The sequence below is a fragment of the Phyllobates terribilis genome, unplaced genomic scaffold (genome assembly GCF_046119375.1).
Source record: "Phyllobates terribilis strain yellow unplaced genomic scaffold, ASM4611937v1 Scaffold_4__5_contigs__length_816908805, whole genome shotgun sequence".
Taxonomy (NCBI): domain Eukaryota; kingdom Metazoa; phylum Chordata; class Amphibia; order Anura; family Dendrobatidae; genus Phyllobates; species Phyllobates terribilis.
The window spans coordinates 179,477,315-179,756,365 of record NW_027362764.1 but is presented as its reverse complement, the minus strand read 5'-3'; the positions used below and the strand labels follow the sequence as shown (position 1 = coordinate 179,756,365).

Below are 279,051 nucleotides of genomic sequence, written 5' to 3'. Positions count from 1 at the left end.
GGTGGCCAAACTATGAATATATATCAATTACATAGTCGTTTCTCATTATGTATATTGTCACCCTTTATTACACAGTGCCCTCTCTTGTTATGTACAGCACCATCCCTTACATTACATACCGTCCTCTCTTGTTAGATGTATAATACAATGACGGCTGCTGGAGCATGGGAAAGCTACTTTTCTGATGGAGGAGCTGGTGGACTTGTCTTCTGGTCACCGGCTGCTCCATCAGCAGTCATTTTATATCTAACCAGAGCGTAATAAAGACAGGGCGCTGTGAATATCAAAAATAACAAGAATACGCTATCTAAGGGATGATGCTATACATAACAAGAGATGATACTATGTAATGATGGGACGGTGCTGTACATAACAACATAGGAAGCTACATAATAAGGGACTGCCCCATACATAACTAGAGATGATGGTACGTAATAAGGGAGGCCCTTTCCAGTAATAATGTTCCCCATACCGGGCCCCTTCCTGGGATAATGTCTCCCAACCTGGCCTCCTTGGTATAATGTCCCCCATCCTGGTCCCCTTCGTGGTGTAATGTCCACCATCCTGGTCCCCTTCTTGGTATAATGTCTCCCAACCTGGCCTCCTTGGTATAATGTCCCCCTTCCTGGTGTAATGTCCACCATCCTGGTCCCCTTCTTGGTATGATGTCTCTCAACCTGGCCTCCTTGGTATAATGTCTCCCAACCTGGCCTCCTTGGTATAATGTCTCCCAACCTGGCCTCCTTGGTATAATGTCCCCCATCCTGGTCCTTTTCCTGGTGTAATGTCCACCATCCTGGTCCCCTTCTTGGTATAATGTCTCCCAACCTGGCCTCCTTGGTATAATATCCCCCATCCTGGTCCCCTTCCTGGTCCTGTAAATTATTAATAGCTGCTGCTGTAAAAAAAGGATTGTATATGGACAGCACACTGATTACAAGTGAGAAAAAAATCGTTCTACGTTTCTGGATAAAACTCTGACAATTTTTTTTTAAACCGTCACGGTAGAAACGGAAAAGAGGAACTCCTGCAAGAAAAGGCTCCGTCCTATGGACATAAAGGGTGTGGATGGGCCGCAATAATTTTAAAAAGGTTAATTTTTGGTGTATGTCCCTGTAGTTTTGTAGGTTCCAGGTTTGAAAAAGTCACAAGTACCAAGTACAATCTATATCCTAACAAGCTGATTCAGAGCAGTGGTGTAACTTGAAGCTCGTGGGCCCCAATGCAAAAGCGCCAAGGGGGTCCCTAATGATTGCAAATTTTTTAATAGTAATGGGTTTTTCATATAGGCTAAAGTGACCTTTTGGGTGCCCTAAGCTCCAGAGCCCAGGTATGATTAAAACCCCTGCACCTATTATAGTTACACCCCTGATCCATCGCCCATGTTAGGACGAAAATTCCTTCCCAACTTCACATAAGACAATCAGACTAGTTCTCTGGATCAAAGTTCCTTCATAGAATCTAGCACCCATAAACTGTAATATTATATTTTTCTAGAAAGGTATCCAGGCCCTCCTTGAATTTTTGTAGTGAATCAACCATTACAAGATTATGTGCCAGGGTGTTCCATAAAAAATCGCATGTGCGATTATGATGAAAGGGAGTCTGTCACCCCCAAAATGGCATTTAAACTGCCTAAACACTTATATAGTGAACCTAGCCCCTATTTAAATCATGCTAGGGAAGTATAGCTTAATTTTATAGTTAATTAAAATCAACTTTTATTTACTATGCAAATGAGGGCGCTTCGTTACACCAGTGAGTTCTGGCCGCAAACAGGCAGGAGCCAGACGTCAAAGAGTGCCCACAGCTGTTGTGTGCACTCCCGCACTGACACTATGAGTGCGCCACTGCGATCATCCAGTGTCAGTGTGCAGGTGCAGACAGGACATGCAGCATTGGCTCTGGGCCTTAGTTGTCAACGTGAGGTACCTGCTTTATTATGCAAATAGGAGGGCGTGACAGTGCAGCAAGCCATAGGCCATGCCAAGGGTGCATGCCTCATTTGCACATCAAACAAAAGTTGATTTTTAATTAATGATAAAGATAAGCTACTGTACACTTTCCTAGTATGCTATAAATATGTGCTAGGTCCTCTTTATAAATGTTTAGGCAGTTTAAATGCCGTTGTGGGGGTGACAGACTCTGTTTAAACCTTCTTTCCTCTAGACCAGAGATGTCAAACTCAAACACAGAGGGCCAAAATGAAAAGCTTGGACAAAGTTGCGGGCCAACCAGTATACAGTATAATGGGCCCCACACAGCCCTCCATACAGAATAATGGGCCCCACATAGTCCTCCAAACAGTATAATTGCCCTCACATAGCTTTCCATACAGTATACTGGGTCCCACGTAGTCCTCCATACAGTATAATGGGCACCACATAGTCCTCCATACAGTATAATGGCCCCACATAGTCCTCCATACAGAATAATGGGCCCCACATAGTCCTCCAAACAGTATAATTGCCCTCACATAGCTTTCCATACAGTATAATCGGTCCCACGTAGTCCTCCATACAGTATAATGGGCACCACATAGTCCTCCATACAGTATCATGGCCCCACATAGTCCTCTATACAGAATAATGGCCTCACATAGGGGTGGTTGTTCTGGTGCCATGGGCCAAATATAATCACCCTGCGGGCCACAGTTTGACATGTATGCTCTAGACGTAGAGGATGACCCCTTGTTCCCATTGCAACCCTAGGTGTAAAACGATCATTAGAAAGATCTCTGTATTGTCCCTTCATATATTTGTACGTTGTAATAAGATCACCCTTAAGCCTTCATTTTTCCATATCGAATAACCCTAAGTTTGATAACATGTCTTGGTACTGCAGTCCACCCATTCCTTAATAACCTTGGTCACCCTTTTCTGCACCTGCTCTAGCTCAGATATGTTTTTCTTATATACTGAAGCCCAAAATAATAAACAGTTTTTGGATATGGCCACACTAGTAACCTGTTTAGAATCAAAACTATGTTTTTGTAATGAGCATCTATGCCTGTTTTAATGCATCCCATGATTTTATATGCCTTGACAGCAGCTGCCTGGCACTGCTCACTAAAGCTAAAGTTCAGTTTGCTATCCACCCAACAAGGCTTTTTTCATTGAAAGTTTTACCCAATGTTTTACTATTTACCGTAGTACATAAATGTTTATTTTATTTATTTGGCCCAAGTGAATGACCTTACATGACCTAATTGCTATTTCTCCATCCAAGGCTCCTACTTCTCCAAATTCCTATGTAATATTAAAATCCTCTATAATTCCTCTGTAATATTAAATTATCTTCCTCTGTGTCTATTACCTTTCAAAGCTTAATATCAACTGCAAATATTGAAATTGTACTCTGTAAGCTGTCTACTAGGTCATATATAAATATATCAAAAAGAAGAGGGCCCAATACTGACCCTTGTGGTACCCAACCATTAATATCCATTAACTGTGATCAGATCAGACTATAATGCATTAAAGGGGTTTTCAAATTTTGGAAAACCCCTATCCCCCAGCTGCTGTTTATTTTAAGAAAACAAACTGTGAATTACTCAACCTCCCCAGTAAGTGTCTGGTGTCTTACAACAATACAGTCAATAAACAAGCTCAGCTACTCAGCCTGAGTTGATGGCACCAGCCGCTCAGAGCCACTGAGCTATTACTGGCTGCAGCACTGTTTTTGTGATGTCAGTGCTGCCAATTATGACAGATATTGGGAACTACGGGTGGAGCCTTAGCACTGTACACAGGGTGGATAAGTAAAACACAGTTTGCGTTTTTAAATCAAATTTCAGCAAGGGGACAGGGGTTTTTAAAAATTGGAAAACCTCTGTAATAACCACCCTCCGTTTCCCACTACTGAAACAGACCCAATTACACATATTTTCCACTAGTCACACTGTTCTTATTTTATGCACCAAACTTTAATGTGAAACTGCATCAAATACCTTTGAAAAGTCCAGAGAGATAAGACTCATAGCCATAATGGTCTAGTCTGGAACTTAAAGGGAACGTGTCATCTATGAAAACACTATTTACCTGAAGATATAGTGGTAATCTGCAGGTAAATAACATGTTAATAATGTTAGGCTAGTTTACTGGAAGCGTGGCTACAGGGAGGAAGTGAAGTTTTATCCTCCCAGTAGCTGCTCGCTTCCTGTCATCAGTAAAGTGCAGTGAGTGGTTACAGTCACCGTTCACTACACAGTGAGTGCGCTGTTGTCATTGCCTGCACTTTGACTGACAGACTGCTCTGCAGTAGGTGTGTACAGAGCAGGATATCAGTCAAGATGCAAGGGACTGACAACAGCGACCTCTCTGCGTAATGAGTGCTGACTGTTCCAGCTTCCTGTAAAACGTTATTTTCTCCCTATAGCCACATTTACAGGCAAACAGTCTAACAATTTAAATGCTATTTACCTGTAAATTACCACTATGTAAATAGTGTTGGTGGAGGTGACCGCTTCCCTTTAACACCTTATAGACGCTGATAAGTTTAGTTTTTACAGGACCGACCCCTTATAAACCCATGTTGGTGTTGGGTTATGGGGATGTTTATATTGAGATACTCCAGGATAGTGTCTCTTAGAAAACCTCAACAATTTTGCCCACATAATTTACTACCCTATAATTTCCAGGCTCAGATTTTGTTCCCTTTTTTTGAATATTGGCACCACATTTTCTATGCATCAGTCCTACGGATTAGAGCCTGTTATTAAGCAATCATTATATATAATAAATAATGATCTGTCTATCACGGTACTTAATTCCTGCAGTACTCGGGGGTGTACGTGATCTAAACCATGACTAAGACCCTTTGGTTGAAATGCGTTGGTGCTGCTGAATAGATGTTTTGTCCTTTGTTCATGTTCCTGAAATAAAGCTGAAGTTTTTTTAGTCCACCTATATAGTGCTGGATATCCTTTTATTACATTGTCATCCGGCATGCTCTTGTGCGCGTGCAACTGTATGAAGATTATTCGGCAAGATCGGTGAGCTGGAATTCTATTTGCTTGAATGCCATCTCGACTTCATTATTTGTCTTGCTTTTTAAGGAGGTGACAATGGAGAATTTATAGTACCCCTTATTATGTAGTCTGACAAGGGATATTCTTATGTAAATACTGTAGAGAAGAAGGTGATTAAATTATTGTCCTTTCCCTCATCCTTTTCCACCATTTCATGCAGATTATTTTTGAGGGGGCTAATTCTTGAATTTCTTACTGTTTATGTAGTAGAAGAATATTTTTGGATCATTTTTACTTTTTTTGACAATGAGTCTCAATCTTTGAGGCCTTGATTTTTTTTTTACACAATTTATTTTAAGAGCTGTATATGTCGTCTGCTTGTGCACTCGTGATCAGCTTGAGAAAATGAGTTGCAAAGTCTCTGTTTTCCTGTGCACTGGATGAATAGAAAAAGGTTCGCTTTGATCCAGTTTGAGTGATGTGGTTTCTTCTTATGTGGTCAAGAACTGTTGTATCAGAGAAGTTTCACTACTAGCAATTCTGCAGAAAAGAATAGCTGGAAGATCCTTATAGAACTGCTATGCGTGGACTTAAGGCTTATTCATATGTCCATGATTTTTCATGTCTGCAAACAAACGGATTATTTTTGACCACTGTGTTGGACCAGTTTTCATCCACTTTTGATCTTTTGATTTTTCTGGTATGCAAAAACACCCCAAAAACTGATGGGATTTCCAAGCTTCTAGTGACCAGTCAGTAATAGACAGAACTCATGCAATATGAATGGCATCCATGTGCTATCTATTATTTTGTAAACCCGTTCACTTAAATGGGTGAGTATGATCCACAAATTAGACCAAGTAGGACATCTCTTTTTTTTGCTACAAACATCGGCAAAGAAACAAACTTGTGAAACGACCCATTGAACTTATTGTGTCCGTGTACTGATCATTAAAAAATGGCCAACACATGGGTGATGAACACTAACATGTTAGTAAAGCCTAAGGGCTCATGCAAACATCTGTGGAAATCTGTCAGATCTTGGACCGCAATGCACTGACTGGCTGCGTCTCTCCCGACTCGAGTGTGATAGCTTCATATATTTCTATGAGGCTGTCATGCAACCGGTCAGTGCATTGGCGGTCAGTGCTCGAACTGATTTGCACCGACCTCTACATGAGCACTAACCCTAAGTGCACTTCAAAACCTGATCAGACCACACCCGATTCTGCTCCTGTCAGATGAGAACAGAAAATTGACAGAGGTGGCGCAAATAAATTCTCAGGACCCGGTTCAGTAATCTGTGGCCGTCAGAGGGGAATCCTCAAAACAACCTCTTACCCGCTGCCATCCCCAGTTCTTACTTTGATTAGTTGGCCTGACGTGATGTCACATATGCATCACGCCACAACAATGGCGTCACGCCAGGCCGGCTAAACCGAAAGAGAAGCTGGGGATGATGGCAGGTACAAGGTGTCTATCAGGCTATCAGGTACCTGTCTGGTGGAAACAGATTACTGATGCTGGACTGGGTCCTTCAAATCCATTCACACCTTTTCTAGAAGTTATAGTGGCCCAAAATTCATCAAAACTGGCAGCGATGGAGATGCAGAAGTCCACACTTACACTGGAAAGTACAGCTCAGGGCTATACAAAAACCATTATCACTGATAATACAATAAGGATAGAAATCGAGTTCCCAGGCGCAATGGTCGCCGTCCACAGGAATATGTACGCTGCTAGTAGTCGTGTATCTATCACGTTACTTTCATCATTATCCAACCAAATATCACTTTCTTGGAAGAAAAACAGGGTGAGGCTTGTATCTTGTCATTTTGGTATTGTAGTCGATGCTACAAAGTAGTATTAGTATAAGGAGCCCGACTGGATGTATGAATGACTATTGTTCACACACTAGACAGCGCACTAATAGCACGGCTACAGGTGTGACTGTTACTGATGTATCCTGGGTTACGGTAACCATAGTAACATGTAAACACACATTGTACATACATCACGGCAGCTATATTACCTGAGCAATCTACCTGATCAATAGTGAAGTTTTCCTTCCATCAGGTGAGTTCACAGAAATCAAGATGATGAACTTCTTTAATTCTCATTATTCATCTGCTGTATGTTATTGATAATCTATACTGTGATTAAACATTTAGGAGCAAAAATTGTGAGAAACTGTTAAAGAGATTTTGGTAATTCACTAAATAGAAAGAATTTCTTTATTCAATGGGTTTTCCCATTAGAGCGCTGGGCAGACTACATACTCTTTGTAAAGGACCTAACGGGCCATTTGTTATACAAATATGGCCAAAAGTGTAGGCATCCTTGAAATTGTTCCAGAAAATGAAGTATTTCTCCCAAAAAATTATTGCAATTACACATGTTTTGTTATACATATATTTATTTCCTTTGTGTGTATTAGAACTACAGCAAAAGAACAGAAAAGAAGGCAAATTGAACAGAATTTCCAGATAAAATGTTTGGCACCCTCAATTTAATATTTGGTTGCACACCCTTTGGAATAAATACCTGCAATCAATCACTTCCTATAACCATTAACAAGCTTCTTACACTTCTCAACTGTAATTTTGGACAACTCTTCTTTTGCAAACCCTCCAGGTCTCTCATATTTGAAGGCACCTTCTCCCAACATAAATGTTTAGATTTCTCTACAGGTGTTCAATGGGATTTAAATCCGTACTCATTGTTGGCCACTTCAGAACTCTCCAGCACTTTGTCTCCATCCATTTCTGGGTGCTTCTTGAAGTATGTTTGGGGTCATTGTTCTGCTGGAAGATCCATGATCTAGGACACAAACCCAGCTTTCTGACACTGGGCACTACATTCAGAGGCGTAGTTAGGGGTTCAGCTGAGGGGGGGGGTGAAACATCTGGTGGGCCCCTAACCAGGTAACTCTGATTACAACTACGGTGGTGAACCCTGATCGTGGATATAGAGGAACCTCAGCAGATGACCTTGCTGTTAATGAAAAGAAATCTCTACACAAAGACCAAAAGTGGTAGATATCAGTCCTGCAGACCATACAAGTAATAACAGTAAAGGTATACAGTTGTGCTCAAAAGTTTACATACCCCGGCAGAATTTTTCCTTTCTTGGCCTTGTTTCAGAGAATATGAATGATAACAAAAACACTTTTTCTCCACTCATGGTTATTGGTTGTGTGAAGCCATTTATTGTCAAACTACTGTGTTTTCTCTTTTTAAATCTTACTGACAACCAAAAAAATCCAAATGACCCTGATCAAAAGTTCACATACCCCATTTCTTAATACCGTGTATTGCCCCCTTAAACATCAATGACAGCTTGAAGTCTTTTGTGGTAGTTGTAGATGAAGTTCTTTAATTTCTCAGATGGTAAAGCTGCCCATTCTTCTTGGCAAAAATCCTACAGTTCCTGTAATTTCCTGGGCTGTCTAGCATGAACTGCGCCCTTGAGATCTCCCCAGAGTGGCTCAATGATATTGAGGTCAGGAGACTGAGATGGCCACTTCAGAACCTTCAATTTTTTCTGCTGTAGCCAATGACAGGTCGACTTGGCCTTGTGTTTTGGATCGCTGTCATGTTGGAATGTCCAAGTACGTCCCATGTGCAGCTTCCTGGCTGATGAGTGCAAATTTGCTTCCAGTATTTGCTGATAACGTGCTGCATTCATCTTTCCTTCAACTTTTAACAAGTTTCCTGTGCCTTTGTAGCTCACACAACCCCAAAACATCAGCGATCCACCTCCTTGCTTTACTGTAGGAATGGTGTTCCTTTCATCATAGGCCTTGTTGACCTCTCTCCAAATGTAACATTTATGGTTCTGGCCAAAAAGTTCAATGTTGGTCTCATCACTCCAAATTACATTGTACCAAAAGTTTTGAGGCTTGTCTCTGTGCTGTTTGGCGTAATGTAGGTGAGATACTTTGTGGCATTTGCACAGTAATGGCTTTCTTCTGGCGACTCGACCATGCAGCCCATTTTTCTTCAAGTGCCTCTGCTAGTTTTCAGAGAGTCCTGAATTTCAACTGATGTTATTTGTGGGTTTTTCTTTGCATCCCGAACAATTTTCCTGGCAGTTGTGGTCGAAATGTTTGTTGGTCTACCTGACCGTGATTTGGTTTTTACAGAGCACCTGATTTTCCATTTGTTAATCACAGTTTGAACACTGCTGACTGGCATTATCAATTCCTTGGATATTTTTTTGTATCCCTTTCCTGTGTTATACAGTTCAACTATCTTTTCCTGTAGATCCGTTGACAATTCTTTTGCTTTCCCCATGACTCACAATCCAGAAACGTCAGTGGCTGGATGAAAGATGCAAGAGTCTGTCTCGATCCCAGAAACTCACTCAGATTTTATGCACACACACTGATAACAAGCAAACAGGTCACAGGTGAGGATGTTACCTTTAGTAGCCATTCAAACCCATTTGTGTCAAATTCTGTGCATGTTATCAGGCCAAAATCACCAGGGTATGTGAACTTTTGATCAGGGTCATTTGGATGTTTTTGGTTGTCATTAAGATTTAAAAAGAGAAAACACAGTAGTTTGACAATAAATGGCTTCACTCAACCAATAACCAGTGGAGAAAAAAAAAGTTTTTTTGTTATCATTCATATTCTCTGAAACAAGGCAAAGAAAGGAAAAATTCTGCCGGGGTATGTAAACTTTTGAGCACAACTGTATATAGTAACTTACAGTTGACGTTCTTTGTGGTGGAGTAATTCATTTTCCCGTCTTTTCCATCTAGCCTAGACCGTTACGAAAACTTCTTCTAGCCAGGACTAATCTGCACAGATTATAACGAAAACATATTTGACTTCTCACATTACCAGTCCCATCCCCATCTATTCCCAACCTGCACAAACTCCTCATCCTGTTGATACTCCAATACTGTGCCTCTGCTGCCGTATGTGTCCCTATTACTGCACCTGCTGTGCTGCCCCACATAATAATACCCACCACTGTTTCCCTTAAATGTAATAATGCCTAATTTGTGCCCTCTAGATGGTAAAATTGCTCCCTTGAAAAGATTAATGCCCTGTGCAAATACCCTAGAAAAGTGTCCACATTTTGCCCCTTTGATGGTCACAATACTCTGAGTGCCCCTATAACAATAATGCTTCTTAAGTGCCCACTAGACATTTAATAATGTCCAGTTGGTCCCCAATATACAGCTTCACTATATACAGTATGATGGGCCCATAGCTCCCCTGTACTCAATATAATGGCCCACAGCTTCACTATACACAGTAGGGTGGGCCCACAGCTCCCATATAGAACCACCGTCAGTAAATGAATGCAGCATCAGAACCACTATTGGTATATTAATGCAGTGCCAGAACCACCTTCAGTAGATGAATACAGCACTACAGCCACACTTTTCCTCCTCTGCATACTGCCCACAAGATACTGTGCCTTCACATTAACATCCCTCATATACAATAAAAGTCCCTATAACCTTCAGCTCTATAAGGCGCTTACCTTTCCCACTTCGGCAGCAGGGTGACGGCGGCAGCAGGGTGACAGCCACAGTAGGGAACCAGTGGCAGAAAGGTGACCGCCTCAGCTGGGGGATGACCTCTGATCAGTTATGGATTTGTACATTTGTACACGATCTGGACCATGGTCAGTACATGAATACATTATCAGATCCACTGTCAATACATGAATCCAACTTCTCCATATTGTCCCCAAAGCTCTCACCTCTCCATACTGTCCGCCCAAGGTCCCATCTCTAAATATTATGTCCCCACTTCCCTATATTGTTCCCAAAGCTCTCACCTTTCCATACTGTCCCGCCACGCTCCCATCTCTAGACTGTTCCCCCATTTCTCCACATTCTCTCCCATGCTCTCACCTCTCCATATTGTCCCACCCACCTCTCCATAATGTTCCCCACTTCTCCAAATGGTCCCCCCACTCCTCCATATTATCCCCCATGCTCACTCCTCTCCATACTGTCCCAAAATTTCTCCATATGGCCCACCCACCCCCACGCTGCTCCCTCACACAATTTTCCCCACCCCCATAATATCACAAGCACCGGCGCGTCCTTCCTTTGCTGCTCTGTGGCTCACTGATCACAGCGGCAGAGTGATGAAGTCAGCAATGTGCGACCTCATCACTCCACTGCTCATCGGGGTGGGGAGCTGACGAGTGCTCCCCTCCCCACAGTGCTGCGGAGTTCCTCAGATGTACAGTGTTCACGTCAAAAGAACATGAATACATCTGAGCACAGGGAGTAGGAAGCCTGCGCAGCCCTAGTTTAAGTATATCGGAGCGCTGTGCACTCCAATATAGTTAAGGGTAACGTAGCTCTGGGTGGGCGCCCCATGGTGGGGCTCCCACCCCCCCACGGTAGCTACGCTACTGACAACATTTTAACCAAAAATTCTTTGGTAATCTTCAGATTTGATGATGCCTAGCACACAGTCAAGGACCATATCTGTTTTTGACGCCTTGCCGGATCAAATAAACTTACACTGCAGCAAGACTTACAGTCTCATTTTCTTTTGTGATGCTGACAGTGTTGCTGGTTTTTCTCCTTCATCTAATTGCACACAGTCAAGGCACCCAGTGCAAGAGGCAGCAAAACAACTCCAAAACAATCTTTTCTTTGTATGCCTCATTTTGTTTTCAGTAAACAGCAGAATGATGTGCTTTACCAAAAAGCTCTATCTTGGCCTCATCTGTCCACAAAACTCTTTCCCACAAGGATTTTGGCTTACTCACGTACATTTTGGCGAACTGCAGTCTAGGTTTTTTATGTTTCTGTGTCAGCAGTGGGGTCCTCCTGCCATAGCATTTCATTTCATTCAAATGCCGATGGATAGTTCGCGCTGACACTGATGCACCCTGAGCCTGCAGGACAGCTTGAATTTCTTTGGAATTTGATAGTGGCTGCTTATCCACCATCCGGACTATCTTGTATTGCAAACTTTCATCAATTTTTCTCTACCGTCCATGTCCAGGGAGATTAGCTACAGTGCCTTGGGTTGCAAACTTCTTGATTATGTTGCGCACCGTGGAGAAATAACATTGAGATCTCTCGAGATGGACTTGTAACCTTGAGATTTTTGATATTGTTCAACAAGTTTGGTTCTCAAGTCCTCAGATAGTTCTCTTCTTCTTTCTGTTCTACATGCTTAGTGTGGCACACCAGACATACAATGCAAAGATTGAGTCAACTTCTCCCATTTTTATCTGGTTTAAATTTTCATATTACCCAAACCTGTTACTTGCCACAGGTGAGTTTGAATGAGCATTGAAACAATGTTGTTTACCCACAATTTTGGAAAGGTGCCAACAATTTTGTCGGGTTCATTTTTGGGGTTTTGTGTGAAATTATGTCCAATTTGCCTTTCTTTCTTTTTTTTTTTGGTGTTGTTCCAATACACACAAAGGAAATAAACACGTGTGTAACAAAACATGTGTAATTGCAATCATTTTCTGGGAGAAATACTTCATTTTCTGTTTCAATTTTAAGGGTGCCAACACTTTTGGCCATGACTGTATATACAGTCACTTTTTAGTACTTTTGATGTAACTATGTTCTCCTTGCTACCTCTCGAAAGGTGGGTGACCAGTTTTTGTCTATGATGTGGGACCGGTATAATTTGTTATCAAATTTCCTAATAAAGGTGACATATGAGGAAGAAGTTAGTCTATAAGTCAAACAGTGCGATTCCCTAAACTGTCTATATACATTGATACATCTATTTAGTAAACTGCTATACGGGCTCAACACTTAGCTATACAGTTATGTTTTGCAGCCCCTCATATACATGCATGCTAGATGAGCATGCACACAATCTGTAAGCGAAGAATGGAGCCATACACCTTTGAAAGTGGCCTATCACTCTTAGAAGGAAAAGGATCAGTCATGATAAAATCCAATGACTCAATTCTTCTTTCCTCCAATGACAGATCTGCCATCAGGACACCCAATACATATTAGAATGGGCCCCAGAGACAGTAATCTAATGTGCACGGCCCCCTTTACAATCCACAATGTTAACTAGGAGATTGTAGGTTGGATTTGTAACATATTTGGGCTTTTTGAACTGTCCAAGATATTATAAGGTTATACTTTTACAAAACACCATGAAATCTATTGTAAGGTTTTTTTAAAAACCAAAGAGGCCATATGTGGCAGCCATAATGTGGATATTAAGATGCAGCCCTTTTATGTCTAGTTACAAAAGATAATATTATTAATAGAATTTTTAATTTTACATGTAGAAGCAGAACAATCATTTCTGTCATTGGAAATCTGAAACATAAATCTCACGACGCTCGTTTAGTGCAATTAGGCAAGTCCCATGAAACCTACTTTCTTGTACAATGACGTATATACATATCTTGGGCAAGTGCCATTTTATGTGCCTGTGCAATCGCCTTCAGAAAGATAGATTGACTAAAGTCAATACTCCCGCACTAACAATTTATCCCTTCAACATTTGTAAACTTGGACTGCAGTGTAAACAAAGGTTGAGACCCTGTCAAAAAAAGTTCCGATCTATGACCACATGATATGGCTTTTAATCTAGTGGTAGCTTCAAATGATATATTTTTGAACTTAGTGCCAAGTTTCAGTGATGATATGAGGTCTTTAGGACACAAACATTTCTGTGTACCTTCTGAGAGGATATAAGGGGCAGAAACCACTGATTGAGGGACAATGTTTTAAAAGAACACTCCAGGAGAAACTTTTAAATAGCAGGCGCCCTATGGAAGGGGCTTTCTTCAGCAATACATGAACATTCGGTGTATGGGAGAGTCTGAAGAGGTACATGCCGGACAAATGAGATATGATATGATGTCTTTGGGACACAAAAATTTCTGTGTACCTTCAGAGAGGATATAGGGGGAAAATCCACTGATTGAGGGACAAAGTTTTAAAAGAACACTTAAGGAGACACTTTTAAATAGCAAGGGCCCTAAGGAAGGGGCTTTCTTCCTTACCCCAACACATGAACATTCATGTATGAGAGAGTCGGAAGAGGTACCTCGGGCCAAATGAGAGTTTGACCAACAGCTATTAAAGGTGTATGGGAATCTTAAATAGTTGGTCCTTGATCTAAATTCTCTCTTTCATGTTCTCTGAATCCCTTTATCATGCTCCACCAGGGCTGGGTTTATATTGGCGGAGGCCTCTGGGCAAAGCATTGGAAGGTATTTTGCCCAGAGGCCTCCACCAATGAAACAATCAGGAAATATATAAAGGGGTATCAAAAATAACTGTTGTGCATGTCTTTATGATGATATATGGTATCACTGACCGACATTCATTGTGCCCTTGGTGCCATCAGCCTTTGGGTTGTATTTTGGAAATTTTAATGCTATACCATTTTCCGAAATGTACAAAATTTTGAGAGTAAGAGTTATTTTATTTAAGTAAAGCTCTTAGGTCCTCAATTCATGTTTTTCTTACTTGATCTTAGAATGAGAAAAGTTCTATCAACTATTAAAGAAACGTCAAATGTGGATTTACATACTTCCAATGATAAGAATGAGCAAGTATCTCAAATTAATGAGATCTGGTTGCCTTGTTCTATGTGCCAGGAACGAGTTCATCTGTGCTCACTTATAAACCACAAACAATGGCATAAAGCTAATAATGTACTGGGCTGTAAGCCAGAGGACAGTCCATCAAATCTTCATATCCTCGCAGTGCAAAAGGAGAAAATGATATCTGGGATTGAAAGCTCTTCACAATGCAAATATATAGGACACCAGAAGATTAATCAATCCTTCGAAATATTAAAAGGGAAGCTGCTCTCTATTGCGCCGTATACTAGTAGGGTGTGGATGTCCTCTGAAGCTAATTGCCATCTTTATGACATGAATGGAAACAATGGCTTTGTAAAATCTATAGTCATCTGTTCTGATAAAAATGCTTCTTGGCAAAGTTGCATGGAAGACTCGTTTACAGTTCTTAATAACTACGGGCAAAGACAAAACTCGTGTTTTGCTGGTATTTTTGATGGGTATCACGGGAACGCGGCGGCACTCACTGCTTCTGCAGAGTTTCCTACTTTACTGCTAGATCATATTGCAGCCATGGATCCATCTTACAAGTTAAGTGAAGAAGAAAGGCTTTTTATCAGATCATTTGATACCATTTTTAAAGATGATTACAAGGAAACAGAACATGTTTTCTCCGTAGAGAACAAGAAAGGAGCCAGTGAGAGACATGTAGAAAGCATACACCAAGCTTATGCTAAAGCTTTTTGGCGAATGGACAAAATGTTGAAGTTAGGAAGGAAGGAGAGTTCAAAGTCAAGGTGGAGTGGGTGCGCTGCTGTGACCTGTCTCATAGAGGGGTTAGCCGAGCCGGACAACCAAGTGTCAACAGATAAAGATACAAAAAGGCTCGGTATGGTTCATGTAGCAAATATCGGTAAGTAAGCTTCTACGCGAATACTAATGTAGCATAAATAATCAATTACCTAAACCTGTATGTCAAAAATAACACAACCTATAATCCTATAAGGCCCTACATTAGTATAGAAAATCACTTGACGCTTATAAATCACATGCATACAAAATAACAAGTATTGGTAATCAATTGTCTAATATAGACATTACTTTATATAAGTGGAAGATAAACATCAAACACCTAAAATATAGCAACAGTGTTCCTGCTCTAATAATGCCAATTCCGAGTGAACCACTCCATATTATGACCTGCTAGATGCACAGTCTCATGGATTCCCCACAATCTGGGCCCATCTTATTGCTATAATATCCAATCTATTGAATAGGTTGTATCAACCACAATGACTGCTAGAAAGCAAGGCAGCACTGTGAAAGTACTGCATGTGCAACACGGTGGCTCAGTGGTTAGCACTGCAGCCTTGCAGCGCTGGGGTCTTGGGTTCAAATCCCACCAAGGACAACATCTGCAAGGAGTTTGTATGTTCTCCCTGTGTTTGTGTGGGCTTCCTCCGGGTTCTCCATTTTCCTCCCACACTCCAAAGACATACTGATAGGGAATCTAGATTGTGAGCCCCAAAGTGCTGTGGAATTAATGGCGCTATATAAGTGAGTAAAATAAATAAATAAATGTGCTTGCTGTTTTCAGAGCCAAGAAATCACAGTCATTGGCATTAAGCAGGAATCACAATCCAACACGATAAATCGATGTAAAAAAGTTTTTTACCCTTAGACTGCCTGAAGCCACCCAGTGGCAGTGAGCACGAGCAAGGACACGGAAAAACAGCTGAAGGCCACGTTCACACATCAGTATTTGGTCAGTCTTTTACCTCAGTATTTGTAAGCCAAAATCAGGAGTGGAACAATCAGAGGAAAAGTATAATAGAAACACATCACCACTTCTGTATTTATCACACAGTCCTGGTTTTGGATTACACATACTGATGTAAGATACTGACCTAATACTGAACGTGTGAATGTTGCCTAAAATGCATTTTGCCTGCAAAGGTTTTGTCCTGAGGATTGGATTCAAACAGCCATATTAAAAAAGGGGCCAGTCACATCTGCAAAATTCAGACATGATAGGATCTCCATAGAGTTCCATGTTCTTGTTGGCTTCGCGGATGGGTGCATGGGGTCCCTGGTACAGCAGATCATTCTGCAATTTTTTTTTTACACAGGTTATCAGTTTATGTTTAAAAATGCCCATGAGCACTTGCACATTGACTACGTTGTGCAAACGGGCATCACACGGATCGAGAACACGCTTATCTCAACGAGCCATTAACAGACCACAGAATAATAAATAATAATGTTTTTATTTATATAGCGCCAACATATTCCGCAGCGCTTTACAATTCAGACAATTTACAGACATTATTGGCACTGTCCCCATTGAGGCTCACAATCTACATTCTCTATAAGTATGTTTTTGGAGTGTGGGAGGAAATCAGAGACCCCGGAGGAAACCCATGCAAACACGGGGAGAACATACAAACTCACAGATCGGTGACTAATGCCCGCCAGTTCTCCCCCCACAATACGTAACCATGTGACGTGTTCATCACTAACAAGCTGTAGACCTGGAAAAGCACAAAATGACTGGATGGGTAGTACCCGATGCTCCTACCTAGACTGGATATACACACTACATGTTTTACACGCTCCCATAGACTTGTATGGGTGCGCGTGATATGAATATCAGAGCCACACGCAGCATGCTGCCATTGTTTTCTTATGCCGAATCGGCATGACACAATAATCTCAGATCTGCACTGCCCCATAATATAACATTGGGCTGAGTGTTATCCAATAAAACTTCGGAGAGCACTCGGCCGTGTTATACGCCAGTGTGAGCGAGCCCTCACAACTTAGGTCTGCATTCAGTTTATTACAGTCCATGCTCTGTATTAATGTGAACACAAGTGATTCTAGATATTGCAATGGGCCATTTGCGTTTATGATTATATATTTTAAAAGGGTGAAATGCTAACTGTAAGGGTTACCTGCCAATATTGGAGCATGTGGTGCATATGTTGGGTCTGACTTGTAGCACAGGGCGTCTCCCTGACAGCCTTAAAGGAGCCTTTAAGGACATTTTTTACGGAAATGAATGTACAGGTGCATCTCACAAAATTAGAATATCATCAAAAAGTTAATTTATTTCAGTTCTTCAATACAAAAAGTGAAACTCATATATTATATAGAGTCATTACACACAGAGTGATCTATTTCAAGTGTTTATTTCTGTTAATGTTGATGATTATGGCTTACAGCCAACGAAAACACAAAAGTCATTATCTCAGTAAATTAAAATAATTAACAAAAAACACCTGCAAAGGCTTCCTAAGCGTTTAAAAAGGTCTCTAAGTCTGTTTCAGTAGGCTCCTCAATCATGGGGAAGACTGCTAACTTGACAGATGTCCAAAAGGCAGTCATTGACACACTCCACAAGGTCAAAGAGTTCCAATTTTCATTTGGAAATCAAGGTCCCAGAGTCTGGAGGAAGAGTGGAGAGGCACACAATCCAAGCTGCTTGAGGTCTAGTGTGAAGTTTCCACAATCAGTGATGGTTTGGGGAGCTATGTCATCTGCTGGTGTAGGTCCACTGTGTTTTATCAAGACCAAAGTCAGCGCAGCCGTCTACCAGGAAATTTTACAGCACTTCATGCTTCCCTCTGCCGACAAGCTTTTTGGAGATGGAAATTTCATTCTCCAGCAGGACTTGGCGCCTGTCCACACTGCCAAAAGTACCAATTCCAGGTTTAAAAACAACAGTATCACTGTGCTTGATTGGCCAGCAAACTCGCCTGACCTTAACCCCATAGAGAATCTATGGGGTACTGTCAAGAGGAACATGAGAGACACCAGACCCAACAATGCAGACGAGCTGAAGGCTGCTATCAAAGCAACCTGGGCTTCCATAACACCTCAGCAGTGCCGTAGGCTGATCGCCTCCATGCCACGCCGCATTGATGCAGTAATTGATGCAAAAGGAGCCCCGACCAAGTATTGAGTGCATTTACTGAACATACATTTCAGTAGGCCAACATTTCGAATTTTAAAAACATTTTTCAAGCTGGTGTTATTAAGTATTCTAAATTACTGAGATAATGACTTTTGTGTTTTTATTGGTTGTAAGCCATAATCATCAACATTAACAGAAATAAACACCTGAAATAGATCACTTTGTTTGTAATGACTCTATCTAATAAACGAGTTTCACTTTTTGTATTGAAGAACTGAAATAAATTAACTTTTTTGATGATATTCTAATTTTGTGAGATGCACCTGCATTTCCTCTGGAGACAGACACTCTTTATCACTGCTCTTTGTTCTAACAAATGAAGGCCCTGAACAAGACATTTCAGAATAAGTTTTTCAAACCAGACAATAGCTTAAAGGCAGTCTGTCAGCCCAAACTGACAATATGAACTAAGCACATAGCCTTGTAAGGGATAGAGACAATATAAGCATCCACCTTTAGTGATGTAATTGCTGCCTTCATTCTGCAGAAACTGAATTTGAATTAAATATGCTAATTAGGGAGCTTAGTGCACCCTCGGTGTGGCCAAAAGGCTCAATGCACCATTCACTGGTGTGGCATGCCCCATCTTCCACACTAGTAATTTACAGTTTTAGCACAGTGTCTAGAGTAGGCTGACATCCTTATTCTTGCAGTGCTTCTCTGCTTGTTATTTTAGTTTCTTATTTTCTTTTATTCCTCTTTAGCTGGGAAACAAGGACGTCACAATCAGGAACTAAAATAATGCTGAATAATCCAACTGTTCTTCCTTCATCCAAAAAGGCAAAGTGAAACAGAGTAGCCATAACTTCCCGCCAATGGTGGGTTGACTCTGCTCCCGTCTGCTCTGCATTTAACAGTTAAACAGCTGCGGGCGGAGCTCCACTTCACTTTCAGGTGTTAGAGGCATATGATGGCTAAATAACAGTCATCTTTTGCCTAAAAAATGCAGGCTAAGCTCCTGAGCCCACATCAAAAAAAGAGAACCGACATATGACATACCAGTACATTAATCAATAAATACAATCAGATACAACCAACTTACATAAAAATACATTTTAGCAGTACACACACATATCTATTGTCAAAGATACACAGCAGGCAGGGTCACACTGATCCCACTGCTTGCCAGCAATTGTCAGGGGTATGCAACTCCGCTGCCTCCAATCGTCACGTCAATTACGCAATTGGCTGACGAGTGATGGACGAGATTGTGTCTGCTTCCACTACGAGGCTAGTTATTGGTGAACTATGGTGAACTAACAGTGAGCGTATGGTATAAACACCTCCTATTCCAGTGTATGGAATATATTTATATACCCTCTATACGGTCACTGCCAGATCCACAATAACAAAAAGAACTACTAGCTGCCACTACCATTCGTTTATACAGGCCGATTGGACACCCGTTACAGGTAGCGTATGGCTTCAGGGGTGCGGTTTACAGAGCAAGAGGAACAGAGCTATTAAATTTTAGATATTTAATCCAGAAAGATAGGCAGTGTTTATAAAAAATATACAAGATGATACAAAATGAGAACAAACAATATGATATATACAATTACATGAAATAAAAGGGAATAACGAAAGAAAGTTACTAAACCTGGTCACGGAAATGGCTCACAGCTTAGCGGAGGGAAGCACTTCAATTGGGAAAATAGACAGAACCCACAGCGAACTATGTCTTCCAAGGACTGACAAATGACCCAGACCCAAATACTGCTTTTTATTAGCTCAAAGTTATACCCACATACCTCCCCGTGATGAGCTCATGTCAGGGGGAGGGGGTGGATTGTGGGATGTGCTGAGTCTGTTAGAATTTTACAAGATTCCCAACTTACAGGATATCTTCGCCCCTGTAGGCACCATGCGGTAGACATTGACGTCATATTTCTTATCATGATTTTACTGTTACATATAGATCAAACATGGCCTGGTTCTCATCATCTATCGGACCCGTCATTAAGTTGGAGGGGTTATAGTGGCTCCATTGGTGCTGTGATTGAATGTGTCAAGTCCGTCCCTTCACTACAACTTCGAAAATCTATATCCGATAAATATCGGATGGATACAAAACCCCAATATTCATATCTAGACAGCGAAGACACAAAATCTGGAACACGCTCAGTAAAATCCTTTGAACCCAGGATGGTCCTTCCTTGGAACAAAGGAAGCCACTGCACGTCTCCTACTCTGCGTAAACAGATCTCAAGCTTACTGTCTGTTTCCACAGCATATATCATGTTTTAATCACCTGTCCATAGCAGGAGGGCTCTGCTTCAAAGGTTGTTTTAATTAGTTTCTCTCTCCCCAGCTATAATTAATCCCACTTCAAAAAGGAGGTTGGAGTGTCAGCTCTTCTCCAGTTATAGGTAGTTTTCCCTTTTCCCTGTTCAATGTGAGGCAGGATGTCCCCTCCCTACAGATGTCTTATGAATTTTAATTTTTCTCTATGACATCTATAATGGCAGTTCTCTAACTAATTACAAAGTGCAAGTGTATGAGAAGAGCAAATTATAGGGAGAGCATCCAGACAAAATAAACTTATGATAGATACAGAGCAAGGAACCTGACGCATATTGAGCGTACCAATAGTGACTAAGTAATAAATTCCACATGGAAAAAATTTATGAGTAACAACTGAGATGCAGCAGAGTCAGTAAAAAGTAAGATCAAGTACACTTTTCATAAATACATGAGCCTACCTATTATTGTGACTAATAAATTAAAAAGTGCATCTGCAGTTAGAAAAAATGATTAGCAACCAACCTAAAGCAGAATCAATGTCAAGTATAATCAAGTACAAAATAGTTAATACAAACCATAAAACATTTCACATGCTTGCTTGACACATGTTTCGCCGTCGCTTCTTCTAGGGTTTGTGTGAAAAAGCGATTTGCAAAATGTGCATCAGGGATACACGTACAGAGTTCCGTGGTCTGTATATACACTGCTCAAAAAAATAAAGGGAACACTTAAACAACAGAATATAACTCCAAGTAAATCAAACTTCTGTGAAATCAAACTGTCCACTTAAGAAGCAACACTGATTGACAATCAGTTTCACATGCTGTTGTGCAAATGGAATAGACAATAGATGGAAATTATTGGCAATTATCAAGACACACTCAATAAAGGAGTTGTTCTGCATGAGACGGACTCGTGGTAGCATGAGACGGATTCTACAACCCACATAAGTTGCTCAGGTAGTGCAGCTCATTCAGGATGGCACATCAATGCGAGCTGTGGCAAGAAGGTTTGCTGTGTCTGTCAGCGTAGTGTCCAGAGGCTGGAGGCGCTACCAGGAGACAGGCCAGTACACCAGGAGACGTGGAGGGGGCCGTAGGAGGGCAACAACCCAGCAGCAGGACCGCTACCTCCGCCTTTGTGTAAGGAGGAACGAGAGGAGTATTGCCAGACACCTGCAAAATGACCTTCAGCAGGCCACAAATGTGCATGTGTCTGCACAAATGGTTAGAAATCGACTCCATGAGGGTGGTATGAGGGCTCGACGTCCACAGATTGGGGTTGTGCTCACAGCCCAACACCGTGCAGGACGCTTGGCATTTGCCACACAACACCAGGATTGGCAAAGTCGCCACTGGCACCCTGTGCTCTTCACAGATGAAAGCAGGTTCACACTGAGCACATGTAACAGACGTGACAGAGTCTGGAGACGCCGTGGTGAGCGATCTGCTGCCTGCAACATCCTTTAGCATGACCGGTTTGGCAGTGGGTCAGTAATGGTGTGGGGTGGCATTTCTTTGGAGGGCCGCACAGCCCTCCATGGGCTCGCTAGAGGTAGCCTGACTGCCATTAGGTACTGAGATGAGATCCTCAGACACCTTGTGAGACCATATGCTGGTGCGGTTGGCCCTGGGTTTCTCCTAATGCAGGACAATGCAAGACCTCATGTGGCTGGAGTGTGTCAGCAGTTCCTGCAAGATGATTATTGAAGCTATGGACTGGCCCGCCTGTTCCCCAGACCTGAATCCGACTGAGCACATCTGGGACATCATGTCTCGCTCCATCCACCAACGTCACGTTACACTCACAGACTGTCCAGGAGTTGGCGGATGCTTTAGTCCAGGTCCGGGAGGAGATCCCACAGGTAACCATCCGCAACCTCATCAGGAGCATGCCCAGGCATTGTAGGGAGGTCATACAGGCACGTGGAGGCCACACACAATACTGAGCCTCGTTTTGACTTGTTTTAAGGACATTACATCAAAGTTGGATCAGCCTGTAGTGTGTTTCCACTTTCATTTTGGGGGTGACTCCAAATCCAGGCCTCCATTGGTTAATAAATTTGATTTCCATTGATGATTTTTGTGTGATTTTGTTGTCAGCACATTCAACTTTGTACAGAACAAAGTATTCAATGAAAATATTTCATTCATTCAGATCTAGGATGTGTTATTTCAGTGTTCCCTTTATTTTTTGAGCAGTGTATATATGTATCTCAGTTAGATGCTCTCTGTGTTCACTTTTTATTTCCCCTTTCATTTTCTCTTCTCATGAACTTTTACTTTGTAATTAATTATACAATCACCATTATGGGTATGTGTGTGTACTGATTATATGAATATTAATTAAGAACATTATGAACAATATGAATGTTACGTATGAATGTGACCACACTCCTCTGCACATTAGTTGGTTGTATAATGATAAGCTCCTTGTCTTTAATGTACGATTTTATGTATCTATTAATGATTAATAAAGCTATACAATTTGTGGTCAACTAATTTTGTGTGGGTTGCCAGATTTGTTGGCCTAATTATTGAAAGGATGGTGACCATGTTCCTACATACTGTTTGTTTACCCCAATAGTCTAGTTGGTTTTAATTAAATTGTACAAAAGTAATAAAACATTATAAATTCGGTATTCCCATAAATGTACTGACCCACTAAATGAAGTTAAAGGGGTTGTCTGGATAGAAAAGTAAGCTTGCCTAGGGAGCTGCATGGGTAATAAAATATCAGCTCATTATAAGTCATCTCCCAGCACGCACCTGGATCCAGGTCAGTGCTGGAGGAAGAAATGGAGATGTCACCGCTCAAGGAGCCGCTGGACCACTGCAGCGGTAACTTCTACCAGGGATGCATTGGAAAACCTCCGATGACGTGATGCTCAATTTCACTTTACCTGTGCAGTCAATCATATGCCACAGCAGTCCAGCGGCCGCTTGCATGGTAAATGGCAGCCTGCGCTGGATCCAGGTGGGTACCAGTAAGTGAGTGTTAATGAGTTTAATATTTTTCACACATTCATTCCCCAGGGCAAGCTTATATTTTGCAAGGGCAACCCCTTTAACACTGGCTGCTGTTATTTGAAAAATGGGGTCATTAAAGGGAACCTGTCACCAGAAATAACGCTATTAACCTGCAGATATGCGGTTAATCTGCAGGTTAAGAGCATTATTATGCTGCTCGGCGCCTGCACGTAGCCTAATGCAGAAGGGAGAAAATTAACTTTATTCTCCCTGCCAGCATTCGGTTGCAGTCATGAGTGGGGGGCGCTCCGGGTTCAGTTATTGCTCTGAGAATATAGAGCGGCCGCTGTAACTGCGCCCATGGCCCTGCCTGACACTGGCTCTGGCTCTGTATACTCAGAGCAATGACTGAACCGTAGCTGCCCCCGTATCCATGACTGAAACCGAATGCTGGCAGGGAGAATAAACTTCATTTTCTCCCCGCTGCATTCGGCTGCGTGCAGGCGCCACTCAGGATAACAACACTGTTAATCTGCAGATTAACTGCATATCTGCAGGTTAATAGCATTTTTTATGGTGACAGGTTCCCTTTAAGGCCAAACCAGGCCTCGTTCACAAGGGGATTCATTCAAATTTTGTTTTACTTGGGCAACCCCTTTAAGGTCCTACAATTTTGATCTCAGACATTAGGCACGTGTTAGCAAATAGCTTTTATAAAGCAAAATGTAAGAGCCCGCTTTTGTGTCCATCATTAAGGTGAACAAATAGGTGTAATGTTATAATTAATAGACTTTATGCCTCTTGGGTTGTTTGTGAAAAAAGCATTTTCTAAATTGGGTCAAACAATCTGCAACAATGAAGTATGGGCAGGTAATTTCAGCAGACTGCACATATTATATAAGAAGGTTGAAAGACAATGGAGCGCAGTCTGATGTAGTCTCAAATAGAGAACAAAATAATATGCTGACATATGTAATATTATTCCATTAACACAGTTTTCACAGTGAAAAATTCTGTTACGACAAAAGAGCTGTATCACAGGAGCTCAAACAGCACAAACTTTTGGCTTAGGAAAGACTTTGATCTTGAGGACTTGTGAAATGTTTAACATGCGGATAAAATGGGGAAAGTTCCAGTATAATTCCTAAAACAGGCTGTTCTTGAAAATGCCAACTAGCCAGTTTATTGGGTTGTGTATACCAACATATAGTAGTTATCTATGATATAACCAGGGACGTGTCCTCCTGTCCGAAGCCTCTATAGACTGCACAGGCGTGACACTCCTGCACAGTCTGGCTCCAGAGAGAAGAACGCATCCAGCCGTTACAGGTAAGAGGAGTATATGGCGCCGGAGATCGCGGTATGCGTAGGCACTGAATGCATACCGCAATCTTCGGCGCCATAAGTACTTAACTGACCCGGAGGAGTGTTGCCGCCTCTGTTCGTGCCGGGGGAGTAGTGCGACGTCTGAATAATCGCATGCGCATAGTTCGCTATCCGGCGCCATTTTAGTAAAGACACATTTGCAGTGTGTCTTCAACAAAATGGCACCGGACAGCGCGGTATGGGCACACACGTACTCCGGCACCACACTCCTCCCCTGGCCTCCAGATGGCAGAGCAGGATGGGGGCTGCACATAACAGGATGGGGCGCAGGATGGGGGCAGCACATAACAGGATGGGGGCGCCGGATGGGGGCTGCACATAACAGGATGGGAGCTGCACATGCCATGATGGGGGAGCATGGACCAGGATGGGGGCTGCACATAACAGGATGGGAGCTGCACATGCAAGGATGGGGGAGCATGGACCATGATGGGGGCTGCACATAACAGGATGGGGGCTGCACATAACAGGATGGGAGCTGCACATGCCATGATGGGGGAGCATGGACCAGGATGGGGACAGCACATAACAGGATGGGGGCTGCACATGCCAGAATGGGGGCTGCACATGCCAGGATGGGGGGAGCATGGACTAGGATGGGGGCTGCACATAACAGGATGGGGGCTGCACATGCCAGGATGGGGGCTGCACATGCCAGGATGGGGGAGCATGGACCTAGATGGGGGGCTGCACATAACAGGATGGGGGCTGCACATGCCAGGATAGGGGAGCATGGACCAGGATGGGGGCTGCACATGCCAGGATGGGGGCAGCACATAAGATGATGGGGGCTGCACATGCCAGGATGGGGGAGCATATACCGATAAAAATGCTTGCCACCCGGGCATAGAACAGGGTTCAATAGCTAGTACATATGTATATATATGTACTTACCCAATCACTGAGTATCAAGTCCACATGATCCACATGCCAGCACTCTCGGTGAATTACCCTATACTCTAATGGACTGACGCTAAAGTACTGGTACATAGATCAGGTCAGCCATAGACAGCCAAAGATGTGCCAACAACTATTAGATAAAATGCAGGTTATCCACCATGGAAAGTGATTTTTGCCCCAGTTCATCATTGCCTTTATGCCTGTTTTTTGTATAGTTTTGTGTCTTTTTTTTTTTTTTGCAGACAATTCGTTGTTCTATTTGCGTCTTATTTTACAGTATATGTAAAACCTAAGATAGAAACAAAGTGAACATATACCTTGCTATAAATAAGTAAAAAGCAATAGTGCATATAAATAACACAGGGTACTTAGTAAACACTGTTTTTGATAAAAAAAAAAAGTGTAAAAGCCATCCCACCAGAGTCAAGGTGTACCCAGTTGGGACAGTCTATTTAATATGAGCTCGCATGATTTTTTTCTCGCCTGTTTTTTTATGTTTTTCACTTTGTGTGAGTTTAGTAATTCCAGAAGTTTTAGCCTGAGTCATCAAATGCGACTTTTTAAAAAGTTGTCAAATTTGGCCCTTTACTCCAGTCCCCTCTGGTGTAGTTTTATGCTTTTCAAAAGTCGTATCTTTTTTGAGACATTTTAAAAAAGATGCAAAATTTTTGTGAAAAAAAAATCGCAAAAAACATTAATGAGAGGAAAGAAGCCCTTTCTTGGCTTTGCACCAAATTCATGAGCCACATGCGCCATTTTGATGAATTTGGTGCAATAAATGTCAGCGAATACCAAGAGTGTAAAAAAGAAAAAAAGTGATTTTTTTAAAAAAAAATGCAAATGATGAATTGGGGCCTTTATTATTATTATGCCACGTTATTGGAATTTGCAAATTTCATTGTGATAGGAAAGGAGAAATAAAGTGAAAACTAGATATATCTGTGCACAGCAAATTCAAAATCTCTTTGGCATGACAAATGTTAAAGAATTACCGTATTTTGCAAACTATAAGACGCACCCCAAATTTTGAGGAGGAAAATAGGAAAAAACATTTTTTAATGTGTCAATTGAGGGTGCAAATTTAGCTTACCGGGGGATGGTGGCAGTGGAGCAAGGTCACAGGAGGCAGGGTCGCCGCTGCAGGGAGCAGGAGTTGGGCAATGTTGCTGGTCATGGGCCAGAAGGAGGAAGTGTCATGGCGGTGGGCCTTCAAGAAAATGTTGGTGGTGCAGGCAGGAGCGGAGTTCCCACTCTGCACATTGCTCTCATGACAGTGGCTTCAGGAAAATGGCCGCAGGAGACGGTGCATGTGCAGATTGAAGTCATTATATGGCCCCACAGAGCCCCGATCTCATCATCTTCTAGCCTGTCTGGGATTACATGAAGTGACAGAAGGAATTGCACAAGTCTACATCCACAGAAGATCTGTGGTTGGTTCTCCAAGATGTTTGGAACAACATGAAAGACTGTGTGCAGGTGCACCTAGAAGAATTGATGCTGTGATGCTAGTCACTCAAAATATTGATTTCATTTATTTTTTTCTTTTGTTCATTCACTTTACATTTTGTTAATTGATAAAAAAAATTAACTTAACACTTGCATTATTAAAAACATTTTTACTTTGCAGCATATTTTCCACACCTGACTAAAACTTTTCCATAATCCTGCATATAAAAAAAATAGAGGAGTGAGGAAAAATACAATGAGATATGGTCAATGGGGTTGGATGGGTCAGGTTTAGCCCTCACCACATTGATAAAATAAAAGTTCTGGGACTCAATATGATATCAATGTTCCCAATATCTAATCAAACTAAATGTTTATTAAGGTACTACGTGCACACTTGATATGAAGGAAAAAAAAAAGTGGATTACTAATACTAAAAGATATCACCTTTGCCATTGATTTGTTTTTAAAGGGAAACTATCATCAGAAAATGACCTATTGTTTAAATCAGGTTTTTGAGTTACACGTTTTTTTTTTTTTACATATTACGATCTATATTTAAAAATAAATAAATAAAAAAATAAAATCAGTAATCAGGCAAATTTCACGCTAACCACCAGGGCTTTTTTAGTCTCATACTTTGTTATTTCAGGAAAAGTTTACAGCAAGGCTCCATATTATCAGAGGTAGGATTATAATGAGAGGTAACACCTCTATACAAGGCTGATAACCCAGGATCCACCAATAACAATAGGCGATGTCACAGCTCCCCCTGCTCCTTCTCCCTTAACAGTGACCTTTGCATTTTCTTATTTGTCACTTCACTATAAAAGATAAGGTTGGGATCTGATCATTGTTGTCATGGCTTCATATCTGACTGTACCTAGGGACTCCTTGAGTGACGGTAGGATCTGATGTGTGCTGAACTGTAGATTTTGTGAGAGACGGTCCAGTCATCCAATCTGATGCTGGGCTGTTAGCATTTTGATTGACAGCCCTGCTGTTCAATCTGGTCTAGCCTGCGGGTATTTCCCAGGGAGCCTCCTGTCTTTAATTATTTGCAAGCTATTTAGCTGGGTTGCTGTCTGCAGTCCAGTGTATGCTTGCTCTGTGTCTGACTTCTTGATCTTGTGGCTGACCTCGGAGTTTTGTGCCTATTCGCGTGGATTATCCCTTCTGCTTTTGACGCTCTCTGACTTCAGGTATCTGACCCCAGACTTGGCTTCTGACTATCCATTTGTTGTAATCCCTGGTTTGATGTACCCTCCTGGGATTTGACCCCGGACTGTTACCTGACCACGCCTTTGTCTTACCCCTCTGGGCTACGAGCCCTCCTGGTATCTAACCTCAGACCTCCTGACTACCCTGGCTCACGGCTTGCCCGTGAGTAGTTACCCAGCATCACAATATATATGCGTTATTTTCTCAAACAATAAGAAGTATAAAAAAGCTACAAGGGCCAATGGAAAAATTGCAAAATGTAGCTTTTTTATTTTTCATCCAGATATCCAGTGATATGTAAAAAGACACATTGCCAAAATGTTTTTAAAATACATTTAACACAAAAGCCTGATTAATACAATAGGTAATTTTCTGCTGACACATTCCCTTTAAATCTGCCATTTTTTAATCCACTATAATAGATGTCTAAATATCATGGCCGTACCTAAACATATACTAAATCTTGTAACCATGATGAGCGAAGATGCTTCAGAATTCTGTTAATCTTTTCTTTGTTTGCTTTTATAAGGAAATATTAAGGCAGTCTTATGTAAGAATGGGAAGAGTCACTGTCTTACTAGGGATCACAGTACAGCAAATGGTCAAGAAAGAAAGCGAGTCTTGAAATCTGGAGGTTCTGTCACTTCTAATGAAAGCTATGGATTAATTGAAGGATTCTGCATCATTACAAGGGGACTTGGTTTCCATGGAGATGCTCAACTTAAGAAATCAGTCATCCCAGCACCCTATACCATATCTGTACCAATATACAGCACAAGCCAATTCCTCATCCTTGCCTCCAGTGGTTTGTGGGAAGTCCTGAGCACCAGAGAAGTTGTAGCAATGGCGCAGGATCTCTTAACAACTTTCTTCACCTTTCCACAAGATGTAAATCCAAACAATAAGAGAACTGAAGAGGACTCCGATTCCGATGACATAGAGAGTGGTCAAGATGAACTAGGAACATCTGAGCAATTCTGTGCTACTCAGGGAACACCAGATGTTCAAGGGAACAATTTAGAAAAAATAACAAAGACAGATGATGCAAGTAAGCTGTACAATACAGCAGCAATTTGTGTTTGCAAGCAGATAATGAAGGCAGCCATGTTGGCAGGATCTCAACAGAACATTACAGTGTGCCTCATTCTTCTACCTGGGTGTGAAAAAGGTTTCAGTCCAGATCAGTCATCAAGTTGACCGTGTTATGGCACCCAGATACCAAATAAACCAGAGTCTCCTTGTTGTCACTCAGCATTTCAGATGCCCTCAGTTGTTCCTTAGCAGAAGACTACTAACTCGTTCAACAATATCTGTCACCTACAGAACAGCAGCCTAGAAATTCTGTTTTTGTTAATACTTACGCCGGCTTTCAGCATGTACAAATGAAGCCCAGCTTCTGTACCAGGGAATACATTCACCCTGAAGCAGCCAAAGAGGGATGAGGCTGAGCCTCCATTAGGACTTTTGGTCTCCGCGGAGTTGGGATAATATTGTCAATGTTTACATGTGAAAGACTTGCCAGATATTTGTGACATCGCAAGAATATCAACCATGTCAGAACTCTTGTGATAATCATTTAAAGGGGTGACTTGGATAAATCATCTATCTCAAATAATTGGGGGTCTGACACCCATCATCACCCCCACCGATCAGCTGCTAGTACCTCCATTCAGTCGAATAGCTCCTAGCAGCACTCAGTTGTGCTGTCACTTCTGTTCCAATATTTACTTCCTGGACCTAGTAGCAGCGGATCGGTTGGGTTGGACCCCCACCAATCCGACATTGGTTACCTATGCTGAGGATAGGCCAAATGTTATATGCCTTGAGAACTCGTTTAACTCTTAGCTTTAAATCAGTTGGTGATCAAATGTTGCAGTGAAGCTCTAGCCTTAAAGTGTGGCCACCCCGCAGTTTCCTCCAGTGATAGCATCAGATTTCTTTGGTTAACACCCCGACCTGGCTTCCTTTAGAGAAGTGGTTGCCCAGTTGAGACAAGACCTTTAGCCCAATAGTGACGCCGCCAGTTTTGGTGTTCATGTCCAAACCCATTTTCCAAATCTGCAAAGTCGCCAGTGTCTCCTTGGTTGCTCCCTTTGTCCTACTGCAGCCAATAACTGAGCTCAGAAACTCTGACTGAGTTTACAGAACGAGCAGCTGAGTTCACCGATTGGCTGCAGCGCTACTGCCGTGACGTGAGCACTGCAGCCAGTAACAGACACTTGGGAGCAGTGGCAGAGACTCAGTACTGGACCTGGAGAGGGTAGGAAACGAGAAAGTACGTGTGAATGTAGCCTACAGTAGTTTGTTTTTCTTAAAACAAACGGCAGCCGGGGAACGGGTTTCCAAAAAAAGAATACCCCTATTATCCCGACATCTCATAAATAACATTTACCATATGATTAATCTATGCCAGCATTATTTTTCAAAAGTCCTTTTATTATGATGTTAGAAGGCTTAAATGTTTAGCAGAAATTTTTCATTATATCAAGGAATTTTACTAAACCTGTTTTTTTTAGGGACCATTGCAGTTTTAAAGTGACTTTGAGGGCCCTATACTGTATATTGGGAAAGACCTACAGGACACCATTTAAAAAAAAACCTCAAAGTATTCAAAACTTGTGCCTGGAAATTTGTTAACCTTTCAGATGCTTCACATAATGCAAAGTGGAATAAAAAAAAATTGAAAATTAAATTTTTTTTTACATAAAATGTTGCCTTAGCTTTATAGTTTTCCTTTTTCAGAAGGGCGAATAAGAAAAAATTAACTCAGTTTGTTACGTAATTTCCCTGAAACGCAGCAATATCCCGTATGTGGTAGGAATGTGGGGTTTGGGCGCACACTGGGACTTTGAATAAAAGGAGCTCTATTTGATTTTTGGAGAGCAAATTTGACCGGATTAGACACGGTGTTATATTGGTTGTTGCATTAGCAGAGCTCCTTGGGGTCTCAAACAGCATAAACCCTCCACAATAGACCTCATTTTAGAAACTACACGCCTCAAGGAATTAATTTAGAGTGGAGTGGTGAGCATTTTGAACCCACAGGTGCTTCACAGTATTTTATAACTATAGCAATACCCCATGTGTGGTCATACATGACTATTTTGGGCAAATGGCAGGGCTAGGAAGGGAAGGGCGCCATTTGGTTTTTGGAATGCAGATTTTGTTGGAATGGATTGTGGTAGGGTTGGTGCGAAACGATTCACATGCCCCTGTCCATCGGTCACGTGAGTAATCTGTGACTGCTCAGGATGAGCCTGTGAACCATCCCTTGCCTCCGGTGTCAGCGGCTCTTCTTTTGACTGGTCGGCCTAGCACAATGTCATTGTTGTGGTGTGATGCACATGTGACATTTTGTGAGGCCAGCTAATCACAAGTAGAGCCGCGACTCCATCTTGCCTTTATATTGGTAGTGTCTTTTTTTTTTTAAGTCATGCACAAAACAGTGATCAATCACACACCCTTAAAAAATGGATACCCCTGGAAAAAAGACCACACTAAGTCCAAAGTGACTCCTTCTGCTTCGTTATAGTGAAATTTTTGGTTGGAGGGGAGGTCGTTTGACTAGTTTTTAGTGGATTTAGGTGGAAACTGATGTTACTGCTGAGCATGGAGCACAGACTAAATGTGAATGGAGACTTATTCTGATATTTGGGAGGCAGAATAAATATACAGCAGTTTAAGAATCTTTTTTCTTTTTTTATTTAAACACAGTGTGGTCAAAGTCATGAGGCAGTCTGATTGTTTGAGTCAATACAATTACAGTGATTTATATAGGTTTTTTATGATTTGCTTCTTTTGCCCCCTAAAAACAAATTTTTCCCCCCAAAAAAAAGAAGAATTTTGGTACTCAAAATCTTTCTCGTGGCCTTCATTGAGGGACACAGGAACCATGGATTAATATGCTCCAGGTGGCAGCATATTAAACCTACGGTTCCTACGTTCCCCAATGAAGTGACCGAGAAATAGTTTTTGCATTGCCGCATTATGACAGCAGTATTTTTTTCTTAATTTTTCAATGACAAAGCTGTATGAAGGCTTGTTGTTTTCCAGGAGGAGTTCAGGTTTTCATTTTGTATTGATTTGAAGAATGTAACTTTTTTTTTTATCACTCTTGCTCTGAGTTTTCAGAGACCGAATGAACAAAAAAACAATTCAGGAATTGTAATTTTTTTAAAGTCCTTCACTGTGTGATAAAAATGATAAGACATTCTTCAGTTCAGTGATAACATAAATCTGGTATGTTTTTTATATTTTACTACTTTTGCACACTAAAAACCATTTTAAAAAATTATAAATTTGGATACACTTCGCCATATTTTGAGAGCTATAACTTATTTTTCCAACAGTGCCATACGAGGGCTTATTTACTTCAATGACGTTTTCAGTCAATGGTAGCACTGCGAGTTGAATTTTTTGCATACAGCTTTGTGATCACTTTTTATTTCATTTGTTGTGAATCACTGATGAAAATGCTACCTTTTGGGCGTTTCTTTTTTTTAAACAATGTTCAACATACAGTTTAAATAATAATGTGATGGGGTTTTTTATCTGCTTTTTTTTTTTTTTTTTACATAAAACCTGCATTTTTAATGGCAAAAATTTGACCCTGATTTTATGGTGTTTTTTTTTTTCCTTACATTAATTTGAAACTTTTTTTTTTTTTTTTTTTTTTAACTTAGTGCCACTATTATCTATGACTCAAACATTTTACACTTTGATCTCTGGTCTTATACACTGCGATAGTCATGCATTGCAGTACATTAGACTTGTCACACTGAGACCTTGCTTATGGCAGGGTCTAAAAGACCTCTGTAGATGACAGACCCTGAGACAATTACTTGGTAGCCCTAGTAACCCAAGGCCATCAGCGCTGTGCCATCGTGGCACAGGAGTGCTAATTAGGTTAAACAGAGAGCCTCCTCCATCTATTAACCATCCAGATGCCGCGGTCATTACTGACAGTAGCTTTCAGGGCAGGGGAGGGGAAGCTCAGGCCCAAGGGCCACTTACGGCCCTCGATGACCTTTTTTCCGGCCCTGGGGCAGATTCCTGGGGACCGCAGTACTTGGGCCAGCAGCTGGGTTAAGACACTAGTGCCAGCGTCAGGACGTATTTTGTGGGAGAAGTTAGCGCGTGATTTGTGCAGCCCCTGAAGGATGGTATAAGTATCCAAATGGTCCTTGGCAGAAAGAAGGTTCCTCACCCCTGGGGTTAAATGACCGCGATAGGTGGTAGCACCAATCATCGCTTATGTAGGACGTCAGCTGTGGCACGCAGCTGACACAAGCTCAGCCTGCACTCACTGTGCAGTGCTATACACTTATTCCTTTGCACTATAAAAATCAGTGCTCAGTAATAAGGCCTTAATTACCTCCATAAATAGGCTTAACAGCGATCATCAATGGGGTAAAAGGGATATTCAAAGATATAAAAGTGTTGTTTGAATGCCGCAATGTCTTCACGTCACACCAACCTCTGCTGGTTATGGCTTCCCTTCCATGTTCTTTCCAGCACAGGCAGGAGGGGGTTCTCCCTCGGGATGTAACTAGTAACGTCATATATGGGGTGGTTCAGTTTGTTATTTCATCTAGCCACCTTCCCCATCATGGCTTATGCAGAGACAGAGGGGGGATGGCTTAGGTAATGAACTGAACTAGATGAACAGAGAGTTTTGGAACAGGATTTCATAACTTATTCCCCATACCATAACTTCCTGATCACCTGGGGTCCGATCACTGAGATCCCACTGATCTTGAGAACCGGGGCTTTGTGAATGGAGTGGTGGTCGATCAAACGCACTACAACTGAATACATTCTTAATGGGACCGTTGGAGATAGGCAAGCTGTCGTCAGCATTCCCATAAGAATAAATGAAGAATGTCGGCAGTCGGAGTTGGTGGGGGTTCCAGTAGTCAGAACCCAGAAATTATCCCCTATCCCATGTATAGGAAATAGCTTCCAAACTTAAGAATATCCCTTTAGTGTATATTAGTAAGTTTATCTAAAACATGCAAACAATATTTTGTCGCTGGACAACCTCATAAATTATTTAACTATTCAGAACTGTACCCATTAGCGATGCCTTCAATAAAAGGGAGAATAATTTTTTTCATGGATAATAATGTGAAGTTTCAGAGCAGTGTCCATCAAAGGACAGAAATTATCATGAATAAAGCACCCGAATGAATGAATGAATGACTGTAAGCAGAGATCTTGAAGGCCACAAGGGTGTAAAACAGAAAATATATTAGAAACTGTATCACTTTTATTTATAGTATAAATAGGCTTTATTTGCTGAAACTAGAACATTTCCTTACAAGAGACCCTCCACCCCTACTTACTAGTGTATAGTGATCAAACCTGGTGCTCTCTCTTCGATCTTTGCTGCCGACATCAGCACTGGTCCTTTCACCAGTGGAGGAACAGCTGTGGAGTGGTTCACAGTTCCACTGAAGGAGCCCTAGAACTTGAAAACAGCGGCAGTGGGGATTGAAAACAATGCACCAGATGTAGGAACTTCACATTAGTGATATATAGGTACATTTTGTGCTTGGGATGGAAGGTCCCTAATACTTTTGGCCAATGGAATTGTTCCATATACAATGGGGCCAACTGTGTTGAAGTGATTGTCCAGCTCTTATCCACTTCAATAAGAGATGAGCTGTGGTACCCAAGGACAGCCACTACAGTGTACGGAGCTGTGCTGTCCCGGCACTGTACACTGTGTAGATGCAGCCGCAGAGGGGGTGCAGACAGCTGATCGGTGGAGGTGCCGGGTGTTGGATTCCCACAGATCTGATATTAATGACATATTCTTAGATTAGGTTATTAATATATGTCTAGGACAGCCACTTTAAAATGGTTTGTCTCATTAACTCCATTCAGGAGCACACTGTTCCCCAGCCGCCGGCTTGCTGGGAGGATTGGGAGCAGTGCACTCCTGATTGACAGTTCGGACCAGCAGCATTACTCATTTCTGTTGGGGTATTGCCCTACTGTGTGTGTCAGACCTGTATGGGGCAGATTGGGGGACAAAAAAAAAAAAAGAATTACTTATAAAAATTAAAAAGAAATTCAAAATAAAAATATTATGGCATTAAAAATAATGTTTTACGTAAAAGCTGAAGTAAAAAAGAAAAACTTGCATCATAACACGTGATAAGCACCACTAAAAAACATGCCAAAAATGGTACAAAATGATCTAGAAGTCATATAGAACAAAAATGGCATCACAGAAAACATCAACTTGTTCCGCAAAGACCGTGGCCCGTCATATTAAAATTTTTACTAAGCGCGGCCCATTTACCCAGCTAAGTTTGAGACCCCTGGTGTAAGCTATATAATTATCAATCCCTCCAATCTTGAGAACGCAGAGTTTGTTTAACCAGATGTAAATTGCAAAGTTACTTATTTTTATAAGAAATTTGCAATTTTACCCATTTATGATGAGAAAACCCCCTTTAAATATGGAACTACTTAGATCATTTATTTCAGATGATAATTAATACAAGTAGACACGATGCAATCCAGATAGAGGAAAAAAAACATTAGCTTTTTATTTCATCATTTTAGTAACTGTACAATTTTAACCAAATCTTACAAGTAACAGAACATATTAAACATAAATGAAGACTACAATCCAGTACCCTATTTACAATACAATTTTACCATCCAATTTTAAGATAACTAAATGGAGTACACATAATTGTTAGAACATTGTATTTGTATTGGGCAAAGACGAAACAAAAAAGATAAACCCCATAAAAGCAGAATTAACGGATACTAAAAGTGTTTTGTGAAGGCAAAAAAAAAAAGTAACATCTCAAATCACTTGAATAATAGCTGACAATTTTAGCATGATTTCAAGGAGTTGCTTTCGAAATAAAATGGCAAACTATTCCCCAAAGAGCTAAGAAAACCAGAATCGTATTTCCCAATCTCCTATTAAGAAGCAGAACAATTAGTGGCTGATAAGTTATACAGTAAGAAGCGGAATGTACATTTTAGCAGAGGAGGCGACGTTTAATGAATACTGTGAAGAGGCTGAACCCATTTCCTATTATACGTTTACTCATTAAAAATCAATTGTTTCAAACAAACCATTTAAAATGTCCCCCTAAGGGTTAATGATCACCATTATAAATTAGTCAGACCCGGAATTCATCACTGATAAAAAGTTAGGAATTTCATTTGCTAACATTTGGCGAGGGGTTTTCTTGAGTGTATCTGCGACAAGACGACATTTTATCTGCTTTTAGAAATTAATGCATGCGTGTTAAAGACCAGATTCAGCACTTAAAAGAACTCGGGGAGAGAACGCTGCAAGTCTCTTCGGCGGTGTAACGTTTCACTGGGCCATGTTATTGAATCTATTGCCAGGGGGACTTCCAACGCATTGCGCTGAAGGGTCGCCACTGAGGTGAGAAAGGGTTAAACACTCAATTGTTATTTTAACAAATTAGGAAGCAAGAGAATATCAATAGTTTTAAAAGTACATGAAGGCTTAGTTACTACAGCATTGACTTTTGCTAGGCTGTGCGCTTTCGGTAAGATCTACTCCCCGTCCTCTGACAGTGTTGCCTCCGCCAGTCTGTGGTTCCGTCTTGGGAAGCTTTTTGGCTGTAAAACAACAAGAAAGAGAAGTATTGAACAATAATAAGATTAACAATTTAATACAAACTAATATATATTCAAGAGTTTGTATGTTCTCCCCATGTTTGCATGGGTTTCTTCCATATTCTCCGATTTCCCCCCACACTCCATGGACAGACCAATAGGGAATCTAGATTGTAAGTATGTATGTACAGTACAGACCAAAAGTTTGGACACACCTTCTCATTTAAAGAAATTTCTGTATTTCCATGACTATGAAAATTGTACATTCACACTGAAGGCATCAAAACTATGAATTAACACATGTGGAATTATATACTTAACAAAAAAGTGTGAAACAACTGAAAATATGTCTTATATTCTAGGTTCTTCAAAGTAGCCACCTTTTGCTTTCATGACTGCTTTGCACACTCTTGGCATTCTCTTGATGAGCTTCAAGAGGTAGTCACCGGAAATGGTCTTCCAACAATCTTGAAGGAGATCCCAGAGATGCTTAGCACTTGTTGGCCCTTTTGCCTTCACTCTGTGGTCCAGCTCACCCCAAACCATCTCGATTGAGTTCAGGTCTGGTGACTGTGGAGACCAGGTCATCTGGCGTAGCACCCCATCACTCTCCTTCTTGGTCAAATAGCCCTTACACAGCTTGGAGGTGTGTTTGGGGTCATTGTCCTGTTGAAAAATAAATGATGGTCCAACTAAACGCAAACCGGATGGAATAGCATGCCGCTGCAAGATTCTGTGATAGCCATGATGGTTCAGTATGCCTTCAATTTTGAATAAATCCCCAACAGTGTCACCAGCAAAGCACCCCCACACCATCACACCTCCTCCTCCATGCTTCACGGTGGGAACCAGGCATGTAGAGTCCATCCGTTCACCTTTTCTGCGTCGCACAAAGACACGGTGGTTGGAACCAAAGATCTCAAATTTGGACTCATCAGACCAAAGCACAGATTTCCACTGGTCTAATGTCCATTCCTTGTGTTCTTTAGCCCAAACAAGTCTCTTCTGCTTGTTGCCTATCCTTAGCAGTGGTTTCCTAGCAGCTATTTTACCATGAAGGCCTGCTGCACAAAGTCTCCTCTTATCAGTTGTTGTAGAGATGTGTCTGTTGCTAGAACTCTGTGTGGCGTTGACCTGGTCTCTAATCTGAGCTGCTGTTAACCTGCGATTTCTGAGGCTGGTGACTCGGATAAACTTATCCTCAGAAGCAGAGGTGACTCTTGGTCTTCCTTTCCTGGGGCGGTCCTCATGTCAGCCAGTTTCTTTGTAGCGCTTGATGGTTTTTGCAACTGCACTTGGGAACACTTTCAAAGTTTGCCCAATTTTTCGGACTGACTGACCTTCATTTCTTAAAGTAATGATGGCCACTTGTTTTTCTTTACTTAAAATTTGTATTATGGCAAGAAAAAAAGCAGCTAACAGTCTATTCAGTAGGACTATCAGCTGTGTATCCACCAGACTACTGCACAACACAACTGATGGTCCCAACCCTATTTATAAGGCAAGAAATCCCACTTATTAAACCTGACAGGGCACACCTGTGAAGTGAAAACCATTTCCGGTGACTACCTCTTGAAGCTCATCAAGAGAATGCCAAGAGTGTGCATAGCAGTCATCAAAGCAAAAGGTGGCTACTTTGAAGAACCTAGAATATAAGACATATTTTCAGTTATTTCACACTTTTTTGTTAAGTATATAATTCCACATGTGTTAATTCATAGTTTTGATGCCTTCAGTGTGAATGTACAATTTTCATATAGTCATGAAAATACAGAAAAATCTTTAAATGAGAAGGTGTGTCCAAACTTTTGGTCTGTAATGTATGTATGTATGTATGTGTGGGTGGGTGTATGTGTGGGTGGGTGTATGTGTGGGTGGGTGTATGTGTGGGTGGGTGTATGTGTGGGTGGGTGTATGTGTGGGTGTATGTATTTGTGTTTGTATGTATTTGTGTGTGTATGCAGGCCAGACAGACAGACAGACAGACAGACAGACAGACAGACAGACAGACAGACAGACAGACAGACAGACAGACAGACAGACAGACAGACAGACCGACCCCAAACTTAATATCTTCCGTGCTGTATGCAAAATGACCAGAGAAGTGTGTCAGATGGGTTTGTCTTGATTAGGAAAGTTTCCCATGACCCTGCGATTCCACTGAACGATTATTGTGAACGAGGTCATCTTATGATAATTTAGAAGTGTGAATAGGTTTCCAAATCACCCGATTTACGAGTAAACCACTAGTTAAATCGGGTGATATGATCTTTTTCGCAGCTCAAAAGATCATTGTACTCAGCTGCGCATCCTGTGTAAACAGAATCTGCACTGCCGAGAACAATGGCATCCTATGCGCACTGAAGATCCATTACAGATTACAGTCCACATCACGAGCGCAGTCTACCTATAAAAACAGGCAATTAAACATCTAACAAGTTGCCGATCGGTGGTCTTTTAGTTCCGCCTTCAGTAGGTGTAACCACAGGATTACATGTGCATCACATCTACATCAGCACAGTGGAAACAACCTAGTCCCGGCAGTGGTCTCGCTTTCCTTCAGTACATGTGCTGTTCCAGAGCCCAGTCTGTAGAGTAGGCTGTAATGCTATTTGGGGAACTCGCCATCACCTATATGGTGATTACAGCAGTTTTAAAACAGCAGAAATGTTCCCTTTCAATGAATTTTCCTGGCACGAATGATATAGACTTTTATAGTAAATTACTAATATACAGTGCATTGTGAAAGTATTTGGCCCCCTTGAACTTTTCTACCTTTTGCCACATTTCTGGCTTCAAACATAAAGATATAAGATTCTGTTTTTTTTTGGGAAGAATCAACAAGTGGGACACAATCGTGAAGTGGAACGAAATTTATTGGATATTTTAAACTTTTTTAACAAATTAAAAACTGAAAAGTGGGGCGTGTAATATAATTCGGCCCCCTTGAGTTAATACTTTGTAGCGCCAACTTTTGCTGCGATTACAGCTGCAAGTCGCTTGGGGTATGTCTCTATCAGTTTTGCACATCAAGAGGCTGAAATTCTTGCCCATTATTCCTTGCAAAACAGCTTGAGCTCATTGAGGTTGGATGGAGGGCGTTTGTGAACAGCAGTTTTCAGCACTTTCCACAGATTCTCGATTGGATTCAGGTCTGGACTTTGACTTGGCCATTCTAACACCTGGATACGTTTATTTTTGAACCATTCCATTGTAGATTTTGCTTTATGTTTGGGATCATTGTCTTGTTGGAAGATAAATCTCTGTCCCAGTCTCAGGTCTTTTGCAGACTCCAACAGGTTTTCTTCCAGAATGGTCCTGTATTTGGCTCCGTCCATCTTCCCATTAATTTTAACCATCTTCCCTGTCCCTGCTGAAGAAAAGCAGGCCCAAACCATGATGCTGCCAATACCATGTTTGACAGTGGGGATGGTGTTTTCAGGGTGATGAGCTGTGTTGCTTTTACGCCAAACATATCGTTTTGCATTGTGGCCAAAATGTTCTATTTTGGTTTCATCTGACAAGAGCACCTTATTCCACATGTTTGGTGTGTCTCTCAGGTGGCTTGTGGCAAACTTCAAACAAGACTTTTTATGGATATCTTTGAGAAATGGCTTTCTTCTTGCCACTCTTCCATAAAGGCAAGATTTGTGCAGTGTACAACTGATTGTTGTCCTATGGACAGACTCTCCCACCTCAGCTGTAGATCTCTGCAGTTCATCCAGAGTGATCATGGGCCTTTTGGCTGCATCTCTGATCAGTCTTCTCCTTGTTCGAGATGAAAGTTTAGAGGAACGGCCAGGGTCTTGGTAGATTTGCAGTGGTCTGATACTCCTTCCATTTCAATATGATCGCTTGCACAGTGCTCCTTGAGATGTTTAAAACTTGGGAAATCTTTTTGTATCCAAATCCGGCTTTAAACTACGCTACAACAGTATCTCGGACCTGCCTGTTGTGTTCCTTGGTCTTCATGATGCTCTCTGCACTTGAAACAGAACCCTGAGACTATCACAGAGCAGGTGCATTTATACGGAGACTTGATTACACCCAGGTGGATTCTATTGATCATTACCAGTCATTTAGGACAACATTGGATCATTCAGAGATCCTCACTAAACTTCTGGAGTGAGTTTGCTGCACTGAAAGTAAAGGGGCCGAATAATATTGCACGCCCCACTTTTCAGTTTTTAATTCGTTAAAAAAGTTTAAAATATACAATAAATTTCGTTCCACTTCACGATTGTGTCCCACTTGTTGTTGATTCTTCCCAAAAAAATAGAATTTTATATCTTTATGTTTGACGCCAGAAATGTGGAAAAAGGTAGAAAAGTTCAAGGGGGCCAAATACTTTCACAATGCACTGTATCTGTAGACTCCAGGAGCCTTCATCCGTTGGGTGGCGCTCCGCTCCAGGGTTCAACAGCTTAGCCATCTGTGTTCCCTGTCACATAGTCAACCAAAGAGGCCAGCTTATAAACTGAAATAAGTAGTCATCCAGCCCCCTTCACACACTGCTGCCATTACATTCTGACTCAGAAACTGCTGTCCTGTTTCTAGCACCGGACGTGCAACAAGACCCCCCAAAAACAGAGCAGCGAACATCGGATCTGGGCTGCTACAAGTATAACTTACTACACTAAGCTTTGGGCTTGTGTACACTGTGTTTTCTTCATTCAGATTCCGCCCAAATTATGGAAGAACCGCCGGCAAAGCCACTTAAGGAAAATGACCGCCAGCTTTTCCCTCATGTGGCTTCATCTGGGAAAACTTGGCAGGTGCGCCAGGGTCTAAAAGACGTCATGTGCACATAGCTTTCTGCAGCAATTTGTTTTATCCAGAAAACCCTTCTAAAAGGGCGATTGTCAGCTCAAAGTGAATGCTCATACCAAGCACAATCCTGGTCTACACCTGGCATGGTCAGTTTCACGTAACCTACTAGCTTTTCATCTAATCTCTGCTCCCACCTATTCTTTGATTGACACTTCGGGTCATCAGTATCGAGAGGAGTGCAGACTAATTTGTTTGGCACTACCAAGGGTGCACGGAGCACCTGTGCTCGTCTTGTGCTGATACCATGACTGGCCATTATGGTGTCATTATGGATGCCGCTCTACTGAATTCCTAATAGATAATCAGTGAGAAAAGTAAATTAGGAAAGCAGGGATATTTGGAAAATTGAAGTTTTCCTGTCGAGGGCATGTTTAGCATGTGGAAGAGGGACACCCTTCATTGAATTTTAAATTCATTGTCCAGATTTGTACGGTGCATTTCACAATACTGATGGAAATATTTTGCAAAGTATTTGGAATTTATGAAGCAAACCCCATAATACACCATTCAATACTCAATGTATAGGGGCACGTCATTCATTCTTTAAGCTTACCTATTGCCATGAATATTTCATTCACATTTGCTGATGTTTTGGCAGATGTCTCCATAAACAATAAACTGTTGTCATCTGCATAAGCCTGAGCCTCCTGCAAAAGATCCATACACAGAGTTCATCTGAGTACATACATGTGAAACGGTTCTGTCTAAAAAGAGAACGCATTGCATGACAACCAAAAATAAACTTGGCAAAAAAAAATAAATAAAAACACCTCACTAGCATGTCATTTTGTCTAACAGTCCTGTATCGGTTACAGAGTGTACATAGACCACATACAACTCTTTGAGGAGAGGTAGAACTTCCTAACCGAACACCTCTGCTCTTTAGCACCAGCCATTGTGGGGTTCTCAGTACATTGACAGCGCGCATCTCAGCTATGGCCAGTCATGATGCACGCTGTTGATGTGATGTCTCCACTGCATCCAAAACACCATGACCGGAGCAGCGGTGAGGAGGCAGCACTGGACCCGAGGAGTGCGAGCTAAAACACCATGACCGGAGCAGCGGTGAGGAGGCGGGACTGGACCCAGGGAGTGCGAGCTAAAACACCATGACTGAAACAGTGGTGAGAAGGCGGGACTGGACCCAGGGAGTACGAGCCAAAACACCATGACCGGAGCAGCGGTGAGGAGGCGGGACTGGACCCAGGGAGTGCGAGCTAAAACACCATGACTGAAACAGTGGTGAGGAGGTGGCACTAGACCTGGGGAATGTGAGATAAAACAACATGACCGAAACAGTGGTGAGGAGGCGGGACTGGACCCAGGGAGTGCGAGCTAAAACACCATGAATGAAACAGTGGTGAGAAGGCGGGACTGGACCCAGGGAGTGCGAGCTAAAACACCATGACTGAAACAGTGGTGAGGAGGTGGCACTAGACCTGGGGAATGTGAGATAAAACACCATGACGGGAGCAACGGTGAGAAGGCGGGACTGGACCCAGGGAGTGCGAGCTAAAACACCATAACCAGAGCATCGGTGAGAAGGCGGGACTGGACCCAGGGAGTACGAGCCAAAACACCATGACCGGAGCAGCGGTGAGGAGGAGGCACTGGACCCGAGGAGTGCGAGCTAAAACAACATGACCGAAGCAGCGGTGAGGAGGCGGCACTGGACCCAGGGAGTACGAGCCAAAACACCATGACCGGAGCAGCGGTTAGGAGGCGGCACTGGACCCAAGAAGTGCAAGCTAAAACACCATGACCGAAGCAGCGGTGAGGAGGCAGCACTGGACCCAGGGAGTGCGAGCTAAAACATGATGACCAGAGCAGCGGTGAGGAGGTGGCACTGGACCCATGGAGTGCGAGCCAAAACACCATAACCGGAGCAGCGGTGAGGAGGCGGGACTGGACCCAGGGAGTGCGAGCTAAAACACCATGACTGAAACAGTGGTGAGGAGGTGGCACTAGACCTGGGGAATGTGAGATAAAACACCATGACGGGAGCAGCGGTGAGAAGGCGGGACTGGACCCAGGGAGTGCGAGCTAAAATACCATGACCGGAGCAGCGGTGAAAAGGCGGGACTGGACCCAGGGAGTGCGAGCCACAACACCATGACTGGAGCAGCGGTGAGGACCTGCCATAAGAGCATACAGATGAATATGTAAGCAGAGCACCAGCCTCTACAGGCCGCCCTGAAGCATGAGCATATCATTATCTCCAAAGTGAAAGGAAAGATTACACAAGAACCAAAGGACGGATTTCATCAACCAAGGTATTATTTTAATCCATGTAATGTCGCCCATCAGACAGTGTATGTAGTTTACTGAGCACAATCCTGCTGACAGGTGCGCTATAAACATATTTATAGGTGAATGAGTCATCTAGAAATTGGTCCTAGTGAGCGTGTGCTTGGATAACTGAACTAGATAGGGGCCAGATTTAATACAAATGATAACAATCCATAAAGTGCTGTGGAATATGATGGTGCTATATGAATTACAATAATTCATTTTTATTTGCAGAAAACCACATTTATCTACACAAAAGATTAAAATATTATAGTAGTAAAATAATAATAACAACACCAATGATACTAATAATATAATGACAATAGTAAGGCTATGTTAACACGTTGCGTTTTTCCCTGCAGGCAAAGCCGGCTCTTTTGGCGGTAAAGATGCGGCTTACAAAAAGCCGGTTTTGCTGCGTTTTTTTGGTGAGGATTATTTGTCTCATTTGTCTATAGTATATACATATGTTTATTAAGTTAATTTTATTCACAAAAAAAGTTGCATTTTTTTTTTTTGCACTTTCTCTCTTTCTACGGTGAAAAAACGCTGCAGAAATGCTGAAAGAATTGACATGCGGCAGTTTTCAATAAAACAGCAGTTTTCCAATTCAGTCAGGAAAAAAACAACCAGTGTGCATGAGATTTCTGAAATGTCATAGCTTTTGCTGGTACTGTAAAAATCAGCTTTTCATTTGCATTAAAAATTGCTGCAAAAACGCAAGGTGTACATAGACTAATATGGTCCTTCTTCATATAGACAGATCTAGGTTCTTCTCTATGGTGCACAGATGACATTCCATTCCAGGCTCTGATTATTCACAGTTTATTCTTTTCTTTACACACCATAAGGAGTAACCAGAGCCTGGAATGTCAGCTGTACAGAATAGAGGAGAATCACAGTGATCATCCATGCCATAAGAGACGCGGACACTGCAATTGCATTTTATGGAGACAGACATCTCATTGACAATTTGATTTCTGCCAGTTTGTACTCAGAGGCACGTAGATGGATTGTCAACACAAATACATAAAAAAGGGAAATCATCCATGTACCTGGAAGTCCACAGCTCGCTTAGAAGCCAGATCGGCTTTGTTACCAGACAGGGCTATGACAATATTGGGGCTTGCTTGTCTCTGAAGCTCTTTTACCCAGTTCTTTGCTCTTGCAAATGATTCCTGTATGAGAATACAGACGATAGATGACATCTCGTATGGTCATAATTATAGAGCATACACAATCTTCCTACTAGCTGAATTGATGTTCCACAGCCTGAGTAAATCAGGACAAGCCACCAATATCATCTGGAGAATGTAAGGATGAAGCCAGGACCACTACTCTTCAGTTCACTTCTCATACACTGCTGGAGGCATCTTGTTCCCAGCCTGAGAGGCATCAGCGAGGTCAGGAAGAGGACCCACAAAAAGGTGATGCTTCAGACAAGCAGCTTCACCCCGTGACCCCTTACTGCTCATTAGAATAAAGCGTTCACCGTTTTCCAAGCAGTTTTTCTATCGTCTGCTTTGTTAGACAGAATATAGGTGGCATCCTGTTACTGTCATGGGTTATAAGTCGGTGATGGTTCGGAGACCTAAACCTTCTTCATAGGTTACCCTTAAATTATGTTCTTAAAGGGAAGCGATCACCAGAAATAACGCTATTTAATTGCATATCTGCAGGCTAATAGCGTTATTATGCTGCCCGGCACCAGCACGCAGCCAAAAGCAGAGGGGAGAAAATGAACTTTATTCTCCCCGCCAGCATTTGGTTTCAGTCATGGGGTCATGAGCACCACGGGTTCAGTCATCGCTCTGAGAATACAGAGCGGCTGCTGTAACCGCGACCCCGGACTGACAGCCGGCAGCAGAGGGTGTATCAGTCAGGGTCGGGGGTGCGGTTACAGCAGCCGCTCTGTATTCTCAGAGCGATAACTGAACCCGTGGCCCTCCCGACCCCATGACTGAAACCGAATGTTGGCGGGGAGAATAAAGTTCATTTTCTCCCCTCTGCTTTTGGCTGCGTGCAGGCGCCGGGCAGCATAATAATGCTATTAACCTGCAGATTAACCACATATCTGCAGGTTAATAGCGTTATTTCTGGTGACAGGTTCCCTTTAAAGTAGACAATTTTATGTAACAGTGAATATAGAGAACACAAAGCTCTCACAGCATGCAGATAAATACGACTCAAGAGCTGATTTGTTATTTTTCCTAATTGTAGCTGAATCTAATCACTGTGTACAAAGCAACTGAAATGTCATTTTCTCTGTGCAGTCACTTTGTTCTTATAAGACTAAAAAAATAAAAAAAATAGTTCCAGTGACTTTTGTTATTTCTGGACCAGTGGGTTACAGATCTGGCCGCTTGCAGACCTAATCCTTATGACAATGACTGTGTGAATACCAAGTATTTCTTATTAAGCACTCGCTCCTTGGTACTTTTCTCGATCCAAAGAAGCTAATGAGCTGGAACAGCCGACCCATTGTGCCAGAATAGGACCAAGAACCAGTCTGAAGTTGGCTCTATGCCCAGGATTGTACGTGTTACCTTCACAGATCTGATATTGATAATAAAAATATTACTGCCAAGTGTATTTTTACATTAAAGAAAAATCCTAAAACCAAGGCAAAGGGAAGTGTAGTGTATGGTACTAACTAATGCACAGACTCAACAGACGACTGCCAAGAGGTTAATGGAAATTGAAATTCACCCTTCAGAAAATGCAAAGCGAATTTGACAGAAGGTTTTTGCTATATAATCTGAGAGCAATATAACATAGGGCAAAAAAAACCTGATTCCAGGGATGTATCACTTACTGGACTAATTGGTGTAGTTTTCATAGAATCCTTGTTTGTCTGATCTAGATGTAGCAGAGCTAAAACTTTTGGACTATGTATCATGCCCCCCCACACCTCTGACGGACAGCCTCCTGTGTACACTGAATTGTCAGCAAGCTGCTAATCAATGTTGGGGCAAGGGATACACAGATTAGCCTGATTGGTCTGCACATGATACGTAGTCCTGTAGTGTTAATCTCCTGCTGATAAAACACTGATTGTATTGACAGTAAAGCACACAGTAGAGCAAGTGACACATCCATATAATCAAGCTTTTGTGTCCTAGGTTATGCAGCTCTCAGATTAAATAGCCAACACCTGCTTTCAAATTCCCTTTAAAAGGGTCTCTGTCAGCAAAGAAAGACTGTTCAAACCGAGTACAGGCGCTCAGTGCTTCATGGTGCAGCCAAATTGTTGAAATACACCTTCCCACCTGATGGTTTTCCCTCTATCTCCTCCATCCTCTGCCTCTATGGAGCCAGAGCTGTCAATCAAACGAGAAGGGTGTGGAGATTGAGGGACACCATGCAAGTGGAAAGGTGTATATAAATGATTGGCCCCGCCACAAAGCATTGAGCGATGGGACTTAGTTTGAACAGTCACTCTGTGCCGACAAAATCCAAAGAAAAGTAATAAGTACCATAAGTCTCAGTATCAACGGCATTAAAAGCAGTGACAGAATACAAAGAAACTAGTCACTGACGTCATGCACGAGAAGGAAGAAATAAATAGATTTTATAACATTGACAAATCCACAAACTAAGCTCCCAGTACCTCATTTGTGATGTCATATACAACTATGGCCGCCTGGGCTCCTCTGTAGTACATTGGTGCGAGGCTGTGGTATCGCTCCTGACCAGCTGTATCCCAAATTTCAAACTTTACCGTTGTGTCATCAAGGCAGACAGTCTGGGTAAGAAATGCAGCTGAAAAGAAAATGGATGAAAAAAATATTAAAAAGTAGGTGGTAAATATCGGGTGTTCACTAAATACAACATTGAACATACAGAACTGTATATACTGTACAGCCAGGGCAGTATACACAGTAAGCCAAACCTCCGACTCCCTCATACATGGCTCATGTTTAAGTGATAAATTTACTGCAGCACAGATTCATCTCAGCTAAAAGTCTAGACCCTTAGATCAGGAATAGGACAGACATTTATAGGACATTTCATAACTTTCCCAAATTCTTATGAATAAAATATTCCCCACAAACTGCATTGAACTACTGTACCCAATTTATTATATATTTTAGGAGTTGGAGTCGGTCCATTTTATACCGACTCCACCAAAATGGACACCGACTCCACAGTCCTGTGTGCAGCTGCTGTAGATGCAATATAGTGGCTAATCATGTTATGAGCAGCTGACCTGGGTGCAATTTGCTCTTTGTTACCCTTTATGCCTTCCATATACTCCAAAGGGACGCATAGAAAAAGAGAGTGTTCTCATGGGACATTTTTTTTTTAAAGACCGTTTGACTGATCAAGCCAAGCTCAGGTGCTCTGTGCACCCTTGTCGTGGCAAAACACTTTGGTGCACACTTGCTTTCTACTTATCTTTGCCCTTTGAGGTCTCCTGTAAAGCCAGAGTAGTCAATCAAGGAAGAGGGGGAGATAGATGGAAACAAGTAGGTGGCACTGGACTTTGTTTTAGCACTGAGCGTCTGTGCTCAGACATTTTCCACTAAGTAGCATTGGTGCGAATCTGTTTGCAGGACCCAGTCCAGCAGCCACATCAGTAATTTGTGGCTGTTGGACAAGATCCCTATGAACTTCTTACTGTCCTGGATGCAGTCTCCGGCTCCTCTCCTGATTAGCCGGCCTTGCGCAGCATCACGATTGCAGCACATGTGACGTTGCGCCACAACAGCTAATCAAAAGAAGAACCTCGGATGCAGCCAGGTAAGAGGCAACTCTCAGGGCCTCCGTTCACTAGCCAAAGATTACCGAGTGGTCCGGGGCCTGAGAACTGATCTGTACCAATTCTATATGGGGAAAGACAAGAAATACTGCTTGGGGTCTTATGACTGTGTGTACGAGTAGCTGTGACTTGGCCCTAATGAGGTAGGGGCCAATTTTAGTAAAGACCTGTGTTCACAGCACACTTTATCAGGATCACACAGGGGCATAGTATTCCTTTTTATTCTTACAGGTTCTTTTAACCCTTTCACGACAGAGCCTTTGTGCTACAAGTAACGTGGAAGCCCCTATATATTTCCGATAACAGATGACGGACCTGAGTGGGGACTAGCTTTTTAAGTGGATTGTGTTGAAGCTTTTATTGGGAACATTTTACATAACGTTTTGGATCACATTTATCCTGCGCTCTACGCTGATCACTTATATCGGGGTTTCCATCTAAATCTTCGAGTAACATAATTCAGATGAAACCCCCGAGGGATCCATTCACTATAATGAGGCAGCAGAGTTACTCTGGACTTCGTCTGGCCTCTATTTAGCGGTGTCCTTTTCAGAGGTGCACAAAACTGTGGCCGACGGCACTTTTATGCACACCTAATAAAAAGATGGACATCTCCAAATCACAGGTCAGACGGCGTCCACAACCCAGGTGCCTCATCACAGGTAATCTTCACCGGGGAATATCCGTCTGAATCACGTATTTCAGAGATTTACACGAAAACCCTGGTGTAAGCGTTCAGCGCAGAGCGCAGGATAAATGTGACCTGAGCCATACTGCGTTGTTTTGGGAAGCAGAATGAACAAATCAACAGCAGGTGAAGAATTTGTTTTATTTATTTTTTATGCCATTCCTCGTGCATGGTTAAGTGATGAGACGACTTTATTCTTCGGCTTGGTGCGATTACAGTGATACCAGATTTATAGTGGGTTTTTAGGTTTGCCAGCTGTCACACACTAAAAAAATCTTTTTTTTTATTTATTTTTTTTTTTGCATCGCCATACTTTAAGAGCAATCATTTTTCCATATTTCGGCCGACCGAGTTGACATTTTTATTGGTACCATTTTCGAGCACATAACATTTTTTAAATCGTTTTCTATTCTGTTTTTTGGGAGGCAGAATGAACAAAAACCAACAATTCAGGATTTGTTTTTTGAAAGTTTTTTTTTTTTTTTTTTTTTTTTAATACCGTTTCGCGTGTAGTAAAATTGATAAGGCAGCTTTATTTTTCGGATCAGTACGATTACAGCGATACCACATTTATATTTTTTTTATGTTTTGCCGCTTTTACACAAAAGCCATTTTATAGAAAAAATAATTGTTCTTGCATTGCTTTATTCTGAGAGCTGTAACTTTTTTATTTTTTGGCTGATGGAGCTGCATGGCAGCTTTATTTTTGCAGGACAAGATGACGTTTTTAGCAGTACCATTTTTATTTCCATTTGGCTTTTTGATCGCATTTTATTCGACTTTTTGTTTGGCGGTATGATGAAAAAGCATCGTTTTTTTGCTCTGTTTTTTTTTTTTTTTTTTACGGTGTGCGCAGAACGGGTTAATTAGTGTGACAGTTTTATAGATTGGGTTGTTCCAGACGCAGCGATACCAAATATGTATACTTTTTTGTTTTTGCATAAATATACTGATTTATTGGTTTAATATTTAATTGTGATTTTTTTATTTTTTTATTTTTTTTTAAATAGTTTGAAAACATTTTTTAAACTTTTTTACTTAGTCCTTGTATAGGACTTCAATTTTCGTTTTTCTGATCACTGATCTCATGCAATGCAATAGACATGAATTGCATTGCACGAGACCTGACAGTTTTACACTGTCAGATCTACTGTTAGACTTAGCTGCTGGCTGAGCCTAGCAGGCCACTGTACATGGCAGACCCGGAGGTCATCATGTGACCTCCGGCTGCCATGACAACGCCATATCTTATCACAGGGGCTGTCGGTAAGGTGAGTGGATGACCCCCTCTCTTCTAAATACAATGGATCGTGGCATCTAGAAGATAGCAAAGGGCATCATTGGGACCTGATCCAATCAGGTCCCGATGATGTTACCTGTCAGAGCTGTCGCTCTACACAGGAATCGCAGCACTTGCAGGAGCGCTGCGAGACCGCCGACCTTTTATAAACGTCGGCACTGCACAAAGCCGACGTTTATGTACAGTGGGCGGTCGGGAAGCAGTTAACTTCACCACATTCATAGTCCTAGAAAGGTACATAACCACTGGATTGGACTTTTTACTTATATCAGGTTTTGGATCAGCTTCGGGATCATAAAATCAGAAATAAAATTATCCATTAATTTCAATGGGAACAGAAGAGTCCTAAAATACTGGATTAAAGGGGTTGTCCATAACTAGGACAACCCCTTCTCAATCTGAATATTTGCCCCCGTTAAAATAAAGACACGCGCTTTCGGGGCTTACGTGAGGTTATGCCACATGAGCCCAGCGCCCAATCAGTGCTGGCGTCACTGTCCCAACCTTCAGATGTATATGTAATCAAGAGGGAGTGAGCGGCCAGCTCTTTATTTTAATGGGGGCAAACATTCAGATTGAGAAGGAAATTGTCTTAGTAGTGGACAACCCCTTTTTTGTCTGGCAAGAAAAAATAAATCAATAAAAAAGGATGGCAATTTGATTTTTATTATAACAATCAAATCTAGAGGAAACAGAACTTACAGATATTTTTGCAGCAAAAACGAGAGTGTTGGCAGCAAAACTGCTGGGTAAAGTACATGCCTTTTTCATGCGTTTTTTCCCCCATTCATTTGAATGGGTGAAAAGTGCTGCAAAAATGTTGAAAGAATTGACATGAAAAGCTGTAAGTCACCCATAGGAATGATTGTTTAAAAAAAAAAAAAAAAGAAGAACCTGACCTATAGTGGGGAAAATAAGTATTTGATACACTGCCGATTTTGCAAGTTTTCCCACCTACAAAGAATGGAGAGCTCTGTCATTTTTATCGTAGGTACACTTCACCTGTGAGAGACACACTCTTACAACAAAAAAACAGAAAATCACATTGTATAATTTTTACATAATTAAATTGCAATTTATTGTACAAAATAAGCATTTCATCACCTACCAACCAGCAAGAATTCTGGCTCTCACAGACCTGTTAGTTTTTTCTTTAAGAAGCCCTCCTACTCTGCACTCATTACCTGTATTAACTGCACTTGATTGAATTTGTTACCTGTATAAAAGACACCTGTCCACACACTCAATCACACGCCAACCTCTCCACCATGGCCAAGACCAAAGAGCTGCCTAAGGACACGAGGGACAAAATTGTAGACCTGCACAAGGCTAGTATGGGCTACAGGACAATAGGCAAGCAGCCTGTTGAGAAGGCAACAACTGTTGGCACAATTATTAGAAAATGGAAGAAACACAAGATGACTGTCAATCTTCCTTGGTCTGGGGCTCCATGCAAGATCTCGCCTCGTGGGGTACGGATGATTCTGAGAAAGGTCAGGAATTGGGCCAGAACTACACGGGAGGACCTGGTCAGTGATCTGAAGAGAGCTGGGACCAGTCTCAAACATTACCGTTAGTAACACACTACGCCGTCATGGATTAAAATTCTGCAGGGCACGCAAGGTCCCCCTGCTCATGCCAGCACATATCCGGGCCCGTTTGATGTTCGCCAATGACCATCTGGGTGATCCAGAAGAGGCATGGGAAAAGGTCATGTGGTCAGATGAGACCAAAATAGAACTTTTTGGTGTCAACTCCACTTGCCGTGTTTGGAGGAAGCAGAAGGATGAGTACAACCGCAAGAACACCGTCCCAACTGTGATGAGCGGTGGGGGAAACACCATACTTTGGGAGTGCTTTTCTGCACAGGGGACAGGACGACTGTACCGTACTGAAAGGAGGATGGATGGGGTCATGTATCGCAAGATTTTGGCCAACAACCTCCTTCCCTCAGTAAGAGCATTAAAGATAGGCCATCGCTGGGTCTTCCAGCAAGACAATGACCCAAAATACACAGCCAGGGCAACTGAGGAGTGGTTCTGTTAGAAGCATTTCAAGGTCCTGGAGTGGCCTAGCCAGTCTCCAGACCTGAATCCATTAGAAAATCTTTGGAGGGAGCTGAAACTCAATGTTGCCCAGCGACAGCCCCAAAATCTGAAAGATCTGGAGAAGATCTGTATGGAGGAGTGGGCCAAAATCCCTGCTGCAGTGTGTGCAAACCTGGTCAGAAACCAGAGGAAACGTCTGACCACTGTAATTGCAAACAAATTTTCTGTACCAAATATTAAGTTCTGTTTTTCTATTGTAGCAAATACTTAATTTATTAGCATTTTATTGCATGAAATATGTGAAAATCATACAATGTGATTTTCTGTATTTTTTAGATTCTGTCTCTCACAGGTGAAGTGTACCTATGATAAATATTACAGACCTCTCCATTCTTTGTAGGTGGGAAAACTTGCAAAATCAGCAGTGTATCAAATACTTATTCTACCCACTGTATATACCTTCGGGTCTTGGATTGATTTGATGTATGTAGAGGGAGCTTTTACAGCAAATACAACAAACAGAAATAAAAGGCAAAGTATGAAAAGACCCTAATTCAATAGAACTAGCTGCACAAATCTGCCTGGTGTTTTGCTACAAAGTATCAGTCTGGAGTCCCAGCTGGCAGCACTTTGTCTACACAAGACTAGGTATGGATATAGTATTGCTACCTCTGTATTCACTGAGAGAAAACTAAGGCCACATGCACACATTGAGTATTTGGTGCGTTTTTTACCTCCATATTTGTAAGCCATAACAAGGACTGCTGATAAATACAGAAGTGGTGATGTGTTTCTATTATACTTTTCCTCTGATTTTTCCACTCCTCGTTTTGGCTTACAGATACTGATGTAAAATACTGACCAAATACTGAACGTGTGCACGTGGCCTTAGGCTGTATTTACATCGAATTTTTTGAGGCTGTCAAAAAAACAAGTGGAAACTGCTCCTTTTTGGGGAGTGTTTGGAGGAGCTTTTCTTTTCTTGAAGTGGTTTTGATGAGTTTTGGAGGAGCTTTTTTGTTCCCAGAAGTGTTCTTAACAAGTTTGGACAGTGCCTAGTTTGGAGAGGGGTTTCCAGAATTCTTTTCAATTAAGTGAATTGCCATTTGTTTCCCACCAGGTGTTTTTTTTTTTTAACAACAACTTCAAAATAAAAAGCTTAAAAAAAAAACCCACATGAAGAGCGGACAATTTTTTTTTTTTGAGAATTTTAGGGAGGATCCACTCAAAACTCAACAATCTCTTAGTGCAGATATCATAATATACCCAATACCCCTTGGGTGACGGTCAAATACTCATTTAGTCAACTGCAGTTTCCTACATCTCCCATACACATACATGCTCTCTTAGGCTACGGCCCCACTATCAGTATTTGGTCAGTATTTTTCCTCAGCATTTGTAAGCCAAAACAAGGTGAATCAGAGAAAAGGTATAATAGAAACAAGTTCACCAATTCTGCATCTATCACCCACTCCTGGTTTGGCCTTACAAAAAACTGAGGAAAAATACTGACCGAATACCGATAGTGGAGCCGTGGCCTTTAGCGGAACGTGCATGTGTTCTCTATGCAGAGAGGAGAGAACGCCGCTGCTAGACACACCTGTTGGCGGCTTGGTTCCAGGTAAATAAAAATGCCCAATTTTTGTGTCCATGACATTGTGTCATCAGCAGGTCTCCACACTAGAAGGTTGACCGGTCCCACCGAAATCGATAGGTATAGCCAACTTTTCTCGAATGTGTATGTGATGCATTAGTTGTAAAGCTTGATGCAAAGTTGTAAAACTTCTCATGTATAAAGTGATTAGAGGACAACCCCTGCAATGTAGTACATTTAGCGTGTCTACATCTGCCGTGAAGAATATTAGACATTTTCTAACCTCCAATTGTGCTTTCTTGGAACTCGTGGAACTGTCCCTTTACGAAGCGTAGCACTAAGCTGGACTTTCCAACAGCGGATTCCCCCAGGAGGACGAGCTTGAACTGACAGATTTTATTTCCAGCGTTTGGTCCGTTGGGCCGGGTGGCTCCTCCTCGGTTAGCCATGTTTGTATACGGACAGATCAGTCTACTGTAGTTGCGAAGGGCAATCCGGGAAGCAATGCTCGGTGGTCGCTTAACCTTCTGGAAATCTGTGATAAAATAGAAAATGACAGATTTACTTTAGATTTTGAGGCCTGTGATATTTCCTGGGTTTACAGACGTCGTACAGTCACAGTTCGCCGCGTCGCCATACATTTTTATTGACAATGAATGAGCAATTAGTAACCCAGTGCAGAGCGGCATGTTCTAGCCCAGTGTGGGAGGATCGCACTTACTGTGACAGTAATACCATTCAATAGGGTAAAGAGAAACAATGCTGCCCCCACAGCACAGGAATTACCCGGACAAAGCTCATGTTGTGCATTCAGACTAATAATCCCATTAAAAGTATGCATGCTATTATACATCAATGGAAAGTCATACAGGAATATGTTAACCAAGACATTTCTCACAGGGGAATGCAATGCTTTCATTAAAACATTTAGTCCGCGATTTAGAAGCAGAGTAATTATCAGATTACACAAATCATGGGTTTCCAAAAAAATAGCTATGATTATGTATAATGCAGCATGCTCGCAGGCAATATCCAGCGCAGGTCATCACAGGGCAGATTGTCACGTATTCTGGATTATTCATCGGTTACAGAAGGATATATTACCTTCATTTCTAGGTATAATGAACATGCAAGAAACGGCACTTGTGAAAATCAAGATTAGAATGCAGCTGCATTTTATGAAAAAGTGAGAAATAATCAAAATTTCTGGGATTATAAAATGACAGATTAAATTAACGTATAGGTTTACATTTTATTAGTACTTAGCAATGGTTTAGCTGAAGCACTCAGTGATACATTTACAAGATGACAAGCACCAGGTGTGACTTCGCTGAACGACTCACCTAGCCCGTGTTCATACAGTGCTGTTTCTGAAAGCTGTCAGTTTGTTCTTTTAACAGTTATTTAGCAGAAATTGTAATTTTTGTGTTCTCCAGATGTGGACCACCCATAGATTATACACATCCAGGCAGCTCACACCCATCTCTATTTAAGTGTGTTTTCCATCTCCACCATTCTCTAGCTCTATAAGACCAGAGCTGTTTATCAAAGAGGGTGGGGTGGAGGTTTGAGGGAAAAGCATTTATTTTCCCTCTACCTCCACACCGCCCTCTTTGATTGACAGCTCGGGCTTTCTAGATCCAGAGAATGGCGGAGATAAATGGAACACACACTTAAATGTTTGCCCACACCAAGGGTGCACCGAGCGCATGTACTTGGTTTGCACAGTCCGTTTACGCTGAGCTGCACAGACTCCCTGTAAATTAAATTTTAAAAAAACATACAAAAAAAACAGTCCAAAACGTATCCCTTTTTGTCATTTGTGATCAGGCAAATCGTTGTGGGCAGAGCACAGACAAACGCTGATGTCGCTGTCAGAGGTAACATCATCCTGCTGTGATTGAAAGGAGTGATGTGATATATATTTCATAGTGCCCTTCACTTCTTCCCCACTAATACGCCTACCGGAGGCTAATGAGGCCAATTGTAGCCTGTATTTGGTAGTACTACTGCCTGGACGGCTAGTGCTTCTGTTGCTGATAGTGTCTCCAGCATTCTTAGCTATGGTGTGTTTTTTTCCCTCTTTTACACTACTCTGTCCATTGCCTTGATTTGCATAGAATCGATCTCTACATACATAAAGATGGCAGATGTCACCAAAAGGATCTAAAAAGCACAACCAGCTGCATTTCTGATCCCATGTCTTCCCTAGACTCACAATACACAATGAAACTGTGAGTAATTCGGCAACAAAACCTCAATAGACTGATGCAAAAGAATACTGATACACGGCAGTATATCTGTATTCTTTTCCACCAGTCTATTGAGGTTTTGGTGCCTCGTTACCCAATTACTCATTCTCGGTACAGTCATATAAATGCCTGAAAGGAGCCCACAGGGCCAAACTGCTCAAAGGTTTATCTCAGGGCTAGAAGGAAGTGGCGCTACATCATTTAGAAACGCTCATATTAGCCGACATTATGGGCAATTGCAGAAATAAGGTCTAGATCTATGCCAAAAAGCATTTTAATCTTTAGCCCCAATGGCTGCCTCTAACAAGCAGTGGATGGATTTAGAGAAAGATGGCTGGCTTCAATAACAATGAAGCTGCCTCTTCTTAAAATGTGGCTCACAGAAATAGGAAAAGAAGTCAAGAGGGGGGGGGGGATCAATAAAAAATTATATTTAAACCAGGTTTTTATTACATAGTTTGCTCAGGTTCTTCTGTGTACTTCTGTGCATTCGGGTTTACCTGGTGCTACGACACCCAGTGAAGGAGTGTCAGCACATAGACTACTTGACTTGGGGAAAGTCATCTTGCTTTTATCGGTCTATAATAGATCTGAGATTTGTTTTATTGCAGCAACACAAGCTTGCCTCAACAAGAACAATCCTATATAAAATGAAGGAGGTGATCCTACACACTTTTTTATCTGTCAGTGATCCACCTGTTACCATAATACAGTTCACTGTTGTGTTTGAGTATAAGACTGGCTGCAGCAGGAGCCTCCCCCCTCTGCAGTATTAACATGGTAAGATTCAGCAGGCTTTCTACAAGACATTTGTCAGTTTCCAGGATTCTCGGAATTTCTTAAAACAAACTGTAGGGAGGGATCCTTTTCCGTTTAACTTGTATCATTACTTTCTAGGCTTAGTACATCTTTAAAACTAGTAGAATTCGAGTCTATTTCTTTACACTTCATGCACGTGACAAATAAAACGTGGAGCCTGACAGGTTGCTGGGCTATCGAACTCATTTGGAAAAGTTTTCAACGTTCAAGTAAAAAAAAAATGAAAAATTCTAGGTAAACTCATAATAAAAGCTTTTCCAACTTTGTTTCTAATTTGACATTTCAGCTCGGTTTGTCCACACCTAGTTCTGTGAAAGGGCACGTTATTCTGCAATTCTGTGCTGGAAGAGAGCCCCGAATTATCAGATGCCAGACTGTTAACTAGTCATAGATCACCCGATTTTTACAAATGACACATTTCACGGTACATGCACCATATGAAAGAATAGGAAAACAAAACTGAAACAAATCGTGTGGTAGCATTCTCTAAAATGAGGAAGGATCAGAGTCTAACAAAGTGACACAGTGTTGGCCAATGATCTGAATCACAAACCACACCAAATAGGACATCTGTATACAGTTACCTATCAAACATAAAAAAATGAAATTGGTTTGGTTTAATCTGGTAATAGGACCTGGTTGTTGGACTGAGGAGCGAAGAGTGCACTCCCACTCCATCACGAGAGTCCTGGCTTAAACTGTTCTATTAGCCACTCATTGAGAGCACATTAGGAGGCAGCAAGTAAAGCTCCTTAAATAGGGTGCGAGCTGTCCACACATGGCACCCTGCCTGGGCAAGGAGCCATCCTCATGACCGGTATGTATGTGTGTGTTGAGGTACTAGTCTACAGGTTTTAGATATTTAAGGTGTCATATGATATAGTTAGTGTTCACACGGCCTACAATTCAATTTAAAACGGATTTAAAAATTACTTCAACTTGCGAAAAGCTAAAAAAATGTTTTAAAAATAATATCTATCTATCTATGTTGATGTGCCCTTCTGTCTGAAGCCGGAGTCAGCGTGTGAGCATACTGCACTACAGCGCCATTTTATTGAAGACACTGTGTATGCGAATTCGCAGACACAGTGTCTTCAACTAAATAGCTCTGGATATGGCGGGATACGCAAGCGTTGACTCCGGCACTATTTTATTTATTGAAGAATTCTACTACAATGTCAACATAGCAGGGCGACCATCACCATTATGCCTATGGCCGGCGTGTGCCGACTGCTAGGTTGACGTTGTAGTAGAATTCTTCAATAAATAAAATGGTGCCAGAGTCAATGCATTGGCATACCGCGATCTCCGGCGCCAAATGTACCAATAAAAATGCCTACCAACTGGGAGTAGAACGGGTTCAATTTAATACATATACAGTGGCATGTAAAAGTTTGGGCACCCCTGGTCAAAATCATGGTTATTGTGAACAGTTAAGCAAGTTGAAGATGAAATGATCTCTAAAAGGCATATTGTTAAAGATGACATATTTCAGTTGTATTTTAGGCAAATAAGTATATAGATGGTCTTTTTTTTTTTTTAATTTTAAAAAATTAAAATAAGGGAAATGGGCCTATGCAAAAGTTTGGGCACCCTTGGAGATTTGTGTGCTTTGATAATTTTGACCAAGGTTTCTGACCTTAATTAACCTGTTAGGGTTATGGCTTGATCACTACCATCATTAGGAAATGCCAGGTGATGAAAATTTCCCAGCTTTATAAAAACCAAGCCTCCTCTAACTTTATGCCAAAAAAACAGCAGCCATGGGTTCTTCTAAGCAGCTGCCTAGCACTCTGAAAATGAAAATGGTGGAGGCCCATAAAACAGGAGAAGGCTATAAGAAGATAGCAAAGTGTTTTCAAGTTGCCCTTTCCTCAGTTTGAAATGTAATTAAGAAATGGAAGTTAACAGGAACAGTGAAGGTCAAGATAAGGTCTGGAAGACCAAACAAAATTTCAGTGAGAGCTGTTCGTACGATTGCTAGAGAGGCAAATCAGAACCCCCGCTTGACCTCAAAAGACCTACAGAAAGATTTAACAGACTCTAGCTTTGTGGTTCATTGTTCTACTGTTCAGAGACACCTGCACAAATATGACCTTCATGGAAGAGTCATCAGAAGAAAACCTCTCCTGCAGCCTCACCATAAAATTCAGCATCAGAAGTATGCAAAAGAACATCTAAACAAGCCTGATACATTTTGGAAACAAGTTCTGTCGACCGAAAAGGTTAAAATAGAAGTCTTTGGCCACAATGATCAAAGGTATGTGTGGAGAAAAAAGGCCACCAAATTTCAGGAAAATAACATCTCGCCAACTATTAAGCATGGGGGTGGATCAGTCATGCTTTGGGGGTTGTGTTGCAGCCAATGGTACAGGGGACATTTCACGGGTAGAGGGAACAATGGATTCAATGACATTTCAACAAATTCTTGATGCAAACATAACACCATCTGTAAAAAAGCTGAAGTTGAAAAGAGGATGGCTTCTACAAATGGTTAATGATCCTAAACAAACATCAAAATCCACAATAGGCTACCTCAAAAGGTGCAAGCTGAAGGTTATACAATGGCCCTCACAGTCCCCTCTTCTGAACATCAATGAAAATCTGTGGCTAGACCTCAAAATAGCAGTGCATGCAAGATGACCAAGGAATCTCACAGAACTGGAAGGATTTTCCAAGGAAGAATGGATGAAAATCCCTCAAACAAGAATTGAAAGACTCTTGTCTTGCTACAAAAAGCTTTTACAAGCTGTGATACTTTCAAAGGGGTGTGCTACTAGGTACTAACCATGCAGGATGACCAAACTTTTGCATTGGTAGATTTTCCTATTTCGTCATTTTTAAAATGTAAAATATTAAAAAATATATATTTTTTGCCTAAAATACAAAGGAAATCTGTTATCTTTAACTTAAGGCCTTTTAGAGATCATTTCATCTTCAACTTGCTTAACTGTTCACAATAACACTAACTTTGACATGCCACTGTACATTACATACATACATATTATAGATAGAGTGTACGAGTCAAAAGCATGGTGTGCATTAACCTTCGGAGCTGAATTCAAAGTTCTGCCAGTTGCCAATTGAAACACATTTGTTAAGTCTGGGCAGACTGTGGCTTATTTCCTTTTTGTTCCCCTTTGGCCAAGGAGAATATTAATAAATGGTAAAGATGTGACAAATACCATGAAAGAAAAATCAAATGATGGTTCAAGGAGATGCACAACTAGTAGCCAATCCACATAGTAGGTAGAATAGAAAGCCCTTTATTGGCAAACTGGCTTAGGGTAACCCAAAAATCAACTTTAGTTGTAAAACCTGTCGAGTGCACAATATAAGAACTAATATTTAAAACTTTTCAGAGTAAAAGTAACTTTTTTTTGCAAACTACAATAGAAGTTCAAGACTACAAAAGGAAAAAAACCTTTTCTATAATCATTTTTCTTCCAAAAATCTGTTCTTCAGGGAAACTAGTACCTGCTCACCACAGGCATCCGTGCCAGCTGGGGAAAAATACTCCAGACAAATGGTAAACTGCAAATGAATGGTAAAAACAAAACATCAATGACTGGCATTTGTACATCAGCCCTAAAGCGGAAAAGATTTCATTTCAATTCCAAACAGGTACTGGCAAGGACAACTAGCCCCCTCATAAGTGTGAAGAAGACTTCGGCCATAAAAAGATCCTTGATATATTCAGGAGTCAGGAGTTCCTCTTATTAAAGGGAGGTGGGGAGCAGAGATGCTCTAATAGGTAAAGCCCTGTACTCACACTAACTGGAATGTACAAATCTTCGCTAAGCAGCAGTTGAAAGCAGCTCATAAAGGAGCAAGAACTGGCCATTAAAAAAAGAACTGCAGCACGGTATCTGGGAGAGAAGGAAGCAAAAAAAGTATATTACAAAAAAATAATAACTTTGCAATGCATGGCGGATAAAGGAAGCTTGGTTACTCTTTAAAGTTATGGCTCATTAGTATATACTACAGACATGTACGGTGACGCAGGTAGACTTCTCCTGGAGGCTCGCTACACTTTCACATTCCAGTGTGACCTGTTTGTACTTGGCAGGTGACAGGTGACGTCATTCTGACAAGGGCTTACAGAAATTCTACACTCTGTAGACACACCTCTACTTGTCAAGAGTTACATAACCTTCAGGCAGAAAGTGGAGTTAAGCAAAGTATGAATAGAACATTACAGAATATGCAACAAAATCTAAAACTGCATAAGAGGCAGTAAGGCCCTGTTCAGATTATTAGGTCCATTTCCTTGCTTTTCGGTAGCATTGCTCTCACAGTCAGAAATGGGTAATCTGCGAGCCAACTGACCCATTGTACGTTAACTGGATTTGAAATAACTGTCCAGGTAATACACACGTGGTCAAAATTGTTGGTACCCCTCGTTTAATAAAAGAAAAACCCACAATGGTTACAGAAATAACTTGAATCTGACAAAAGCAATAAATTAAAAATCTTTTAAAATGAACAAATGAAAGTCAGACATTGCTTTTCAACCCCGCTTCCACAGAATTTAAAAAAAATTAACCTCATGAAATAGGACTGGACAGAAATGATGGTTCTCTTCTTAAATTAATATTTTTTTGAACAACCTTTTGAGGCAATCACTGCAATCAAACGATTCCTGTAACTGTCAATGAGACTTCTGCACCTCTAGACAGGTATTTTGGCCCACTCCTCATGAGCAAACTGCTCCAGTTGTCTCGTGTTTGAAGGTTGCCTTTTCCAGACGGCATGTTTCAGCTCTTCCTATTGCAAGACCCATGACCTGCGACTGAGACCAAGCTTTCTGACACTGGGCAGCACATTTCTCACTAGAATCCCTTGATAGTCTTGAGATTTCATTGCACCCTGCATAGATTCAAGATGCCTTGTGCCAGATGCTGCAAAACAGCCCCAGAACATAACAGAGCCTCCTCCATGTTTCACAGTAGGGACAGTGTTCTTTTCTTGATATGCTTCATTTTTCCATCTGTGAACATAGAGGTGATGTGCTTTGCCAAAAACTTCCATTTTTGTCTCATCTGTCCATAGGACATTCTCCCAGAAGCTTTGTGGCTTCTCAACATGTAGTTTGGCAAATTCCAGTCTGGCATTTTTTTATGATTTTTTTTCAACAATGGTGTTCTCCTCGGTCGTCTCCCACGAAGTCCACTTTGGATCAAACAACGATGGATGGTGCGATCTGACACTGATATTCCTTGAGCTTGAAGTTCACCTTTAACCTCTTTAGAAGTTATCCTGGGCTATTTTGTTACCATTCGTAGTATCCGTCTCTTTGATTTGTCATCAATTTTCCTCCTGCGGCCACGTCCAGGGAGGTTGACTACAGTCCAATGGATCTTACATTTCTGAATAATATGTGCAACTGTAATCACAGGAACATCAAGCTGCTTGCAGATGGTCTTATAACCTTGCTTATAACATGCTTGTCTATAATTTTCTTTCTAATCTCCTGAGACAACTCTTTCCTTTGCTTCCTCTGGTCCATGTTGAGTGTGGTACACACCAAGTCACCAAACAGCACAGTGAGTATCTGTAGCCCTATATACAGGCCCACTGACTGATTACAAGATTGTAGACACAACTTGATTTAACATGTCCCTTTTGTCACATTATTTTCAGTGGTTACCTTTATTTCCATCAGGAGTTTAATTTTTTTTTTTTTTTTTTAATTCTGTGGAAGCAGGGATGAAAAGCAATGTCTGACTTTCATTTGTTCATTTTCATAGATTTTTAATTTATTAGTACTTTTGTCAGAATCAAGTTATTTCTGTGACCATTGTGGGGTTTTCTTTCATTAAACGAGGGGTACCAATAATTTTGACCACGTGTGTATATAGAAGCCTTGGCAGACGGCTTTCTACTTCTTATATTTCGTGAAATGCTCTTATAATTAGGGTATGTGCTCACAGTCAGGAGCCGCTGCAGGTTTCATGCTGCGTGTTTATGCAGTGTCCAGATGTTACAGCATAGTGGATGGGATTTGTAGAAATCCCATGTCCATTATGCGTGCATCTGAGGCTGCGGATCACCTGCGGCGCGTCTTTGAGACCCGCAGCATGTCAATTTCTCTTGCGGGTCCGCTAGTGGACTTTCCCCATAGATTAACATCTATGAAAAAAGCCCGCATGTAACAAAAAATAAATAAATGGTGCCACACATTTGCATAAAATTAGGCGGGAGACGCACACTATTCCGCAGCGTCGGAGCCGCAGGCGGCTCGTGACCGTGGGCACATACCCTTAAAAGGGTGAAGGGCACAGCTGCAATACTACTAGTGTAACGTTATATTCATATGTTGAGCTGAAAAAGGTTGTCCAACTGTACGGATGAGCGGACCCATGGATGATCGGAGTCGCTTGGTTCTAGCGAACTTTAGTCCAAAGTTCAGTTCCAGTACCAGAACCCCATACAAGTCAAGAGGGACCCAAACTTTGGTGCTGTAAAATGGTCTCTCTCTCTCGCTGAACATTAAAACAGACTTCTGGGAGAAGTCCGTGTTCTGCGTTCAGCAATAGACATTAAGTGTCCGGTACGGTCCCCGAACTTTACAGTTCGCTCATCTCTATCCAACAGTGACATTTTATTTTTTTCAGAAATGGATCATTTTAAATTAACAAAAAGAGGTGTAGTGGCCCTCCAGCATCTCTGAAGGTCCAGCACAGGTTGCTCCAGAGGTCTACGCCGTCTCCGGGAGAAGTTACAGGTGAATAGAACGGATTCACCAGACCACTGCAGCCGGTGACTTCAGAACGCCGCAGACACCACTTCCAGAGCCAGCGCAGACCTCCGAAGCAGCCTGTGTCAGATCTGTCAGGGCGCTGGCATTCGAGTTTGCTTCCATTTAGGATTTTAAAACTGTTCAAAAAAAATGTCACAGTCAGACAACCACACGCGCTTTTCTTACATTCTGTTTGAGGCCAAGTTTCCATTGTGCAAAAACACAACAGGTTTTCACTTGTTGGAAATGTGCTGCATTTTACAGTGCAAGAGACTTTCAAACATCTTACGTACTTGCTGCAAAATAAATCGGCAGCGACAAGAGCTGCAGGTATGAGATGATCATATGAATTCATGCTGTTGGTCAAGGTTTGAATTTCACCCTTTGTGATGCAAAAAAGTGAAATGTGCAGCTCCTCCGCTCTTACACCGCAATGATAGCCACAGTGGAAAATATAGCTATGGCATCTCTGCTGCGGGAGGTCCACAGTGGGAAGGTTAGGTGGGATCGTAGCCTTAAATGTGGCGTTAACAGATTGTCTAATGTTATAGGTCACTGCCCCCTGACAGCGCTGGTAATCATCCAGCAGAGCCTGAAGGGATGACTGACACTTATCTGCAATGTTACCTCCTTAAGCAGTTAGTAGAATCGGGCCAGTTACGTCTACAAATTGCAGACATAACTGGCGCCAAGTCCTCGTCCGCATTATAACCGTAAAATACACTGGATTAGTGCTCGCATTCACTCGTGTGCACTGTCGTAAAGGCTAGTATTGGTCAGTGTGCACACACTGAAAATACAACCCAAGAAACAGAAAGGGTCTTAAAAGGCCACAATCCAAAGTGTTATTCTATTGCCCCATGCCCTTGACTGGTATCTAATGGAGGTAAAAACAAAAGTTCGAAGTGTTTCTGTTGCCTTTTACATTTCTAATCGAAGGGTTTCTAAAAAAGTAAACTGTTCTCCTCAGAACCTCAAAGGGTCTCAATTATTAGGCCGGTTTCACACGTCTGACCTTCATGGCTGGCCTGAGTATAGAAGATCTGCGGCCAGTTCGCACGTGATAGTCCGAACTCGGACCGTGAATGTCAGACGTGTGAAACCAACCTAATAAGGGAAGTTGTGAGCGACATACGACCATTTTAAGAATTCTTACAAAGATGGAATTCCTACAATGTCATCCAACCTTCTCTATCACAAGGGGCCATTGATGTCGCATGAGTTCCAGTCAGAGTCTACGTTTTTGTACCAGCATGGAGGAGGCAAGTGGACCCTTCACTGTTTACCACACATCTGGTAGAGGCTGTGCCTGGTGCTTCATCTAACTCACGTGTCAAACCCTGACCTGCGGGCCAAATCTGGCTCACAGGGTGATTATATTTGGCCTGCAATGCCTGCTGGCTCCCCCGAGTATATTTGGCCCAGTTCCCCGCCTGGCATCGCACTTGCATTCTAGATGCAGATACAGTTGAAAGCAATGAAGAAGGAGGGAGCGTCCGCTGATGCTCTTTCTCCCAACACGCCCCTCCGTGTCTGATGTCTCAGCGCTGCGGGCACGATGACGCCACTACAACGCGCTGTACCGAGCAGTGCAGAGTATCTGAAGACACCATGAAGAGACCGGAGCAGCGGGTAGTTTTTTTTTTTTTAATGTGGGGCCCATTATACTGCATGGAGCGCCATGTGGGGATTACAGATGGAGAATCATACTGTGATGGGGGGGGGGGGGGGGGGGGTCACCATACTGTGCATGTGGAGGAATTCACTGTGGTGGTATCTTACTGTGTTTGGGGGACACTTTTATTTGCATCATACTTTATTATCTGCATTGTTCAAGTTTTTTTTATCCTTTGTTATTACATATTTAAATTAGGTCATTGGGCCATATGCTTTTTACTGCTCTTACATAACATATTATATTATTCCAATATCTATTAATTAAAATGTACTTTGTTTGTGGTACAACCTCTAAGTTTGATTCCATATGAAAAAGCTCATCTTTATATTTGATAAGGAAAAACTTCCTCAACTGTAGACATTTTATTTTTTTTTTTTTAATAAATATCAAGGTTGGCTTGCAACTTTGTGTAAGCTTTTAATTTTGGCCCTCTGTGTATTTGAGTTTGACACCCGTGATCTAACTGAAGCTCAAGAGAAGGGGGAAGGAGCTGTAATACCAGACACGGCCTCTACAGAACATACGGCACTGTGCCTAGCGCTCCCCCCATCAATTGGCTGATCTTATGGGTGCTGGGAGTGAGATCCAAACTGATCTGATATTAGTAGCCGATCTTAAAGAGTGCGCCATCAATATCATAATCTCTAGAAAAAAAATACTAACTATAGAACAAAAATGTTAAAAATTACATGTCTAATATTCATGAAATATTAAAGATCTAAGAAGACGCATGCCCTTGTTCCAGAACCATGCCTGAAGAGGTCAGCCCTACTGTACATTTACGTGTTACAATTACCAGTACAGTGACTGCTGCCTGCCACAACACTGATGGGTCCACCAGTACAAATACCACATTACTTACAACAATTCTGTCTGAAAATTCTCAGACACTAAAAATGGCGGAAAGCGACCACTTACGTGTTGTAACTAACCTGCGCTTTCATACAAGCAATATTTTATGTGCGGACTTTAATCAATGCTGAAAATCAGAATTGTAACAAAAATGTCCTCCGCAAATGTGGTTGCAAAGCTGCGCCAAAATCTGCAGGTGTTACAGTTTTCTCTGCAAGGTGTGAATGGGGTCTTGTATAACCACGTTCATATGCATTGATTGTTTTGTAATTTACTTTAGAATGACTGTAGCTGTCACGTGAGCTGAAATGTCAAAAATCGGCTACAAGATCTGCCCCTCCAGACTGCTTATTCTATATTCTGGAATTATGGCTGCGAACCTGTGGGTAATCTGCAGCAAATTCTGCAAAAAAGGGATTAATGACAGATTTTGACTTCTACCATGAATTAAAAAAACAACAACTTATCCTTAATATAAATTGATGTAATGCAGATGAAAAATATCTGCACGTTATATCAATTTCAGCAGCATGTGGAAGAGAATTGTAAGGCTATGTTCCCACACGTTGTGTTTTTTTCTGCAGCTAAATCTGCTGACAACTTTTCTCTGGCAGGAAAACAGCTGCGTCAAAATTGCAGGTTTCTCTGCATTTTTTGATGTGCTTTTGCAGTGTTTTTTTCACTGTCCTTCTGTCTCTATTTATGCATGTACATAAAGTTCTGTGAAAAAAAAAAATCCCATTCTATTTTGCCATCAAAAACGCAGCAAAAAACGCAGGTGCTTTTTTCCACCACCCATTACTTCCTATGGGGGAAAAAACGCTGCAAAAAAAGCTCTATTTTCCAAAAACGGACGCAATGCAGAAAATATGCAGCAAACAAAAAGCAACGTGTGCGAACAGAGAATTCTGGTTTCTCAAACTTTGCTTGTACTGCAAGACGCAGCTGGAAATTTGCATAAAAATCTGCTGCAAAATACACAGCAAAACAACGGGTGTGAACATAGCCTAAAGGGTTATTAAGGTAGGCAGATAGGTGAGAACTTCTAGATCAGTTGTAGTCGGACCGCTGGGACCCTCATCAATCACCAGAACGGAGCACTTTAACCCTGCTAAAATGGAGCAGCAATTTATAGGCACAACCGTCACTCAATTCATTCTCATACTTCTCTCTCTGGCAGTCCCATTGGGACTACTTTGCCGCTACAGCAAACACTATGGATTTTCCACCCAAAAATTTGGAAGGAAAATCAGCAACAATTTTGGTACGTCTGAACACAGCCTTGTAGTTCTGCACTAGCTGACAAGCTCCAAAGTATGTCAGGTAATAGATTTCATGTGCATTAATAGAAGTACAATACATGTGCTGGTATAACATGCCTTAGTACTTTATTCTAGATTATCTTTCCACTCCTACAAGGACACATCCCTAATAAAACTGGCTTCAGAAAATAGAAACTTATTCTGATCTTATAGAAGCAGTTATTCACGTCCTTTAGGATATGGAAAAACATAGGAAACAGTGAGCATTATACTAAAGGACGACATATATAATGGTGATGACGGAATGTGACAAACGCAAACAAAAAGGCGTCTCCCCCCTATAATCCCCATGTAAATAAGCAGGAACCTATACGCAGACACCACTGAGGGACGTGGAAGGCTCTGCCCACATCTTATACGCACATCCTACTTATCTTTAAAAGTATGTTCACAAAGGATTTTTTGCTGTGGATTTTTCAGGTATGGATTTTGATATAGATTTAGTTTATGCAGTGTTTTTTTTACTTACTATTATTTAGTGATCAAACTTGGGGCTTTTTTCAAGTAGAAGCGCCGCAAAAATTAGCATTGTACCCCCCCCCCCAGTGTCTTCCGAGGTGCATAGCTGCTGGTCGGATTTTCTAAATAACTTCTTTTCCTGAAACGCTGCAGTATTTCAAAGTCAGGGTACATGAACACGAAGTAGATGGATTCTCCCTGGAGCCCACCTGCAAAAAATTAACATACTGCACAGCAATGTAAAAAGACATTGCTGTGCACATGTCCAGTCTTTTGCTTCTTTTAACTGCTTCAAAGTTCGGAAGCTGTGAAACGGTTACAAGATGTAGCATGCCCAATCTACGGCACCCCCTGCTAGGAAGCCGCTCGCGAGTTATAGTTTAGGCAATAGAAAATAAAAACACGCTGGCAGCGGAGCAGCTGCAAAACCGCTAGCGAAACTGCCTCTGGAAAAGTCAGCCAGCTTTTTCCTGAAGCGGTTTTGCCTAGAAAATTAGGACTTAGAATGAAGACTTTGTGTACAGATACCCTAAAATGTAGTGAAATAATGCAGCCAGACCCCGATTTACGCTGCCCATTGTTTAAGCAGAATGAATCAAACGACAGGTTTTCTAATGTATTTTGGAAAAAAAAATGTTTAAGGCTGGATTCACCCATTCAAATAAAGTCTCTGAGTACGGCCAGATGGAGAGTGCAATGCACAGACTGGCCACAAGTTTCCGGACCCAGACTGGACAGCCTCATGCATGCCTAGGAGTACGTGCTGGGAGATCCAAGGCAGCTCCATGAATCACAGACGGTAACACATGGTTGTGGGAATGCAGTGTAATAATGAATGCGGACATAAGGAATAGCATAAGGTGACCACTGCCAATTGCTTTTCTGTTCCTTTGCAGCCAGAAAGGTGCTAAACCAGGGATGAGTTGAAGAGCAGAGCCATTGGAGATTGATACAATCCTACAGTAACCCAGTGTTTTATGGGGTTGTCATTTATATTCCTTATAGCAGCCAGTCTGCCGTATAAAACTCCTGCCTTTTGTTTAGGGGTAAGACAGAGGTGGTATGAGGATGACTGAGGAACATCTCCATGATGTGATCGGCTGTGATATATCTAGCGTAGGGTGGTGTATGACATATGGGTTGTGTAGACCCATGCACCATACTTGATGGGTATTGGGCAGTTTCAATGGCAACTGTATCGCCCATTGTGCAGTGGTGTTGTTTTATGCTGAATGTCAGGAAGACGGGAATAGCGTTCCTACAAATCCCTAAGGGGATGCACCCCCCTTCCCTAGTCATCGTAATAGGCATAAGGCCATGTTCACAAGTTATTTTTCATGAATGTATGCTATCAATATTACAAAAAAACAAACTAGTTGAAAACCTCTTCGGGGAGGTTTAAAAAAAAACAAAACAAACAAAAACATCAGATTAAACTCAAACCAATGTTAGTTTATGGGGCCATGCACATGTCCAATTTTTTCCTTGAACCAAGCCGGTCAAGAATGGAGGGAAAGTTGCATGCCCGAGCTTAAACTGATATTCGGATCACACTCGGCAATGCAGGTCAACGAGCATGTGGAAAACATCAGACTGCACTCGGACGACGTATGAGTGCAGTCAGATTTCCATGGATTTACAGAATGGAGAAGATGGAAACATTTTTCCTCCATCTTCTTCTCATCTGAGAGAATCAGATCAAACTCTGATCAGAGTAGGAATGCATAATTGACCTGATTCTCTCAGATGCGAGAATATATGCTCGTGTGACCCCGGCCTAGTGGTATGTGCACACGCAGTCTTTTTGCAGTTTTTGAAAAGTTTTTGAGGAGGATTTGGAGATTTCACACTGCTTCTACCCCAGAACCTGTTATAAACTCGCCTTCAGTGTGCACATACCTAATACTGGTTTCCATAGATTCGGGGGCTGAATCAGTGCAGAAATCCAGCATGTGGAACATACCGTGAACGGACGGAAGAGATGTTCTGGTGTTTGTGTACAGCGGGGTTGGTGTGCTGTAATATAGGACTGGTGCACCGGCCTCATGTGGATGTACAGTATATGGCGGTGCACGTATGGGCACGATCAGATCTCACTGTGAGCAGAGATTCACCAATCCGCACCGGCCACGGACGGACAATCACCATACACTGATGCAGTAATGGATACCAGGAGGCTTTGGATCTATGGTGCCGATTTGATTGGTTGATCTGATGTACAATCTTTATCTGCCAGCGATTGTCATCATTATGTATTACACCAGGTGGAGAGGAAGCATTATTATCACTGCTGGTCACATCGAGCCTGTGGCTTCCCAGTGATCACCCATTATATAGGCTCCTAATAGGACACTGGTGGCTGCAGCGATCACAAGGGGTACGAGCAGCTGCTGATCGGCGGCCCGGTCCTCCCTAGTGCTAGTGGCCCGGTCCTAGTCCCGTACAGAGGCTGAGCCGTGTGATGGGCTCAGGATCCCCCTTCCAGTGGCGCCATGTAAATAACAACACACGCACATCAATGGGGGCCCGTTCCCACAGCCCTCGTTACCGCCATTACCGGGGAGCGGAGCAGACACTCACGGCAGCCGCACAGTCATATCAGGTGCACGGACTCCTCTCCTGGCTCTCCCTGCTGCGCCTGCCTGCACTCCGCCAGCTTCCTGGGCTACCCGACGGCTCCGGTCTGGCCCAATCACATGATGTCGATGACATCAGCACGATACGGGAAGTCGTTGGGACAAAAGTCCTCCAGAGTCGCAGCTTTTTCTCGTTCCCAGTTCACTCTGACGTCAGACGTGTACACCAGTCAGTGCCTTGTGCTGGGGATGGGACACTGGCCTAATGCCAGCCAGAAGTCACACATGGCCCCAAATAACTAAACCAGTGTGAAGTCCACAGCAGGGGTAGACGCTGACAGTTTGGGGCCCCTGTGCAAGAAATGTGTATGGGACCCCCTCCTTTTATTGCGACAAAGCTACAGAGATATATATATACCTGTTATGGTTATTTTTTTTAATATTTTTAATATCAAGATTCATTATTAATTTAGAAAATCAATTTATATCCTCCAAAACCAGGAGTGGGTGATAAATACAGAAGTGGTGACGTGTTTCTATTATACTTTCCCTCTGATTGCTCCACTCCTGGTTTTGGCTTACAAAACTGAGGTAAAATACTGACAAGATACTGAATGTGTGAACTTGGCCTTATAGTACTGAAATAATGCTGTCCTATACCTGTCATAGCAATACCCATAAAATAAGGCAACACTTTGCCAGCTCCTTGAGCATTCTTACAGTACTGGCTCCTAGTTTCTTTATTGTGGCTGAAAAATCCAACGAGTTTTTCCAGCGCGCACAATCTGCCTCTGTAAACGCTGCTATTTTGGGGAGGGGTCTTTCTCCCCCCCACACTGTATTTTGTAGCTTTTCGCCTTGACAGTGTCAGGTGCAGTCCAGGAGGAATCCGTCTCAGAAGTAACACGCCACTTCTTTTATGTCTGCTGGGTGTTCTTTAAAGTCTTGATGGACAAAATACTAAAAAAAACCCTCATCACATGAACATAAAATATTCAACATGTATCTGAAGGAAGGTTTTGGAGCTGATCCGCCTCAAACTTCCCTTCGAAATAGTCTGTGAACCAAGTCAAAAGACTGCTAGAAGGCTACGTTCCCACAATGAGTTTTTGACACTGCAGAATTTCTACACCTATTAAGCCATGTTCACACATTTTTTCAGTGTTTTTTTTCTTCAAATTTTCATCCGCATTTCACAGTATCAGCAAAGTCTATGAGATTTCAGAAATCTCATACACACACATGTTGGTTTTTGTGTCATCAATATTTTGTGCTTTACATAGTTTTTTGCACAATAGAGCATTTCACTTCTTTCAGCGTTTTTCACCCATTGAAAGTAATGGTTGGTGAAAAAATGCCTATTGTGAACATAGCTATCATGTTTTGCTGCATTTTTAGGAAAAAAAAGCAAGTACAGCAGTATGTGAAACTCATATATTTTTGTGATTTTACCATCTTGTCATGGTCACCTGAGATGGCTGTTAGGATTAGCACAGTTTAATTAAATTAGTGATGTGTAAACAGTAAACATTAACTGAGCTAAGTGTGAGATTGAACAATACCTGTGGCCCAGGGAGGTGTGAAATTGAACAATCCCTGAACAACTCAATGGCAGACCATAGTGTGAAAATAAATAGTGTCCTACAAACTCAATGCACTGCCAATGTCTTAGGTAAACTATTCTTGACCAATTCACCTCCCCCACTGTTACATTTCTAATTCTGGGTAATATGGTTGCACATATGTCTTGCATTTGTGACCTGTGTTCATGATTCTGTGGTGGAAGAAAAGCTGAACTTTGGGATCTTGAAAAACGCACCAAAAAACGCATTTTTGACACATCTTCTTTCCTGCTAAGAGATCAGGTTTTGCTGCAGAAAAAAATGCTTAAATTTGTCTAGTGTGAACATACCCTTATTTAAATTAGATTACTTGCGCTTTTTTATTGTGTTTTGTGTGAATTTTTTTAATATGCATTTTTATAGCGTTTTTGACACTGCATTTGTTTTGTCTCTTGTTGTTATGTCATCCTTTAAATAAAGCTGTTTTGTTTTGATGCTTCCTGGTATTTGCCTTTGTCAAAACATTATTGATAAACTTAGGTGCAGATTACATAAGTTTTTTACCTCTAATCTAATACAAGTCTATGGAGAAAATCTGGAAAAAAAACTCAGCGTTCTTGCAAGAAAAATTGACATGTTGCGGATTTGAAACGCACTGCAGGTGAGCTTACGCTGAGTAAAATAAAAGCACAGTGGGCAAGAGATGTCTATAAATCCCATCCCAATAGCTGATATATTTTTTTTAAATGACAGAAATGTATTTTTGTACACTTTGCATTGTTTAGTTATTCTCTCTTTAACAGATGAAAATAAACAATTGAGATAGGAAAATTTTCATTTAGTTGCATAATAATTTTGCACACAAACAGTTGCCCAACAATTCGGCACACATAAATATTCTAAGAAAGACAAAGCCTCACTTTTACATTCTTAAATATTCAGGTTTATTAATCTTTTGGATTGACTGACAGGATAGTAGGTGTTCAAACGTAAAATGAATCATAAAAAAAATAGAAATTGCCTAATAATTCTGCACACAGTGTAGAGAAGCTGAGGAGTGATTTACTGCAGATGAAGGCTGTATACAGAGGCTGATGAGTGATGTACTGCAGAAAGGGACTGTATACAAAGACTGATGAGTAATATGCTGCATGTGGAGGCTGCATACAGAGGCTGAAGAGTGATTCAGTGCAGAAAGGGACTTTGTACAAAGACTGATAACTGATAAGTAATATACTGCATGTGGAGGCTGCATACTGAGGCTGAAGAGTGATGCACTGCAGAAAGGGACTGTATACAAAGACTGATGAGTGATATGCTGCATGTGGAGGCTGTATACAGAGGCTGAGGAGTGATATACTGCATGTGGAGGCTGCATACAGAGGCTGAGGAGTGATGCACTGCAGAAAAGGACTGTATATAAAGACAGATGAATAATATACTTCATATAGAGGCTGCATACAGAGGCTGCGGCAAATTTTGGTCACAAAAAAAACATTTCTTTCTCCCCTGGCAGGAGGAGTTGTCAGAGGGGCGCTGGTAATGAGGGGCATTCAGCCAACGGCCCTCATCCCCATTCCTGGTATGCATGCCCCCCTCATCCCCAATCCTGGTATACATGGCCCCCTCATCCCCAATCCAGGTATTTATGGCCCCTTCATCCCAAATCCTGGTATACATGGCCCCTTCATCCCCAATCCTGGTATACATGGCCCCTTCATCCCCAATCCTGGTATGCATGGCCCCTTCATCCCCAATCCTGGTATGCATGGCCCCTTCATCCTCAATCCTGGTATGCATGCCCCCCACAGACCCAATCCTGGTATGCATGGCCCACTCAGACCCAATCCTGGTATGCATGGCCCCCTCAGACCCAATCCTGGTATGCATGGCCCCCTCAGACCCAATCCTGGTATGCATGGCCCCCTCATCCCCAATCCTGGTATGCATGGCCCCCTCAGACCCAATCCTGGTATGCATGGCCCCATCAGACCCAATCCTGGTATGCATGGCAGCCATAGACCCAATCCTGGTATACATGGTCCCCTATCCTAGTATACATTGTCCCCCTTCACTGCACACATGAAAAAAATAAACACTTATACTCACCTTCCTTCCTCCCCTCTGCTCCAGCGCTGCGTCCTGTCTACCAACAGCTGATCTCAGCATTTGAGTAGCGCATGTTCAGCATCTGAGCTACGGGGATATTCACTCCTCTCCACGCCGGGACTATGGGCGTGGAGAGGAGTGAATAGTCATTCTCCTTAGTAGCGCGCACTGTCAGTAGGGCCGCGGCTCCTGCTGCGGCTCCACTATCCTCTGTGCTCGCTAATAAAGAGAATGAATATTCACTCTTCTCCATGCCCATGGAAGTGGAGAATAGTAAATATTCATTCTCTCTAATAGCGGGCACACAGGATCGTGGAGCCTCAGCAGGAGCCGGCGGCTGAGATTCACAGTGTGCGCTATTAAGGAGTGAATATTAATTTTCTTTAGCAGCAGGCACATGTGATAGCTGCAGCTACTAGCTACTACCTGTGCCTGCTGCTCCACCGCCGCAACCCGCCCCACCACCCTCCACAGCCGGGAGAACAGCTGAGCCATGGCGGGACGGTTGGGAGCTCTGGTTGAGGAGCAATGTACTGCAAGAGGGGGCTATATATAGAGGGGCTGAGGAGCATGTACTGCAGAGTGGGATTGCATATAGAGGGGTATGAGAGCAGTAAATCTATGGCCATGTAGCAGGACACGTCTTCATGGTTTCTGCTTGAGCTCTACACTTGTGGGCTGGGAGACGCCATTGCCTATGGCTGGCTGTGACACCTGACACTTGCATTGAGAGCTTGTGACGTACCCTCTGACTTCTGGCCAGTCAGAAGTTACTGTCACAAGATGGTGAGGGGGATGAGAGGCTGACGGTTTAACTTCAGTACTAGTGGCTTTTGTCTCAAACACTGAGAAGTAGCAGAGGGGAGATTTCTGCAACTATCAACATTCAACTCCAGCCTGGGCTGATGTTTGTTAGGGTTACACAGTGAGGAGTCAGAATCTGATTAGCCCCCAGACTCTGCTGCACTCAGTGCCATTGCTCCCTTACGCGTCACATCATGTTCACCCTCCAGCTCCTTCCTTTTCATTCTATCCCATTGTTACCTACTGATGGGGATTCGTTGTGTTCTTGCTGTATTGTCCTTCTCCCCCTCTGCTTGAGTGGAGAAGAAGCTGGTGTCATGGGCAAGCTGCGGACCTCTGAAGCCATTGTGGCGCCCCTGAGGGTTCAGTCGCCACAGAGGTACTACAACTGGTGGTGCCTCACTCTCTGGTAAGGAAAGGAGTACAGCCCGGGACCCCAACACCTGCATCCAATACTACACTGCTCCAGGCCGGCTGGAAGGGCAAGATGCACTGTGTTCTGCTGAGCCCTGTCCCTGGCTGGAGTGGGGGGAACCAGAGTGAGGGGGAACCAAGTAGTGGGTGTGGGTGGAGGAAGGAGTTTAGGGGAGCGTTTGTTAGGAATATATAAAGGGAAGCCATCTTAGGGTGGCAGAGCAGTGCAGTACTGTGCAGTGAAGTGAGTAGTGCGGAGTGGTGGGGAGCAGAGTCTCTTCAGGAGCTCTGCTCCGGGTTGGGCCTAGTGAATGAGGCCCAGGAGAGGAGTGAAGAGGAGGGGAGCAGAGGAGGAATGCTCCGGTAACTGAAGGGGTCCCACCCGTACGCTCTAATCTGTCAAGTGACGGAGGGACCAGGCCGCAAGAAGGGAACCGGTCCCTGGGCTAGTCGTGACACTTTAGGTCTCGGCTAGGAAACCAGAGGCTTCTGGCCTTTATGGTACAGTTGCTACAGCCTCACCCTAGTCGCCGAGGAGGGCCGCAAGTAGGTCCGGGAACTCCAGGTTGCCCAGAGGGACTTCAGAGCACCCTATCGGGACTTTGTGTGGGGAAGCGCAAGGCAGGAGGGAGAAGACCCAGCACGGAACGTCGGCTGAGGAAAGGAACATATAGAAAGGGGGTCCCGATAAATACTCTCAAATTGCCGGAGGGACTGCTGAATCCCTGCTTGGTGAACGCAGCGCAACGTGGGAAGCGGTAACCTGTACAGTGTACCGAGGAATCTAGAAAGAACTGTGAGTAAAATCGGATGACTGCACTCCACTGTCTCTGTTGGTTATTGCCGCTGCGCCAACATCCCTCCTACGTTACAACGCCCTGCATCCCATCCATCAACTCTGCCCCGGGGGCCCTCTCCGCCTGTGGGGAGCAGAAACATCCCAGCTGCCATCCCATCACCCCCGGAGGTCTGCAGCAGCGCTGATAACTATTACCAGAAACCACGGGTGGTGTCACGAGACAAACTATTAACAAAACCCCTTTTAAAGAGTGACCCCAGAGTACGGGCCCGGGAGCAGACTGCCGCGACATCCCAAGGAGGTAAAGGCCCGAGTTTCCCCCATATTCCCCTGGGCGATTCACCATCACCTTCTTTGTCAGTGAGACCGGCTTGAAAGAAGGTAAAGGAAGCTTACTTGCAATGCTGGTCTTAGGGTGAGTGCCATATTTACCAGGTATGAAAGTTTTCTTCTCCGGTTCTATGTCCTTCTTTCTGTCTGATTTCGGCACCGTAGCTGGCCACAACATGTACTGGAGGTCTTTAACAATATTTACAGACACTTATTGACGCTAAAAGCTGATCGGGGGGCTGCTCAGTGTTGCTTAAGGCCACATTCACATGGCAGTATTTTGGTAAGTATTTCACATCAGTATTTGTAAGCCAAAACCAGGAGTGGTTGAAAAATGCAAAAGTCACGCATGTGTTTCTATTATACTTTTCCTCTGATTGTTCCTTTCCTCGTTTTGGCTTACAAATACTGATGTAAAATACTGACCAAATACTGAATATGGCTTTACAATGAATGTGAGTGGGAGCTCACACAGTCCCGTCCTACATGCAGCAGCTCCGGCCGTAATCCCATTGTTATTAGGTTTCAATCCCCCTTGTAAGTGGTGTGCAGTGCACATGACCTGTGATTAGGGGCAGTGTGACCAGGCACTAAGCTCAGGTTCCATGTACAGGAATGTGTGAACAGAATAGAACTCCAGGACAGAGTGTCGTCACTGGTTGCCAGGTAACAGACTGTACACATTCAGTGTTGCCGGACACCAACAGAATCTTCCAGTTACCAGAGTGAAGTTCTTGGTTCTACCGGGAGAGATAATGGGAGCCAAGAGGAACGAGGATCTGGGCCCGATCTATCATGGAAGATTTATAGACCGCTCCCCCCATATCCGCAGTGTGAGTACCACCCTGTCCTCTGCCTTTCTACACTGCTGCACAATTATGGGGGGCCATGTTCTGTTAGTAGAGGAACATCACATATAATGTGGCTGCAATCAATAGAACCATTGTTTTATTTCTTATATCACAACAGTACAAATGGGTTCTACAAAAGCTACCAGGTACACAATACACCCTGGTAAATAAGAAATGATGTACAAGATCATATAAAACTTAATAATTTTATTAAATCGCATTATCATGTAAAAGCAAAATTAAAATCAGAAAAAGGTGCTGAAATTTGAGAGACATAAATTCTGATGGTATACAGGCAGAGGAAAAATGCCTATCCAAATACAGTTAATTAGAAGGGTTCACATATCAGAGCGGCAGTATGGCATTATGATATCAATTGCTTTTTCTGTCAATTATTATTAGTTATATTATTAATTATGTATTAATTATATTATTTCTTTTTTAAATATTTTATGGCAGCATAACCTCCCACCAAAGCATGTGGAGGAGCTATTATATTTATAAAGAATCCTTTTAATTCATGTATTTAACCCCTTAACGACCGCCAATACGCCTTTTCATGGCGGCAGTTAAGGGTCATTATTCCTCAGCGCCGCTGTTTAACGATGCTGTGGAATAATAGGGTAGCGCCCCCCAAGCGTTGGAAAGCTGAGACCCTGGAGATCATGATCAGGGCCAGTTTTTATGGTCCCTTGTCGAGTGATCACTGTTATTCACCATTTTAAAATTAATTTATCTCTCCTCTGATATGATCTAACATATCAGAGAGGAGAGAAATGAGTTCCCCTTGTCCCCCATTGTAGCTTAGGTACCGGATCTGCAATCCCCCAGCCCTCCTCCTTCTGACTAAAGAAAATGCGCCCGCCAAGATCTGCATCCGGCAACAGCAGGAATCTTTCTCATTGACTGATGGCTTTTGATTACTGTGATAGACCCTATCACCCTGATCAAAAGCCCCCAATAATAGTTTCAGTAAATCTCCTAAACCTCATTGATCACCATCCCTTCTGTGTCATCCCCCTTGTCAAATGACATATTTTTTTTTTACTATTTTTTTTCTCCATTCTTTGCAGTTGGGGTTAGTAGGGTTAGGGTTACTTAAGTTTAGAGTTACTAGGGTTAGGGTTACTAGGGTTAGGGTTAGGCGGGTTAGGGTTAGGCTTATTAGGTTAGGCTTATTAGGGCAGGGACACACTGCCGTATTTCACATCCGAGGATCGGATGTTAAACTTTGTACTGGCCGCCATCTCTTCTGACCTGAGCTTGACAGCTGCATAGAAATCCATCATGCTGTCATGCTCAGGTCAGGAGAGGTGCCGGCCAGTCCGTTCAGTGCAAAGTGATCATCGCACGAGTTATACGGCCGTGTCTCCCTGTCCCTAGAGTTAGGTTTGTTAGGGCAAGGCTTGTTGGGGCTAGGCTTGTTAGTTAGGCTTGCTAGGGTTATGCTTACAGTTTTCTTAAAAGTAAAATAAAATACTAGTGTTAGATTAGGTTTAGGCTTTTTTGTTAGGCAGACATATAAAAAATACTAATGGCCTGCAGAACATTCAGCGCAGAGCAGGAGTACACCCTGCTTTGTTCCTTCTACTCCGAGCCCTGCCGTTTGCCCAGACAGAACTTTTTGACTTCATGTGGAGTATCGCCGCGCTCGTAAGAAAGTGGGTAACAAATTGTGGGGTCCACTTTTCAGTGTTACCTCTGGCAAAAGTGAGACATTTGGGGCTAAAGCAAGATTTGTGAAAAAATGAACTTTTTCAATATGACAACCTAATGTTATCAAATTCTGTATTGTACCTGGGGGTTCAAAATGCTCACTATGCCCCTGGATAAAATCCTTGAGGGGTGTAGTTTACAAAATGGGGTCACTTGTGGTGGGTTTCCACTGTTTATGCCCATCAAGGGCTCTCCAAACACAAGGGCTCTCCACTCTCGATTCCAGCCAATTTTGCTTTCAAAAAGCTTCTTCCCTTCTGAACCCTGGTGTGCGCACAAACAGTGGTTTTCCCCCCACATATGGGGTGTGAAGAATATTGGAGATATAATCCCATGTCAATCATTGTATCCTATTTGACAGAAGATTATAAAGATCTACAGCATACAGTTGTAACTGGACACTTCTGCAGCAAAAGAAGGAGGGAGGGGGCCGAGAGACAGTGAGTAACAAATATCTCACCTAGCAGCTTAAAGCCAAGGAGTTACACCCCCACCAGCTAGCTGGTGGGCTTCAACAAGAAGACCCCCTGGAGATCTAAGCCATATGTCTCCCTTTGTGTCAGACAAGTATAATTCAATAACAAGTTATGGAAATAATATACATCCCAACTATACACCAAATAGATTTTTGAAATCCCAGTAACACGGAGAATGTCACCCTGGCTTCCAGCCAAGTCTAGCGTGTAGGGATGAGGAGATACCCGACACAGTCTTTTGTAAACCCCTAGGGCCACTGTGTTTGGTCTCCACGCATAGCAGGGGCTCGGCTGGATCCGATGACACCAGTACCGGCTCCTTAGGACCGTCCATTAAGGAAGTATAAACCATTTTAGTTTTTTAAGTTTATAGCTGAGGGAGGCCAGGGGTGGAGATTTATGCCCAGCCCAGGGAGGGGGAGTGACCCAGAGAGGTTAAAAGCTCCTGCCGCTCTAGCCCAGTGCTTTTTCTCTGGGAGGTCGGGACGACACATTGGGGTGTTGGCATGCTCAGGAGAAATTGCACAACAAATTTTATGGTCCATTTTCTCTTGTTACCCTTGTAAAAATGAAAAAAAATTGTGTCTGAAGTAAAATTTTTGTGAAAAAAAGTTACATTCTTTCCTTTCATGTTGCTTCAGTTCCTGTGAAGCACCTGAAGGGTTAGTAAACTTCTTGAATCTGGTTTTGAGCACCTTGAGGGATGCAGATTTTAGAATAGTGTCACTTTTGGGTATTTTCTGTCATATAGACCCCTCAAAGTCACTTCAAATGTGATGTGGTCCCTAAAAAAGTGTTTTTGTAAATTGTGTTGGAAAAATGAGAAACTGCTGGTCAACTTTTAACCCTTCTAACTTCCTAACAAAAGAAACAATGTTTCAATTGTGCTGATTTAAAGGCATAAGAAGACAAAGTTTACAAATTGCATAATTTTCAAAATGTTCTCCAAATTTCCATTTTTTTCACAAATAAACGCAAGTCATATCGAAGAAATTTTACCACTATTGTGAAGTACAGTATGTCACGAAAAAAGTCTCAGAATTGGTGGGATCCATTGAAGCATTTCAGAGTTATTGCCACATAAAGTGACACTGGCCAGAATTGTAAAATTTGGCTTAGTCATTAAGGACATCTCGGTCACTAAGGGGTTAACAATACCCTTTTTTAGTGCTGCTAATGTCAAAAATGCCTTTTTCATATGCACATCCTGAGCACGCTCTACCAAAGAGTCCAAAAAAATCATATGCACAGGTGCAGTGAATGCAAAGCAATTAATTAGCAATGTATACAGTATATAGCTTACTCAAAAAAGTCATTATCCACATTAAAGGGTTGCAAATTCTATTAATGACACAATGTCTAAAATAGTTTGGTAAGATGGCTTTGTGCATGAATATAAGGTGCATGTTGCAGAATGTCAAAGGTTACTGGTAGTGATAAGTGAGCATGCTCGACACTGCTCGTTGCTCGCTTAAGCATCAGTGTGCTCGAGATGCTCGTTACTCGGCAAGTATTTTTTGAAAGCTCAGGCAGAAGCTCGAGTCTCCGCCCCTGCCAGTCACTGTAATGCTGTAGCCATGTTGGTAGTGCCCTTAGTGGGATTGGCTGGCTGCATAGCGTCATCTGGTCTATATAAGACCTGGGACCCTATGCTCGTCACGTTCTACCCTGGGAACAGGCAGAGTAAGGAGAGGTGCTGCAGAACGATAGTTTTAGCAGCAGATAGGCAATGATTTGACACCAATTTTATTTCTTTCATGTGCAACAACAGCCCATATTAGGGCTCATTTTAAACAATATTAATACTGCTGTTAGCAGTAGTTAGGGAGAGATTGTGCCGGAGGCAGAGTGTAGGACAGGATAGGGTTCATTGCACGTCCTTTCTGCTGCTGAAATTCATATCAACAGCCCTTCTTGGGGCTACTAATATTCTTTTTGCTCTTAATCCTGCAAATTGTTGTGAAAAGAGATATTATACGCCATTAAAACTGCTCAATTTGTTCGTTAAAAGCATACATCTATACTTGGCCGGTAACCAATAGCATTGCTATATTTTTACTGCAGTGTAACAAGTCCATCTGAGCTGGGCAAATTTTACTGCAATAACAATCTTGCAGTTTTTTTGAAGCAGCAAAATATCATACATAATTTAAAATGCGCAAGGCGCATGGTAAGGGATGGGGAAGTGGACGTGATGCTGATGGTGAGCGCAGATGCCGAGGCCGTGGGCAAGGTGAAACTGTGCCTGCTGCAGGAGCATAACAAACACACACAGCATGTCAACCTAGCTTCCTGTTCCACTTTTTAGGGGGGCACGGAACACCACTCTTAAAGCCAGACCAATGTGAAAAGGTTGTTGGTTGGATAGCAGATAATGCTTCCAGTCAGTTTGCCAGCACCACCCTGTCTTCCACACGGTCCAGTCTCAGTAGCCGTGATTCTGGACCACAATCCTCACCCTGATTCTCCTTCCTCTCACCATGCCGAGTGCCCGGAGACAAGTGATCCTGCACTTGGACACTCGGAAGAGCTGTTCACATTTCCATTTATAGATTCTAGCCTCTCGCCCTGCCCGTTTCAAGTGGGACTTCAGTAGATCACAAGTAGTGATGCCCAAATATTTGAGCAGCCACGCTCACAAGAAGGTGATGGTGGGAAACTCCAATTACTGTTGCAAGAGGTGGATGATGATGAGAAACAATTGCCAACAAGTGATGTTGTTGAGTCAGCCAGTCAGCAGAAGGACCAGGGTGCGGAAGTGGAAGACGAGGTGGTGGACGATGAAGTCACTGACCCAACCAGGGAAGATGACATGAGAGTGAGGACAGCAGCACAGAGAGGGAGAGATCCGTAGCACCACAACAGGCAGGAAGAGGTGGCCAGAGACACAAGGCGGGCAACTGTTCCAGAACACCAACACAAGGGAAGTTGCCAGTCCAAGGGTTAGGTCTTCCCGAGTCTGGCGCTTTTTTAAATACTGTCCAGTTAGCCCAAAAAAGGCCATTTGCAACTTCTGCCATGTCAGCATCAGCAGGTGCAGCACAACTACCAGCCTGACCACCACCAGCATGCTCAAGCACGTGACAGCAAAGCACCCGACTAGTTGGGCCGAACGCCAGGGTCCAGAAACATTGTCTGTCTCTTCCCTGTTCTACTTGCACGAAAAACCTCTGTCCATGATGCAGGCGAAGATGTCTCCCATCCTGCACCTGTTGTTGCAAACTTGCAACCACCGTCAGCAACCACGTCCACCTCCTTGTCCCAGTGCAGTATTCAGTTGTCCCTACCCCAGTCCTTGGAACGCAAGCGTAAATATGCAGCCACCCACCCACAGACCACAATACTAAACGGCCACATTTTCCAGACTGCTTGCACTGGAAATGTTGCCATTTAGGCTTGTAGAGACGAAAGCTTTCCGCAACCTTATGGCGGAGGCCATCCCTCGGTACTTGGTCCCCAGGCAACACTGTTTCTCCCGGTGTGCCATCCCCACCTTACACAAGCTCGTGTCTCATAACATCACCCGTGCCCTGACCAACGCTGTTACTAAGAAGGTCCACTTAACCACGGACATGTGGACAAGTGCTTGTAGCCAGTGACGCTACATTTCCCTAACGGCACTCTAGGTGAATATTGTGGAAGCCGGGACCCAGTTGGACCCTGAGACAAAATACGAGGATTGTGGGACCTGGTTCAATCAGGGTTGCCCCCACCTTCTACATCAGTTCTTGCACCTCCTCCTCAGCCTCCATTTCCGAAATGTCAACCTCATTCGCAAGGTGGAAGCACTGCAGCACTGCCTCGGCCAAGTGGCAACAGGCTCTGCTGAAGCTAATCTTCTTAGGTGACAAACCACACATCACCTCAGAGTTGTTGAAAGGTTTAACAGACCAGACTGATCTGTGGCTATCGCCCCTGAACCTACAACTAGGCATGGTCGTGTGTGACAATGGCCATAACCTGGTGGCGGCTCTGAAGCTTGGCAACCTCGCACACTTACCATGCCTGGCCCACATGCTCAACTTAGTGTCACGGGTGTGTCAGAGGTGACAGACAGTCGCCTTGCAATGGTTTGCAGGAGATCTCCACTTTTGGCAATGCAGACAGCTGCCTAGATAGGAGACTGTGTTTAGGACCCAGCGACTACCTCCCTTTAGTCTGAGTGTACAGTATATACACTTGGTGTGTCTAGGTGGGCATCGCCGGTTATGTTCATTTCTACTTGGAACTTGGCTGAAGCAGCATCACGTCCTCTCTGGAGTCTTGTGGCCTTGTGCCCTGTTGGAGTTCTTCTAAAGCTGAGTTGTTGTTCCCCTGTGTTGTCTTCCTCTTTTGTCTTTAGAGTGCTAGCGGAGGTTGATTAGTGCTCATCTCCTTCCACTCCCAGCTATAGCCTTACGCCAGGGATAGTAGGACGAGGAACGTGATCGGCGACAGCTGCGGAGGCTGTATAGGGATGTTAGGGAGAGACAGGGTGACGCTAGTCCAGATTAGGAGGTCACCTCTTCCCCCTTTCCCTAGTGTCTGGGCTCCCTTTCCCCTCTGTGTAGCACTCACACCTGGCGTTACTCTGTGTTGCACTCACACCTGGCGTGACATTATAACAGGCCAAGCTCATATTGGAGAAAAAAAAAACGACACTAGATTGACATTTTGTTTGTTTTTTTCTTTGTGTGTTTTTGGGCGTGCATCTTTTTTCTTCCTTACTCCCTTTAGTATGGGATTAGTTGCAGAGCTCACAGAGCTGTTCCGCTGTCTGTCTCTGTAGTATAATACTCCTCTGTGAGGCTCAGCAGTAGTATCACCGGTTACAGGCCGCCAATATTGGGGTTTCTACTGGTAGACCTGTCCAGTCTCAACCCAAGGTTGCCCTCCCGGACAGGTTTTCAGGAGGTAGGGACAAGTTTTTTGTGTTTAAGGAAGGAGGTATGCAAATTGTTCATACTTCGTCCCTACTCCTCCGGTAATGAGGAGTAACGGGTTGGTATTGTGATCTCTCTACTGCAGAGCGATCCTCAGTCATGGGCGTTTTCGTTATTGCAGGACTCAGTTTGTCTCCTGTCTGTGGAGGGGTTTTTGGAGCTCTTGCCCTCATCTATGATGACCCTGACCGAGTCGCCTTGGTTGAGTCTAAGCTACGTCGCCTTTAGAGATGAGCGTTGTTCTACTCGAACTGTTCGCCAATCTCAAATTCGAGCTGTTTTGGGCGGTGTTCGAGCCGGTCGGCGAACACGAACAATTTGAGAAAAATTCGGCTGTTCGAGGTTATGTTCGATAACTGTTCGTGCACCAAAATCATAACTGGATTTTTTCTCAGTAATGATGAAAATTAATGTTAATACGCAGTTTGAGTGTACAGCGGGGCGGGGGGAGGGGCAGGGGATGGATCTCTGCAGGAACAATGAAGATCTCCATTTTTTTTTCTCTTTCCCGCATTTGCAGTGGGGAGGTGCAATCTGTCAGCCTATCAGCAGCGCACACACGGAGCGAAGTGCTTTTTTTCACACAAGCAAGGGCATGTGTGATTGGCAGTGTATGTCACATGTCCTTGCCCTATAAGACCAAGCCATTTTCCCCGTCGCCACCATTTTCTCACTGCTGCAGCTGCGTGTTAGACGGCACCGCTGTTGCTGTGTGCGCTATACCTTGTTAATTTCAAGCCAATTTTCGCACAAATATACAGATAGCTTGGGAGTAGGGAATAGTTGTGATTGCAGTCCTTTTAAGGACTAGGTTACAGCATTTCCTACGACTTTTATCAGGCAGGTCTGTGCTCTTAAATAGATAGATTGTGGGAGTAAAGACTAATTGTAATTGGAGTCCTTTTCAGGACTAGGTTACATCAGTTCCTATCAGTTTTTGCCAGGCAGGTCTGTGCCAGTGCTGTGCAAGTTTTTTTCACAGCATTTGGCTGAATCTAGCAAAGCTAATCCTTTTTGGCCTATTGCAGAGTGTGTTAGTCAGTGGAGTAGCCTATCTGTGTTGCAAGATATACCACCTGTGTATAGAATACCAATTTTTTTACTGCACCTAGTGAAGTAAAATCTTTTGGGCATAGCATCATTCTATTAGTCCATCTATACTGACCTCCATCAGGTTGCAAACTGAATATAATTTTTTTCTGCATCTAGCTCTGAAAAAATATTTGGGCTTCTAGCAGTGTGTGGGACTTGGTCTATTAGTCCATCTATACTGACCTCCATCAGGTTGCAAATTAAAAATAATTTTTTTCTTCATTTAGCTCTGAAAAAATATTTGGGCTTCTAGCAGTGTGTGGGACTTGTTCTATTAGTCCTTCTATACTGACCTCCAGCAGGTTGCAAATTGAATATAATTTTTTTCTGCATCTAGCTCTGAAAAAATATTTGGGCTTCTAGCGGTGTGTGGGACTTGGTCTATTAGTCCATCTATACTGACCTCCATCAGGTTGCAAATTAAAAATAATTTTTTTCTGCATCTAGCTCTGAAAAAATATTTGGGCTTCTAGCAGTGTGTGGGACTTGGTCTATTAGTCCATCTATACTGACCTCCATCAGGTTGCAAATTCAAAATAATTTTTTTCTTCATTTATCTCTGAAAAAATATTTGGGCTTCTAGCAGCGTGTGGGACTTGTTCTATTAGTCCATCTATACTGACCTCCATCAGGTTGCAAATTAAAAATAATTTTTTTCTTCATTTAGCTCTGAAAAAATATTTGGGCTTCTAGCAGTGTGTGGGACTTGTTCTATTAGTCCTTCTATACTGACCTCCAGCAGGTTGCAAATTGAATATAATTTTTTTCTGCATCTAGCTCTGAAAAAATATTTGGGCTTCTAGCGGTGTGTGGGACTTGGTCTATTAGTCCATCTATACTGACCTCCATCAGGTTGCAAATTAAAAATAATTTTTTTCTGCATCTAGCTCTGAAAAAATATTTGGGCTTCTAGCGGTGTGTGGGACTTGGTCTATTAGTCCATCTATACTGACCTCCATCAGGTTGCAAATTAAAAATAATTTTTTTCTGCATCTAGCTCTGAAAAAATATTTGGGCTTCTAGCGGTGTGTGGGACTTGGTCTATTAGTCCATCTATACTGACCTCCATCAGGTTGCAAATTAAAAATAATTTTTTTCTTCATTTATCTCTGAAAAAATATTTGGGCTTCTAGCAGCGTGTGGGACTTGTTCTATTAGTCCATCTATACTGACCTCCATCAGGTTGCAAATTAAAAATAATTTTTTTCTTCATTTAGCTCTGAAAAAATATTTGGGCTTCTAGCAGTGTGTGGGACTTGTTCTATTAGTCCTTCTATACTGACCTCCAGCAGGTTGCAAATTGAATATAATGTTTTTCTGCATCTAGCTCTGAAAAAATATTTGGGCTTCTAGCGGTGTGTGGGACTTGGTCTATTAGTCCATCTATACTGACCTCCATCAGGTTGCAAATTAAAAATAATTTTTTTCTGCATCTAGCTCTGAAAAAATATTTGGGCTTCTAGCGGTGTGTGGGACTTGGTCTATTAGTCCATCTATACTGACCTCCATCAGGTTGCAAATTAAAAATAATTTTTTTCTGCATCTAGCTCTGAAAAAATATTTGGGCTTCTAGCGGTGTGTGGGACTTGGTCTATTAGTCCATCTATACTGACCTCCATCAGGTTGCAAATTAAAAATAATTTTTTTCTGCATCTAGCTCTGAAAAAATATTTGGGCTTCTAGCAGTGTGTGGGACTTGGTCTATTAGTCCATCTATACTGACCTCCATCAGGTTGCAAATTGAATAAAAAAATTTTCTGCATCTAGCTCTGAAAAAATATTTGGGCTTCTAGCGGTGTGTGGGACTTGGTCTATTAGTCCATCTATACTGATCTCCATCAGGTTGCAAATTAAAAATAATTTTTTTCTGCATCTAACCCAGCCAATAGTTTTGGCCTAATACCACAGTTTGGCCACTCAGCTCTGCTCGGTTACCATCCATTGTTTTTTTGTGCAAACAACTCCAGAGTTGTGAATTAGTTAACCACCAAAATGAGTGGAAAAAGGCCTGCTGCTGGTGGAAAGGGGAATAGGCGTGTTGGGAAGGGGAAAAAAGGTTGTGTCCGTGGGGTAGGTGCAGAAGAAAGACCATCTTCCAGCCAAACTAAAATGTCTACTTCTTTTAGCGGACAATGTGATAAGATCCCTTTCTTACGGCCACGCCAATCGCTACAAATTCCAGATGAGGCACAAAAACAGCAGGTGCTTCAACGGATATCAAGTGCTCCTTTAAGTGGGCTCTCCTCCACATCAACTTCAACATCACAAATACTCCAGTCCTCAAAGGTGTCACCCAAATCGCACTTGCTTCCTCACAGCTCCCAAATCTCCAGCTGCCCGTCTGAGTATGAGGTAGAACAGATGGTTGAGTCTGCAGAGCTGTTTACTCATACTATAGCCTGGGAATCAGAGGTCGACTCCAGCGCTTCTGTGAATCCAGACGAGGAAATGATCTGCACTGATGCCCAGAATCTTTATGAGTCGGATCCAGGACCAGACGCAGAAGGTTCTGACCATAATGTAGACCCTCATTCCCAAACTGTAACTCCTGTTGGTGGAGACAATGAGGAAGACGATGATAAGACTCAAATACCTGATTGGAGCGACAACTTTAGTTTTTTGTCAGGGCAGGAACAGGTTGGCTCTGAGGACGACGGGTGTGATAACGCACAGGGTGATGATGATGAGGTCGGAGATCCCACTTACTGTCAACCAACAGTCAGCCAAGAGATGAGGTCAGCAGAGGAGGTGGAGGAAGATGCTAGTGACGACGAGGTCAGGTTGCGCCTTCCTGGACAGAGACGTAGTACTGGAAGCACGTCAACAACTGCATCCTCAAACACAACTCTGCCTCTCACCACAAGTCGTGGTGGCTCTTCAGGTCGCATGGGTGCTAAGCCTTGCATAGCCTGGGCATTTTTTCAGATCGATAAAGATGACCCAACTCGTGTTATCTGTAACATTTGTCAGCAAAAGCTAAGTAGAGGCCAAAAAATACATAGTTTGAGTACTTCATGCATGAACCGGCACATGGACATGAAGCATAAGTTGCAGTGGGAAGCTCAGTGTGCTACAATGCGGTCTAGCCGGCCGGGCCAACCACCGTCTGCCATATCTTGTGCATCCGCGGCCTCTTCATCCTCTGTGACTGGGGGGACAGCAGTCACACCTGTTTTGGGGCGCAGACCTGCCACCTCTTTACCCGCAACAGCCAGCGTGATTGGCAGGTCATCATTTTCTTTGGAGGTGGTAACACCAGCTGGTCTTGAGCGCTGTCCGACATCGATAGCACCACCTTTGGATCAAGGCAACCTAACATGTCCGCCTGCATCTTCCTCACAGACCGGCAGTTTGCCGGGGACACCCTTATCAACCCCGTCTAAGCACAATAGCCAGCCCTCGGTCCCTCAGATGTGGACAAGTAAAAGACCATTTCCTCCTAGCCATGAGAAAGCTAAGAGGTTGAATTTCACCATCTGCAAGCTCTTGGCTACAGAAATGCTGCCTTTCCGCCTGGTGGACACAGAGGATTTTCGAGACCTTATGTCCGTCGCAGTGCCCCAGTACCAGATGCCCAGTCGGCACTACTTCTCAAAGAAAGGTGTGCCTGCGCTCCACCAGCATGTCGCACACAACATCACCGCTTCTTTGAGAAACTCTGTGTGTGACAGGGTGCATTTCACCACAGACACTTGGACGAGTAGGCATGGACAGGGGCGTTACATGTCACTGACTGGGCACTGGGTAACTATGGTGACAGCAGGACAAGGGGCTGCTGTCCAAGTCTTGCCGTCCCCACGAGTTGTGCGTCAATCCTCTTTATGTCATTTTTCCTCCACTGCTTCTGCCTCCTCAACCTCCTCTCGGTCTTCCACCTGCACCCAAAGCCTGTCTGGTCATGCCACAAGCTTTCTAACTGCGCAGAAGGGATCCTGCACACCTCCTTACTATGCTGGCAGTAGGGCTCAACGTCATCAGGCGGTTTTTACATTGAAATGTCTGGGAAATGTGAGTCACACAGCTGAGGAGTTGTGGTCAGCTCTGGAGAACCAATTTCATGAATGGTTGTCTCCACTGGACCTGAAACCAGGGAAGGCCGTGTGCGACAATGCTGCAAACCTGGGTGCGGCCCTTCGCCGGGGCAATGTCACACACGTGCCTTGTATGGCTCACGTGTTGAACCTGGTTGTCCAGCAATTTTTAGCCCACTATCCCAGACTAGATGGCCTTCTGCAGAGGGCACGGTCGCTGTGTGCTCACTTCCGCCGTTCGCATCCCGCAGCTCAGCGACTTACATCTCTACAGAAGTCGTTGGGCCTGCCACTTCACCGGCTAAAATGCGATGTGCCTACCCGGTGGAATTCAACTCTGCACATGTTGCAGCGACTGTGGCAGCACCGACAAGCCCTGGTGCAATACGTTCTGACGTATAGCCTGGGCCAACGAGATTCAGAGGTGGGGCAAATCACGCTGGAGGAGTGGTCTCAGATCAGGGACCTATGCACCCTTCTGCACAGTTTTGAAATGGCGACGAAGATGTTTAGTGCTGACGATGCCATTATCAGCATGACTATTCCGGTGATTTACATGCTGGAGCACATGTTAAACAGAATTCGGAGTCAGGTGGTGGCACAAGAGGAGGTGGAGGAAGTAGAGGAGGAGGAGTTGTATGCGGAAGGGCTAACATCTGCAAGGTCCAGACGGTCGGCAGCACCAGGGCGGCAGGCATGTGAGGGTGGGGGAGATGATTTTACCAGGGCGCATGGTAGCAGCCAAACTAGTGAGGAAGGTGCAGGAGCCCAGGAAGAAGTGGAGGACGAACTGATGGAAGACTCATCAGATGAGGGAGACCTTGATCACATTTCTGTTGTGCGAGGTTGGGGGGAGAGGACAGAGGAAGGAAGCATGATTGTTACCTCGCCACCAACACAACAGGGACTTGGTGCTCCTGGATGCGCAACACACATGAGTGCCTTCTTGCTGCACTACCTGCAACATGACCCTCGAATTGTGAGAATTAGAAATAATCCTGACTACTGGGTTGCCACACTGTTAGATCCCCGGTACAAAAGTAAATTTGCAGAAATTATTCCTGCCATAGAAAGGGATGCACGCATGCAGGAGTATCAGCAGAGACTGTTGCAGAATCTTACATGTGCTTTTCCACAAAATACCAGTGGTGCACGTAGTGAATCTCACAGTTCCAACTTGCCAACCGTGGGACCGTCAAGTGTTCAGCACTCAAACCGTAACAGAACCACAGTATCTGCTGGTAACATCAATTTTGCGGAATCATTTCACCACTTTTTTAGCCCATCCTTTGCAAGGCCACAGGAGACAAGAAGTCTGACACATAGTCAACGCCTAGAGACGATGGTACAGGAGTATCTCCAAGTAAACATTGAAGCCACGACTGTGTCACTGGACCCTTGCTCTTTTTGGGCTTCCAATCTGGATAAATGGCCGGAGCTAGCCACTTACGCCTTGGAGATCTTGTCATGCCCCGCAGCCAGCGTTCTGTCTGAACGTGTGTTCAGCGCTGCTGGTGGTGTGCTGACAGATAAGCGCACGCGGCTCTCCACTGATAATGTAGACAGACTCACGTTCATAAAGATGAACAAATCATGGATCCGAAACGACTTTTCTACCCCTGTGTCATCCTGGGGAGAGTAAAAGCTTGATGATTGGTTAAAATCACCCTACCAACCATTTTAAGCTTTCAAATTACTAATCATGTTTATCTGTATCTTGACTGGAAAATAATTTGGGCTTTGTAGCAGTGTGCAGCACTGATCCTATTAGGCCATCTATAATAAGCTTCACCAGATTTAAAATTAAAAATAATTTTTAGCTGCATCTAGCCCGGAAAATAATTTTGGGGCTCCGAGATGCGCAAGACACATAAGTGCCTTCTTGCTGCACTACCTGCAGCATGACCCTCATATTGTCAGAATTCGAAGTAATCATGACTACTGGGTTGCCACACTCTTAGATCCCCCAAACTTTTCGATCAACCTTTTCATTTTAATAAAGACCAAAAAAATGGTCATTTTTGAAATTATAAGCATTAGCAGGTTGTTAGAAACTGAAATCAAACAGTTTTCAACTCAAAACTTTATTCTAGGTGATGTTACATTTTCACATAGGACCCCTTGTTCGAAAGGAGCTTCTGAACTCTCTCGTCCATTGAATTTGTCAGGTTTTGGATGGTTTCTGCTTCAATTGTTTTGCATGAGGACAGAATACCCTCCCAGAGCTGTTGCTTAGATGTGAACTGCCTCCCGCCATCATAGACACTCCTTTTAATGATGCTCCAAAGGTTCTGAATGGGGTAGAGGTCAGGGGAGCATGGGGGTCACACCATAAGTTTGTCCCCTTTTATGCCCATATCAGCCAGAGATGCAGATGTTTTATGTGCAGCATGAGATGGTGCATTATCATGCAGAAAAATGATCTTGCTGTGAAATACACGGTTCTTCTTCTTGAACCATGGCAGGAAGTGCTGTTTGAGAAAATCCACATACATTATGGAGTTCATCTTTAGCGCCTTCAGGGATCCTAAAGGGGCCGACAATCTCTCTCCCCATGATTCCAGCCCAAAACATTACTCCACCTCCTCCTTGTTGGCGCTGTAGCCGTGTTTGCGTGGGGTGTCCATCAACCAGCCATCCTCCACTCCATTCATCTGGACCATCGAGCGCTGCACGGCACTCATCCGTGAACAAAACAGTTTTGAAATCAGTCTTCATGTAATGTTTGGCCCACTGGAGCCGTTTCTGCTTGTGTGAAGTGGATAGAGGAGGTCGACAGGATGGCGTATGCACAGCTGCAAACCTCTGAAGGACCCTGCATCTTGTTGTTCGGGGGACGTTGGAGGCACAAGCAGCTTCAAAAACTTGTCTGCTGCTATGACAAGGCTTTTTTGCCGCTGCTCTTTCAACCTGACGTAATTGCCTGTAGGAAAGAGTCCTCAATTTGCCCTTATCAGCACGCACACGTGTGTACTGTGAATCAGCTACATACTTCTTGATTGCCAAGACACTTCATCCTGATCATCGCACAATGTTGATTGTAGTCATGCCTTGACCTAAACACTCCACAATTTGTTGCTTCTCAGCAGCCGACACATCCTTTTTCTTTCCCATTTTGGCAGAAAATGTAGGCTGCTTAATAATGTGAGAGAGCCTTCTTAAGTAGTCTTGCCTTTCATTGGACACACCTGCCAAACTAATTAGCACAGGTGTCTGCAATTGCTTACAGTGATATAAAGAGCCCTGACACACATCACCATCAATGAGTTTAACTGACAAACAAACAAATTCTTCCCTTATCACTCCTAAACACTTTTTGCATAATAATTTGGAACGCGGTGTACATGTGCTTTTCCACAAAACACCAGTGGTTCACGTAGTGAATCTTACAGTTCTAACTTGCCAACCGTGGTCTGTATGGAATTGTTCAATAAAGGGCCCAAAATTAAGATAACATAGATGGGAGAGGTCTCTATGAATAGGAATTCCTAAGTATTTGATACCCTGTGAGGGCCAGGCAAAGGGAAAGTTGGACTGGATGGAATCCTATATGGATTTAGGGAGGGAGACATCGAGGGCCTCAGACTTCGCTGCATTGATTTTAAAATTTTACCATGTAACAAAGTGATCTATTTCAGCCATAACAGCAGGGATGGATATATGTGATTGAGTGATATATACTAGGACATCATCAGCAAATAGAGAGCACTTGTACTCGGTGCCTCCCACCTCAATCCACCTAATATTGGGGTTATGGCGAATTGATGAGAGCAGGTGCTCCGTCACTAGGATGTATAAGAGAGGGGACAGAGGACATCCCTGCCTTGTCCCATTGGTGATTGTGAAAGGTGATGAAAATGTTCTGACGCACCCCCTAGGCCTTGGGACACCCGGAGCCGGACCCTTTTTGGTGGATGCTGGTGGTTGTAGTCTTCGTGGCGGCGATCCGGTTCCGTGGCTCAGGGCGGTCAAACCAGTGGCGGAACTATTTATGTGGTTTTGATGTTTAAATGTCCGACTACGCCACCCGTGGATTGCGGTCAGAGTGAACCGCCGCTACAGGGCAAACCGCTAAGGCTGGTGTTGTGGGTGCAGCAGAGCGTAGCATAACTCCCCACGGGAGGAGTATAGCCTCAGGGCAGTGTATGCGGAGGATAGGGGTGATGGTGCAGGGCAGCAGCAGTAACGACACGGAGTCAGTGATGCAGTTCAGGGCCTTTACTCACAGTTCTTATTATCCAGACCACGTCTGCAGGTAACGGCTGCCCACGTCGTACTGTGCTCACCAGGTGAGGGGCTCAGACAACTCCCAGATAACTTTGGAGCGCTTCACAGGACCCCCTTTGTGTGTCCTTTGTCTGGCCTTTCTTACCAACACTTCTGTCCGGCTGCCTCGGGCCTCCTCTTGGTAAACTTGGCGCCAGTTTCCCTGACCCTATGTGGTGCCTTCCTAGCGGGTGGAGCAAGGGGCTGCGCCACATAAAATGTCAGAGCCTCCGGTTTCTAGCTGAGGGTCGTTTCCTGCCTCCACTAGTTCGGGGACCGGTCTCCCCCTTTGGCCTGACCCCTCCACGCAGGTGGATTCGGGCGTGCGGTGGCGACTCGCCCGTCCGCACCCCTGGGATCCCTTCATTCCTCTTTCCTGGAGCCTTCTCCGCTCCTCTTCCTTCCTTCTCCCTCTTGCAGGCCTGGGCCTCTGTTACTAGGCCCGCCTCCGGAGCAGAGCTCATGCAGAGCCCCTGCTCCCTGCCACTTCTGCTCAGACTTCTCTGCACTGAACTAAGATGGTGCCCACCTTTTATACTCCCTTCTCAATGCACCCAGGAACTGCTTCCTCCCTGCTCCTGCACTGCAGGGTTCCCCTTCCTCAGTGTTCCCTCCCCCCACTCCAGCCAGGGACAGGGACTGTCGTGCCCATCTCAGGGGCATATTGGTCGCCCTGCCCCACGGCAATGTGGTGTAATGCATGCAGGTGTCGGGTCCTGATCCACACTCCATCCTTATCTGAGAGTGAGATATCACACCTCTGGGTGAGGTGCAATACGTCTGTAGCAACCGAGCCCTCGTTGCTACAGTTCCATTTATCTTCAGCCTAGGTGACGTATTGTGATACAGGGCCGTGATTTTGGCTATAAAAGGGTCCCCTAGACCCCTACCCCAAGCTTTTTAAGAGAATCATATATGGCGTGCCAGGAGACTCTATGGAATGCTTTCTCAGCATCCAACGAGAGTATCTACTTACAAATTTTTAACTGCATCTAGCCCAGGAAATACTTTGTGCCTAGTAGCAGTGTCTGCTAGTCAGCGGATTATCCCGGCTGTTAAGCAAGCTACACCACCTGTAGTTTGGACACTTAATTTTTTCAAAGGAAATGCTTCGGGACCACGGGATACTTAGTGAAGAGCATCAGGAGGCACCCCAAGGCATAGGGGCTGGGACTGGCACTAGGATGCCTTGCGGTGGACAGCCGAGCTCGATCCTTATAAAAGCTTTTTAACTGCAGCAGCTTTAGTGGACGCTACTGGAGCTGGAATTACGCGGCTGCTGGCATGAGACTTGCCCTCCAATAGATCCTTGTAAATGGATTTAAAGTGTATTCATTCAAATTAGAGGGACAATTTAAATTAAAAAGCTTAGAGCTGCCTCCACCACAGGGGGGCTCTCTCGACCCACCAGCGGACAGGCACCAGTATTGGGAGAGGGGGGCTGGCCGTCAGGGTTCACCGCGGCTCTGGCACAAACCCGGCGACACGGAGGTGGCACGGGCAGGAGCGGACTGGCCGTCTCGGCTTCTCACTTTTTGGATTTTAGAAGGGCATGACATGCCTATATCTGTGTCTCCCCCTCCTTTTACTCCTCCACCTCTTTTCTTTTCGCATGACTATATGTACTTGTCACTTTTCCATGTGTTAGTTGTGTCTTCTGAGCAGTTTGTCAGCTTTTGGACACCTTTGAAGGTGTTTTCTATGTGTTTCTATGTGTTTTTGTTTGCCTGCCATTGGTTTTAACGGTGTTCGAAGGTGTTCGACGAACAGTTCGACGAACAGTTCGGCGAACACACGGGTGTTCGACGAACCGAACCGAACTCGAACACTACGGGGGTGGCTCAACACTAGTCGCCTTCAGCAGGGGATTCGGTCAGTGGAAACGTACAGTTCGGAATTCCGTAGATGGACAACAGATTCCAAATGGATTGACTCAGCCCTTAAAAGTCAATTTTGTGAGGGGTTTACTGAAAGGTTGAAAGATGCCTTGGCTGTATATGATACCCCTCAGACCTTGGAGGCTGCCATGTCTTTGGCCATACGTCTGGATAGACGCCTTCGGGATAGACCGGTGCAACTTTCTTCTCCGGGCCCTTCTTGTCGGGGTTGTGTACCTTTGCCAAGGGAGCGGTCTGGGGCTGAACCAGTACTGGGGGAGGTGGAGGAACCTATGCAGTTAGGGGGTGTCTCTACATCATATATCTCCCCAGAAATTCACAAGAAAAGAGGAGTATGCTTTTTTGTGGGGAAAAGGGTGTAGCATCGGCGTCTCTACCTCCTGTCAGGCAGAGACGCTGTTCCCCTCACTGCCGCGGTTCCGGTCCGGTGTCTTCCTGCTCCCCTCCTGCTGCTGCTGTTGCACACATTGCGCGCAGCTTCCCGGGCACTGTGCTTAGGGCGCACGCGCTCCCTCCGTCTTAAAGGGGCCGCACGCGCCGTTCTAAACAGTCCCCGGCCAATGGCCGGAGGACTTTCCCATTATAAGGCACCTCCTCCAAAATGGAGGTGCCTGTGCAAGGTTGTTGTTCCGTGTGTTAACACTTGCTTCAGCCCTCAGGTCCCGCTGCCTGTCAGTCCTGCCCGCCAGTCTGTCTAACAGTCCAGCCTGCCAGTCTGTCTACAGTCCAGCACACCAGTCTTTCTAATAGTTCTGTCCACCAGTCTGCCAGATACCTGCCGTGTCCGCCAGCCTGTCTACCTGGAGCACCTGCCAGATACCTGCCGTGCTTGCCAGCCTGTCTACCTGGAGCACCTTCCCTTTTAGCTGCCGTGCCCGCCAGCCTGCACACCTGGAGCACCTACCAAGTAACCTGTCGTGCCCGCCTGCCTACCAGGAGCACCTGCCAGTTACCTGCCGTGCCCGCCAGCCTGCCAACCCGGAGCACCAGCCAAGTAACCTATCGTGCCCGCCTGCTTGCCTACCTGGAGTACCTGTCTGGTTATCAGCCATACCTGCCTGCTTATCTACCTGGACCACCCACTAGCCTTCCTGCCGTGCTCATACACTGTACCGGTCAGCTCCTGTCATCTGACCCGTGGGAGTCACCTGCTCTCACACAAGGTCGGTCCCAGAGTGGCACCTGGTCCACCTGCCCGGTCCCTCCCTGGTTCACGGAGTCGACTGAGCCGCCGTGTGACCTGGGTCGGTCCGAGTAGGCACTTAGTTACGCCCCTCTGGTCCCTCCTTGCACCGCAACACAGACGTTCCACCACCCTGACCCGTAACAAAGGGACACTTTGTTGGGACCTGTCCTTCAATTTCAAAAGGAGACTCGTTTAATTCTCGGTAGTCTGGAGTTGGATAAACAAGGGGTGCATTTGTGGCCAAACTGCAGTTCCCGCTTTGTCCTGACAGCAGAGGTGGTGCTAGAGAGCAAAGCTGAAAAAAAATCTGTGTTTGTTGACAGTGGAGCCGGGGTCAGCATGTTTGATGCTGAGTTTGTGAAAACTTGAAAACTCATGGTCTTGCTTGCTGTGCTTTAGCTGAACTTATTCCCATCTTTGCCATTGACTCGGCACCACTTGCACAGAAAGCATTTACTCAAATTGTACATAATGTAAAACTGAGTGTGGGGTCAGTTCATTGTGAAATCATCCCTTGCTATATTTTGGAAAATCTCCCTAGTCCGATTGTTTTAAGTATCCCCTGGCTTGTTAAACATAATCCGTTGGTGGATTGGCAAACCGGGGAGATTACTGAATGGGGACATTACTGCCATGAGAACTGTTTGACTGTTTCTATTGCTGCTGTCTCTACGGGGATACTGCCTGCTTTTCTGTCTGATTTTGAGGACGTTTTTTCTGAAAAGGGGTGTCAGGATTTGCCTCCTCATCGTGCTTATGACTGTCCTATTAACCTGACCCCCGGAGCTAAACTACCAAAGTCCAGACTATATAATCTTTCTGGCCCTGAGAGACAATCCATGAAGGTTTTCATTGCGGGAAGTCTGGAGAAGGGACATATCAGACCCTCATCTTCGCCCGTGGCGGCAGGGTTCTTCTTTGTGAAGAAAAAAGATGGCGGTCTACGTCCCTGTTTAGATTTCCGGAAATTAAATCAAATTACCATCCGTGATCCATACCCTCTTCCTCTGTTTCCTGATTTGTTGAGCCAAGTTGTGGGAGCAAGGTATTCTACAAGTTGGATTTAAGGAGAGCCTACAATCTGGTTCGAATCAGAGAGGAGGACGAATGGAAGACAGCGATCATTACCCCGGAGGGTCATTTTGAGAGTCTGGTTATGCCTTTTGGTTTGACCAATGCATCTGCGGTATTCTAGCATTTCATAAATGATATTTTTCATCATTTAGTATGGAGGTTTGTGGTGGTCTATCTGGACGATATTTTGGTTTATTCACCTGATTTTGAGACCCATCGGGGGAATGTTAAGCAGGTACTCCAGATATTAAGGGATAGCAAACTTTTTGCCAAACTAGAAAAATGTGTGTTTGCTGTTCAGGATGTGCAGTTTTTGGGGTACTTGTCATCTTCAGGTTTTCGGATGGATCCGGAGAAGATCCGTGCAGTCCTTGACTGGGAACATCTCGAGCACCTACAATGTTTTCTGGGCTTCACTAATTTTTACAGGAAATTCATCCAAAATTACTCGGTGGTAGTGAAACCCCTTACTGACATGACTAAGAAGGGGACTGATTTCTCCAACTTGTTGGAGGCTTCCCTACAGGCTTTTTCTTCCTTAAAGAATCATTTTGCCACTGCACCTATTCTCAGTCAACCCGATGTTTCTCAACCCTTTATTGTGGAGGTCGATACTTCGGATGTCGGGGTTGGGGCTGTGTTGTCTCCGGGTTCGTCCCCTGGTAAATGGCGTCCATGCGCCTTCTTTTCTAAAAAATTGTCTCCGGCTGAGAGAAATTATGACGTGGGTAATAGGAAACTTTTGGCGATCAAATTGGTGTTCAAGGAATTGCGACATTGGTTGGAGGGAGTTGTCCTTCCTATTACTACTGACCATAAGAACCTGTCATATCTCCAATCAGCTAAACGTCTCAACCCTAGGCAAGCCAGATGGTCCCTGTTTTTTACTAGGTTCAATTTTGTTGTCACTTTTCGTCCAGGGGTCAAAAACGTCAAGGCTGATGCTTTGTCCCTGAGCTTCCCTGGTGGTGGTGACCATGAGAACCCTGCCCCGATATTACAGAAAGGGGTAGTTATTTCGGCTCTTTTTCCTGAACTGGAGGGTGAGGTGCTGGAGGCTCAGGGGGACGACCCTGCCTCCTGCCCTTCAGGAAAGTTATTTGTACTACCTGATCTGTGCCGTAAAGTAATCAAGGAACATCATAACTGTGCTTGCTGGGTATCCAGGTGGTAAGACAACCGCGGACCTCCTCTCTCATAGTTTTTGGTGGCTGGGGTTGCATCGGGATGTAATTGAACACGTAGCTGCTTGTAGTCTTTGTGCGCATTTTAAGGTTTCACACACCCATCCGTCTGGTACTCTTCTCCCGCTACCTAGCCCTAGCAGGCCATGGACACACTTGTCCATGGATTTTATTACTGACCTACCAGTTTCTGCAGGCAAAACGGTGGTTTTCGTAGTAGTAGATAGGTTCAGTAAAATGGTTCACTTCGTCGCTTTACCTGCACTTCCCAATGCTAAGACACTTGCTCAGGTGTTCATAAATGAGATTGTGAAGCTTCACGGGGTTCCCTCCGATGTGGTGTCTGATCGGGGGACCCAGTTTGTTTCCAAGTTCTGGAAGGCATTCTGTTCTCGACTGGGGGTGCAGCTGTCCTTTTCCTCTGCTTTCCACCCTCAGTTGAATGGTCAGACCAAGCGGGTCAATCAGAACTTGGAGACATACCTCAGGTGTTTTGTCTCCGAAAATCAGGAGGATTGGGCATCCTACTTACCGTTGGCAGAATTTGCCATCTATAATGATCGTCAAGAATCCACTGGCAGGTCACCATTTTTCGGTGCATATGGTTATCATCCACAGTTTGGCACTTTCAGTGGGGGGCGAGCTTCAGGAGTTCCTGAAGAGGAATGGTTTGCTTCATCGCTCTCCTTGGTGTGGCAGGGTGTTCTGTGTAATTTGAAGACCATGGGTGACAGGTATAAACGTATGGCTGACAGAAAACGCTTGCCAGGTCCGGACCTGAATGTGAATGACTTTGTGTGGTTGTCTACCAGGAATATAAGGTTGAAAGTTCCTTCTTGGAAGCTGGGACCTAGGTTTATTGGTCCCTACAAAATTACCGCCGTCATTAACCCAGCAGTGTTTCGTCTTGAACTTCTTCGAACCCTTAAGGTGCACAAATGTGTTCCACAGGTCCTTACTCAAAAGGTACCTAGAACCTCTTGAGCCCTCACCTCTACCACCGCCCCCAGTAATGGTTGATGGTAATTTGGAGTTCGAGATTTCGAGGATAGTAGATTCTTGTCTCCAAAGTTGTTCTCTGCAATACTTGGCGCACTGGAATGGCTATGGTCCGGAGGAGAGGACGTGGGTTTTAGCGTCAGAGGTGAACGCTCTCAGATTGGTTCGCTCTTTTCACACCTCTTTTCCTGAGAAACCCGGTCCTGAGTATCCAGAGGCCACTCGTAGAGGGGGTGTACTGTCACGGGTGTGTCAGAGGTGACAGACAGTCGCCCTGCAATGGTTTGCAGGAGATCTCCACGTTTGGCAATGTAGACAGCTGCCTAGATAGGAGGCTGTGTTTAGGACCCAGCGACTACCTCCCTTTAGTCTGGGTGTATATATACCTGGTGTGTCTAGGGGGGCGTCGCCGGTTATATTCATTTCTACTTGGAACTGAAGCAGCATCACGTCCTCTCTGGAGTCTTGTGGCCTTGTGCCCTGTTGGAGTTCTTCTAAAGCTGAGTTGTTGTTCCCCCGTGTTGTCTTCCCCTTTTGTCTTTAGAGTGCTAGCGGAGGTTGACTAGTGCTCATCTCCTTCCACCCCCAGCTATAGCCTTACGCCAGGGATAGTAGGACGAGGCACGTGATCGGCGACAGCTGTGGAGGCTCTATAGGGATGTTAGGTGGAGACAGGGTGACGCTCTTCCAGATTAGGAGGTCACCTCTTCCCCCTTTACCTAGTGTCTGGGCTCCCTTTCCCCTCTGTATTGCACTCACACCTGGCGTGACTCTCTCTGTTGCACTCACACCTGGCATGTCACTTAGTGGTTCAGCGGTTCCTCAAAACCTACCCAGAGCTGCCTGAGCTGCTTGTGAAAGTATGCCACGTGTGTTCCCATTTCTACAAGTCAGCTACAGCTTCCGCCTCCCTGGCAGTGCTGCCGCAGCGCTTGCCGCTTCCAGCTCACCGACTGGTGTGCGATGTCACCACGCGTTGGAGCTCAACGTTACGTATGTTGGCAAAGCTTTGTGAGCAGCAGAGGGCAGTAGTTGAATACCACCTCCAACATGCCCGTCGGTATACCAGTCAGCCTCCGCACATAAGAACTGATGAGTGAGCATGGATGTTTGACATCTGTGCGGTTCTCCAAAAATTTGAGGACTGGACGAAGATGATGAGAGGCGATGACAGCATAATCAGCGTAACCATCCCGCCTCTCTGTCTGCTGAAACGTTCGCTCGCAATTAAAGAGGAGGCTTTGCAGGTGGAGCAAGGTGAGATGGAGCAACAAAATATACAAGATGATGCTACACAGCCCAGCTGTCACGGGTGTGTCGCCACGAAGATCGTCGCGACTACACAGCCTGACTTCTCGCAGCTGAGTTTTTGGTGCTTTGTGTTTTGGTAGTGAGGGAGTTAATTCTCTCCCTCTGTGCTTGACGAGGCTCTGCCTCGCCCAGCTGCAGTTAATGCTGCTGGATTGGGATTCCTTCAAATACCTGCTGGTCTGATAGGGAAGTTGTCGGTGAAAGCATTTCTTGCAGACCTACAGAGCGGATCGTTGTTTGGTGGAGTTCGGAGCGAAGAGTATACGGTGTGGTTTCTTCCCTTCCTCCCTTTATCATTTATCTCCTAACCTGTTGTTGTTCCCTCTGTAATTGTGGTGTGAGTTTTTTGTATGCAAGGTGGTTTTTGGTTTTCCCCTTGTACTGTCTTGTTTGTCTAGTACTGTGTTTTGGGCATTTTCTATCCTGTTCCCCATTGTTGTGATCGGGGTCCTTCTCAGGACTAGATTACAGAGGTTCAGGGATATTCAGGAGTTTAGGGTTACGCTGGCGGCCTGGACCTCTGTACCATTAACAGTACCTCCAGGTTGAGGGATCAGTCAGGGCCCCTGTTTAGGGTCAGCTCAGGCCCCTGACCTCCTGTACGTTGAGACAGCGTGACACCAGCCTCATCTCATCTTCTCAATGCGGATTGGGTGATAATGAGGAGGAGGAGAAACAAGAGCTGTCTGCCTGCGCTACAGACAGTACTACCCACACCACCTTCATCCTGTCTGTTCAGCATGGATGGCCTGAAGATGAGGGTGAGAGGATGAATGAGAGGGAGGAGGAGGAGATGGACACTCGTCCTCTTGGTAGGGACAGAGAAGACTTGGCTGTTGGCAGTCTGGCACACATGATTGAGTTTATGTTCCGCTGCCTTTTCCATGACCCTCGTGTTGTACACATTTTGGCCAACACTAATTACTTGTTGGTCACCCTTCTAGACCCACGCTACAAGGAGAACTTTCCTTCTCTCCTTTCTTTGGCGGGGAGGCCTACGAAAATGTTGCTGTACCAGATGGCCCAAGTTGAAGATTTATTTAAAAAAATTCCCATCTGACAACGCTGGTGGCCGAGGTCACAGTTCCTTTGACAACTAAGGAATAGACACAAGGGAGACACACATCAGAGGCAGGGGAGCACTATCAAAGGTCTGGGACAGTTTTCTCAGACCCTCCCACTGCCAAGGCCTTGATGCACAGGGTACTCTGACAATGAGGTAAAAGTTTTGGAAGATGCTGAATGAGTACCTTGCTGACCGTACCAGCGTCCATCTTGATTCCTCTGTGCCTTACAACTATTGGGTATTCAAGCTCAACACGTGGCATGAACTGTCTCTCTACGCCTTGGAGGTCTTGGCGTACCCTGCCCTGCTGCTAGCGTTTTGTCGGAGCGGGTTTTTAATGCCGCTGGATTGGCCCAGAGTTCTCAACACCACCGGATGACAACAGCCAAACATAAACTCAAATCCAATGTTTTTTTTCATTTTTTTTCCTGGTCTATTCCCATGCACCCATTCCCATCCAAATATGGGTATACGCTTTAGGATTTCATCTTTTTTGTGTCGTCCTCCTCCTTCTCCTAATCCTCTTCCACCGCCATATCAACAGGGAGATCATGCTACCCTCGCTATAAATTTTTTAAGGGTGTTTATGATGCCCGCATTAATCATTTTTAAAGGTTTATCTCTAACATTCTTTGATATATACAGTACAGACCAAAAGTTTGGACACACCTTCTCATTTAAAGATTTTTCTGTATTTTCATGACTTTGAAAATTGTACATTCACACTGAAGGCATCAAAACTATGAATTAACACATGTGGAATTATATACTTAACAAAAAAGTGTGAAACAACTGAAAATATGTCTTATATTCTAGGTTCTTCAAAGTAGCCACCTTTTGCTTTGATGACTGCTTTGCACACTCTTGGCACTCTCTTGATGAGCTTCAAGAGGTAGTCACGGGAAATGGTTTTCACTTCACAGGTGTGCCCTGTCAGATTTAATAAGTGGGATTTCTTGCCTTATAAATGGGGTTGGGACCATGAGTTGTGTTGTGCAGAAGTCAGGTGGATACACAGCTGATAGTCCTCCTGAATAGACTGTTAGAATTTGTATTATGGCAAGAAAAAAGCAGCTAAGTAAAGAAAAACGAGTGGCCATCATTACTTTAAGAAATGAAGGTCAGTCAGTGCGAAAAATTGGACAAACTTTGAAAGGGTCCCCAAGTGCAGTTGCAAAAACCATCAAGCGCTACAAAGAAACTGGCTCACATGAGGACCGCCCCAGAAAAGGAAGACAAAGAGTCACCTCTGCTTCTGAGGATAAGTTTATCCTAGTCACCAGCCTCAGAAATCGCAGGTTAACAGCAGCTCAGATTAGAGACCAGGTCAATGCCACAGAGTTCTAGCAGCAGACACATCTCTACAACAACTGTTAAGAGGAGACTTTGTGTAGCAGGCCTTCATGGTAAAATAGCTGCTAGGAAACCACTGCTAAGGACAGGCAACAAGCAGAAGAGACTTGTTTGGGCTAAAGAACACAAGGAATGGACATTAGACCAGTGGAAATCTGTGCTTTGGTCTGATGAGTCCAAATTTGAGATCATTGGTTCCAACCACTGTGTCTTTCTGCGACGCAGAAAAGGTGAACGGATGGACTCTACATGCCTGGTTCCCACCGTTAAGCATGGAGAAGGAGGTGTGATGGTGCGGGGGTGCTTTGCTGGTGACACTGTTTATTCAAAATTGAAGGCATACTGAACCAGCATGGCTACCACAGCATCTTGCAGCGGCATGCTATTCCATCCGGTTTGCGTTTAGTTGGACCATCATTTATTTTTCAACAGGACAATGACCCCAAACACACCTCCAGGCTGTGTAAGGGCTATTTGACCAAGAAGGAGAGTGATGGGGTGCTACGCCAGATGACCTGGCCTCCACAGTCACCAGACCTGAACACAATCAAGATGGTTTGGGGTGAGCTGGACCGCAGAGTGAAGGCAAAAGGGCCAACAAGTGCTAAGCATCTCTGGGAGCTCCTTCAAGATTGTTGGAAGATCATTTCCGGTGACTACCTCTTGAAGCTCATCAAGAGAATGCCAAGAGTGTGCAAAGCAGTAATCAAAGCAAAAGGTGGCTACTTTGAAGAACCTGGAATATAAGACATATTTCAGTTGTTTCACACTTTTTTGTTAAGTATATAATTCCACATGTGTTAATTCATAGTTTTGATGTCTTCAGTGTGAATGTACAATCTTCATAGTCATGAAAATACAGAAAAATCATTAAATGAGAAGGTGTGTCCAAACTTTTGGTCTGTACTGTATGTATACCCCCCAAGGGATAAATGTTTTCCAGCCCATGCACTTAGTGCATGCGCATTACCAGTCTAGTATACCCACTCCTTAATAATGGGAAAAAAATGTTTTGTGAGGCCCTCCACTACGTCTCTTCAAAGGGGTATTGAAGTGCCTCCTTCTAATTTTTGGCATCCCTTGCACTTCGTGCATACGCTTTACCAGTCTAGGAGACCCACTCCTTAGTAATGGGAAAAAATGCTTTACTGAGGTGCCATCTTCTAGTTGAGGGAAGATTTTTGTAAACCTAAAGAGCCGGTGGGTTCTATTAGTATATGATCCAGTGCCTTGTTGTGGGCTGTCAGGTGGTCATCACATTGGGAGTTCTCACACTGCATATAGGATTTCACAGCCAGGACAGGAGACTTTGTACAGTAAGTACAGAAGATCCTGGTCTCCTCCATAGCAGGCTAAGTAGACGTGAAACAGTCCACTATATTCCCCAGCAGGGTTCATGAAATAACAGTCCTTGGTGCTGCAACCGAAAAGAGAAGAAAAAAAATGTCTATTCTATTCCCTATTAATATCGCTCTCTGTTAACTGCATTTAGTATAGGGATAGACTCCAGGTGGTATCATCTGCTGGAAATGTGTGTTCATTCTGGTCACATACATCTCTTCCACTGTCCAAAACTTGATTGCTTTTTTCAAAAAACTCATTGACAGATTTGTGATTTTTACAGTGATCTGTACTCAGAAATTCATCAAAACAGGCAAAATTAAATGATTTAATGTGTCCATTCGCAGTTTCTCTGTAGCATCTGAATGTTAGAGGTAGTGGTGGGAGACTACGCTACTGGAGCTGGAATTACCACTTCAGAACTCTCCAGTGCTTTGTTTCTATCCATTTCTGGGTGTTTCTTGAAGTATGTTTAGGGTCATTGTCCTGCTGTAAGACCCTTGACCTAGGATGCAAACCGAGCTTTCTGACACTGGGCACTACATTGAGACCCAAAATCCTTTGGGAATCTTCACATTTCATGATGCCTTGCACAGTTAAGGCAACCTGTGCCAGAGGCAGCAAATCAACCCCTAAATATCTTTGACCCTCCACCATATTTGCCTATAAGTACTGTGTTTTTTTTTTATTTGTAGGCCTCTTTCCATTTACAGTAAACAGTCTGACAACAAGATGCCTGCTGGCCCTCTAAAAATAGTAGGGGCCGCCTGCAGGGACGCTATAAATTGTGAGGGCCGCCTGCTGACCCTCCAAGCTTCAAACTTTACAGTATTAATACTAATAATACAAAAAATAAAATTTGACCACCTCAGATGGATACATTATATTGCAGTAGCAATATACGACTATGCAAAGCATAGCTGGCTGCTGACCCTACAAAAATGCTTAGTGAGGGCCGGCTGCTGCCCCTCTAAAATTAGAGTGAGGACCGCCTCATGGCCCTCTGACAATAGTGAGGACCGCCTGCTGGCCCTCTAACAATAGTGAGGGCAGCCTGATGGTGCTCTACAAATAATGAGGGCTGCCTGATGGTCCTGAAAAAATAGGCTTTGTGAGGTTCAGAGTCCCTCCTTCATAAATGAAACAGGATGTGTCTGATCATGTCTCACACAACACATGGCCAGATAAGGTATTAAAATTTTAAAATTACATTTACTAGTGAATGTTTTTTTTCACCATTGAAAGAAATGCGAATGTGCAAAAACACTAAGTGTGAACATAGCCCAAGGAGTGGAGGAGCATTTTTTTTTCTCTTATTTATTTTGCCTTATATACAACTCATTATTCTGGAAAGAATGTTTATTAACATTCTTTCCAGTAAAATCTATTTTATCTTTGGTTTTGTATGCTTTATTGTCAGTCCGTAAAAGTGGCGTAATACTCTGACAACATAGTTCCCAGCAGCTACCTGGGATTCAGAGATGCTTCCAGACTCTTTACTCGGGTCGAGCACCAGAGCATTACGATTTGCTCAACTCAAGTAACGAGCACCTGATCATTTTAGTGCTCGCTCATCACTAGTTACTGGCGTATAAAAATAAAGTGCATGGTATCATAGGTATCATACATTCTTTTATATAATCATGCAGTTGCTGATCCCTACGAATTGCAACCCATTGGTGACATAAAATACATGACATCTAGATTTTGTATGTAAGATCGAGTTGTTGATTCTGAAAAAAGGATTTTACCTGACAATATGGTCTGCAATAAGAGGTGCCTCTGAGTAATGTCTCTCTGCCTGGATGCACTTTTCACCCAGATTCTTCTGCTGGACCCCCAGCCCTGACTGACACTGGCTCTGCATTAGACCCGGCTGTCAGCCAGGGCCTCGAGCACGGTTCGGTTATAGCTGCTGCTCTGTATACTCACAGGCGCCGCCCCCGTGACTGAAACCGGAACACTGAGGGGAGAATAAAGTAAATTTTCTATCCGCAGCATTTGGCTAACCCCTTAATAACATCTGACGTACTAATATGCGTCTGTGCCCTGGGACTTAAGAGCCAGACCCGTATTAGTACGTCATGGCGATCGCGCGCGCACACAGGCTGTGCGGGCGCGATCGCCGCCGGGTGTCAGCTGATTGTCACAGCTGACACCCGGTACTATGTGCAGGGAGCGGTCCTGCACCGCTCCCAGCACATTAACCCCCGCGATGCTGCGATCGAAGTCGATCGAAGTCGATCGCGGCATTGCGGGGGCAAGGGGAGGTGATCGGCGATACTCACCTCCTCTTCCGGCTTCCAGCGCAGTCTGCAAAGGCTTCCCGGGTGTTGCCATGACGACCCGATGTCGTCATGACAACATCCGGGTCACCAGAGAGCAGGAAGATTGCTTGGGCATGCACAGTGCATCTCCAAGCAATCTTCACACTGTGCACTTCTGACAGCCTTCATGGCATAGGGATGGTGCTTCATTCCTGTGCCATGCAGGCGATCAGAAAAAAAAAAGTGAAAGTCCCAGAGTGGGACAAAGTAATAAAGTGTATAAACTGTGTGAAAGTGGAAAAAAAAAAAAATGTGCAAATATATTATAAAAAAATAAAAAAAATAATACACCAAAAATAAAAATATAATGTACCCATCAATAAATATTATTATAAAAAAACAAAAAACAAAACAATAAAAGTACACATATTTGGTATCGCCGTGTCCGGAACAACCTGACCTATAAAACTGTCCCACTAGTTAACCCCTTCAGTGAACACGGTAAAAAAAAAAAAAAAAAAACGAAGCAAAAAACAATGCTTTATCACCATACCGCCAAACAAAAAGTGGAATAACACGCAATCAAAAAGACGCATATAAATAAAAATGATACCGCTGAAAACGTCATCTCGTCCCGCAAAAAAGAAGCCGCCATACAGCTCCATCAGCCGAAAAATAAAAAAGTTATAGCTCTCAGAACAAAGCGATGCTAAAAAATATTTTTTTCTATAAAATAGCTTTTATTGTGTATAAGCGCCAAAACATAGAAAAATGATACAAATGTGGTACCGCTGTAAACGTACTGACCCGAAGAATAAAGCTACCTCATCAATTTTACCACACGCGGAACAGAATAAAAAAAAACAAAAAAAACAATTCCTGAATTGTTGGTTTTTGTTTATTCTGCCTCCCAATAATCGGAATAGAAAGCGATCAAAAAATGTCACGTGCCTGAAAATGGCACCAATAACAACGTCAAGTCATCCCGCAAAAAACGAGCCGTCACATGACTGTCTGCCAAAATCTGGAAAAATTATAGCTCTCAAAATATGGCGATGCAAAAACTAGATTTTACAAAAAAATGCGTCTTTTAGTGTGTGACAGCTGTCAGTCATAAAAACCCCATATGATTCTGGCATTGCTGTAATCACACCGACCCGAAGAATAAAGTCGTCTAATCACTTATACCGCACAAGGAACGGCGTCAAAAATAAACTCTTGGGTTAGGATTGGGCTAGGGTTAAGGCTGGGTTTGGGGCTAGGGTTGTGCTGGGGCTAGGGTTGTGCTGGGGCTAGGGTTGTGCTGAGGCTAGGGTTGTGCTGGGGCTAGGGTTGTGCTAGGGCTAGGGTTGTGCTAGGGCTAGGGTTGTGCTAGGGTTAGGGCTGGGGTTGGGATTTTTTTCAAAAGTAAGAAAAAAGATGACGATATGGCGACTAGTGTTGAGAGCAAGTGCTCGCTACTTGAATTTGCATCGGGTGCTCTGGTATGCATTGAGTATCGTGGGTATTTGAGTGACATGCTCGAGTCTCTGCCCCATATGCTTCGCGGCCAAAAAACTTTACGGGGATTGCCTGCCATGCACGAGCGATCCCCGCATGTTTTTTTTTGGGTGTCTAATAGCCGTGAAACATGCGGAGCAGGGACTCGAGCATGTCACTTGAGCACACGCTGTACATGGTGCATACCTGAGTACCCGATGCACACTCAAGTAGCGAGCACTTGCTCTCAAGAATAATGACAACTTATTCAATATGATGACCTAATGTAAACAAATTCTGTGCCGTACCTCTGGGTTCAAAATGTTCACTATACACCTTAATAAAATCCTTGAGGGGTATAGTTTCCAAAATGGGGTCACTTGTGGGGGAGCTCCAAAGTTTGGGCACAGAGGGGCTCTCCAAACGCAATGTGGTGTCCGCTAACAATTTGAGCCGATTTTCCATTCAATTTGTTAGCGGATACCATGTTGCATTTAGAGAGTCCCTGTGTGGCCAAACATTGGAGCTCCCCCACAAGTGACCCCATTTTGGAAACTAGACCCCCCCAAGGCACCTATCTAGATGCATAGTGAGCACTTGGAACCCCTAGGTGCTTCACAAATTGATTCGTAAAAATGAAAAAGTGTTTTTTTTTTCACTTTTTCATTTTTACGAATCAATTTGTGAAGCACCTGGGGGTTCCAAGTGCTCACTATGCATCTATAAAGGTGCCTTGGGGGGGTCTAGTTTCCAAAATGTGGTCACTTGTGGGGGAGCTCCAAAGTTTGGGCACACAGGGGCTCTCCAAACACAACATGGCTTCCGCTAATTATTCAAGCAAATTTTACAATCAAAAAGTCAAATGGCGCTCCTTCCCTTCCGAGCCCTGCCGTGCGCCCAAACAGTGTTTTTTCCCCAAATATTGGGTATCTGCGTGCCCAGGGGAAATTGCACAACAAATTTTGGGGTCCATTTTTTCTTGTTACCCCTGTGAAAATAAAAAAAATTGGGTCTAAAGTAACATTTTTGTGAAAAAAGTTAAATGTTCATTTTTTTCTTCCACATTCAAAAAATTCCTGTGAATCACCTGAAGGGTTAATAAAGTTCTTGAATGTGGTTTTGAGCACCTTGAGGGGTGCAGTTTTTAGAATGGTGTCACTTTTGGGTATTTTCTGTCAAAAAGACCTCTCCAAGTGACTTCAAATGTGATGTGGTCCCTAAAAAAATGGTTTTGTAAATTTTGTTGGAAAAATGAGAAATCGCTGGTCAACTTTTAACCCTTATAGCTGCCTAACAAAAAAAAATTTTGGTTCCAAAATTGTGCTGATGTAAAGTAGACATGTGGGAAATGTTATTTATTAACTCTTTTGTGTGACATATCGCTCTGATTTCAGGGCTTAAAAATTCAAATTTTGAAAATTGCAAAATTTTCAAAATTTTCGCCAAATTTCCGTTTTTTTCACAAATAAACGCAAGTGATATCGAAGAAATTTTTCCACAATCATGAAGTACAATATGTCACGAAAAAACAATCTCAGAATCAGGGGGATCCGTTGAAGCGTTCCAGAGTAATTACCTCATAAAGTGACAGTGGTCAGAATTGTAAAAATTGGCCCGGTCATTAACGTGCAAACCACCCGCGGGGCTTAAGGGGCTAAGTGCGGGTGCCGGGCATCTTAATAACGCTATTAACCTGCAGATTAGCCCCATATCTGCAGGTTAATAGTGTTTTTTCTGGTGACAGGTTCCCTTTAAAAGGAGTCTTTCACCCCCCAATTAAACTACATACACATTTATATAGGGGACATAGCCTAAAAATCTACTTTTATTTAATATGCATGTAAGGGCACTTTGTCCCTTTCCTTGGTGAACTGTTATGTCTCCTATTTGCATATTAAAGCCAGCCTTTTATCTTCATTGAAAGTGCTCCGTTGATAAGAGTGAGCACTGTCTAAAATCAGCTTGTAAGTCTGTGCTTGCACACTAACACTGGAGGAGCGCAGCAGCGTGCTCCATGTGTCAGTGTTGGCGCACACAATGTGGCTATGAGTGTGTTCTGACGCCTAGTTCTTTCCTGTCTTTGGCTGCCGCTCGAGCGGCTTCAGTGAAGAGGAGGTGTGTTGAAGCGAGCAGACAGAATGTGCACGTCACAGGTCACTCTCCTCCTTACTGTAGCCGTTTGCTCGCTACTCTCCTAGTGTGGTGGTCTCAGACAGGCAGGACCTCTTTGTCAGAGTGCGACCTCAGCCACATTGTGCGCACCTGCGCTGACACTTGAAGTACGCTGCTGTGCTCCTCCAGTGTCAATTTACATGCAAGTGCAGAACGCAAAGTGGTTTTAGACAGCATTTGCTCTTACTAAGCGAGCGCTCCCAATCAGACAAGAGACTGGCTTTAATATGCAAGTATAAGGGAATAATGGTGCACCAATGCATAGGCCTCGTCAAGGGTGCACCGATGCGCCCTAATTTGCATATTAACTAAAAGTAAATTTTTCAGCAAATACAAGTATTACGCCTGGTATGATTTTTAGAGTGGCTGCGTCCCCTATATAAATTTTTATGCAGTTATTAATTAGCATTTTGGGAATGATAGACTTTCTTCAAGTAAGCTTAAAAATCTTTTAACCCTACAAGCAAACTTATTGCTTGTGCATCTGGTGATTGACAGCTTGTTTAGATTGGCCTCAGTATAAATGTACCTTAAAGATTAACTAAAGTTTTGGGAGATTTTTGGGAGCCTTGTACTGAAGACGGATTTGATGCTGTAGTCGTGTATTGATTGTAGTTCTGGAGGTGTAGTCATGTCCTCACTGGGGTTCTGGTGATATGGTCGTGTACTGACAGTGGATCTTAAGGGCCATTTTTTAGTTGCTGAGCGACTTGTCTGCAAATTGCTGTTGGGTGACAAATGTGTAGCCACAACATTAGGGTGCTTTTACATTGCATTCAGGCACCCATGCGGTGTCTTCGTTGGGGCTCACGTCCGTACACTCTGCAAAATGATATTCGGACGTATGTGCTGACAGGGCCATACACTATAATGGTGCCGGCAGTGCGAATCTGCACTCTGCCGTACCTCATTTTTAGGCATATAGGCCCACTGGAGGCGGACACCCAGACGTAGTAGACTGCGCCTGATTGTCCGCCTCCAGTAGGCGTACACTCCCGAATATGAAGCACCATGTTCACTCTGTCTGCACCATTATAGTCTTTGGCCCTGTTGGCGCAAAAGTCAGAATCCTGTTTTGCGGGGTATTCGAATATATGCCCCGACGGGGCTACCGAGTGTGTGCCTAACTGCAATGTGAAAGCACCCTTAGGCTATGTTCGTACAAGTTGTGTTTTGCTGCGTATTTTGCAGCAGATTTTTATGCAAATTTTCAGCTTTGTCTTGCAGTACCAGCAAAGTGTATGAGAAACCAGAATTCTCTGTTCACACATGTTGCTTTTTGTTTGCTGCATGTTTTCTGCCTTGCTTGCGTTTTTGGAAAATAGAGTATGTCACTTCTTTCAGCATTTTTATCAGCATTTTTTCACCCATAGGAAGTAATGGGTGGTAAAAAAAAAACGCTGAAAAAACGCATCAAAAAACACAGCTAAATTTTTTTCATCGTTTTTTCAGCAATTTTGATGGCAAAACATGGGTTCTATTTTTTGATTTAACCAACTTGTCTTGGTCACTGAGATGGTTGTTTGTATTTTAAATAAATTAGTGATCTGTAAACATTAGCTGACCTACAGTACAGACCAAAAGTTTGGACACACCTTCTCATTTAAAGATTTCTCCATATTTTCATGACTATGAAAATTGTACATTCACACTGAAGGCATCAAAACTATGAATTAACACATGTGGAATTATATACTTAACAAAAAAGTGTGAAACCACTGAAAATATGTCTTATATTCTAGGTTCTTCAAAGTAGCCACCTTTTGCTTTGATGACTGCTTTGCACACTCTTGGCATTCTCTTGATGAGCTTCAAGAGGTAGTCACCGGAAATGGTTTTCACTTCACAGGTGTGCCCTGTCAGGTTTAATAAGTGGGATTTCTTGCCTTATAAATGGGGTTGGGACCATCAGTTGTGTTGTGCAGAAGTCAGGTGGATGTGTGGCACCCCAGGGGTCTGGTTTCCACAGTAATGTAGTGTTATGTCTGAGAGCAGGTGGGAGGTCCTTTGGTCAGGGATCCTGTGCATGCCACACCTCCTGCCCAGTCTTGGGAGGGGAAGAACTTCCCCTATAAAAACCTAGGGCTGAGGCAGGGTTAGTGAGTAGAGAAGAAGTAGAGACGAGAAACAGTCATAGGAAGAAACAGCAGAAGCTCAGTGGGAGCAATACTACTACGAGTCAGGGGCTGGCAGCTGCAGAGCTCGCCCTGACTGATAAGCTTTCTTACTGGACCCGGCGTCCGAGGCTGTGGGGACTAACTCTTACCCAGCAGCAGAAGCCGACCGGCAGGGGATTTCAGGTCCTCAGGCCCAGAAACCCGAAGGCACGGTCACACGCGTGGGACCAGCACCGCCATCGTGGAGCAGAAGCCATTAGAAGGCCCCGAGTCACCGGCCATACGGGTGAGCACCACACGGTACACTCAGGGACGTGGGCTACTTATATCCGCTTCTAGCAAGGTAGCCAGAAGAGTACAGTCAGTTTGGGAGGCCTACAACTCCGCCTGGCCAGGGGAGATCCCATCTGCTCAAGGACTGACCAGGCCCCGTTCGCTAGCAAGTACTCCGGGAGGGTCTATCGTTGTTACCAGTAAAGACCCTGAATTACACCGCACCGTCTCTGAGTGGTTCCTGCTACCCCCATCTTCCACGTCGGCTTCCCTGAGGCCATACCCCTCCCGTTGGGGGTTATACTATCACGCTGCACAATTCTACACCGGCCTCAGCGGTCTGCCCTGCAGCGGCAGCTCCATAGCTGCAAATCAACGGGTGGCGTAGTCGACACTCAAATAACATCTATCAAGACTGCCACACACTGAGTTTGACTCCCTGGGCACGGACCGGGTCCCCGCCACTCGGAGACTACAACCCTCATCTGATCCGGTTCCGGGTAAGCCCCCGTGCGCGAGACGCTGCGCGACACAGCAGGCCCAGGGGCGCGTCAATTTTGGCGTAGTCGGCAGGATTTCGTGCCCGCAACCACCGGGTACTGCGTGCCTGAAAAAGAGACTTTTAAAACTTACCATCCGTGAAGTTTTCCCGCCATCGGTGAAGATTCCCGCCATCCGGCGCCATTTTCAGCCTTCTTCCCGCCATCTGTGAAGATTCCCGCCATCCGGCGCCATCTTCAGCCTTCTTCCCGCCATCCGTGGAGTTTTCCCGCCGTTGGACGCCATCTTGAGGACGCCGCGCGGGAAGAAGAGGGGCGTGGACTCCGAAAAGCCCGCGAGAACTGAAGCCCCGCCTCACGTCCGGACGTTGCGTAAGGTCCTGGAAGGAGCCCAGCAGACGCCGACGTCACCGGAGCGCGACGGAAGGTCCTCAACCCTGACGATCCACTGCGGAGCCGCGGCCTACGGAAGAGGATCATCGCAAGGTAGGCCACGGTCCACTAGGGGGGAGAAGGATGTCGGATACGGAGGAGAGCTTCACCGCTTCAACCCCCGCCAGCGCCACCGCTGTCGCGGTCATGCCTTTCACCATGCCCTATATCCCGGGGGCAGCCTGGCTACCCCAGTACTCAGGGGAGTCACATACCCTGCAGGACTTTAGAGAAAGGCTGGATAGCCTCTTCCAGGTGTACCCCCTCACAGAGGAGCAAAAAGTGAGCATCCTGGTGGCCCAATTAACCGGAGCAGCCCGAAGGGAGGTAAAGTCCTGGCCACCTGGGGGGAGGACTGTCGCAGGGATACTAACCCGGCTGAGGGACACCTTTGATACCCGCACCTCAGCCGAGATCAAGCTTAGATTCTACGGGTGCAAACAGCGGTCCCATGAGAGTATAAGGGACTATGCCCTGAACCTACAAGAGGCCCTGAGAGCCGTTAAGCAGACCGACCCTGACGGCGTGGGAGACGAGGACAGGCTGTTGACTGAACAATTTATAGAGGGTTTATATTGCAATGCCCACCGAACCCAGTTGCGGGCAATGGCCCTACAGGACCCTCATCTGGGATTTGCACAGTTCAAGGACAGAGCCATCCGGGTGCTCCGAGAACCGGCACCGGATGGCGTTGTGACCCACAGGCGCCCAGCTATCACTTACCACCAGGAGGCGGCGCCCTTGTCGGCAAGGCCTGTAGGGGCTGATGCGCAGGCTTTGAACAATGACCCGGCTCCAGACCTGCACCATCAGGTCCAAGAGCTAGCTAAAAGCGTTGCTGCGTTAACCCGAACTGTGCAGTCTTTACAGGCTTCCACTTCAGGGAAGATCCAGCTGGCATCCGGACCGGAGAACATCCCGTGGCGTCGACCAAGGAGGACCCCACCGGCCAGAGGAAGACCCAGTGACCGGTACAACGAGGACGGACGACCCATCTGCCGCCGCTGCAATCAACCCGGACATATGGCAAGGTACTGTCCTTTAAACTGGCACAACCTGGGGGTAGAGGGCCAACCCCCAGGAAAAAGATCACCAGGCTCATCGAACTGGCGCGACAAATATGTCGGAGGACGTCCAGTCTTGCCTGTGGTACTGGATGGCATCCCTATGAGTGCCCTACTAGACACCGGGTCACAGGTCACCACCATCCCGTACGTGCTCTTCAAGCAGTACTGGAATGACTCGGATATAACCCGCTACCCTGACGACGACTTGAGTATCATCGCCAGCAATGGTCAGCCCGTGCCACAGATCGGATTTAAAGAGGCGACCATTAAAATTGGTAGAGTCGAACTAGCAGCACAGGGACTGATTATTGTAGACATTGACAAACACGAGAGTCACCCAAAAATAACGCTAGGAACTAATGTAATTGAAAATTGTCTTGCAGAGGTGATTTTCCTTTTACAACAGGTTGCCAAGAACGCCAGCTCCGGCGAGCAGCGGGTGCTCCAGAAAGAGATCCGGGCACTGATGCGACGGCAACAGGTGGAACTCTCCGGCGGTGAGATTGGTAGCGTAAGAATGTGTGACCCTTTTCCTATTGCCATGCCCCCAAAAAGTGAAATGATGATTTGGTGCCGGGCAGCTATTGGTCTGAGAGGTAGGGATTACCAGGCAATGGTAGAACCAGTTTACTCGGACAGTAGGCCCACCATTTTGACAGCACGGGGGGTGGTTGATGTACGCCATGGGAGGGTGCCCGTTCGCATAATAAATATCGGGGAGAGGGAAGTGTACCTGCCCCGGTATGCCACGCTATCCAAATTATATACCATTAACCAAAATTCTATACAATCTGTGGAACCCTTGCCTCCATCTCACCCGGAGGAAGGTAACGGCTCTAAGAAAAACATGGAGGACTGGTGTCAGCAACTACATCTGGGTACTGACTCCACTCCCGCACACCAGAAACAAGGAGTCTATCGGGTGGTTCAAGAGTACGAGAGAGTGTTCAGTAAACACCCGTTAGACTTCGGGCGAGTCAAGGGGGTAGAACACCACATCCCCACGGGAGACCATCCTCCTATAAAAGAGAGGTATCGACCCGTACCCCCTGCCCACTACCAACACGCCAAGGGGATGCTTAGAGACATGAAGGAGGCTGGGGTGATCAGGGATAGCTGTAGCCCCTGGGCAGCTCCACTAGTCTTAGTCAGAAAAAAAGACAACACCATGAGGATGTGTGTAGATTACCGGAAAATCAACCGTATCACACACAAGGATGCGTACCCCTTACCAAGGATAGAGGAGTCATTGGCTGCTTTAAGATCTGCTAACTTCTTCTCTACCTTGGATCTCACTAGCGGGTACTGGCAGGTTCCTGTAGCAGAGGCGGACCGGGAGAAGACCGCATTCACCACCCCGATGGGACTTAGCGAGTTCACCTGCATGCCGTTCGGACTCTGCAACGCACCAGGAACCTTCCAACGACTAATGGAGTGTTGTCTGGGCCACAGAAACTTCGAGACGGTCCTGTTGTACCTGGACGATGTCATCGTATATTCCAAGACGTATGAGGACCACCTGAAACACCTGGCGGAAGTGTTCGAAGCTCTGGCGAGTTACGGCCTAAAGGTGAAACCCTCCAAGTGTCACCTCCTGAAACCAAAGGTGCAGTACCTGGGACACGTGGTGAGCGCTGACGGAGTGGCTCCCGACCCTGATAAGATCACCGCAATTAAGGAATGGCCAAGCCCCTCCAGCGTAAAAGAAGTGCGGCAGTTCCTCGGGTTGGTAGGCTACTACCGAAGGTTTATTCCCGGTTTCACCAAAAAGGCAGCACCTATGCAGGACCTCCTGATAGGCCAGTCCCGGAAGGCCAAGAACCAGAAGCCGCCCTTCAAATGGGAGGAGCTGGAAGAAGAGTCCTTCCGCCAGCTGAAGATGGCCCTCACGGGGGACGAAATCCTGGCGTACCCGGATTATAGCCAGCCCTTTATCCTCTACACCGACGCCAGTAACATCGGGCTAGGAGCCGTACTGTCCCAGATCCAGCAGGGGAAGGAACGAGTAATCGCCTACGCCAGCCGAAAACTGCGACCCACCGAAAGGAACCCCGAGAATTACAGCTCATTTAAGCTAGAGTTCCTGGCCGTAGTATGGGCAGTCACCGAGCGCTTTAAGCATTACCTCGCTTCTTCCCGGTTCACCGTGTACACGGATAACAACCCGTTGACACACCTGGACACGGCAAGACTCGGTGCCCTGGAGCAGAGGTGGATGGCCCGTCTGTCCAACTACGAGTTCACAATCAAATACCGGGCCGGACGCTCCAATACCAACGCGGACGCCCTGTCCAGGATGCCCAACCTGCCGGACGAAGGAGAAGATCCGGAGGGACTGGAAGAAGTTGAACTCCCTGCGTTCCACCGTCATGGGACTATCCAGTATTCCCACCGGGTAAGGAGTAAACAGGCTGCTACGTTGAACCCCTTACCTCACTACAACTGGGCGGAAACGCAAGACAGCGACCCTGCCGTCCGACTGGTGAAGGAGATGCTGACTCGCCCGGAGGCTTGCCTTGAACCAGACGCTCCGGAGGAAGCCAAACAACTATGGGCAGAGAAGAGTCGACTGTTCCTTTACAAGGGGAAGTTGTGCCGCAGAATGGTTAACTCCCGGACGCATGAACTACTCTGGCAAGTAGTGGTGCCACGAAGAGACGCAGCCATGGTGATGGAGGCATACCACGACGGAGCTGGACACTTCGGGTGGAAGAAGCTGGAGTTCCTGCTGCGCGAGCGATTCCACTGGGTAGGCATGAGGGGAACCATTGAGAAGTGGTGCAGAGACTGTGGCCCGTGCAACCTGAGAAGGAAGGACCGTGCCAGCCAGAAGACTCCCCTGCAGTCCATCGTCACCCGGCAACCGTTGGAACTGGTAGCCTTGGATCATGTAAAACTGACCCCAAGCAGAAGTGGCTACGTCTACGCGTTAACCATCGTGGATCATTACTCCCGGTTCTTGGTTGTCGTCCCCGTCAAGGACTTAACGGCTCAAACAGCAGCTAGAGCCTTCCAGCAGCACTTCTGCCGTCCACACGGGTACCCGGACCAAGTGCTGACGGACCAGGGACCTGCCTTTGAAGCGGAGGTCTTCCAGGAATTCTGCAATCTGTATGGCTGCCGGAAGATAAGGACGACACCCTACCATCCGCAAACTAATGGACTTTGTGAGAAAATGAACCAGGTGGTAATGGATCTTCTAAAAACGTTGCCCCTGGAAGAACGCAGTCTGTGGCCTGAGAAGTTGCCCGATCTGGTGGACCTATACAACCACATCCCGGTAGGTTCCACCAACTGTACCCCGGCTTACCTAATGAGGGCAAGACCTGGTAAGTTACCTGTTGACCTGGAAATGGGAGTCCTGACACCCGAGGACACTTCACCAGAAGCAGACTGGGACACAGAGAGGCAGCAGCAGTACCGGAGAGTACAGGAGAGCGTGGAGCGAAGTCTCTGTCAGGCTAGGGAAAGACAAGAGAAAACTTACAACCAGTATGCTCCCGCTGTTCCCCTGGTACCCGGAGAGCAGGTCTTGAAGAGGAAGAGACGGCTCCACAAGTTGGACGACCAGTGGGAGAAGGACCCGTACACCGTACTGCCCTCAAGCCACGAGAACCCGAAGGTTTGTACCATCAGTAAAGACGGAGGGGAAACCACAGCCATTGTATCCCGGGACCACCTGAAGAAGTGTCCCGAACAACTGAGGAACCCTGAAGAGGAACAAGAAGACCATCGACCCGTAGAGGAAAGGGAAGATATGGTTAGTACTGTGCTCGGGGACTTCCCTCGGTCTTGGACTCAAGTCAATGGTGCAGTTGTGGTACCCGTACTCACCTTCCTCCAACCAGCATCCCAAGTACCTACGGAGCAACAGGTAGAGCTGGAAGAACAGCCGGTCCAGGAGGCAGAAGACCCCACACCAGCAGACCAGGAGGATCAACCCTCTGCTTGCAGTGAGCCTGCCATATCCCTAGTGAGCCAAAGAGCCGGTAGACAGCTGCCCAGTTTACCCTTGACAGCTCCTACACCCTGTAGTTCAGGACTAGACAGTCAGCTCCGTAGGTCCACTAGGGCCACTAGGGGCCAGTTACCCGCACGTTGGAGGATTTGAAGTGTATAAATTGTTTTATTTATGTTTACCTGTGTATTGTTGCTTGTGTATAATTTTGTGTTTCTAGTTCTTTGTAGGAGTCCTTGGTGGATTTACCGGGAATCCTTGTACATAGTTGGAGCGTAACCCAGGACGGACTAAAGACTGTTAAGGACTCGGGGCAGGACAAACCCCTACCTGGTTACGTCTCCCTGTTTTGGTGAAATGGACACCTTGCTTTTCTTCAAAGACTGCACCCGGTTACGGACATGCCGTAACCATCCTTATATGTTTTTCTTATTGTATTATTATTGTTTTTACCTTGTTATGTTTTTCTAAAATATGTTTAGTCCCGGAGTACTAAATTTCACTAGGGGGGAATGTGGCACCCCAGGGGTCTGGTTTCCACAGTAATGTAGTGTTATGTCTGAGAGCAGGTGGGAGGTCCTTTGGTCAGGGATCCTGTGCATGCCACACCTCCTGCCCAGTCTTGGGAGGGGAAGAACTTCCCCTATAAAAACCTAGGGCTGAGGCAGGGTTAGTGAGTAGAGAAGAAGTAGAGACGAGAAACAGTCATAGGAAGAAACAGCAGAAGCTCAGTGGGAGCAATACTACTACGAGTCAGGGGCTGGCAGCTGCAGAGCTCGCCCTGACTGAGAAGCTTTCTTACCGGACCCGGCGTCCGAGGCTGTGGGGACTAACTCTTACCCAGCAGCAGAAGCCGACCGGCAGGGGATTTCAGGTCCTCAGGCCCAGAAACCTGAAGGCACGGTCACACGCGTGGGACCAGCACCGCCATCGTGGAGCGGAAGCCATTAGAAGGCCCCGAGTCACCGGCCATACGGGTGAGCACCACACGGTACACTCAGGGACGTGGGCTACTTATATCCGCTTCTAGCAAGGTAGCCAGAAGAGTACAGTCAGTTTGGGAGGCCTACAACTCCGCCTGGCCAGGGGAGATCCCATCTGCTCAAGGACTGACCAGGCCCCGTTCGCTAGCAAGTACTCCGGGAGGGTCTATCGTTGTTACCAGTAAAGACCCTGAATTACACCGCACCGTCTCTGAGTGGTTCCTGCTACCCCCATCTTCCACGTCGGCTGCCCTGAGGCCATACCCCTCCCGTTGGGGGTTATACTATCACGCTGCACAATTCTACACCGGCCTCAGCGGTCTGCCCTGCAGCGGCAGCTCCATAGCTGCAAATCAACGGGTGGCGTAGTCGACACTCAAATAACATCTATCAAGACTGCCACACACTGAGTTTGACTCCCTGGGCACGGACCGGGTCCCCGCCACTCGGAGACTACAACCCTCATCTGATCCGGTTCCGGGTAAGCCCCCGTGCGCGAGACGCTGCGCGACACAGCAGGCCCAGGGGCGCGTCAGATGCACAGCTGATAGTCCTACTGAATAGACTGTTAGAATTTGTATTATGGCAAGAAAAAAGCAGCTAAGAAAAACGAGTGGCCATCATTACTTTAAGAAATGAAGGTCGGTCAGTGCAAAAAATTGGGCAAACTTTGAAAGTGTCCCCAAGTGCAGTTGCAAAAACCATCAAGCGCTACAAAGAAACTGGCTCACATGAAGACCGCCCTAGAAAAGGAAGACCAAGAGTCACCTCTGCTTCTGAGGATAAGTTTATCCTAGTCACCAGCCTCAGAAATTGCAGGTTAACAGCAGCTCAGATTAGAGACCAGGTCAATGCCACACAGAGTTCTAGCAGTAGACACATCTCTTCAACAACTGTTAAGAGGAGACTTTGTGCAGCAGGCCTTCATGGTAAAATATCTGCTAGGAAACCACTGCTAAGGACAGGCAACAAGCAGAAGAGACTTGTTTGGGCTAAAGAACGCAAGGAATGGACAATAGACCAGTGGAAATCTATGCTTTGGTCTGATGAGTCCAAATTTGAGATCTTTGATTCCAACCACCGTGTCTTTGTGCGACGCAGAAAAGGTGAACGGATGGACTCTACATGCCTGGTTCCCACCGTGAAGCATGGAGGAGGAGGTGTGATGGTGTGGGGGTGCTTTGCTGGTGACACTGTTGGGAATTTATTCAAAATTGAAGGCATACTGAACCAGCATGGCTACCACAGCATCTTGCAGCGGCATGCTATTCCATCTGGTTTGCATTTAGTTGGACCATCATTTATATTTCAACAGGACAATGACCCCAAACACACCTCCAGGCTGTGTAAGGGCTATTTGACCAAGAAGGAGAGTGATGGGGTGCTACGCCAGATGACCTGGCCTCCACAGTCACCAGACCTGAACCCAATCGAGATGGTTTGGGGTGAGCTGGACCACAGAGTGAAGGCAAAAGGGCCAACAAGTGCTAAGCATCTCTGGGATCTCCTTCAAGATTGTTGGAAGACCATTTCCGGTGACTACCTCTTGAACCTCATCAAGAGAATGCCAAGAGTGTGCAAAGCAGTCATCAAAGCAAAAGGTGGCTACTTTGAAGAACCTAGAATATAAGACATATTTTCAGTTGTTTCGCACTTTTTTGTTAAGTATAAAATTCCACATGTGTTAATTCATAGTTTTGATGCCTTCAGTGTGAATGTACAATTTTCAGAGTCATGAAAATACAGAAAAATCTTTAAATGAGAAGGTGTGTCCAAACTTTTGGTCTGTACTGTACCTGTGAGATTGAACAATACCTGTGGCCCAGTGAGGTGTGAAATTGAACAATGCCTGTGCAAATTGAATGGCAGACCCCATAGTGTGATGGCAAATAGTGTCATACAAACTCAATGCATTGCCAGTGTCTAAACTATTCCTGAGCAATTCACCTCCCCCACTATGCCAAAACCAGAATGATATTTTTTTTTCACAGAACTTTATGTACATGCATGAATAGAGACAGAAGGACAGTGAAAAAAACCACGTAAAAAATGCAGTAAAAAACTGTCAGCAGATTTAGCTGCAGAAAAAAAACACAACGTGTATGAACATAACCTTAGTCTGCTAAAACAGATAAAGTATAACAATGAGAAGAGAAGCGAACAGCATTAAGGTGGAGGCCCAACTGTGACTTTTTCTGCAACACAGCCACAGCCAAAGATCACTACGTTCTGCTCTTATATCACAGCATAATGCAGGTATCCTAGGGTACTGAACCTGTGACAAGCAAATCACAAAAAAAATTAGCAGCATGTGCATGAGATTTCAGTGATCTCATTCAGTTTGCTGGTACTGTAAAGTAAAAAACAATAGTTCACCAGGTGCGGGACCAAATTAATTACAGTAATAAGTTAAATATAACTTTTATTAAAGATGAAAAAAGAAAATGGAGTTGCACCAGTCTTGCAAAATGTGGTTGCGGTGCTTGAAATCCACTGCCAGGGTGCAAGAAAGGTTCACACCTTGAGCCGAATCTCTACATATTTCATTAAGGAAGGAAATAAAAAGACATATATAATGTATCTTTAAGACAGTAGACAAAAAAAGTATGTAACAGTTGGTACTACAGAATTAAAGGGGTTGTCCAGGCTTGGGGGTTAAAGTCTGCAGTCACTCTATAAGACTGGACACTTGTCAATCCTCAGTGTGCAGTGTGCGTTTTCTCATTATTCTCTGGTGCCGATGCCAGGAGCAGGCGGGCATATGACCATAAGTAGACAATTTTCATACATGCTTGCCAACTAGACGTGTGCGGCCTCGCTCACTACAAGTGAATTGAGCAAAGCCGAACACGTCTAGTTGGAATGTGGCTGGAATGTGGTCACATGGCCCCCTGCTGCCGGCATCCGAGAATCCTGACAAGGCTCACTGTGCATACTGTGAGGATTCACGTGTCTGTAGTTACATAGAGTGACTACAGACTTGAACCCCAAACCTGGACAACTCCTTTAAGTACAAATGAGAAGAGAAGCAGATCACAATGGAGTGCCAAAAAACGATTCTCTGAAGCAAAAAGTAAAATAGAGTAGATGCTGAGGTAGCAAGATATGGCAGCTCAACAACCAAACACATCCAATGCACGTGTTTCGCAGATGCTTAGTCAGGGGTGGTTGGTGGTGATCAAGATCTGAAATATAATGCAAAAAAACAATTAAACAATTAGAGGTCATGTAAACAACACCTGGACAAATGGAGAGTAAACCGTAAACATGGAATTACCTTCGAGCACGTATGGCAGATAGTAGAGGCCAGTCCCTGCTAAGTAAGTGCATATGGGTGTGCGACCTCACTCACTACAAGTGAATTGAGCAAAGCCAAACATGTCTAGTTGGAATGTGGATGAAAGTATGCAAATTGCTTATTTTGTGGTCACATGACCTCCTGCTGCCGGCATTGGAAAATCCTGACAAGGCTCAGTGTACACACGGTGAGGATTTACAAGTCTGTAGTCACATAAAGTGACTGGAGACTTGAGCCCCAGACTTGGACAACTCCTTTAAGTACAAACGAGAAAAGAAGCAGATCACAATGGAGTGGCAAAAAATCAAGCAAGATATGGCATCTCAACAACCAAACACATCCAATGCACGTGTTTCACAAATGCTTAGTCAAGGGTGGTTGGTGGTGATCAAGATCTGAAATATGATGCAAAAAGACAAACAATTAAAGGACATGTAAACAACACCTGGACAAATGGAGAGTAAACCGTGAAGGCTAGTAGAGGCCAGTGCCTGCTAAGTAAGTGCATATGGGTCGGTCATATGACTGTCATATCAAAAGCACTTACTCTCTCTATTGGGAATCCATTTGGACAATAGGCGTTTCGGATGTGGCGTGACTGCGACATCGAGAGAGATGTTAATATGAAAGGTGGATCAATTGGGAGAGACTTAATTTGGTGCCACACTTTGAATTGGCTTTTGTTTTGTGTCAGTGCTCTGGAGCCTCAATCTTTACCCTGGTTCTTTGGTTCTTGGTACTGTAAACTGCAGCTTTTTTACCCTTAAAAAAAAGGGCAAATAAACAGCGTGTGAACAAGCCCTTATAAGCCCAATATCACTTTCCTGATATACTCCCATTATCCAAATCACTACTGGTGATCCTTCTTGTACACATATTCTACTTGAAAGTACTTTGTTTTAATGAAGCTTAAGCAACAAGACATTGCCTTCAACACCAGAACAAAGCAAAAGTCACAAAAGGAACAAATGACTCTGGAAATTCGGTCCCTGCTGCAGACAAAGCAAAGGAGATAAGGTTGATAAATGTCACCCATCAGCGGTCACTTTCTCTGTTACATTTAATTGATGAATCATTTATAGAGTGTTACTATTTTGAGTTGTATGCGCCTGGGGCGTACACTGCTGTGCAGACTGAAAAACCTTTTATACCTACTCATTGTAAACTATCTATACCAGCAAAAAAAAGGCAAAGGAAATTGGAGATTCTTAGCTTTTTGAGTTTTATTCATCTGCTCTAAAACATCGAATCTGTGATTTTCTGATGCTTACTGTTGCAATTTTGTACTGACCTTTATAGGGGAAGTCTTATCCAAATTTACCTTATGTGTAATATAAAGTTGTCATTTTATGAAAATCAACTTCATATCTTGCCCTGATTTATTTCATTCATATGACATTTTCAGTTGTGTTCAAGAATTAATTTAGTATTAATTTGGGGAGATATGATGTTCAAGACCCCCATAAATGCTAAGCATATTTGTAAGCCAAAACCAGGAGTGGGTGATAAATACAGAAGTGGTGACGTGTTTCTATTATACTTTTCCTCTGATTGTTCCACTCCTGGTTTTGGCTTACAAATAGTGATGTAAAAAACTCACCAAATGCTCAACGTGCGCACGTGACCTTAAGTTATTTGCGTTTTTTACATGCGTTTTTATCGTGTTTTTGATGATGCGGTTTTTGTCTCTTTTTGTCATAAAGCTTCTTTGTTTTTGATACTTCTTGGTGCTTAGCTTTCACAAAACTTTATTAATACAGTCATGTGTGGATTACATGCGTTTTTACCTGTGAATTTTTTTGCATCTAATGCAATTCAATTGGGAAAATCCGCACATAAAACTCAGCATACCCGCAAGAGAAATTGACAACAGGTCGGTTTATACAGCGTGAAAAAAGCAGTGGGGATAAGATTACTATAAGTACCATCCACTTTGCTGGAACTGTTAAAAACAGTTTTAAAATATGCAGCATCATAAATTCAGCAAAAATTCACAACAAACAAAAATTTTCTTACAGTCGGGGCGGCTGTCGTGGGGAGTTACATGAAAATGGGGGTCCTGGCTGGGTATGTGTTACTTGGGCGATGTGCCTCTGAAGACCGCATGTTGCCGTTGGACTTGGCAGGCCAGGACCTGATGGTACAGAAATGAGTGAGAGAGACCAGAGTCTAAAAATAAACTTTTTACTATTTTTACTGAACAACAACTTGATAAGAACTATGTACATCAGATAGTAGGCACAACACTTCACGAATGATTCATTTTCAGTATGCAGATTTAGGAACTTTCCTGTTACAAGCGATGATACAATGCCTTCCTTACAAATCACAAGCCCAACAAACCATTAAGGGAAGCTCCATTTTTCCCTGTGAGGACCGCACTGGTCAAGGTGGAACTCTATGGCTCCTCAGAGCTACTCCCAGTTCCCAGCTGACCTGTGAGGACAACATAGGCTGGGGTATGTCGGTACAACTCCTCACTAGTATCTTTAACGTCCATTCAATGAGGATCACAGGCTTCATCCTGTACCACTCAACCTTCAGCTCTCCGTGGGAGAACTCATGTCCCAATATGGCGACCATGTAGTTCTCCCTATAGTATAGACAATGATTTTCTAAAATTTTGTTTTATCCAATAACTTCCATTCAATCATCTTTAATTGGACCTTCTTCTTCCCCTGAGCAAAGTTCTGTACCATTTCAATGGCCTCCCTGGCCTGAACCTAGGACCTCGTCCTTCCCTTCTGTCTTCTCTAGGCTTCCTGCCTGGAACCCACTTTGCCAATATCTCTTCCCGTTCCTTAGTGTGTACTAAGTGATGTCTCATGGTCCTCCTTCTTTGCACTCGAACATCCGTTTACATGACGGTCTACAAGTAGTTAGACAAAAGGTCTGTCACTTCTCAAAGCTTAGCCCTATCTAACTCACTACCAGTAAGTTATATCCTATATGCTCATGTAGCCCCTCCCACTCTGGGCTAGTCCCAACTATTAGCCCCATCAGTAATCAACTATGTACATGCAAACCACCAGACAGATCAAATCATTTTTAAAACAGTGCAATGCATTATATAACACCATCATAACATTGAGGGGGATGCAGGCAGCATCTCCACTTCCTTACATTTCCCCCTCCTTTAATGATGACAGTTCCCGGCTATTCGGAACCTTTAAAACACCAAAGACAACCACAACACAATATATAATGCATTTTTAAACTTAAGCAGCTCTGGATAATCTTCTCCTTTAAGATAGAGTTGACCCAGTCCTTTTTGGTAAGGACCCTGGAACAGAAGCAATGTCCTTTAACCCCTTGACAACCAATGACGTGTATTACACGTCATAGGTTGTGTCCCGCACCTCTTCCGGCATATGACAGCTGATCTGATCAGTTGTCATGTGCCCCTTACAGCCACGGGTGGAATCGAGATCTACCCACGGCTGTTAACTAGTTAAATGCTGCTGTCAATCTCTGACAGCGGCATTTAACTCGCGCAAACCGGATGTGCATCTTAGCTCTGCCCATTGGCGCCCATGTCACATGATTGCGGGTCACCGATGGCTTGGCATGACAACTCGGGGTCTGCAGGAGACCCCTGTGGTTCTCATTGCTCAACTGCTATGAGCGCCATAGCTTCTAGTCTCCTATGGAGACTATTGAAGGAAGTGAAAAGTAAAAAAAAAAGTTTTTAAAAATATTAAAAAAATATAAAAGTTCAAATCACCCCCCTTTCGCCCCATTCAAAATAAAACAATAAAAAAAATAAAAAATACACGTTTGGTATTGGCATATTTAGAATCGTCCGATCTATCAAAATATTAAAATAATTAATCTGATCGGTAAATGGCGTAACAAGAAAAAAATCAAAATGCCAGAATTACGTTTTTTTGGTTGCTGCAACATTGCAATAAAATGCAATAATGGGCGATCAAAACATTGCATCTACCCCAAAATGGTATCAATAAAAACATCAACTCGGCGCGCAAAAAATAAGTCCTCACTCGTCCCCAGATCCTGAAAAATGGAGACGCTACGGGTCTCGGAAAATGGTGCCATTTTTTCTTTTTTTTTTTTTTTTATACCAACCTTGGATTTTTTTTTCACCACTTAAATAAAAAAGAACCTATATCTGTTAGTGAACATGGTAAGAAAAACAACCCCAAAAAATTGTGAAATTGCACTTTTTTTTGCAGTTTCACCGCACTTGGAATTTTTTTCCCCCATTTTCCAGTATAAGATATGGTAAAACCAATGGTGTCGTTCATCAAAGTTTGTAAAAAAAAAAAAGAGAAAAAAATGGCACCACGCGCTTTCCCAATGAATGAGGAGAGGGAGAGCGCGGTGGATTCCGGGTGTGACGCCCCGCCCACAGCCTAGCATCCCCGGTGAGTGATGCCGTCGCGGAAACACATTAAATCATCATCGTGGGCTCTCAGCCTAACACTGCTCGATGTTTTCTGTAGTGGGCTCAGCCTCTGCTTGGTACTCTGGAGTGGAAATGGACTCTCCAATCCTCTGAGCGGTGAGCACTGTGTGTGTTGCTTCAGGCTGAACCATAATAACTGGTAATAGTGGTATTTCCTGAATTACTTGATCGCAGTCGTCAGGCTCCCAGGGCAGTCAAAAAGCTCCAAGTCCTCACCAGTACTCATCCACTGTATACTGGTCTCAATATCTGCTCTCACCACTCAATTCCACAATCTCTGTCGGACAATCCATCATGTCACTCTGAACATATTTCTTTCCAACCAAATAGTGCTGCTTCCTCTCCGGGTCCCAAGAGATTAATGGCGCCGACCTTCTCGTCGCTGCAGACTTCCTGATGTTGCTCCACCCATCCTTGGGTTGGGCTTCTTCTGGCGCGTAATACCCTTTCTCTGGTGTCTCCTCACATTTTCTTTCTTCCCCTTCCGGTGGGGGTGTGTGGGCATCCTCTCCACTTCCTTAAACCACGTATTCACACATTGAGCACACGGTCTACTCAAAACTGCAATGAATAAAGGACAGGGTAGCATTTTATTGCAAATTCCTTAAAGTTTCAGAAAATATAAAAGGATTCCATGATTACCCTTATATCATGATTAAAGAACTATTCTCATTATGATCCTGAGATAAAAGATGAAGTAACATTGCTTTATTTTTTAATAGTCTGTATATGACACCAAAATGGTTATTCCCAATATAGTAAGATATCCACAGCCCGCACCTATTTCAAGCAATCCCAGAGACAATGAATGGAGCGGAGGTTGAGCATTCGAACCTCTGCCCCATTCAAGACAGGGATCTGCAGAGCCCAATTCCCAGGTTCATTAGCCCTAATCTCAGGATTGCAGAGAGTACCAGGGATCAGTAGGTTATTCCCTGTCTTAATGATAAAGGATAACTTAATATTTTGGGAAAAATTCTTTAAATATTCTGTAAATCACATAATACTGTATCAGGGAGATTACAAAAATTTGACCTTTATATACCTACAGTCTTGTTCTTCATCCTTTAGGCTGGAAAGCTGTTCCCTACCGGAGAAAGAGCTTCAAGCTGTCTAGCTGAAGTCAACACTAGGGTAAGAAATAACCTGTAATAATTTCATATACAGTATAAACAATCAGTTTTTGATCAGTGGGGGTCGACCTCGTGAACCCCCAAATTATCACAGAAATACAGGCCCCATCACTCCGGCAATCACTGTTCCCCCTTCATTGTTAAATGATATCTGTCACGGGTTTACTGAGACAGAAAGGGGCCAGAAGACCGCAGCATCTGATTTCACGTACACCTGCACTGATCATAAGCACGTCTCCTTCATATTAAAGGGTGCATGTTTCTGTTAGCAGTGCAGGGGTTAAACTGTTCTGCTTAGATCCTCTGAAGCTTTCTTCATTGGATGATCTCAGCTGTTCAGTATTGGCCACTCCCCTCTTCTATATACAGTGGGGGAAAAAAGTATTTGGTCAGCCACCAATTGTGCAAGTTCTCCCACTTAAAAAGATGAGAGAGGCCTGTAATTGAGAAACTATGAGAGACAAAATGAGAAAACAAATCCTGAAAATCACATTGTCTGATTTGGAAAGAATTTTTTTTTCAAATTTTGGTGGAAAATAAATATTTGGTCAATTACAAACAAGCAAGATTTCTGCCTCTCACAGACCTGTAACTTCTTGTTTAAGAGGCTCCTCTGTCCTCCACTCATTACCTTTAGTACTGGCACCGCAACCTCAAACAGTCACACTCCAAACTTCACTATGGTGAAGACCAAAGAGCTGTCAAAGGACACCAGAAAAAAATTGTAGCCCTGCACCAGGCTGAGAAGACTGAATCTGCAATAGACAAGCAGCTTGGTGTGAAGAAATCAACTGTGGGAGCAATAATTAGAAAATGGAAGACGTACAAGACCACTGATAATCTCCCTCGATCTGGGGCTCCACACAAGATCTCACCCCGTGGGGTCAAAATGATCTCAAGAACGATGAGCAAAAATCCCAGAACCACACGGGGGGACCTAGTGAATGACCTGCAGAGAGCTGGGACCAATGTTACACAGGCTACCATCAGTAACACACTACGCCGCCAGGGACTCAGATCCTGCAGTGCCAGACGTGTCCCCCTGCTTAAGCCATTACATGTCCGGGCCCATCTGAAATTTGCTAGAGAGCATTTGGATGATCCAGAAGAGTATTGGGAGAATGCCATATTATCAGATGAAACAAAAGTAGAACTGTTTGGTAGAAACACAACTTGGCGTGTTTGGAGGAGAAAGAATGCTGAGTTGCATCCAAAGAACACCATACCTCCTGGAAGCATGGGGGGTGGCAACATCATGCTTTGGGGCTGTTTCTCTGTCAAGGGACCAGGATGACTGATCCGTGTAGATGAAAGAATAAATGGGGCCATGTATCATGAGATTTTGAGTGCAAACCTCCTTCCATCAGCAAGGGCATTGAAGATGAAACGTGGCTGGGTCTTTCAGCATGACAATGATCCCAAGCACACTGCCAGGGCAACAAAGGAGTGGCTTTGTAAGAAGCATTTCAAGGTCGTGGAGTGGCCTAGCCAGTCTTCGGATCTAAACTCTATAGAAAACTTTTGGAGGGAGTTGAAAGTCCGTGTTGCCCAGAGACTGCCCCAAAACATCACTGCTCTAGAGGAGATCTGCATGGAGGAATGGGCAAACATACCAGCAACAATGTGTGCCAACCTTGTGAAGACTTACAGAAAACGTTTGACCTCTGTCATTGCCAACAAAGGATATATAACAAAGTATTGAGATGAACTTTTGTAATTGACCAAATACTTTTTTTCCACCAAAATATGAAAAAAAATTCTTTCCAAATCAGACAATGTGATTTTCAGGATTTGTTTTCTCATTTTGTCTCTCATAGTAGAGGTCTTCTTATGATGTCAATTACAGGCCTCTCTCATCTTTTTAAGTGGGAGAACTTGCCCAATTGATGGCTGACTAAATACTTCCTTTCCCCACTGTATACTCGCCTCTGACAATCTGGATTGTCAGCATTAGTTTCATACTGCCTGGTATGGAGTGGAGGTGTCAGTTGTTGGTAGAGGCGTTTGGAATGTTGATCTGTAACTGTTTCTTGGTGTTTCGTCCACGTGCAAGTCCTCCCTGGTGTTCCTCTCTGTCTGTGAGTGCATATTTGTATGATTGGTATTTTCATTTATCCCTGTACATCCTTGTTAGTCTGGTTTGTGTATATTCATACACTATTACTCCCCACTTTCCTGGGTGGGGGAGGGGGACAGATATAGGACTGATTCAGGAGTTCAGCAAGGTATGTGGCCACGGCGTCTTCACCATCAGAAGTAATCCGGGGAGCAGGGATAGCTAGGGCGCCCCTAGCTTTAGCAACAGGGCAGGAGCCCCTGGCCACGGGTAATCCGACAACAGAGTCGTGACAATATCAATGATTAAAGGGTTTGTCCAAAACCCAAAAGTAAATTTCAACTAATAAATCTTTAAAAACTAATAGCCTTAATAATTTAAGTAATGGAAAAATCTCCTATCATTGACGATTTACTACAACTTAGGGTTCTGTTTATATTACCCACTTCCTATGACGATTTGTTTGAAAATCCCAGTGCATGATAGGATATTCAAACGAATCGTCATCTGCTGGCTGAAACTGCTGTCACTCCCCTTTTCATCCTGAAACTATATGTCATGGGGCGGAGGGGGACTGGGACACCCTGACACTCCCCTTGCTACGTTTGCCGCCCTGAAACGAAGCGTCATCAGTGACTCTCATTTCAGGGGTTGGTCCCTGCGGAGTTTTCCTTTTGTAGTGTCTCCCCCGTGTGCAGTCTTCCCTGTGATGAGTGCAGCGTCCCGTCTCCTGTCTGCTTAGATGAATGGTAATAAGCCAGTCACTATACCTGACAAAGACCAGTGACGTCACCTGCGGAGCGGCGCTAGTCCTCCTGCACAACAGGTATAGTGACACCGCTCTGCTGCCGGCTCATTACTACTCATCTAAGCAGACAGCAGACCGGACACTGCACTCATCACACAAGGCGCTGGGGGATACATTACACAATGGAGACACTGCACTTGTTTAAAACACAAAATGGTGGTTTATAATAAAAAATTGTGCAAAAGTCAACATAGCGGGTAAGCGCATTAATATCTGTGTTATTTTTTATTTTGTTGTTGCCTGTATAATATTGTTTTGTTTTACTAGATCTTCTGGTTAAATATTTGTTTGATTTTAGCCTACTACTCCTCCTGTTGTACAGAAGTTTCTCAATTCAAGACGCCCCAATCCTGGTGTGCGAAACGTATTATATGGCAAAGCCAATGACCCTAGAAAGGAAAATGATATCATTCATGGCGTGAGCACCCGCCCTTCACTGAGTGTGAGTAGCTACTGTATCTATGAATAGCTATAACTAATTTTGGATTTTGTCTGTTTTTCTTTTGCTTTTTAGAATTTTTCTCTATACACTATAATTGAATTGTCTTGATTTTCAACTGTAATCCTATATTCTTCATTTTGTTTGTATCCTTCTTCATTGGTTATATAGCTCTGTGATAACATTATTCTTCTATTTCTTGCATCATTTAGGCTGGTTCCTTAATAAATGCGCCCTTGAAAACACTGTTCCAACAAAAATTATTGGAGAAGAAAGAATCAATATATGCTAGCGCCACGCAAACTCCTCTCGGGAAATCTTATGATCAAGCAGCAGCGTTCCCAGCTAACATCAACTTCAATGAAACTACATTTGGGAGAAAGTATCAACGCAGTTTAGTAACCGTTTTATTCAGCTTTGTAATTTTATCTGAAAGATTATATCATACAATTTCTTTCTTTCTAATTAAGTTATGTTTCTCTTTTGGATGATGTGAAATCATTTACTACTCATTTACAACAGATATACTGGAAGTTATTATCAGAGAAGTTGTGAAAACACTTAAATCTCTTCTGATTCAATTTCTTCTAGTTGTTTAATACCATCAAAATGAAAAATACTTTAGAAGAAGAAGACACTCAGAAAAATAAGATTTTATCCTGGTGTTATAAGCAATACCTAATGTAGATGTGTGAACCACTTAAAGGGAACCTGACTTCTGATACATTCTGCCCGAACCACAGGCATCATGTATCAGGCACTGATTGCATGATTTCAGCTACATATGTTTAATTCTGAAATGCTGCATTGTTTCAGCCGCCAGGGAAAGATCCGCTAGGAAGACTAGTCGGACTGGGGACCCAACGGTTTGACTAGTCTTCCTAGCAGCTCGGTCCCTTGTGGATTTTCCCCACCTGCTGCCAGTGACTGACATCTCTCCCTGCAGGCATCTATAGGGAGAAACCTGTTACTCCCAAGCAGCAGGTGGGGAGAAATCCCAGGGGACCCACCTGTCCAACTAGTTTCCCATGCAGCTTGGTTTCCGACACCTATTGAACTATGTCTTTCTCTGAAATGCCTCAGCATTTGTATTAGAGAAGCAATCAGTGAATTTCCCAGTGGGAATTAAAGGGAATCTGTTACCAGATTTTTCCTACCTTATCTGAGAGCAGCATGATGTAGGCAAAGAGACCCTCTAATCCAGTGATGTATCACTTAGTTTACTTGGTGCAGCAGTTGTGACACAATCAGAGCTTTTAGATTTAGCAATGCAGCAGAGCTGAGAAAGCTAACCCGGCCCACACCAGGCTCTCTATATACACAGTCTATTGAAAATGAGCTGCTTATCACAGGAGGTGGCAAAGTCAGACTAGCAAGCGTGAACCCTGTAGTCCAGACAATCATAATCACCAGGTGATAAAACCTTCACTGTAAATAAACAAGTGACACATCGCTGAATTCTGTGTTTTAACCCCTACCTCATGCTGTCCTCAGACTACATAGCAAAACCCTGCTGACAAATTCCCCTTAATTGATATTGTCATCTTCGTGAGTGACATCTTGTGACCCTCACCAATCCTGAGAATGATTCAGCGCTGAACCCTCTAAAAGGGATTGTCCAGTTTTATCATAAAAGTGTGCAGTCACTCTTTGAGACTGCAGACTTGTAAATCCTCACATCACGAGCACTGTGTGCTGTCAGGATTCTTCAGTGCCGACGGCGAGACCGAATACGATATGCATGCTCCTGGCCACATTACGACTAGATGTGCGTGGCCTCGCTTAATGCACTTGAATTAGTCCCAGAGGTCATATCATGACGATCATTAAGTGATGGCATATCCTAACGACATACTATTGCTAAGTGACTGGGAATGCCTATTTAAATAGTTTAATTTAAAAAAAAAAGTTTACTTTTCCCCCATTAAAACAATAAAAAATATCTATTTATATATGTGGTATTGATTTTTTGTACATCAAGGAGAATAACATAAAACAAACCTCACCATTCTAAAAAGAGCTAATAATAAAAGAGTTATATGAACTGCAAAATTATACAGCTGAAAAGTTTAACTTGTACTGGAAAAAAGAATTTGCCATAAAGCTATGTTGATGGAAAAAATAGATATCGCTCTTTTATTATGTAATAAGTTGTTAAAAAGACAAAATAAGAGTCTGTTAAGGCAATATGTTATCCGAAAATTACATATTGATAAAAACAAGTTTTTATGTTAAATGTATTTTTCAAAAGTTCTATCTATCTATCTATCTATCTATCTATCTATCTATCTATCTATCTATCTATCTATCTATCTATCTATCGGAGGTTGTAACTGCCTCCTGTCTGACCTTGCACAGGTCATGTATATTCTATTCTACCAGCCCATTTAAATTGTAGGTGTTTTAGCCCAGAAGTGACATGTTCTGTCCAGAGTTATAGGCTTGTAGCCCAAGAGAGGCATGAGTAGTACCAATCAGATGGGAGGTCACCTTGCAGCGGTTGGTGGGCACACATGAATTGGCCAATTTATGCGCTAAGAACCTCCATTTTTTGTAAAGCTTACTGAGTAATAACACAGTTTAGATCAAATGTTTTTATTGTCTTTATGTATCTTGGCCATAATGGAGTGCTGCTTCGCTTTCTTTTCATCTATCTATCTATCTATCTATCTATCTATCTATCTATCTGTCTGTCTGTCTGTCTGTCTGTCTGTCTGTCTGTCTACCTATGAAAAAAATAAAGGTGCAGCACCAGCAATATGGCAACAAGTTGAAGACTGGTGCAAAGCCTCACAGGCAACACCAAAAAAACCTTGCAAACATCCAAAGAAAATAGAGGCAGCACTCCAGAAAATCCAATATATTGTGCTTTTATTGACCCATCATGTCAAGAGGTGGCAACATTTTGTCACTAGTGAGGAACTGTTTCACTAGGGACGAAACGTTGCCACCTCTTGACATGATGGGTCAATAAAAGCACAATATATTGGATTTTCTGGAGTGCTGCCTCTATCTTCCTTGGATATCTATCTACAGTGGGTACGGAAAGTATTCAGACCCCTTTACATTTTTCACTCTTTTTAGAATTTACCAAATGGCTGCAATGAAACAAAGTTCATTTTTTTTCTCACTAAAGTACACTCTGTGTAACATACCTGGCGGCGTCCTTGCATAGTGGTCCATCTCCCACTGTGCAAGAGCGCGCACTTGATCTCCAGTCCAGTCTGCTAGCCTGGCTTCCCTCCATGCTGCCTGCTTGCCTCTGTGTCTGCTGCTTAAGGGCGGCGCCCGATCACTTCCTGTTTCTTGTACCTGCTGCAGGCACACCCCTTGTGCGTCCTCAGCCTATTGCTGTCTGTCACCTGGTATTTAACCCAGCTGCTCCAATGAATCCATGCCTGAGCATTGTGTTTCATTCAGCGTGCTCTTTCACTCTGAATGTGCCAGGTCCCTTTCTGTGTTTGCTTGTCTGCCTTTCCTGGAGGCTGTATTTCCAGGCCTGTCTGAACACGCTCCTAGCCTGTTCGTTCCGCCTTCTAGGGGCCGCATACCTAGACCCGCTCCTGTATCTTGTCTATCCTGTCTGAACACGCTCCTTCCGCCTTCTAGGGGCTGCATACCTAGACCCGCTCCTGTATCTTGCTACTGAGAGACTGAGAGGAGACTTAATAGCTGTCTACAAATATGTCAAGGGCTGTCACATTGTAGAAGGATCATCTTTATTCTCATTTGCACAAGGAAAGACTAGAAGCAATGGGATGAAACTAAATGGGAGGAGACACAGATTAGATATTAGAAAAAACTTTTTGACAGTTAGGGTGATTAATGAGTGGAACAGACTGCCACGAGAGGTGGTGAGTTCCCCTTCAATGGACGTCTTCAAACAGAGGCTGGACAGACATCTGTCTGAGATGATCTAGTGAATCCTGCTTTGAGCAGGGGGTTGGACCAGATGACCCAGGAGGTCCCTTCCAACTTTACCATTCTATGATTCTATGATTCTATGATTCTACTGTGTCTGTTCTTGTCTGTATACTCTTCTAGCCTCCTTCCTGTGTTTCTCTATGTCCGTACCTTTCCTTTTTCTGCAGAGTCTGAACTCGTACCTAACTCCTGCTCGTTGTCACTGTACTTCCGTTTGTGAGTTTGTGGTCCACTCGCTACTTCACTGCAAGTACCCTGTGGGTATCTGGTTCTGCCTTTCCTTTCCTGCCTGTTCCGTGTGTACAGAGCCCTGTCCCCCCTGCTCTGCCTTGCTCACCGCTCCGGCGGTTCTAGCCTGCTCTGCCTTGCTCACCGCTCCGGCGGTTCTAGCCTGCTCTGCCTTGCTCACCGCTCCGGCGGTTCTAGCCTGCTCTGCCTTGCTCACCGCTCCAGCGGTTCTAGCCTGCTCTGCCTTGCTCACCGCTCCGGCGGTTCTAGCCTGCTCTGCCTTGCTCACCGCTCCGGCGGTTCTAGCCTGCTCTGCCTTGCTCACCGCTCCGGCGGTTCTAGCCTGCTCTGCCTTGCTCACCGCTACGGCGGTTCTAGCCTGCTCTGCCTTGCTCACCACTCCGGCGGTTCTAGCCTGCTCTGCCTTGCTCACCGCTCCGGCGGTTCTAGCCTGCTCTACCTTGCTCACCGCTCCGGCGGTTCTAGCCTGCTCTGCCTTGCTCACTGCTCCGGCAGTCTCGCTCTGCTCTGACCCTTTGCTCACTGCTCCGGCAGTCTCGCTCCTTTCTGACCCTTTGCTCACTGCTCCGGCAGTCTCACTCCGCTCTGACCCTTTGCTCACTGCTCCGGCAGTCTCGCTCCGCTCTGACCCTTTGCTCACTGCTCCGGCAGTCTCGCTATGCTCTGACTCCTTTACTCACTGCCCCGGCAGTCTCGCTCTGCTCTGACTCCTTGCTCACTGCTCAGCAGTCTCGCTCAGCTCTGACCCTTTGCTCACCGCTCCAGGCGGCTTGTCCTGCTCTACTCTTGCTCACCGCTCCAGGCGGCCTCGCCCTGCTCTACTCTTGCTCACCGCTCCAGGCGGCCTCGTCCTGCTCTACTCTTGCTCACCGCTCCAGGCGGCCTCGTCCTGCTCTACTTTTGCTCACCGCTCCAGGCGGCCTCGTCCTGCTCTACTCTCGCTCACCGCTCTAGGCGGTCTCGTCTTGCCCTGCTCTCGCTCATCTCTCTGGGCGGCCTCACTCTGCTGTGTTTGTCCGCCACATCTGTGGTTCTGTTCCTGAGTCCCAGTGTGTACTGGGTCCTATCCCGCCTGTGTTCCAACCTGCTAGTGCCTCCCTGTCTGCACTCTAGCCGTGCTTGCCTGTACCCCCCTGCCTGCATACCCGCCTGCCTGCATACCAGTCGTGCCTGCCTATACCCACCAGTCTGTGTGCCAGCCTAACCTGTCTGTTCCTGTATTCCCCTGTGTGGGTCAACAGCCGTGTCCGGGGTCTGTCCTGGAGTAGCACCTGGTCCCTCTGCTCGGTTCCTCCTTGGTGCACTGGCATCGTATGCCGTCGTGCGACCCTGGTCAGATCGGGTGAATACCTAGTTACGCCCCTCCAGGCATTCACTCTCCGGCACGGTCCAGTGGAATCACACGCACACGCCGCTCAGCCCGGGCGTGTGCATTACACTCTGCACCCCATCTTGACTGAAAAAACTGAAATGTAGAAATTTTTGCAAATGTATTAAAAAAGAAAAACTGAAATCTCACATGGTCATAAGTATCCAGACCCTTTGCTCAGTATTGAGTAGGAGCACCCTTTTGAGCTAGTACAGCCATGAGTCTTCTTGAGAATGATGCAACAAGTTTTTCACACCTGGATTTGGAGATCCTCTGCCATTCTTCCTTGCAGCTCCTCTCCAATTCTGTCAGGTTGGATGGTGAACGTTGGTGGACAGCCATTTTCAGGACTCTCCAGAGATGCTGAATTGGGTTTAGGTCAGGGCTCTGGCTGGGCCAGTCAAGAATGGTCACAGAGTTGTTCTGAAGCCACTCCTTTGTTATTTTAGCTGTGTGCTTAGGGCTATGTCTTGTTGGAAGGTGAACCTTCGGCCAAGTCTGAGATCCATAGCACTCTGGAAGAGGTTTTCAACCAGGATATCTCTGTACTTGGCCGCATTCATGTTTCCTTCAATTGCAACCAGTTGTCCTGTCCCTGCAGCTGAAAAACACCCCCCATAGCATGATGCTGCCACCACCATGTTTCACTGTTGGGATTGTATTGGGCAGGTGTTGAGCAGTGCCTGGTTTTCTCCACACATACCGCTTAGAATTATCATCACCAAGTTCTATCTTCGTCTCATCAGACCAGATAATCTTATTTCTCATAGTCTGGGAGTCCTTCATGTGTTTTTGAGCAAACTCTATGCAGGCTTTCATATGTCTTGCACTGAGGAGAGGCTTCCGTCGGGCCAGTCTGCCATAAAGGACCGACTGGTGGAGAGCTGCAGTGATAGTTGACTTTGTGGAACTTTCTCCCATCTCCCTACTGCATCTCGAGCTCAGCCACAGCGATCTTGGGGTTCTTCTTTACCTCTCTCACCAAGGCTCTTCTCTCACGATTGCTCAGTTTGGCTGGACGACCAGGTTTAGGAAGACTTCTGGTGGTCCCAAACTTCTTCCATTTTAAGGATTATGGAGGCCACTGTGCTCTTAGGAACCTTGAGTAATGCAGAAATTATTTTATAACCTTGGCCAGATCTGTGCCTTGTCACAATTCTGTCTCTGAGCTCCTTGGGCAGTTCCTTTGAGCTCATGATTCTTATTTGGTCTGACATGCACTGTGAGCTGTGAGGTCTTATATAGACAGGTGTGTGCCTTTCCAAATCATGTCCTATCAGTTTAATTAAACACAGCTGGACTCCGATGAAGGAGTAGAACCATCTCAAGGAGGATCACAAGGAAATGGACAGCATATGACTTAAATATGAGTGTCTGAGCAAAGGGTCTGAATACTTATGACCATGTGATATTTCAGTTTTTCTTTTTTAATAAATTTGCAAAAATTTCTACATTTCTGTTTTTTTTTCTGTCAAGATGGGGCGCAGAGTGTACTTTAATGAGAAAAAAAAATGAACTTTTTAGAATTTACCAGATGGCTGCAATGAAACAAAGAGTGAAAAATTTAAAGGGATCTGAATACTTTCCGTACCCAGTGTATCTATCTATCTATCTATCTATCTATCTATCTATCTATCTATCTATCTATCTATCTATCTATCTATCTATCTCTATTTCACAAAGCTAATAATAGACTCATGTTTTTTGAACTTTTCAGCAGCCACATGGATATAGGCAGCAATAGGCTGAAGTGGGTAAAGGTGATTGTGAAGGTTGTTGGAGCAGAGGGAGCTGTGACATCGCCTATTGTGAATGGTGTTATCTACTGCACATCGAGGAGCTTTCTGTAGTTAGAATCCTGTCTGTAATGTTAATAAGACTGCTGAAAAGTACAAACAGGATGTATTAGACTTAGGGCAGATGCAAACGAGTATATTTTCGGTTTGAGCACGATCCGACAGAACATCAGATTGCACCCTGACCAGTGTTATGCTATGGGGCCGTGCACGTGCCCGAGTTTTTCCTTGGACAGAGCCAGTCCATGGAAAACAATCGCTGCATGCCCGAGTTTGACGTGACATACTGATTGCACTTGGCCCTTGAAGTCACTGATTCTGTGGAAACCATCGGACTGCACTTGGATGACATCTCAGTGCAGTCCGATTTCCACAGACTGACAGAATGGAGAAGATGGAGACATTTATTTTCTCCATCTTCTCATTCGAGAGAATTGTATCACGCTATGATCAAAGTGTGATCAGAGTGTGATTTGCTTAATTAACCCAATTCTCTCAGATGAGAGAATATACGCTCGTGTAACCCTAGCCTTAGGCTTTGTGAGTGGTGTGAAAAAGCATTATCAATGTAATAAAATACATTTAACATAAAAACTTGATTGAAAGAACAGGTAATGTTCTGATGCCACAATACCTTTAAGGAATTAAAGTACCGGATACAATATTCATTATATTCAGCGCATGCTTTAGTTTATAGCACAGTATATGTCATGCTTCTGGATTCGAACCCCTGATTCTCGGTTCTGTGGTCGACGACTCTTTCCGCTGAGCCACAACAGATACACCTTTTCTTTGGGTGTTATCTTTGTTTCTGTTGGTTTTGGGTAACAGGGGTTTTTAATTTACTGTTTGTCTGCCCTATCACCATTCGGGTTCATCTTTAAATTTATCCCCTACTGGTGTTTCCTGCTGGTGATAGACTTTGTTGGATTCATTCACGGTGCTGTAGTTTATGTGGGTTGGTGTAGTTTTGTGTGCGATTTCTGTATTCTTTAGGGGACTGCTACTCTAGCGATCCTAGAAGCTGCTAAGAGCGTTCAGGCTCAGCCACCGTTGAGTGGGGGCGCCATTACATTATATTAGGGTGCTAAACGCCTCGGTGAGGCAGGGACAGACCAGGGTCATTGGAGGTTTTTTTTCCTAGTCTGAACATCGACCTGTAAGGTTCAGATAGTTGTCTTCCTGGTTTGTACGTTACCCGTATGATGTGCTTTAGCAGTCATAACAGTATACCATGGCAGGGAGACTGTATCCAGAGAAAGTTTACTAACTTATCAAATTATTTAAAAACTTAGGAGCTTAATGTGTTATTGTTTTTAGAAATGTAATTATATAGCCAGTATTCATTTGTTGTATTTATTTAACCCTGTCCGATATGTGGTGTAATGGTAAGAAATTCCTAATTAATGACAGAAAATCTTTCCCTTGTTCTGCGCTAAGGTTCATCAGCGGGTGTTCTTATTAATCCTTCTAAAAGCTTTCAAGAAATAGAGGAAGAATCTCACAGAGGACATGATCTTTATGTGGTTACACATAATGATTATGACGTTGGTGAGTGCTTAATAAATTTCACAATGACAACTTAAATAAAAGTGAAATACTTGCACCAGGTCTAATTCCAGTGTTATTTCTCTTACCTATAAAAATTCATGGTTTACATTTCTAGGAAAAGAGAGTCAACATAGGAAAAGTATTGGTTCTCCTTAAGGCTGGAGCTATACAGACACTTTGGCCGCGACACATATTGCTACATTTTAGCGACATACAAGTGAATGGTGTTAAATTGCAGCCCCTAGAATACTGCAGATGTGACAAGCAAGTCGTAAAATATCCAACGCACTTGGACTTCTTGTGACTTGCTTGTTATGGTCACAGTACCCTCGGCGTCACAATGCAACCTCATTCACTTGTATAGCACTGCAATGTCTCACCGACATCTAGCGAGCTTTGGTCGCGCGACAGATGTTGTGGGCAAAGTCGCTGTGTAGCCCCAGCTGTAAAAGACCAACTGGATGTGGAGTCTTATAAGTAATTCTCCATGGAAGAGAAATATACAAAGTAGCTCATTTGCAGAATTTATCTCTCGTCATGTTGCAAGTATTGTTAAAGGTTTGGACACTGACTTTTAGATTAGCTGCATCTCTTAGGTCATAATTTTTGAGATAATGTTTTTTGTTCTAGAAAACTAAAGATCAGATACATGTTAAATCAGAAAATTGCATTCAAATTAACATTATATTTTAACCGTCATTTTTTTTTTTGCTTTGTGTTTTTTTTTAATCTTTTATGTGACTATCTGTGAATGAATATTTTAATATTCCAGTTTTCACACTGGCCTTGTCACAATGGACTGATCTTCCTATTTTCTGTAGCTTACTTTTCTTTTACTGTATAAACTAGACCAAGATGAGAAAAATCATTATCATTTGACCCCCAATTGATCCTGAGATTAAAAGGGCTGTAGAGAAAAATGCAGCCACTCCAGTTTCCTGCACAGCGAGTATCTGGAGTGGTTCTGTCCAGGAAAGAAAAACAGCAAAGGGGACGTAGAGCTAAGCCAGTGCTGCTTCATTCTTAGGATCAGTAGGTGTCCCAGAGGACGGACCCCACCATCACTGTACAAGATAGTAAAACATATATGCAGGATGACAACACTAAATGCAAATATGGCCATGCATACAACTACACTATCACTCCCTTGTCTCTGAGGCAAGGAACTATATTCACCCTCTTCCTGGAAACTGTAATAATCTGACATTTCTCTGTCAATTGACTCTCCTCACCCCAGACAACACACTCACATATACACTACACACATACGCTACACATAAACACACACAACACACTTACACATACACCATACTCAACACACTCACATACAACACACTTACACATACACCATACTCAACACACTCACATACAACACACACATACACCATACTCAACACACTCACATACAACACACTTACACATACACCACACACAACACCCTCAAACATACACAACACATTCACATATACACCATACACAAACAACACACACATACATACACTACACACCACACACAAACACTCACACATATGCACACAACACACTCACACATAAAACACACACATACACAACACACTCACACATACAACCCCCACACACAACACATTCACACACACTTACACAAACACCACAAATAGATATACACCCCCCCACAAACAACACACTCACACATACAACCCCCACACACAACACATTCACACACACTTACACAAACACCACAAATAGATATACACCCCCCCACAAACAACACACTCACACATACAACCCCCACACACAACACATTCACACACACTTACACAAACACCACAAATAGATATACACCCCCCCACAAACAACACACTCACACATACATAAGCATTCCCTACTGCAATGTATTTGTAAGGGTGTCTGTCTCCAATATGACTGCCCCAAGAAAGTTTTTAAAAACCAAATTAAAAAATAGTTAATCAATGACAGTAAAATCAGATGCGTAACACATGCATTTTTTTTTCTTGGGAGATCCATGTTTTCTATGATATACTCTTTTCTCAAACGTTTAGCTAATATTAGTCTATTGGCACCTTGAAGTATGTCAGGAGGAAGTGGTCAGGTGTATATATCAAATACAGATCATAATTGTGATATGAACATTGCCCAAAATAAATAACAGAAAACAAGATATAGACTTTAGATTACACTTAGTGTATTATGATGGTTTTATTTTTTGAGAAGAACAGACAAGGGACTGAATTAATGTTTTTATTTATCATTGTTTTTTGTAAGTGATTTTCTAAGGTAGTAATATGTTTTTTACATTGTAGGCGAGATAAGAAACAGAAAATACGACTGGACAAAATATAAAAAAGGAAACAGATTTGGAATCGAGACACCTCACTTTAACGATGGAAGAAATGTTGCACGAAGTTTAAGGTGGCTTCAGGAAATGAAAATGTAGGTTCTCCAACACTGAACTGTGTGTTAATTTTTAGTGAGACTCATTACCCTGTGTGGGCACAATTCATTTAATATAAAACATTTGCACCGGGCTTGTGTATGGTAAACTGAAATGTCATTTACTTGTTTGTCACTTGGTGCTCTATAGCCTCTATAAATATAAGTTATTTATTTATTAAAGGGTTTGTTCCATAAACAATATGTATCACTTATCAGGATATATGATATATGTACTTTAATGCCTACTTTTGGTGGTCCAGCTGATGAGACCCCCACTTTGTGCTCCCTGTGTGAATGAGGCTTTACTGAGCACATGCTATTAGCTGTTCTGTAACTCCTGTAGACACTTAATAGTTGGTTAATTGAGCAGCGGTCAGTAAAATTTCATACAGGAGACTTTAAAACTCCCATTCTCATGATCGGTGGGTATCCAAGCATTCAGATGTTCAGCAATCATACATTTATCACCCATCCTGTGTATATATGTTGTTTATGGATAACTCCTTTAACCTGATAGTGACCACATCACATAAACTTACATTGTCATGGCGGGTTTAACGAGCGGGCTCAGGAGCTGAGTCAGCACCTTACCAGGCAGATGTATGCGGTGTTATATAGCCGGCATTTGCTGGTAACAGCAGAGCTTGTTCCAATCGCCGTTGTTTAACCATTTTAATGCCGCTTTCAATCACTAATGTCAGCATTTAAATGTTATTATTGCTGATTGAGCGGAACAAAAATGGAGAGAGGCTGCACAGTCAATGATATAAAGCAGGGTGCTACATCATCTATGAAAGGAAAATTTAGCCATACAAAAAGCAATACACTAGTGATGAGTACACCTGTAAAAGTCTAAATTCATTGAGCACAAATACAATACACAACCATAAAAACATGAAAACACACTACAAGTCACTAAATAGAGTGGTAAAGGGTACATGAACAAACCCTAAATATATTCAATCTCCGCCCGCTCACCCTGCCTGATAGCTACAGCTTGTACTGAGCAGTATGAGATCTCAGCGGCGAGGCAGGACACTGAGGCTAGGGGGTTTGAAGTTTGAAGTTTAATCTGCATTGAGTTTAAACTTTCATTAAGGTTTATACAGCCATTCTGAAATGGGGTTTCAAAGTACAGTATTTCCATCAGGTGTAACAGATCTATTTAATAATGTGTACAATTTGGACTATGAAATCTGGGGATAAATCCACTTGAAGATAGTAGGAAGCCTTCTTTTTCTTGCTTGGGCTCCCATTGCCCATCAAATATTCGGCAGCTTCACAATTTAAAAATTAGATGACTCCCTTTACTATGAATACCACTATCAATCTTTTTTCCTTTTAATAAATACATGCTATATTAGAATATAATGACTTTTGTTTTAAACATTTATGTTTTAGGAAAGAAGAAGCCAATATAGTTTCAAAAAGAGTTGATGATTTCCGAGAGCGCTCACAGTATCAGCTTGGGAAGGCTCTGGACCCGTAAGTACCATCAACTAGTGGAATTATCCTACACATACTTGCATCAAGAATAACTTTTTACTTACAAATGGCAAAATACTTAGATTAACAAAAAATATACATTAATTTTAATGTCAAACTTACACTAAACTCAGATATTATTCTAAAGCTATTTCTCAAATCTAGTCATGAGAGTGTCCTGACTGCTTATGTGCTGTTATACTTGAAACATACACCATATATTTTACTTATCTTAAACTGATCATCATTGAATACTTGTTTGATTTTTGCAACTTAGGTTCTAGATTGACATTGATGTGCCTATACATTTCTTAATATACAGTTGAAACCAGAAGTTTACATACACTATATAAAAAGACACATATGCATGTTTTCCTCAATGTCTGAAATGAAATCAGAATAAACCTTTCCCGTTTTAGGTCAATTAGGATACCATCATTTTTAATATTTCCCAAATGGCAGAATAATGAGATAGAGAATGTTTTAAGGCATTTTTATTACTTACTGCAAAGTCAAAAGTTTACATACAATTCATTAGTATTTGGTACCATTGCCCTTAAACTGAATGACTTGGGTAAAACGTTTGGGATCTCCTTCCACAAGCTTCTCACAATAGTTGGTCGGAATAGTTGATTTATAAGATTACATTCTAGCTACCTATGACTGCCACAGGAGGGACCACATTAGCATTGTAGCACACTTTGTAATCTATATTAAAGGGAGTCCGTCACCCCCTAAAAGTATTCTGAATAGACTATACAGTGCTGCAGTGTACTTGGCCCCTACAAGACTTTAATAGCACTGTACCTGTTACTGCTACAATGCCTGAGAAAATAACTTTTAATCCATATGTAAATAAGGAGGCTTCAGTGCACCCTTGGTATGGTCAAGAGTTGGTGCACCATTATGCCTCCTCTTTTGCATAGTGGGTCCCTTTCTCCGCTTCTGTTTGACAGTTTTCGCTTCCTAGAAAAAGCACTGTCTGAATATTGCTGGCATCACTGTGGCCACGCGTGCAGGCAGTGACCGCGCACGTTTTCCTCCTTGTCTCCTTTCTTCTGACGCTGCTCGCTGCACTTCTAGGTGTATTAATGTAGCGAGTTGGGTCAGAAAAATGGAGACAAGGAGGAGAACAATTGCGGCGGCACATATGTTGGTACATTCACACAGTGCTCGTTCTGGGAAGCGAGCTCTGTCAATCAGAAATGAGGGAAGGTCCCCAATATGCAGTTGAGGAGGTGTATCGGCGTACCAAAATCTTGGCAACGCTAAGGCTGTGTGCCCACTATGCGTTTTTTAAGCTGCGGAAATTTCCGCTGCGGGTTATCATTGTGGAAAAATCTGCAGCACTGCCAATTATTTTGTGGAATCGCGGCGTTTTCGCCTCCATTGACTTGCATTGGACCGCATGACATCCGCATCACTAGATATGCACATGCGGATATCATACGGATATCATGCGGTTCATGCGGGTTTGGAGAAAAGGAGACTCTCCTCCAGACCCGGGTACCATAGTACCTGTAAAAAAAAGAATAAAATAAATATTATACTTACCCTCTGATGGCTGCCGTTGACGGTCGCGTGACCCGTCACATGACTAAATCACGTCATGGCAGGTCCTTTTAGACCATCGCGAGCTGCCGGCAAGCCAGGACGGATGGATAAGGACACCGGGGGCCATCAGAGGGTAAGTATAATATTTATTTTTTTATTTTTTACCATTCTTTACGGTCACACTATATAAATCCATGCCGGTTGCATGGATTTATATAATGTGACCAAGTTGTCAAGCACTTTCCAAGTGATGCTAAAATCGCTTGGAAAGCGCTTGACAACCCGCATGCGGAAATGCATGTGAAGAACGCTTCACTTCCGCTTGTCCCTGGCAGGAAAACGCATGTACAATCCGCATGCATTTTTTCTGTCAGGGAGATGCAGAAACGCTCAGGAAAAATCTGGAGCATTTCTGCATCATGGGAACTTAGCCTAAGGGTGCACCAAAGCCTCCACATTTGCATATCAATAAAAAGTTCTTTTCTCAGACCCTGCACTAATAACAAGTATAGTGTTAGTATGGTTGTTGTAAGGAATAAGTCCCCTACAAAACTGTGTAGCCAATTTAAAATGCATTTTAGGGGTGATGGACTTAAGACAGTATTTAAAAATATCCTAAACTCCAACAGTATTGTTGTGTCATGTATGGTTGGAAAATTTGATAAGTGAAACAAATGTGTAAAAAATTTTTAGGCGAAATACACACTTTGTGTGGTAGACAGTTGCAGTTAAAGGTCTGAATTTGCGTGAATATTCTTTTGTATCTTTTGCAAGAAGTTCACTGGTAAAATACTGGAGGGGAGATATGTGTCACTGAGGATGTTATGAGCCCAGAAGTATGCTCCACCATGTTATGTGCTGAGAGGGGTTAATCAGCCATAACAGGGCTGGGATTTTGTGAACATCTGAAGAGTTGAGTGGTCCAGCAGGTAAATGTGAAGCCTTTGGACTCATTTAGTGTCCGCTGTGTCTGAAGATGTGATCTCCAGAGCTGTTGTGTTAAAGAGAGATGAACCCTGTTCGTTTTTCCCTCAAACCCCGCACCCACAGATACTGTACTGTATGCTATTTTGTTTTTCCCGTTATGCCAGAAGGGTCGTGTATGTTTACCTAATTTTGGACTGGTTTATGCAGCAAGTTTTTAGTAAACTTGACTTAAACAGAAAGCGTTCCTGTGACTACCTCTTTGAGCAGCCGAGTGCGCCGATCTACCACACTTTTTTAAATAATTATTTCCCTCTTCACAGAATGGCTTTCACAAGAAAATGCACAAACAAAGATTAATCGCTTATGACCAGCAAGCACACCATCTCTGACTGACAATAATTTACTTTTTTTTTTTCTGTAAAAAATATTTTGCTAACTGGCTTCCTCTTTCTAGTACATTAGGAAGGAAGACAAAAATATGTTCTTGTAATTCAAATACAGCATTACAGATGCTAGCTACACCACATCACCGATCAATCATACGGAGTCTGGCACTGCTGCTGTCACCTTACTTCTCTCTGTCTTCCCCATCAATAGAATATCTGTATTACTTGCAAACTACTACACTCATCATCTTCAGTGCTGCAGTTGTATAACATATTCCTGTCTATATTTGTCCAATGGTTTGGAACTTTCTCTCCCTGTCTCTGTTTCTGAGCTGTGAACTTTGATGTCCTTTCACAATCCTAAATCAACATAAAATGGCTGTTGCTTTTCCTGTCTCGGCTTTTATACAGTCTCTGATAGTCCCAATACAAATAGGGGTATAATTCGCGCTTGGGTAGTGGGTAGAGGGAAATTGGGGAGATACCAACGTGGGGGCGTAACTAAGGACTAGTCGTAGATTGGATAAAATTAATTAAGCTTTATTTGAAATAAATAGATAAAAGGTGTTTAAAACCAGTTAAAAGTGATAAAGTCTCTGACCAGAGGCCAGTATATCTAGAGAATAGGAGTAACGTATTATATTTTGATAGAAGATGGTCCTTAGTGTGGTCCAGAGGTGTAAGAACCTGTGGAAAAAGGGTAAGGGAGGTTAGTTTAGTGGGATTATTGGATAAGGTCAAGATGAGATAGATGGTGACCAATGTACCTGTAGTAGGGTCCTTGTTCTAATTGGTGAATAAGTATCAGGGACTATCTGTTAGGTAGGTGCTCTTATTCCATGGTGGGAGAATCTATAGGACTAAATGATAGGTATGAAGGATTAATTAAGGTAGAGAGATGCTGCAAAGTAGGTAAATTCTCTGTACCTACTGTAATCCGGGCGGATATTAGTTTCGGGTAAGAAGAGGTCCAGGGGCCTAGGCTTCCTGAAAACCTGGTGTCCTAGGTTGTCTTTTTAGTCTACCTGCAGTGCGAAGGTAGAGGGTGGGTAGAAAACGGTCTTTGCCCTAGTGGGGGCTATAAATAAGTAGTGGATATTTACCTGATGATGCAGGTGTGTTCCAATAGGTCACCTGTAGCAGTCCAACTTGCCTGCTTTTCTCTCGGCTTTCCGGAAAGTCTTCGACGAACCCGGACGGAAGACCTCATCTGCATCCTCTCTGCTACGCCTCCGTCAGGAGGGTCTCACCGTGGGCCAATATGCCATACGGTTCCGCACCCTTGCCTCGGAGCTGGCCTGGGATAACGACGCTCTGGTATCCGTCTTCTGGGAGGGTCTGTCCGGTCGTATTAAAGATGAACTTGCTGGTCGGGACATTCCTACCTCTCTCGATGATCTAATAACCCTTGCCACCCGGATTGACCTACGGTTCCAGGAGCGTGCCAAAGAGGTCACCCGTGAGAGAAGGATTCCACGTTTAGCTCCTACTTTCCAGAAACCCGTCATTCCCTCCATCTCTCCCCAGGTACACTCTCCTGAGCCTATGCAGGTCGACCAGACCAAGATGGTCAAAACCCGTCAGGACTCACGCCGTGCCGAGGGGAGCTGCTTCTACTGTGGCAGTAAGGAGCACCGGATCCGTGCCTGCCCGGAGAGGTCGGGAAACGCCTGTGTCTAGGTTCGCTCAGAGAGGTCCACCTAGACAAGAATAAATCCTCTCCATCCCTGCTGTTGTCAGTTTCGATCATCTACGGGGAGAACCGTTATTTCGAACTAGCCCAACTTGACTCTGGAGCAGCCGGGAACCTTATTTCACAGTCCCTGGTTGAGAAATACCGCATCCCCACCAAACCTCTGGCTGTACCCTTGTCTGTCGCTGCCGTGGATGGGGGCCTCTTACCTCGCCCCATTCAACTCATCACCGAATCCATTACCCTGCAGGTGGGAATGCTGCATTCTGAAAGTATCTCCTTTCATGTTCTGCCTGGACTCTCTCACGCCCTCTTGCTAGGTCTGCCCTGGCTCCAGAGACATGCACCCGTGCTAGACTGGCAAACCGGAGAGGTCCTTCGCTGGGGACAAGACTGTCATAAAACCTGCCTGGTTCCCGTCCATCCCGTCCGTCCCTCTCCTACCCCAGCTAATCTACCTGGACTTCCGATTCCTTATTGGTCTTATGCAGATGTCTTTAATAAAAAGGAGGCAGAGACATTACCACCACATAGACCATACGACTGTCCCATCGATCTGCTACCCGGTACTTCTCCTCCCCGTGGGCGTATCTATCCTTTATCCGCTGCTGAGACCCGGTCAATGTCCGAATATATTGAGGAGAATCTGGCCAGAGGATTCATCCGGAAATCTACCTCCCCGGCGGGAGCAGGCTTCTTTTTCGTCAAAAAGAAGGACGGCTCTCTCCGTCCCTGTATAGACTATAGAGGCCTAAACCTGATCACGGTGAAGAATAAGTACCCCCTTCCGCTCATTCCAGAATTATTTGATCGCCTGAGGGGGGCTAGGATCTTCACCAAACTGGACCTTCATGGGGCGTACAACCTGGTTCGTATTCGTCAGGGGGATGAATGGAAGACGGCATTCAACACCCGGGACGGCCACTATGAATACCTGGTAATGCCCTTTGGTCTCTGTAACGCTCCTGCCGTCTTTCAAGAGTTGGTCAATGACATCTTCCGGGACCTTCTCTACTCCTGCGTAGTGGTGTACCTGGACGACATCTTGGTCTTCTCTCCGGATCTCCAGACTCACCGGAGGGACGTTCGTCAGGTCCTGCTCAGGCTAAGGCAGAACCATCTCTACGCTAAATTTGAGAAGTGCCTCTTTGAGCAGACCTCGCTTCCGTTTCTGGGCTACATTATCTCTCAGACCGGCCTACAAATGGATCCTGAGAAACTGTCTGCCATCGAGAAATGGCACCGACCGGAGGGGTTGAAGGCCATTCAGCGATTCCTGGGCTTCGCCAACTACTACCGCCTCTTCATACCACACTTCTCTTCCCGGACGGCCCCAATTTCTGCGCTCACCCGTAAAGGTACTAATCCCAAAGAGTGGCCACCCGAAGCAGAGGAGGCCTTTCTTTCCCTTAAACAGGCCTTCTCTTCCGCCCCGGTGCTGCATCGCCCCGATGGCAACAAACAGTTCTTCCTGGAAGTTTACGCCTCCTCCTCTGGAGCCGGAGCGGTACTTACTCAAAAATCATCTTCCGGGAGGATGGTAACTTGTGGCTTCTTCTCTAAACTCTTCTCCTCCTCTGAGCGCAACTATTCCATAGGAGACCGAGAGTTATTGGCCATCAAACTGGCATTGGAGGAGTGGCGTTACCTGCTCGAGGGGGCTCTTCACCCGGTAATAATTTACACTGACCACAAGAACTTGGCTTACCTCCAGCATGCCCAGAGACTTAACCCGCGCCAAGCCCGGTGGTCCTTGTTTTTTGCTCGTTTTGATTTTGTCCTTCATTTTCGCCCGGCTGACAAAAACGTCAAGGCGGACGCCTTGTCTCGGTCCTTTCTGGTGTCTGATCTCGAGGAGGATCCGAAACATATCATCGATCCCGCCAGAGTAATGCAGGTGGCTCCCGTGAGTCTAAATCGTCTTCCTCCTGGTAAGACGTTCGTACCAGTACCTGATCGGGAGAAGATCCTACACTGGGGTCATTCGTCTAAATTAGCTGGCCACGCCGGTCAGAAAAAGACCCTCCAGCTTATTACCCGGCACTACTGGTGGCCTAACCTGCACAAGGATGTAATAGACTTTGTTTCTGCCTGTGTGTCCTGCGCCCGCAACAAAGTTCCGAGACACCTGCCGGCCGGCCGCCTCCTACCTCTGCCAGTACCTGCTGCCCCCTGGCAGCATATAGCGATGGACTTCATTACTGATCTACCCGTCTCTGCCGGTTGTACGGTCATTTGGGTGGTCGCTGACCGCTTCTCCAAGATGGCTCACTTCATTCCACTGCCAGGTCTTCCGTCTGCACCCGAGCTGGCTAAAGACTTTATCCGCCACATCTTCCGTCTTCATGGCCTGCCCCGTCACATCGTGTCGGATCGTGGGGTACAGTTCACTTCCCGTTTCTGGAGAGCCACTTGTAAATTGCTGGACGTCACCCTGGACTTCTCAAGTGGAGCGGATCAATCAGAACCTGACCAGTTACCTTCGGCACTTCGTTAATGCCCACCATTCTGACTGGGTGGATCTCCTGCCATGGGCCGAATTCTCGTACAACAATCACGAGAGCGAGTCTTCCTCCAAATCCCCGTTTTTTGTAGTCTACGGTAAGCATCCTCGGATCCCGTTTCCCGTCTCCACCTCGGCGGACAATCCGGCTGCGGAATCTCTTGTTAACAAATTTTCCTCCATATGGGAGAGTACCCGGTCCGCACTCCTTCTGTCTTCCGAGCGTATGAAAAGACACGCTGACAAAAAACGTCTGGACCCTCCTCAATTCCGCCCTGGGGATAAAGTCTGGCTCTCGTCCAAATATGTCCGGCTCAAGATCCCTTCCTATAAGTTAGGGCCTCGGTTCATCGGCCCACTGGAGGTCATCAGTCAGATCAACCCGGTGGCCTATAAATTGAAACTCCCGGCCAACTTACGGATCCCTAACTCCTTCCATGTGTCTCTCCTCAAACCTGTGGTGCTTAACTCTTTTTCCAAGTCTACAGGTACGCCTCCTGCTCCGGTTTCTGCTGAGGACGAGTTTGAGGTAGAGAACATTCTTGCCACCAAAAGGGTAAGAGGAAAGACCTTTTTTCTGGTAGATTGGAAGGGGTTTGGTCCTGAGGAGAGAACGTGGGAGCCCCGGGAGAACATCCATGCCCCTCTCATCCTAGCTAAATTTCTGTCTGGCCTAAAAAAGGGGGGGCCTAAAGGGGGGGGTACTGTAGCGCTGGCGTCCCTGCCCTCTGCTAGGCAGGGACGCTGCTCCCCTCACCGCTCTGCTCCGTGCCCGGCGTCCTCTCCCCGCTCTGCTGTCAGCGCGCGCTCCTTCCCGGCGTCCCCCTCCCGCTCTGCTCTCAGCGCGCGCTCCTTCCCGGCCCCTGTGCTTAGGGCGCGCGCGCGCGCGCTCCCCTCCTCTTAAAGGGGCCGCGCGCGCCGTCCTAAGGAGTCCCCGGCCAATGGCCGGAGGACTTCATCATATATAAGGCACCTCCTCCAAAATGGAGGTGCCCGAGCAATGTTGTTTGCACCTGTGTCTCACCTGTGCTTCAGCCCTCAGGTCCCGTTGCCAGTTACCTGCCGGTTACCTGCCAGTTTCCTGCCAGTTTCCTGCTAGTTACCTGCCTGATTCCTGCCTGAATACTTGTTACCTGCCTGCCTGCCTGAGGTCCGACGGTCTGCCTTACAACTCCGGTCAGTCTGTCTAAGGACCAACTTGTCCGCTCACCTGGGAGCGCACATCAGCTACCTGCCTGCTTGCCTGAGGTCCGACGGTCTGCCTTACAACTCCGGTCAGTCTGTCTATGGACCAGCTTGCCCGCTCACCTGGGAGCGCTTCTCCGCTACCTGCCTGCTTGCCAGCCCGGAGGCTCCGTTGTCACGTGCTGTGACCACCAGCTATCTCAGAGACTCTTGCCCGCTCACCTGGGAGCGCATCTCCGTTACCTGCTTGCTTGCCAGCCCGGAGGTCCCGTTGTCATGTGCGGTGACCACCAGCTATTCCAGAGACTCTTGCCCGCTCACCTGGGAGCGCTTCTCCGTTACCTACCTGCCTGCCAGCCCGGAGGTTCCGCCGTCACGTGCCGTGACCACCTGCTATTCCAGAGACTCTCGCTTGCTCACCTGGGAGCACACATCTACCATCTGCCTGCTAGCCTACCCGGAGGCTCTGCCATCACAGGTCGTACCTACCCCTTTCCCAGAGACTGCCCTGATCACTTGCCGTAACTCCCTGTCCGTTCACCCAGAGACTGCCACCCGCTCCCTTACAAGGGCCGCCCCCTTGTATAGTAGCTCAGAGGTTCCGCCTCCCGGACCCGTTACAGGTACTATCCCATTGACACATTGTGGTTTGTGTCCCTTGATTCGCTGCTTATCAGTGACCAGCCTACCAGCGCCTCCTACCTTTTATTTGGATAGTCTCTGATAGTCTCTCCTAAATTGCTGTGCTATACCATGCAATGTGATAGCTTCATGGCTTTATTGACACACCTGAGGTCATGAGAGCTTTCTTTGGCTCATAAAATCTTCTGCAATGTTTTAAAATAGTTTCGGGCATTTTTTTGAATTGCCAATTGTTCAAATTTGTCTGAACCTGTGAATTTTATAAAATTCGACACAACTTTGATTTGCATTGAATCGATTTTCTCATCTCTAGTGTCTCCTATTAGTGAGATATCTTCTCTTTGTAAGTCAACTAGGTGTTCCTCAAGCTCAGGAAGCATATTTCTAGAAGACATCCATTTTTTTATCCAGTTTTCATCATAATGAATGTTTGCCTGCAGAAAAAGACCACTTGGTCCATCCAGTTGGTTCTTCCTTTTTTTAATACATATTTATTTATTCTTTTTTTGCGGCAGTCGGGGGCGGGAGTAATATATATTTACAGTTGAAACCAGAAGTTTACATACACTATATAAAAAGATGCATACAGTGGTGGCCAAAAGTATTGGCACCCCTGCAAATACTGTCAGATAATACTCAGTTTCTTTCTTAAAATGATTGCAATCACAAATTCTTTGGTATTATTATCTTCATTTAATTTGTCTTCATTGAAAAAACACAAAAAGAATTGTCCTAAAGCCAAATTGGATATAATTCCACACCAAACCTAAAAAAGGGGGTGGACAAAAGTATTGGCACTGTTTGAAAAATCATATGATGCTTCTCTAATTCGTGTAATTAACAGCACCTGTAACTTACCTGTGGCACCTAACAGGTATTGGCAATAACTAAATCACACTTGCAGCCAGTTAACATGGATTAAAGTTGACTCAACCTCTGTCCTGTGTCCTTTTGTGTACCACATTGAGCATGGAGAGAAGAAAGAAGACCAAAGAACTGTCTGAGGACTTGAGAAACCAAATTGTGAGGAAGCATGAGCAATCTCAAGGCTACAAGTCCATCTCCAAAGGCCTGAATGTTCCTGTGTCTTCCGTGCACAGTGTCATCAAGAAGTTTAAAGCCCATGGCACTGTGGCTAACCTCCCTAGATGTGGACGGAAAAGAAAAATTGACGAGAGATTTCAACGCAAGATTATGCGGATGGTGGATAAAGAACATCGACTAACATCCAAACAAGTTCAAGCTGCCCTGCAGTCCGAGGGTACAACAGTGTCAACCCGTACTATTCGTCAGCGTCTGAATGAAAAGGGACTGTATGGTAGGATACCCAAGAAGACCCCACTTCTTACCCCGAGACATAAAAAAGCCAGGCTTACCCGAGGAAGCCTAAAACGTTTTGGAAGAATGTTCTCTGGTCAGATGAGACAAAAGTAGAGCTTTTTGGGAAAAAGCATCAACATACAGTGTACAGGAAAAAAAAGAGGCATTCAAAGAAAAGAACATGGTCCCTACAGTCAAACATGGCGGAGGATCCCTGATGTTTTGGGGTTGCTTTGCTGCCTCTGGCACTGGACTGCTTGACCGTGTGCATGGCATTATGAAGTCTGAAGACTACCAACAAATTTTGCAGCATAATGTAGGGCCCAGTGTGAGAAAGCTGGGTCTCCCTCAGAGGTCATGGGTCTTCCAGCAGGACAATGACCCAAAACACACTTCCAAAAGCACTATAAAATGGTTTGAGAGAAAGCACTGGAGACTTCTAAGGTGGCCAGCAATGAGTCCAGACCTGAATCCCATAGAACACCTGTGGAGAGATCTCAAAATAGCAGTTTGGAGAAGGCACCCTTCAAATATCAGGGACCTGGATCAGTTTGCCAAAGAAGAATGGTCTACACTTCCAGCAGAGCATTGTAAGAAACTCATTGATGGTTACCGGAAGTGGTTGTTCGCAGTTATTTTGGCTAAAGGTTGTGCAACCAAGTATTAGGCTGAGGGTGCCAATACTTTTGACTGGCCCATTTTTGGAGTTTTGTGTGAAATGATCAATGATTTGATTTTTGCTTCATTCTCTTTTGTGTTTTTTCCTTGCAAGACCAAAGAATTTGTGATTGCAATCATTTTCAGGAAGAAACTGAGTATTATCTGACAGAATTGCAGGGGTGCCAATACTTTTGGCCTCCACTGTATGCATGTTTTTCTCAATATCTGACATGAAATCAGAATAAACCTTTCCCGTTTTAGGTCAATTAGGATTACCATCATTTTTAATATTTGACAAATGCCAGAATAATGAGAGATAGAATGGTTTAACGTATTTTTATTACTTACTGCAAAGTCAAAAGTTTACAAACAATTTAACAACCATACTCACCACAGCAATACTATTGACTGTTGCGGCAAATTACACGTGTACCTAAAAAGCAGCATAGCATTCTGGGTTAGGTTTTTTGGTCAGGGTGGATAATAGTGTTTTAAAAACGAAAAATAGACATTTGAAAACATTCTATACATGCTTTACTTTTTGCATAACTGTTTGACTATTCCAATTTGTCAACCGCACACCCCACAACTATACTGTGGACTGTTGCTGGATTTTTAGGCTGTTTCTACCTCTTGGCATTTGTTGTTGTTACGTATTCCATTTTGGGCAGGGGGAATTAGTTTGATTTATCCAAACAAATTATTAGAACAAATTGCGCCTTTTAACCTGTTAAAATTGTCAAATTGGAGACCTACATACACAACGCACCAATATCATGGGCAAGCTGGTGTTGGGTTAACCTATGTGGCTATCGCGTGAACTCTGCCTTGTATTTGTAGTTGACCCATAGTTTTCCAAGGATGGTTAGGTGTGGCTGGTAATACATTTTACTAAAGGACTTCAATGTTATACTTGTGTTCAAAATGTATGTTAAACATAAAGATGACAGTGGCAAATGACATGGTATCGTGAGAGAAAAAAAACTGTCCATACCACGGTAAAAAAATCTGTGAGCCCTTAGACCCAGCACCGATGGTGTTTTTGACAGCAAATGTCTCAGCATCAGTAATGCGAAACACAGGTCACAATAGGCCTTTTCTGTCTCTGGCAAGCGTTTCATAGGGGAGGAAGTGGAGGTCATAATGGAATATATGATACATTTCTCGTCTCACTCACAGCAGGATGATGTACCCTCTAACAGCAACACCATCAGCTTTAGTTAGTGTTCAGCTCGGGCCAACTCCTCAATCACCATACCACTTGATGTTATACAGAATGGAATTTCCATTCTGTCCATGACATCTATTTATTTTCTGATACATGCTTGCATTTTGTGTATTGGAGGTCTTTTTGTTAGTTGCTACCAGCAATTTATTTGCAGTCTGCAGGCTCTACAAGAGGAAATTAAGCTGTGAATGTCCCAGATTGCATAGAATAAGAGCTATGGCTCTCCATCAGCACATGAAGCGACAGCACTTGCTCATTTGGGAAGAGCAAGTCAGGCAGTAGTCAGAGCAAGCCTCAAGTTGTCCGCCACCTTATCATCTCGCTCATTTTTCTGTCAGTCAGATCATACCTTCAAGTAGTACTTGATTGATGTCATCAGCACCATCATTATTGTCACCCACCACTACTGATGGTCTTACTCCGCATGAGCTCCAATGTCTAGAACATTCTGGCTGCCTTATGGTCAGTCAGACTATCCCATGCTACTTGCATGGCCCACATCCTAAATTTAATGTTGCAATATTACTTTTGCAAATATACCTGCTTGAGGCGGGTAGTTCCTATGACTAGGAAACTGTCAGTTCAATTATACTGTGCTTACTTGGCAAAGCACCCCCTTCTAGCTTTGCAAAATCAGAATTGTCTGCCAGAGCGCATTCTAATTTCCGATATTGTAACCCACTGAAATTTGACACTAAATATGTTAAAGTGTCTGCACAAGGAGCCTAGAGCACTGACAATCTATATAATGCAGCAGCCATACTGGAGTGTGGGGTACTTGAGATTTGCCATTTGCAACTGATGAGGAATGTGGGTCGCCTACTGATGCCCTTTTGGAGACTTAACCAAATTTGTCAGTAGGGACAAGTGTGGAGTCAACAATATTATTCTCATATTTATCTTGGAAAAACACCAGAATGCAAGAGGGCATTGAGGAAAAACAGCAACTTACACATGCTCATGGCCACCCTGTATCTGTTGAGTAACCACGAGGTCCATGGTCCGTGCAGCAAGTTTGAAGGTGGGGAAGGAGGAGGATGAGCAGCAGCAGGTTAATTTGGAGGGGGACATAGAATCGTCTCAAGCAGGAGACAAGGCTGACAGAGTGAATATGACGACGATGCTGGCCATGATAACCAATCATCACAGCAGAGTGATGAAAATGAACCAACAGGACCATCAGTAATGCTGACCAGCATGACAGGCATATTGTTGCCAACAATCAATTGGACAGCCAAGACCCTCACTATAAAAGCAAAATTTATATATTTTTCTTACTTCAGAAAGGGAGTCCAAATTGGCTTATTACCAGGATAAGTGATGTTACCGGCTTTGCAAAGCTTTTGCCTAGCAGCAGGCACCTGCTGGCTGCACATCTGACCAGCTGACACCTCTGCAGTCCCTGATGCAGGCACGATGCTTCCCCACCTGAGCCCGTGTTAGGCCTATAACAGGTAGCAAAAGGCAGAAGCAACAGCTTCAGCATATTTTATATGATAGATCAGTTTTATCTTGAGCCCCTATCTCATGAACTGGCCCAGTTTTTATTGGCATACTGTCATGTCCACTGTAATGTCAAAGAAGGTATCTAGTGAGGCCGATGGCTTTGTCACACCTAAGCAGATCTGGTTATGTGCTGAAAGCATGGAAAACTTTACATATGTCAAAATGAGTCAGGCATTGATCAGTACCGACTTTCATTCATCTAGGGCTGATGCCAAAGATTAAATCAGCCTTAGCATCTACCTTCCTATCCATGGTCTGTCTTCTACACCCTTCTCCTGCCACCAGTCAGAATATTCTGAGGAAGATTGGTTGAAACGCACGTCAGGGGCGACACTGATGAGATCTGTATTCTGGGTAACAAGAACAAAACGTTCTGTTATGTCTTGGTTGATATGATTAGAATTAGTACGCTGTATGGTTGTAATATTTCTCTGGTTTACCTGTTTGCAAGTGTATTCTAATGCTCTGACTATTGCAATTTCATAAGCATAGATGTATGGTTACTATGCCTCTGGGTTGTCTGCATACAAAACAATGATCACATCAAAATTGATATAGAATTCTTATTTTTCTTTGAACAAATTTCATATTTCTTAAACATATTCATCTTTGTCTTCTACACAGTATACACTGGGAAGATATTCCAACACCTCTGAGCATTTTTTCTTGTCTAGCTGTCAAGTAGATTACTTTCCTGTTGCACGCTGCACTTTTGCTACTGGCACCTTTTATGAATCTATCTCATTATGTTGATCTGTGCACTTTATATTTATTTACCCCATCTATAATGATTGTAATAACTTACATCGTATCTACTATAATGTATGTCTAAAAACCTTATTCAGTTATTTGCTATGACTATCTCTGTATATTACAGGTGCAGATCATTTCAATCCTTACGGTTTATATGTATATATGCATATTAGTAACATCAGATCAATCTCCTTGGTTCCAACATAGATACCTTTGTACACATATAGTGCTATGTGACACTGGCCATACTTATCAACCCCAGACACATTTCTGTTCAGTTTTTCATTTTTGTCTACCATATTGGCATCTCCTTATTTTATGTGTTTTATCGAAATCTTTCTGTGTCGATAAAATTTACTCATTTAACCTTGATGGTTGTTGGAGGACCTTTTTTCTTTGTAGATTGTTATATTGCTATAAAGCTTCCATGCTATTGCCTAGGGCTTCATAGGTAGACTTACAAGTAAGAAAGGACCCTACTGTACAATGTTTGGACATGTATTCCGGTAGTAACAGTCATTCTAGTAAGGAGGCTTCTACCCTTGCTGTCTTTTCTCAGGCTACAGAAGGGTTGTAGGCCCTGTCTTTCCCAGTTTTTGACTCCACCATATTCCGGGACTCACAATCAGACCCATAGCCAGTATTGGCGGTGGTGACAAATATATACTTTTGGGTGAGTCTATAGGTGTCCCCACGCTACCACAACACCCTAGGGCAGGAGATCATGTTACACAGTTCAAATTTATAACTGATCACAGGGCTGAGTTATTAAACAAGAAAATGGTAACTAGCTCCCCATTCTTTCTCTCTTGGGTCATAGTCTTAATGAGCCCCCATTTATCAAGATGAAGAGGATAAGGCACAGGGTGTGTATTCACATAATTCGGTGGCTTTCTTGGGCTCAGCTGTCTTCTTGCAGTGTGAGACATGGATCTAGTTGGGCTTTCCCTTGAGCTTTACGGCCGCCTCAGTTGTGAGCAAAACTTGGAAGGTCCAATCAAATCAAGGCTCAAGGACTCTTCTGACGTTTCTTTTGACCACTACCTAGTCTCTGGATGCAGGGAGTGGCTCCCTTCCACAAAATCTGGATCTGGAAGAGAAAATTAAACTCAAGAGTATATGTTAGAAAAACATTTTGTGAGTGCAATAACATAAGAAGACAGCCTATCATGTTGCATGTGGAGCTGCTGTGGAAAATACAACCCTAGCCTAGAGGCTGACCCAAATAACATATCATATGGGCTGATGCCTGTCTTTTTGTTGAGAGTATACCTGATTAAGAAGAGTGCAAGGGGCAAGCATTCTGTCCATGGTCTGCTTGTTTCAGCATTGTTTTTTTTTAATTTTCAGTTTCGGGGTCCCATTCAATCTCTCTACTCTACTGCTACTTTGTGGATAGTAAAGGAAATGAAAGACCTGTTTTGCTCCCAGGGCGGACCTTATTTCCTCCATTACTTCTCTGGTAAAATGGATGCCTCTGTCACTCTCTATGGTCTCACGCACGCCATATCTGCAGACGACTTATAAGAATAGTTTCTTTGCTGTAGCCTTGGCGGTAGCTTACCACACGGGGTACGCTTCTGGCCCTCCTGAAAAGAGGTTGACACACAAGTACATACTCATTGGTTTGCATGTTGGGAAAGTGAATATAGTCTATCTGAAGACAATGGACTGGAAAAAACCTGTGCATGCAAAATGTAAATGCATGTTCACATAAGGCCATTAGACAGAAAAAAAACAAAGACAAAAGCAAAATACACTAATACCTAAAAGTAAATGGATAAATTGCACAGTGCATAGAAATAATGATAAATAATAAAGGGTATTTAGTTAACATAAATTTTGATCAAAATAATGTAAAAGCCATCCCGCCACGACATGGCAACCCTTATGGGACAGTCCTAACTCTAATATTAAAACCTTACCATTTGTCAAGTGACATACATATGGATAAGGGCAAAGAGACTGAACCCTTAGTAGAAGCATGGACCTTAGAGGCAGAATGAACCTTTCAGCTCAGACAAAGGGCGGCCACACCCTTATATGCACTAAAGCACATTAGACTAGAAAGAAAAAACCTGGGAGTCTGAACTGAAACGTATATTGATGTGCATGCAAAATGTAAATGCATGTTCACCATAAGGCCATTAGACAGAAAAAAATCAAAGACAAAAGCAAAATACACTAATACCTAAAAGTAAATGGATAAATCGCACAGTGCATAGAAATAATGATAAATAATAAAGGGTATTTAGTTAACATAAATTTTGATCAAAATAATGTAAAAGCCATCCCGCCACGTCACGGCAACCCTTATGAGACAGTCCTAACTCTAATATTAAAACCTTACCATTTGTCAAGTGACATACATATGGATAACGGCAGAGAGACTGAACCCTTAGTAGAAGCATGGACCAGACTCCCAGTTTTTTTCTTTGTAGTCTAATGTGCTTTAGCGCTTATAAGGATGTGGCCGCCCTTTGTCTGAGCTGAAAGGTTCATTCTGCCTCTCGGGTCCATGCTTCTACTAAGGGTTCAGTCTCTCTGTCCTTATCCATATGTATGTCACTTGACAAATGGTAAGCTTTTAATATTAGAGTTAGGACTGTCCCATAAGGGTTGCCGTGACGTGGCTGTAAGGCTTTTACATTATTTTGATCAAAATTTATGTTAACTAAATACCCTTTATTATTTATCATTAGTGTATTTTGCTTTTGTCTTTGTTTTTTTTTTAGACAATGGAATGGGAACAGGGGCCTCAGTGTTTGTCTCATAGGCGTCTTCGTGGTGCGTCCCATGTTGTTGAGCGCACAGGTCAGACAGGCTTGAATATGTTTGGCTGCAGTGACACTGAACCCAGGAGCATACCAATGGCGGTGGACGAGGTCTGTCATGGCAGTTTTTGATTGGTGGATATTGCCGTGGATGTGCTTGAGCCATCGTGGGATACAGAACCCGGCGAAGGCAAACTTTGTCCCTCACGTACCACAGTCCTTCTGGTGACTGCACAGCTCCCTTCTCTTGCCATTTGGTGAATTATTCAACACCAGCCTGTTGTTGCAGCTTCTGGAGAAGGTCATAGGTCACAGGTCGGTCCGCGGTGGAGGCCACCTGTGCAGCTTCCACCCTGGCAGGGTTGTCTCTTGGTTGGTAAGTTGCAGATTTTGCTGTCTGGTCGGCCAGGTGGTTGCCTTTAGCTGTAGTTTAGTCATCCTTTGCATGGCCTTTGACTTTCACTATAGCAACTTTCTTGGGTAAAAGTAGGGCCTCCATCAGGCATTGGACGGATTTATAATTCTTGATAGGCTTGCCTGCCACCGTGAAGCTCTTCATATAGGTCCATAGTCATGAGCTATCCCAAAAGCATAGCGGCTGTCTGTATAAATGGTGGCAGTTTGGTCTTTAGCATGTCTGCAGGCTTATTCTAGAGCATGGAGTTCAGCTTCCTGGGCGGACATGTGTGAGTGAAGTGGTACGACTTTTATTGTTTTAACGGAGGAAAACAACACCATATCCAGTGTAGAACTGGCCATTCACTCCATCCACAAAGAGCTCATGGTCTGGGTTATCTAGTGGGATATTGGTAACATGACTGAAACCCGCTGTTTCCTGGGACATTAGTTGTATACAGTCATGTTCCTCTTCTGGCTCCACCAGCAGGTCACCCAGGTTACCACTACCACCCCCTCCCCCTCCAGGGGCAACAAGGTGGCTGTATTCAGAGTAGTGAAGCAGTGAATGGTGATATTATCAGGCATAAGGAGGGCACATTGAAACCTGAGATGACGAGCAGTACTGAGATGTTTTGATTAGACTTGAGAAAGAATGGCAGTAACATCATGAGGGACATAAACAGCATAAACAGTGAGGGAGAAAGTCAGAACAGTTTCAGCAGACTTATCAAAGACTATCTGCACTGCATTTATGACTTAGTGAGACCCTGACTCCCCCGCTGGAGAAGGGAGGAGGAGGGTGGTTACCATGCTCTCCTCTGAGTTTAGGAGGGAGTGTGCAATTTCTCCTTATGTGTCCAGGCTTTCCACAATTCTAACATGTGAAATTTCTTCATCCTCACCTGGTCTGTTCCCCTTGCTGGGTCTGGTCATATATAGGAGGGGCTCGGGACTGAATTTTTGCCTTGTTGTTTAGGGCATTAGTTGCTTCCACACGTTTGGCTACTTGGAGTATCACCATGTTTTTCTTCCTTTAACTCGCCTCTAGTTACACATTTAGAGGTTTTCCACCATATCTCAGCCTGATCAAACAAGCCAGCATCATTTAAATATCTTCTCTTTTGCTTCAATACACTTTTACAGAAATCTTCAGTAAGCCTGCCACTCTGTAGACAAGCAGACGCTGAACACAACCTACCCATTTTCTGCACAAATTTATTTTCTTCTTTCTCCTTCACCAATTCAACAGCATCTCTACCATGCTCAGTCTGTCCCTTAGTGGACAGATTACCCATCTTCTGTCTCTTACAACAGGAATACTGGACTAGAGAGGTAAACCAGTGGGAACTCTCACCTTTCACTATGGTCTCCTACTCTCTCACTTCATGGTTGACTTATATAAAATCAGACGAAAACCATCGGCCCCTACATCTAGGGTCCAGAACCATATGGGTTTCCTTACCACTACAAAAGGCTGCTGCCGGCAATCAGCAACGTTGGCTCCACTAGGTACAATCGACTATTCATTATAATCCAACCCGACGGACAGTGAAATGCCAAATCCACACTTCCCAAACAACATACAAAACAGGAATTCAACACAGTACACAAGATATCCTCAGGGTTCTTTGTCTAACAATAATGGACCCACTTACTATGAACAGATCAAATGACCTGTGACACATTTACCCAAAACACAGCGGGGCCAAGACAGAGGTACAAATTCAGGTAGTGTAAGAATAAAGCTTCTTACTAGTGATGATTGAGCATGCTCGTTGCTCGAGATTTACGAGCATGCTCGGGCGAGCACCTATTATCTTCAGCGTGCTCTGGCGTTAAGTTTTTGTCGCTCCGTGAACATGATTTGCGACTGTTTGAAAGCTTTAATACATGTGAGGAATGCTTGAAAAACAGGCAAAACATGCCCCCTGATGAAGGGAAGACCGAAACACGCGTCGGGGCATCCCTGCTCCGCGTGTGCTGCCCCCTGGACGGACTTCTGCCCTCTGATTACCTCTGTCTGTATCTTCTATTCACATCCCTGGTATGTATACAGTGGTGATTTTTTGCTATATATTATATATGAATGGGAAGTCATTACCCATGATATAGACAGTCGTATTAGGGCAGCGTACATCAATATTATTAGATATACTATTTATCAATATTTATCTATGATATTTATATGGGGATACTAGGCTGACCTTGATATGGTTGGTGTATGGACATTATATCTTAATATCCAGCTGTTACCTCTTTTTATTGCTAGTCTTTCCTTGGTGGTAACCATGCGGGGAGGGTTGTTGTGGTTTGTTGCCTCATACCTCTTTTTTTGCTCCTATATATGTCTGATTAAATATTTACTCTAATAAATATTATATATTTTTTGCAATACTTTAGGCTCCTCCTTCGTTCTTTTTTCTGTTTGTATGAAGATAATAGGTGCGCGCCCGAGCATGCTCGTAAATCTCGAGCAACGAGCATGCTCGATCATCACTACTTACACTTACACTCTTAGTATCAGAACAGAACTCTGTTTATTATATAATCCATCAGGGTTTATATGGGTTTTTACTGGACATACATTGTAAGAATATAATTGGCTCAGCTTCTCTCCACATACAGGTACTTCTCACAAAATTAGAATGTCATCAAAAAGTTAATTTATTTCACTTCTTCAATACAAAAAGTGAAACTCATATATAGAGTCATTACAAGCAGAGTGATATATTTCAAGTGTTTATTTCTGTTAATGTTCATGATTATGGCTTACAGCCAATGAAAACACAAAAGTCATTATCTCAGTAAATTAAAATAATTAACAAAAAACACCGGCAAAGGCTTCCTAAGTGTGTAAAAAGGTCCCTTAGTTTGTATCAGTAGGCTCCACAATCATGGGAAAGACTGCTGACTTGACAGATGTCCAGAAGGCAGTCATTGACACACTCCACAAGGTCAAAGAGTTCCAATTTTCATTTGGAAATCAAGGTCCCAGAGACTGGAGGAAGAGTGGAGAGGCACACAATCCAAGCTGCTTGATTTCTAGTGTGAAGTTTCCACAATCAGTGATGGTTTGAGGAGCCATGTCATCTGCTGGTGTAGGTCCACTGTGTTTTATCAAGACCAAAGTCAGCGCAGCCGTCTACCAGGAAATTTTAGAGCACGTCATGCTTCCCTCTGCCGACAAGCTTTTTGGAGATGGAAATTTCATTCTCCAGCAGGACTTGGCACCTGTCCACACTGCCAAAAGTACCAATACCTGGTTTAAAAACAACAGTATCACTGTGCTTGATTGGCCAGCAAACTCGCCTGACCTTAACCCCATAGAGAATCTATGAGGTATTGTGAGGAGGAAGATGAGAGACTCCAGATCCAACAATGCAGATGAGCTGAAGGCTGCTATCAAAGCAACCTGGGCTTCCATAACACCGCAGCAGTGCCACAGGCTGATCGTCTCCATGCCACGCTGCATTGATGCAGTAATTGATGCAAAAGGAGTGCCGACCAAGTATTGAGTGCATTTACTGAACATACATTTCAGTAGGCCAACATTTCAGATTTTAAAAACATTTTTCAAGCTGTTGTTATAAAGTATTCTAATTTACTGAGATAATGACTTTTGTTTTAATATATGAGTTTCACTTTTTGTATTGAAGAACTGAAATAAATTAACTTTTTGATGATATTCTAATTTAGTGAGATGCACCTGTATGTGCTGGCACTAGCAAACATACATCTGATTGGCTAAAGTTAATGCTGTCTACACCCTAGGTCTTTCCTTTCCCTTCCCCTTTCCCTACCTCCAAGTCCCTTTAGACCAAGAAATTCCAGAAACTCCTTTTCTCAAAACATACACAGACTCCATTTTGAAAAGCAGGAGATGCACATAGAATAACCAAAATGGAGTCAGGATAGATAAATAAATCCTGCTCTCAAAATGCTGATACCAAACTTGCTTTTTTTTTTTAATTTAAGTGGTAAAAAAAAATAAAAATTTGTAAAAAAAAAAAAAAAAAAAAAAAAAAAAATTAGCTTGAGTTACAATTTTTCAAAACCTGTAACATTTTTATTTTTTGGTCTATGAAGCTGTGTGAGGGCTTGCTTTTTCCATGATGGTCTGATATTTTTATTGATACTGTATGTAGTGCCACACCTATCCATAGGTTGTGTTCGGTATCACAATCAGCAACCATGTTCTTGTTATGTAAAACCAATATAAATGTAGGATAAAAAGAGACTCAAATTTTAATTATCCTTACTCTGTTAATTTCTCAAGGTTTTTAAAACTTCTCCTTGCTGTTATTTTATATGACATGGTAGGTGTTTGGCTTTTTACAGCAAACCGCTCTGATAACTGTGAGGAGCCATGAAACCTTTTGTCTATCATATGACCCGAGCAGATTTTTATCCCATGGAAGTAAAGATTGGCGATTCCATTTAATGATTGCAAGCTGAGACCTTGACACCCCCCACATAATTGATATAATAATACAGAGATTAATGTCAAACTCTAACTGAATAAAAAAAAATGTTGTTACTTCTGTGATATTTCCCGCTCATACTTATGTAGACATATTTTATATACTTCACAGGATTGCAGACACATTGAAGGTTCCTGCTGATCATACATTTGGGATGCTACTTAAACCTGAAGCATATGGTAAGATTTCTTTTGCAATATAAAAATATATTTTTCCATTTTACATGTTTTCATATTTTTTTATTGATCCATTGACCATTGGGAACCATTAGTGAAATAATCTACTATGTTTAGTAATTAATTTCTGTGAATTTTTTAGAAAATTATGGTAGATTAAATTATTCTTTTATTATATTCTATGGACCAGTGACTCTAACCTAGGAGTACTCCCTAAATTCTGTAATGTCAGCAAAAAGCTCTATTTACTGGAGCTGTATAGAAGCAGCTGCCCCCTCACAGCTGGTGTCTCCTAGAGAAGAGATTCTCACCATATTTTGCACTCACTCCAGTTAAAAGAATGTAAAACCTGCTACAAGGGGCAAAACGACCGCTGTCGCAGAGGTCATGACCGGGCCCGTGCAGAAACTTCAACTGGATATACGTCTGAGGATGCACATGCAGTTGAAGTGTATTGCGGGCCACAGACCCGTCAGGTCCATGCTCTGCAAGACACATTGCAATCCAGTTAGAGGTCAACAGCTGACGTCAGCTGCCAGATTCAGAAGAGGACGCTGCATGGCGGGGAGAGGAGGGAAGGTGAGTATAATCGTTTATTTTTTTCTATACATTAAAGAACAGTGGTAGAGCGGGACATATACCAGAATGGGTCCCAGAATAAGGGACATATGCTAGGATAAGGAACATAAGACCAGGATGGGGCACAGGATAAAGGACATATGCCAGGATAAGGGACATATTACCAGGATGGGGGGGGTATACAGTATTTTCATGACTATGAAAATTGTACATTCACACTGAAGGCATCAAAACTATGAATTAACACATGTGGAATTATATTCTTAACAAAAAAGTGTGAAACAACTGAAAATATGTCTTATATTCTAGGTTCTTCAAAGCAGCCACCTTTTGCTTTGATGACTGCTTTGCACACTATTGGCATTCTCTTGATGAGCTTCAAGAGGTAGTCACCGGAAATTGTCTTCCAACAATCTTGAAGGAGTTCCCAGAGATGCTTAGCACTTGTTGGCCCTTTTGCCTTCACTCTGCGGTCCAGCTCACCCCAAACCATCTTGATTGGGTTCAGGTCTGGTGACTGTGGAGGCAAGGTCATCTGGCGTAGCACCCCATCACTCTCCTTCTTGGTCAAATAGCCCTTACACAGCCTGGAGGTGTGTTTGGGGTCATTGTCCTGTTGAAAAATAAATGATGGTCCAACTAAACGCAAACCGGATGGAATAGCATGCCGCTGCAAGATGCTGTGGTAGCCATGCTGGTTCAGTATGCCTTCAATTTTGAATAAATCCCCAACAGTGTCACCAGCAAAGCACCCCCACACCATCACACCTCCTCCTCCATGCTTCACGGTGGGAACCAGGCATGTAGAGTCCATCCCTTCACCTTTTCTGCGTCGCACAAAGACACGGTGGTTGGAACCAAAGATCTCAAATTTGGACTCATCAGACAAAAGCACAAATTTCCACTGGTCTAATGTCCATTCCTTGTGTTCTTTAGCCCAAACAAGTCTCTTCTGCTTGTTGCCTGTCCTTAGCAGTGGTTTCCTAGCAGCTATTTTACCATGAAGGCCTGCTGCACAAAGTCTCCTCTTAACAGTTGTTGAAGAGATGTGTCTGCTGCTAGAACTCTGTGTGGCATTGACCTGGTCTCTAATCTGAGCTGCTGTTAACCTGCGATTTCTGAGGCTGGTGACTCGGATAAACTTATCCTCAGAAGCAGAGGTGACTCTTAGTCTTCCTTTCCTGGGGCGGTCCTCATGTGAGCCAGTTTCTTTGTAGCGCTTGATGGTTTTTGCAACTACACTTGGAGACACTTTCAAAGTTTTTCCAATTTTTCGCACTGACTGACCTTCATTTCTTAAAGTAATGATGGCCACTCGTTTTTCTTTACTTAGCTGCTTTTTTCTTGCCATAATACAAATTCTAACAGTTTATTCAGTAGGACTATCAGCTGTGTATCCACCAGACTTCTGCACAACACAACTGATGGTCCCAACCCCATTTATAAGGCAAGAAATCCCACTTATTAAACCTGACAGGGCACACCTGTGAAGTGAAAACCATTTCCGGTGACTACCTCTTGAAGCTCATCAAGAGAATGCCAAGAGTGTGCAAAGCAGTCATCAAAGCAAAAGGTGGCTACTTTGAAGAACCTAGAATATAAGACATATTTTCAGTTGTTTCACACTTTTTTGTTAAGTATATAATTCCACATGTGTTAATTCATAGTTTTGATGCCTTCAGTGTGAATGTACAATTTTCATAGTATGAAAATACAGAAAAATCTTTAAATGAGAAGGTGTGTCCAAACTTTTGGTCTGTACTGTATACTAGAATGCGGTTCAGGATAAGAGACATATACAGTATACCAGGATGGGGGATATATATACCAGGATGCAGGACATATATATATATATATATAACAGGATGGGGGTGGCCCGGTTCACATCTTGCACCGGGGTCCATCAGACTCTAGTGACGCCACTGCCTGCTACCCTGTAATACTGAGGGAAATCTTCCCTCATGTATTTGAGAAAAGTCTTATCACTTCATCTATTATCAGTTTTTGCGTCTTCCTGAGCACTGATAGGTCCTCTTTAAGTCCACATAAGACCCCCTTCACTCATCAGCTTAAAAAAACGTACTCATGAGACTGTCCGTTGTTACTAGGCGTGTGGTTTTCTGTTGGCCATCAGTGTGCACGTGTGTACCATCAGTGTGCCATCCTTGTGTACCATCCAGGTGACTTTCGTCACATAAAAATGCATTCAAGAACTTCCTGTTTTTTATGTGTTAACCACTTCGCGCCAGAGCCTGTTTTTGCCTTTGTGACCAGGCCAATTTTTTCAATTCTGACCACTGTCACTTTATGAAGTAATTATTCTGGAACGCTTCAACGGATCCCCCTGATTCTGAGATTGTTTTTTCGTGACATATTGTACTTCATGATAATGGTAAATTTAATAGATATCACTTGCGTTTATTTGTGAAAAAATCGGAAATTTGGCAAAAATTTTGAAAATTTTGCAATTTTCAAACTTTGAATTTTCATGCCCTTAAATCAGAGAGATATGTCACACAAAATAGTTAATAAATAACATTTCCCACATGTCTACTTTACATCAGCACAATTTTGGAACCAAAATTTTTTTTTGTTAGGAAGCTATAAGGGTTAAAAGTTGACCAGCAATTTCTCATTTTTCCAACAAAATTTACAAAAACATTTTTTTAGGGACCACATCTTATTTGAAGTGACTTTGAGGGGCCTTTATGACAGAAAATACCCAAAAGTGACACCACTCTAAAAACTGCACCCCTCAAGGTGCTCAAAACCAGATTCAAGAAGTTTATTAACCCTTCAGGTGTTTCACGGGAATTTTTGGAATGTGGAAGAAAACAATGAACATTTAACTTTTTTTCACAAAAATGTTACTTTAGACCCAATTTTTTTATTTTCACAAGTGTAACAGGAAAAAATGGACTACATAATTTGTAGTGCAATTTCTCATGAGTACGCTGATACCCCATATGTGAGGGAAAACCACTGTTTGGGCGCACTGCAGGTTTCGGAAGGAAAGGAGCACCATTAGACTTTTTGAATGTAAAATTTGTTTGAATAATTAGCGGACGCCATGTTGCGTTTGGAGAGCTCCTGATGTGCCTAAACAGTGGAAACCCCCCACAAGTGACAACATTTTGGAAACTAGACCCCTTAGGGAACTTATCTAGATGTGTGGTGAGCACCTTGAACCTCAAGGTGCTTTACAGAAGTTTATAATATTGAGCTGTAAAAATAAAATTTTCACATTTTTCCCACAAAAACGTTTTTCATCCCTTAATTTTCATTATCATAAGGGTAATAGGAGAAATTGCGCCATGAAGTTTGTTGTGCAATTTCTCCTGAACATGCTGATACCCCATATGTGGAGGAAAACCACTGTTTGGGCGCACGGCAGGGTTTGGAAGTGAAGGAGCGCCATTTGACTTTTTGAATGTAAAATTTGCTTGAATAATTAGCGGACGCCATGTTGCATTTGGGGAGCCCCTGATGTGCCTAAACAGTGGAAACCCCCCACAAGTGACACTATTTTGGAAACTAGACTCCTTAGGGAACTTATCTAGATGTGTGGTGAGCACCTTGCACCCCCAGGTGCTTCACAGAAGTTTATAATAATGAGCCGTAAAATAAAATTTTCACATTTTTCCCACAAAAAATGTTTTTCATCCCCCAATTTTGCATTATCATAAGGATAACAGGATAAATTGCACCATGAAATTTGTTGCGCAATTTCTCCTGAGTACCCCGATACCCCATATGTGGGGGAAAACCACTGCTTTGGTGTACGGCAGGGTTCGGAAGAGAAAGGAGCGCTATGTTGGCTGGGATAGGTTGCAGACACCATGTCACATTTGAAGAGTCGCTGACATGCCGAAACAGCAGAAACCCCCACAAGTGATCCCATTTTGTAAACTACACCTCTCAAGGAATTCATCTAGGGAAGTAGTGAGTATTTTTTAATTTTTAAATTCATAGCATTGGGCAGTGAAGAAAACATAATTATATTTTTACCACAAAAAAATGTTTTACCCTCAGATTTTACGTTTTCACACAGGCAAATGGGTAAAAATGGTGCTGAAATGTGTCACACAATTTCTTCTAAAAGTGGCAATAGCCCATATGTGGCTGTATCGTACCGCTTAGCCATACGGCGAGATCTGGGAGGGACGGAGCGTTATTTGACAATTGGAGAACAAATTATTGTAGAATAGGCATTTGGATTTGGGAGCACAAAATTTTATGAATTTCTTTTGGGGGGCAAGGGCCATTTCGCTTTTCCAGAGCCTTTCTGCTACCAGTAACTTGGAAGTCCCTTATATTTTTAACAGATGACGGACCTGAGTGGGGACTAGCTTTTTTTGAGGACTGAGTTGAAGCTTTTATTGGGAACATTTTACGTAACATTTATCCGGTGCTCTAGGCTGAGCACTTACATCAGGGTTACCATCTAAATTTCCAAGTGATGTAATTCAGATGAAACCCCTGTGGGATCCATTCACTGTAATGAGGCAGCAGAGTTACTCTGGAATCCGTCTGGCCTCTGTTTAGCGGTGTCCTTTTTTTCAGAAGTGCACAAAACTGTAGCCAACCGCACTTTTATGCACGCCTAAAAAAACTGACACCGTGGGATCACAGGCCAGACGGCATCCACAGTGGCCTATATCTGCCTCATTACAGGGAATCTTCCGTCATGGGTTCCGTCTGAATCACGTATTTCAGAGATTTACACAGAAACTCTGGTGTAAGTGCTCAGCACAGAGCGCAGGATAAATGTGAGCAGAGCCTTACTGCGATATTTGGGAGACATAATAAACAAATCAGTAGCAGGTGAAGAATTGGTTTTATTTATTTTTTAAGCCGTTCCTCGTGCGGTATAAGTGATGAGATTACTTTATTCTTCGAATCGGTGTGATTACAGAGATACCAGATTTATATCGGGTTTTTATGACTGACAGCTGTCACACACTAAAAGACGCTCTTTTTGCTAAATCTAGTTTTTGCATCGCCATATTTTGAGAGCTATAATTTTTCCATATTTCGGCCGACAAAGTGACGGCTTGTTTTTTGCGGGACGAGTTGACATTTTTATTGGTACCATTTTTGGGTACGTGACCTTTTTTGATCACTTTCGATTCCGTTTTTTGCGAGGTAAAATTAACAAAAACCAACAATTCAGGAATTGTTTTTTGAGGGTTTTTTTTATGCCGTTCTGCGTGTGGTAAAAGTGATAAGGCAGCATTATTCTTCGGGTCAGTACGTTTACAGCGATACTACACTTACTGTATATATTTTTTTATGTTTTGGCGCTTTTATACAATAAAACAATTTTATAGAAAAAATATTTTTTTGCATCGCTTTATTCTGAAAGCTATAACTTTTTTATTTTTTGGCTGATGGAGCTTTATGGCGGCTTTTTTTTTGCGGAATAAGATGACGTTTTCAGCTGTACCATTTTTATTTCCATTTTGCTTTTTGATCGCATTTTTTTCCACTTTTTGTTTGGCGATATGATGAATAGCATAGTTTATTGCTCCGTTTTTTATTTATTTTTATTACGGTGTGCACAGAAGGAGTTAATTAGTGTGACAGTTTTATAGATTGGGTTGTTTCGGACGTGGCGATACCAAATATGTGTACTTTTTTTGTTTTTGCATAAATATACGGATTTATTGGTTTAATATTTTATTTATTTTTATTTATTTTGTGATTTTTTTTTTAACAGTTTGAAACATTTTTTTGCCTTTTTTTAAAATTTTTACTTAGTCCTGTATGGGACATTAATTTTTATTTTTCGAATCACTGTTCTCATGCAATGCAATAGACATGTATTGCATTGCTTGAGAGCTCTGCTGACAGTTTCACGCTGTCTGTCTCCTGCTAGACTTCAGCTGCAGGCTGAGCCTAGCAGGACACCATATATGGCAGGTCCGGAGGCGGTCATGTGACCTCCGGCTGCCATGACAACGGCAGGTCCTGTAAGACATCAGGGTGCCGTCGGAGAGGTAAGTGGACGACCCCCTCGCCTCTCACTATCTTCTAAGTGCCACGATCACTATAGATCGCGGCATATAGAACATGGCAAAGGGTTAACATCATTGGGACCTGATCCAATCAGGTCCCGATGATGTCCCCTGTCAGAGCTGTCGCTCTTCACCGCACCCGCAGTACTTGCAGGACCCTGGGGGTCCTGAGAGCTGCGGGACCACTGACCGTTCATAAACGTCGGCGCTGCACATAGACCACGCAGCGCCAACGTTTATGTACAGTGGGCGGTCTGGAAGCGGTTAAAGATGTGCAAAGATAATAGATAAATACATAGATAGATAATAGATAGATATCTGGCAGATATATAATTCGTACTTTGCATGTGTAGCTTATTGTATATGTATTAACCTAATAAATAAATAAATGAAATGAGACACGGTGACTCTGAAGAGCGGTGATGTCGATAATGTTACCGCTCTTCACAGTCGCTGGGTCACGCAGAATGCAGCGTGACCCGGAAGTGGATGTTTGCAAAGCCTATAGAGCTTCAAAACGAGGGTGCATAGGCTTTGTACAGCGAATTCGCGGGACTTTGACAGATTCGCTGTACTACATCGGATTCACTGTACTATGTCGAACCTGTGTGGGATTTTTTTTCTTTTTTAATAAAGTGGTGAACCAGGAAAAGTGTAGGGGAGTGTTTATTTCAGTAAAGTATGTTTTTGTGTGTGTTTCTTTTTTATTACTGGGTTAGTAATGGGGGTGTCTGATAGACACCTCTCCATTACTAACACCAGGTCTTGATGTCAGCTGTATTTTTGGACACTTCACAGCTGACATCAACCCCAAGCACCATTACCCCAATTGCCACCGCACCAAGGCATCGGGAAGAGCCAAGGCGAAGCACCAGAATTGGAGCATCTAATGTGATGCGTCACTTCTGGGGTTGCTGCGGGCTGATATTTTTAGTCTGGGAAGGGCCCAATAACCATGTACCTTCCCAGCCTGATAATATCACAGATGTCTGCTTTACCTTTGCTGGTTATCAAAAATAGGTGGGGAACCCACATTTTTTCCCCATTTATTTATTTATTAGGTTAAACATGTACAATAAGCTACATATGCAAGGCACAAATTATATATCTGACTGATATCTATTTATCTCTTGATTATCTATCTATGTATCTATGTAGGTATACTATCTATTGAACCCGTTCTATGCCCGGGTGGCAAGCATTTTTATTACTATTTTTCCAGCACCATTTTTTTCTAAGACACTGTGTCTGCGAATTCGCATATACAGTATCCTCAATAAAATGGAGCCCGATAGAGTGGTATGCGCACACGCTGACTCCAGGGCCATTTTATTGAAGTAATGGGGTATATGCTCCACCATCCTGGTCCCCCATCCTGGTCCCCCATCCTGGTATATGCTTCCCCATCCTGGTATATGCTCCCCCATCGTGGAATATGCTCCCACATCCTGGAATATGCTCCCCCATCATGGTCCCCCATCCTGGAATATGCTCTCCCATCCTGGTCCCCCATCCTGGAATGTGCTCCTCCATCCTGGTCCCCCATCCTAGATTATGCTCCCCCATCCTGGTCCCCCATCCTGGTATATGCTTCCCCATCCTGGTCCCCCATCCTGGAATATGCTCCCCCATCCTGTAATATGCTCCCCCATTCTGATATATGCTCCCCTATCCTGGTCCCCCTTCCTGGTATATGCTCCCCCTTCCTGGTTTATGCTTCCCCATCCTGGTTTATGCTTCCCCATCCTGGTTTATGCTTCCCCATCCTATTATACGCTTCCCCATCCTGGTATATTCTCCCCTAATCTTGTATATGCTCTCCCATCCTATTATATGCTCCCCATCCTGCTATATGCTCCCCCATCCTGGTCCCCATCCTATTATATGCTATCCCATCCTGGTATATGCTCCCCCATCCTGGTCCCCCTATCCTGGTGTACGCTCCCCTATCCTGGTGCACGCTGCCCTATCCTGGTATATGCTCCCCCATCCTGGTTTCCCATCCTGGTATATGCTCCCCCTTCCTGGTTTATGCTTCCCCATCCTGGTATATACTCCCTCATCCTCGTATATGCTCCCCCTTCCTGGTATATGCTCCCCCATCCTGGTCCCCAACCTGGTATATGCTCCCCATCTTTTTTATATGCTCCCCATCCTGCCTGCTATGCTGTTCCATACAGCTCTACAAAAAAAAGGCCAAACACTTCTACTCACCTTTTCCCCGCTTCCCTGCAGCGCGTCGCCTGCGTTATTTAAATAAAATGGTGCCGGAATCAGCGCGTGCGCATACCGCGCTATCCATCTCCATTTTCTTGAAGACACTGTGATCTCTGGACAGCCGGAGGAGGAGTGTGGCGCCGGAGTCAGTGCCTCGGCATGGTTTAATCTCCGGCGCCATTTTATTAAAGACAAATTTTCAGCGTCTTCAACAAAATGGGGCCAGCATCAGCCCATGCACATACCTCGCTATCAGGTGCCAGTTTGTTGAAGACACTGCGCAAATTTTTCCTTAATAAAATGGTGCCGGAGATCGGGCTATGCGCAGGTGCTGACTCCAGTGCCACTCTCTTCCTCTGGCCTCTCCGAAGATCATGGTATGTCCTCATGGTGCCGGGCATCGCAATATGCGGTCAGCGCCTACGCATACCTCGATCTCCGGCGCCACACTCCTCCTCCCGGTCTGGATGTATCCTTCTGTCTCCGGCCACATTGCGCAGGCGCAGTGCGCTTGCGCAGTCTACAGAGGGTGCAGACAGAAGGACACATCCCTGGTTATATTATAGATATCTATTATCTTGGCACATTCCTTAACACACAATAAACTGGAATGTCTTGAATGCATTTTATTCCAGTACGTATCACATGGCTGGCACACTGAAGTCACACGGATGTCATCCGTAACTATACATGTTTACCCGGACCCATTGACTTGTATTGGCCCTTGTCATCTGTACTGCCGGAAAAAAACAAACATGTACATGTTGTGGTAAGACGACTCGCTCGGCCACTTCCGGAAGTAGACTCAGGAATCTGGGTTTTCTTTGCAGGCTTTATTAACAGCATAAAGCTCTGCACTTCAGCAAAATAAACACAGCCTTACTTGGCAAAACAACAAAACAAAAGATAAACTGTAGCACTGTCCATATATGTGTGTGCGGTTCGCCCACACAGGTTATGTCCAGCCTTCAGCTCCCTTCTGAGCTATGGCTGTCCAGTCTGGAGACCTTGCCTCTCCAAACACAACACACAGAAAAAAACCCAGGACTAACATTTAAGCCTTGCTCAGCCACACCCGGAGGTGAAGGTATGGGGATTACGTCCCTCCCATCTCTATGTCATTACCCTAAAACCACCCACTTTAAGTGAGTTAACCCACCAGCATATAACATGCTGGCAGAAAGTCCATTGGTTTCAGTTCACACAGGCTAGCTACCTGTGCGACACATACCTCCCCTCATAAATCATACCAGTGACTCTGTCACATATTCCCCCTTTCTGCCCAAAGCCGGGGGTTTGGGCACCTTCCGATACCAGACAGGGAATTCTAGAAAGGGCATCAGTGTTCCCTTGTAACTTTCCAGGCCTATGCTCTACATGAAAGTTGAAGTCCTGAAGAGCTAGGAACCATCTAGTTACCCTGGCATTTTTACCCCTCTTTTCCCTCAACCATCTTAACGGGGCATGGTCTGACACTAACTTAAACTTCCGGCCTAGCAGGTAGTATCTTAGTGTATCTACGGCCCACTTTATGGCTAAACACTCTTTTTCTACTATTGCGTAGTTTTTCTCACAGGACGAAAGCTTCCGGCTCAGATATAGAATGGGATGCTCTTCCCCATTTATCTCTTGAGAGAATACGGCTCTTAGACCAACCTCTGAAGTGTCTGTCTGGACCACAAACTTTCTTGAAGTCTGGTGTGACCAGGACCGGCTGTTTACACAGTGCTGACTTCAACAGTTGAAATGCAGTCCTTGTTTCCTCCATCCACTTCACCATGGTTGATCTGGTGCCTTTTATAAGATCCGTCAGTGGCGCGGCCATCATTGCAAAATTTGGGATAAACCGCCGTTAATATCCCACCATTCCCAGAAACACTCCCTCTTGCTTCTTGGTGAGCGGTTTCGGCCAGGTCTGGATTGCCTCCACTTTATTAACTTGCAGCTTTATTTCACCTCTCCCGATGACATAGCCCAAGTATTTGGCCTCCTCTTTTCCGACGGCACATTTTTTCGGATTTATAGTAAATCCCACCTTCCTTAGAGCATCCAGAACAGCCTGTAGCTTAGGTAGATGACTAGCCCAGTCTGGGCTAAAGACTACAATGTCGTCAACATAGGCTGCGGCATGCTTCTTATGTGGGGCTAGGATCAGATTCATAGCCCTCTGGAAGGTGGCTGGGGCCCCCTGTAGTCCGAACGGCATCAGAGTATATTGAAAGCACCCATCAGGTGTCGAGAAAGCCATTTTCTCCTTGGCTGTCTGGGACATGGGGATCTGCCAGTAGCCCTTCGTCAGGTCAAGAGTTGTGATGTACCTCGCCGGTCCAAGCCTCTCGATGAGTTCGTCGACGTGGGGCATCGGGTACGCGTCACACTTGGATACCTAATTCAGCCGACGGTAACCATTACTGGTTTTGGCACGAGGACGATTGGGCTCGACCACCCACTCTTTGACTCCTCTATTACCCCGAGGTCTAGCATCCTCTTTACGTCGTCAGAGATCACCTTTCGGCGTGCTTCCGGAATCCGGTACGGCTTCAGATTCACTCTTACATGTGGCTCTGTAAGTACGTCATGCTCTACCACCTGAGTATGCTCCGGCAACTCTGAGAACAACTCCCGATTTCGCTGTAGTAGTTCTCAACATTGTTGCTCCTGGGCCGGCGATAGAGTCTCTGCTATAGTGACGTCTTCCACTTTGCCTTCAGGAGCGGCTCCCAGGCAAGAAGTTTCCACCGGTTCCTGGTCCCGCTACGGTTTGAGCAAGTTCACATGGTATACTTGGTGCGGCTTTCTTCGGCCAGGCTGGTGGACTCGGTAGTTCACTTCACTGAGTTTCTCCACCACCTCATACGGGCCTTGCCACTTGGCCAAGAATTTACTTTCGACAGTGGGAATGAGAGCCAGAACGCGATCGCCACGCTGGAACTGTCTCAGCCTTGCCGACTGGTTATACACCCTCGCCTGGGCTTCCTGCGTCCGGAGATGTTCCTTCACGATAGGCATCACTTTCGCCATTCACTCCTGTAACTGGGTGACATGTTCGATGATGTTCCGGTGGGGGGTGACCTCGGCCTCCCAGGTTTCCTTGGCAATATCTAGGGAACCCCTTGGATGCTGGCTATATAGAAGCTCAAACAGAGAAGCTAGTGGAGGCTTGGGGAAACTCCCGGACGGAAAACAGTAGAAATGGGAGCAGGTAGTCCCAGTCTTGACCATCCTTCTCGACGATCTTTTTGAGCATTGCCTTCAGAATCTTATTAAAGCCCTCCACCAAGCCATCAGTCTGTGGATGGTAAACGGAGGTTCGCAGCTGGGTAATTTGAAGCACTTTACACAGCTCCTTCATCACCTTGCTCATGAATGGGGTTCCTTGGTCCATCAGGATTTCCTTTGGCAGGCCGGTCCTGGCAAAGATGTGGACAAGTTCCTGAGCTATGCTCCTACTGGACGAGTTCCTTAAGGGTACCGCTTCGGGGTACCGGGTCGCATACACTGTGTGCAGAATTATTAGGCAAGTTGTATTTTAGAGGATTATTTTTATTATTGATCAACAACTATGTTCTCAATCAACCGAAAAGACTCATAAATATCCAAGCTTAATATTTTTGGAAGTTGGAGTGTTTTTTTTTTAGATTTGGCTATCTTAGGAGAATATCTGTTTGTGCAGGTAATTATTACTGTGCAGAATTATTAGGCAACTTAATAAAAACTAAATATAATCCCATCTCACTTGTTTATTTTCACCAGGTAAATCAATATCAGTGCACAAAATTTAGAAATAAACATTTCTGACATGCAAAAACAAAAACCCAAAAAATTAGTGATCAGTATAGCCACCTTTCTTTATGATGACGCTCAACAGCCTTCCATCCATAGATTCTGTCAGTTGCTTGATCTGTTTTTGATCAACATTGCGTGCAGCAGTCACCACAGCCTCCCAGACACTGTTCCGAGAGGTGTACTGTTTTTCCTCCATGTAGATCTCACATTTTATGATGGACCACAGGTTCTCTATGGGGTTCAGATCAGGTGAACAAGGGACCATGTCATTATTTTTTCTTCTTTTAGACCTTTACTGGCCAGCCACGCTGTGGAGTAGTTGGATGCATGTGATGGAGCATTGTCCTGCATGAAAATCATGTTTTTCTTGAACGATACCGACTTCTTCCTGTACCACTGCTTGAAGAAGTTGTCTTCCAGAAACTGGCAGTAGGTCTGGGAGTTGAGCTTCACTCAACCCGAAAAGGTCCCACAAGTTCATCTATGATGATACCAGGCCATACCAGTACCCCACCTCCATCTTGCTGACGTCTGAGTCAGAGTGGAGCTCTCTGCCCTTTATTGATCCAGCCTCTGGCCCATCCATCTGGCCCATCAAGAGTCACGGTCATTTCATCAGTCCATAAAACCTTTGAAAAATCAGTCTTAAGATATTTCTTGACCCATTCTTGACTTTTTATCTTATGTTTCTTGTTCAAAGGTGGTCGTTTTTCAGCCTTCCTTACCTTGGCCATGTCCCTGAGTATCACACACCTTGTGCTTTTTGATACTCCAGTAACTTTGCAGCTCTGAAATATGGCAAAACTGGTGGCGAATGGCATCTTGGCAGCTTCATGCTTGATTTTCCTCAATTCATGGGCAGTTATTTTGCACCTTTTTTGGCCAACACGCTTCTTGCGACCCTGTTGGCTATTTGCCATGAAACGCTTGATTGTTCGGTGATCACACTTCAAAAGTTTGGAAATTTCAAGACTGCTGCATCCCTCTGCAAGACATCTCACAATTTTGGACTTTTCAGAGCCCGTCAAATCTCTCTTCTTACCCATTTTGCCAAAGGAAAGGAAGTTGCCTAATAATTAACCACACCTTATATAGGGTGTTGATGTCATTAGTCAACACCCCTCCTCATTACAGAGATGTACATCACCAGATTTACTTAATTAGTAGTTGGCTCTCAAGCCTATGCAGCTTGGAGTAGGACAGCATGTATAAAAAGTATCAAAGTGATCAAAATACGCATTTGCCTAATAATTCTGCACGCGGTGTAGTCCGTGATGACCAAGATATATTGGTGACCCCGGGCCGATTTAACTAAGGGGCCCACAAGGTCCATGGCAATCCTCTCAAAGGGAACTTCTATCACAGGTAGTGGAACTAAGGCGCTACGGAAGTGGGAGGTGGGCACCGTTATCTGAAAGGTGGGGCAGGACCTACAATAGTTTAAGATCTCCCGATAACATCCTGGCCAATAAAACCTCCTCACTATTCTCTCCTGAGTTTTTTTCCACACCTAGGTGTCCCCCCAGAATATGTGAGTGTGCCATATCCAGTACCCTCCGTCGGTATGATCCCTGCACTAACAGCTGTTCCACTGTCTCACCGCCCCTCAGTGTAGCCCACCCGATTTAGCACCTCCCCCTGAACTGCAAAGTGGGGGAACCTGGTATCGGCCCCCGGCTCTTGGGCAACCCCATTACATACAGTAACCTGGTCAAACGCCCCCTTTAAGGTCAGGTCCCGAACTTGAGCAGTCCCAAAGTTTTCTCCAGACACATCTAACTCAGGGAGGTCGGCCTCCTCGGTCCTCGTCTCACCCTCATTGCTGGCAAGGACGCACAGTGGGAACTTATCCACTTGAGACTTCGTCGGGGGTTCTTCTCCAGGGAGCTGGCTTTTCCTCATGCTACTTAGTCCGGTTCCCTTCTGCCACAAGTCCCAAAATAAAGAAAAATCACGGCCCAGTATGACGGGATGTATCAGGTCCTTAACTACCCCGACCTCGTGGGACTGGGCACCACAGTCTGTTCCCACTGTCACTGTGGCTACAGGATAGTCCTTGGCATCGCCATGGATGCACCGAACGCCCACAGTTTTGAAAGGGATCAACTGGCGGGGAATGGTAGCTCTGATTAAGGTCACCAGACTCCTAGAGTCCAACAGTCCAAGCACCTTTACTCCATAAATGGATACGGCACATGCCTGCGGCCTCTCGCCGGGTCAACAGTCCGCACTGCAGGCTGGATAAGCATAATAGGAACCCCGTCTTCCTAGGCTACAGTCCATGGGTTCAGAGGACATATGACAGAGGTCGGCAACTTGTCCAGGGTTGTGACACCGCCAACAGACTATATCTTTAACAGTCCTTGTGGCACCTTCAGTGGGAGTGGGACGCCCCCCATTGGTGGCTCTAGACCCCTTCTGTGGTGAACCAACCCCCTTTTGGGTATCCCAGTACGGAGAAGTGGCTATATCCAGTTTCCCAAGGGATTTCTCCACCACCTGATACCTCTCTACCAGGCCGATGAAGTCATCTGCGTTCTGGGGATCGCCCTGGGCAACCCGAGTCTGTACCGACTTGGGAAGGGAGTGCAAGAATCTATCACCACCCGCTCGACCATCTGGGCTGGAGTCGAGGACTCTGGCTGCAACCACTTCTGAACGAGATGCAGTAGGTCAAACATCTGCGAGCGAGAGGGTTTGTCACTGGCATACGCCCAGTAGTGGACTCGTTGGGCTCTCACCGCCATATTCACTCCCAGGCGTGCTAAGATCTCTTTCTTTAGCTTGGCGTATTCCTTGGCATCCTGCAGTGCCAAGTCGTAATATGCCTTTTGGGGTTCACCCGACAAGGCTGCCCTGCCCTGGATGGCGTCCGCCAGAAGCTGAATCTGCTGCTGCTTCTCCTGCTGGTGCTGCTGATGTGCCTTCTACTGCAACTACTGTAGATCTGTTGCAGCAACAATTTGGTCGTCTCCTGGTGCTGCTGCTGCATGCTCTTCTGGCTCTGTAGGTGCTGCTGCTGGTACTGCGCCTGCTGTGCCTGCAGTTGCTGTAGCTGCTGCTGGTGCTGCATTTGTTGCAGCTGCTGTGCCTGCAACTTGTTTAAGCAGGTCCTCCATGCTGTCGGATTTCTCTGATTGGCTGGTGGCCTTTACCCAGGACATCCACCGGTCTCTGTGGCAGGTACACGTGTTCCTGGAATCTTGCCAGCACTCTCACACCAACTGTGGTAAAATGACTCGCTCGGCCACTTCCAGAAGTAGACTCAGGAACCTGGGTTTTCTTTGCAGGCTTTATTAACAGCATAAACCTCTGCACTCCAGCAAAATAAACACAGCCTTACTTGGCAAAACAACAAAACAAAAGATAAATTGGAGCACAGTCCATATATGTGTGTGCGGTTCGCCCGAACAGGTTATGTCCAGCTTTCAGCTCCCTCCTGAGCTATGGCTGTCCAGTCTGGAGACCTTGCCTCTCCAAACACAACACACAGAGAAAAAAAAAACAGGACCGAACATTTAAGCATTGCTCAGCCACACCCTGGGGTGGAGGTATGGGGAATGATGTCCCTCCCATCTCTATCTCATTCCCCTAAAACCACACCCTTTAAGTGAGTTAACCCACCATCATATAACATGCTGGCATAAGTCCATTGGTTTAAGTTCATACAGGCTAGCAACATGTGCGACACATACCTTCCCTCATAAATCATACCAGTGACTCTGTCACAATGTGAACATTACCATTAGATTTAATTGGTAGGTGTGGATTATTGTCTCCAGTATATGTAAAAACGGATGCTACACGTACCGGAGACACGTATATATGAAGGCGGCCTAAAATTGTCTTTCTTCTTTTCTTTTAGGAGTTGGAGATCTTCTTCACTACCGAACCCCCAAAGATTTTCTACGGGGTAAAGAAAAACAAAGGGCTGTATTGGCAGCTGTTCAGCAACACTTAAAGAAAGCAAACCATCATAGTTTTACCTCGTTATTGGACGCTTTTAGACATTACGACAAGGTTGGCTGCTTATTGCAAAGCAATAATATTTCATGTGTTATGACATAATGTATGTATAGGATTAGAATTCTATATTGCCAACAGTATTAGATGATAGAAGAGAGTGATAAAGATGGGTTCACATCCGGAAAAGTGGTACGATTTTTTTCTCACTTGTCATTTGTGTGCAGTCCATATGCAAACAGTTTTTTTTTACAGCATCAGCCATTAAAGTTGTTGTCTGGGACTTTAACATTGATGGCCTATCCTTAGGATAGGTCATCAATGTCTGATCGGCAGCGGTGCGACACTCCTGCAGATCAGCTGTTCCCGGTGTCGGCAGTGGTTGGAACTGCTCACTTGCTTTGATACAAAGCAAAGCTCCGTCGACTGTATTCAAATCAATTTGGGGTGGATGTGCAGTACCCGGCCACTATACTGTCGACGGAGCTGTGCACGTCCGCAACTGAGACTTACCTCCACTGCTGACACCGGGAACAGCTGATTGGTGGTGTGATCAGACACTGATGGCCTATCCTAAAGATAGACCACAGGTACGCAATTCTGACATTGTGTTTTAGGAATTGTTTTTATGCCGTACATTTTGTGGTAAAAATTACCTCATAAGATGATTCTCCTCATCAATACAATTATGGCCATACCAAATATGTCCAGTTTTTTTTATTTTAGTGGTAAAAAACCCCAGAAGTTTTAGAAAAACTTTTTTTTTTTTGGTTATGTCGCCATTTTCCGAGACCCGCAATGTTTAAATTTTTCTGTCGATAGAGCCAAGTGAGAGCTTATTTTTTACAAGGTGAGACAACGTTTTTATTGATACCATTTTGGAACAGATATGACATTTGGATCGCTTGTCACAGCATAAAATTTCTTTAATTTTGGCGGTTTCAATTTTTTTCTGTCTATAATGTTTACCAATCGAGTTAATTATTTTTCTATTTTATAGATCAGACTGAGGAAAAAGGGGGTAATTTAAGCTTTTATGATTATTTTTTTCATATTTTCTTTAAACATTTTTTTAAACTTTTCACTGTATTTATTAGTCCCCTTAGGGGACTAGAACCTGCGATCAACTGATCGCTTGTTCTATATACAGCAATACCATAATATTGCTACATATAATAAAAATCATGGTCTCCTTTGAAGTCCGACCAGAGGCTAGTTTTCAAGGGAGCTCCGTAATGACAAGAATGGGGCTGTTATAGCAACTCATCTTTTCCCTGCGATCACATCACAGGCTCACCAATAGAATGACGGGCCCCCATTCCGGCGCACTGTTAGTTTTGCTGTCAGCGTTTGATAGTGGCATTTAGCCAGTTAACAATCACAAGTGGCACTTTGTGACACCCGCTTTTGTTAGAGACAGATCATGGTTGCAACACAAAGCCATCACCTGCCAAGTATGGTCGGGCTCACCTCTTGAGCCCTCTCCATACCATACATCCACTACTGATGTGCGCCGTGCATGCACAACAGATGTCAGTAAGGTTCTCTTTAAATGTCGTTTTTTTAGTAAAGAATTAAATATCACATAAAATGACAATGCTGGCTCATCTTATCTTACAACTTTGCATCGTGCCTTTCCTATGTTATTCTTCCTGAAAATGTATGTATAAGCTGGGTGTTAGTAATGCCCTTGTCTATAGGGCACTTCTCTGCAAAGTCTGAGACTATCAGCACTGATTGGACGATGTCAGACTGTGTGGGGATTTCTAGGAGAAATTAAAAAGGAACGGCAAAGTTCAGTCTAATAAAATGTAGCCACATTGTTATTTCATAAAGAATACAGATATTTACTAAATTAGGAGAGGTGAGAGCTCTTCTTTAGGCCATGCCATTTCCTACTCCAGTTGCTCACTGACAATTCATCAATAGGCCTTATAAACCCAATGCGCCTTTACATCTAACTCTTACAAACTAATCCTCTGCTACAGTTTTTAGATGCTACTTTTTACTAAGCAGTGTAACCAAAAATTCTAAGCAGATTTTTTATTCCTATTTCATTTTATTTTTTTTTCCATAGAACTGTGATGGAAAAATTGATAAAGAAGATTTAAAAAAGACTTGTGACCAATTTGGCCTTGATTTGGACCCTGTTCTCTTGGACTCCTTAATAGAATACTGTGATGTAGACAAAGATGGTTTGATTAACTTCGTAGAGTTTGCCAACTTTCTGAACTGGAAAGGTAAAATGTCAATTGGAAAACAAGGTGAGAGTAATAACCTCAATATTTATCTGTTCACATGTTGATGATGATGTGATCAAGACTTGATCAACTTAGGTGTGAATGAGTCTAGCAAAAAGATTTGCAGGACCCTGGTCAAGCGACCTTGTCGGTAATCCATGGCTGCCAAACTAGAGCATTGCAAACTTTCTACTACCTGCAACATCCCTAACACCTTTTATCAGTTGACTCCCCAATGTCCTTAAGTTACAGCGGGATGTACACGTGATGTCGCAGGAGCCTACTAAGCAGAAGAGGGATGCTGCAGGTAGTAGGAGGTTCGCAGCCATCTGGACCAAAGTCCTGCTAATATTTTTGCTCAACTCTAGTCAATACAAATAACGTAAGAAAGATGGTTGTGCTGGAGCAGTGACACTGAGTTGTGATTGTGGCAAACATACAAGTGCTATATACTTACAGTGTGGCTGCTGTCATGTTGGTAGCAGCTACATCTCTATGCGCGAGTACAGCACTTCGCTACCTCCGGCAGTCCCATAGAGAATGAAATGAGCAGCGTTCAGCTTGTGCACTGTTGCTCTATTTAGACAAGAGGCAAAAGTGCTTTGTCGGGGTCTCATCAGTCAGAGCCTGCAGATCTAAAATGTATCTCCTATCCTGTGGATAGGTAATAAATCCTTGTTCTCAGAAAATCCCTTTAAGCAAGTACTAAGTACAAACTTTACACTTGCACATTCTAATCTAAAAGGGTTGTCTCAGACTTAACAATTAAAGTTGGGTCATCAGTATGAAATTGGTGGGGGTCCGAGACCTGGCATCCAAACAAAAGGGAGATAAAGTGCAATACGCAGCTCCTATATTAAGTCCTATACATTGCTTATATATAAAGGGTGTTGGTTGTTGGACCCACACCAATCTCATATTGATTACCTATCCTATGGATAGGTCATCAGTTTTTAACTCCTTAACGACCTTGGGTTTTTCTGTTTTTGCGTTTTCATTTTTTGCTCCCCTTCTTCCCAGAGCCATAGCGTTTTTATTTTTGAGTCAATATGGCCATGTGAGGGCTTATTTTTTGCAGGACGAGTTGTACTTTTGAACGACATCACTGGTTTTACCATATCGTGTGCTGGAAAACGGGAAAAAAGTTCCAAGTGAGGTGAAATTGCAAAAAAAATGCAATTTCACAGTTGTTTTTTGGGTCCTTTTTTTACCACGTTCACTGATTTCTAAAACTGGCCTGCCATTATTATTCTCCAGGTCATTCTGAGTTCGTAGACACCAAACATGTATAGGTTCTTTTTTATTTAAGTGGTGAAAAAAAAATCCAAAGTTTGCTTAAAAAAAAAATAAAAATGGCGCCATTTTCCGAGACCCATAGCGTCTCCATTTTTAGGGATCTGGGGCCGGGTGAGGGCTTATTTTTTATTGATACTATTTTGGGGTAGATCCGATGTTTTGATCGCCCGTTATTGCAATGTTGCGGCGACCAAAAAACGTAATTTTGGCGTTTAGAATTTTTTTCTCATTACGCCGTTTACCGATTGGCTTAATTCTTTTTTTATATTGATAGATCGGGCGATTCTGAATGTGGCGATACCAAATATGTGTATGTGGGGTTTATTTAAAATTATTTTATTTTGAATGTGGCGAAAGGGGGGTGATTTACACTTTTATATATTTTTTCATTTTTTTAATATTTTTAAAAAGATTTTTTTACACTTACTGCTTGCTTCAATAGTCTCCATAGGAGACTAGAAGCAGCAGTTGTCTGATTGCTTCTACTTCATACAGGACGATGAGCAGATCTCCTGTATGCAGGAGAAATGCTCACTTGCTATGAGCGCTGACCACTGGGTGGCGCTCATAGCAATTGAGACATGCTGCTGCAGACCCTGGGTTATCATGTCCACCCATTGGTGACACGTGATCACGTGACGGGGTCACCGATGGGCGAGGCCTAGGACACGCTTCCTGGAAGCGCGAGTTAAATGCCGCTGTCAGAGATTGACAGCGGCATTTAACTAATTAACAGCCGCTGGTGGATTGCGATTCCACCCGCAGCTGTTGTGGGCTCATGTCTGCTGTAATAATCAGCTGACATGTGCCCCATTCAGTGCGGGCTCAGCGCCGGAGCCCCCGCTGAACCGGCCTTTCCGACCTGGTGCGTACTATTACTGACCAGGTCGGAAAGGGGTTAAGTACCGGACAAACGCTTTAATTTATTTTTCCTTTTTGTACCCTACTCTATGTTTATAGCTTGACTTTAATAACATAAGTGGTAGTTGGTTTCTGTAGAGTTACATACCTGCTTCTTACAGCATCGATTACTTTTTAATACCATGGCAGTCCACCCACCCTTCGTTTGTTTTGACTCTTCATTTCAATAAGTGTCCATGATTTTTTTTTTTGCAATAAATATTTAACTTTTTTTTCTCATTTTCTGCTTTGGTTTAATGGTTCATCTGTATGTGCTATACAGTGTATGTTCTGTGTTCTGTTAAACCCAGTAACTTTTTTGAGTGGCAAATATCCATATGTTTTACTTTAGGTTTGAACAGAATTCATTATTTATAGATCCCATCATGGGATTGGAGACAATTTTGGTAATTTTAGCTTCTTGGTTTGTTGATTTACTAGATATTTTCTTAGATAAAAAAATAAATAGATAATTCTGTTCAAATAGGACCCATCAAATCTCAGCCTAAAGTCACAGTAAGGCTGCGTGCCCACTAAGTATTTTCCAAGCGTTTATGCTGCAGAATTTACGCAGCGTAAACGCTTGGTAATCCGTCCCCCATGGTCCCCAATGACAAGCGGCAATGTCAATGCCCATGCTGCAGATTTTTCCGCAGCATTTATGCTGCGCTCAAAAAACCGCAGCATGTCCATTAATTTTGCGGACACGCAGCGTAATCACCGCCATTGACTTGCATTGGACCGCGTGACATCCGCATCACTACATGTGCACAAGCGGATATCACACGGTTCAATGTGCGGATGGTACCCAGGCCTGGAGAAGAGAAGACTCTCATCCAGACCTGGGTACCATAGAAACTGTAAAAAAAATTTTAAATTAAAAATAAAGTTTATACTTACCTTCCGATGTCCTCCCGGTGTTTTGTCAGCTCCGTCCGGTCTCTTGCACTGCTCGCGAAGGACCTGCCATGACGTCATTGAGTCATATGACCTGACACATGACTGAATGATGTCACCGCAGGTCCTTCACACCACCGCGAGCAGTGCAAGAGACTGGATGCGGCGGAGAAAACACCGGGAGGACACCGGAAGGTAAGTATAATCTTTTTTTTATATTTTTTACCATTCTTATTCTTTTTTTTTTTAACTAACTTGGTCACACTATATAAATCCATGCCGGCTGAATGGATTTATATAGTGTGAACAAGTTGTCAAGCACTTTTCCAAGTGATGCTAAAATCACTTGGAAAAGCGCTTGATAACCCGCATGCAGAAATGCATGCAAAAACGCTTGACAAACGCTTCTACCTGGCAGGAAAAACGCATGTAAAATCCGCATGCGTTTTTCCTGCCAGGGAGAAACGTAAAAAATATACAGCATTTCTGCATCGTAGGCATATAGCCTATGGGGACATTAGAGAGTGCACAGGACATTGTTTGTCCTGTTATAGGGGAAAACAAGTGATCACCAATTCATATGGTGGGTATATGCATTGTGAGCATTAAACATTTAGATAACTGTACTGATTTTTTTATATTACTTAAAGAGGACACTTCTGTAGTCTCACCTGAAGGTCATCTTAAATGTGAAGATTTAATTTTGGAGGAAGGGGCATCAGAGAAGACACTCAGAACTCTTTCAAAGGGAAACCAAACTCCCGAATTCTACCAAACCTCATCTTCTAGGATCAATGCCACCATTGGAGGACCGAGTTCTTCTTGTAAGTCCAGTCTAATATACTATCACATAGGGTACAATAAAAGGTGCCACAAAAATGTTATCATTGACAATTTATTGGGTTTGAAGACATGAAAAAAAACAGTACGAAAGTCTTGTAAGATGTCGACTTGTTTTACTTATACAATGTATTTACTTTTTCTTACTCAGGCTTTCAGACCCATGGCGTACCTTCTATTCGAACAGATCTTGCTCCTCCTAGATTTCGCAAGATCAGTGACAGAACTAATTATGGGGATGAATCAAATGCTTTTGGTTTGCTGTGTCCCTCCATCTTTACCCAACACATGGTCTACGAACGGGATATTTTTAAATCCCGGACAAAAGAAGAGGTAATAGACTTTTGTTGTACTGCAGTTTTGTTGTCACTGATCACTGATTATCATTTGTATTGCTGTACACAATGGGCCTTATACACACAAGGGAAAGTATTATCAACATTTACCATCATGATTTCTAATAAAACTACCTCCGATTAGGAAAAAAGCTGCCCTCTCCATTATGCCTTTAATGCTCTTTTAAGGGTGAGAACACATGTGGCGGCTGGCCACCACCTCAATAGTCTCTGTCGGTAGATAATCTGGTTACTGTGTCTAATTGCATTCAAGCGGATATTTAAATACAGGTTTCAGTGTGGATTCTGCACCAAATGTCTACAGAAATTCACAATATAATACATGATTCCACTAAAACATCGAGTCCCAGTTCGCCTCTATGTGTGATACAGAATTTATAATCCGCAACATATCAGTTTTACTGAGAATTTTGTCGGTTTATGGCAAATTGCGCCCTTTACAGTACCCATATAACACATGCATTTTATTGTGGAGAATTTGCAAGTTTGCAGACAAATCGGCAACAGAAATATTCTGCAACTCGCTGCCTAGTAGAGCCAAAAACTTGACAATGATAGGGTAAGTAATGTAATGCACTTACAAAGTTTCATGAACACGTTGTCTTATCAGAGACAGTTTTTTTAGTTTGGAACTGCGGTGGGGAATCAACTGTGGGACAAGCTTTTTGCACTTCTGCCAAACAGCTTATTATTCTGCTGAAGTTATTAGTATTATTATGTGGAGGCCACTCAGATGAATAACTGGCCATGTTATGCATGAATGGAGATCTGTCAGAACTGGAATTACCATGACACAGTTTCTTTGTTATTCTTGCTCATAAAATAAGTCCCTAGATAGGGACTAGGTATTGTACGACCTGTTCATTCATATTTTTTGATAGGGTACATAAGCAGAGATTGTCTTTATGAGACAAGTGTTATGATCTGCAACATGAACTAAGGAAAGATAGGGGAAAGCTGTCCCTACAGTAAGACTAAACTGAATCCCTACGATGTAGCGGGCTGCCTGTTCCTAGCGAACAGACCCGCCTTAGTCCTCGGCTAGTCTGAACGAAGACCTATAGCATAAGGGGAGGGGTCCCTAAAAGAACTAAGGACTGGGACAAAAATGGGACACCTCCTAAACAGAGAAGTTGTTGCAGAACACAAAAAGACAAACTGACAAAAAGGTACTAGAGGTCTCAGATGGACCAAGCGAACTGACAGAGAAAGGCACCGAAGCACCTGGCTAGCAAAATAGTCAAACACTGAAGTCTAGCACAGCCAAAAGGGCGGAGCTGGAATATAAAGGCAGATGGTCACGTGACCGCAAAACACAAGATGGAAAAAACAAGGAGGGTTCTAACACAAGTCCTTTAAGTTGTCTCAATTTTAGAATTGGGTAAACTTGCAAAGTGTTTGTGAAAACAAGCAACTTTGCAATTTGGCCTTTGTTAAAAATCCTTAATTCAGTTCAAAAGGCCCCCATGCACATTAGATATGTTTATTCTGCCAACAGCGTTCTCTTCTCTCTCCCCCATACACGGAAATGCTTAGCTTGGACAAGCATTTCTGTGTAGTCTAAGAGAGAGCCGCTGCCGGGGAAGAACCAAAGGTCAGGCCATTGGAAATCCAAGAAACATCATATGTCGGGGAAGTGTCAAGAGGCTCCACTCATATTAGACTATCAGTCCATCCTGCCGATACACCTTGAACTGATTTCTGCTAATTTTGGCAATAGTACTATCAGGTAGAGAGGGTACTCTAAGGGATGTCCCATAGACCTGGTGATGAATCCAGTACAGATTTTTTTTCATGCTGTCATGAGAATTATTAAGCTCCAATAAACTTTAAATGTTTACTTAATGTGAAAACATTCTCCTCTTTTTCAGATGGCGCAGATTCTACATATTATTGGTGTTAATATCCCAGATAACATATTTCAGGAACTCTGGAAATTGGCTGCAAAGATACATCCAAAAGGAGAAGTTTCAGTTGAGACAATGAGAAGTGTCTTAGATGAATTGCAATCAAACACCAAATTATACTCAATTGCGTGAAGCAAAATGTTATTAAACATGTCATTACCTCAAAATACCTGGATGAGCAAAATCAGAACTTACATTTTGTACTGTTAGAGTATTCTACATGAATCTTATGAAAAATAAGTGATATGTATGGGTAAATGTTTGTTATATTATTCTATTGAAACATGCATTCTTTCATTATATGATTAATGTATTTTGAAACCTCTTATTGGAAATATTCATTTTGGACGTTCAAGAAATGACATAGTGAAATCATACAGGTGATATCTCCAAGGGTGTAAACCTAACTAGAAGCCATATATATGAAGGTTATTATTAACGTGTGAATGATGACATATCGGCTGACAGTTGATTGGCCATTGGTCATGAGTAGTGTTGAGCGAGCACTAAAATGCTCGGGTACTCGAAGCTCGGGCCGAGCTCACCGTGATACTCAGGTGCTCGACCCGAGCAACAAGCCCAATGTTAGTCTATGGGACACCCGATCATTTTTGCGGCGGCACCCCTGGCAGTCTGTAGAAAGCCCAAAAAGTGCCCAAAACGATAGTGACAGTGCTCAAAAGACATGGGGGCAGCATGGGGATTGCCCCTGGAAGCTTTTCTGACCCCCAGGTCACTGCTGTCAACAACGTGGTAAGAGGTATTAAGCCACTTTTACGGGCTCACAATAAAACGTTCAAAAACGAAACTGAAATGGTTTTCCTGTGAAATATGTTAAGGAACTTTCTTTCCAGGGTAAAGACTTGTGTATAAGGTAAAATAAATAACCAAAAACAAAAATACTCCTCCACACCTTGGGCTATGTTCACAAGTAGGATTTTTCATGCGTTTTTGCACTTTTGTATTGCTTTCAACCGTGACAAATGCATTCACTGGGCAATGTCATTTTAACATTTTACAACCTTATCTGGCCATGTGCTGTGTGACACATACATACAGTACTGAAAAGACATGGGAACAGCATGGGGAAGACCCCTGGAAGCATCTCTGACTACCAGGTCACTGCCTAAAAGTGTGCCCATTAGAAGTGATCCTTGCCGCATCAGAAGATGCAGACTTGCAACTATCCCCGTGCAAGTCCTTGTCCCAGGGCAGTGTTCAATTGTACCTCCCCCATTCCTTGCAATGCAAGCGCAAATATGCAGCCAACCACCCACCCACCCGCAGGCTGCAATACCATACTGCTAGCTTTCACTTGAAATGGGGCCTTTTAGTTTGGAGGAGGCCGAAGCTGGCCACTACCTCATGGCTGCTTCGGCAGCGAGGTATCCATACTCAGTCCCCAGCCGCCCGGCGGCCGGGTGTCCACGCTCGGTCCCCAGCCGCCCCTATTTCTCCTTTCACCTTCCCCCACACTTTTCTTAGCCTGGCCTGCTTTAGGGCAGCATTGGACGAGCCCACCAGAGAACCCTACTCCTCCGGTGGGCCCTGGCTTCTCCATCAGGGGAGTTGAGAGTGCCTAGGTGAGGAGCATGATGATGATGATAGAAGTTAGCATCTGCTTTGTTTTTTGGGAATGCAAGCGCATGTATGTAGTAGCGGCTAGGCCTGAGGTGGTCAGCGTTTTGGCACATATCCTACCTCCTCCGAGGATTGCTAGATGTTTTCCTGCTACTCTCCCAGTTCTATGACTCCCGTTAAAACAAAGCTTCAGGTGATTAATGATGGATGAGGTGGTGGCAAAGGAGAAAGAGCAGGAGGAACAGGGACCATTCACATCAATATCAGGCCAGTCAACCACACATGTCTTGTAGGATATGTTTCTGTACCAAAAGGAGCGGTTCGGCTACACAGTTATAGGGCATACAGTGAGTGCAATGCCTACCAAAAATTTCGAGGCACTCCAATGCCCCTTGGAAGTGACATGGAGGTCAGAGGGCCTTAACTAAACCATTTTTTCCATTTATAGCAACTGGGTCTCCTGTGCACTGTTGGCCTAAGCAGTGAATGGAAGGCTTTCCAAAAATTATGAGGAACTGCAATGCCCCTTGAAACAGACGTGGATTACAGCGTACTAAAAACCTTCTACCCATTATTGGGGAGTGGGTCTCCCTTAGTGTTCGCCTATGCATTGAAAAGCAAAAGCTGACTAAAATTAGGAGGAAATGCAATGCCCGTTGGAAGAGTCGTGGAGGTTAGAGTTAATTAAAAACAACATTTCAATGCTCCTTGGAAGAGCTGTGGAGTTCAGAGTGGTTTAACAAGACGCTTTTAATGCCCCTCGGAAGTGACGTGGAGGTCCCAGTAGCTTAACAAGACGGTTTTAATGCCCCTCGGAAGAGAAGTGGAGGTTGCAGTAGCTTAACAAGACTGTTTTAATGTCCCTTGGAAAAGTGGTGGAGGTCACAGTAGCTTAACAAGACGGTTTTAATGCCCCTTGGAAGAGACGTGGAGGTCCCAGTAGCTTAACAAGACGGTTTTAACACCCCTTACAAGAGCCATACAGTACAGCATCTTAAAATTATTATTCCCATTATTGGGGAGTTGGTCTCCCACAGTCTTTGCTTATGCCTTCCAAGCAAAAGCTGACAAAAATAAGGACGGAGGAACTTTCAATAATGGCAACACGGACCACGGTCACCCTGGTGGTATAGTGGTGGTGGAGGCTGAGGATAAGGAGAAGAACATTAAACAGCCAAAATGAGGAAGCGTATACCCATGTGTGGGTGTGAAGCGGTGCATGTGAATACACCTCTCGAAAAAACACAGTGGATTTGACTTTATGTTACTCTGCTGTCATTTGGTGGTGATGAGAAGTCTGGCCCAATCCAGCCCTTGTTTATTTTGATAAGGGTCAGCTTGTCAGCATTGTCAGTTGACAGGCGAGTGCGCTTATCAGTTATAATTTCCCCAGCGGCGCTAAAAACACGCTCCGATAACACGCTAGCGGCAGGGCAGGCCAGGACCTCCAAGGCGTACAGAGCGAATACATTCCAAGTGTCCAGCTTGGATACCCAATAATTTAAAGGCACAGAGGAATCATGGAGGACACTGGTACGGTCGGCAAGGTACTCCCTCACCATCTTTTGAAACTTTCCACTCCTTGGGAGAGTACCCTGCGCCTCAGGGTCTGTCCGAAGGGAGGGTCTGAGAAAACTGTCCCAGAACGTTGACAGTGTTCCCCTGCCTCTGCTGGATTGGAGTTGCGTCTCTCTCGCATGTACGCCTTGGTTGGGCAATGAACTGTGACCTCTGCCGCTAGCGTGTTCAGATGGGAATTTTTTTAACAGTTCTGCAGCAAGGGCCTTCTGGTACTGCCCCATTTTTGTAGACCTCTCCACCTCAGGAATAAGTGAGTGAAAGTTCTCCTTGTAGCGGGGGTCTAAAAGTGTCACCAACCAGTAATGACTGTCACCCAACATTTTGACAACGCGAGGGTCACGGTTAAGGCAGCTTAACATAAAGTCAGCCATGCGTGCCAGACTGGTAACGGGCAAGACTTCCGTGTCCTCACCAAGATGACGACTGACCATGCTCTCCTCGTCCTCCTCCTCCTCCTCCCCCCTGTCCTCAGGCCACCCATGCTGAACCGACGGTATGACAGTTGTACAGGTACTACCGTCTACAGCGCATGATACAAGCTCCTGTTCCTCCTCCTCCTCCTCTCCCTCATTGTCCCCCAATGCATGTTGGGATGAGATGAGGCTGGGCTGTGTGTAATCGACCGCTACAGCTTCTTGATCCATCTCATCATACTCTGGCTGCAATGCCTCCTCTTTAATTCTCTGCAGAGAGCGTTGCAAAAGACAGACAAGTGGAATGCTGACGCTAATGATGGCGTCATCGCCACTCACCATCTTGGTGGACTCCTCAAAGTTTGTCAAGATGGTATATATGTCAGACATCCAGGTCCACTCCTGAGGTCTTATGTGTTGAGTCTGACCTGAATATTGACGGCCTTGTTGCAGCTGGTACTCCACAACTGCTCTCTTCTGCTCACAAATCCTTTGCAACATGTGGAGGGTAGAGTTCCAATGTGTGGGGACATCACACACCAGTCGGTGTGACGGAAGCTGCAAACATTGCTGCAACACAACAAGGGCGGCAGAAGCAGTAGCCGACTTGCGAAAATGAGCTGACAGGCGGCGTACTTTGACGAGCAGATCTGGCAACTCGGGGTACGATTTAAGAAACCGCTGAACCACGAGGTTAAGCACATGAGCCAGGCATGGTACATGTGTGATCTCGCCTCGCCTCAGAGCCGCCACTAGGTTACGGCCATTGTCACACACGACCATGCCTGGATGTAGGTTCAGCGGTGTCAGCCACAGATCTGCCTGCTCTTTCACAGCTGTCCACAACTCACAAGCAGTGTGAGGTTTCTCACCTAAGCTTATGAGTTTCAGCACAGCCTGTTGCCGCTTGGCGGAGGCAGTACTGCAGTGCTTCCAGCTTGTAACTGATATGGTGATATCTGAGATGGAGGCTGAACATGAGGAGGAGGAGAATGATGCGCAGGAGCTGTACACTGTGGGGGCAACTCTGACTGACATAGGGCCCGCAATCCTCGGTGTGGGGAGGATGTGTTCCGTCCCAAGGTCCGACTGGGTCCCGGCTTCCACTATGTTTACCCAGTGTGCCATCAGGGAGATGTACCGTCCCTGGCCACAAGCACTTGTCCACGTGTCCGTTGTCAGGTGGACTCTCCCAGTAACTGCGCTGTTAAGGGCACGGCAGATGTTTTGGGACACGTGCTTGTGCAGTGCGGGGATGGCACACCGGGCAAAATAGTGTCGGCTGGGGACCGAGTACCGGGGGACGGCCACCGCCATAAGGTTGCAGAAGGATTCCGTCTCCACTAGCCTAAAAGGCAGCATTTCCAATGCAAGCAGTCGCTAAATGTGCGAATTTAGGACTGTGGCCTGTGGGGCGTTGGCTGCGAATTTCCGCTTTCGTTCAAAGGTCTGGGATATGGACAATTGAACGCTGCGGTGGGACGTGGACGTGGACGTTGATGCTGTTTCTTGAGAAACTGCCATAACAAGTAGTGTTGAGCCACCCCCGTAGTGTTCGAGTTCAATTTGGTTCGTCGAACACCCGAATGTTCGCCGAACTGTTCATCGAACTGTTCGACGAACACCTTCGAACACCGTTAAAACCAATGGCAGGCAAACAAAAACACATAGAAACACATAGAAAACACCTTCAAAAGGTGTCCAAAAGCTGACAAACTGCTCAGAAGACACAACTAACACATGGAAAAGTGACAAGTACATATAGTCATGCGGAAAGAAAAGAGGTGGAGGAGTAAAAGGAGGGGGAGACACAGATATAGGCATGTCATGCCTTTCTAAAACCAAAAAAGTGCAAAGCCGACACGACCAGTCTTTTCCTGCCCGTGCGACCTCCGTGTCGCCGTGTTTGTGCCAGAGCCACGTTGGACCCTGACGGCCAGCCCCCCTCTCCCAATACTGGTGCCTGTCTGCTGGTGGGTCGAGCGAGCCCCCCTGCGGTGGAGGCAGGTCTAATCTTTTTAATTTAAATTGTCTCTCTAATTTGAATGAGTACACTTTAAATCCTTTTACAAGGATCTATTGAAGGGAAAGTCTCATGCCAGCAGCCACGGTAATTCCAGCTCCAGTAGCGTCCACTAAAGCTGCTGCAGGTAAAAAGCTTTTATAAGGATCAAGCTTGGCGGTCCACCGCAAGGTGTCCTACCGCCAGTCCCAGCCCCTATGCCTTGGGGTGCCTCCCCTATGCTCTTCACTGAGTGTCCCGGGGGCCCGAACCATTTCCTTTGAAAAAATTAAGTGTCCAAACTACAGGTGGTGTAGCTTGCTTAACAGCTGGGATAATCCGCTAACTAGAAGACACTGCTACTAGGCACAAAGTATTTCCTGGGCTAGATGCAGTTAAAAATTTGTAATTAGATACTCTCGTTGGATGCTGAGAAAGCATTCCATAGAGTCTCCTGGCACGCCATATATTATTCTCTTTAAAAGCTTTGGGTAGGGGTCTAGGGGACCCTTTTATAGCCAAAATCACAGCCCTGTATTGCAATACGTCACCTAGGCTGAAGATAAATGGAACATTTTCATCACCTTTCATATTCACCAATGGTACAAGGCAGGGATGTCCTCTGTCCCCTCTCTTATACATCCTAGTAACGGAGCACCTGCTCTCATCAATTCGCCATAACCCCAATATTAGGTGGATTGAGGTGGGAGGCACCGAGTACAAGTGCTCTGCATTTGCTGATGATGTCCTAGTATATATCACTCAATCACATATATCCATCCCTGCTGATATGGCTGAAATAGATCACTTTGTTACATGGTCAAATTTTCAAATCAATGCAGCAAAGTCTGAGGCCCTCGATGTCTCCCTCCCCAAATCCATACAGGATTCCATCCAGTCGAACTTTTTGCCTGGCCCTCACAGGGTATCAAATACTTAGGAATTCGTATTCATAGAGACCTCTCCCGTCTATGTTATCTTAATTTTGGGCCCTTTATTGAACAACTCCATACAGACCACGTTTGGCAAGTTAGAACTGTAAGATTCACTACGTGAACCACTGGTGTTTTGTGGAAAAGCACATGTACACTGTGTTCCAAATTATTATGCAAAAAGTGTTTAGGAGTGATAAAGGAAGAATTTGTTTGTTTGTCAGTTAAACTCATTGATGGTGATGTGTGTCAGGGCTCTTTATATCACTGTAAGCAATTGCAGACACCTGTGCTAATTAGTTTGGCAGGTGTGTCCAATGAAAGGCAAGACTACTTAAGAAGGCTGTCCCACATTATTAAGCAGCCTACATTTTCTGCCAAAATGGGAAAGAAAAAGGATGTGTCGGCTGCTGAGAAGCAACAAATTGTGGAGTGTTTAGGTCAAGGCATGACTACAATCAACATTGCCAAGACACTTCATCCTGATGATCGCACAATCAAGAAGTATGTAGCTGATTCACAGTACACACGTGTGCGTGCTGATAAGGGAAAATTGAGGACTCTTTCCTACAGGCAATTACGTCAGGTTAAAGGAGCAGCGGCAAAAAAGCCTTGTCATAGCAGCAGACAAATTTTTGAAGCTGCTGGTGCCTCCAACGTCCCCCGAACAACAAGATGCAGAGTCCTTCAGAGGTTTGCAGCTGTGCATAAGCCATCCTGTCGACCTCCTCTAACCACTGCACACAAGCAGAAACGGCTCCAGTGGGCCAAACAATACATGAAGACTGACTTCAAAACTGTTTTGTTCACCGATGAGTGCCGTGCAACGCTCGATTGATGGAGTGGAGGATGGCTGGTTGATGGACACCCCATGCAAACACCGCTATGGCGCCAACAAGGAGGAGGTGGAGTAATGTTTTGGGCTGGAATCATGGGGAGAGAGATTGTCGGCCCCTTTAGGATCCCTGAAGGGGTAAAGATGAACTCCATAATGTATGTGGAGTTTCTCAAGCAGCACTTCCTGCCATGGTTCAAGAAGAAGAACCGTGTATTCCGCAGCAAGATCATTTTCATGCATGATAATGCACCGTCTCATGCTGCACATAACACATCTGCATCTCTGGCTGATATAGGCATAAAAGGGGACAAACTTATGGTGTGACCCCCATGCTCCCCTGACCTCAACCCCATTGAGAACCTCTGGAGCATCATCAAAAGGAGTGTCTATGATGGCGGGAGGCAGTTCACATCTAAGCAACAGCTCTGGGAGGGTATTCTGCCCTCATGCAAAACAATTGAAGCAGAAACCATCCAAAACCTGACAAATTCAATGGACGAGAGAGTTCAGAAGCTCCTTTCGAACAAGGGGTCCTATGTGCAAATGTAACATCACCTAGAATAAAGTTTTGAGTTGAAAACTGTTTGATTTCAGTTTCTAATAACCTGCTAATTCTTATAATTTCAAAAATGACCATTTTTTTGTTCTTTATTAAAATGAAAAGGTTGATCGAAAAGTGTGGGGGATCTAAGAGTGTGGCAACCCAGTAGTCAGGATTATTTCGAATTCTGACAATCTGAGGGTCATGTTGCAGGTAGTGCAGCAAGAAGGCACTCATGTGTCTTGCGCATCTAGGAGCCCCAAAATTATTTTCCAGGCTAGATGCAGCTAAAAATTATTATTAATTTGAAAGCTGGTGGAGCTTAATATAGATGGCCTAATAGAATCAGTACTGCAAACTGCTACAAAGCCCAAATTATTTTCCAGCCTAGATACAGATAAACATGATTAGTAATTTGAAAGCTTAAAACGGTTGGTGAGGTGATTTTAACAAATCATCAAGCTTTTACTCTCCCCAGGATAACACAGGGGTAGAAAAGTCGTTTTGGATCCATGATTTGTTCATCTTTATGAACGTGAGTCTGTCTACATTATCAGTGGAGAGCCGCGTGCGCTTATCTGTCAGCACACCACCAGCAGCGCTGAACACACGTTCAGACAGAACGCTGGCTGCGGGGCATGACAAGATCTCCAAGGTTTAAGTGGCGAGCTCTGACCATTTATCCAGATTGGAAGCCCAAAAAGAGCAAGGGTCCAGTGACACAGTCATGGCTTCAATGTTTACTTGGAGATACTCCTGTACCATCGTCTCTAGGCGTTGACTATGTGTCAGACTTCTTGTCTCCTGTGGCCTTGCAAAGGATGGGCTAAAAAAGTGGTGAAATGATTCCGCTAAATTGATGTTACCAGCAGATACTGTGTTTCTGTTACGTTTTGAGTGCTGAACACTCGACGGTCCCACGGTTGGTAAGTTGGAACTGTGAGATTCACTACGTGCACCACTAGTGTTTTGAGGAAAAGCACATGTAAGATTCTGCAACAGTCTCTGCTGATACTCCTGCATGCGTGCATCTCTTTCTATGGCAGGAATAATTTCTGAAAATTTACTTTTGTACCGGGGATCTAACAGTGTGGCAACCCAGTAGTCAGGATTATTTCTAATTCTCACAATTCGAGGGTCATGTTGCAGGTAGTGCAGCAAGAATGCACTCATGTGTCTTGCGCATCCAGGAGCACCAAGTCCCTGTTGTGTTGGTGGCGAGGTAACAATCATGCTTCCTTCCTCTGCCCTCTCCCCCGAACCTCGCACAACAGAAATGTGATCAAGGTCTCCCTCATCTGATGAGTCTTCCATCAGTTCGTCCTCCACTTCTTCCTGGGCTCCTGCACCTTCCTCACTAGTTTGGCTGCTACCATGAGCCCTGGTAAAACCATCTCCCCCACCCTCACATGCCTGCTGCCTTGGTGCTGCCGACCATCTGGACCTTGCAGATGTTAGCCCTTCCGCATACAACTCCTCCTCCTCTACTTCCTCCACCTCCTCTTGTGCCACCACCTGACTCCGAATTCTGTTTAACATGTGCTCCAGCATGTAAATCACCGGAATAGTCAAGCTGATAATGGCATCGTCAGCACTAAACATCTTCGTCGCCATTTCAAAACTGTGCAGAAGAGTGCATAGGTCCCTGATCTGAGACCACTCCTCCAGCGTGATTTGCCCCACCTCTGGATCTCGTTGGCCCAGGCTATACGTCAGAACGTATTGCACCAGGGCTTGTCAGTGCTGCCACAGTCGCTGCAACATGTGCAGAGTTGAATTCCACCAGGTAGGCACATCGCATTTTAGCCGGTGAAGTGGCAGGCCCAACGACTTCTGTAGAGATGTAAGTCGCTGAGCTGCGGGATGCGAACAGCGGAAGTGAGCACACAGCGACCGTGCCCTCTGCAGAAGGCCATCTAGTCCGGTATAGTGGGCTAAAAATTGCTGGACAACCAGGTTGAACACGTGAGCAATACAAGGCACGTGTGTGATATTGCCCCGGCGAAGGGCCGCACCCAGGTTTGCAGCATTGTCGCACACGGCCTTCCCTGGTTTCAGGTCCAGTGGAGACAACCATTCATGAAACTGGTTCTCCAGAACAGACCACAACTCCTCAGCTGTGTGACTCACATTTCCCAGACATTTCAAAGTAAAAACCGCCTGATGACGTTGAGCCCTACTGCCAGCATAGTAAAGAGGTGTGCAGGATCCCTTCTGCGCAGTTAGAAAGCTTGTGGCTTGACCAGACAGGCTTTGGGTGCAGGTGGAGGACCGAGAGGAGGTTGAGGAGGCAGAAGCAGTGGAGGAACTTTGAGATAAAGAGGATTGACGCACAACTCGTGGGGACGGCAAGACTTGGACAGCAGCCCCTTGTCCTGCTGTCAACATAGTTACCCAGTGCCCAGTCAGCGACATGTAACGCCCCTGTCCATGCCTACTCGTCCAAGTGTCTGTGGTGAAATGCACCCTGTCACACACAGAGTTTCTCAAAGAAGCGGTGATGTTGTGTGCGACATGCTGGTGGAGCGCAGGCACACCTTACTTTGAGAAGTAGTGCCGACTGGGCATCTGGTACTGGGGCACTGCGACAGACATAAGGTCTCGAAAATCCTCTGTGTCCACCAGGCGGAAAGGCAGCATTGCTGTAGCCAAGAGCTTGCAGATGGTGAAATTCAACCTCTTAGCTTTCTCATGGCTAGGAGGAAACGGTCTTTTACTTGTCCACATCTGAGGGACCGAGGGCTGGCTGTTGTGCTTAGACGGGGCAAACTGCCGGTCTGTGGGGAAGATGCAGGCGGACATGTTAGGTTGCCTTGATCCAAAAGCGTCCCAAAACAGGTGTGACTGCTGTCCCCCCAGTCACAGAGGATGAAGAGGCCGCGGATGCACAAGATGTGGCAGACGGTGGTTGGCCCGGCCGGCTAGGCCGCATTGTAGCACAGTGAGCTTCCCACTGCAACTTATGCTTCATATCCATGTGCCGGTTCATGAAGTACTCAAACTATGTATTTTTTGGCCTCTACTTAGCTTTTGCTGACAAATGTTACAGATAACACGATTTGGGTCATCTTTATCGGTCTGAAAAAATGCCCAGGCTATGCAAGGCTTAGCACCCATGCGACCTGAACAGCCACCACGACTTGTGGTCAGAGGCAGAGTTGTGTTTGAGGATGCAGTTGTTGACGTGCTTCCAGTACTACGTCTCTGTCCAGGAAGGCGCAACCTGACCTCATCGTCACTAGCATCTTCTTCCACCTCCTCTGCTGACCTCATCTCTTGGCTGACTGTGGGTTGACAGTAAGTGGGATCTCCAACATCGTCATCATCACCCTGTGTGTTATCACACCCGTCGTCCTCAGAGCCAACCTGTTCCTGCCCTGACAAAAAACTAAAGTTGTCGCTCCAATCAGGTATTTGAGTCTCATCATCGTCTTCCTCTTTGTCTCCACCAACAGGAGTTAAAGTTTGGGAACGAGGGTCTACATTATTGTCAGAACCTTCTGCGTCTGGTCCTGGATCCGACTCATAAAGATTCTGGGCATCAGTGCAGATCATTTCCTCGTCTGGATTCACAGAAGATCTGGAGCCGACCTCTGATTCCCAGGCTATAGTATGAGTAAACAGCTCTGCAGACTCAACCATCTGTTCTACCCCATACTCAGACGGGCAGCTGGAGACTTGGGAGCTGTGTGGAAGCAAGTGCGATTGGGCTGACACCTCTGAGGACTGGAGTATTTGTGATGTTGAAGTTGAGGTGGAGGAGAGCCCACTTAAAGGAGCACTTGAGATCCGTTGAAGCACCTGCTGTTTTTTTGCCTCATCTGGAATTTGTAGCGATTGGCATGGCCGTAAGAAAGGGATCTTATCACATTGTCCGCTAAAAGAAGTAGAGATCTTAGTTTGGCTGGAAGACGGTCTTTCTTCTGCAGATGTTACTGTTGCTTTAACACCTACTCCACAGACACAACCTTTTTTTCCCTTCCCAACACGCCTATTCCCCTTTCCACCAGCAGCAGGCCCTTTTTCACTCATTTTGGTGGTTAACTAATTGACAACTCTGGAGTTGTTTGCACAAAAAACAATGGATGGGAACCGAGCAGAGCTGAGTGGCCAACCTGTGGTATTAGCCCAAAAGTATTGGCTGGGTTAGATGCAGAAAAAAATTAGATTGAATTTGCAACCTGGTGGAGGTTAGTATAGATGGACTAATAGAACAAGTCCCACACACTGCTACAAGCTGAAATATTTTTTTCAGAGCTATATGCAGATAAAAAATATTTTTAATTTGCAACGTGGTGGAGGTTAGTATAGATGGACTAATAGACCAAGTCCCACACACTGCTAGAAGCCTAAATATTTTTTCAGAGCTAGATGCAGATAAAAAATATTTTTAATTTGCAACCTGGTGGAGGTTAGTATAGATGGACTAATAGACCAAGTCCCACACACTGCTACAAGCCTAAATATTTTTTCAGAGCTAGATGCAGAAAAATATTATATTGAATTTGAAACCTGGTGGAGGTTAGTATAGATGGACTAATAGAACAAGTCCCACACACTGCTACAAGCTGAAATATTTTTTCAGAGCTAGATGCAGATAAAAAATATTTTTAATTTGCAACCTGGTGGAGGTTAGTATAGATGGACTAATAGACCAAGTTCCACACACTACTAGAAGCCTAAATATTTTTTCAGAGCTAGATGCAGAAAAATATTATATTGAATTTGCAACCTGGTGGAGGTTAGTATAGATGGACTAATAGAACAAGTCCCACACACTTCTACAAGCCTAAATATTTTTTCAGAGCTAGATGCAGATAAAAATTATTTTTAATTTGCAACCTGGTGGAGGTTAGTATAGATGGACTAATAGACCAAGTCCCACACACTGCTACAAGCTGAAATATTTTTTCAGAGCTAGATGCATAAAAAAATTAGATTGAATTTGCAACCTGATGGAGGTCAGTATAGATGGACTAATAGAATGATGCTATGCCCAAAAGGTTTTACTTCACTAGGTGCAGTAAAAAAATTTGTATTCTATACACACGTGGTGTAGCTTGCAACACAGATAGGCTACTCCACTGATTACTGATTAACACACTCTGCAATAGGCCAAAAAGGATTTGCTTTGCTAGATTTAGCCAAATGCTGTGAAAAAAACTTGCACAGCACTGGCACAGACCTGCCTGGCAAAAAGTGACAGGAACTGATGTAACCTAGCTCTGAAAAGGACTGCAATTACAATTAGTCTTTACTCCCACAACCTATCTATTTAAGAGCACAGACCTGCCTGATAAAAGTCGTAGGAAATGAAGTAACCTAGTCCTTAAAAGGACTGCAATCACAACTATTCCCAACTCCCAAGCTATCTGTAGATTTGTGCGAAAATTGGCTTGAAATTAACAAAGTATAGCGCACACAGCAACAGCGGTGCCGTCTAACACGCAGCTGCAGCAGTGAGAAAATGGTGGCGACGGGGAAAATGGCTGGGTCTTATAGGGCAAGGACATGTGACATACACTGCCAATGACACATGCCCTTGCTTGTGTGAAAAAAAGCACTTCGCTCCGTGTGTGCGCTGCTGATAGGCTGACAGATTGCACCTCCCCACTGTAAATGCGGGAAAGAGAAAAAAAATGGAGATCTTCATTATTCCTGCAGAGATCCATCCCCTGCCCCTCCCCCCGCCCCCTGTACACTCAAACTGCGTATGAACATTAATTTCCAGCATTACTGAGAAAAAATCCAGTTATGATTTTGGTGCGCGAACAGTTATCGAACATAACCTCGAACAGCCAAATTTTTTTCAAATCGTTCGTGTTCGCCGAATGGCTCGAACACCGCCCAAAACAGCTCGAATTTGAGATTGGCAAACAGTTCGAGTCGAACACCGCTCATCTCTAAGAACAAGTGAACACTGAAAGGAGGAGGCATCTTTGCATGCAGTATGGACAGGGGATTGCCTTGCACACACAACAGGGGGTTCTATTGCACGCACAACAGCGGAAGAAGCAGTGGTGACACCTGCTGACACTGGTCGTGGACCCTGGGGTTCACCCCACAAAGTCGGGTGCTTTGCTGCCATGTGCCTGGTCATGCTGGTGGTGGTCAGGCTGGTAGTTTTGTCATTCCTGCTGATGCTGGCATGGCAGGTGGTACAAATGGCCTTTTTGGGGTTATCAGCAGAGTCTTTAAAAAAATTCCAGACTCTGGAAGACCTACAGGTTGTACTGGCAACGTCCCTCGTGTTGGTGTTACGGGGAACTGTTGCCTGCCTTCTGTGTGCGGCCATCACACTGCTTCTTCCTGCCTGTTGGGGTACTCTGCCTCCCTCACCCTGTGTGCTGCTGGCCTCGCTCTGCATGTCCTCCTGCCACGTTGGGACAGTTACTAGATCATCTACCACCTCCTCCTCTTCCACTTGCGCACCACGATCCTCCTCCTCACTTCCTGGCAATTGTGTCTCATCATCGTCCACCTCTTGTGACAAATTGCCAGCGTCGACTTCCTGTGGCCATGGCTGTTCAAATATTTGGGCATCGCTACATGGGATCTCCTCTTCCACCACTTCAAGCGGAGCAGGCGAGGGGCACAAATCTGGAAATGGAACAGCTCTTCAGAGTGTCCAAGTGTGGGATCACTTGCTGTCTGACGACACTCGACATAGTGGGAGTAAGGAGCATCAGGGTGAGGAGGAGTATGCGGTCGAGACTCACGGCTACTAAGATTTGACCGTGTGGAAGAGAGACCGGAGGTGGTGTTGCCCAGGTAACTGGAAGTATTATCTGCTATCCAATTAATAACCTGTTCACAGTGATCAGTTTGCAATACTGGTGTTGTTCTGTGCTTCCCTAGTAATTCGGTCAAGAAGTGGGAGCGAGAAGATGTGGCTGTTGGTTGTGGCACATTTTCACCTTGGCCACGGCCCCGTCCTCTGCATGCACCATCACCAGAACGTCAAGTTCCACATCCCTTGCCACGCGCCTTGCCCATTGTAAAGGAAGTAAAATAGCTTACACTCACACTATCAATGGAAAAAGGGTAATAAAAAGTAGATTAGAACCGTGGAAGAGGAAAACCACAGTTCTATTTCTCTCGCCTACACCCGACTCTTTTAAACAATCTGAACAATCAGGGAGAAACTATTACTGTTTTTCTTTACGGAAAAAATACCAAAAGCTGAATAATAGAGATTTTTTACCGTGGAATGGCAAAACCACAGTTATTGTTTACTGGGGTATACCAGACAATTTTAAATAGATATATTTGCGGCTGAACAGTCAAACTGTTTTTTTTTAGGTAAAAGAGCATGTTTTTAGGTAAAGAGCATGTTCATTGGCTCTGTAAAGAGCGCCAAACATGCAGGGCGGAGACCCAAGCTCCCGCCTGAGTAACCCGGAAATGCTCGGTGCTCGCCAAACATCCCGAGTAGCGTGATGCTCGGGTGAGTACCGAGCATTGTCGAGCATGTTCGCTCAACACTAGTCATGAGACTTCCCATTTATTTTTGTGCAATTTAAATCTGGTTGGTAAAGGGAATTTGTAAGCAGGTTTTTTCTATGTAATCTGACAGCAGCATGAGGTATGGACAGGGACCCTGATTCCAGCGATATATCATTTAGTTTACTGGGTGCAGTAGTTATGATAGAGTCACAGTTTTCCCTGCTACAGATCTAGCAGAGCTCAGATGTTGAGCTGTGTATAACCTGCCCAAAATGCTGCTTTCTATGTACATTGTATAGTGACAAAAAGCCGCTAATCAGTGGTGGGGCATGGTGTAACTACAAGGCAGGAGGCAAGTTCTCCTGTTGTGATAATCTCCTGCTGATAAAACACTGATTGTATTGAAACAGCAAACCACAACCCAGTGAATGACACGTCACTGTAATCAGGGTATATGCTCCTACATTATGGTGCTCTCAGATTAGACTGCAAAACCATATTGACAGATTCCCTTTTAAAACAACACTAAATCTCCAGCATTTATACTCATTTATAGACAGGAAACCCCATAGGGCCATGTCCATACTGTGCAGATTTCATCAGTATTTTGTCTTTATATTTTTAAGCCAAAAGCAGGAGAGCCACTGAAGCATAAAGAACTGGAAAGGTTTTAAATTCCCATTTTTCCCTAGCTTTGATTTTTTTGTCCTAGTTTTTATCTTATCGGCGCTATGCTAAAGTGGCTTAATGTTCTATGTACATTATACTACATAATGTATATCTGCTACATAATACAGAGCCCTGTGACCTCTGTATGCTGCTGTACAGGCTCACTTATTATAGGATGTTCCTTAAAACTGTGAGAAAGGCCACAGAAAGGAAATTATATAAAGTGAATTTCAACTGTATTTTGTAAAGTCACCTGAAAGTTTTTGTATATTGTTTTTGGGTATTGGATTGTGTATTGTATTATGGGATTTAGCTTGATTAAATGTAAAAATTGAAGTAAAAAAAAAAAAACGGGTGACACCACTTGGTCACCATACTTTTTTTTGACATTTTTTTCATGGCAATCATAATTTTATACCAACTTTCACCCAGTCTGGACCTTTCCATAGCAGTACATTGCAAATGGCTGTAGCTTCTCAATGTACCTTTTGATAAACATTTTAAAGCTGGTGTACAGTTACAAAACTCAAAAAGGAAGTCTCTATTTTTTTTCACAGCTGTTTATGAATAAAAGACTGGTGAAACACATTGACATCTGCTACTAGCCCACAACTCAGCTTTCACAATGGAACACACAGAGTTATTGTTTTTTACTTTAGAACCTATGTGTGAGCATTTTTTTTAATTTGATCATTAGGGCAGTACCCAAATACTCCTGGATAAGGGGGCCTATATCTTTTGGTCGTCTAGAAAGCTTCCCAAGGGAATACTCCATGTGCAGCTTTGGTACTTTTTTAGACCCCCTTCACACGTCCCCATAAAAAAATGTATGTGTGAGAAGGTCCGTTTTTGCTATCCGTGTGGTTTTCTCTTGGCCATCGATGTGTACTTGTGTACCATCCGTGTGACATCCATGTTCCGTCCGTGTGACATGTACCAGAATAGAATGCAGAATAGAAATAACTGATTTCCCAAGCACCATTACCCCAATTTCCAATGCACCAGGGCATCGGGAAGACGCAAGGCGAAGTGCCTAAATTGAAGCATCTCATGTAATACTCCACTTCTGGGGCGGCTGCGGGCTGGTATTTTTAGGCTGGGAAGCACCCAATAACCATGTAACTTCCCAGCCTGATAATGTGTCACCCAGGGGGGTATATTGGACTCGGTACCTGGGCCTTTTATCTTGTTTAGGATGTCACGGCAGTCAGCTCCCGGGCCCATACTCTGGGGTCTCTCTTGAAAAAGGGGGTTCTTTAGTGTAAAGTTTGTTTCGTGATGCCATCTGTGGCTTCCGGTAATGGTTACCGGAGCTGCCGCAGACCTCCGGGGTTGATGGGATGGCAGCTGGGATGTTTCCGCTCCCCACAGGCGGAGCGAGCCCCTGGGGCAGTGTAGATGGAAGAGGTGCAGGTGAGAGATGGCCAGGTCAGGGGGAATGACGGACACTCACACAGGGGATTCGCTTCAGTACCTTTACTGGTGTAACGGCAGGTATGGTCCAGGGTACTTGCTAGGAAGGGTGCACTTCAGGAATTCTCCCCAGTGAGCGGGTATAAGGCCTCCCGATCCATGTCTCCCTCTCTCTAAGCTTCTAGCCAGCCTGAAATTCGGCCTAGCTTCTATGTTGACCGCTTGGTAGTAGGACCTTTCTTTGGCAACCACTATCCCTGGACGCCGGGGCCTTCGTGGTTCCTAGTCCGGTTATTGCTGGTAGCTTCAGGATGACCAGGGGTCTGGAAGCCTCCTGGTAAGCCAGTAGTCCCTACTGGGTATTGAGGACCCTGTAGGCGCGGACCTGGTGTCCAGTTCGTGTCTTGGGGTGAGCCTATGATGCTCCTCTGCCCCCTCAACTCCTCTCTCCTCTCCTCTTTGCCTCCGGCGACACTCACGGCCCTCAATACAGCAGCAGACGTGCTGCGTCTTCACTGCTCTCAGTGGCAGCACATTCTCTGAACTCTCTCTCTGACTGAACTGCCTGGCTCCACCCTCCATATATATATATCCCTAACAGGGCTCCCTCTGGTGGTATGAGGTGGAAGGGTGGAGGTGTTTGTAGTGAGGGCCTCTTGTGGAGAAGTCCGTCCATGCACCCTTTTGGGTCCTGTGGTACCTGTGGTAGCAGGGTGCCACAATAATATCAGCTCTCAGCTGTCTACTTTTTCTTTGCTGGTTAACAAAAACGGTGGGTACCCAACGTCATTTCTTTCATTTATTTATTAGGTTAATACATGTACAGTAAGCTACAGATGCAAGGCACAAATTATATATGTGACTGATATCTATTTATCTATCTATCATTATCTTTGCACATCTTTAAGACATAAAAATCTGTAATTTCTATTCTGCATTCAATTCCGGTACGTGTCACGGCTGTTATCAGTGTGCTGTATGAGTTTACACAGACCCATATACTTTTATTGGTCCTTGCCATCTGTGCTGCTGGAAATAAATGGACCTATGTACGTGTGGGTCACACGGGCGTGTAACATGGACATGTGCGCAGCCCCATAGGTTATAACGGGTATGTGTGAATCTCTGATACGTGTAAAAACTGATGCTACATGTACAGGTGAAGGGGTCCTTATACAGTTTTTAAAGCCAAAACCAGAAGTCGATACAAAAAGGTAGCATTTGTCCTTTTAAAGGGATTGTCCAGAGTTGGTCCCATCTTATTTGTTCAGGAGCACACTGCTCCACACCCAGGAGACTTTCCGGTTTCTGCGGATGGATGCTCCTGCCTGATTAAGAATTTGAACCAGTGTCATCATTTTGCTGGTGACCGCAACTCTGCGCTCTCTGATTTTGCTATATGATGCAGCTTTGAATTAGCAGCATTGGAGGAGCACAATAGCTCTTAAGCTGGATAAGGACCTAACTGCTCATTCCAGTGATTCCAGCCAGCTTCAGTGCAGCCACCCATTAATACAGATGGAAATAACCAGGGGTGGGATTTAGCCGGTCCCACCAGTTCAGGGGAACCGCTTGTTAAAATTGCAGCCGGTTCCCTGAACCGTCAGGAAGCAGTGCTCCTATCCAATTCCGGGGGCTGCCCCACTAGTTTCAACTCATTGTGTGTCATGGGACACACATTCAGTTCACATATTACGGTGCAGGAAGCTTTTCCTGCACTGAAATAGTTAAAATAGCCGCCGACCCGGCAGCTGACGTTGGCGCGCATGTTGCCTGCATATGACGCCACTGCCATGCGCCAGCGCCTCCTCACAACCAATTAAGCAAAAAGAGGACGTTGCTGGACCATGGACAGGTAAGAAGAATCTTTTTTTTATTTTACTTCATTACAGAATCGATGGGCGTCATATGGGGCCCAGGATGCGAGACATATGGGGCCCAGGATGGGAGATTATATAGCACCCAGAATGGGAGATTATATGGGGCCCAGTATGAGAGATTATATGGAGCATAGGATGGGAGATCATATGATGCCCAGGATGGGAAATTATATGGGGCCCAGGATGAGAGATTATATGGGGCCCAGGATAGATGATTATATGGGGCCCAGGATGAGAGATTATATGGGGCCCAGGATGAGAGATTATATGGGGCCCAGGATGAGAGATTATATGAGGCCCAGGATGGGAGATTATATGGGGCCCAGGATGGGAGATTATATGGGGCCCAGGATGGGAGATTATGTGGGGCCCATGATGGGAGAATAAGTACAAACCCCTACAATTGGTGCTAGAAGCACGGGCACAGATCCCAAGCGGCAGTATGACTGCTACAAGAAGACATAAATGTCCTGGGTGAAGTCGGCCATAAGCCTGCAAGTGTCGCCGGACAAAATGGAGGACCTGCTGAAACATCTGTTGCAGGCACAGCAGGCGCAACAAGAGCAGCACCAGCAGCAGTACCTGTGGAGCCTGCAGAGCCAACAGAGCATGCAGCATCAGCAGGAAACAAATAAACTTCTGATGCAGCAGATCCAACAGCAGCAAAGACAAATTGAAATCTTGGCAGAGCAGATCCATGGCAGGACAACCGCCACATCCTCAGATCCAGGTGATGACGCACACGTCAGGAAGACGGTAAGAAGAGCATTACAAAAGATGACCCCGGGTGATGACGTTGAGGCGTTCCTGACGGTCTTTGAGAGGGTGACAGAGCGGGAGAAATTGCCTTCAGAGCAGTGGGCGGAGGTAGTGGCGCCATATTTGACAGGCGAGCCGCAGAAGGCGTATTATGACTTGGTCTTGCGGGTTGCGAAAGAGTACTTTAAGTTGAAAACTGAGATTTTGGCACGCTTGGGAGTGACTGACTGTCAGGGCGCAACGGGTGAACCACTGGGCCTATTGCAGTGACAAACCTCCCCGCTCCCAGATGTTCGACCTCCTACACCTGGTCCAAAAGTAGTTGCAACCTGCATCTTCCTCCCCAGCACAGATGGTGGACAGGTTTATACACTCCCGAAGTCGGTGAAGTCCTAGGTTGCCCAGGGAGATCCCCATAATGCCAATGACTTGGTGGGGTTGGTGGAAAGATACCAGGCGATTGAGAGTCTGTTGGGAAAACAAGGGGTCGTAGCCTCTCAATACTGGGGTTCCCAAAAGGCGGCAGACACCCAAAAGAAGGGAGCTAGAGCCACACCTGGGGGGCGTCCTAGAGTTCAGGAGAGGTCTGAATTGCTGCCCAAGGTCATACCCCATAAGATAGTGTGTTGGAGATGTTATACCCCTGGCCATATTGCCGCCCGGTGTCCCATAAACTCTGAGCCAATGGACTGCAACATGGGCCGGCATTGCTCCTATTTTGCCTACTCTGCCCCCAGCGCAGTTCCTCAACATGGCGATGGCCCTCAGGAATGCTCAGTGTCGGTAAACGGTGTGCAAGTCTCTGGACTATTGGACTCAGGAAGTTTGGTGACCCCGATAAGGGCCACACACCCTCATCGACTGGTTCCTTGGAAGGTGGTGGGTGTCTGGTGTGTTACGGATCCGGGTGGTGGAACCTCTGTGCTGCGGTGCAAGGAGGGGCCAGAGGGGCATGACTAAGTATCAACTCGATCCGACCAAGGTCGCACGGCGGCTCAGTCGACTCTGTGAATGAGCAGAGGGACCAGGTGCCACTCTGGGACTGACCTTGTATGAGAGCAGGTGACTCCCATGGGTCAGAGGGCAGGAACTGACCAGTACAGCGGATGAGCTTCGGCTGGCAGGCTGACGGGTGGTCCGGATAGATAAGAAGGCTGATTAGGCAGATAGTCAGGCGAGTGTTCCGGGTAGGCAAGCTGGCGGCACAACAGGTAGCTGGCTGGTGCTTCCAGGTAAGCGGGCAGGCAGGCACGACAGGTAACAGGCAGGTGCTGGCGGGCACGCCTGGCAGAAGGCAAGTGCTTCTAGGTAAGCAGGCGGGCAGAGCCCATAGACAGACTGGCGGACTGGACTGTAGACAGACTGTCGGGCTGGAGAGTAGTCAGGCTGGTTGACTGGACTGAAGATCAGACTGGCGGACAGGACTGACTTGCAGAGGACCTGGGGGCTGAAGCAAAGTAAGAATCACAAAGCAACAACCTTGCACGGGCACCTCCATATTTGAGGAGGTGCCTTTTACAGGGGAAGTCCTCCGGCCATTGGCCGGAGACTTTTTAGGACGGTGCACGCGGCCCCTTTAAGATGGAGGAAGCGAGTGCACGCGCGCCCTAAGCACAGAGCCGGGGAAGCTGCATGTACCAGCAGCAGCAGCAGGGAGGCCAGAAGACACCGGAGCAGGACCACGGCGGTAAAGGGGACGGCGTCTCTGCTGGGCAGGAGGCAGAGACACCGATGCTACACGGTGTATCCATGGGGACACTAAGAACTATCCTGTGGCCCAGGTGGATCTAAACAAGGACTGTGGCACCACATCTCATGAAGTGGCAGTTGTTAAGGACCTATTGCATCCCATAATAATTGGACGTGACTTTGCATTATTCTGGGAAATGTGGGGGAAAGCAGGGACACCTGGTTGCTCGGACGACAGCCAGATAGCCCCTAAGGAAACTTACCCGCAGAACATGGTAGATGAGTTTCCCATGTGTGTGTTTGTGTGCGATGAGGATGAGGCAACATCCCCTGAGGCCAATATCCCTGAGCTGGAGGTGTCTGAGGGAAACTTTGGAACTGCCCAACTCAGGGATTTAACTCTGAAAGGGGCCTTTGAAAATGTTACTGTGTTAAATGAGGTGCCTTAGGAACCGGGGACTGACACTCGCTTCCCTTATTTTGCTTTGAATGGGGATTTGCTGTACAGAGTAAGCAAGCCAAGGGGTGAGGTAATAGAACAGTTGCTGGTGCCAGGGCCTTATAGATGCAGGGTGTTAGACATGGCTCATTCTCATGTGTTGGGTGGTCACCTGGGTGCAGACAAGACTCAGGAACGGATCCTCCAGAGATTCTACTGGCCAGGTTGCTATAGAGAAATAAAGAGTTATTGTCGTTCCTGCCCCACATGTCAGATAAACTCCCCAGTGGCCCACTTCCGCCATCCCCTAGTGCCCCTACCTGTCATCGAGGTTCCATTTGAACGCATAGCAATGGATCTAGTGGTGCCTCTGGTCAAGTTCGCCCGAGGGCATCAGTATATCCTGGTGGTATTAGATTATGCTACACGGTATCCAGAGGCCGTACCACTACGAAACTCCTCCACCAGGTGTATAGCCTGGGAGTTAGTCCACATGTTTTCAAGAACGGGGTTGCCTAAGGAGATCCTAACAGACCAAGGAACTTCATTTATGTCCAAGGTCATGAGGGAATTGTGCAAGACATTGCAGATTGCACAACTGAGAACCTCCTTGTACCATCCCCAGACGGATGGACTGGTCGAGAGGTTTAACAAAACCTTGAAAGCAATGCTGAGGAAAGCAGTGGAAAAGGATGGTCGAGACTGGGACTGTCTGCTTCCCTACCTGTTGTTCGCCATCAGGGAAGTTCCCCAAGCTTCCACAGATTTCTCCCTGTTTGAACTACTCTGTGGACGACACCCTCGAGGACTCCTGGATGTGGCGAAAGAGTCCTGGGAAGCTGAGACCACTCCCTATAGGAGCGTGGTGGAGCACATTGCCCAGATGCAAGAGAAGATTGCCAACATGATGCCCATTGTGAGGGAGCACCTCCTCAAGGCACAAGAGGCACAGTCCAGGGTGTATAATAGGTCGACCAGGGTGAGATCATTCAACCCAGGAGATTGAGTGCTTGTGCTAGTGCCCACAGTGGAGAGCAAGTTCATGGCCAAGTGGCAGGGCCCCTATGAGGTGGTAGAGAAAGTGGGGGGAAGTCAACTATAAAATCCACCAACCGGGGAAGAGGAAGCCCTACCAAATTTACCATGTTAACTTGATTAAGCCATGGCAAGATAGAGAGCCGTGGAAGCTCCGTTTAGCTCCGATGTGAAAGAGGTCAAGGTGGCAGAGTCACTGTCACGTGCTCAAAAGCAACAGTGCAAAGAGTTGCTACAGCGAAATAAAGACTTGTTTTCGTGTATTCGGAGTTGCCAGGACTCACTCAGGTCACAGAGCATGAGGTTCTCACAGAGCCTCATGTTCGTGTTAATCTAAAACCATACCGGATCCCCAAGGCCCGCAGAGAGGTGATCTCAAAAGAAGTGAGGCGGATGCTTAACCTGGGAGTCATTGAAGAGTCCAAAAGTGGATGGTCCAGTCCTATAGTCTTAGTGCCGAAACTAGATGGGGAATGGTACTTTTTCAACGACTATAGGAAGCTGAACGAGATCTCGAAGTTTGATGCCTACCCAATGCCTAGGGTAGGTGAGCTTATCGAAAGGCTAGGACCCGCTCGGTACATCACCACTCTGGACCTCACCAAAGGATATTGGCAAATTCCCCTGTCCAAAAAGGCCAAGGAGAAGACAGCCTTCTCGACGTCAGATGGATGTTACCAATATGTCAGGATGCCGTTTGGGTTGCAGGGAGCTCCGGCCACCTTCCAGAGAGACATGGACCGGATCTTAGCACCCCACAAAAAGTATGCAGCGGCCTACCTAGATGACATCGTCATATTCAGCCAGGACTGGGAAAGTCATCTGGACAAAGTTCAAGGCATACTTGATGCCCTAAGGAAGGCGGGCTTTACTATCAACCCAAAGAAATGTGCCATGGGGATGGAGGAAGCCAAGTACCTAGGGTACATGGTTGGTAGAGGGGAAATAACACCACAAATAAATAAGGTCGAGGCGATCTTAAACTGGCCACAGCCCCTCTCGAAGAAGCATGTCAGGGCGTTTTTAGGCATTGTGGGCTATTATCGAAGATTTGTCCCTAACTTTGCCCTGATAGCAGCCTCGCTGACGGATCTTCTGAAAGGGACGAAGTCAGCTATGGCCAAGTGGTCCCCGGAAGAAGAAGCGGCCTTCCAGGAATTGAAACTGGTCCTCTGTAAACAGCCAGTCTTGGTGGCGCCCAACTTCTCCAAGGAGTTTGTGGTCCAGACGGATGCATCGGATGTCAGGCTGGGAGCAGTCTTGTCCCAGAAGATTAACGGAGAAGAACACCCTGTAATATACCTCAGTCGGAAGCTCTCCACTTGTGAGAAGAACTACTCCATTGTAGAAAAAGAATGTTTGGCCATAAAGTGGGCGTTAGACACTCTGAGGTATTACCTGTTAGGTAGATGGTTCAGGTTAGTGTCAGACCATGCCCCACTGAGGTGGATGCGTGAAAAGAAGGGGAACAATGCCAGAGTGACTAGGTGGTTCCTGGCTCTATAAGATTTTAGTTTCCGGGTAGAGCATAGGCCTGAGAAACAACATGGGAATGCTGATGCCTTGTCAAGGGTTTATTGTATGGTGACAGAAGGTGTCAAGCCCCCCGGCTTTGGGCAGAGGGGGGGTATGTAAGGTGACTGCCGGACAGGTCTTGGACAGGAGGTATGTGTCCCCGAAGTACCAAGGTTCGGTGATGTAGGACCCGGAGAAGCAGGCTACAGCACACATAGTGCTGAGAGGAATTTAATGGGCCCGGATTACAGGGCCGGGTTTTACGAGCAGCTGAAAGAGCTGAGGGGGTGGGGGGGGGGGGGACAGCTGCTCACTTACCTCCAGTCCAGGTCTTGGAAGGCTGATTTAAGACAGCTGTGCCTGTCTCAGTCTGTCTGTGTGTGTTGGGGCAAGGTGAGCAGACCTTGCATGTGCTTCTTAGACTCTGCAGGAGGCAGAGAAAAGCACTTTGTTTAAATGCCTGAGGCTGTGCTTCATGGACTTGTTATTTTGAGCTTTGTTCTGTTATTCCTTTTTGTGCCAGGAAAAGGCCGTTACTTTTTTTCCTCACTGGTGTATGGACACTAAATAAACCACCAGTTTGTTTGAACCCGCGGACTGCATCACTGTGTGAACCTGTGCCTACCTCCAACGCGGCTCAGTGAGTACAAACCCGTACAGGGCCAATTAGGGGACATTATTACTTCTGTAATATATTTTTACTTTTGAGGATATTGTTTTCCTTGGGGGAAACAAAAGAGAGGTCCTGTTACTGTGCAGTGCAGCACTATATTGCTTATTTTCTTCATCTGGTGCAGTGTAGAAGTCGGGGGAAAAAAGTGGGGAATGTGTTCTAGAAGTGATCAGTTATAGATGACTGTGTGTTTTCTGCAGAGACGAGTCCTGACTAGAAGAAGTGATAGCGGTCTGCACCGGATGAAGAGGAAAAGTGAAGATGAATGACTTCAACTAGAGTCGTCATTGGTAACTCACGATATTACCTGTACACTTACACTATACACTATATAGTATATACAGAGCTCCTGTGTATAATACCACTTGTGATTACTGTATTACTGTTGTGATCTGCTACAAGAACTAAGGAAAAAAAGGGAATCTGTCCCTACAATAAGACTAAGCTGATTCCCTACGTTGCAGCGGGCGACCTGTTCCTTGTGAACAGACCCGCCTTCGTCCTCAGCTAGTCTGAACACAGACCTATAGAATAAAGGGAGGGGTCCCTAAAAGAACTAAGGACTGGGACAAAATTGGACACCTCCTAACAGATGTTGTAGCGGAGCAAAAAGACAAACAGACAAAAAGTACTTAGAGGTCCAAAGGACCAAACGAACTAGAGAGATAGGTACAAAAGCACCTGGTTAGATAGAGAGTCAAATAACACTGAAGTCCAGCAAAGCCAGAAGGGCGGAGCTGGAATAAATAGGCAGCAGGTCACGTGACCAAAATAGAAAAAAACTAACAGGAGAGTTCTAACAATTACCTGTACACTGACGCTATATACAGAACTCCTGTGTATAATATCACTGGTGACCACTGTATTATTTATACACTATATACAGAGCTCTTGTGTATCATGCCACCTGTGATAACTATATTATCTATGCACTATCTTGTATAAAAGGCACTCTCCCCAATAAGGAGGTGTCTGAACAGCCACTATAGTTTTGTAGGTGGTAGTGTAAGCAACTATATGTTGCCAGGTCCTCCGTCCCTTACAGCTTTCTTGTATACCGTATCCTGTATCCTGTGTCCCATATCCTGTGTCCCGTATGCAGAGTCCCATATCCAGAGTCCCTTAGTCCAGTCTAGTCCGTATTCTGTCCACACCTGAGGCACCTGTCTGCCACCCTGGGGGCTGAGTACCCAGGCCAGAACCCTGTACCTGAAACTGCGTCTGCAGTACCTGGACCCCGTGGCCACATTAGCGATATCTGCCTGTTACCCCAAGACCAGTGAGTCTGAAACCTGGTCCAAGTTGCCGTCCTATCTGAACTTATCCCAAGTGGCCAGTCTACTGCGTGGTAATGTCTCTGCCCTTTGAGGTCAGCAGCTACTGCCGGACATGCTGTGGACTGGTACCTGGCAGCTACCTGCCGCACAAGCCTGACCTCACCACTAGAGGCTCCAGCAAATACCAAGGTAGCTGCTTAGTTATGCTTCTCCAGGGAAAGTACAGTCCGTGGCATAGTGGGTCCACCAACCACGTCCCCCACCTTAGAGTGTGACAGTTTTCTTAGGCCATGGACTCTGTTGATCCCAAGGTTCTCCAGGTCGCGGATCTGTACCAAGAACTCTCACAGCAGCCTGATCAGCAAGAATTTTTTTTTCTTATTTGAGGACTGTAAGTACTCGGTTGGATGCTTTGACCACAGCCGCTTCCTCTTCTCCAGCTAAAGCTGCTGCAGCTACATCCGAGCCTATTCCGCCTGCAACCTAGGCTCCTGGAGTTGAACTTCGCTTATCGTCTCCTCCTTGATACAGCGGAAATCCTAAGCAGTGCCGTGAATTCTTGAACCAGTGCACCCTGCATTATAAACTTTTGGCCCATCAGTTCCTGACGGATGGGGCTATGGTGGGATTCCTAATGTCCCACCTTGCTGGAGAAGCTCTTGCATGGACCCCTTGTGGCAGAGAGGGGTCCTGTGACCATGGACATTCAGGCCTTCCTGGCGGTCTTAGAAAGGTCTTTGATGAACCCGGTCATGCTTCCTCCACTACATCCTTCTTGCTCAGACTGCATCAGGGAGAACTGTCCGTCAGCCAGTATGCCGTCTGGTACCGCACCTTGTCCTCTGAACTGAGATGGAATGACAAAGCTGTGGTAGCCACCTTCTGGGAAGGACTATCTGGAAGGATCAAGGACGAGCTGGCCGGACATGACATCCCCACCTCCTTAGATGAAGTAATCTCCCTGGCAATCTGAATTGACCTTCGGTTTCAAGAGCAAACCAAAGAGGTGACGCGTGAAAAGAGACTGGCACACCTGGCTTCCTCTTTTCAACGACCGCTCTTCCGCCAGCCTCCTGAAACATCCGTATTGTCTGAATCCATGCAGGCCGATCGTGTTGGGCTGGCAGACCAGCAGGCTGTGGATAGTAATGCCAAGGGACTATGCTTTGGCAGCGGTAGCGCAAAGCACTTTATTCGGGACTGCCCTAAGGGGTCTAAACTACTAAATCTAGGGCCTGTGGGTGAAGTTTCCCTAGGTGAGAGAGGAGACTCTTCATTTTTGACATTGAATGCTTCTGTGTCCTGTAGAGGAATCCGGTTGTCACGGAAGGTGTGGGAAAGACTTAGTGCAACACAAAGGGAAGAGGGAAAGGGAGTCCAGACTCTAGGGAAAGGGGGGAGTGGAGACCTCCTGGCTGATAAAATATCACCCTGTCTCCCCCAACGTCCATATATTGGCTCTTCACCAATCACCGCACGCGTTCCTCGCCCTGTCTTTCCCTGGCGTTTGGCCCTGGCTAGGGAAGGAAGGGGATGAGCACTAGTCGATTCCCACTGAAAACTAAAGACAAACAAGCGAAAATTGCTTACCATTAGACGCCTCCAGACAAATTCGCACACGTCCTCAAGCACCAGGGAGGAAGAAGTGCTGCTCTCGCTCAAACCTTCACAAGGAGTAATGAATATCGCCAGCACCTCCCTCTGACACACAGCAGGTATTTATACACCCAGGCCAGGGTATTAATTAGCCAGAGGAAGGTAGCTGCTGGGTCCTAGAGACAGCCTCGAAAGAGGTGTCTGTAATGTCAAATGTAGAGATCTCCTGCAACCAACTGCAGGGCGACTGTTTGTCACTTCTGACACACCTGTGACAACGGTTCAACGAGACAGTCGTTCTTGATTCTGGTTCGGCGGGAAATTTCATACAACGGGCCGTGGTGGATCGGTGCCGTATTCCTGTTCAATGCCTCCTGAATCCACTGACCGTGTTTTCTGTTGAGGGGAAGGACCTCCCTGAGGTCGTTCAAGTCATCAAAGAACCAGTAGAGCTACAGATTGGAGCGCTCCATTTTGAGAACATTGCCTTCTTTGTGATTAATGACATTTTTCACTCTCTTTTCTTAGGTCTACCATGACTGAGAGCTCATGAGCCTGTGCTAAACTGGAAGTCCGGTGAGATACTTCAGTGGGGAAACTCGTGCATGAGAAGTGCTTGGTTTCTGTGCTTCCAGCTGAATCGCCTGTGTTGCCATCCTCTCCGTCAAGCGATGATTCCAATAGCTGGTTTCCTAAAAAACTACCGCCTGAGAGACGTACTTTGGGTGAGACCAATGTGAAGATCGACCCTGAGAAGGTATCTTCTAGTTTCAGGTGGCCGGAGGATGACAACATCAACTTGGAGTCATCCTCTGTCCACCAGCTAGGAGGAGGACTCCCAGTCCAGCTTTGTGTCTTCCAAGGGGACAGTTATTCCTGCCGGACGAGAAGAGATTCAGCAGAAGAAGGTCCCTGACTCCATATCCGCTCCGTTCTGCTCTGATAATGCCCAGCCGGTGAGAGGCATTCTGGCCAAGAAGAAGGTGGGACATGTGACTTTGTTCCCAGTAGCTCGGAGAGAACATGGTCCTAATGAGAGGTCGTGGAAGTGCAGGAGGAAGAATCTGGTTCCATATTCTCTGCAAGGAGTCATCGGAAGAAGAGGGGGCGTAAAGGGGAGGTACTGTAACGATGTGTCCGCTTCTCCTTGGCATGCAGGGACGCCGGGTTACTCACAGGCTCGGTCCGCTGCGCGGCTTCTGGCGTGCTCCTGCCTCCTTCCTCCTCCATGAACGCTGCAATGTGTCTCGGCGGTGAGCCTACAGCGTGCGTGTGCGCGCTTCCCTGTTTTTAAAGGGACATCGCACACATGGTAACTGCCTCCAGCAACTGCTGGGGGGCATTTTGTCAAATGTTTTTGCATCTGCAATATGTCTCCCAACCTATAACTGGGAGACATCTTGTATAAAAGGCACCCTCCCCAATAGGTAGGTGCCTGAGCAACCACGATAATTTTGTATGTTGCCAGATCCCCCGTCCCTAGCCTGTTACAGCTATCCTGTGTCCTGTATCCTGTGCCCCGTATCCTGTGTCCCATATCCAGAGTCCCTTAGTCCAGTCTAGTCCGTATCCTGTAATCGCACCTGTCTGCCACCCAGGGGGCTGAGTACCCAGGCCAGTACCATGAACTTGCAACCTCGTCTGCGGTACCTGTACCCCATGGCCGAATCGGCGGTACCTGCCTGTCACCCGAGACCAGTGAGTCTGAGCCCTGTCCCAAGTGGCCATCCTGTCTGAACTTGTCCCAAGTGGCCATCCTGTCTGAACTTGTCCCAAGTGGCCATCCTGTCTGAACTTGTCCCAAGTGGCCATCCTGTCTGAACTTGTCCCAAGTGGCCATCCTGTCTGAACTTGTCCCAAGTTGCCAGTCTACTCCGTGGTAAAGTCTCTGCTCTTTTTGGTCAGCAGCTACTGCCGGACATGCCCTGGAGTTATACCTGGCTGCTACCTGCCGCACAAGCCTGACCTCACCACTAGAGGCTCCAGCAAACACCAAGGTAGCTGCTTGGTTATGCCCCTCCAGGGTAAGTCCAGTTCACGGCACAGTGGGTCCATGAATCACGTGCGCCACCTTAGAGAGTGACGGATATCACTGGTGATCACTGTATTACCTGTAAACTGACACTATACGCAGAGCTCCTGTGTGTAATGTCACTGGTGACCCATGTATTACTTGTATACTATATACAGAGCTCCTGTGTATAATGGCATTGATAATAATATTAGTGTTATTAGTATTGTGATTTTTATTGATGATTACTATTGTAGTATTCGGTCCCTATGTGGTGGTAATATGTGGTCTGGTCATGGTGTGGTGGTATTTATCCCTTGTATGTGATATTATTCAGTCACTACGTGGTGGCAATATGTGGCCTGGTCATGGTGTGCTGGTATTTCACCCACATTTGCCCTGTGGCTGCCAAGGCCAGAGATTAGATGCAGCAGACAGTTGAGGTGACAGATGGACGGGTGATCGATCTTTTCAATTTGAGCAGATTCTTTCAATACTAATTTAAAAAACTTGTAGAAAATCCTTTAATACCATTCACCATAGTAAGAGTGACTGACAGTGACTTGGAAGAACGTGCACTGGTCAGGAAGCAATGAGACTAACTATGAAGATAGACGTGGGGCAAGAAGGGGGAAGTGCTTTTACTTTTAGCTGAGTGTGGTTTAAAAAATTGTCGTGGCCTTAAAATAGGCATGTTTTATTAGCAAAAACAGAATGTGTTGTTAAAAATTTGAATCCCACCCCTGGGAATAACTCTGTACTTACCTGCAGAGGCGTACTTAGAAATCATGGGTCTCCATAGCTGAAGTTCTAATTGCCCCAACTGCCCCCACAAAAAATGAATGTTCAGTAGAGTCACAGAAAAGCATATCTCACAATTCTGCAGCCCTTACAAAGTAATTTTCTTACTATTAAAGCTCCTAGATTCTCTTTTCATTGCTCCCATAAAATATGCCTACAAAAGTGACCCCCAAACTCAGTATGATATCCCCACAGTGAATTCTTCCACAGTACACTCAACACGCACAGTATGATAATCCTACTGTACCTCACTCGACAAAGTAGGGTGACTAGAGATGAGAGAACCCGAACTTAAAATTTGAGGGCTCGTACCAGACAGTTAGTGTCCGGTGCTAAACGCCAAACACAACCGTTACAATTTTCTGGAAAGAGAATTTTCCATCTGAAAAGTTCGGGTCCCCATTGTTTTCAATGGGGTTCGGGTTCTGGTTCAAGTTCGGGTACAGCTCTAGTACCCAAGCTGAACTTTGGAATAAAGTTCAGGTTGGGTACCAGAACCCAAACTTCCATGCGTCCGCTCATCCCTAATGGTGACCTCAACGCAATATGATGCCCCAACTGTGACCCCAACCCAGCCCTCCATACAGTATAATTGCCTCAACACAACCCTCAACACTGTATGATGGCCCCAATACTACCCTCCACATGATGATGACACTTACTAGCCCTCCAAACAGCATAATAGCCCTCACACAGCCCTCCAAACAGCACATATTGGCCCCAACACAGCCCTCCAAACAGCATAATGGCCTCCACACAGTCCTCCAAACAGCATAATGGCCCCCACACAGTCCCCCAAACTGCATAATGGCCTCCACACAGTCCTGCAAACAGCATAATGGCCCCCATAAAGTCCTCCACATAGTATGATAGACCTCACACAAACCTTCACACTGTATTATTGCTTGCATACAGTATAATTTCTGCCATCATAGCCCTACAAAATGGCCCCCACATAGCCCTGAAAACAGTATAATAACAAAGAAAATGACGGCACTTCCACTACAAGAAATAGGTGTGAACAGGTGCTTACTAAGAGCAGCTACCTCCATATATAATGAACAAATAAAGTAGCACACTGTAACACTGAATATATAGATATGAATAGCATAACTGCTGTAGCACATAGAAATAAATGAAAACTTTTTTGAAAATTTTTTTTTAGCGCATGTAAATATGAAGTATGAAAAATGAATAGCATTACTGCTGTAAAATAAATGAGAAATCTTAGCGCATAAATTGGCCAATTCTACAGCAGTTATGCTATTCATATTTCATATCTATATATTCAGTGTTACAGTGTGCTACTTTATTTGTTCATTATATATGGAGGTAGCTGCTCTTAGTAAGCACCTGTTCACACCTATTTCTTGTAGTGGAAGTGCCGTCATTTTCTTTGTTACTAGATTTAGCGTTGACTGAGCACTCCACCCCCACCTCCATGCCGCAGGTGGTTTTAAATGCATCAGGATCTGACTTTCCCACACATAAGCAGACGGAGGTCTCTTAGAGAGGTATTCACATGGCTAGGTCCTGACATCGAGAAACGCCTTACCGCGGCTGTCAGGTACACATGAATTGGCCAATTTATGCGCTAAGATTTCTCATTTATTTTACAGCAGTAATGTTATTCATTTTTCATACTTCATATTTACATGCGCTAAAAAAATTTTTTTTTCAAAAATTTTTCATTTATTTCTATGTTCTACAGCAGTTATGCTATTCATATTTCATATCTATATATTCAGTGTTACAGTGTGCTACTTTATTTGTTCATCTGAAAACAATATAATGACCCCCACATAGCCCTGCAAATCGTATAATGGCCCACAAATAGTCTTCCATAAATTATAAAGGCTACCATATAGCCTTCCAAATACTATAAAGGCCCCCCACATAGCCCTTCAAATATTATCATGACCCCCACATTTCCCTCTAAATATAATGGCCCCCACATAGTATAAAAGGCCCCACATAGCACAACAAATAGTCAAATAGTGTAATGACCCCCACATAGTCCTCCATATAGTGTAATGGCCCAAGCATAGCCCTCCAAATATTATAATGGCCCCGAAAATGCCTTCCATGTAGTATAATGTGCCCCACAATGTCATCTATGTAGTATAATGCAACCCACATTGTTTTCAATATAGTATAATGTGCCCCACATTGTCCTCCATGTAGTATAATGCACTGTATTGTTGCTTGCATACAGTATAATTTCTCCCATCATAGCCCTACACAGTATAATGGCCCCCACAAAGCCCAGAAAACAGTATAAAGACCCTCACATAGCCTTGTAAACAGTAGCATAATGGGCCCCACACTGTGCTCCATGTAGTATAATGGGCCCCACATAACCCTTCATGTAGTATAATGTGCCCCATATAGTTCTCCATACAGTAAAATGGGCCCCCATATAGTCCTCCATGTAGTATAATGGGTCCCCACATAGCCCTCCATGCAATACAACGAGCCTTCATTGCCTTCCATACAGTATAATGGCCCCACATTGTCCTCCATACAGTATAACGGGCCCCATATAGTCCTTCATGCAGTATAATGGGCCCCACATAGCTTTCCATATAGTATATTGACCCCCACATAGTCCTTTATACAGTATAATGGTCCCCATATAGTCCTCCATGCAATATAAGGGCCCCACATAGTCCCCTATGTAGTATAATGCACCCAACATAGTCCTCCATACAGTATAATGGGCCTCACATTGTCGTCCATGTAGTATAATGGGCCTCCATTGCTTTCCAAGCAGTATAATGGGCCCCACATTGTCCTCCATACAGCATAATTGGCCCCACGTAGACCCCCGTGTAGTATAATGGGCCTCCATTGCGTTCCAAGCAGTATAATGGGCCCCACATTGTCCTCCATACAGTATAATGACCCCACTTAGTCCTCCATGTAATATAATACATCCCATATAGTCCCCCATGTAGTATAATGGGCCCCATGTAGTCCTTCATGCAGTATAATGGGCCCAATATAGTCCTCCATGTAGTATGATAGGCACTACAATGTTCTCATTGATTAAGAAAAAAAAATTCTCAACTCTCTTTGTTGCTCGCTGCTCCAATCTGTTCAGTGTGTGGCCTGAAGCGCTGCACATCTCAGCGCAGCGGGCGCCATGTAATGACGTCATCACGCCTGTTGCACTGAGATGTCAAATGTTAGACGCCGAGGGAGAATGGTGAAGGAGGGAGCAGACGGTTCCCTCTTCCATCATTGCTTTCAACTGTATCAGCATCCATAATGCTGATACAGTTGAATGTGCGATGAGAGGCCGGGGGAGCCTGGTGCCGATGCTAGCATCAGGCCCCCTGACTCACGGGCCCCATAGCAGACCATTGGTGATACACCACTGCTTACCTACTGCCACATTAGCTCTCCAAAGATCTTTGTTGATATAGCTTCTTGTGAATGGAGACACATCAACATTATGTGACCGCTGCAGCTAATCATTGGGCTTAACAATGATGTAGATATAGACGGCACCAAACTGCTAAGTCTAGTGATTGACTTTAGTTGTCACATGATGCTGATGTGACTTCAATGCAGACTAGTGGCAGCAGCAGAGAGACAGTCCTGAAGCGGCAGTGGGTAAGTATATCTGATTTTATTATTTTCACATACAAGTAGCCTATGCTTTACAAAAATGAAAGATGGACAAGGCTAAGGCTACTATCAGTATTTGGTCAGTATTTTTCCTCAGTATTTGTAAGCCAAAACCAGGTGAGGAACAATCAGAGGAAAAGTATAATAGAAACACGTCACCACTTCTGCATTTATCACTCACTCCTGGTTTTGGATTACAAATACTGAGGTAAAATACTGACCAAATACTGATAGTGGGGCCGCAGCCTCAAACTTCTTCTCTCTAGACTTACCAAGTGAGATTGTGACATGTATAAGGCATAGCCCAAGTTTAAGCCTGAGGCCACGGCCCCACTATCAGTATTTGGTCAGTATTCGGTCAGTATTTTTACTCAGGAGTGGGAGCCAAAACCAGGAGTGGGTGATAAATGCAGAATTGGTGACTTGTTTCTATTATACCTTTTCTCTGATTGTTTCTCACCAGGCTTTTGGCTCCCACTGCTGAGAAAAAATACTGACCGAATACTGACCAAATACAGAGAGTGGGGCCGTGGTCTGATCAGCATCTTTTTTTTAAGGATTCGGGTCCTTTTAAATGATATTATGAGGCTGTGCATCCCAACAGCAAGTCCATAAATTGAGTAGTGTTCTGTTCAAGGCTGATTTGGCAGTAATCGGGGGAGAGAAAGGTAAAGAGGCTTGTCAGTATTCAGTTTTGACTCTTTTGATATGAAGGTTGGTTTTTCAGTTATTTTTTTCTGTGTCTTCTTGTTCCCTGTTCGGCAATTCTTTGTGAATAATACACTAGTCACGGACAGCTGTTACATTTACGCTTCCGATAATCTTTATGAAGAGCAAGTCTAGGGTAAACCATGCAAGATAAATTGGTATTGGTTTCTTCAAAATGTTTATATATCAAGAGGAAAACAAATCTGAGCAAACCTTTTCAGTTTTGTCATTTTGATTTTGTACACTGCTGTTTATAATTGTGTGAAGCTCATTCATCTATGCGGACATTGGCACATTCATTTATTTTCCTGCAGCCAAAATTTCCTTCCAAATTCCACTGCTGGGAAAAATAACATTGTTCAGACAGTTTGTCTGAAAAAATCAAAATGAGGACTAAATAAAAAGAGCTTCATTCCTTTCGCCAGTTTGTTATTGCTGAGTGAATAGAAGTTCCCTGTTGAAGTCAGATTTGAAGTGAACTTGAATCAATGCTTCTCCAGCCTTTTCATCTTTCTAAAACCCATTATGGGCAAGTCTCAGAACAGGCTATTGAATTCTGTCTTGCTTTGACTCACAATATGCACTAAACATTTCTGTAAAATGCAATCACTCAGACACATTGATAAGAGAGCATTGTCAAAATGTAACAGACTTTATGAAATGAAAAGTGCTGTAAGAAATCTGGAATACATAATGTATGCATATAAATTGGAACACTAAACTAATTTGTCATAAGCCTTTTGCTTTCTATTTCCAGATCCAAGAAAATTGTTTTATAATGGAAAACTCTGAAAAGTGGATTAGCTCTTCACAAATTTTGAAGTCAGCCGAGTTAATTAAGGAAAAATTCATTCAATGTAAATGAACCTTGGTTGTTAAGGCTGTCAAACGAGGTATTATGTTTTAAAGATAATGGGCACAAACTCCATGATAGAATTATATCAAAAGAGATTGCTCATCTTAAACGGTGATTGTAGTCTCAACAATCTTTGCATAAATCAATAGTACAAGCGACTATAAAAAAGTTTGTAATATATGTTTTTAAGCCTGTTTTCACCTTCCTGACCAGGCCAATTTTTTAAATTATGACCAGTGTCACTTTATGAGGTAATAACTCTAGAACACTTCAACGGATCGCACTGATTCTGAGATTGTTTTTTCGTGACACGTACTTCATGATAGTGCTAACATTTCTTCTATATGACTTACGCTTATTTGTGAAAAATCAGATACTTGGCGAAAATCGTGAAAATTTAGCGATTTTTAAAGTTTTCATTTTTATGCCCTTAAATCCAAGAGTCATGTCACACAAAATAGTTAATAAATAACATTTCCCATATGTCTACTTTACATCAGCACAATTTTGGAAACAATTTTTTTTTTTTGCTAGGAAGTTCTAAGGGTTAAAAGTTGACCAGCGATTTCTCATTTTTAAAACAAAATTTACAAAACCATTTTTTTAGGGACCACATCACACTTGAAGTGACTTTGAGGGGTCTATATGACAGAAAATACCCAAAAGTGATACCATTCTAAAAACTTCACCCCTCAAGGTGCACAAAACCACATTCAAGAAGTTTATTAACCAGTCAGATGCTTCACAGGAATTAATAAAATGTGGAAGGAAAAAATAAACCTTTAACCTTTCTTCACAAAAATTTTCCTTTAGACTCAATTTTATTTTACTTTCTCAAGGGTAACTTGAGAAAGTGGACCACAAAATTTGTTGTGCAATTTCTCCTGAGCACACTGATACCTAATATGTGGGGGAAAAACACTGTTTGGGCGCATGGCAGAGCTCGGAAGGGAAGGAGAGCCATTTGACATTTTTGAATGTAAAATTTGCTGGCATAATTAGCAGACACCATGTCGCGTTTGGAGAGCCGCTGATGTGCCTAAACAATGGAAACCCCCTGTAAGTGACATCATTCTGGAAACTAGACCCCTCAGGGTACTTGTATAAAGGTGTATTGAGCTCCTTGAACCCCCACGTGTTTCACAGAAGTTTATAATGTTGAGCCGTGAAAATAAAAAAAATCACATTTTTCCCTCAAATATTTTTTTATCCCCAAATTTTGCATTTTCATGAAGGTAACAGGAGAAATTGCACCATGCAATTTTTTTGTGCATTTTCTCCTAAGTACGCTGATACCCAATATGTGGAGGAAAACCACACGGCAGCGCTTGGAAGGGAAGGAGTGCTATTTGACTTTTTGAATGCAAATTTGCTATAATAAATAACAGACACCATGTCGCGTTTGGCGAGCCCCTGATGTGCCTAAACAGTGGGAACCCCCCACAAGTGAAACCGTTTTGGAAACTAGACCCCTAAGGGAACTTATCTAGATGTGTGGTGAGCACCTTGAAACCCCAGGTGCTTCACAGAAGTTTATAACGTTGAGCGGTGAAAAAAAAATCCCATTTTTCCCACAAGTATATTTTTTAGCCCCAAATTTTGCATTTTCACAAGGGTAACAGGAGAAAATGGACCCCAAAATTACAATTTCTCCTGAGTACGCAGATACCCCATATGTGGTTTAAAACTACTTTTGAGGCACAGTGCAAAGCTCAGAAGGGAAGAAGCGCCATATTGGAGTTCAAATTTGGCTGGACTGGTTTGAGGGTGCCATGTCATATTGATAGAGCCCCTGAGGTGCCAGATCAGCCGAACCCCCCATAAGTGACATTTTACAGACTACACCTCTCAATGAATTCATCTACGAGATCATATTGACACCACAGGTGTGTTACAGCATTTTATGCCATTGGGCAGTGAAGAAAAAATAATTAAATTTTTACCACCAAAATTTTGTTTTAGCCCCAGATTTTACATTTTCACACTGGGAAATGGGTAAAAATGGCATTAAAATTTGCCACACAATTTCTGCTGAATTTAGAAATACCCCATATGTGGCTATGCAGTACTGCTTAGACATATAACGAGACTCGGAAGGGATGGAGCGCTTTTTGCCTCATGGAGCGCAGATTTTACTATAACAGTTTGCGGACTCCTTATACAGAGCCCCTACGTTCTAGAAGAGCAGAATTCCCCTCAAGTAACCCCATTTTGGAAATTATACCCCTTTGTGAATGTATCTGCAGGTGTAGTGGTGATTTTGACTCCATGGATATTTTCTAGAAACAAGCAGCAGGGAATGTTGCTAAGTGAAGATTGCAAACTGCCGTTGTAGTGACAAAAACGTTGTAGTAACCAGTACGTTATGCCCAACTTGTGCTTCTGGAGTCATGCACCCGTAAATTAGACAGGCTCTGATCGCTATAGGAATGCCAAACATGTGGATGCTAACTGCGGTTTAGGCACACTGTGGAGCTCAGAAGGGGGACATTTAGATTTGAGAGTGGATAATTCCCTGGATTTCTTTTGGAGGGCAAGGAGCCATTTCATTTTTCCAGAGCCTTTGTGCTACCAGTAACGTGGAAGCCCCCTATATTTTTGTTAACAGATGATGGACCTGAGTGGGGACTTGCTTTTTTGTGAATGGAGTTGAAGCTTTTATTGGTATCATTTTACATAACATTTGGGATCACATTTATCCTGCGCTCTACGCTGAGCACTTATATCAGGGTTTCCATCAAAATCTCTGAGTGATGTGATTCAGATGAAACCCCTAAGGGATCCATTCACTATAATGAGGCAGCAGAGTTACTCTGGACTCCATCTGGCCTCTGTTCAGTGTCATCCTTTTCAGAAGTGCACAAAACTGTGTCCAATGGCACTTTTATGCACGCCTAATAAAAAGATGGACACCGCTGGATCATAGGCCAGGCGACATCCACAGTGCCTCTATCTGCCTCATTATAGGGAATTTTCCACCGGGGTTTCCGTCTAAATCATGTATTTCAGGGATTTACATGAAAACCTGGGTATAAGCGCTCAGCACAGAGAGCAGGATAAATGTGAGCTGAGCCTTACTGCGATCTTTGGGAGGCAAAATTAATAAATCAACGGAAGGTAAATAATTGGTTTTACTTATTTTTTACACCATTCCTCATGTGGCATAAGTGATTAGGCGACTTTATTCTTTGGGTCGGTGCGATCATAGCGATACGAGATTTATAGCGGGTTTTTCTGACTGGCTGCTATCACACACTAAAAGACACTTTTTAATGTAAAAACAAGTTTTTGCATCACCATATTTTGATTGCTATAATTTTTCTATATTTCTGCTGACACAGACATGTGTGGGTCATTTTTTGCGGGACGAGTTGACGTTTTTATTAATACCATTTTTGGGCAAATTACATATTTTGATCACTTTCTATTCTGTTTTTTGGGTGTCAGAATGAACAAAAACCAGCAATTCAGGAATTGTTTTTTGGGGATTTTTTTTATGCCGTTCCGTTTCTGGTAAAATTGCACTGCAGAGATCCGCGGAAGGAGGCGTCTCAGCTCCTGCTCTCTGAGCAGGCTCCAACAGGTCACTTGCCTGAAGGATGCTGAAGGACCCCATGGCCATCTTGGGTCCGGGGGTCACCATGGAGACTATCAGCACAATGCGATCGCATCACGTTGTGCTGATGGAAGGAGACAGGGAGCTCACTTCCTGTGCGATGCCCTGCGATGTCACTGTCACTATTGGCAGCGGCATCACAGGTGTTAAACGCCCGCGATCGGTACTGGCACCGATCGTTGGCAAGGCTGCGGGGTGTCAGCTCTCACATAGAGCTGACACCAGCACTTGATCACGGCAACGCTCAGCGTGAGCAAGTGCGATTGTGGCGCCTTATATACACATCGCTTTGTGGGAACGCAGCTCCCACAGCACCGTATATATAAGGGGAAGGGTTTAAAGAAGTATGGGAAGCATTTTTTTCTCCATTTATGAGCCACGTCTTCTTCTGTCTATTGAACTAATCATTCACTCAACTCAAATTTGTCTTGGTCAAAACAGCATTTCAGAATTTTAAGGTGTCAAATTACATCTACTATTAAAATATATCATAAACATGCTTGCTGGTTGGCGGTCATTTAATAGCCAGCTTACACAGGCCGATTCGGCTTCAGATACACACTGAGCAATCATTAAAGGTGCTTTCACATTGCGATTAGGCACTTTTTCAGTGGCCCTGTCGAGGCTTACATCCGAATCCCCCGCAAAAACGGGATTTGGAATTATGCGCCAACAGGGCCATAGACTATAAAGCGGACACCCAGACTCAGTCTACTACATCTGAGTGTCCCCCTCCAGTAGGTGTACACACCCAAAAATGATACACAGCAGAGCACATGTTGACTGTATCGGCACCATTTTAGTCTATGGATCCATTACCGCATACCGTACTTCCAAAACCCTTTTTGCGTGGAATTCAAACGTAAGCCCTGACGGGGCCATTAAACTTGTGCCTGTATGAACTTGTGAGCTGTATGAACTTTGTGGAGAATGGAAATTGTCATGTAAATAAATAATGGAATATTTAACCATTTGAAGACCAGGCTATTTTTCATTTTTGTGCTTTTGTTTTTTCCTCATGTTCATTGACAAGCCACAACTTTCAAAGTTTATTTTTTCACCGACACAGCCATATGAGGTCTTGTTTTTAGAACAGGTTGTAGTTTTGAATAACACCATTTATTTTTAACAACTAATGTACTGAAAAATGGGCAAAATACTGTGTGTATAGTAAAATGGTGAAAAAACACACACAATTCCACTTTTTTTGAGTTTTGTTTTTACAGCATTTATTGAGCTGTAAAAATAACCTGGCAACATGATTTTCCCTGTCTGTACAATTATGGTGGTACCAAACTTTAACGGCTGCTGTAATCGTTAAAAAAGTTCAGAACTTTGCAAAAAAAAATTGTGTTATTTTCTGAGTCTCCTGACTTTTTAATTTTTTAATTTTCTGCCGATGGACCTGTGTGACGCTTTGATTTTTTTGTACGCTGAGCTGTAAATGGATTTTTATTTGACTTCTTTTTGGGAATTGCTGTGACAAAAAATATGCATTTGAATTTTTTTCTTTTCGACATTTAAAATACAATTTAAATATTTTTTTATATTTTGATAGATCAGACTTTTACAGACACAACGATACCAGTTATGTTTATCTTTTTACATGTTTTTATTTTTATTATTTTTTTATTTAATATTTTTTATAATGTATATTTCTTAATTTTTGCTTTATTTTTTTAGTCCCCTTAGAGGGCTTGAACCTGCCATCATTTGATAACTCTACACTACAGGATTACTCTATATACTGTACCTGACTTTTTACCCAAAGTTTTCCTTTTCAAAAGGGTAACAGGAGAAAGTGGACCATACAATTTGTTGTGCAATTTCTCCTGAGTACACCGATACCCCACATGTGGTGGAAAACTACTGTTTGGGTACACTGCAAGGCTCGGAAAGTAAGGAGCGCTATTTGAATTTTGGAACTCAATTTTGGCTGGAATAGATTGCAGATTCCATGTCACATTTGAAGAGCCCCTGACATGCCAAAACAGCAGAAACCCCCACAAGTGACCCCATTTTGAAAACTACTCCTCTTGAGGGGTGTTGTGAGCATTTTTAACCCTCAGGTGATTCACAGAATTGTACAACATTAGGCTCAGTAAATGGAAAATTACCATTTTTTCCACTAAAATGTTGCTTTGGCCCCAAGTTTTTAATTTTCAAAAGGGGTAGTAGGAGAAAACAAATAGTAGATTTTGTTGCTCAATTTCTCCTGAGTACGCCAATACCCCATATGTGGTCGAAAAATACTTTTGAAGCCCAGTGCAAAGTTCAGAAGGGAAGGAATGTCATTTTGCAGTGCAGATTTTGCTGGAATGGCTGGAATGGTTTGAAGGTGCCATGTCACATTGGCAGAGCTCCTAAGGTGCCACAAAAGCAGACCCCCCCCCCCATAAGTGACTCCACTTTACAAACTACACCTCCCAATGAATTCACCTAAGGGCCCTCTCAAATGAAGTCATGTAAGCCCATGGCCCCACTATCAGTATTAGTTCAGTATTCGGTCAGCATTTTTTCTCAGGAGTGGGAGCCAAAACCAGGAGTGGGTGATAAATGCCGAATTGGTGACTTGTTTCTATTATACCTTTTCTCTGATTGTTCCTCACCTGGTTTTGGCTCCCACTCCTGACAAAAAATACTGGCCGAATGCTGACCAAATACTGATAGTGGCTTGAGGGTCCAGTGATGATATTGACACCACAGACACCTCACATAATTTTATACCATTGGGCAGTGAAGAAAGAATAATTACATTTTTACCACTAAAATGTTGTTATAGCCCCAAGTTTTTCCTTTTTGTAAGGGCTAATAGAAACAAATGGACCTCACAGTTTGTTGTGCAATTTCTCTTGAGTGCACCAATACCCTGCGTGTAATAGGGAACTACTTTTCAGACACAGTGGAAAGCTCAGAAGGGAAGGCACGCCATATTGTAGTGCACATTTTGCTGGAATGGTTTGTGGGTGCCATGTCACATTGGCAGAGCCCCTAAGGTGCCAGAACAGTAGAACCCACATAAGTGACCCCATTTTACAAACTACACCTCTCAATTAATTCATCTAAGGGTCCAATAATGATATTAACACCACAGGTATGTCACGTAATTTTATACCATTGGATGAAGAAAAATAATTACATTTTTACTACAAGCATTTTTTTTAGCCCCAGATTTTACATTTTCACAAAGGGAAATGGGTAAAAATTGCATCAAAATTTGTCCCAGAATTTCTGCTGAACGTGGCAATAACCCATATGTGGCTGTACAGTACAGCTTAGCCACACAATGAGATTCGGGAGGGAAGGAACACTAATTTTCATAGAATAGTTTGTGAACTCCATAAACAGAGCCCTTAAGTGCCAGAAGAGTATAATACCCCTCTCAAGTGACCACATTTTGGAAATTACATTCTACTGTGAATTTTTCTACAGGTGCAGTGACAATTTTGATTCCATGTTTTTTTTTCCAGAAACAAGCTGAAATAGATGTTGCTGAGTGAAATAGAAAATTTACCATTGTAGTGCCCAGTACGTTGTAGTGCCCAACTTGTGCTTCTGGAGACATGCTCACCATAAATTAAGCGGGCTCTCACTGTTACAGAAATGCCAAACATGTAGATGCTAAATGTCGTTTAGGCATACTGTGGATCTCAGAAGGAAAGGGAGCATTTGGATATGAGAGCACAGATTTTTCTGGATTTTTTTTGCGGGGGGGGGGCATAGAACTTTTGCAGAGCATTTGTGCTACTAGTAACATGGAAGTCCCCTATATTTTCATTGACAGATGACTTTTTTATTTGTGGATTGAGTTGAAGCTTTTATTGAGAACATTTAACAAAAAATTTTGGATCACATTTATCCTGTGCTCAACGCTGAGCACTTACACTGGGGTTTCCATTTAAATCTCCCAATAATGTGATTCAGATGAAACCTCCAATGGATACATTCAGCATAATGAGGCAGCAGAGTTATTTTGTACTCTGTCTGGCCTTTGTTCAGCAGTGTCCTTCGTTTCAGACGTACACAAAATTGTGGCTAACTTCGCTTTTGTGCTCACCTAAAAAGATGGACATAGGCCAGACAGAGTCCACAGTGCCTCCATCTACCTCGTTATAGGGAATCTTCTGCCACAGGTTCCATCTGAATCATATATTTCAGAGATTTACATGTAAACCCCAGTGTAAGCGCTCAGTGTACAGCTCAGGACAAGTGCGAGCCGAGCCTTACTGTGATCTTTGGGAGGCAGAATAAACAAATCAACAGCAAGTCAAGAATTGGTTTAATTTTTTTCTCTCCATTCACTGTGTGGTATAAGCGATAAACTATTTTATTCTTCGCGTCGGTGCGACTACAGTGATACCAGATTTGTATCTTTTTTTATATTTTGTTACTGTCACACGCTAAAAAACGCTTAAAAAAAAAAGAAAAAAACCTTTGCATTGCCAAATTTTGAGAGTTATCATTTTTCTATATTTCTGCCGACAGAATCATGTGAGGACTTGTTTTTTGCGGAACAAGTTGACGTTTTTCTTGGTACCATTTTTGGGCACGTACTATAACATTTTTTGATATATTTTTATTCCGATTTTTGTGAAGCAAAATGAACAAAAAACAGCAATACAAATATATATATATATTTTTTTTAATGTTGTTCTCCTTGTGGTAAAATTGATGTCAGATTTATTCTTCGATTACAGCGATACCACATTCATATCTTTTTTTTAATGTTTTGCTGCTTTTACCCCATAAAAACTATTTTTTAGTAAAAAAAATATTTTTGCATCGCTATATTCTGAGAGCTATAGCTTTTTTATTTTCTATTTAACAAACCTGCATAGCAGCTTGTTTTTTGCGGGACAAGATGACATTTTTAGCAATACCATTTTTATTTACATTGAACTTTTTGATCGCGTTTTATTCCACTTTTTGTTCAGAAGTATGATGAAAAAGCATAGTTTTTTTGGCCTTTTTTTATGGTGTTCACTGAAGGGATTAACTAGTGTGACAGTTCTATAGGTTGGGTCATTCTGGACTTGGCGATACCAAATATATGTTTTTTTTGTTTTGTTTTTACATAAATTAATGCATTTATTGGGAAATATTTCTCATTTTCTTTGTTCTTTATTTTGGGATTTTTTTTTATATTTTTACAACTTTTTTTTTACTTAGTCCCTCTATGGGACTTTAACTTGTATTACTCTGATCCACTGGTGTAACGCATTAAAAAAGAGAGCCTAGTAGATTTGGGCAATATAAGTTTAGTGGCCTTTTTACACACCATATATTCCATCTCTATAAAAAAATTGCCCACCTAAGGACTATTAGGTAAACTATTAGGCAAAGGGATCATCGTGTAGCACTACACAAGGGGGGGAGGAAGCACAAAAATTGATGATCCATGACAACAACGTGATAAAAGGTATAAATTTATTGTCAATTAACAAATGGGGGTGAAAATACACACATAAGACACACCGTATTAAAATGGCGCACACGTTAGATGGAAAAACTCCAGAGCAGGCATAATGTGCATATAAATACAAATACCCAGCCGCCTAAACCTGAACTGACATCAGTAAATCAGAATTTAAATATTAAGTCAAGCCTGTGTGTCTTATGTGTGTATTTTCACCCCCATTTGTTAATTGACAATAAATTTATACCTTTTATCACGTTGTTGTTATGGATCATCAATTTTTGTGCTTTGGCCCCCCCCCCCTTGTGGTGTAACGCATTGCAATGCACAACCATTGCCATGCATTTTACCTGTCAGTGTTACACTGACAGAACACCTCTTAGACTATGCTCCTGCCATGGTTTAACAGGCCACTGATGGTGGACCCGGAGGTCATCATTTGACCTTGGTTGCCATGACTACCATCGGCAGCCCGTGATGTCATTGTGGGGGTGCCGTCTCCCTCTCCTAGCCTTCTAAATGCTGCGATCGCTATTGGTAGCAGCATTTTAGAGGGTTAAACAGCTCGGGGCGGTAGCTGTAACTGCCAGCGATCGTGCAGGCACCGCTCCTGTTCCAGCATGATGGCCAGGATGCACCAGTATGTTCATTTGCGGGAATGCACTGCAAAATAGGACTTACCGGTACATCCAATGTCGTGAAGGGGTTAAGGCAACAGAAAATATGTACTGAAGAAGGCATCAGACCAGCTCACACGTCTCTTTGAACAAGAAAAAAACATAATAAAAGGAAATTTTAAATAGTTACTAAAATTATTATAAAATTATAAGAATGACAAGAAAGTACAGGTCACGCTGATCACAGTGGTTATAGATATGTTGCTTCATTGCACATTTTTTTGCAATACTGTAAGAAGCAGGCTACAAATATTGCTGAAATAAAAAAATGAACACTGCGACTGCCTTACAAAGTGTACGTGTCGCAACGTACTGATTTTTTGCATACCTGTTATACCGTATACAGTCATAGCCGAAAGTGTTGACTACAAATTATTTACTTACTGCAGTTTATCTTTTCATTGCTTTTATTCTCGGTTTTTTCTGTTAATGGCCACAATGTGATTGTGAACCTACCCATTGCACTAACTGACAGGTGTGCTGGCACATGATTTCGAGTTATACCATTGACATACCGTCTTGTTCAGCCACAAGTGTTCTGTGTGTTAGAATGATAGTTGTCATGCCCAAATGGAATAGACAGTCCTCTGCATTACATTTCTCAAAATGAATCAGGCATGGATCAGTGAGGATTTTCATTCAACTATTGCTGATGACAATTATAAGATCATCTGTAGCATCTGCCTGTCGCTCCATTGTGTTTTATATTGTCCTACTGCCACTAGTGCAGTTATACCTACACTGCCAAGCATTTCCTGCCTGTCCACTAAGTTCTGTCTATGCTGTGCTGCTGCCGCGGCTGCCAGTGTTGACCTTACATACAGTAGGTGCACATCTCCTGCCTGTACATCATGTTGTACACTATCCTATTGCTGCTACTGACACATCTTCTATCTGGCCATTGGATTCTATATTTATGTACTGCTGCTTCTGGGGCTTCCTGTACTGTCCCTATATGGCCAGACATTTCATTGCCAGTCCCATCGTATGGAATACTGTGCTGCTGCTGCTGATGTCAATGGGTATATCTCCTAACTGTCCATTGTGTTTTATACCTACACTGTACTGCTCCCAGGAACCCTACCCTGCATAGGGTAAATATAGAAAAAGTGAAAAAACTTTCCCAAAAATGGAATGTTTTAGACGTCTTTGTAAAAAGTCATTGTGCTTTTTCAGTTTTAAAGCAAACCTATTGCTACTCCCCCTAAAAAGGATACTTTTTGAACCACCTTTTGTTATAAAGCAATGTATTCTTCCTAATGTACAACAAGTAAAAAACACTGGCACAGCAAGCATCTCCCCCAACCCCCCCAAAAGGAATTTTTGGAACATTTTTTAATAGTAAAAGCATAAAAAGTCTGACAGTGCAGTTAATTATTAAACAGAATGTTGGTTACTACCGTTTACCATCTGTGTATCCATAGCCATATATGTTGAGTTCACTTTGACATTACTAAGGCTGTGTTTGCGTTGAGGAGCTTAAAACTTTGTTATTTTGCATCCGATTCCTAAGAGTTCCCAGACTGGCATACAGATCTTTTCAAGGTAATTGGAGTATTTACAGTAAATTTAATCAGCTGTGAATCAATTTGCTGCAAATCAAATTTTGGTGATAATTTATCGAAACTGATAAATTTCACAATATTAACTAATTCCTAGCAAAATCTCATCCATAATGCACAAACTATTATTATATTTCTGCATGAAAATCCGCAATACATATGCTATGTGAGAACATACCCTTAATGTGTCATTAAGAGAGTTGTCCAGGCTTGGGGTTCAAGTCTGCAGTCACTCGTTATGTATGACTGCAGTCATGTGATCCTTACAACGTGCATGGTGTGCACGGTCAGGATTTTCCACTGACGTCAACAGAAGCAGGCGGTCATTTCTGACTACACTTGTCCAGTCTCTCTCAATTCACTTATTTTGTGTGAGGCCGCACATGTCTAGTCCACACATGACTGAATGTTTACACACGCATACTTGTCGTCATGTGCCCGCCTGCTCCCGACACCAGAGAATCCTGACAGTGCGCAATGCACGCGATGTGAGAATTCACAAGTCTGCAGTCACATAAAGTGACTGCAGAATTGAACCCCCAGTCTCGACAACCCCTTCAATCACAATACAGAAAACAGTTTAATATACACTGCTCAAAAAAATAAAGGGAACACTCAAATAACACATCCTAGATCTGAATGAATGAAATATTCTCATTGAATACTTTGTTCTGTACAAAGTTGAATGTGCTGACAACAAAATCACACAAAAATCATCAATGGAAATCAAATTTATATTCAAATATTTTTTTATTAAATTTTCAAGTAGAATTAAAAAAAAAAAAAAAAAAAAATATATATATATATATATATATATATATATATATATATATATATATATATATATATATATATATATATATAAAATGTATATATAGATTTCATACAAACAGTACATATATAGTGAAATATAGGTACACAAGTAAACAAGATGAATACTGTCGTAAACCTGAAATTATTCGGTTGGTGATATGATTCATAGCTTTAGATACGTAGGTGCATATTATAGACGGGTAACTTGGTTGATTCGTTCATAACATAAGTTGCCAAGGTATCTCATCTCGGTACCTAATGGCAGTCAGACTACCTCTGGCGAGCACATGGAGGGCTGTGCGACCCTCCAAAGAAATGCCACCCCACACCATTGCTGACCCACTGAAAAACCGGTCATGCTGAAGGATGTTGCAGGCAGCAGATCGCTCTCCACGGCGTCTCCAGACTCTGTCACGTCTGTCACATGTGCTCAGTGTGAACCTGCTTTCATCTCTGAAGAGCACAGGGCGCCAGTGGCGACTTTGCCAATCCTGGTGTTCTGTGGCAAATGCCAAGCGTCCTGCACGGTGTTAGGCTGTGAGCACAACCCCCATCTGTGGACATCGGGCCGTTTGTGCAGACACATGCACATTTGTGGTCTGCTGGAGGTCATTTTGCAGGGCTCTGGCAGTGCTCCTCCTGTTCCTCCTTGCGCAACGGCGGAGGTAGCGGTTATGCTGCTGGGTTGTTGCCCTCCTACGACCCCCTCCACGTCTCCTGGTGTACTGGCCTGTCTCCTGGTAGCGCCTCCAGCCTCTGGACACTATGCTGACAGACACAGCAAACCTTCTTGCCACAGCTTGCATTGATGTGCCATCCCGGATCAACTGCACTACCTGAGCAACTTCTGTGGGTTGTAGAGTCCATCTCATGCTACCACGAGTGTGAAAGCACAACCAACATTCAAAAGTGACCAAAACATCAGCCAGAAAGCATTGGTACTGAGATGTGGTCTGTGGTCCCCACCTGCAGAACCACTCCTTTATTGAGGGTGTCTTGATAATTGCCAATAATTTCCATCCATTGTCTATTCCATTTGCACAACAGCATGTGAAGTTGATTGTCAATCAGTGTTGCTTCCTAAGTGGACAGTTTGATTTCACAGAAGTTTGATTTACTTGGAGTTATATTCTGTTGTTTAAGTGTTCCCTTTATTTTTTTGAGCAGTGCAGTACAAAACAAGGTTGGCACTACTCCCAAAGTCAAAATAAACACATTGTTTCACATAAGTGGTGCACAATATCTGAGAAAAATACAAATGTAACATATCAAAAAGTAGATTGCCACTCACCACCTAGTATGATAAAACAGCTGTTTATTTTCTTTGCATGGTCGAGAAGTATACAAAAAGAAGAATATTTAGCAGGTCAGTAACCTACTGCTGTTTCTCGCACAGAGTGCTTTCTCAATGTACCTTGGGTGCCAATCTACTTTTTGATTTTGTTACAGAAAACCGTTTAATCACCTATTATTAATTGTAGTTTTCATGTGAAACAGATGTCCATATATAGAAGCGATATGTGAAGCGTTCCATCTTGTAACACAAATATAATGCTTCAAGTTAATTAATATAAGTTGACAGCCCATTTAGAAAGTATGTACAGTACAGACCAAAAGTTTGGACACACCTTCTCATTTAAAGATTTTTCTGTATTTTGATGACTTTGAAAATTGTACATTCACACTGAAGGCATCAAAACTATGAATTAACACATGTGGAATTATATACTTAACAAAAAAATGTGAAACAACTGAAAATATGTCTTATAGTCTAGGTTCTTCAAAGTAGCCACCTTTTGCTTTGATGACTGCTTTGCACACTCTTGGCATTCTCTTGATGAGCTTCAAGAGGTAGTTACCGGAAATGGTTTTCACTTCACAGGTGTGCCCTGTCAGGTTTAATAAGTGGGATTTCTTGCCTTATAAATGGCGTTGGGACCATCAGTTGTGTTGTGCAGAAGTCTGGTGGATACACAGCTGATAGTCCTACTGAATAGACTGTTAGAATTTGTATTATGGCAAGAAAAAAGCAGCTAAGTAAAGAAAAACGAGTGGCCATCATTACTTTAAGAAATGAAGGTCAGTCAGTGCGAAAAATTGGGAAAACTTTGAAAGTGTTCCCAAGTGCAGTTCCAAAAACCATCAAGCGCTACAAAGAAACTGGCTCACATGAGAACCGTCCCAGAAAAGGAAGACCAAGAGTCACCTCTGCTTCTGAGGATAAGTTTATCCGAGTCACCAGCCTCAGAAATCGCAGGTTAACAGCAGGTCAGATTAGAGACCAGGTCAATGCCACACAGAGTTCTAGCAGCAGACACAACTCTTCAACAACTGTTAAGAGGAGACTTTGTGCAGCAGGCCTTCATGGTAAAATAGCTGCTAGGAAACCACTGCTAAGGACAGGCAACAAGCAGAAAAGACTTGTTTGGGCTAAAGACCCCAAGGATTGGACATTAGACCAGTGGAAATCTGTGCTTTAGTCTGATGAGTCCAAATTTGAGATCTTTGGTTCCAACCACTGTGTCTTTGTGCGACGCAGAAAAGGTGAATGGATGGACTCTACATGCCTGGTTCCCACCGTGAAGCATGGAGGAGGAGTTGTGATGGTGTGGGGGTGCTTTGCTGGTGACACTGTTGGGGATTTATTCAAAATTGAAGGCATACTGAACCAGCATGGCTACCACAGCATCTTGCAGCGGCATGCTATTCCATCCGGTTTGTGTTTAGTTGGACCATCATTTATTTTTCAACAGGACAATGACCCCAAACACACCTCCAGGCTGTGTAAGGGCTATTTGACCAAGAAGGAGAGTGATGGGGTGCTACGCCAGATGACCTGGCCTCCACAGTCACCAGACCTGAACCCAATCGAGCTGGTTTGGGGTGAGCTGGACCGCAGAGTGAAGGCAAAAGGGCCAACAAGTGCTAAGCATCTCTGGGAACGCCTTCAAGATTGTTGGAAGACCATTTCTGGTGACTACTTCTTGAAGCTCATCAAGAGAATGCCAAGAGTGTGCAAAGCAGTCATCAAAGCAAAAGGTGGCTACTTTGAAGAACCTAGAATATAAGACATATTTTCAGTTGTTTCACACTTTTTTGTTAAGTATATAATTCCACATGTGTTAATTTTTGATGCCTTCAGTGTGAATGTACAATTTTCATAGTCATGAAAATAAAGAAAAATCTTTAAATGAGAAGGCGTGTCTAAACTTTTCGTCTGTACTGTATATGAAGACTGTCAGAAATAATTTGGTCTCTAAAAATGCAGTTTGTGAAATTATTATTGCCATTATGATTTAAGACTTTATTATTTGGCAAATGTATCTAGACACAGCATATACTGTATATACTAAATAGGGAGAAGGGTGCTGTGGCCATAAAGTGGAAAAAGAAGCAGATTTCTCTAATAAAATTTATTACAAAGTTTTTCATTTTTGTATGTACTACTGATATATGCAAAGTTTCTTGATTATACAATTTCCATTAAGTTACAAACCATTAAAGTTGAGTGATTTTCCCGAAATAAGATTAGGCAGATTTACTCAATTCATGTAGGAAATTCAATTTGCATCAAATAAATTTCATGCAAATTGAATTGATCAGGAGGGGGTTAAAAAATAACCTGTCTTCGGCCCTCTTGTACATGTCCCACTCCTTCAATCTGCTCTTCTATCGTCTTTCTTCTATCTTCCTTCCAGCTAGGTCTTCCGTTCACTAGACCCCAAGTCATTGTGCCGCATGCAGTTACGTCACTGATATAAGTTAGAATACAAACGATAGAAGATAGAAGAACCGATCAGAGGACCAATGAAGGGACAAGTCCAGGGAGAGCTGAGGAGAAGTGAGTATAAGAATTTTTTAACCTCTTCCCTGCCCTACTTAATAAATCAAAATAGTGTCTGCTGTCAATCACAAGAAAATTTGTGCCACTGGATTCTGGTGAAATTGAATTTTTGTAAATTTGATTTGCCTCAAATTAAATTTCTCACCTCTACAAAAAAATGCAACGCCAGATACATACAGTAGTGTACGGAAAATCTGCATGCAGAACTTTTTGATTCCCATAAAAACTTATGGAAAATATAAGAGATAGTTGAGTATGTAGTTTCAACTCGATAGATTATGAATGATATACATGGTTTAACAAATCCAGTTCTTAATGTTTCCTAAACGTTTTCAAATTTAGAATGATGTATAAAAGGAGATGTAATAGCTAGTTTGAGAACCAGATTTGGAGTAAGTTTATCCTTCAACAAAGACTAAAATGAGCAAAGACATAAAAAAAAACTAATGGAAGAATGGCATTACCTTTTTAGCTGGGTTTACATGTACCCTTTTGCCATGGTTTGATGCAGTTTTAGCCCTATTTTTGCTGCAGTTTTTGCCTCATAGATCGCCTTTTCATGATATACTCACAATGTTGCTTTATACATTGCAAAACACACTTGTGATCAATTGATCATTGCTTTAAAGGGAATCTGTCATCACATTTGACCTATCTAAACTACTAAGGTGGGCATACAGGTTATAGACTGCTGAAAAGAGTCCTATCTGTATGTCTCATAGCAGATGCCTTTATATAAATGACCTCTTTCAGACTCAAAGGGGGATGGTGCCTGGATGATAACTTTGCCTACAGAGCTTATTACACATGAAGGTGGCATTACCAGTGTGATGTGTGATGGCCGCTCTCTGCTCTCCTGATCTCACTGCAGAGCTGTGTGTAATTATACCTGACAAATCTGCAAGTTCCTCTCAGCTTCAGTTTCCATCTCAGAGACAGACAGGGTTGCAATATTATTACAATACAGCAGAGCTGACAGAGACATAGAAAATGTGTTTTCAAGAAGACAAATTTCATTTCTCCTGTTCGGTGTTAGTTACTTGTCTCACACTGGTAACTTCCTCTTCATGTATAATAAGCTCTGAGGCAGTTATCTTCCAGGCAACGTCTTCCCCATAACTGGGAACAGGTCATTTACATATAAGAAAAATGTGGATTTCTCTGGAATAAGACATCAGATCACAGATATCAAGGTGTCCTTTTATCCAGCTTCCTATGACCTACATGCCCATATAGACGGGTTAGGAGGGTTAATCCTACTGACAAATTCCCTTTAACTTTCTAAAAGTTGAATATAGGTTAATCCTTCTTCCAAAAATAAAATGAATATAGATTTTTCTCAAAAAATTATTTTATTGTTAAAAAGATAGTTCATCATAAAAAAGCAATTTATGATACTTTCACAACTGTTATGACCTATGGAAAAAAAATAAAGAGAATATGTCAGCATTTTTTTGCTGTATAATCTGACAGCAGCATAATGTAAGGACAGAGACACTGATTCCAGCGATGTGTCACTTAGTTTTACTGGGTGCAGCAGGTATGATATAATCACAGTTTTCTTTTCTACAGATCTAGCAGAGTTCAGAATGTTGAGCCCTGTGTAACCTTACCCACACAGTGATTATCAGCTTTCTGTGTACATTGTATAGTGACAGAAAGCTGCTAATCAGTGGTGGGGGGCGGGGTTTGACTAGGAGTCACGGTGGGTGCTTGTCCTGCAGTGATAATCTCCTGCTGATAAATAACTGATTGTACGGAAACAGCAAAACACAGCCTTTAACCACTTTACAACGTGTGACTTATACAGTGCTGGCCAAAAGTATTGGCACCCCTGCAATTCTGTCAGATTATACTCAGTTTCTTCCTGAAAATGATTGCAATCACAAATTCTTTGCTATTATCTTCATTTAATTTGTCTTCAATGAAAAAAACACAAAAAGAATTGTCCTAAAGCCAAATTGGATACAATTCCACACCAAACCTAAAAAAGGGGGTGGACAAAAGTATTGGCACCCTAACTTACCGTAACTTACCTGTGGCAGCTAACAGGTGTTGGCAATAACTAAATCACACTTGCAGCCAGTTAACATGGATTAAAGTTGACTCAACCTCTGTCCTGTGTCTTTGTGTGTACCACATTGAGCATGGAGAAAAGAAAGAAGACCAAAGAACTGTCTGATGACTTGAGAAACCAAATTGTGAGGAAGCATGAGCAATCTCAAGGCTACAAGTCCATCTCCAAAGACCTGAATGTTCCTGTGTCTTCCGTGCGCAGTGTCATCAAGAGGTTTAAAGCCCATGGCACTGTGGCTAACCTCCCTAGATGTGGACGGAAAAGAAAAATTGACGAGAGATTTCAACGCAAGATTGTGCGGATGATGGATAAAGAACCTTGACTAACATCCAAACATGTTCAAGCTGCCCTGCAGTCCGAGGGTACAACAGTGTCAACCCGTACTATCTGTCGGCGTCTGAATGAAAAGGGACTGTATGGTAGGATACCCAGGAAGACCCCACTTCTTACCCCGAGACATAAAAAAGCCAGGCTGGAGTTTGCCAAAACTTACCTGAGAAAGCCTAAAACATTTTGGAAGAATGTTCTCTGGTCAGATGAGACAAAAGTAGAGCTTTTTGGGAAAAAGCATCAATATAGAGTGTACAGGAAAAAAAGAGGCATTCAAAGAAAAGAACACGGACCCTACAGTCCAGCATGGCGGAGGTTCCCTGATGTTTTGGTGTTGCTTTGCTGCCTCTGGCACTGGACTGCTTGACCGTGTGCATGGCATTATGAAGTCTGAAGACTACCAACAAATTTTGCAGCATAATGTAGGGCCCAGTGTGAGAAAGCTGTGTCTTCCTCAGAGGTCATGGGTCTTCCAGCAGGACAATGACCCAAAACACACTTTCAAAAGCACTATAAAATGGTTTTAGAGAAAGCACTGGAGACTTCTAAGGTGGCCAGCAATGAGTCCAGACCTGAATCCCATAGAACACCTGTGGAGAGATCTCAAAATGGCAGTTTGGAGAAGGCACCCTTCAAATATCAGGGACCTGGAGCAGTTTGCCAAAGAAGAATGGGCTACAATTCCAGCAGAGCATTGTAAGAAACTCATTGATGGTTACCGGGAGCTGTTGTTCGCAGTTATTTTGGCTAAAGGTTGTGCACCCAAGTATTAGGCTGAGGGTGCCAATACTTTTGTCCGGCCCTTTTTTTGGAGTTTTATGTGAAATGATCAATGATTTGATTTTTGCTTCATTCTCTTTTGTGTTTTTTCCTTGCAAGCAAATTAACTGAAGAGAATAATACCAAAGAATTATTGATTGCAATCATTTTCAGGAAGAAACTGAGTATTATCTGACAGAATTGCAGGGGTGCCAATACTTTTGGCCAGCACTGTATATACGCCATAAGTCGCCTCCCTCTCTTTGATGCGGGCACTGGCTCTGATCCCACATCTTTTCAGGCATGTGACAGCTGATCTGATCAGTTGTCATGTGCCCCTAACAGCCGCGGGTGGAATTGCGATCCATCCGCAGCTATTAACATGTTAAATGCCGCTGTCAATCTCTGACAGCCGTACTTAACATGAGCGCGGGCCAGAGGCACTTCACAAACCACGGCCATCGGCGTCCCTGTCACATGATCACGGGGCGCCCATGGGTTGGCATGACAACCGGGGATCTGCAGGAGACCCCCGTGCTTGTCATTGCAGATCTGCTATGAGTGCAATCCCATTAGAGATGATCATTTCTGCTACACATAGCAGGGCTCTAGCGCTGCTATGTGTAGCACAAGTGATCAGAAGATCACAGCTTGAAGTCTCCTAAGGAGACTATTGAAACAAGTAAAAAGTGTAAAAAAAAGTTTTTAAAAATATAAAAAAAAAAAAAAAAAAATATAAAGGTTCAAATCACTCAACTTTTCCCCGTTCAAAATAAAACAATATAAAATAATAATAATAATAATAAACATATTTGGTATCACTGCATTCAGAAATGTCCGATCTATCAAACCATAAAGTAAATTAATGCGATTGGTAAATGGTGTAGCAAGAAAAAATATCAAAAGTCCAGAATTACGTTTTTTTGGTTGCTGCAACATTGCAATAAAATACTATAAGAGGCGATCAAAACAATCGTATCTATCCCAAAATATCATTAAACAAAAAAACTCAAAAAATTAAAAAAATTATACAAATGAAGAAATGAAAAAGAAATCAATCCTGAAGGAAGGAATATATAATAATATGTACATCACCATGGGTGTGAATGATTCCTATTCAGGGTACTTGTGTAATATGGACAATACTGACCAATCGGTTATAAAACACTAGAACAAAGATGTAAGAAAAGACCGAAAGAAAAGCCAAATATGGTACAAAATATAACAATTTTTATTGAGTCAAGTTAAAGAACATATAAGGGGGTGGGAAAGAAAACAACCAGGAAAAAAGCGCTGTAGCAGCATGTGTTCCCCATAAATACATATATATCACCAACAAATAGATATGCTTTAAATTAATGAGTCAATACAAAGAATCAATATATGGCATAATATATAATGCGGTTCATAAATGTAATATTGACTCCCACATCGGGACATAAGTAAAGTGCTGTAGTGCAAAAGAGGCCTCAAGATGTGAGGGAAAGTGCCATAGTGTATACAGCTCCTGACAGATATGCTGTCATAAAGCAACCACATATATGTCAAAAAAGCGCGGTGGTGAAAGCAGATTCAAATCATTATGTTGTCATTAAACAGAAGGCAAAACAAGTATATGGTTTGAATAATGTTTAAACAGTGTTTGTATATATACCTGCATATGGGTCTGAAGCCTGGGGGACACATGGACATCACTTAAATAAAAAAAGAACCTATACATGTTTGGTATCTAGGAACTTGTAATGACCTGGAGAATCATAATGGTAGGTTAGTTTTAGCATTTAGTGAACGTGGTAAAAAAAAACAACAAAAAAAAACTATTGTGGAATTGCACTTTTTTGCAATTTCACCGCACTTGGAAGTTTTTTACCCGTTTACTAGTACACTGTATGGTAAAACCAATGGTGTCGTTCAAAAGTACAACTCGTCCCACAAAAAGACAAGCCCTCACATGGCCATATTGACAGAAAAATAAAAAAGTTATGTCTCTGGGAAGAAGGGGAGCAAAAAACAAAAACGCAAAATCAGAAAATCCCAACGTGGTGAAGGAGTTAAGGGAGCTATCAGCAGTGGAACTTGATGATTTGTATGTCTAAGAGCATTCAGCATGGCAGAACATTTTTCAGATAACCATTAATAACCTTTTTGTGCGGTGCTCATGTAGCGCCCCGAGAGTTCGGCCGCTACAGGGGTATTGCACCTCAAACCAGAGGTGTGATATTCCACTCTTGGGTAAGGATGGAGTGTGGACCAGGGCTCAGTTAGCTGCATACAGCACACACACCCCATTTCCGAGGGACAGCTCAACGGTGCTCCCACTAGACAGAAGTGCAGGCACGACCGACTATGTCCCTGTCTGGAGTGGGGAGGGGGGTGGAACACCCAGTGCTGTAGGGGCAGATAGGGGTTGGTTCCTGAGCGTAGGAAGGAGCCCATTGGTTGCTGGTCACCTGGGCTCGTGTTTCTAGAGGGAGGTATAAAAGGTGGGCACCATCTTAGTTCTGGGTCAGTTCAAGCAGGAGGAGAAGAGAGGAGTTCGGCCAGAGAGGGCTGACAGGGAGCTGTGGCTCAGTCTGGGCCCAGCTCCATGAGGCAGGCCTGAGGAGAGGGCCAGGAACAGAAAGGAACAAGAACAGAAAGGAACAGAAACAGAAAGGAACAGCAAAGAAAGAGAGGAAGAAACAGAAGGGCTCAGGAACAAGAAGGTGGAAGGGACCCTAAGAACCCACGAGAATCCAGGGTAAAGGGTCAGACAGATTAAGGGTACCGGATCCCAAGTTGGTGGAGGAGAAACAACCCTCAGCCAAAGACCGGAGGCTGTGACCATTTATTGGTGCAGCACCTCATCAAACCTGCTAGGAAGGCACCATATAGGACAGCGGAGGACGGGGCCCATGTTAAACCGCACAAGTCCGCGGCAGCTGGACAAAAGTGGGTCACTGGTGAGGCAGGCCAGAGAAAGGACAAAAGGGGGTCTTGAGCCATACTCCTGAGCTGTCTGGGAGTTGACCGAGCCCCTCACCTGGTGGACGCAGCACGGCTTGGGCAGTCATTCCCTGCAGAAGTGACTTGGATATTAACCATGAGTAAAGACCCTGGACTGCAGTACGTTGTCTGTGTGCTTTTTCGCTCCTCCGGCATTACCGGTACTGGGACTCTCACCATCATCACTCCCACCATCCACCACCCTGCCCTGGGGCCGCACTCTCCCGTGGGGAGTCACACCATCCCAGCTGCATACATCATCGGCCCCAGCGGTCTGCCCTGCAGCGGTGGTTCCTAATAACCGCAATCCACGGGTGGCGTAGTCGGACATTATCTAAAACATCTAAAAGACTGCCACTGGTCTGACCACCCTGAGCCATGGGACCGGGTCGCCACTACTACACCCATTGTCTCCCTATTGCCCGGTTCCGAGTGCCCCACGGCCCAGGGGGCGAGTCACTCATACTTAAGGCTGTGTGCCCACAATGCGTTTTTTAAGCGTTTCCGCAGCGGCAATTCCGCTGCAGCAATGCTTAAAAAGCATTGCTGTGCAGCACTACCAATTATTTTGCGGAAGAGCTGTGTTTTCGCCGCCATTGACTTGCATTGGAACGCATGGAATCCACATCACTGAATCTGTTCATGCGGAATCCATGCGTTTCAATGTGCGGATGGTACCCGGGTCTGGGGAAGAGGAGACTCTCCTCCAACCCGGGTACCATAGAACCTGTAAAAAAAAGAATAAAATAAAAAATAAACATTATACTTACCTTCTGATGGCCCCCGGTGTCTTTGTCTTGGCTTGCCGGCAGATTGCGGTGGACTCAAGGACCTGCCATGACGTCATTTAGTCATGTGATGGGTCACGAGACTGCTGACGTCGGCAGGTCCTTTAGTGTACCGCGAGCTGCCGGCAAGCCGACACGCATCGAATAAAGACACCGGGGGCCATCAGAAGGTAATTATAGATTTATTTTTTATTTTTTAACATTCTTTCGGTCACAGTATATAAATCCATGCCGGTGGCATGGATTTATATAGTGTGACCAAGTTGACAAGCACTTTCCAAGTGATGCTAAAATCGCTTGGAAAGCGCTTGTCAACCCACATGCGGAAATGCATGTGAAGAACGCTTCACATCCGCTTGTCCCTGGCAGGAAAAATGCATGTACAATCCGCATGTACAATCCACATGTACAATCCGCATGCGTTTCTTCTGCCAGGGAGATGCAGAAACGCTCAGGAAAAAATCTGGAGCATTTCTGCATCGTGGGCACATAGCCTAATACTGAATAAATCATGATGTCTTGAGAATGTTGTATCAATTTTTTCATAATTTACATATCATAAACATGTCTATCCATTTTGTGAGACCCATAATTCCATGACTTTTTCATCTTGGTGTTTTAATTGTAAGGGTGTGGACTGGACTGTCGTGCTCTTTCCCCTGAAGACAACAATCGCGTTATGGGTGCAGTGTCATGCAGTTTATTGTGTAGTAAGTGATACTCTATGAATTGCCATGTATTGTGATATGGTAATGTACAATGTGTAAGTAAGGTAGAGAGTTAATGTACAATGTGAATAGAGTATAGTTCAGGGTAAGCATTATAAGTGTAATAAGATGTTTAGTGTACAGTGATTGTAGTTAGGTGATGTCAATAGGACAAGATACAGTTAATGTTTCGGACTAGTCCACATTGGGAGGGGGTTTGGGCCAAAGGGAACTACTTACTGATTACAGGGAGTTCTAGGAGAGTTCATTTGCTAACTGACATGGTGAAGTTCAAGGTTCAGTGGGCTGATAGCCAAAGCGAGTGCAAAGTGTTCTGGGCAGTATGAGGCCTTACAAGACTCCTTGTGGACATTTCTGCAATGTTCAGAGCCTACAGTTCAATACAGGTGCTATGGAGAGCACCTTAACATCTTCCGTACAGAGGAAGATGGATGTTGAACTGCGTGAGGGAAAGGTAATTTATCTCAGATCAGTGGATGTAGGGATAGTTCAGGAAAAATAGAAAGTAAAGCAGGAAATGTACTATATTACTGAAACAAGAAATGGAGGATGCTGTGCCCAATACGGCGTGATATAATCTGATGTACTTGAACTGTCCAGTAAACTTTTATGTGTTGAAACGAACCAGGTGTCCCCTGAGTTGTGTGCGGCTGTTCCTGAATATGGAGAATTGAAGACAGTGGAGGCATGCGGCTTACAAGAGAGTGTAATGCACCCTACACAAGACGGCACACTGGGACACAATTTTCCTGTAAAGTGCCAGGGCATTATGGAGTAGCAGCTTGACCACGGCCACCGCCTTCTGGCACCTTACATAATTTGAATGTAGATACTGGTGAATACTGATGGGACCCCATTGACTTTCCTGGTCCTGCAAAATCAATTGTTCCTGACATTTCAATGTTTTAATCAGACCATTACTTGAATCCATACCTTTTTACAAAAAAGATTGTTAATGGTATTGGCACACCTACACATCACACTTACAGCAGCTTTTATGAATCCATAGGCATTAATATTTAGTTAATCACCCCCCACTCCTTTGCAGCTAAATCAGATTCTGGTCTTCTCAGAAGGCTTGCTGAAATATTTTCAAGTGTGTCTGCAGGAATTTTTCCTCATTCATCCAGAAAAGCATTTGTGAGGTGATACACTGATGTTGGATGAGAAAACCTGGCTTGCCTTCTTCATTTTATGGGGTGCTCAAAGGTGTTTGATAGGGTTGAGGAAAGAGGTTTGTACAGGTATATCACGGTATTCCACACCAGTTTCATGCATCTATACCTTTATGGATCTTGCTTTGTGCACTGGGGCACTACTATGCTTGAACAGAAAAGGACCTACCTCAAACTTATCTTGGTATGTAGGGGTTGTTTGGGACTGAAGTATTGATGACCTATATCGTATTAATACATTATCAAAATGAGACTGGTGTGAGTGCAACACCCAGGGCAAAACACAGCAGGGAAACTTGAAGTGAGAAATAGTGCAGTACTTGGTAGTAGTCACTAAGCAATGTAAACGGTTTCTGTGTTCCCTTCCATACACTGCTAAGATCTAGCCACATCTGTGGGGGTGCCCTGTGTTAGATCCCAACTGATCTCTTATTGACGACCTATCAATATGAGATAGGTCGTTAATAGTTAATCTCTGGACAACCCCTTTAAGATTTCCCTTCAGTGAAACTAAGGGGCCTAGGTCAACACCCGTAAAACAATTCCATAGCATTATTCCTCACCCATGAAATTTTACTGTTGGTACAATTTAGTCAGGCACCTAAAGTTTTCTTGCCATTTGTCAACCCCAGACTCATTCATCAGACTGTCGACACTCCACGGAACATGCTTCTTCTGCTCTAGAGTGTAGTGGTGCAATTGACGTACCCACTGGGCCGTGGGATACTCGGTGCCGGGCCGGTCGCTGCTAGGGAAGATGTCACAGTGGCGGTGACCCGGTCCGTGACTCAGGGAGGTAAATAAAAGGGAATTTATAGTTTTTATATATAATGTTCGTGACGCCGCCTATGGTATGCGGCTAAAGGGAGCCGCCGCTGCGGAGCAGGTCCTCTGGGCTGTTGTTAATGCAGCAGAGTTGGTTTAGCTCTCCACAGGTAGAGCTTAGCTCCAGGGCAGTGTATATGTTGTATGAGGTAGATGTTGCTGTGCAGTATGGTGCAGGGGGATGATGGCGCAGCAATAATTCACAGAGACAGTGGGGTGCAGTCTTCAGGGTTTACTCACAGTTGTTAAGTTCCTCAGGTTACACTTTCCGGATTATAACCGCCCACATTGTCCTGTGTTCACCAAGGAAGGGGTTCAGCAATCCCCCAGATAATTCAGGAGCACATAACGGGACCCCCTTCTGTGTGCCTTTCTCAGTCGTCTTCCTGCGCTGGCTCTCACCCTCCTGCCCTGCGCCTCACAATCAGTGTCCCGAGTCGGTAGCCTCGGATCTTGTCGGGCGACCTGCAGTCCCCTGGACCCTCTGTGGCCACCTTTTCGGCGATGTAATTGTGGCTGTGGCAACTGCACCCTAAAAGTACAGAAGCCTCCGGTTTCTTGCTGAACGTTGCAATTCTCACTAGTTGGGGGGCCGGTCCCCTCTGCGGCATGATCCCTCCACGTCCTGGTAGATTCGGGCGCACGGGTGGCATCCAGCACTTCCCGTTCCCCTAGGATCCCCTCTTTTCTTCTAGAGCCTTCCTTCCTGCTCCTCTCCTCTCTTCAGTCAGTCTCACCTCCTGGGCCTCTCACTAGACCCGCTCCGCCTGAGCAGAGCTCCTGCTCCCACTCACTGTCCTCCTCTGAATGGAACCCTTCTAGATGGTTCCATCCCTTTTTATATACCTGCTGAAGTGCTCCCCTAAACTCCTTCCTCCATCCACACCCACTACATGGTTCCCCCTCTCTTGGTTCCCCCCACTCCAGCCAGGGACAGGGCTCAGCAGAGGAACAGTGCATCTTGCCGCTCCTGCTGGTCTGGAGTAGTGTAGTGTTGGATGCAGGTGTTAGGGTCCCGGGCAGTACTCCATCCTTACCTGAGAGTGGGATACCACACCTCTGGATGAGATGCAGTATCTCTGTGGCGACTGAACCCGCAGGGACGCCACACAATCTTTATAATCCAATGCTTGGCGTAGCTCTTAGTAATGTAAGACTTGCATTCAGCTTCTAGGCCGTGAAAACCCATGACATGCAGCTTCTGTTGTACAGGTTTTGTGCTGATGTTATTTCCATAGGAGGTTTGGAATAATGCAGTCATTGAATCAGCAGAGTCTTTTATGCACAATGTGCCTCAGTAGTTGATGACCCCGCTCTGTAACTTTACGTGGTCTTCCACTGCTTGGCTGAGTTGCTGTGGTTCCTTGTTGCTTTCAATTTTCAATAATCCTAGATATGAGCGGATCTTTTGAAAATCAAATTTGCCGACTTTGCTGAATTTTCCCAAGAAATTCAATTGACAGCGAATAAATTCACACAAATTTAAATACTGGAAAGCTTATAATTGCTCAGAAAATACATGTGCAGGAGAGGAGAGAGAGAACTCAGTTGACCATAAGAGCTTACACTTTACAAGAGAGACAGAGAGAGAGAGGACTTTGCTGACCATAAGAGCATATGCTCTACAAGAGAGAGAGTGAGAGAACCCTGCTGATCATAAGAGCTTACACTCTACAGGAGACAGAAAGAGAGGACCCCATTAAACTCACAGGAGAGAGATACTTGTCCAGTGACTCTGAAGATGGAAAACGACTGCCTTAGAAATTGTGCTTCACTGGGAAATGGTGACCTCAGCTGGCTCAGGTATTGACTCCTGCTATACAAGGTATTATTGTGACGCTGAGTCACTTTTCACGGCCAGACCATGAGACGGGATAATCAAGGAGTTCGAAGTCAAAGCCAGGAGGGTACGTCATAAACAGAGGGAAGAGGCAAAGGCGTAGTCAGGTAACGTTCCATAGATCAGAATACCAGGAGGAAAGCAGATCAGAGCAGAAGGGGTTAAACAGATGGATGATCAGAACAAGGTCCAAGGTCAGGCAACAGAAGATCAATAAACAGAACTCAAGGCACAGAGAACAAACCTCACACTAGCTGAATGTACATCTGGCAGAGATCTGGGGAAACAGCTCAGTTAAGTAGTCAGGCATTCACCTGGGATAATGAACACCTGAAGATAGCCAGTGCCTCCCAGTCTCAGGTTGGACAGCCGAGCTGTCAATCACCACACTGACAGCTATTGCATGTGTCTCGCCCCCGTGGGCCTTACTGTTTGGGGACAGTATACATATATATCACTGTGGCTGGCCCAGGGCGGACAGTGCACAAAAGGGGTAGCGATTATTAATAAAGTTCGGAGAAATTCGTGACGCCACCTGTGGTGTCTGGTGAAGGTCACCAGTGCTGCGACAGTCCTCTGAGGTAGGTGACAAGGCAGCTAAAGATGGTACAGCTCCCCACAGGTGGAGCGGGCCTCAGGGCAGTATAGATAAGTAGATGGTGGAATGGTGTGCTGGGCGTTGTAGTGCGGTGAGGATCAGTGGTGCTGGTGAAGAAACAGACAGAGGCTGTTCGATGCAGTTGTCCAAGGTTTTACTTACAGTTCTTAGACAATTCACAAATGCACTTTGCAGGTGAAGGCCTCCCTCGTCGCACTGCGTTCACCGGCAGGGGTTCAGTCCTTTCTCAGGAAATTTAGGAATGCCTGGCGGAACCCCACTTTCATATGTACCTATCTCGACCTTTTTCACACTCGGTTCTTCTCACCGTTGTCCTACGCTGCTCACTCTCATTCTCGCTCGGGTATGCTGAAGTCCTTCCTGTACGTCGAATCCGGGACCAACCTGACCCCCTGGGGTTTTGAGTGTAGCAACCGATCCCTCCTGATCACCTGGCAGGAGCGGGGTTGTACGGGTGCCGTCCTGCACGCGCCGTACCCCCTGGGATCCTTTAAGTAGAATGAAGCCTGCTCCCTGCTCCCCTCTGGGCCTCTATCCTGGGCCCTAACTTGTGGAGCAGAGCTCTGACTGAGCCTCTGCTCCCGGACTGTTCGTCTGAACAGCCCTCACTAGAACAGCACTCTGTGCTGAACTTCACTCCCCTAGACCTAATATGGCTTCCTATTATATACTTACTGTATATGTGCTCCGTGTATCTGTTTCCTCCACCCACACCCACTATTGGTTCCTCCTACCTTTGGGTTTCCCCCTTACTCCAGCCAGGGCCAGGGCTCAGCAGAAAACTACATTGCGTCTTGCCCCTCCTGCTGGCCTGGAGCAGTGTTGTGTTGGATGTAGGTGGTTGGGGTTCCGTGCAGCACTCCCTCCTTACCTGAGAGAAGGGAGACACCACACCTCGGGGTGAGGTGCAGTATCTCTGTGGCGACTGAACCCTCAGGGGCGCCACACATGCCCCGGTACCAGATTGGATGGTCGAGCTGTTAATCACAGTACTGACAGCTCCAGCATGCCCCCTGTACAAGATTAGACGGCTGAGCTGTCAGTAACTGCGTCCCAGACACAGTGAGGGGTGGAACCGTGACAATTATAATCTTCAAGATGTCATAGCTGCAGGGCATTATGTGGAGGCCGACCTGGCAACGAGAAATGTTAGTTCAATAGACAGAAAAATAGACAGAAAAAATATTGTCACTCCTCAAAAACATGTTAGCCCATTAACTTTTGATGGTGCTCAGCAATGAATAGCGTTGTAGAAAAAAATAAATTACGTCTCTCTCCCAATTTAGCCATTTCTTTTCTTCTACAATACTCTTGCAAAATGATATTAGGCTACACTCTGATGCTTCAGCAGTGTGGGAAATGATGCCGGGTAAGTTTTCTTTGCGAACCGTGAGTCGAATCTCAAAATGTTCAAATTAGAGTGAAACTGCAAATTTCATTAAATTTGACTGTCACTGGATTGATCCGCTCACCTCTAACTAACACAAATCACAATTGATTGAGGAATATTTAGAAGGGAAGAAATTTCCTGAACTGATTATAGTACTACTCTCAAATTCAGTGTGCTCTACAGAATGAGCTATTGTTTCACGTACGATAGTAAAGGCAGACTGCCTGGTGAGGGGCTGGATTTTATTTATCTGTGCCAATGGGATTGACTTAATAAACGGTGCCAGTAGGACTGCACGCATACCTACATTCTGGAATAAGTTATTTCTCTTTTGACTGAAGTTTGCCGCAATAAATGACGCTTTAAAGTATTATTTCCATTGCAGATATGTATGGATTATTCTATCATTAATAATTAATATTTCTTTAATTCCTTATGTAAATAGGCTGCATTGGCAAGTGAAGTCCTATATGGCTCCATACTGTGTAATAAGTGTGCTGCTGTAAAGTGTTCCGTAAGATGCTATATGCGAAAAAGTACTTATCCAAAGTCACTAATATGATTTTTTCTCTCAGACTTGTATGGAATCTGACAGAAATCCTCTGTATAACTCTATATGTGATTAAAGGCATTCAGGGATACAATAGGGTTCAAGGGTCTTCAATAAAATGAGGACTTAGCGTATATATATATACATGTACAGTACAGACCAAAAGTTTGGACACACCTTCTCATTTAAAGATTTTTCTGTATTTTCATGACTATGAAAATTGTACATTCACACTGAAGGCATCAAAACTATGAATTAACACATGTGGAATTATATACTTAACAAAAAAGTGTGAAACAACTGAAAATATGTCTTATATTCTAGGTTCTTCAAAGTAGCCACCTTTTTGCTTTGATGACTGCTTTGCACACTCTTGGCATTCTCTTGATGATCTTCAAGAGGTAGTCACTGGAAATGGTCTTCCAACAATCTTGAAGGCGTTCCCAGAGATGCTTAGCACTTGTTGGCCCTTTTGCCTTCACTCTGCGGTCCTGCTCACCCCAAACCATCTCGATTGGGTTCAGGTCTGGTGACTGTGGAGGCCAGGTCATCTGGCGTAGCACCCTATCGCTCTCCTCCTTGGTCAAATAGCCCTTACACAGCCTGGAGGTCTGTTTGGGGTCATTGTCCTGTTAAAAAATAAATGATGGTCCAACTAAATGCAAACCAGATGGAATAGCATGCCGCTGCAAGATGCTGTCGTAGCCATGCTGGTTCAGTATGCCTTCAATTTTGAATAAATTCCCAACAGTGTCACCAGCAAAGCACCCCCACTCCATCACACCTCCTCCTCCATGCTTCACGGTGGGAACCAGGCATGTAGAGTCCATCCGTTCACCTTTTCTGCGTCGCACAAAGACACTGTGGTTGGAACCAAAGATCTCAAATTTGGACTCATCAGACTAAAGCACAGATTTCCACTGGTCTAATGTCCATTCCTTGTGTTCTTTAGCCCAAACAAGTCTCTTCTGCTTGTTGCCTGTCCTTAGCAGTGGTTTCCTAGCAGCTATTTTACCATGAAGGCCTGCTGCACAAAGTCTCCTCTTTACAGTTGTTGAAGAGCTGTGTCTGTTGCTAGAACTTTGTGTGGCATTGAACTGGTCTCTAATCTGAGCTGCTGTTAACCTGCGATTTCTGAGGCTAGTGACTCGGATAAACTTATGCTCAGAAGCAGAGGTGACTCTTGGTCTTCCTTTCCTGGGGCGGTCCTTATGTGAGCCAGTTTCTTTGTAGCGCTTGATGGTTTTTGCAACTGCACTTGGGGACACTTTCAAAGTTTGCCCAATTTTTCAGACTGACTGAACTTCATTTCTTAAAGTAATGATGGTGTTATAGCAGAAGATGAGGCCCCTCAAATTCAAAGACCCCATCTATGCTATATAAGTCTGAAAGTTACTTTAGGTCAAAATAACACCAGCTGTGAATGTTCCTTCTTGAATCAATAATGCGTCCTTGCTAGTCATCAGAATGTATCTGATTAAATGTGTTTAATTAAATGTGTCCGAATAAATGTTTCAACACAAGCATAGACATCACAAGAATAGAAACTAGTCTTTGTGTGCTAAAATTGTATAATCAAACCATATATGGTAAATCCATTTCCTGCCTTCAGAGTGGATATAAACCCATGCTTTGTAATAAAGTTTAGAGCTTGTTTGACACACATCCTGTCCTATGTCTCAGTCTCTCCGAGCTCGTAATCCAAAGGATAGAAGACTCAGAATGCAGTGACCACAGATGGCGCCTGAACAGGGACCTTGAGTTAATCTACCCAGGGGTGCTCGACCGGTCCGAGACGTGGGACGAGTGAAGCTCTCTGTTGGTGATATATACAGCGCTGAGGTAAGAATAACTGTTATATTCTACCTAATTATATCACTGCATAGAAGAGACTCCCTCACCCCCGAGCGGTCGGCTCCCCCGGTAATTCACAGATTGTTGTCTAGCTCAGGTCCCTTTGAACCAGTAGAATCCCTCAGATAAATTGTCAGTCCTGCCTTCTATCCTTTGGAAAAACTTAAGAATGAAAGTATGGATCCGATGATTGTGTTGTTGGTGTGTATCGGGATCGGTGTTTTTGGTCTGTTTTTCTGGTTGGCGTATAAGTCCTGGAGGGCAAGTAGTGGAATGGTTCAGAAACCTTTGTGGCCCATTGTCTAAGTGACCATTGTCTAAGTGACTGAGAAGTCTACTCTAAGTGAGGAGAACCGAAAAAAATGGGGAACCAAAATGCCAAGGAAGGCATTACTGCCAAAGACTTAGTGGTACGCAGAAAAGGGAAACGCACTGATTGGAATTGACAAAATATTGTATAAAGCGGGAATGAATGAGAATGGAGAGATGAATGGAGAGAAATGGAAATCCTTCTTTAACTGCTATCATGGATGGCTGAAAGATAAGGGTCTGTTGAAGACAGTGGATGTATGGATGAATGCATGTGCTCATTTTAAAGGAAAAATTGAAGAATTAGGAGATGGACGTTACAGACTGACAAAAACCGGAATGACAGATTTTTCTCTCTGTCCGCTCCTGACGTCACCCAGCTCACCCCCACCCCAGTACCAGAATTCTCAGGAACCCAATTGTTGGGTTTGCCCCAGGTGTGGACAGCAGAACCCCTTGACAGTAGACATCTGTGTGGCATGTGGAGGACCGAGACCCCACCCAGCTAGTCTATTCCCAATGAGGACGATAGTTGTGCCAGGAGCACCGGGAGCAGCAGCAGCAGCAGCGGGGGGGGACGCAGTTGTTCCAGGTCAGGAAACTCGCACAATGTTAATGTATAGACCATGGAGTCCTTCAGAGCAGTTGGCATTGATCTCCCAGCTGCCAGACCCATCCCAGTCCCCTATGGGTTTCGCTAGAATGATCACCACCATACAGGATACGTACCATGCCACTAGAATAGATCTGCAAGGGGTAATTAAGGGGAAATTGGCAGATGAAGCTCGGTATGACAGACTGACGGATGAAACTTATAAACAATATGACAATAGAACGGGCCCTGATGTAGCGGAGGCTAATGATGCAGCAGCCGGGGTTCTGTACGTAAAAGCGTTGGTAAAAGCATGTAAAGACAGGCAAGCAGAAAAGCAAGTTACACTAGAAGATAGAGTGCAGGGGAAGGAGGAAGATCCTAAGGATTATTTCTATGCATTAAAGAAAACCTGGTCAGAAATGGGGTTCAACCTCGGAAATAAGACTAGTGAGAGAGTATTAGCAAGTGCTTTCATGAATGGACTAAAGAAGGAGATTGCAGAGAAGGTAAAAGCAAGTAGACCGGACTGGAGATCAGTGAAGGCAGAAGATTTAGCTAGAATAGCTCAGGGGGCACAGCATGACATAACGCAGGCAAAAAGAGCTGCCAAAATACACATAGTAGACACAACCCCTAGAAACAACAGAGGCAGAGGACGGACTGAAGGAGGAGGACAGAAACTGTGTTACAGATGTAAAAAGCCAGGACATTTTAGAAAGGACTGTAGGACCAACCCGTATCCAAATGCTCAGAGTACGGGTCCTCCAGCCGAATAAACAACGCCCCCATAGGATGAGGGTAGCTTGCACATGAACCCCCTCATCTCCTTACCCCCAACTCCCAGTTGTATAGTGCAGGTGAACCTACCAGGGGGACATGAAATCGATTTCCAAGTAGATACGGGGGCCGACAATTCAGTAATTCCGCAAGGTGATTGGCCATACACTGACACTGATTTTTCACATCATGTCATTGCCACCCCCTTCAATTCCCTGTCTGTCCTGCTCCCTGTCACTAAGAGAATTCCCCTGCAAATTCAAGGAGCTACTGTACATATCCAGCTCATGGTATCGCCCCGAGGCCAATGTAATCTATTGGGAAATGATGTGTTGTCCCAATTACAAGCACATATTGAGTATCATCCCAATGGCATTGTCACCATGACCCCAGGTTTAAAACCAAGTACCCTTTGCAAAATTATGTCACTAGATATTGCCAGCATAGAAGAGAAAAATGAGTTTCCCCCGATATAGGAGCATGCTGTACCACATGATTTTTGGGCCTCAGACAAAACAGATGTTGGTAGGTTAAGAGTTCAACCAGTAATGGTAAAATTAAAACCAGGAGCAATTTTGCCTCAACAGAAGCAGTATCCCCTTAGCTCGGCTCAGGAGAATGCCATAGCCCAGCAAGTCCAAAAATTACTACACAGGGGAGTCCTAGTCAAAACCCAGTCCCCTTGCAACACTCCCCTGTTCCCAGTAAAGAAAAAGAGCGTGCCAGGACAACCAGCCGCATATAGAATGGTCCATGACCTCCGGTTGGTTAACAAAGCCACAGAACTTCTAACACCAGTTGTGCCCAACCCGCATACTCTTCAGTCACAGATACCTTCTAACTCTCTTTGTTTGTCAGTGGTCGATTTGGCAAATGCATTTTTCAGTGTACCATTACATTCTGACTGCCAGTACTTGTTTGCTTTCACATTCCAGGGTAGTCAATATACATGGACAGTGTTGCCACAGGGTGCCCAGAATTCACCCACAATGTACACTGCAAGTCTGCAGGAAATACTGGAGGGATGGTCTGAACCACATATCGTTGTTTTGCAATATGTCGATGACCTGCTCATTTGTGCCCCTTCTAGGAAACAATGTCATAGTGCAACTATATCGCTTATGTTGTTTCTCTATCACGCTGGCTGCAAGGCATCGAAAGATAAGCTTCAATTTTGTAAATCTTCAGTCACCTTTTTGGGACATTGCATTACACCAGGAGCTCGTCATTTAACAAATGCACGCAAACAAGCAGTACAGGCATTCACCGTCCCCATTAATGTTGCAGCCCTCAGAACTTTTCTTGGACTTGTTTCCTATTGCAGACAGTGGATTCATGCCGTCTCTATTTTGATGCAGCCCCTCTATGACTGTCTTACTCCAACACCTTTTGTACTAACACCAGAGGCAATAGACTGTTTTTATTCTCTCAAAAACCGTATTTTGGCTGCTCCAGCTTTGGGTACCCCTAATTATGAGCTCCCATTTACTCTGTATCTTCATGAACAAGCCGGACATGCAGCAGGAGTTTTAACTCAAACACACGGTGATAATCAGAGACCTGTTGCCTATTTTAGTGGCAGATTAGACGCGGTAGCCAGAGGTGCACCATCATGTGTACGTGCTCTGCATGCTGTTGAACTATTACTCCATAATTCCGCAGACATTGCTCTTGACCACCCGCTCACCGTTCTAACACCTCATGATGTCTACACTATATTGAACCAAGTGCAACCCGCTCACCTCTCAGCAGCACGTCATCTTAAGTTACAATGTGCACTGTTAATGCCTCCCAATGTTTCTTTACAGAGGTGTACTACCCTGAATCCAGCAACTTTGTTACCTCTCTCGGATCTAAAGGAGGGGTCAGGTACTGTGCTTTATAAGGAAGATCCAAGAGAGGAAGTTCCTCATGACTGTGTACAAATAATGGCACAAGAAACAGCAGGTTTACCTACTGTATTTGAACATGAATTACAAAATGCAGATTTTGAATTTTTTGTAGATGGATCCCGTCATCAGGACGATTCAGGTACTTTCCATACTGGATATGCAGTTGTCTCCATCAATGCAGTAATCAAGGCAGAACCAATGCTCCCACACCAATCGGCTCAAGAAGCTGAACTTAGGGCCCTAACCGAGGCCTGTAAACTAGCGGAAGGTAGTATTGTTAACATTTACACAGATTCTAGGTACGCATTCAGTATAGCGCATGATTTTGGTCCCATATGGAAGTCAAGAGGTTTCCTGACGGCAGCAGGACACCCCATTAAGAATGCTGATGCGGTCCAGCAGTTAATTGATGCACTACAACTACCCAAAAAGGTAAGAGCACATACCAGACGCACCGACCAGGTAAGCAAAGGTAACGCGATGGCAGATGCAGCGGCAAAAACAGCAGCCTGTAAGCTGCAACAAGGGTCAACAGTACGTCAGTTAAGTGCCCCTAAAAACCCCTTTGTGTCGGAGGACATCTTATCCCAAATGCAGGCTCAGGCTCAAAAGGAGGAGGTTGATAAGTGGTTAAAGGAAGGTGCATGCCTGAATGAAGCAAATGGGGTATGGGGAAAAGTGACACGATGATGCCTTCCAAGGGCACTGTACCCAGCAGCTGCACAGATGCTACATGGGCCGACACACCAATCTAAAATGGCTGTGTTGAGTGTGATGCAGAAACATTGGGTGGCACCAGGATTCTCCACCTGTATAGAAAACCTGGTACAAGGGTGCATGATATGTGCTACACATAATCAGGGTAGAGTAGTTAAAACACCACCCAAACACACCCCCGGCCCCTCTATCCATTCCAGAGACTGCAAATTGATTATATTCAGCTGCCAAAGTCAGGATCATGGGAATATGTGTTGGTCTGTATTGATTTGTTCTCAGGATGGCCAGAGGCTTTCCCGATTGCCAAAGCCACGGCTGCGGCAACCGCAAAGAAACTGCTTGCGGAGGTGGTCTGCAGGTATGGGGTACCAAAGGTAATTGAGAGTGACAGAGGTACACACTTCACAGGTGAAATAATGAATGAAGTCATGTCAGCTCTAGGAATTCAACAACCCCATATCACCCACAAAGTAGTGGTAAAGTGGAAAGACTGAATGGGACATTGAAATTAAAAATTCAGAAAGCCATGGCTGAGACAGGAAAACCATGGCCGGACTGTTTACCGCTTGCTCTGTTTTCAGTAAGATATACGCCTAATAGAAAGACTGGACTCTCTCCATATGAGATATTGTTTGGCAACGTACCCAGCCTAGGGTGTTTCTATCCGCAAGCATTAGAAATGAATAACCATGTGCTAAGTTCCTACGTGAGGGCTTTACACAAAAAGATTAAGCAAGTACATGATAATGTCTTCAGTTCTCTTCCAGATCCAGATCAAGACTCTAGCAGCCATACGCTGTAACCTGGAGACTGGGTGGTTATAAAAAGACACGTGAGGAAAAGCCTAGATCCAGGGTTTGACGGACCCTTTCAAGTTCTGCTGACCACAAGCACAGCCGTTAAGCTAGAGGGAAAAGAGACCTGGATCCACGCGTCCCATTGCAAAAAGATACTAGGAGAACCAGCGGACAAAGAATGAAGACATTGTTTATACTTACCGGCATCCTTGCGACCACAGGTGCATGGACTAGGTTGAGCACCACAGATGGAGACGACAATAGATTCATTAAACACCATCTTGCTCTAATCGATGGACTAAAGGAGCAAAACCAGACCATTGCTAATTGTTGGATATGTACATGTGGCACCCCAGGGGTCTGGTTGCCACAGTAATAGAAATATTATGTCTGAGAGCAAGTGGGAGGTTTCTCTGGTCAGGAGCCCTAAGCATGCAACACGGCCCACCCAGACCTGGGAGACGAGGAATCTGCCCTTATAAACTGGGTCTGGGGCGGGATTAGTGAGTGAAGTCCCAGACAGAGTCCGAGTCTGGGAGTCAGAGCCTGGAGAGGGAAAGCAAGAACTAGGAGCAGGAGCGAGTGCCAGAGGCTGGAAGCTAGAAAGCTCGCCTTGGCTGAAGACACTAAACCCGGACACGGAGTCCGAGGCTGTGGGGACATCCAGGTCCAGCAGCAGAATCCAACTGGCAGGGGATTCCATGTCCTCTGGCCTTAGAAGCCCGGAGGCACGGTCACAAGCAAGGGACCAGCACCGCCATCGTGAAGCGGAGGTTAACGGAAGGCCCCAAGTCACCGGCCGTACGGGTGAGCACCACACGGTATACTCAGGGACGTGGGCTGCTTCTACCCGCATAGAGCAAGGTAGCCAGGAAAGAGTGCAGATAGTCGGGGAGGCCTACAACTCCACCTGGCCAGGGGAGATCCTGCTTGCTCACAGACTGACCAGGCCCCTACTGCTAACCAGTACTCCCGGGAGGGTCTGCTTTATACCATCAGTAAAGACCCTGAACTGCACCACACGTCTCTGTGTTTCATCGCCGCACCAGCACCATTACTACTGGGACTCTCACACCATCACTCCCATCTTCCACACTAGCTGCCCTGAGGCAATACTTCTCCCGTGGGGAGTTATTCCATACTCGGCTGCGCAACTTACATCAGCCTCAGCGGTCTGCAGCGCAGCGGCGGTCCCCACTGACCGCAATCCACGGGTGGCGTAGTCGGACATTGTTATTACCTAAGACTGCCACTGGTTTGACCGCCCTGGGCACGGACCGGGTCACCGCCACGGAGGACTACAACCCCCAGCGATCCGGCTCCGGGTATCCCCCTGCACAGCACAGGCCCAGGGGGGCGCGTCATACACATGCCCCTGTGACATCCACTAGCATACTCTTTCTCACTGTCCCAGTCTCATGGGAAGAGATAAATTTTTGGGTGAACTGTTCAGATACTTGGGCCAATAATGCCACACAGAGACTGTGGAATACCACTGTTGGGATTCCCGTAGTAGGATGGACAAAATTTCCCTGGTGGCAAGGGAACCTGACGGGTCAAATAATTCCCAGGCTGTATATAGCATTTAAAGGAGGGGAGTGGGTACCTCGTAACAAAACAAAAATTACTGATCTAGGGAAAATACCTGAACAAGGATTGAAAATAAGTTTTAATGCCACTTCAGGAAGCAGTGATGCCTTTAAACCTTCCCTGTTGGAAAGATATCTACACACTTCTAATTGGGTGAATAATGTTTATTTTAAAAACGGGACAAGTGATACCTGTGCCAAAATACCTGGCAATCTACAGTGTAAAGAAAGCTCAAGTTATCAGAAAGGTGCACCTACGTGTGGCAATCCTGATGCTGGCTATTGTTCCCCTATAGGTCAAGTGCCTGGGTGGTGTATGATGTCAAATGTTTCTAAGTTTGTTGATTTAGTTCACCGTCTAATACTGCAGCATTCAGCATTATGGAATCTCCCCTTATCCATGTATTGGGTATGTGGAGACAAGGCTTTCAAGTGGCTCCCAGTAGGAGTAACAGGAACTTGTACTTTAGCCAGATTGACACCCGCAACTTGTATTGTTACTCCAGACCAGCTAGATCCTTTGTCTATCCCAAAACATACACTGCATAAGCGATCAGCAGACAATAAAGAAAGACCAAGTGGGAGACCCCATATAGTTCAAATGGGAGGGGTAAACAAATTTTTCAGTGCATTGTTTATATACCCTATGTTGACACAAATGTGGGATAAATTAGTAGAAGCTACGGACTATCTTGATGATCAGATTTGGGATATTTTAGAAGTAGTTAACGGATCTCTTGCAGTACAGAATCAATTGATTATTGTCACGAACCAACATACCCTTGTACTAGATTATTTAACAGCAGCAGAAGGAGGGATGTGCCAGATAATAGGGCCCGCATGCTGTCATTATATAGACAATTCTAGTGTATTGACGCTGAAACATAAGTTAGAGGACGTTGTAAAACTAAGGAAGCTTTATGATGAGGCCAACCTCAAGAATCAGGATTCCTGGTGGGCAAACACCTTTTCCTTTCTAAATCCTGCTAATTGGTTTAAAGGTATCGGTGGGTGGTTGGCTGGTATAGTGCAAGCTATTTTACAGGTTTTGCTAATGTGTCTTGCGGTTTATTTGGTTTTTAAGCTTTATCTAATGTGTATTCAGCGGTGTACTAAAAGAAAATATAGAGAAACATATTGATAAATGAAGGAACAAAAGGATGGAATGTTATAGCAGAAGATGAGGCCACTCAAATTCAAAGACCCCATCTATGCTATATAAGTCTGAAAGTTACTTTAGGTCAAAATAACACCAGCTGTGAATGTTCCTTCTTGAATCAATAATGCGTCCTTGCTAGTCATCAGAATGTATCTGATTAAATGTGTTTAATTAAATGTGTCCGAATAAATGTTTCAACACAAGCATAGACATCACAAGAATAGAAACTAGTCTTTGTGTGCTAAAATTGTATAATCAAACCATATATGGTAAATCAGTTTCCTGCCTTCAGAGTGGATATAAACCCATGCTTTGTAATAAAGTTTAGAGCTTGTTTGACACACATCCTGTCCTGTGTCTCAGTCTCTCCGAGCTCGTAATCCAAAGGATAGAAGACTCAGAATGCAGTGACCATAATGGCCACTCGTTTTTCTTTACTTAGCTGCTTTTTTCTTGCCATAATACAAATTCTAACAGTCTATTCAGTAGGACTATCAGCTGTGTATCCACCAGACTTCTGCACAACACAACTGATGGTCCCAACCCCATTTATAAGGCAAGAAATCCCACTTATTAAACCTGACAGGGCACACCTGTGAAGTGAAAACCATTTCCGGTAACTACCTCTTGTAGCTCATCAAGAGAATGCCAAGAGTGTGCAAAGCAGTCATCAAAGCAAAAGGTGGCTACTTTGAAGAACCTAGAATATAAGACATATTTTCAGTTGTTTCACACTTTTTTGTTAAGTATATAATTCCACATGTGTTAATTCATAGTTTTGATGCCTTCAGTGTGAATGTACAATAACACATCCTAGATCTGAATGAATGAAATATTCTCATTGAATACTTTGTTCTGTACAAAGTTGAATATGCTGACAACAAAATCACACAAAAATCATTAATGGAAATCAAATTTATTAACCAATGGAGGCCTGGATTTGGAGTCACCCCCAAAATTAAAGTGGAAAAACACACTACAGGCTGATCCAACTTTGATGTAATGTCCTTAAAACAAGTCAAAATGAGGCTCAGTATTGTGTGTGGCCTCCGTGTGCCTGTATTACCTCCCTACAATGCCTGGGCATGCTCCTGATGAGGTTGCGTATGGTCTCCTGTGGGATCTCCTCCCAGACCTGGACTAAGGCATCCGCCAACTCCTGGACAGTCTGTGGTGCAACGTGACGTTGGTCGATGGAGCGAGACATGATGTACCAGATGTGCTCAATCGGATTCAGGTCTGGGGAGCGGGTGGGCAAGTCCATAGCTTCAGATCTCATACATAGCCAGCAGCTTTTGTTTTGGCCAAAATATTTTTTAAGCCGCCACCACGACAAGGAGACTCTTTTGGCCGGACCCTATTCTACTCTAACCTATTAAACATTTTTTATAATACCCAATACTCTTTTAGGTATATTTTATGGGAATGTGTCACATACATACATTTTTTAAAATGACCAATAATATCGCATACAAGGGATAAATACCACCACACTATGACTATATCACATATTACCACCACAAAGTGACTGAATAATACCACATACAAGGGACAAATACCGCCACACCATAACCGGACCACATATTACCACATAGTGACCGAATAATACCACATACAAGGGACAAATACCATTACACCATGACTAGACCACATATTCCCACCGCATACTGACCAAATAATACCACATACAAGGGACAAATACCGCCACACCGTGACCAGATCACATATTACCACCACATAGTGACCGAATACTACAAATCTGATCATTAATAAAAAACAAAATACTAATATTACCCTAAGTATCATTATACACAGGATCTCTGTACATAGTATACAGTGTACAGTGTCACTGTACAGATAACATACTGACTCACCGGTGACGTCTCTAGTTGAAGTCTTTCATCTTCGCTTTTCCTCTTCATCTAGCGCAGATCGCCATCACTTCTTTCAGCCAGGACTCGTCGCTGCATAAAATAACACAGTTATATAGAGCAGCTTACAGAAAACATTCCCCAATTTTTCCAACTTCTGCACTACACCAGATGAAGAACAAAAGCAACATAGTGCTGCGCTGCACTGTAACAGCACCCCCCTCACTGAAAACAGTATCCTCAAAAATAACATACATCACAGCAGTAATAATATCCTTTAATTAGCCCCTTCAGTAATAATGTCCCACACCCTGCCCCCATTGTCTCCATAATTAGCCCCTACAGTAATAATGTCCCACATCCTGCCCCCATGTCTCTCCATCCTGCCCCTCATGTTTCCATCCTACCCCCCTTGTCTCTCCATCCTGCCCCCCATGTCTCTCCATCCTGCACCCCATGTCTCTCCATCCTGCCCCCAATGTCTCTCCATCCTGCCCCAATGTCTTCCATTCTGCCCCCATGTGTCACGGGTGTGTCAGAAGTGACAGACAGTCGCCCTGCAGTTGGTTGCAGGAGATCTCTATGTTTGGCATTACAGACACCTTCTTAGAGGCTGTCTCTAGGACCCAGCAGCTACCTTCCTCTGGCTAATTAACACCCTGGCCTGGGTGTATAAATACCTGCTGTGCGTCAGAGGGAGGTGCCGACGATATTCATTACTCCTTGTGATGGCTTGAGAGAGAGCAACACTTCTTCCTCTCTGGTGCTTGAGGACATGTGCGCATTTGTCTGGAGTCATCTAAAGCTAAGCTATTTTCCCTTGTTTGTTCTCCCTTGTCTATAGTGTTCAGTGGGAATCGACTAGTGCTCATCCCCTTCCTTCCCTAGCCAGGGCTAAACGCCAGGGAAAGAAAGGGCAAGGAACGCGTGCGGCAATTGGTGAAGATCCAATATAGGGACGTTAGGGGAGACAGGGTGATATTCTATCAGCCAGGAGGTCTCAACTCCCCCCATTCCCTAGAGTCTGGGCTCCCTTTCCTCTTCCCTTTGTGCTGCACTAAGTCTTTCCCACATCTTGGGTGACATTATCGCCTGCCAAGCAGATTTTGAAAAGGAAAAAAAAACCTGACACTTTAGGTTTTTTTTTTCTCTGTGTCTTTTGGGCGTCAACCTTTTTTTTTCTTTCTCCTTTGTATGGGTGCAGTTGCAGAGCTCGCAGAGCAGTTCCGCTGTCTGTCTCTGGAGGTGAATGACCTCCGCTGTGAGGTTCAGCAGCAGCATCAGCGGCTACAGATTACCAATGTGGGGGTCTCTGCAGGTAGGCCTGTCCAGCCTGAACCAAAGATTGCCCTCCCGGACAGATTTTCAGGAGGTAGGGACAAGTTTTTTGTTTTCAAGGAGGCCTGCAAACTTTAAGCTTCGTCATTACTCCTCAGGAAATGAGGAGCAACGCTTTGGAATTGTGATCTCTCTACTGCAGGGAGATCATCAGTCGTGGGCGTTTTCTTTACCACAGGACTCGGTTTGTCTCCAGTCTGCAGACCCTCATCTATGATGACCCTGACCGAGTCGCCTTGGCTGAGTCTACGCTACGTCGCCTTCAGCAGGGAAATCGGTCAGTGGAGTCGTACAGTTTGGAATTCCGTAGATGGGCAAAGGATTCCAAATGGAATGACTCAGCCCTTAGAAGTCAATTTTGTGAGGGGCTTACTGAAAGGTTGAAAGATGCCTTGGCAGTATATGAAACCCCTCAGTCCTTGGAGGCTGTCATGTTGTTGGCCATACGTCTTAATAGACGTCTTAATAGACGCCTTCGGGATAGACGAGTGAGACCACCTTCTCTGGGGCTTTCTTGTCAGGGTTGTGTACTTCTGCAGGGGGAGTGGTCTGGGGGTGAACCAGTACTAGGGGAGGTGGAGGAACCCATGCAGTTAGGGGGTGTCTCTGCATCATACATCTCCCTGGAGATTCACAAGAAAAAAGGCATATGTTTTTTTGTGGGAAAAAGGGACATTTTGTTGGGACCTGTCCTTCAATTCCTAAACAAAGGGAGACTAGATAAACTCTTAACAGTCTCGAGTTGGATAAACAAGGGGTGCTTTTGTTGTCAACCTGCAGTTTCCGCTTTGTCCGGACAGCAGAGGTGGTGTGTAGCGCCGGCGTCCCTGCCCTCTGCTAGGCAGGGACGCTGTTCCCCTCACCTCCCTGCTCCGTGCCCGGCGTCCTCCTCCCGCTCTGCTGGCAGCGCGCGCTCCTTCCCGTCCACTGTGCTTAGGGCGCGCGCGCTCTCCCTCCCTCTTAAAGGGGCCGCGCGCGCCGTCCTAAGGAGTCCCCGGCCAATGGCCGGAGGACTTCACCATATTTAAGGCACCTCCTCCAAAATGGAGGTGCCCGAGCAATGTTGTTGCACTGTTCACTACTCTGCTTCAGCCCTCAGGTCCCGTTGCCAGTTACCTGCCAGTTACCTGCCAGATTCCTGCCTGATTATCTGCTACCTGCCTGCTAGTCTGAGGTCCGACGGTCTGCCTTACTACTCCTGTCAGTCTGTCTGAGGACCAGCCTGCCCGCTCACCTGGGAGCGCACATCAGCCACCTGCCTGCTTGCCTGAGGTCCGACGGTCTGCCTTCCATCTCCTGTCAGTCTGTCTATGGACCAGCTTGCCCGCTCACCTGGGAGCACACACCAGCTACCTGCCTGCTAGTCTACCTGGAGGCTCCGCCGTCACGTGCTGTGACCACCTGCCTGTCCAGTGACTCCTGCTCGCTCACCTGGGAGCGCTCATCTGTTGCCAGTCTGCTAGCCTACCTGGAGGCTCTGCCGTCACGTGCTGTGACCACCCTCCTGTCCAGAGACTTCTGCCCGCTCACCTGGGAGCGCTCATCTGCCGCCTGTCTGTTGGTCTTCCTGGAGGCTCCGCCGTCACATGCTGTGACCACCTGTTCATCCAGAGACTCTCGCCTGCTCACCTGGGAGCTCACGTCTATCATCAGCCGCCACAGGTCGTACCAACCCTTTACCTAGAGACTGCCCCGGTCACTTGCCGTGACCATCTGCCCGTTCATCCAGAGACTGCCCCGGTCACTTGCCGTGACCATCTGCCCGTTCATCCAGAGACTGCCCCGGTCACTTGCCGTGACCATCTGCCCGTTCATCCAGAGACTGCCCCGGTCACTTGCCGTGACCATCTGCCCGTACATTCAGAGACTGCCCCGGTCACTTGCCGTGACCTCCAGCCCGTTCACTCAGAGACTGTCCCGGTCACCTGCTGTGACCTCCTGCCCGTCTTCCCTGGTCGCCACCCGCTCCCTTACAAGGACTGCCCCCTTGTATAGTAGCTCAGAGGTTCCGCCTCCCAGACCCGTTACAGTTTGCTCGGGCCATGGAACCCGGTGGCACCCAAGCTCCCTCGCTCTTGGACCTGTGTCATGAACTGTCCCGTCAAAGGTCCCAACAGGAGTCCATCCTGGGTCACCTGCGGAATGTCAATACTCGCCTGGACACTCTGACTGCTCCACCAGCAACCTCCGCCAGTGCCATGTCTCACAATCCGGCAGCTCCGCTGCCCACTAATACCATGGTATCCTACCCCGGACCCCGGCTTTCTGCACCTCCTCGCTTCGGAGGCGACTCCGCCCAGGCTCGGGGCTTCATAAATCAGTGCACCCTGCACTTTGAACTATTGTCCCACCAGTTTAACTCCGACCGGGCCAAAATTGCATTCATCATGTCCCATCTCACCGGGGAGGCCCTGGCCTGGCTAAATCCTCTATGGGAGAGAGGAGACCCCCTGGTGTCCAACTTGCCTGCTTTTCTCACGGCTTTCCGGAAAGTCTTCGACGAACCCGGACGGAAGACCTCATCCGCATCATCACTGCTACGCCTCCGTCAGGGAAGTCTCACCGTGGGCCAATATGCCATACGGTTCCGTACCCTTGCCTCGGAGCTGGCCTGGGATAACGACGCTCTGGTATCCGTCTTCTGGGAAGGTCTGTCCGACCGTATTAAAGATGAACTTGCCGGTCGGGACATTCCTACCACTCTCGATGACCTAATAACTCTTGCCACCCGGATTGACCTACGGTTCCAGGAGCTTGCCAAAGAGGTCACCCGTGAGAGGAGGTTTCCACGTCTAGCTCCTACTTTTCAGAAACCCGTCACTCCCTCCGTCTCTACCCAGGTACACTCTCCTGAGTCTATGCAGGTTGACCAGACCAAGATGGTCAAAACCCGTCAGGACTTACGCCGTGCCGAAGGGAGCTGCTTCTACTGTGGCAGTAGGGAGCACCGGATCCGTGCCTGCCCGGAGAGGTCGGGAAACGCCTGTGTCTATGTTCGCTCAGAGAGGTCAACCTAGACAAGAATAAATCCTCTCCATCTCTGCTGCTGTCAGTCTCAATCGTCTGCGGGGAGAACCGTTATTTCGAACTAGCCCAACTTGACTCTGGAGCAGCCGGGAATCTTATTTCACAGTCCCTGGTAGAGAAATACCGCATCCCCACCAAACCTCTGGCTGTGCCCTTGTCTGTTGCTGCCGTGGATGGGGGTCTCTTACCACGCCCCATCCAACTCATCACCGAATCCATTACTCTGCAGGTGGGAATGCTGCATTCTGAGAGTATCTCCTTTCATGTTCTGCCTGGACTCTCTCACGCCCTCTTGCTAGGCCTACCTTGGCTCCAGAGACATGCACCCGTGCTTGACTGGCAGACCGGAGAAGTCCTTCGCTGGGGACAGGACTGCCATAATACCTGTCTGGTTCCCGTCCATCCCGTCCGTCCTTCTCCTACCCCAGCTAATCTACCTGGACTTCCGATTCCTTATTGGTCTTATGCTGATGTCTTTAATAAAAAGGAAGCAGAGACACTACCTCCTCATAGACCATACGACTGCCCTATCGACCTGTTACCTGGTACTACTCCTCCCCGTGGGCGTATTTATCCTTTATCCGCTGCTGAGACCCGGTCGATGTCCGAATATATTGAGGAGAATCTGGCCAGGGGATTCATCCGGAAATCTACCTCCCCGGCGGGAGCAGGCTTCTTTTTCGTCAAAAAGAAGGACGGCTCTCTCCGTCCCTGTATAGACTATAGAGGCCTTAACCAGATCACGGTGAAGAATAAGTACCCCCTTCCGCTCATTCCGGAGTTATTTGATCGTCTGAGGGGGGCTAGAATCTTCACCAAACTGGACCTCCGTGGGGCGTACAACCTGGTTCGTATCCGTCAGGGGGATGAATGGAAGATGGCATTCAACACCCGGGACGGCCACTATGAATATCTGGTAATGCCCTTTGGTCTCTGTAACGCTCCTGCCGTCTTTCAAGAGTTGGTCAATGACCTCTTCCGGGACCTTCTCTACTCCTGCGTAGTGGTGTACCTGGACGACATCTTGGTCTTCTCTCCGGATCTCCAGACTCACCGGAGGGACGTTCGTCAGGTTCTGCTCAGGCTCAGGCAGAATCACCTCTTCGCTAAATACGAGAAATGCCTCTTTGAGCAGTCCTCGCTTCCGTTTTTGGGCTACATTATTTCTCAGACCGGCCTACGAATGGATCCAGAGAAACTGTCTACCATCGAGAAATGGCCTCGACCGGAGGGGTTGAAGGCCATTCAGCGATTCCTGGGCTTTGCCAACTACTACCGCCTCTTCATACCACACTTCTCTTCCCGGACTGCCCCAATTTCCGCGCTCACCCGTAAGGGCACTAATCCCAAAGAGTGGCCGCCCGAAGCAGAGGAGGCCTTTCTTTCCCTAAAACAGGCCTTCTCTTCCACCCCGGTGCTGCATCGCCCGGACGGCAACAAGCAGTTCTTCCTGGAAGTTGACGCCTCCTCCTCTGGAGCCGGAGCGGTACTTACTCAAAAATCATCTTCCGGGAGAATGGTAACTTGTGGCTTCTTCTCCAAACTCTTCTCCTCTTCTGAGCGCAACTACTCCATAGGAGACCGAGAGTTATTGGCCATCAAACTGGCATTGGAAGAGTGGCGTTACCTACTCGAGGGGGCTCTTCACCCGGTAATAATTTACACTGACCACAAGAACTTGGCTTACCTCCAGCATGCCCAGAGACTTAACCCGCGCCAAGCCCGGTGGTCCTTGTTTTTTGCTCGCTTTGATTTTGTTCTTCATTTTCGCCCGGCTGACAAAAACGTCAAAGCAGATGCCTTGTCCCGATCCTTTCTGGTGTCCGATCTCGAGGAAGAACCTAAACATATCATCGATCCCGCCAGAGTAATGCAGGTGGCTCCCGTGAGCCTAAATCGTCTCCCTCCCGGTAAGACGTTCGTATCAGTACCTGATCGGGAGAAGATCCTACACTGGGGTCACTCGTCTAAACTAACTGGCCACGCCGGTCAGATAAAGACCCTCCAGCTTATTGCCCGGCACTACTGGTGGCCTACCCTGCACAAGGACGTAATAGACTTTGTTTCTGCCTGTGTGTCCTGCGCCCGCAACAAAGTCCCGAGACACCTGCCAGCCGGTCGCCTTCTTCCGCTTCCTGTGCCTGCTGCCCCCTGGCAGCATATTGCTATGGACTTCATAACTGATCTCCCCGTCTCTGCCGGTTGTACGGTCATTTGGGTGGTCGCTGACCGCTTTTCCAAGATGGCTCACTTTATTCCCCTGCCTGGTCTCCCGTCTGCACCCGAGCTGGCTAAAGACTTTATCCGCCACATCTTCCGTCTTCATGGCCTGCCCCTCCACATCGTGTCGGATCGTGGGGTACAGTTCACCTCACGTTTCTGGAGAGCCACTTGTAAACTGCTAGACGTCACCCTGGACTTCTCTTCCGCTTACCACCCACAGTCTAATGGTCAAGTGGAGCGGATCAATCAGAACCTGACCAGTTACCTCCGGCACTTCGTTAATGCCCATCATTCTGACTGGGTGGATCTCCTACCATGGGCCGAGTTCTCCTATAACAATCACGAGAGCGAAGCCTCTTCCAAATCCCCGTTTTTTGTAGTCTTCGGTCAGCATCCTCGGATTCCTTTTCCTGTCTCCACCTCTGTGGACAACCCGGCTGCGGAATCTCTCGTTAGCAAATTTTCCTCCATTTGGGAGAGTACCCGATCCGCACTCCTCCAGTCGTCCGAACGGATGAAAAGACACGCTGACAAAAAACGCCTGGATCCTCCACAATTTCGTCCTGGAGATAAAGTCTGGCTCTCGTCTAAATATGTCCGACTCAAGATACCTTCTTACAAGTTAGGGCCTCGGTTCATCGGTCCTCTGGAGGTCATCAGTCAGATCAACCCGGTGGCCTATAAATTAAAACTCCCGGCCAACTTACGGATCCCTAACTCCTTCCATGTATCTCTCCTCAAACCTGTGGTACTTAACTCTTTTTCCAAGTCTACAGGTACGCCTCCTGCTCCGGTTTCTGCTGAGGACGAGTTTGAGGTAGAGAACATTCTTGCCACCAAAAGGGTAAGAGGAAAGACCTTTTTTCTAGTAGATTGGAGGGGGTTTGGTCCTGAGGAGAGAACGTGGGAGCCCCGGGAGAACATCCATGCCCCTCTTATCCTAGCTAAATTTCTGTCTGGCCTAAAAAAGGGGGGGCCTAAAGTGGG

General features: G+C 44.4%; 3 protein-coding genes across 5 annotated transcripts; 2 read left to right on the top strand and 1 right to left on the bottom strand.

The window, feature by feature from the left end:
- Positions 1-6,957: 6,957 nt before the first annotated feature.
- On the top strand, positions 6,958-32,730 carry PP2D1 (protein phosphatase 2C like domain containing 1). The gene is made up of 3 exons (XM_073677961.1): positions 6,958-7,045; positions 14,433-15,391; positions 29,150-32,730. The coding sequence occupies exons 2-3, from the start codon at positions 14,434-14,436 to the stop codon at positions 29,815-29,817; spliced, it is 1,626 nt and encodes a 541-aa protein (XP_073534062.1). The 5' UTR covers positions 6,958-7,045; position 14,433; the 3' UTR covers positions 29,818-32,730.
- A 3,424-nt stretch (positions 32,731-36,154) lies between these two features.
- Positions 36,155-71,611, bottom strand: RAB5A (RAB5A, member RAS oncogene family). 2 transcript variants are annotated; one of them, XM_073677959.1, is made up of 6 exons: positions 71,432-71,611; positions 55,034-55,285; positions 47,969-48,120; positions 45,414-45,536; positions 42,623-42,716; positions 36,155-37,242 (listed from the first exon to the last, which is right to left on the bottom strand). In XM_073677959.1, the coding sequence occupies exons 2-6, from the start codon at positions 55,197-55,199 to the stop codon at positions 37,127-37,129; spliced, it is 651 nt and encodes a 216-aa protein (XP_073534060.1). In that variant the 5' UTR covers positions 55,200-55,285; positions 71,432-71,611; the 3' UTR covers positions 36,155-37,126. The 2 variants fall into 2 exon arrangements, with proteins under 2 accessions (XP_073534060.1, XP_073534061.1); XM_073677960.1 differs by having other exon boundaries at positions 71,455-71,609.
- Positions 71,612-78,117: 6,506 nt separating this feature from the next.
- On the top strand, positions 78,118-194,346 carry EFHB (EF-hand domain family member B). 2 transcript variants are annotated; one of them, XM_073676577.1, is made up of 13 exons: positions 78,118-78,301; positions 130,278-130,340; positions 133,502-133,645; positions 133,855-134,035; positions 142,421-142,531; positions 144,832-144,961; positions 146,366-146,449; positions 168,572-168,639; positions 185,101-185,255; positions 187,276-187,462; positions 191,197-191,355; positions 191,523-191,704; positions 193,599-194,346. In XM_073676577.1, the coding sequence occupies exons 1-13, from the start codon at positions 78,224-78,226 to the stop codon at positions 193,764-193,766; spliced, it is 1,710 nt and encodes a 569-aa protein (XP_073532678.1). In that variant the 5' UTR covers positions 78,118-78,223; the 3' UTR covers positions 193,767-194,346. The 2 variants fall into 2 exon arrangements, with proteins under 2 accessions (XP_073532678.1, XP_073532677.1); XM_073676576.1 differs by having other exon boundaries at positions 78,119-78,301; positions 191,182-191,355; positions 193,599-194,345.
- The last annotated feature ends 84,705 nt before the right edge of the window (positions 194,347-279,051 follow it).

Excerpts from the sequence above, each read along its gene's own strand:
- PP2D1 (XM_073677961.1), top strand. The coding sequence starts at position 14,434 with ATGAGAAAAGTTCTATCAACTATTAAAGAAACGTCAAATGTGGATTTA. Across the intron at positions 15,392-29,149 it reads GGTTCATGTAGCAAATATCG|GAAATATTAAGGCAGTCTTA; the intron begins GTAAGTAAGCTT and ends TGCTTTTATAAG.
- RAB5A (XM_073677959.1), bottom strand. The coding sequence starts at position 55,199 with ATGGCTAACCGAGGAGGAGCCACCCGGCCCAACGGACCAAACGCTGGA. Across the intron at positions 45,537-47,968 it reads TATATGACATCACAAATGAG|GAATCATTTGCAAGAGCAAA; the intron begins GTACTGGGAGCT and ends ATTCTCATACAG. Across the intron at positions 42,717-45,413 it reads AGCGAGCTGTGGACTTCCAG|GAGGCTCAGGCTTATGCAGA; the intron begins GTACATGGATGA and ends GATCTTTTGCAG.
- EFHB (XM_073676576.1), top strand. The coding sequence starts at position 78,224 with ATGGGAGCCAAGAGGAACGAGGATCTGGGCCCGATCTATCATGGAAGA. Across the intron at positions 78,302-130,277 it reads GCTCCCCCCATATCCGCAGT|GCTGGAAAGCTGTTCCCTAC; the intron begins GTGAGTACCACC and ends TTCATCCTTTAG. Across the intron at positions 146,450-168,571 it reads CTTGGGAAGGCTCTGGACCC|GATTGCAGACACATTGAAGG; the intron begins GTAAGTACCATC and ends TATACTTCACAG.